The following is a 288,358-nucleotide window of genomic DNA, read 5'->3' on the forward strand; positions in this document are numbered from 1 at the left end:
ATTCTTGATCTTAGAGCATAAGCTATTGGTGTTCTGTTCAGGAACTTTTCCCCTGTGCCCATGTCCTCAAGGGTCTTCCCCAATTTCTTTTCTATTAGTTTCAGTGTGTCTGGTTTTATATGGAGGTCCTCGATCCACTTGGAGTTGAGCTTAGTACAAGGAGATAAGAATGGATCAATTCGCATTCTTCTGCATGCTGACCTCCAATTGAACCAGCACCATTTGTTGAAAAGGCTATCTTTTTTCCACTGGATGTTTTCAGCTCCTTTGTCGAAGATCAAGTGACCATAGGTGTGTCGGTTCATTTCTGGGTCTTCAATCCTATTCCATTGGTCCACTTGCCTGACATTGTGCCAATACCATGCAGGAGGGATGTTTCTTACTGGCTTGCTTCCCCTGGCTTGCTCAGCTTGCTTTCTTATAGAACCCAGGACTACCAGGCCAGGGATGGCACCACCCACAAGGGGCCCTTCCCTCTTGATCACTAACTGAGAAAATGCCTTACATACAGCTGGATCTCATGGAGGCATTTCCTCACCTGAAGCTCCTTTCTCTGTGATAACTCTACCCTGGGTCAAGTTGACACACAAAACCAGCCAGTATACACAACAATAGGAAAATAAACTAAGAGAGGAAGGAAGAAGTGAGGAATGAGTTTTACTCTTTAACTGGGAAGGTGGTTAAACAGTAAAGTGGTTGCTTAGTATGCCAACATCATGGGTTCAACTCTCAGGAAAAATAAAGAGGAAGTCATTTCTGTGTCTCTGAGGTTTGTGGTTTGGACAGAAAAGATTCTGGATAGGGAAGCCAATCTAGAAGGGTTTTGCAATAGTTAGGATGACCAAGGTTACATACTCTGGAGATTGAAAAGGAGTGGCAAAACATTTGGAGACAAAATTATTTGATAGTAAGTTGCTAGAAAGAGGGTGAGGGCAAACAAAAAGAAATTCTCAGATTTGTCATTTGTGGACTAGGGGGTGAAAGATATGGACAACTAAGAGGAACCTTGAGATCTTTAGTTCCTCTTCCTTCATGCAGATAATGGGTGCCTACTCAGTGCCTTGTTAATTTCTAAGCAAACATCTTAGTTAGGGTTTCCATTGCTTTAAAGAGACACCATGACCAAGGCAACTCTTTTGAAGGACATTTATTGGGGTTGGTTTACAGGTTCTGAGGCTCAGTCCATCATCACTGAGAAAAGTAAAAAAGATATGCTTAATTTTGGAAGCATGACTAAAGCTTTGCTCTAAGAGCTCTTTTAAAAAACAGTACTGTTTAGTATTGCCAGATTATGTTTCCTCTACCAGAGAAAGAAGGGAACTCAGAATAGCTCTCTGTCTTCGTGCAAAGTGGGGGAGAAACATTTTAGGTAGTTGTATCATGAGGAAACTGACCAGGTATGGTCGCACACACCTCTCATCTCAGTATTTGAAAAGTTGAGCCAGGAGGATTTCCAATTTGAGGCCAGCCTGAGCGGCATAGTGAGACTCTGATTTAGGAAATAAACCCACCAACTAAGCTAATCAAACCAAATAATCAAACACGGGGATAGCGGTGGGAATAATGGGAAAGGCCAGTAGGCAGTCAAGATGGATGCGACTTAAGAGTACAAGAAAGGCTTCGTTGACAGGGTGACCCACGACCGGGTCTAGAGGAAGGGAAAGCGGTGTGCTAGTTGCCCACCAGAGAACGGGAAGAAGGGCACACAAAAGATCCGTTGAAGCCGAGTCGTCTAGTAGCCTGGGGTTTTCAGAGAGCGATCCAGCAGAGCCTAGGAGTTGGCATCCAGTTCCGGCTCCCACTTAAATACTGGGAGCCTCCCGTCACGCGCGCGCTCGGCGCCGCGCTAAGCGCCGGGTGTGCCAGCGTGGTAAAAGCCCGTTAGGCTGCGTTCCGGGCGCTGTCTGCGAGCACTAAGGGGCCGTGGGAAAGGGTACGGAGAGCGGAGGCTTCGGCGTGGCTCCAGCCGAGCTCGACCCAGGGAGCGGGCCCCAGCCAGGGCGGAGACCGACTCGCGAGCAGCGTCACAAAGCGCGCCGTGGGCGCTCGATTCTGGAGCATCGCGGTCCCTCAGAGCCGCGGGAAGCCGGCGGCGGGCGGCGCCCACCGAGGGCACGCGACGCCCTCTGCAGGCCGCAGGCCGCAACACACTGGTAGCCTAATCTTCCCCGCTCTTCCCGCCTCTTCCTCAGGCTACATTTTCTCCCCCTCCCAGAGTGTCAACCTCCAACTTCCGTTCTTCCCCTCCACTTCCAGGTGTGTCCGTGTCTTCTCGGGGAAACTGCCAATAAAGTTTTTCTCCTTCTCGCTCTCAGGAGCCCCGCCTCAACTCTAAGTATCGCGAGATCTGGAGGCGCGGCTACCATGGCGGCGGCGTTTGAAGCCCCAGCGGCCTTGACAACCTCCGAGTCCGCTATGGCGGCGGAGCGTGCGGCCGCGCCGGTTCTGGCTGCGGTTGCGGCTCCGGCTGCGGCTGCGGCTCCGGCTCCGGCTCCGGCTCCGGCTCCGGCTCCGGCTGTGGCTCCGGCTGCGGCTCCGGCGGCTCCGGTGGCTGCGGCTCCGGCGGCTGCGGAGCCGACTCTGGCCTCCCCGTGGAACCTGAGGACCGCTCACGACATCGGCGGGCCGCGCACACGTACGGGGGACGTGGTGCTGGCGGAGCCCGCGGACTTTGAGTCGCTGCTGCTGTCGCGGCCGGTGCTGGAGGGGCTGCGGGCGGCCGGCTTCGAGAGACCCTCTCCGGTGCAGCTCAAGGCCATCCCGCTGGGGCGCTGCGGGCTCGGTGAGGACCGGGGCCGGCCGCGGGGAGGGGGCGGCGTGGCCCCGGAGGGCCCCCGCGCCATTGCGGGGCTGAGCCAGGCTCTAGGCGCCAATTGAATTTGAAGTAAGACTTTCTAGCATGGAGTCCAAGTTGGAGAAGACGCGCGGCGGAGATTCAGGGGGCAAGGGGCTGGAGAAATAGCTCGGTGGCTGGTGAGAGAGTGAGGTGTCAACGCGCCTCCTGCGCGTTTGAGAGAACTGAAAATACTGGTGGCAGCTAGGTGATCCTCGGAGAGAACCTGTTCATTCTTTTCCCCGTATCTGGTATCTGGTGGCTTCCGTGAATCTAGGTAATGTTATATATTTGTTTTCTTCCTCAGATCTAATCGTTCAAGCTAAGTCTGGCACTGGAAAAACTTGTGTATTCTCCACCATTGCTCTGGACTCTCTTATTCTTGAAAACTATAGTACCCAGGTGAGTTTGACTCAGGATCCAGAAGGGTGTGTAGCACGTGGACTCTATTGAGAGTCACGAAAAACTAGTAACTCCTCCAGATGGTGGGTTTGATGAAGGGCAACCAGAGAGGCAAACTAGACGGTAGCACCGGTGAGTTGTGGCCGAGAATGTCAGTCAGTATTTTAAATTTGGAATTTTCTGTTATAAGTACATCTTGACCATTTGCCAATTGGATTCAGACAATTAAAAATTTATTTACTAGCCGGGCGGTGGTGGCGCACGCCTGTAGTCCCAGCACTTGGGAGGCAGAGGCAGGCGGATTTCTGCATTCGAGGCCAGCCTGGTCTACAGAGTGAGTTCCAGGACAGCCAGGGCTACACAGAGAAACCCTGTCTCGATAAACAAAAACAAAAACAAAAAAAATTTATTTACTTTGACTAGATTGGGGTTAGACATAGAAGGTAAAAGTTCTGGATTATATACTATGCTATGGCAGAAATTTCAGGTGGTTCTTAAATCCTGTGTATGTGTTGTATTGATCTCTCGTTTTCTAGATTGCCTGGGGATGGTTTTAAGACTGTCTTATTCAAATTAGTTTTGGGTTTGGGTGATCATTCCTTTTTTTTTTTTTTTTGAAAAGCATGTTCTTTTATTGAAAAAGGAAGTGAAAACATTTATGATAAAATTGAAGATTTACATGGAAAATATTTTTGATAAAATAGAAGAGATATATAGAAAAACATGTTAAAATTGACAATTTTCATGGAAAATTAAAGAGTAAAGTGGTAGACATAAAACATTGCTAAATTAATTGAAAAAGGAAGTAGAAACATTTTATGACAGAATTGAAGATTTGTGTGGAAAATATTTCTGATAAAATTGTAGAAAAATGTAGAAAAACATGTTAAAATTGAAGATTATCATGGAAAATTTTATATAGATATAATAATGGTAGACATAAAAGTATTTCTAAGTTGATTGAAAGTGGAATTATAAACACTTTTATGATAAAGTTGAAGATTTACATGGAAAATATTTCTGATAAAATTGAAGAAATATATAGAAAAACATGTTAAAATTGATTATCATGGAAAATTAAACAGATAAGATGGTAGGCATAAAAATAATTCTGTTGATTGAAAGTGGAATTATAAACATTTTCAGGTAAAATTGAAGATTTACATGGAAAGTATTTCTGATAAAATTCAAGAAATATATAGAAAAACATGTTAAAATTGAAGACTATCATGAAAAATAATGCAGATAAAATGGTAGACATAAAAAATTACTAAATTAATTGAAAGAGGAGTTACAAACATTTTCTGATAAAATTGAAGATTTACATGAAAAATATTTCTATTAGTCTATGTTTTTTTATTGGGGAATTGAGTCCATTGATGTTAAGAGATATTAAGGAATAGTAATTGTTGCTTCCTGTTATTTTTGATGTTATTTTTATGTTTGTTTGGTTATCTTCTTTTGGGTTTGTTGGAAGATTACTTTCTTGCTTTCTAGGGTGTAGTTTCCCTCCTTGTGTTGGTGTTTTCCATCTATTATCATTTGTAGGGCTGGATTTGTGGACAGATATTGTGTAAATGGTTTTATCCCTGGTCCTGGAAAGGCTCAGTCAGTGCAGCAGTGTAGGGGAATACCAGGACAGGGAAGTAGGAAGGGGTTGATTGAGGAACAGGGGAAGGGAAGAGGGCTTATGGGATTTTCGGGGAGGGGAGGATCCAGGAAAATGGAAATCATTTGAAATGTAAATAAAGAATATAGCGAATAAAAAAAATAGAATAAAAAAAAAAAGCTTTGTTTAACCAGTGTTACATATAAATACTATAGTAGGCATTGGGAATTAAACAGTGAATTAGTTATGACCATAAAGCCGTCTTTTGGACTGTTGTAGTGATGACTAACTTCATTTTAAATTCAAAAAGTAGCTTTTGTGATGATGGATTTTCAGCAGTGGTTCCTTTAAACCCAGGATTCTTGTATTTGCTGTCTAGAATCTTTAGAATCTTTTTGTTTGTTTTGTTTTGTTTTGTTTTGTTTGCAGGGGGGGTGGATTTGGTTTTTTCGAGACAGGGTTTCTAGCCCTGGCTGTCCTGGGACTTACTCTGTAGACCAGGCTGGCCTCGAACTCAGAAATCCGCTTGCCTGCCTCTGCCTCCCGGAGTGTTGGGATTACAGGCGTGTACCACCACCGACTAGCCTGCTGTCTAGAATCTTTGAAACTTTGGGAGATACTGACTATACTTTTTAAAAGACATTGGCTAGTTTATTTGTAAATTAGGGTGTGTTTGAGAGTTTTGGCTTTGTGATACTTGGCAGCAGATGAAATCCCAAACTTGACTAAAACTCATATTTTTGTTGTTGTTTGGGTTTTTTTTTTTGTTTTTTAAGAGGGTCCCGGGATTTGAACTCAAAGCACCTATCAGCCATGCTTGCAAGGCAAGCACTTTCCCCACTGAGCCACCTCCACCTCAAAATTCATATTTTTAATTAGGCTATTAATATTATTAAAAGTTGGTGTCTGTATGTATCAAAGTGATACTACATAATATTGTTTTATAATTGGGGGAAAAAATCAGAAAAAAAAAAAAGAAAACCCCCAGATCCCCAAATCTGTGATATGTACACAGAGTTAAGGGACTTTTAAAAAAGCCTTATTTCCTACTCTATAATTATTATTATTAAACAGTATGTCTATTTCTAGTAGTTACATTGCAGTACCTAACCTTTGGAGTTAGCTTTGAGATATATTCCTCTCACAGACCTTTAATCCCAGCACTTGAGAGGCAGAGGCAGGCAGATCTACAGAAAGAGTTCAAGGACAGCTAGAGCTACACAGAGAAACAACACCAAAGAGTACATGGGTCTTTCTGCTATTCTTCATGTATGTCTTATGACTTCTGAATTTCCTTTTTCACTTCCTGAAGCATTAGTGTATCCCACAACTAGCTCTGTGCTATATATTTAAGGTTCTTCTCAAATGTTATTTCCTTATGGGACTCTTAAAATGTTTGTTTGTTTGAGGGAGGCACATGGAATAGCCCTAGCTGGCCTGAAACCCAGACCAATCTTCAACTTGAGGCAATCCTATTTCTGCTTCAGGGTAGAAGAATCACCTGTGTATGCCAGCACTCTGGATTCAGAAGGGCTTTCTGATTACCTCATTTAACACGACTCCCCTTGTCAGGTCTTTCTCTTTCCCTTTTTGATATACATACATACTTTTATTACTTGCTATTACATGTATATATGTGTGTGTGTGTATATGTACATATATATGTTAAAATGTATGTATACATTATGTATGTACAAAAAACAACAAAAAAACCTTTGGTTTTGGGGGGCGGGAGGCTGAGGCAGGGTTTCTGTCCTAGAACCCAACTTTGTAGACCAGCCTGGCCTGGGACTAAAAGAGATCCAAAGTGCCTCTGCTTCTCAAATCTAGGGGTTAAAGGCATGTACCTCCACACCTGGTCTAGTAGGTTCTTAATAATTGCTAACTGAATAAATAAATGAGATATTTTCTCTTGTCTTAAAACTTACCTCTTAAAGTGAAAAGTTGTCTATTCACAATGAGTGAATCACTCAAATGTATTCTTCTGACTTGTTAAAATAATGTTTTGCAATTTATTTTAGATTTTGATATTGGCTCCCACAAGAGAAATTGCTGTGCAGATACATTCTGTTATCACGGCCATTGGAATAAAAATGGAAGGATTAGAATGTCATGTCTTTATTGGAGGGACTCCATTATCACAAGACAAAACCAGACTTAAAAAGTGTCATATTGCTGTTGGATCTCCTGGTAAGTCATTAATACCTGTTGGTGGCTGAAGTTCTTGAATAGAACAGTGAGCATGTCAGTAAACAAATGGGAGTTTGATGGTGGAGAGAATTGCTTTCAGCATAAATGAAGAGCATTAGACCAGAGAGGTGCATGGCTGGCTTATCAACAGATCATTCTGAAGAGTATTGGAGAATACACATGGGATAGGCTTCTGAGACCTGAAGTGACTTTAGGAAGCCGTGGATTGAGGTTTCTTTTGTTGTTCTCTCTGGTTATTTGCTCATACATCCGTCACTCAGAATCAGAACGAGTATTCAGTGCCATAGCATTCAAGTGTTCTGAGAGCAGTAATGTTTGTTTCCCATATTTATCAGTGATGAAAAGGGAGGGGGAAAAGAATGGATTCAGACAAGATGAGAATTTAAGATTACAAAGATCATGAGGTAGTAAGTATGTGATGGTATACTGTAAGGAAATTGAGCAGTATACCTGTGGATAAATATAGTAAAGCACTCCTGAGGTTTGTACACAGTTGATATGCCATAAATATTTCGGGTTTTGTTGTTTTCCTGCCATATAGGTAGAATTAAACAGCTCATAGAACTTGACTACCTGAATCCAGGCAGTATCCGTCTCTTTATTCTTGACGAAGCAGATAAGCTTTTAGAAGAAGGCAGTTTCCAGGAGCAAATAAAGTAAGAAAACTAACCTGAATACAAAAGTTTTCACCAAAGCATTTGTCTTTAGCTTTTCCAGGTAGTGTTTGCTGTCTGCATAGTTTTCATGGTGTATGTTTTCCTTTATTTTTATAGTTGGATTTATTCCTCTTTACCTGCAAGTAAACAGATGTTGGCCGTATCTGCTACTTACCCTGAGATTTTGGCTAATGCTTTGACAAGGTATATGAGAGATCCCACTTTCGTAAGATTGAATCCCAGTGATCCAAGTCTTATAGGTATGTAAAGATTTTACATTATTAGTCTGTGATGGCCTGGAGCTTTCCCTTGTCTAATTGACTTTTTCCAACTCACATTTGCTTTTGGAATTTACCAGGCGTTCTTGTTTTAACTGGGACTCTTGACTTCGTTATAGGTTTGAAGCAGTACTACCAAGTTGTCAATTCTTATCCTTTGGCTCATAAGATTTTTGAGGAAAAGACTCAACACTTACAGGAGCTTTTTAGTAAAGTCCCATTTAATCAAGCCTTGGTGTTTTCTAATTTGCACAGCAGGTAATATAACTTAATCTAGGGAATTATAAAAAAACTAAATAGGCATGGGACAGTAGTTGAAGGTTGTAAATCTTTTTCTTTTTTTGTAGAGCTCAACATTTGGCTGATATCCTTTCTTCTAAAGGTTTTCCTACTGAATGCATCTCAGGCAGGTTCACCACTCTGTTTCTGTTTAATGTATTGCCTTGAAGCTGTCCATGTCAAGTGAGAAAAAAAACATCACTTCTCAAATTGTTTCCAGTAATGCCAGTCTCGTGTTCTTTTCTTTTTTGTGTGTATATGTTTTGTTTTGAAGGAGTAACTTGGTATATAGTAACAATTTAGAAAATCAGTGATCACAATTACTTAAATTTTTAATTAAAATCTGAGTTATATTTTCAAAGAACTTACTACTGTAAAATGTATCTTCATTGTCTTGAGATGTATTTTGTTTCTTCAATATAATCAAATCATTATTAAAATGCTAAAAATTAAAAAAAGGTATATTGTTGCATGTCCTAGAGGTAGAGGCAGGAAGGTCATGGGTTTAAGACCATATTTGCATATGTTGTGTTTTAGGTCAGAATAGACCACATAAAAAACAAACATGCTAAGACCAGCTGACTTTGATGTATCTTCCCTGCTCCCCTACCTCAGGCTTGGCCTTTTATATGAAAGTGCTCTTCTACTGAGCTGTATATACTTCCCAACTGTGAATCGACTTAATGTTCTGTGGAAGGCAAAAGTGACTCACTTCATCCACAGAGTTTATTAATTGCTGGACGAATAAGAAAGATTTAAAAGAATTTTTGGTCAATGAGATTCTTTGTTTTATATGTTGTAGTGTAATTTTTTAACTTGTTAGCCGGAACATGCTCAGTATTAGGGAGATATATTTTTATATATCTTAACTTACACATATTTCTTAATGGACTGATAGCTTAACTCTGGATCACATTTCAAAACCAGATTTGTGGGCTGTAGAAGGGATTCAGTGTTGAAAGCCTTTCCTGTGCAATCCTGTGCACAGGAATTTGGATCTCAGCACTCCCATGACAAGCCAAGTAGTAGTATTCTTCCTCCTGGGGTCTGATGCCCTCTCCTGGCCTCTGTGTGCATAGGCACGTTCAGCTGTATGCAGTCAGACACAGACACAAACACACACAGACTCACAAATCTTAAAAACAAAAATTTGTAAATAGTTGAGAAGAACATTTACTGTCAAGACTCATAGACACAGACTCACAAATCTTAAAAAGAATTATAAAGAGTTGGAAAGAACATTTTTTCCTCTAAGTATTTGTTGTTAGACTTTGTAATGTTGTAAAATTGATTTTTGATTTTTAAATTGATAGCCTAAATCATACTTTGAAAAATATTGACTTTAGATTTTAGCACTCAGATTTGCACAGAACAGAATTAACTAATGGTTGGTATATTTCTTTAATACATTAAGACTGGGAATTATAATTTTTGCTTATTGTGGATTTGAAAAATGTATCTTAGCTTAAGTTTTTGTTGATGTTTTTGAGATGGAATCCTACAGAGTCAGACTGGCCTTGAACTCAGGCTTTTTCTACCTCAACCTCTTGAATGTTAGGATGACAGATAGCAAGTGTGTGCCACCAATCTTGGCTTGCTTAGGTGTTTTAATGTGACTTTTGTGGGGGTGGGGTCTCTTTAGGTAACATGAATCAGAACCAGCGCCTTGATGCTATGGCTAAGCTGAAGCAGTTTCATTGCAGAGTCCTCATCTCCACAGACTTGGTAAGGCCCCTGCTTGGGCTGGGTGGCTGCTGGTCTCTTGGCATGCAGTGTTATCAGATTGCTGTCCTGTTTCATGTAGGGACTTAACAGGTACCAGAGACAAAAGTCATCTTTCTAGTTCTGGGGAAAGTGCTTTCTTAAAGATGTGTTTAGTGTTTAATATTTATTTTGAAATAGGTTTAGTCCTAGTTACTCACTAGAAATGGATTTCCTTTTCCTTTGAATCCTAAATATTTTCCCATTTTAAATTTGGCTTTTGGTTATATCAGAAAAGCATAGTATGCATTGGTAGCCATGCTATAATTAATAACAATTGTCTTCAAGACTTCCCGTGGGATTGATGCAGAGAAGGTGAATCTGGTTGTAAATCTGGATGTGCCGTTAGACTGGGAGACTTACATGCATCGGATTGGCAGAGCTGGCCGCTTTGGTAAGGAGCAAGGAAGTTTAGTGCTTTAACAAGACTAATGTGAAGGATACTTGGACTATTGTTTCTGTGGAAATGAGTTACTACAACATTCCTTACTCTTAGGTACATTGGGACTGACAGTGACCTACTGTTGTAGAGGGGAAGAAGAAAATATGATGATGAAAATTGCTCAGAAATGTAATATCAACCTTCTCCCTTTACCAGGTATGTGTTGTTTCCTTTTGACATTCTTTTACTATATTTATTTTTGCTTATTTATTTATTTTGAGGCGCAGGATCTTTTTATGTAGCTCTGTCTTGGAACCCACAGTGTAGACCAGGTTTGCCTTGAACTCACAGAGATCTGCCTCTGTCTCCTGAGTGCTGAGATTAAAGGTGTACATCACCATGCCCATTAGTCAAAAGTTTTGACATTTTTATAGCTGTAGTAGGTATAATAAAAATAATAGTACATAGTGCTATTGCGCCTACTGAGTATGTTCATTCTTACCACAAGCCTGTGAGGAACACAGTATTGGTAATCTGTGTCTTGTAGATTAGGACATTTGGGCATACCTTACCATGTAGGTTAAGTAAAAGTGTTAACTGATAGATATTTCAAGCTAACTACTTGACACATGAAAAATATTCTACTGTATAGTTAGTTATGGGCTTTGCAGTTTTGTTTTATTTTTGAGACAGTCTCACTATGTAGCCTTGCCTGGCCTGGTTCATGATATGTAGACCAGACTGGCTTCTAATACACAAAGATCCACCTGCCTCTAGTGCTGGGATTAGAGGTGTGCACCACCATGCCTGGGCTGAGAATTTCTTATTCTTCCTTTTATATAGACCCTATTCCTCCTGGCCTGATGGAAGAATGCTCGGATTGGGATGTGGAAGTTAAAGCGGCCATGCATACTTATAGCTCACCAACTATATCTACCCAGTCCCCCAAAAAGCAAATTCAAAAACTAGAGAGAGCCTTCCAGTCTCAAAGAACTCCTGGTAACCAAATGCCTTCCCCTCGAAATACTTCTGTATCTACACTATCAGCCAAATCAAAACATAGCAAACAAAAGCTTCCTATGAAAAGCCACTCAGAGTGCGGAATCATAGAAAAGGCAGCTCCACCACAAGAGTCGGGCTGTACCACACAGCTGGAAGAGCAAGCTAAGACTTCTGTTCAGAGCTCTGTTGAAGACTCCTCCAATAGCCAGCATCAGGCCAAAGATACCCCACCTGGGTCACTCCCTAAAATCCCTTGTCTGTCTTCTTTTAAAGTCCATCAGCCGTGTACTTTGACTTTTGCAGAACTGGTAGAAGATTATGAGCATTATATTAAAGAGGGGTTAGAGAAACCTGTGGAAATTATCCGGCACTACACAGGACCTGAGGCTCAGACTGGGAATCCTCAGAATGGCTTTGTGAGAAATAGAGTTTCTGAAGATAGAGCACAGATGTTGGTGAGTAGTAGCCAGTCTGGAGACTCAGAGAGTGATAGCGATTCTTGCAGCTCAAGGACTTCTTCGCAGAGCAAAGGCAATAAGTCTTACTTGGAAGGCTCTTCAGACACTCACTTGAAAGACTCTGAATGTACTCCTGTGGGTGTTCCTTTGGAACAAGTTCAGAATGGAAATGACACAGCGACTCAAGTGGAGTATCAAGAATCTCCTGAAACCCAGGTAAAGGCAAGGCATAAAGAAGGAGCTAACCAAAGGTCTAAGCAAAGTCGGAGAAACCCTCCACGGCGCTCCTCTTACCGAGTACAGACAGAACCCCAGGAAGAGGGTTGGTATGACTGTCACAGGGAAACAAATGCAAGTTTCTCGGATACCTACCAGGATTATGAGGAGTATTGGAGAGCATATTACAGGGCATGGCAAGAGTACTATGCTGCTGCTTCCCACTCATACTATTGGAATGCTCAGAGACATCCAAGTTGGATGGCTGCCTATCATATGAATACAGTTTATCTACAAGAAATGATGCGTGGTAACCAATGAGGTTAGCATGTGCCTGAGACTATTGACTGTCAACAGATAAATGGATATGTATTCTTCACCTAGAGCAAGTGGGGTTTGGTGGCATTTTGGAGGAACTTGAGAGGACTTGAGGCTTTCTACTGGGACACAACTATTTTTCAGATTATTTTTAGAACTTGGATCTAAAGACCCCCAAGGTGCCACTTCATGTAGGCTGTTCCCAAAAGAAATCTTTAAAAAGTGACTTATGCCACTCCTTACTTGAAAAACAAAATAAAAACAGTTAAAATTTGAACTTAATGTCAGTTTTTTTCTGTAGAGTTTCTTTCAAAGGGATTTGCACTACATTTTCTTTCTTTCTTTTTTTTTTTTTAAAGATTGATTTATGTATAGAGCATTCTACCTGTATGCATTCCTGCAGGCCAGAAGAGGGCACCAGATCTCATTATAGATAGTTAGGAGTTACCATATGATTGCTGGAAATTGAACTTTGCTCTAGAAGAGCAGCCAGTGTTCTTAACCTCTGAGCCATCTCTCCAGGACTTGTATTACAGTTTTATATTGCTGCATTCTTGTGGGAATTTTTTATTTTTATTTTTTTTGGTTTTTTGTTTTGGATTTGTTTTTTTCAGAGACAGGGTTTCTCTGTATAGTCCTGGCTGTCCTGGAACTCACTCTGTAGACCAGGCTGGCCTGGAACTCAGAAATCTGCCTGCCTCTGCCTCCCAGAGTGCTGGGATTACAGTTGTGTGCCACCACCACCCGGCTTGTGGGAATTTTATCATTGTAGATCTTTGATGTTTAGACAAGGACGTTTTTAATGTTCTCTGCTTCCAGTGGTAGTTTTGTTAGCCATGAAAACAGATTTAGGTAAATGTGCTGAATGCTTTCTGTTCATCTTCCCAATGAAGCTGTGCAGATACCCACATTTCACTGAGTTAAGTAGGTCAGTGTTGGCTGTGGCTACCTTCTACTTATGTAAAGGGCAGCTCGCCCTCTTGTGTCTTGGCTTCTAAACCTTTTAGAAGCTATAAATAGGTTGACCCCAGAAAATTTCTCATTCCTTAGTGGGATTGTGAACAGAATATCAAAGGGCCCATAGGTCCTCAGAAGTATATCTATGCAACCCTGGTTGAGACCTGACCTGGGTTGCATAGATGCAGACCTACTACTCTGCTGCTGGTAGACTAATGGAAGGTTCTAGTGTTTCAGTGTTTGATGGAAGATGAGGTCATTCTGTTCTGACTCTTCCCATAGTATGTCCTAGTCTTGTTAATCTGTGTTAGAGAATTTTCTTTTCTCTCTCTCTTTTTTTTTTCTTGAAACCTAGGATTTAAGAGCTATCATTTTTCTGAGATTGTAGTGTCTCTAAAATTATGATTTAAGTATTCTGTTGTCTGAACGTTTCAGTCTGGGATCTTGTTGTGAACTGGCATTTAGGAGAATCCCTTATGTATTGAGAAATCTATTCACTTTAAAAGAGGAAAGTTCTTCACTGTATACATACTTAGCAGTATAGACTCTTTATACTAATACCCATGGCCATTGTTATTTGATATGGAATGTCCCTAGGATATATATATGTGTACACATATATATAGTCTTAAACTGCTCAGCTTAGATTTCTGTGATTTGTCATGGTCATGTACGGACGTATCAATATTATACACGTATTGTGAAGTTGCGTGAAATAATTTAGCAAACCTAGGTTAGGTCCAATGTATTACTAAGATTTAGAGATTTTAATTGCACAGTTAAATAAGGTTCTGTCATTACTGTGTAATTGAACTTAACCTCTTTCTACTCTTTTCCCCCACAACAGAGTCAACTTCACAGTTTGTCATTGCTAGGGGATTTTAATTAGGATACTACAGCATCTTAATTAGGGATGAGGCTACCCTTTAGAGTTGAAATTAATTGGATTCTCTCTAGGTTTGTTTGGTGTTTGTTCCCCCTCCCCTTTTTTCTTTTGCTAGAAAATTAGTTACTCCAAAGAATAATTTACATTCTCGAGTTATCCAAAGAAGCAGGTTTCTCCAAGATCTCTCTACATGTTAACAATGAATGACTAGTTTGAGCTTCATCTACATACAGGACTGGAGACAGCTGCTAAGCAGACTTGCTACCAAGATTCATAATGAGAAAGTATTTTATGAGGATAATTCAAGTTTGTAAATAAGTCTATATAAATCAAGGTAAATTTTGAATTTTCAAAATCTTCAGTGCATTCATTACCTGTAACCAGGTTAAGCTTGAATTAAGTTAGGTGTTCATTATTACAGAGGGATCTTAGTGACACCTTTTGGGCTAGTTTCTCTCTCTTTTTTTTTTTTTTAATTTTTTTTTTTCCTGTGCATGTGTACTCACATGCACCCACGGAGGCTGGAAAAGGGTGTTGGATCCCTTGGGACTGGAGTTGAAGGCAGTCAGCTGCCCAATGTGGAGAATAGCAAGTGCTCTTAGCCAGTGAGCTGTTGCTCAGGCCCTCTTCTGTGGATAATTATAAGAACATAGGAGATCACGGGTAACTTCTTTAGTGATTTTTTTTTTAAGTGTATTTTCAAGGTAAGCTTCAGTACCAGAATACTTAAAAGTAATTGAAGAATGATCTTATTGTGGGTCATGTCTAAGATAAAAGAGTGATTTGGCAGAGAAGTTTTTGAGGGCTTTTACCATTTCCCTTTAAATATAAAACAATCTCAGAGTTTCATGGCCATTGCTGATACCTTTGCAAAAGGCTCTTATTGGGACAGAGTGTTTATTTTGTATCTTTTGAATAAGTGCATGTTTACTTCTTGATACTTGACATTTAATTCCTTAAAAGTTTTGTTACATAAAGATACACATGCCTTTAATCCCAGCACTCAAGAGGCAAAGGCAGGCTGATCTTTGAGTTCAAGGACAGCCTGGTCTACATAGTGAGTTCAGGGACAGTCAGAGCTACATAGTAAGAAAAAAGTTTTATTATATTTTAATTGTGTGTGTCTGCATATCATGGTGCATGGGTGGAGAGTATAACAGAAGTCAATTCTTTCCTTTTATCTGGGAGTCAAAATTCAGCATCAAACCAAGGGCTTTATGCACTGAGCCATCTTTAGGTCCCACCCTGCATGCTTTTTAATAAAGCATTGCTGACTATCCTCAGAGTTGCTGAATACAGTTTTGTCCAGTATGGGTCTTTAGTGACACCTAGTGGGTGGTAAGTGCTTAGTGCTTAGCATGAATTTCATGGTTGACTTGGGCATGCTGTGTTTCCCAAGCCCTTTTACTTTTTTCATTGGGATTGGTGGTTGTGGAGAATGAAAAGGATTTAAATTTGTGCTGCTGGATGGCAGAACATGAAAATGCTGCTTTTCTCACACCAACGGAATTATTAGGGCTAAAGCAGAACATATTTAACCCCACCGTACTCCCACCTAACCCCTTTAAAATCAAGAAAAACGGAAGGGAAGAAGATAAGTGACTGCTGCGAAGTAAGATACAGGACAAGCCTGAGCTCGAGCTTCTGCTGCCTCAGATCTTGGGCGGTGGGGGGAGAGGTAGGTTTGAGACCTTGGTCCAGGTGGAGCAGACATTAGAGGATATATAAAGACATTTTTATTTAGTAACTGGTCCTTAAGAGAGCGCTGTAGACAAATTGAGCCGTGTTTTGCTGTTAAAACCGAACTTGGCTAAGGCATGTAGGAAGGCAAGAAGCTTCAGGAGGTTGTAGAAGAGTTGCTTACATGGAAGGAGAGGGGGTGGGCTGGTTAGGTGAGGCTGTTACAACTAAGGTTATGTCCCTGCTCTAGCAGCCTAGAAAGCTGACTCGGGTAAGGCTATATTTTTGGAAAGGAAAAAACTGATGTTAGAAAAAAAAAATTCTCACTTGGAGGCTTGTGGCACATTGTTTGTTTAATCCAGATTGGATACATCAGGTACAGCAGTGGCACAGGACTCAATACTGTAAATGATATACATGTTATAACATTTGCACTACAGTTTCAAAAGAAGACAAACTTAAGAGCTTTTTTCTCTACAGAAAGTTTTCACATTTGTCTTTCTGCAGTTTATACAGTGTATTTCTTTGCCATTGTGATATTGATAAGCAAAGCTCAATAATTATACGAAAATAGAAAAGAACACACTTGATGTTTTCCACAGGAACATTAATGGGAGCGCATGACCTCTAAGGAAAACATTGGAATGTCTGGTTATCAAAAATATACCATCCCTCCCACCTCCCTGGTTTGTAAAATAGTCCATTGGTCCAAGGAGTCCCCTAGGACTTGGGTCTGTGCCCTCCACTGGCTAATGTGTCATCAGCCAGCATAGTTTAAATAACCTGCTAAGATAAATGTCATTCCAACATTTGATGAGAAAACGTAGAATATCCTGAATAAAAAACAAGACCCACAAGGAACCCCTTTAAAAAGCCATTTCATTTTTCAAAGCCACTTTCCCTTGGTTCTAATGCTTTTCATGATGCTGTTTGGGCTCCAAGTGTCATGGGTCGTGACAATGTTTTTCCTTTATCCCATCATTTTAAAGCTTTGCAAGTAATGAGACTTCATTAGGAAATCAGAGGAAAAATAAAAGTTTCTCCTGTTCCTCTTATGGTGGTTATCATGCTAGCTAGCATGAAAGGGCAACTATTACTTCAAATGAACAGTATTGGGATCCTTCTGCCTTACTTAGTTACCTAGTAATTGAAGAGAGGGAGCCTGAATCACTAGAATCCATTAACAATTTCAAATCTAATGCTAGCTCAACTTCAGTCACTACTGCTATTTTTAAAAAGACAAGGAAAATGATCTAGGCATATAATGCTCCCAGGTACTTTCCCTACCTGCTTTCTGACAAGAAAATGACATGATCCTGAACTGCAGAGAAATCAAGACAACTGTATAAAGTCCTCAGCAGTTCGGTATGTGGCTTCTGTCAACCAGGGATCATTTCCCACTTCCTTAACATCTGATCAAATTATGTGGTCATAAACTAATAATGTTCGACTGTTGAGACTATCTACTGGTCTTTTGAAAGAGGTTCTGTACAGTTAGTCCTGAGCTTGAGACTAGTTAGGAAAAATGGGTATGAGGAATAATCAGGAGGTCCTGCTACGTCAGGAATGCTTCCTTCCCCTAATCAACACTCTTGAAATCCAGCTTTTAAAAATATGAGCAAGCCTTCAAGCCAGGGAGCAGGATATAGCTGACACTCCCAGGACACACTGAGTCCTGGATCAAATCATAATTCTGCCATTCACTTGGTATGAAACCTTGAGCGAGGCATCCTGCCTCTGTTCCCATTCCTTCCCTCTGAGCCAAAAATTTACTAAGGTTACTACGTCCACAGACGGTAGTGAGAAGCCACAGTATGCTTTGAAACGTCATTGTCCAAGCCTCCTCTTCATTGAGAAAATCAAACATTTGCCTGAAAAATCTTGGGCATTCCCTTGTTCATCTACATCTTACAGAACTGATCACCCACAGTTGGTTCTACACTAGAAACGGTGGCTTCAACGTTTATGATTTGTATTAGTACAGTCAGATGATTTCCAAGAGCTATATCAAGTTATGTTGACATTTACACATGAGTGTCTCCTTATGACATGGCATCTTTGATGGTTCTTCTCCAACATAGTAACTCTGTGAGGCAAAAGGTATGATGAAAAATCCCAAAACCAAACCAAACCAAAACCAAAAATACCAAAACCACATTAGACTAGTAGCCAAGAGTCTTGTGCTCCGGTTCCTATTCTATCCATAAATGACTACATTGCCTTGAGGAAGTCAAGTTCTCTGGACCTCAGCTTTCTATACTGTAAAATGAATTAATCTTTAATCTTCTCTGGTGTACTCAATGTATTTTCCAAGTTATTTCCACTTATTATTTGAGTGTAGTCTTAGTCTTTATTTTTTTTTTTTTTTTGTCTTTTTGATACCTTCTCCTCCAGTGCTAAATAAGGATGAATGGAGTGGTGGAGTGGGCATTTACTGATACCCTAACATGGTTTGTACACCACGAGTCATCGTACCAGAGAGCTATTGGTCTCTAGAAGAATCTAATATCCTGGTTGTTCACTCTAGCCGATGAATCCGATTTACTAAGGCAACCCAGCACACGTTTGCCTTATGCTTCCCAATGAATACCCTGTAGCAGATCTGGCCGTGAGCTGTTTTCTTGTGTTGGTGTCTTTGAGCACAGGTGAGTTGGGTTCCAAGACCCAAATGGGGGAATGAAAATGCAGACAGTCTAATGATTATTTTTAGGAACTGGCATGATATGGACATTGGAAATGAAATAGAAACAACACAAGCATTCAGTTCACTGAAGTCAATAAAAATGGAATTTGTGGGGGAACAGTTTTTAGAATGTATTTCTTTTCATGAGAACCATAATACGTTGTGTTGGCGCACTGTCCAAGTGCCATGGAGATCCTCTGTTGAAGCAGTCATTATTTTAACTCTCTAATGACTTGTTCTGAAATAGAATGGTGGTTTGTATGAGAATTCAAGTGTTTCTTTTAAACTCTTATTTTTATTCCACTCAGTTCTTAGGACTTATCATGTACCTAGACATTCCTTTGTTTCATGATCCATTCTTTCCAAAGGAAGATTCTTTTCTACTTCTTGGACTACCTAATAAAATTGGGTCTAGCTTAGCTCTACTCCTTGGCCAATAAAATATATGTATGAAGCTACTAGATTGGAAGAACCACTCCATTCCTATGATGAGGAATCCTGAGGCCAGATCTAGGAGAAAGGGCTGTCAGGGGCCACTGAAAATGAAGATAAGGAGACAACCATGGCAGGAAAGGCCCTTTTTTCCCCACCCTTCTAGCCACTCTCTGGTACCACCTCAAAACATCTGGGCTCCTCTGCTTACACTGGTGCTGGAACCAGGAGGTCATGGCTAGTTCAAACTCATCTGGGTGGTTGTAGTGGGCAGAGAGATTTTGACATGCAAATGAACAGCTTATCTTTATTTTAAACAGAGCTGTAGACTGGATAAATTCCTAAGCCGCTCATGCGCCTCAGATTCCAGGCTTCAGAAACTGCAGTGGAGTATTTGGGGTTGAGAAGGGCAGGAAAAGGCTTGTCACTAACCCTGAGGCTCACTTGCTCAGCTGTTAAGTGGTGAAAATGATTAGGAAGATTCCAGAAACACTGTTCCCAGACCCACTACTGTGCAAATAACAAACTCCGAATTTTCAAGAAGTAATCTCCACTTCCTCATTTTCATGGAGGTCATCAGCAGAGCCACCCATCAGCTATCTTCAGGGATGAAGGCTGAAGACGACTCAGACCTCACGGCATCTTTCAGCCCAGACAATGATCATCTAGAGTCTCTTGCTTGCTTGCTTGCTTTAAAACATCCTCATGAGGTACACAGGCTTAACCTTCAGAGCTTCTGTGTAGGACCTGACTTGGGTGGTAAGCCAGGGTCTCCCCATCCTCCTCCCTTGAAGATGTTCTTGGAGCCTCTTGGCAGAGCTCCACATGGGCTTCATGGTGGGTCCTAAGGGAAGACACATAGCAAGGAGTCCCAGAGCCGTGGCAGCTCCCTGGGGCTTCTGTCTTCACTGGGGCGTAGCGGAAACAACTGCTTTCTGAGGTTGCTGATTTCATTCTCAAGACCCAGTGTGGTAAATGTGAACACCACCCCCACCCAAACTGCAAAGATAAGTGGTTCCAATCAAAATGGAAGCACCTCTGTTCACGATATAGACTTACCTCACCCTTAAACTCAGCCCGCTTGGCTTCCTTTCTTTTCTGTATTTGCATTCACTCGGCCTGACTCCAGGCACAAGTCTGCAGTACTTGGCAGTGACAGAGAAGGATTTACTGTCCATGGTGAGACAGATGGTTGGACACAGAAACAGCCAAGGTGAAGCAGATAGGTACAGAGACAAAGAAGACAGACCAACGGAGCAGAAGGTTTGCTGTGTGGTTGCTTGACAGTTGTGTGCAGGTCAGTTGGGCAGTGAGGGCCTTGCTAAGGGAACCTCACTCATCCAGGGAATGGGGAGAGGACTCAGCAGTAACTGACTTTGAGTCTAAAAGCTTTTGCTATAAAAGAAGAAAAATAAAAACCAACCTCACAAAATGCATTGTTTTGGTTTAAAGGTGTTGGGTCCGTGGAGAAAAACATTTCACAAAAATCCATTGGTGATTTTGTTTTCCACCTTTTCCCATGAATAAATATTATCCATTAAGATCCTTGAAAAAGGTGCTTAAATACACAGTGTTATATTTTCTTCCTGTTTGCATGTGATGACTCGGCCTCTGGGCTGCTCTTGGTCTTGTGTTTTCCTCACTTGGGGTCTCCAGAAACAACTGTTATTTGGTCTGAGGTACCCCCAACAGGCCCTGTCCAGGCAAGCAGGCTGTACCCCCTAATGGCCAATCCCTTACCCACCCCCTCCCTTCCTCTGGCCCCAGTAAGATGCAATGTTACAGGGCTGTGTCCACACCAGCAGCAGGATCCTTGGGTACCCTTTGCTGCTTCCTTTCCCTTCCAGGCACAAGTCTCAGTGCTAGGGGTGCAACGGGGCAGCCAGAAATAGTGGGAGGGAGTGGTCCCAGTGGCTACCCACAACATGCCAGCCCCTTTACTCTCCACTACCCCCTCAGGCCCTCTGTCCAGTGATTTTACAAGGCAGAGACCTTGACAACGTTGCTGGTTATGGAAGGAATGTTCGTGTTGGGGCCTGGGCTGGCAGGGGGTGGCCGACTTTCTCCCTCTGGGGTTAGAGCTGGGGGAGTGGGGATGCTGATGATGGCTGTGGTAATCTGGGATGTTTTGCAGTTTGGTCTCAGTCCGTCGTCTGCTTTCAAATTAAGGCTGGAGCGACTAGGATAGAAAAGAATGAGTTGAAGATGCTTCCTGCTTGTGGGCACCCCAATTCTCCCTCAGCTCCCACCATTATTATTGCTCTATGGAACTCAATAGCCCTTGATCTCCCTTTAATAATCAGCTTATAACTGCCATCCTATTATTAACTACTATTAACAATTACTAAATCATGCAGACAGTACTTATTCCTAGCCCAGTGGCCTTATCACTTGTGATGTTACGACATTTGCTTTTCCTGAATTCTCTCCAATTTATTTGGAAGTAATGGAGAATGGCTTAATATAAACAGAGATGAGAAGGAAAGTCAGTTTGTGATTCACGGTCAGCTTGGGATCAGCCTTATATGTCACACAGCTGAGAAAAGTATTCTTAGGAAACTGATCATAGTCCATCGTTTCAATTTTTTAATTCTTTTTGAGTTTCCCCTCCCCCTACTACTTAAACCCCCTTTTGACCTACTACAGTATCATCCAATAGCCTATGAAGACCCTTGGATTAACTTCAATGCATGAGAGAAAAAGTAGGGGAGGAAAGCCAGGGGCTCCATGCAGTAGATCAGGAGAGGCACTGGGGGATCCCTGAGGTTCTAATGCTGAGGTGGTTTAATTTCTGGGAAGGGAATGGCGCAAGCCTTGGGAGTGGCAGGGGTGGAAGGCACCCACCTGGTGGTGAGGGACGGCTGCTCACTGCCCTGGATGTGGATTGTGCTGAGCTCTTGCATGCTGCGCAGGCGGGTGGCTGGCAGGTTAGAGTTGGGCAGGTGTGTGGTCTTCTTGCTCCGACGGGAGCAGCAGGTGGTGGTGAGGCCCGAGTGGCTGGACAGAGAAGGACTTCTGGTGGATGGGTAGTTCTGCATTGAGCTCTCCATGCAGTTCTGTTCAAACATCTGCTCATCAATAAACTCGTGGTTCTGTGGGAGGAAGGAGAGAAAGTGACAAAGAAGAAAGGAGGCAGGGCAGAGTCCCAGTCTCTGTCTGGCTGCCTGTCTGCTTGGGGCCTTCCATCAACGATGCCCAGATGCCTGCATTACAGATAAGTGTTTGGGAGGGGTTCATTTTCACAGGTGTCAATGTTAAAAGAATCAAATTGACCTCCCTGGCCATTAGATTGGACCAGGAGACAGTTGTTAAATCATTATGTTTCATACACTATAGCTTTGAGTAGAAGGGGCTCAGAGAGAACTAGTGACATCAATCAGCAGAGCTGGAATCAGTAAGCTCTGAAGCCACTGAATATAAATCTTCTGGTTCATCTTTATATTCTGACGACTCTTACTGGTATGACATAAGTTTGTAAACGTTTCGGACCATTCATAGAATTGGAGGAACATTGTTCTTAAATGCAAAGGGGTCAAATTACTAGGGATGAGATTTCTTTTATTTTTTTGCTTTTCTTCTGGTTAAAGTGTGTGCATCCTTAACTACCCGGTGGTACAGAATTCCCTAGGTCAAGTGTAAGCATGGGAAAGAATGTTAACAGTGTTGACTGTAGGCCATGAGTGTGGCTTGTAGCTAAACCTGGGACAATTTGAAAATGGCTGCTTGACTAAGGTGATTAAAACTCTGTGGCATTGGCAGTGAGCTAAGGCTGTCAGAATGAGGAGAAGGAGAAGTGTAAGAACAGAGATCAGATAAAAGAGTCCCCTGGCAGCCAATACCAGGAGTTCACAGGAAACTTGGGAGGCAGCATAGAGCTATATAGCACTTGGGCATTCCAGAGGAAATGGACCTTGAAGCTAGATCTCACTGTACCCTCAGCCCCTGGGGAGGTCAAAGGAAAGAATGGGAAAGGAAATTGGGTAGTTTGGGTGCAAAACCACTAGGAGACTGAGCTGGTACTGGGTGTGACAGCAGAGAGAGCATAAGCCCAGGAAGAATCGTTGCACATGCAGAAAACCAGGCTAGGGGTAAGCAGAGTAGATCCACAGACTCAAGATTCAGAGAGAAGAACAAATGAATTTATAAAGTTATACCTTGATGGTGGAGGTTCGTACAGATAACAGGGGATCATCCACAAGATAGGATAACCCCTACAGGACAACATGCCAACAGAAGATAGAAACACCATTGATTGTACATTCCAGCATTCCAGTTTTGACATTCAGTTTCTCAATCCCAGCATTCCACCCTCCGAGTTCAACATTCCAACCCTCCCTTGTTCCCAGCATTCTGCTTTTCTTGACCCAACATTTTACCCCTTGGTTCCGATAGGAGCCTGCTTAATCCAACCCAACATTCACTCTTTCCATACCAACATTCTTTTCTTCCTATCCCAACATTCCTCCCTGGGTCCCACATTCCTTCCCTAGAATCTGGCATTCCAATATCCCATCCCTGCAATCAATCCAGCATTCTCTCAGATCCAGCATACCACCCCTCCAACCCCAGCATTCCATCTCTGAAATCCCCAATGCCAACATTCCAGTCCCTCACACCCCAGGTTTTCACCAGCGTCCTTTTAATGTGTGCATTCCACCCAGCACATGCAACTTGGAATGGGCAGTGGGGGCTGGGCCTAGCCCATTGGCAATCTCAGCTTCCTTGGGAGAACTTCTAGACATGCATAGATGGTTTTTGACCATGGATGCTAGAGCCTGGGTTTGCAGAGCACTTTCCCATTGGGAAGATCTCACTGTCACCCATGGTACCCATTTTTGGCTCTGAGTAAGAGGCAACTAGCATCCGGGAGGCCAGGTTATAGGCTACTAGGAATTAAGAAGTTCCTTTCCAGAGTGTGCAGAGCCCAGACTCTAGACTCCAGGGAACTTCTGAAAAGTAAGATGCTCATTCTGTTCTGAGTTCTTCCACCCAACTGTTCCCAGCACCTTTTGCCAAGGGTTCAGGGTTGGCCCTACTGCCCTTCCTTTCAGGCTGTCAATAAGGCACAAGCATCATTCCCATTCCAGCTGTGGCACCCTAAGCCATGATCCCCTTTAGCAATTGGCCTTTCACAATCCAAACTCCCTACAAAACTGCAAAGTTACTAAGCCGGACTGGGACTGATAAATTTTTGGCTAAAGAATATATATACTGCTTCCTTCATTAATGTAGGCACAAAAGGATTGCATCAACCCAGCTACAGGGGTGGGACAAAAATCTACCCATGTGTACATTCAGCTTGAGTCTTTTAGGATGATGTCCATCAGAGCTAAGAAATGAAAAACAAAACTCTTAAGTCTTCAGTAATCAAGACACATGCTGGTGTTGCAGGGGAATGGGAAGGCTATGGGAGTGGCTTCTTCTCTAGAACTGTAGGACACAGCTGATCTGCCACTCTGGTGACCCTGCCCCACCCTTAGGATCATCATCCTGGGGGCTGAGAGACTATGGTTTTGGATTGGAAGGGGACAGATTAACTATCTGGCATAGTATGATAATGTGTACAGTCTTGGGAGGTCAGGGATGAGGCAGGAGGGGGCAGTAGGCTAGAACTCACAGTGGTCTTTTCTAAGCAGTGTAGCAGGTGGTGGTGCTGGCTCTCGATGAGTGAGGTGCTCTTGCCCACGTGCTCCTCTTCTGGGGTGCCCTAGTGAGAGAAACAAAGACCTAGTACAAAGCTGATGTCTTCTCCTCTTTCCAGCCTCTCCATTTCTTCATAGAAGATAGAAGAGCATGGGGAAAAATCTTGATAAGACATATTAGGGCTTATCACCATAAAACATAGTGGCCTTGGGCTGGGGGCCCTTGTCAACAGTGGGTTTATGGGCAGCAGTGATATTTTATGGGACAGGCATGTTGGTGGGAACATTTGGAAACATGTCTCCGTCAGAGTCTGAAGGGAAGCTGGGGAGTGCTGGTGCATTTGGATGAGAAAACAAACCTATTTCTATTTTATCTCCTCTACCAGGTCGTCTGGGCACTCACCGCCAGCTCCAGCGCTTCATTGAGGAGTCCATTACGTTTGCTGTTCAGGTAGGCATTGGAGCTTCCTGTTTTGGCCACACGGATCCTGGCAAGGCGGGCCTTCTGTGGTTGGCAGACAATAAGAGAGACCGTAAGATACAAGAAGAGCAAGCCTGGCAGAGCCTGTGAGAGCAGCTGCCCCCTGAGCTCCTCCAGCATTGTCTGATAAGGGAAAATGAGCTCCCGTGTCCCAGTCTTATGCATCTCTCTATATAGACGCGAGAATGGATCTGAGACCTGTGTCACACACACTTTTGCAATTGTCACAAACATTCAGCCTGGGTAGAGACTTGGTGGAAGGAATATCATGGTTTCAAGTTCTTTCTCCCGAAGCTTTCATGACCTTTTCCACTCAGTATCTCACAATGGCTCATGCCATTCAATTATCTCCTATTCCTAAGGAGACTGAGGGGACCCTGGAGGACAGTGCGTGCTGGCTTGTCCTGATTCTCTCCTGGATTCCACTGTGGTTGGTTCCCCACATGCTGTAGCTTCTATGAACAAAGGGAAGAGAGCAGAGGTACCGGTGACACCTCCTAACTGCCGTGCCTGTTTCCTCCAAGCTCTGACCACTAAGGCAGCATACCTGCTTGTCTTGCTACTGTTTCTCTCCTGTGGTAGAGCATAGGCTCTCCAAGGGCAGATGGTTGGCCTTCTTTCTTACCAGGAGGCTCTTGATCTTTTTAAAGTTAAGAAATGTGTTTATAGGTGCATGATTGACTTTGGAAGGTATTAGTAGATGTATTAATGGATGTGTCAATATACACTATGCTGTGCACAGAAGTGGGAAGGATATACTATACATAGAGGTGGCTTGGTGTGTATGCACAGAAAAGGAGCACTTTCCAGTATATCTTTTTGGGTTTACCTCCCACAACTGAAACCCTCCCTGGGAAAGTCCTCAGCAGACAACCAACCCCCTTTGGCTTAAAGTATATAGCTTGGGCTCTGTAGATCTAGAACCAGCTCTAAGCTAGCACTGTTAAGATGAAGACAAGTCCGTGGGATTCATAGTCCTAATCTGGAGTGGAAATCCTCTCCCTGCCTCTGGGGACAGTGACACATTTAATTTGGACCTGGACTCTGAAAGAAGGAGCCTGGAAATTTGTGGCATTTTTCATTTCCTATTATCCAATCCCAGCTGTCCTGCCTGGGTTGGTTCACATGCTAAGAGGAGGCCATAGGCTAGAACTTATGTGTTGAAGGTATTCCTATAAATCCAAGGATGGCTGCTCCTCTACATGGAGAGAATGAAGAGGAAGACATGCAAAAGAAAGGCTAGCGAGCTGCTCCTGTCACTTCCTATCTCCAAGAACAAATCATTCATTCATTCATTCATTCATTCATTCATTCATTCATTTATCCATTCATTCCGTGTCTAGGATAAGTATGCCCAGAGACCCTGCTGCCTCCTTCCCATGGTAGATGTTTATAGTCAAGCAAGTTCCTCATAGTTATGGAGTTGGCTGCTGTCACTTTGGGGGATGGCTAGGTACTGAGGGCTGCATATGGAAATCCAATTGTGTAAAGCTCATTATAGCCTTATATAATCTGATTGCCACTTACAGCCAGGACTTTCTCATATGTAGGCTCTGTCTTTATTACTTTCCAGAGATGAAAGGCTCTCCTGTCCTCCTCTGTGGCACTTCTTTTAATCTTATCTCACCCTGGATTCTATTAAAGTAGAAGATTGTCACATCAAACACAGCATATCATTTAATCATTCCCAAGCGGAACACAGAGGTTTGGGGCATGTTCGCAGAACAGTATTTTTCTGTGTAAAACTTGGTGGTGCTCTCTGCTTGGTTTTGAGTTCCCGAGGGTCAGAGTCTTGGGCTTGAGCACATTCTTTTATTGCCAGCATCCAGTGTAGGTTTGGCACTGAGCAGGAGCTCAAGCAAAGCTTGTGGTAGCCAAAGAAGGAAGAGCAGCACAGTTGGCTGGAAGTCTATGCTTATAAAGCTATCGTAAACAGGCCCAGTCTTTGTGTGAATTGGTCAGCTTCCCCGCTCCTCCACGACTATAGGGACACTATGTAAGATACGAGAATGTAGAGACCTACACTGGCTATTTCAGAGGCCAAACAATGAACAGTGAGTTGATTTAAAAAAAAAAAAATGGAGTGCGTGAGGGGGAGCCGCTCAGCCCAGGTAAGGGAATGGACCAGAAAGGCTTCAGCGTGTGTCTTCTAACTAGGAAGCCAGCACCGCATCTCTCTCACAGCATCTTTCTCCTTCCTCTCCCCGTTTACCTCCTTTCTGGTATGTTCCTAACCTTCAAGACTAAAGCCCAGGAAGCTGAATCTTCAAAGGGTACAAATGGAACTTTGGGGTTGGAGGAGAGAGATCCGATACAACACCGTCAGCCTGGACACAGCCAGGCAGCATTAGTGATCAAGATCATCCAGTGACCCCTGAGGAACCTGTCATAACTCAGACCTCCTAGCTTGTAGCTGGCAGGGACAGCCTGCACACGAGTCTTTGTGTATCTTGCCCGAGTCTTGCCCTGAGAGGGGCAGAAGGAAGACAATGGAGAAATGGAAACACGGGCAGTTGTACACGTAGACATTTATCAGAGAGACATTAAGACATGTTGATATAAACACGAACACACGAATGCTCAAGGCTCTTATTCTGCAATCCATTGCTAATCTACATGTTCTTCAATAGACAACTGCCCAGTGGAACACTACTGATGCAGAAAATTGGAAGGACTTTTTTGGTGAATGGCCTTTCAATTAAAAAAAAAATTTTTTTTGAGACAGAATCTTATTGAGTTACCCAGGCTAGCTTTGGATGATGTAGCCCAGGTTGGCCTTGAGCTTACAATTCTCCCATTTCTGTTTTCTGTGTATCTGGAATTACAGGTCTGCATCACTAGAGCTGGAATAAGGGATTAGTAATATAATTTGAATTAGTCTCTTGGAATTAAATGGATGAAAAAGACCAACTCCTAAAGATTATGAGTACATATATGCAACTTTTTTTTGAAATGAAAGCATTTTATAGGTGGAGATCAGCCAAACAGTTCCCAGGAGTAAAGGAAGAGTAGAAGTATAACAGCAGTGAGGTTATAAAAGCCACAGGGTTCTCATGGTCATGCTGCTTCTGGGTCTGCATGAACCTGCATGGGTAGGGAAACTGAAACACACAACAACAACAACGCCATCTTCAATTTTATCAGAAAATGTTTGTAATTCCTCTTTCAATTAATTTAGTAATGTTTTTTCTAATGTCTACCATTTTATCTGCATTATTTTTCATGATAATCTTCAATTTTAGCATGTTTTTCTATATATTTCTATTTTATCAGAAATATTTTCTATGTAAATCTCTAATTTTATCACAAAATGTTTTTAATTCCACCTTCAATTAATTCAGAAGGGATTTTATGTATGCCATTTTCCATGAAATAGTCAATTTTAACATGTTTTTCTATATATTTCTTGAATTTTATCAGAAATATTTTCCATGTAAATCTTCAATTTTACCTGAAAATGTTTATAATTCCACTTTCAATCAACTTAGAATTATTTTTATGCTTACCATTTTATCTGTATAATTTTCCATGATAATCTTCAATTTTAACATGTTTTTCTATATATTTCTTTAATTTTATCAGAAATATTTTCCATGTAAATCTTCGATTTTATCAGAAAATGTTTATACTTCCACTTTTAATCAACTTTGAAATACTTTTATGCCTACCATTATATCTATATAAAATTTTCCATGATAATCTTCAATTGCAACATGTTTTTCTACATTTTTATCAGAAATATTTTCCATGTAAATCTTCAATTCTATCATAAAATGTTTCTACTTCCTTTTTCAATTAATTTAGTAATGTTTTTAATGTCTACCATTTTACTCTTTAATCTCCCATGAAAATTGTCAATTTTAACGTGTTTTTCTATATATCTCTTCTATTTTATCAGAAATATTTTCTATGTAAATCTTTAATTTTATCATAAAATGTTTCTACTTCCTTTTCCAATAAAAGAACATGCTTTTCAAAAAAACAAAACAAAACAAAACAAAACAACAACAACACAAACCAAAAAAACCTCTGAGGCAACCTGAAGAAGATGGGTGAGAGAGGTTGCTTCATGTCATCTGTGTACTGTATACTTTTATAAAATATTACTGTTAGACAAAACTGCCAAAGTAAAAGGTCTGTTTTTACAACTGTATGTGAATCTATAATTATTCCAATAAAATGTTTCTTGAAAATCAAAGGTTAGGGTACTGGGGGTGTAGTTAAAAGATAGAGCATTTGCCTACCATGAACAAGGCCCTGGGTTTAATCCCCAGTACAACAAAAGAAAAAATGTAAGCAAAACTGAAACAATCTCCCCTGAAACCAAAGAATGTGGATAGAGCGAGGGCAGGCGTAAGCTTCTCCAGGCCCTATGCCAAGTGCCTTTGCTGGGTGATGTTGGCTTATCTCTAGTTCTCTTGGAATGGAACTGATAGTTCCTGTGAGTGGATGTGGCACACTAGTTTCATTTCATTTCCTTCCTTCCTTCCTTCCTTCCTTCCTTCCTTCCTTCCTTCCTTCCTTCCTTCCTTCCTTCCTTCCTTCCTTCCTCTTTCTCTCTCTCTCTCTCTCTCTCTCTCTCTCTCTCTCTTCTTTCTTTCTTTCTTTCTTTCTTTCTTTCTTTCTTTCTTTCTTTCTTTCTTTCTTTCTTTCTTTCTTTCTTTCTTTCTTTCTTTCTTTCTTTCTTTCTTTCTTTCTTTTCTTTCTTAAGACAAAGTTTCATTGTATAGCCCTGGCTGTCCTGGAACTCACTCTGTAGACCAGGCTGGCCTCAAACTCAGAAATCTGCCTGTCTCTGCTTCCCAAGTGCTGGGATTAAAAGCATGTGCCACCACCACTGTCCGGCTGACTCACTAATTTCTTCTGGAGTCTTTCTCCACCAGGCACCCTGGCTGGAGCTTACTTTATTGTCCTTGCATCTTCCAGAAGCATGGTCAGGCTAAGGACTATCTTAGCTTCCCGAACCCCCTCCCTGTCTGTCTTTCCACTTTCACTAAGTCCCCTGAGCCAGCCTTGCCTTGGCTCACCATGACAGACTGAGCGCCAGGAGCAGACAGTATTGTTTTTCCCTCTCACAGGAAGTCCAAGGTGAAGGAGACAGAGCTACACAACCTTGAGGAGAAACAGTATCCAGGCTAGGTGAAAACATGTAAATATTTACTTATTTCAAAGGACAGAGAAAGGGCTTGGGGAGGGCTCCTCTTGAGTAGTTTAGAGGGAGGAAAAAGCCAGAGTTGGCCCTTCTGGATTTTTAATCACACACCGTAAGTTTTATACAGTCTGCGGGGAACATTCAATGTTATATATTTTTTTGCAGATGAGCTTTGAGAAGTAGGAATGGTGTGGGCAGGGAGGGCTACAGAGCACAGCTACCTCATGAGGAGCTCTTGCCACTGAGCCTGGCATGTCTGAGGACCCTACCAGCTCTGCAGAAAGACCTGCGTCTCTGCTTGCCGGGGGTTAGGGCAGCATGTGCAACAGGAGTCCCTGGCCCTGCGGTTTAGATATGAGAGCCAGGCTTCTTTTCCCCTTTATTTAGAACTGTGTGATGAATTTAGACATTGTCCACATTTATCAGCTTCCCTGAGCAGGGAAAGACGAGACTTCCATTTCACCAGTATCTGGGAGTGAGGAGACCTTGACCTTGGGTGAAGAGATAGAAGGTAGATGCTACAGGGGACAGAGAACCTTAGAAGAAAGAACTTATGGTTGGCAAAATTACAGACCAGGCATGGGTACAGGGTGACAGGAAGGTAAGGAGGAGGTGACACGATGACATGTCAGAGGTCATTTTAAGGATGTGCAGCAGGCTTAGCATGTGCTTATATGATTCGTAGTGTATTTTGCTATTTGTTTTCTAAGTAAGAGTTAGCCTAAACTTGTAGCTTTTTATAACTTTGTTATAGCCAGTATACACAAGTCAGTTCTGAGGGTCTAGATTCTTTTGCTACACAGGAATTACTCCTGTCAATGGGAGCAAATGATCTAGCTGTTAGGCCTGTCACACGGAAGGTGCTTACTTAAATGTCTGTAGAAGTGAAGGGATGGAAGAAAGAATAAGATACAGAGAGCAAAATCCTTGTCTCTAAGCTCATCTTCCAACAAGATGCCCTTCTGTCCTTTCTACACAGAGACTGACCTCTGTGAACACAAAGACACAGGTCATGACCTCCAGAGCCTTAGACAATAAGGGCACCATTTTCACTCCAGATCAAAAGGGAAGTAGACACCTCCCTTAAGATATCCCTTGTCTTCTAGTCTTTCCCAACTTTGATTGAACTTAGAATCACCCAGGAGACTGGTGAGGCACACTCTGGGAGTCTCTATGTTGTCTAGAGAGAGTCCCTGACTGTGGATGGTGCCATCATGTGGGCTGTGGGCTCAGATGAAAACAATAAAAAAGACAAAAAAGACGGCTGAGCATTGGCGTTTCTCTCCTCTCTGCCACAGACATCTGTGTCGCCATGATGTCTGAGGGCCGAGCAGACAGACTGATCCTTCTGAAACTGTGAGCCAGATAGTTATTCTTCTTTTAATTATTTATGATGGGCATTTGCCACAGCAAGGCAAATAATGCAGGACCCTTGTAAAAGTATTGGCAGGAAGCATGTCTGGAGGATGCCTTGGAATTGTGATGTGACCTTGCTGTCCCAGAGAGGAGCCTGAAGGCCATAAGAGAAAGGGGTTTCTGAGCACAGCAGCCCGTAGGCATCTTGCTTGTATGGGCAGGCAATGGTAGTTCACTTACCTGTCTTCTAAGTACAGACTTGGCAGAACCCAGAATTTTGCCCAGGTCTGACGCTGACTCTCCAGCCACCAACTGAGTTCCGCAACTTGGCATGGCACCCTGGTGCTTACTAACATTTGATGTTCCACTTGACCTAGAACTCAGTGGCCACAGTCTCTTCTCCTCTCACAGTGTTCTTTTTTTTTTCTCTCTCTCTTTTCTGCACATTTATTTTTGTCACTTGGTTTTGTATAGGTCCTCAATGGGATATTAAAATGATATTTTGTTTCCTGGTAAGCTTTTGGGAGGGACGAGGAGGAGCCATGAGCTTCTGGGTGGCCATGGCTGGGGTAGAGACGGAGCTATGTGTCAGTTCAAGAGATCACTTTCAACGAGGACAATCAGGTTCCGTGCCAATCACTGAAGGCTTGTCGCATTCTATAGCAGCAGACTGGAGCTAACCAAGGACATTGGTGGGTAGGAGGATATGACATAGCCTCATCTTTCCAAGCGAGAGGAAGTCTATGCAGGAATCCTCCAAAGAATCTAGGGCTGGCAAGGCTGCCTAAGCACCTCCCCCACCCCTACCCCCCCCATCCCCCCCACCCCCACTTCCTACTCCCAACCCTGTTTCTAAGGCTTACCTTTTGTGCCCGCCGTTTATCTGCTCTCTGGTTCTGGTGGTAGATCCTGCTAAAGTTGGAGACTATCACAGGGACTGGCAGAGCGATGACTAGGACACCACTCAGGGAACAGATGGAGCCAAATATCTTCCCTGCGATTGTCTTAGGCACCATGTCTCCATATCTGTGGGCACAAGAGAGAGGATGTAAGTAAGAGGCCATGTGGGAAACAAGCAGGGCGGGGCGTCTCAGCCTCACTCGCTTGTTCACACACTCATTCATTCATTCGTTAGTGTGCCACTGTAGGTACTATACACAGGAGTCAGGGCTACAGTCCCAAAGTAAGCAAAAGAAGCAACCCCCTTATGTTCATGGAGCTGACCTTCTAGAGGGAAGGCCACATGGGAGTAAATGATCACATTAAAAAGCTCTGTGGGAAAAAGGTAACCAGACCCAGAAGACAGTCATTACGTGTTCTCACTCCTATGTGGATTTTAGCACCAAGACTTAGACTTGTGGTTAATTTGGAGTAGCTGTAGAATGCAGAAACCCAGAAAGGGACCATTGGGGGTCCCTTAAGGGAGGGTGGATAGTAGAACAGGGGTGATAGGAAGGAGAAAGGAGAATAACAGGGAAGAGAGGCTTAAGAGGGGTGAGGGATAGGAGGGAGGGCAAGGAGGGGTGGGAAAGGATGAGTAACTCCAAGGATGTTTGAGAAAGCTATAAAGTAACCTATGATTTTATAACCATGTATATCATAATTACACACATATACTTATATACACACATATATATATATGAATCCCTATGTAGAATAACTATACATATATATATTTGTATATATATATAGATATATATCATATATCATACAAGAGTTTAAACAATTTATTTATTTTATGTATATGAGTATGCTCTCGATGTCTTCAGACACACCAGAAGAGGGCATCAGATCCTATTATGGATGGTTGTGAGCCACCATGTGAGTGCTGGGAATTGAACTCAGGACCTCAGTGCTCTTAGCCACTGAGCCATCTCTCCAGCCCACTAAAGAGTTCAGTTGCAGTTATTCTGCACAGGAATTAATGTTCCTTCCAGAAACTATAGGTTGCCAATTAAAAAGCCCAGTGTTTGGGGTCGGATTCTTCCCCTTGAAGTCAAAGGTGTCCTGGAGAACCCCAAAACAGTACAGGCTATTACCACTGCTCTTGGTTGGCACCAGAACTTGGTAAGTCTGTTACTAAAGACAGCACACACACTGATCATGGCATGGAGAAATCAATCAAGTTGGTACTGACCAGAAAGCGTCCTCCCTGCTGGCCAGTTTTCATAGCATTAGAAAATGCTATGTAGGCTTTTGGGGTTGGGGGAGGTCAACAGTCTTACCCAGCTGTGAACCCTGTAAACTGCAATCACGGCAAGATACGCCATGGATGACCAAGCAGAACGGATGCTATGCGGCAACCCAGAGCTCCTGGTCCCTAAATGAGGAGCTATGAACGTTTGATGGCTTTTAGCATGGAGGAACAGTCAGCTTTCTTTGAAGCTATGGAAAGTCAAACACAATCCAGGGGTGGCTCCGCATCCAGAGGTACGTGGGCAGCAGAAACTGGAGGTGATGCCGGAGGCATTTCTTTGTGAGTAGATGGTTGTTGATGCAGAAACATACAACTCTTCAAGTTCAGAGAATATGTGACTGGGCCATGCTCTGCCACAGACAAGGCACTTATATCTGTGTCCTTAGGCTCAGGGACCATCATGGATGAGGGGACCAAAAGATTATAAGATCTGAGGTTGGGGGAAGACTGAATCTCAAGGGTCTTCTGGCCATGTCAGAATGACAGCACTCATGAACTCATACGGAAGGCCTCACTGAGATAAGATGTGAAGTGTAACTTCCAGCCTCGTAAAACACGTGGGCCTGGGTGGATCAGGCAGAAGGATCGGGAAGCAGAGAGGCCCCAGGTAATACAAATAGTTCTTTCAAGAAATTATCAAGGGGTCAGCAGGGCTGCAGACAGAGACGAGGGGACAGTACACGGGTGGCTGAGGAGGTAGGCAGGACACCGAATTCAGCATCCAGGATGTGGGTGAGGGGTTGGGATCTGAGCCCAGGCACACCAGGAGCCACAGGTGGGCTTGAGACAGAAGAGCAACCGAGCTCTCAAGTATAATGAAGAAAAAGAAAAAGAAACTCAGCTTCTATTCATGTGAAGATTTATAACTTACAAAGTTCTTAGGGGTTTACCTCCCATGAGCCCAGGAGTCCTCGGAACTTCAAATTCTTTACCCTGTTACACATACGATGTAACTGAGGTCTGGGTTCTTCATAGTTGGCTGTTACCTCGCTGAGATGGAGCCTCTTCTTCCTGTCATCTCCTTTCTACCGACCGTACTGTCTCAGAGATGCTCATGGTCTTTGACACTCAACTGCTTTAACCACCTTGGAATAATCTTGGACTCCTGTCAGTTTGGAACTCTCTTGAGTGCTTCGCACGTGCGCTGCTGCCCCTGGGACCAGTGTGGCCTGACCCTTGCTCAGCCCCAGGCAGGCTGGCCTGAGCCTCCTTTCTGCGATCAATAAGACACTCTCCACAGCAGTTACGTTTAGCCTCCTCTTAACTGAGATAGTTTAAAGGCCTTATGAAGGAAAGAACTATGATGACTCCCTTGGCCGAAGCTGTGAGCTGTCTGTGTCTGTAGCAGAAACCACCTTAGCGGGTCTGAGGAAGGTTTGCTGCTAAAATGTAAAGGCAGTGATGCCGAGGGGATCTGCGTGTCCTGGCCTTCCACGGAGGATGTGGAAGGAGACAGGTTAGCCATGGTGGAAGCCTGCGGTTCTCACCTGAAAACTAGAAGACTGTGAATGGGGCAGGGTGGGCAAATGTTGGTGAATGAATGAATGAATGAATGAATAACTTCATATAAGCCTCTCAAAACCTTACAAAGTAGCTCGGAGAACTGTTTTCCTCCCCTTTCATTCTCACTGAACAGAGCCCTGGCTTCTGGCTTAAGCTATCTCGGACACACACTGCCATTAAGACCTGCTCCCATCCTTCTGTGACCACATCTACCTCTTCAGCCTGGACACTCAGGAAATGGGGGGAAGGGTGAGAACTTTTTTTTTTTTTTTTTAATACTAAGACGATCTGGGCTGAGAGACCCTTCTAGGCCACCATTAAATCGCTGTGATCTTGGAGGGATTTTACTTTGGACCTCAAGTTGCTTTATAAAAAGAAAATAACAAGGTCAACCAGTGTTAGGATCTCACTTGATGTATGTAGCCAATGAGCATTAAACACATCTGCTTTTCTGCAGGCATTCTGGAAACCATGATTTCTGTCGGTAGGGAGCTCTAAAGATAGTTAATTGTTTCAAATCCACGCAATCCCAGTGATGGTGACAAGCAGTTTCCATGCAGTAGATCACATTAGTTGAGCTTTTCAGATGACATGACAGACTGAAGGGTGCCTATGGCTCCCCAATCATGGCGGCGGAAGCTAAAGAGGGCAGGCCAGAGGCCAGAGTCAGGAAGGCTGCATTGGAGGTAGGCTGGCTGTGGCCAGTGAGAATCCTGAGCAAAACACGGTGGTTGCTTTAGACGTGTGAAGAAATAATGGGAGGGGAGCTATAGTCACTGCTGGACAGATGGTCTGAGGGAGCAGATGATGGAGGAATCAGAACGATTCCACTCTGCCGAGAGGAATGCATCTCATACAGAGAAGACTGGGACCTATGCCCATCGGAAGGGTTTGGAGCGTGGAGTCTGGAAGGAAGAGTGGGCATGCACCTAGCTGGACTCAGTGGATTCCCTCAGAGATGTACACAGCCCTACCTGGAGACAGGAGGGAACACTGGCGGGGCTGAAGAACCACTTCCTGAGATCGCTGATCACAGCACAGCAGAGGAACACTAAGAGGCTAGAAGCTTAAGATGGCTTTGTTGGTATTTTGAACTTGAGAAACCACAAACCAACAGGCTTGGCATCCGTCACTTCTGCCTTCAGATTGCTGGCAGAATTCAAAGGCAGATTATTAAGTGGACAGCTTGTGAACTCTTGGAAAATAAGCTGTATTTGGTTGGTTATGCACGCATCTTGCCAACTTAACCTTATTTCTTGTTTTGAGAGTGAGGTTAATGGGCTGGCAGAGCAGAAGATGGCTGGAGGCCCATCTCATCGTGACTTTGCAAGATGCCTTTCTGCCCTAGTTCTTTATATCCTTGACAAGCTAGGGGAAGTGGTATGGATGCAGAAGAGATCAGGAGAGGCTGGGTGACCATCTCTAGTCTGGCACTTCTTCAAGATAACCAACAGTGCTCATATGCCAACAGAGGAAGTGCAGAGCCCTGTTAGGAGGGTCTCCTTTAGTGAAGGCATACACATTAATGAAATAAAGAAGGGATCTAAAGTTAGGCCTTCAGTTGTATGTTCCAGAATTTTCCAGCAACTTGTATAAAGCCAGAGGGAGGCAGCATGGCTTACTGATTGGGAGAAGAGCTGGAATCAGTCCTGGGTTTACACCCTGGGCCAGTATGACTCAGTAACTAGTCAAATGATCCTGGACAACTTAACCCGAGCCTCAGAACTGTCATAACCATTGAAAAAAAATTAGTTCCATTTTGGTAATTGTAAACTGTCTATTGTGTGGTAGACTTGTTTTGCTGTTCATAGTCTACTGTGTGCCACTCACTCAATATAACGTGACCTCTGTCTAGGAAAGCTGCAAGTCACGCTGACTGCTCTCTTCTAGTTACCTCTGGTCATATCAAATTCAAAGTAAGGCTGGGTCCTCCCTAGGCTAGGTCAATGGGTTACATTTATTTCTGACCACTTTATTGAGATGTCGACAACACACTAAAGTTCTGCTATGTAAGCTACAATGTCATCAACTTTTATCATAGATGTCTAGTTGTGATTTCTACTACTCCATGGTAATTGTTTCTTTCTACCATGAATCAAATTCAGGGCTACACATTCTAAGGAAAGTGCACTACTACCAAGTTACACTTGAAGCTTCTATTGAGAATATTTTCTTCTCTCTCTTTCTCTATCTCTCCCTCCCTCTCTCCTTTCTTTATTTCTGTTCTCTGTCTCTCTCTGTCTCTGTCTCTGTCTCTCTCTCTCTCTCTGTGTGTGTGTGTGTGTGTGTATGTGTGTGTACCTGTTGGAGAATGAATCCAGGGCTTGCTGCATGCTAAACAAATGTCCCACCATTGAGCTATATCCCTACCCATGGGACATCTTCATATCCCAGCAAAACCACACATTAGAAGTCTGAGACCACCCACAGGCCACTGATGCTGTCTGTGTAGACTCCCCTACTTCGGATATTTTTCTCATGAACCACAGAACTCGTGGTCTTTGTGTCTGGTTTGTTTTTACTCAGCATGTTCAAGAGTCAGCTCCTTCTTATGGCTCCACAATATTCACTTGTGAGGTTAGGTCACCTTCTGTTAACCAAGTCACCAGCTGACAAGCATCAGGATTGTTTCCACGGTTTACCAGTTTTGCAGGGTGCTTCTTCATAACAAGTGAATAGTCGTGCATTAGCTTTTAAATGGCTGTGTTCTCATGAGCTAGGGTTGCATGGTAATGTTTAACAGTGCGAGGTATTGCCAGGCTGTTTTGAACAGAATAGCATTTATAATTCCATCAGTGATGTCTATGGGGCTTGATGTGCCCTTATCTAAGGTTACACTTGTTAGCGTCTCTTTGTGATGAAGGCTTCTGCGGTGAGTGTAAAGTGGGAACTCAGTGCCTTCTGATTTGCATTTTTTCTGATGGCTGGTGGTGCTGGCACCTCCCTACCTTTTCTGGATTGTGCCTTGCAGTACACATCACATTAGCATGTCATCATGTGCTATCTAATAAGCTTGTTGAATGCGTTCTCAGGGAGTGAGGAAACCCTCTCTTGTCCTCTACAAAATTCTGTCCTGAAGCAGGTTGCTCCCTCCTAACTCTGTAATAAGGAGAAAGAAAATCAACAAAATGCCTAAGAGCGTTAAAACATTTTATCTTTGCGAACAGCTAGATCAATTATTTCTCACCACGGTTGTTATTGTTTATACCATACCATAAAATGCATACAGTGGGAATGGGAAGCCAGAAATCCAACCATGGAGGAGATGGAAAGGTCTTTCTGCTCAGGACTCTATCAATCAGGAACTGCAGCTGACTGCCTCAGTTTCCCCCGCCCGTCTCTGCTGCATGAGTGTAAGCACCCAATGTGATGATGTAATTTCTCTGTTTTTTTTTTTTTTTTTTTGTTGTTGTTGTTGTTGTTGTTGTTCTTTTACTTGGAAGCTCCACCTCACCTGTGTGCTCTGCCTGGGACTCTCTCAATCAAGAACTCTAGCTGGCTGCCTCAACAAGGCCTCCCCGGTCAGTTTCTGCCGGATGTTTGTAAGCCCTGGGTTTGATGCTTCTACCTGTTGTTTGCTTTCCCAGCCCGGCTGATCCAGCCATCTCTGCATCTCTGCGACGCTCCAGCCTACCTGTTCTTGCTATTTACTCCTTCTCCTTTTGCTTGCTCTACACCCAGTAAACTCACTCATTGAAAACCAGAAGCATTTGTAGGCCATTCCAGGACCCATGCAGCATATACCTCGGGGACCAGGTCAGTCTCCTTCAAAGAACGCGAAGCTCCGAAACGCCAGTCTGTGGTGCTGTTGGCAGCTACGTTCTGGGTATGGGGAAAGAGCAGGACTGAAGCACCGAAAGAGATCAGAGGTGGACTGTGACGGCCTCTGAGCCGTGGTTCTAGCTGTTGCTGGGGGCCAGCTGTACCCTTGACTTCCCCACATCTCAGTGGGTTGGTCCATCCCCTCCATCCCTGTGGATCCAGCTCAACAGTGGTCACTATTTTTGCTTTTTCTTCTTCTTTCATTTGGAGCCAATAAAGCTGATGACCGAGGGGCTGCCACTGCTGGTTGTTCTTAACTTCCTCCTCTTCCTCCTCCTCCTCCTCCTCCTCCTCCTCCTCCTCCTCCTCCTTCTTCTCAAATTTCTCAGTGACAAAGTTTCTATGAAGTAGAGTCTTCAGGAGCCCAAGGGATTTTCATAGGTGGTAATCATGGGTGAAATCAGCAAGATTAATTTTAACAGAGACAAATGATACCACCAGCATTTGATTCAAATAATCAATGACTTGCATAACTGACAGAAATCTATATTTAAAAAAAAAAAAGAAAAAGAAATCACTGGGGAGTTGAACTTCAGTACTGTCCATCAGTGTAACAGTTTCTAATCTCCTCATTCCATCTTGACATGAGAACAGGAGACATTGACAGGAGACCAGATCCCGCCCAGGAAGGTGGTTTGGAGGGCAGTCCTCCTCAATTCCTGATGCACATGGCTGCATTTCCAGGCTGTGTTACATGTTACAGGGCAGGCACCCTTAGATACCTGTGGGAGATTACCTAACTGGGCCTACACAGAGAAGGAGGCTACGATGCAGAATTATATTGAAATCTGTCACCTAAACAATGGGAACGCTTTTGCCTGAAGGAATAGGACTGGGGTGGGGGTCGTGTTGTGGAGGGAAGGAGTCGAATGGGAGCTGTGCTGGGTGGGGACGTCATCCGCACCTGTGGGGCTTATGGAACCCCACGCTCTCAATCAGACAGGGACGAGAAACCAAAGTCTATCAAGCGTATCAAGAGACGTGTGTGGAACATGTAGGCGGGAAGGCCACACGCAGTGCAGCATGTAAGGACCACGTGCAGCTGGCAAAGCTGAGACAACATGCTTGTCACTTAACAGCCAAAGGGTATGGAAATAACCAGGACGGCCAGGGACAAGTGTCCACCTGGACAGGTGTGCCAGGTGGGGGGGCAATTGGGGATAGTTCCCTAAGCCCCAGTGGAAAAGCGTGGCCTGCTTTCTCTGTGGAATTTCAAAAGAAGGGGGGTGTCAAGGGGGGGGAATAGAAAACTCAGAGTTTAGAAAATCATTTAAACACAGAGCATCATCTCCATTCCAAGCTCCCCTCAACACCACCCTGGCTATGGAGGTGTGTAGCATAGGGGCAAGAAAGCCTTTTCGGGGGCAACTGAGATGGCTCAGTGGGTCAAGGTGCTTCCTGACAAACCTCACACCCTGAGTTCAATTCACACGGCAGAAGAGAAAAATGACTCCATCAGATTGTCCTCTGACTTGCACACGTGTGCTCTGCCCCACCCCCAATAAAGAATCACGTATAAATAAAATGTAAAACAAAGGTGGTGGGTGTTTCAGGCATCCGACGCAGGACTCCACCTAGACCCTCTAGCACGGGGTGCCTGTCTACTGCACAGGTGGGAATCGAGGACTCCGTGCTCTCTGCTTCCTGCCCCTTCTCTCAGCACGCCCTCAGAAATCCACAGTGATGTCTGGGCTGAAGCAAGAGCATGGGAGCTTACCTCCCTAATACGGAAGGCTAATTAATTTGTATTAGGGCTTAGGGATAATTAAACTTTTTATCTGAACTTAAGCTGCACAAACCACCCGCCTTGTACAGTTAATTGCGCCTTCGTTTCCTCCTCCAGGTGCCAGGAGATAAGCACAGCTGAGCCGGAGGCTGCTTCTGCCAGCCTCTCAGGCAGGGCTAGTAGACCACTGTGGGCTAGTCCACTGTGACTGCATGCCAAAGGACTGTCCGTTTGCTACCCCGGTAGGAGCCCAGTCAAGGACGTCCATCCCTGATGCACTTCTACAAGGACCAAGTCTTGTTGAGGCTGCCACACCTGGTCCCGAGTCCACCTTCTTCTCTCAGAAGCAAGACTTCCTTTTTCAGTGGGAGCAGGAGAGGGCTCTGAGGGCTACCTGGGCCCTCACTTGGTTTGCTTTCCCCAAGAACCCTAAGAAGGCAATGCATTATTATCCTCAGATTGTAGACCAAAAGAGCATTCCCAAGGTCCCCTGGCTGTCTAGCTGCAGAACTGGGACATGGGAGGGTCTCTTTGACTCCAGAGTCCCCGTGCACAACTGCTAGTCACTGCAAAGCTGTGGTCTGGAGGGACCAACGTGGCAGGTGGCAGGCAGCAGGGCCAGAGAGTGAGGAGAAAAATTTTTTAAGAAGGGATTCCTGAGGGGCCTTGAAAATGAAGCAAAACTCCCTCAACTAAAACACACACCCTGCTGCTCATGTCTTCAAAGTGAGATGCTCCTGGGTGCTCCAACTGGGAGCACAAAGATTGCTAACGCTAAGACCCACCTGGAGTAGACCCACAGAGGAGAGTGGAGACTCAGATCAGGGCAGGCAACAACAAAGGAAGTGATAGCTCAGCAATAGGTGTGTGTGTGTTATTTTGTTTTGTTTTGTTTTCTTGAGATAGGGTATCATAGAGCCCAAGCTGGCCTTGAACTCTCTGTGTAGCTGAGACTCGCCTTGCATTCCGACTCTCTCGCCTCCATTTCCCAAGTTGCCGTGCCTCTTTACCCAGTAGAGATCTGTTTTCACTGGGCATCAGTGTGGGTCATATGGTCCTTGCCAGCCTTTCTTCTGGGGCTAAGTGAACTGAAGAGCAGGTTAAAGACACACTCAGGCTCACCATTCTGGGACTACAAACCAGGCGAGCTGACTCTAAGGCACCCTTGCCCTCACTGTGCCTTCCTGTAGGAGAGGAGAGAGAAGCCCAAGGAGAGAGCGCAGCCCAGAGAGAGGAAAAGCAGACGGTCAGGGGAAGCCCACTGGGAGGCTCTCCTGTGCTGAGGACAATATTCTAGGTCCATCCATCCACACAGACCTCAGAGAAGAGGCTATGTGAATTTCTAGGCCATTTGCTATGTTTGCATTGCTAGGTATGGTTACCACCAGTCACAGATGCAGGCTCTTTCCAAGGATGGGCAACACTATTGATCTCCTCGCCTTGCTGTCTCAAAGGCCACACTGGGCGACAAAGCTGATACTCCAAACCAGGGTCACAAACCTTGGTGTGCATGAGAACAACCTGGAGGCCACAGTAAATCGGGCTCTAGCCAGTGACTTCTGAGTCTGCAGGTTTGAGGTGGCACTGGCAAGTCGGCACTTAAGGCTCCTAGGCGACATTGATATTGGAGATTTGGGAACCCCACCATGTTTTCCCCATGTGCCACATATGTGTGGACTCAGAATGTCAAGGCAAGGTATACAGCAACCAGCTTTAGGTCAGGTAAGTCACACCACAAATGAGGAAAAGTTCTGAGTTAGAGGAACAGCCTGCCTGATGGTCCAGAGTGCTGTGCTGCGGACAGCACTTAATGCACACACTTGTGCAAATACACATATAAACACATAGACACATGAACATACACACACATTCCCAAATAAACACAGATGAACACACACAACAAACACAGATATACAGTCAGATGCACAAATACAGCCCCCCTTCTCTCCCATTTTCCTTCACCTAAGCTCCTGCTACTTTGAGAAAATCTGTACCCCCAATGCTGCAGTCCTCTCCATGACCTCTAACTTCCCCCCAAGTCCTTCTCTCCACTGAGAACAATCTGCTCTGATAGCCCACACGCATATTTCCAGATGTTGTTAAAATGTCATCTCCTCGGGTTCACCTTGACTTGGGGATAGCATAGCTCCTGCTCCTGTCTCTCTCACTTCTGTCTTTCTTATCCATCAGGGCACTCACTCCTTTATTTCCTAAGAAACCTTGTAAAATGTCAGTTTTCCTCATTGGCTAAGAGCAGTCTGAGGGCGGGACTACTCATCTCTGACTCCCAGGTACACAGTAACACACTGCCTGGTGCACAGTGGAGGACTCAACAGCTCACATGAGGGATAAAGCAAGCTCTTCCTACTGTGTGATTCTGTGAACTGGATTGGCCTTGGGGCTAACAAACCAAACTGCGAGCTCCAGGAAGGCAGAGGTATGTACAACTGTATGTACCTAGCACAAGCCACACTCAAGAGACATTCTGAATGAATAAAGAAACTATGAATGTATTTTTCAGTTGGACTTCCTTTTTGGCCAACTAGATCACCAGAGGGCTCTATTGTTATAGGATATCTACCCCCTAAATATGCTTAAATAAAAAAGTTGTATTTATTTATTTTTATTTTTGTGTATGTGTCTATATAAATTTATGTGCACCATATACAGGTGCCAAGATGGTCAAAGAGGGTGTTGGGTCCCCTGGAGCTGAAGTGACATGTGGTTGTGGGCCTGTCATATGTGCTGGGAACTGAAACTGAGTTCTCTGCAAAAGTAGTAGCTCTCTTAATTTCCAGCACCCTGCATATCCTTTCTGATGAAATGTGTGGTTCACTTGAAGCAGATAAAATTCTGTTTTACTCCAATAAGAAGGAACCAATCACAAGGTAGAATCACAGCTGAGGTGTGAGCCGGGAGCTGAGGAAGAACACCAACACCACTGCTCTGAGGCATACGCCAACGAGAGCCCAGGGATCTGAGATTCCCTCCTGGGCAACAGCAACAAAGTCTCCGGAAAACGAAGTTCAGTCCTGGGAGTGGGCTCAATGGCTCCTAGAAAGATGGCAACTCCCAGATAGATAAACAATATTTAAATCCTGCGCTCAGGTAGACTCTAACCTGGGCCTTCAGAATTCCCACACACCAAGAAAACAAAACCCACAAGGAAGGAAGGACAGAATCGTGGTTAAGGGCCAGAGGAAGAAAGGAGATTCAGATGCCCTCGTCAAGGGCCTCCGACACTAGAGTTATGGTACACAGTGGTCATCTATGAAATGTTCTGTGGAACACAACCAAAACTGGAGCTGCAAGAGTGAGCAAGAGTAGAAGGCTTTGGGGGAGCCCAGGGCAGGAACCCCAGTGCGAGGTGGGAGCTCTGGCTTATTGCTTCCTGCTTCCTGAGCACCAGCCCCGAGGCTATAGATAGGGATGGGGACTAGAACTTCAGTCTAGTTCCTTCTTGTGAGCAGCTTTGGAACTGGATCTTCAGTTTTTTTTTTTTGTTGTTGTTGTTGTTGTTTTGTGAAAATGGGTTCTATATACTCCTGAATTTCAGGAATGACATGATGGAAGATTCCTTATGTTCAAGAGCAAGAAGTGGCCTAAAGTTCTGACTGGACAGTTCAAATCAGCTGGCTTAAGGAAGGTGTGATTACTTTGTGTCATGATAAAGGAATAGGTGGAATCATTAGCCTTTAGATGAGCTAATAGCTGTTTCTTTAGCAGAACTCCAACTCGGTGGTGTCTGGAGAAGATGCCACAAGGTTCTGTTGTGTTAGCCCGCCTGACACAGAAAGGTGCCACTTCTCCTTTTTCTTTTCTCTTCTTTCAGATGCCCATCAGAACCTAAATATATATATTTTTTGATACCCTGGCCTTTACTCTTTTTCTTTTTTTTTTCTTTTTTCTTTTCCAAGACAGGGTTTCTCTGTATAGCTCTGGCTGTCCTGGAACTCACTCTGTAGACCTGGCTGGCCTCGAACTCAGAAATCCGCCTGCCTCTGCCTCCCAGGTGCTGGGACTACAGGCGTGCGCCATCACTGCCCGGCCTTTACTCTTTTTCTAAAGCTCCTCTGGACACCACATGGCTGCTACCTCCATGCCAGCTTAGCTCAAACAGCACAGCTTTTCTCTATTCTTACCGTCCAGACCACTGTTGAGACTTACAGCTTACTTGCACTGAGGTTTTCTTTTAAATTCTAGTGGAATTGTTTTTAAGATTCAACCAACTAGCCAGCCAATCATGACCTACTAGATGATTTGAAAAGAATCAGTTCTAGAAGTAAAAACTACCCACATTCATTAGGACCAAGAATAATGCTGTATACCAACCAGCTCTCCTCTATAGGAGACCTTCTCTTTCTAAACTAATTCTTGAGGATCCTCATGTTGTCCCTTGTTCCTGGACCTGAGTTCATTCCTAGTGTGACTAGTTGGAAAGCAGTAAAGAGCAGGGTGTGTGTGTGTGTGTGTGTGTGTATGTGTGCTAACCTCATCCCTGAATGAAGCAATCACACACTAGCCACACTGCGGAGCTGAGCAAAGCTAGGTCACCACAAAGCCCAGTCTTCTTGGGTCTCCTGAGAAGCCCACTGACGTGGACCAGCAGAGATGGCGAACAGACAGCAAACCAAGCGATGGGGAGAGAATAGCAAGAGCCATCCGTCCATCGTGGATAGAAGCCGGGAGAGGCACAGCCGCATCCATGGCTGGTCTCTCCTCAGCGGGAGCACATTCAGGTGGAAGCCGGTGGGCTTATTTATGATGGCGCGTCCTCCATGTCTGAGCAGTTGTTCCCTGGCCCTAGATGTGCTCGCTTGGAGTGTGATTGTCAGAAACATTTGTCCTTTGAGGTAGAAGTAACAGAAGGAAGGGTTGATGTCCCAGAGGCCAAGATGCCCTTTACCTCCTGCCTTGGGCTCATAAGGAGAGATGTCACTTAGGGTGGCAGGGCAAGTCCAATCAAGCCACGCTGGCCAGTGCTGTGCGCTACCCCAATCGTGATTGGCATGGTTTTATGGAAACTGCACGTTGCTCTGTTTATCCTCCCCAATATCAGATCATAGGAAACTGTTTATCATTACCTTCCCACACTCCTGGGTGTATGGGTTGACCCAGAAGAGCTGTGAGGAACAGTACATGTCTGGCTAAAGCATGGAGTTCCCTTAGAGACCTTGTCCCACAGGCGGGCACCATCTGCTTCTCTTTCTCCATATGTGCATCACAGACGCCCTTCTCCCTGGGTCAGATGCTCGGCCTTCTGCCACCTGGGGCTAACAGGCATCTCAGAAATGCTACCACAGCTCCACAGTGGAGCAAGCCCCAGGACAAGCCTTTGGTTAAGAGCTTGGTGGTCATGTGATACAGATGGGGAGGCTGGATACACGGATGAAGGCTCTTGAGAATATGCAGCAGAGGCCTGATAGGACCAAGGTCAGATAGCAGCGCCTCTCAGGCTGAAGCGGCTAGGTGGAGTGGTAGACGGCTGGGCTGCGGATGCTGGGCTAGACAGGCCATCGGGCTGGGCGACTCCCCATGTGCTAAGCCAGCGTTGAGGTGGAAGTTCTCTAAGCTCCAGTCTAGCCTCTGTTAGCTCGCCTCTGATCCTACTTTCTGTGAAATAGGTAGAGACAGACAGAGGAGAACATTGGCAAGATGGAGTTTGTTGGCATGAGGCGGGCCATGTGCTAGGAGGTTAGGGCTTGGAGCCTGTGCATGGTCACCAGGTATCCCAGTCGATACGCACTGTGCTCTTTCCTGCCTAGACTTTTGTATCGTGTCTGCATTCATCCCCTATGCTCTGAGCTACACTGAGACCACCTTCTGCAGTCTGGGGGGCTGTTCTCCTTCCTCTTCTTCTCCCCCTCCCCCATCTTCTGAGGACTAGTTCTCCCTCTCCCACTAAGCTACATCTAACACAGTCTTAGACTTACAGGACTGCCAGGCCATCCTCCCTAGCCTCTGTCCTGTCCAACTGGTGGGCTAGAGTCAGACAGGCCTGTGTGGAAGTCAACGTACTTTCTCCATCTCACCCTTTCCCTCTCTCCTCCTTAGCCTTCTCCTTTCAGCTGAAAGACTTCCAACAGTCATAAGCTTTGGGGATCTCATTTACTTAATCTGAAAAACGAACAATAGGACCTTTCTACACAGGGCTTTTATGAAAGTGCAGCCTGTCACAGCATTTTCTGAGCTGGGAAGTGATAGACAACCTCTAGTTACCCTGCATGAAGCAAGCTGGTCACTACGGGCAGCTCTTGCTGTCAGTTCATCTTTAGCTAGCACCTTTGAGTTCCTGTTCCGCCTTTGGGGACTCTAGAGCTCGTCTGATCCTGTACCAGCCTGACAGATCTCTACATCCCCCAGGGCATAGCCTGCCTCCTCATCTCATTTGGCAGAAACTGTTGGTGGCTGTTTCCCAGTTGCCTTTCCAACTTCCCCTTAGCCGCTAGCTCTGTATAATGTGGTTCTGGAGTCCGAGGCCATGTGCAAGCCTCTAGTTGTGTGGCTTCAAGGCGGCGAGTCTCTGAGCCTCAGCAACAACACAGACCTCATTGGTACATCTGGGTTTATGTCTTTCCAGTACCAGGTGTGATCTCCACCAGGGCAGGCCTGGCACAGTGTAAAGTCATCGCCCAGAAGAGGGCTCCACAGCTCTGCATGGCCCAAGTGCCTGCTGGGCACATGGCCAGCTGTTTAAAGGACACCTTAGGGTGAAGGGCTAAATTCAGTTCACACGTCTGAGACAAAGTTTTCCTTGAACTTTTAACAGGACCGAATTTCTAGGTCCCCCAAATTGTTAACAATTACTTCTAACATAGTCTCGGGTACTTAAACCTGCTCCAGAGCCTGGGGCCAATTTAGTGTTTCCAGTGAGTGGCGGAAAAATTCTGAAGAGTCCTTTCACATCTTACAAGTTTGCAGCCCCGGGGCTCAGAGCTTCTGGGCTGGGTTTGATTTAGCCCAGTAAATTCAGACAACTCTTGATCATTCCCCAAAGTATTTTTTTTTCTCTGGAAGGTGGAGATGGGACCACATAGGAGCTCTAGCTTGCCTGACTGAGCATGAGCTGTAAGGACAGATACAGTAGGTGTCCCCTGTCTGCCAGGAATAGGAGACTGGGGGCTTCTTCGGTCTCTGCTCTCTGAGCCTTAGCGTCTCTGTCTCTTCACTGCCTCACAGCCTCCTCTGGTCCTGAGGAGAAACCCTGACACCAGTTTATCATCCTTCTGTTTTCACATTGTCCTCCTGCCCTCCAGATACATGCTGGACCTTTATCTCCCCAATCTCCTCTTCTTCTCTGGTGCTCCTCCCAATGTTAGGCACTGTCAGGTTTCATTACAAATTTTATGAATAAATGAATGCTTATCTGATTCTTTTTTAGTCCCTGACTCTCAGCTCCCCATGTCCACAATGGTCCAGCCAGGCCACCTTGACCTGGTATCTGAAGAGCTCCAAAGCCCAGGTGGCCTTTGGGGATGCTTTCTCTCCCCACCACCCTCTGGAGGGGGGGAAGGGAAGAGAGCCCTTAGGGGTGCTCTGTCCTCCCACCTCTGTCTGTGTGGGGGAGGGAGATGGGAAGAGGGAGAGGGAAGGAGGGAAGGACAGAGGGAGGGAGGGAGGGAGGGAGGGAGGGAGAGAGAGAGAGAGAGAGAGAGAGAGAGAGAGAGAGAGAGAATGCAAATCCCTCTCCCCATTAGGGAAACCCTCTAACATCTACCATCACGCCACACACACACACACACACACACACACACACACACACACACAAACACACCAGGCCAAAGCTAAAAGATACTTTTAAAATGATCTGTTCCTCACTCTTCTATTGCTGATGGGATTGCAAGCTAGTACAACCACTCTGGAAATCAGTCTGGCAGTTCCTCAGAAAATTAGACATAGTACTACCTGAGGACCCACCTATACTACTCCTGGGCATATACCCAGAAGATGCTCCAACATGTAATAAGGATGTCCCTTAAAGCTGGAAACAACTCAGATGTCCCTCAACAGAGGAATGGATATAGAAAATGTACATTTACACAATGGAGTACTACTCAGCTATTAAAAACAATGACTACATGAAATTTGCAGGCAAATGGATGTAACTTGAAAATATCATCCTGAGTGAGGTGACCCAATCACAAAAGAACACACATGGTATGCACTTACTGATAAGTGGATATTAGCCCAAATGTTTGGAATATCTAAGATACAATTCACAGACCACATGAAGCTCAAGAAGAAGGAAGACCAAAGTGAGGATGCTTCAGTCCTTCTTAGAGGGGGAACAAAAGACTCACAGGAGGAAATATGGAGACAAAGTGTGGAGCAGAGACTGAAGGAAAGGCCATCCAGAGACTGCCCCATCTGGGAATCCATTCCACATACAGTTGCCAAACCTGGAAGTTATTGTGGCTGCTAGGAAGTGCTTGCTGATGAGAGCCTGCTATGGCTATCTCCTGAGACAAATACAGAGGCAGATGCTCATAGCCAACCATTGGACTGACCGCGGGGTCCCAGATGGAGGAGTTGGAGAAGGGACTGAAGGAGCTGAAGGGGTTTGCAACCCCATGGGGGGAGCAACAGTCTCAACTGGTCAGACCTCCCGGAGGTCCCAGGGACTGGACCACCAACCAAAGAGTACACATGGAGGGACCCAGGGCTCCTGGCACATATGTGACAGAGAATGGCCTTGTTGTACATCAGTGAGAGTGGCCCTTGGGCTTGAGGGAGTTCGATGCCCCAGTGTAGGGGAATGCCAGGGCAGGAGGCAGGAGTGGGTGGGGGGGTGGTGGAGGAGCACCCTCATAGAGGCAAGGGGAGACGGAATGTATCCCAGGGGGTTCTGGAGGGGAGACCTGGAAAGGGGATAATATTTGATATGTAAATAAAGAAAATATCCAATAAAAGAAAAATATGATCTGTTTCTAAGAGAAGAAAATTATTGCCAACTTTATATAGATTTAGAATCATAAAGAAACCTAAAACTTAAGTATGAATCAATAAGTGGGCTCATGACAATAGTTTTTAGATGAAGAAATACAAATGGCCAATAAATTGAAAAAGTGTTCAATATCCTTAGCCATTGTGGAAATCAAAGTTAAACCTGCTTTAAAAAACAAAACAAAACCTTAGCAAACAAAAACCTGCCCTGAGATTTAGTCTCATCCCAGTTAGGAGTGCTGACGGGGATGTGGGGAGAGAGGAGCTCTTACTTAGTGCTGGTGGAGTGTAAAATGGGGAAGCCACGACAGAAATTAGTATATCATTAAAATTAAAACTGGCGTCACCATCGGACCCATCGGACCCATTGATCCCATTCCTGGGTACAGACCCGAGAGGTTCTACATTGGCACACTGCACATCGCTTGGGTTCTACGTTGGCACACTGCACATCGCTTGGGTTCTACGTTGGAGCACTGCACATCGCTTGGGTTCTACGTTGGCACACTGCACATCGCTTGGGTTCTACGTTGGCACACTGCACATCGCTTGGGTTCTACGTTGGAGCACTGCACATCGCTTGGGTTCTACATTGGCGCACTGCACATCGCTTGGGTTCTACGTTGGCGCACTGCACATAGCTTGGGTTCTACGTTGGAGCACTGCACATCGCTTGGGTTCTACGTTGGCGCACTGCACATCGCTTGGGTTCTACGTTGGCACACTGCACATCGCTTGCACCTCTATGCTCCTTTCAGCATGGCTCACAATAGCTGAGATATAGACCACACCCAGATGCCCATCAACAGACAAAATGGTAAGAAGAATGTGGTAAGATACATAAAAGAATTTTAGCCAGCTATAAAGAATGCTAGTCATGATGTTTGCGATGGGTAGAGTTTGAGGCTATTTTGTTAAGTAAAATAAGCCAGACTCAGAAAAACAAATATCACATTTCTCTTACATACAGAAACTAGATGTAAAATTATATATGCATCTGTGTTATGTATATGTGAAATGAATATAGGGCCATGGGAGGGAAGGATGAGGTCTACATGGAGGAGGGGACAAGAAAGCATACTGAAGTGACATGGCATAGAAGCAGAAGGGAGGACCATCTAGGAGAAGGAAGGGAACTGGCAAGAGGCAGAAGAGATATGGGGACACCAGAGTTGGGGACAAATAAGAACAGGTGTAATGATGTTTTTGTGTGGAAATGTCATAGTTAAACCAATTTCTTTGTCTGCTAACAAGAAAGTGAATAATAACAAAAAGACATAACCAGTGGTAGGTACCACTTAAGCTGAAAGAAATACGTTCTGTGCAGGCTCAATATTCATGTATTTTGAAATGGCACATATCTGAAATTCACTTAAATACTTGGGGGGAAGTGGCAACAAAGGGGGCCAGGTGGCGGCTGGGGGGGCACTTACTCTTCCTGGGTGTCCTCACATCCGCCAACTTCCCCATGATACAAAGTAAAGCCCAAGAGTTAAGAGAAGGACCATCCACTCTTTCCCTGGCATTTGGACTCCCAAGGCAGCTGGCACACATGAGAAACAGCCCTGCAAGCTGGGCGTGCTGGTGTTCGCCTGCAATCGCAGAACTCGGCAGCTTGAGGCAGGAGAGTCCAGAGCTGGAGGTCAGTTTAAAAAAGGACATAGAATAAAGGAAGGAGAGGGAGGTACGGAGGGAGGGAAGGAGGGAAAGAGGGAGGGAGGGAGGGAAAAAGGGAGGGAGGGAAAGAGGGAGGGAAGGAGGGAAGGAAAGAGGGAGGGACAGAGGGAGGGGGAAGAAGCTCCTCAAAGTCCCTTATTGCTCTGTAACTGTCTATTCATGTGGGACTTTCTTGCCTACACACTACTTTTGAGGGCAGGGCTATGCCTCCCACCCCTTCCTTTATAACAGGGCTGGTTTCGGTGAACATTGATGGAAACTACCCAGCTCTTGACCTTTGAAGAACAAGATCTTCAGTCTCATTGTTCTTGGTATTGTGCCTACTCTTACCCCACCCCGGCTCCTCCCGGGGTCTCCCAGAGAGATGACAGCTGCAATGACTCCCCTATTTCCTGGGTGACCAGAGCCTCTCCCAGCTGGACCTGTTGGTTAGTATTGAATTTAACTTAGATCCTAATGCAGGCAAGGGTTTGGGGAGTCTGCTGCAGGGTTGACAAGGGACTCGACTCTCAGCCACCAGTATAACTGATAGATCCACACACAGATGTACCGGTGATGGAATTTCTTTCTCTGAACTTTCCTCTCTAATGTCTCTGCTCTCTGCCCTTCGATTAACCTTCTGTGTCATAGGCCTGATATGGCTGCAGCCTGCGAGGAAGAGAACATTACAGGGCCAGTCTTGGGTTCTTCTGACTTTCCCCCATGATCCTGAGTGCAGTGGGAAATACATCTGTGGACCCTGAGGAAAGGGTAGAGGATGTTCCGGTAGCTTTGCTGTGGCCCCTGAGAATAGTATGACTAAACAGTATGTATAAACACTTATTAGGGGACAAACACTGGTCCTGGGTGTTTTGTTTTTTTGTTTTTTTTTTTGTCTTGTTTTTTTGTTTTTTTAGTTCATTTAATTCTCCTAACAAGTCTTGGAGATGGGTTCTGTGATTATCGCAGTTCTGTGGGCTAGGAAATAAGCACCAAATTACACAGCTAATGAATCAGAGTGCTGAGATCTAAGCCCAGGCAACCTGACTCAGAGCCCATGGACCGTTGTTCAATGAAGGAGGGATGCCACCACCGGATCAGAAGAAAGCACCTACTCTAACTCCCAGAGCGCCCCCTCCCGATCCCCCCACCCATTTGGTCCCCTCAGGGAACAGTGCACAGGGCTGCAGTGTACATGGTGGATCTTTCCCGAATGTTGCAGGGTGATAGTTATGGGTAGATAAAAAAGGGGGGAGGGGGCACCGGTGTTTGCTATGGAGTGGGGCTGGTTAGCATGGCATGGAGGGCGGCTGAGGCTGGCAGATGAGAGCTTATTTATGTGCTTTCTCTTTGTCGAAGGGTCCTTTTCAAATGACTCAATCGACTATTAATCTCAGGGGAACATCAACTCCAACAGTGAAATAAAGTGGAAGAAAATCTGCAAGAAGACAATGCATCCATCTTGGTCCAGTTCTGAACAGGGGCACATGGGGACATTGGGAAACAATTCTTCCAAGGGCTGCCAAAGATCTGCAGCCATGCCTGCCTCTTGTCCTTAACCCTCCCCAAGCCACACTCTCTCCTCAGCAGCAGTGGAGTCTTTCCTGGGCTACGACTGACCAACACACATACTTTGTTTTAATTTATCTCCTGAATGGATGGTATGCAAATGAATGGTAGAAATCCTTCTAAGTCCCCAAAGGGCCTAAATAAATTCCTTTTAAGGAGCTTGGCATCACAGAGACCTTAAACTAGAGGAAATTAACACTTTCCTTGAAAAAGTGGGTAGAGATGTGGGGAAGAGGAAATGGAGAGGTGAGGGCAGGGAGTTGGAGAGGAAGGTAGGGAGGAAAGAGGGCTTGGAGATGCAGGTAGAGGTGTGGAAAGCAGAGTAGGGGTGTGGAGAACAGGCTGGGGGGGTAGAGAAGAGGGGAGGGGCGTGGAGATGACTGTAGGAGTCAGGGGAAGGGAAGGGAAGGGCTTTGGAGAGGAGAGGGGAGATATGAAGGAGAGAGCAAGGTCATGGAGAGCAAGAGTCTGCCCTTTGCTTGGCTTAGAGGAAGTACCTCGGAGAATTCACCTACGGCCCAGTGGAAGGCAGCACCTGGCTTTTGGGAGGGAACGTAACTGCACAGAGGGTTCCTGTTTTCACAAACTCTGCAGAAGTGTGGGACTAAGGTATTCTGAAGACGCTGCTGGGTCAGTTCATGGTAGCAGCAATAGGGCAGGCGCCTGAAGGAGAGAGGAATGAGTAGCTCCCATGGGCCCGAATCCTAACTCCTCAGTGCAGCCTCCTGCTGAGGTCCTTCCACTAGGCAACTAGTGTCTAGCATCTCCCCACAGCACCCTTGCTCATGGACCCAGCGGCTGACGTGGGCTTCTGGGACACTTGCCTGACCATTTGTGCTCTCCAGCTCCAGAAGGGAAGCTAAGAATGGAGTCACTTGAGGAGAGTCACATGTCATTCAAAAGACCCTCCATCCCAAAACAGGGGTCTTTTTTTTTTTTTTTTTTTTGCTTTACTATTTCCAAGTGAGAAGATTTCTTGTATGAAAGTCCCGCTCCCAGGATATCTCTGCTAGTGGCTGGCCTGGCCTGGCTCACTCATCTGCCTCTTTGTAGACACTTCTGTGGTAAATAGCTTTCATTTCCATTCCCATGTATCGTGTACTGAGACAACAGTGGGACTTGAGTTCAGAATAACCTTGACTTCACTCAGGCCTTCTCTTTGGGAATCGCTTGACTCGGATAAAATTTTTCATTTTAAATTTCTCATATGTAACATGGGAAATTCCTATTTACTCACCTCACATAGTTGTAAGGAGAAATGAGAAAACGACACTGGCAGTAGAATTGAGCAATTTAAATTCATCTGCCAAAGATAACTTAAAACTCTGGAGGAAATACACAGTGAATAAAACCCACAGAAGCAACAAAGCAACAGAGATTTTGGGAGCCATGGTCTTCAAACTCAGGTAAACCCAGGACTTAACAACACTCTTGCCTTTTGGTCCAGAAGTAACAGAGACAAAGAAGATATATAATTTGTAGAGTCCCCGTTCCTGCCCAGGGTTAGGAGCCTGAAGACATATCCTCTACCAGTGCAAAGTTGGGGTTCATTTAAAGTTTAAGAACTGGAGGCAAATATCCTCTGTCACTGGTCTCACAGGCTTAAGTTGGGCTAAAGTGTTCCTGGACTGTTGGCCCTTTCAGGTGTCTGGAAGAAGAAAACTGAAGTCCTTTCTGGAGAAAGAATGCTTATTTTAAACTACTGGTAATTCCTTCCAACAGTTTTCAAAAACAGACTAGCACAGGACCACACATAACCACACAGACAAGGATAGAGGGCACAGTAAGTGAGAACCAGATGAAATTATAATGAAGAGATGTACAAATAACTGAAATATGAGTATTATCAGACATGGACAACTATTATTACAACCATATAAACAAAAGCTTGGAAAAGTTGCTGAGGAAAAATGACTTAGCAACCTTGGGAAACAATTTCAAACAGAAACTCTAGAATTAAAAGGACAATAATTGAAATTAAGAGTTCAGTGTATGTTGACTAAACACAGCTTATAAGGAAACCAGTATACTGCAGGTTAAAGGGCCTAGAAACAGTAAATAGAAAGAAGAACATATGTGTCCTTGTACAAATCCTAGCAAGTAGCATTGGGAATTCAATAAATGGCTTTTCTTTTCTTCCTTTTAGGCTGTAAAAAAGGTTTCTAATCTCGGATTCACTTGGGTTAGTATTGATCATTCTACCACTCCCAGTTTCCTCAGCACCCCTGTTTTTGATATTCCTATTCACGGGGGGGGGGGTCATTCATTTCTTGAGATCAATTGATATAAAAACCTAAGTCATTCCCCAAACTTAGGGCTCTGGGTCAAATGCTTCCTGTTCCACCAAAAAGAAAGGAAGGAAGGAAGGAAGGAAGGAAGGAAGGAAGGAAGGAAGGAAGGAAGGAATGAAGGAAGGAAGGAAGGAAGGAAGAAAAACAGAAAAGGAGTCCAGGTCCTCTCCTGAGCTCAGGTGATCTGTCTAAGGATATCCCATAAGGATAACAGATCAGGTAAATTCCCAGTATGGCTTCTTGACCGTCTCTGCAATGAATTCTGGGATAGGGAAATTGCTAAGGATAACCACAAATGTCCCAGGTTTCAGGATAATCAGAGACTGTGAATATGTAGCCTTGCTTTTCTCTTTTCTCAGAGCTTGCCATCTTGGCTCATTCTGGAAATACTGATGGATAAAGTTAATAAGAGTGACTGGTTACCACTAATAAGGCCAGAAAAACTGAAAGCCAAACGAGAGACTATCTCCTTGGACATAACCTTTGTTTTACTGTCTCCAGCTGTCCAAAGACTTTGAGGCTCAGTGGATCTTGCCAGAGGTGCCTCATTCTGTGCAGTGCTTTTTGTCATAGAGTTGCATCATTTTCAAGCGTGGGAGCAATAAGGATAAAGATGCTAAGATTGACAGCCTAACATCTCTAACTCCAGTCTGGGTCATCTGAAGCCCCGGACAGAGCCTGGGCCAATGGCCTGTTGCTCTTCATAGACCCCAAAGAATAAGGAAGAAGGGTGAGAACTGGTTCTGAAGAAGACAGAGTCTTAAAAGCTTGTCAGTGGGCTCTGTTGACTCTGGCCAAGTGCTGAGCAGGGCAAAAGGCTGGACTGCTTTAGGAGTGTTTGGAGGCCAGGGCTATGGCTTTGTGCAGGTGACAAAGGTCAATGGAGGTGGCTATGCTTTGATTAGGAAGCACCCAAAGGACCTGCAGGGTCCAATAGTCCATTTTTACCAGTTCTATATCTACAATTTTTTTCTTAGAATTGTGTGTGTGTACATACACTGACCCACTCATATTATCAAGGGTTAAAACAGAATTAATTGATAGTCTTTGTGTCAGGACTGAACTGAGCACTAATGCTAGAGACTTGAGTCTGATGAAGAGATAGGGTCCTCAGCATACCACTGGGCTATGCACCAGCGGCTGCGCCCCAGCTGCAAGAGGTCCCAGTCAACCTTGATGGTTCTTCCCTGCTCCCAGTCTTCTCTAGAGCTTTTCCCATATACTGACTGGTTTCCGGGCCAGTCAAATGGTTTTTCACAGCTCCTTTCTGGCCTCCAAAAACAGCAAAGGAAATTTCAAACAAGAAGCGGTTCCCTGGTCCAGCATCACCACAGGATATTATGAGGTCAAAGATGGATGACCTGCTGCAGCTCTTGTTTGTCTGTGACCGTGTATTGGGAGCGGGCGGAGGAGGTCAGCATGTAAAAGTGCCAGAATCTATTTGTAGTTCCACTTTGAATAAGCTTGGGGAGGGCTTGAATCTTGTGTTCCTTGTGGCTTTTAGTTCTCATCTTGTGGTGTGGAGCCAGATAATGCTCTGGACTTAACTGAGTCTCTTCTAATTTCTGGTCCTACTGAACAGGCCTTTTGCTCATGAGAGAGGACAGGTCCCTCGTGCAAGACGCCACCTTGGAAGAATAGACCTCCGGTGGCCCTGCGACCTAAGGAGCCCCGCAGCTCTGCAGCTCTGCCCGTTTGTGAGCCTGAACGGCTGCACCTACAAGCCCACACTGAATGTGAGCTGACTGGTCAGGACTTCTCCTCAGAGCTCCCATCCTGACTACAGAAACAGCAGGTGTCTGAGAAGTATCCTTCTACACTCAGAGAGAATCTATAGCCAATTAGCTGAGCCCAGAGAGGTGGAAAATGCTTCTGTCTAGCCCTGGAGCGAAAGCAAATCTGGTGTTTCTTGTAGACACCTCTGTGAAGGACAGGGATTCAGGCAAGCCCCCGAGAGCCTGAAGAGCTGGCTCTCGCTGTCGGCCTGAGGCTTTAATAACAGAAAAGGCAATGGAACACTCCGCTCTGGAGCTTAAAATAAGTGCCAAACTTGGCGGTCATATCCATTTCACAGTTGGTTCTGTGGTTGTTTGCCTGTGTGTGCATGCAAAGAGCAGGAACTCTCCCTGGGGTCCAACAAATTGGTGGCCTTGTTGTGAGGGTCTGTGGCAGCTGTAAGAGGCAGTGAGCCAGTAAGGAAGGGCTGAAATAATTGGTCTCAGGATGTAAGTTCCCTCTGGCCTCTGCCTGTCACCCACTCCAGCTTCAGGGCCTCAGGCAGGCTGACATAACCCAGCTGGTGTGACATCCTTCTGTCACTGAGGTCAATATTTCCTTTTATCAGACTGTATATGTATGAGACCGTGAATGAGGCAATACAGGGCTGAGGCTGTATAAACGAGAAGGCCTTGTTTTTCTCTGTGTGGAATATGTGAGTCTCAGCAGACACCTCTGACCACCTTACTGTCTGCTCAGTAGGTCAGGTGATTCTTGCATCACCGATCTATAGGAAAACAACCAATCATGCTTATGAAGGGGGAAATGTCCATTGCCCTGAGCTAGATGTTTAGCACAAACTGCCAAGCTGATGATGGTAAGGCTTTGATAGAATAGAAAAGGTTAAGGGATGCACACAAACCCACAAATACTACATCAGTATGAAAGCAGATGTATTTTTCCTGCTTGCTGGCTACTCAAACTTAGGAAATCCTGACAATACCTGTCATAAGTTATCCGGAGTACCCATTCTTTCCACCCCAGAGCACTGGGTCCTGAGGGCTAGATTGGCCAATAGGTGGGAAATGAAAGGTGGGAGGGGGATCCTCATGCAAGGCTTGAGTGTGGATTTCTGGGCCCTTGGGCGCATGCCACTTACTGAATCCCAGAGTCACATGTTCTTTCAGGATCACCCACTCCCATTGGCACCCACAGACAGACTCGGCTGCGTAAGGCTGGAGCTTAATTATGTTTCAGAATCTATTGCTTCATTAGGTATGACTAGCGTTCTATTTTAAACCTCCTCTGCGGAATGTTACTCACTGGGACTAGGTGAGTAACATTAGCATTTTTCTTTGAGATCTTAAGACCTAGAGAGCTCAGGCACAGCTTCCCTTTTCTTACGCAACCCCCCTCCCCACCAGTTTCCTGGGCACCATACAGAAGTGTTCTGAAGATGCCAACGTGGTGGCAGAGTGTAAGAAGAGAGATGAGGGTGGGGCTCTCATGCATAATCCCAACACTCAGGAGGCAAAGGGAGAAGGAGGAGGAGGAGGAGGAGGAGGAGGAGGAGGAGGAGGAGGAGGAGGAGGAGGAGGAGGAGGAGGAGGAGGAGGAGGAGGGTTAGACTGTCTGCTGAGTTCCAGGGTAGAGCTACACAGGGTGAGACCCGTCTCCAATCAAGCAGCAGCAGGACAAGTCTCTTAGAGCTTTGTGTCATCATGTAGAAAGCAGGGTTAACACACCGGCTGGCTCTGCTGGGAATGCTGGTGGAGCTGTCTCTCACACTCTGAGGATCCTCCGCTCAGTTGATGTTCCCCTTTGTGGAGTGACCTCTATATGCCACACTATGTACTGGGAGGTTATAGGAAATACAGAGATGGTGGTGTGGGGGTATCCCTTAGTGTCCACCACTGCCAAACACGGAGCAATACAAACAGGCGAGTGCTGGGTAGTCCTTTGCACAAAGTATGGATCAATCAATCAATCAATCAATCAATGGGGCATGCACATTTTGTGAGTGTTGATTCATGCTGAATACTGCTAAGCACTTCTAATAGGACTTTCAGATTTCGAGCTATGTGAGAACCTAGTGAAGCAGGTTCTCTTATGATCCCAGTTTGTAGATGGTGAAACTAGAACTCCACAGAGTCACCTCGTTTATAAACAGTAGTAAAAGGGCTCAAGCCAGGTCCTACTTCACAAGAGCGTTTAGTCAAAGCTCTTGCCCTGGCTGCTGGGCATGGAGGGTGCAACATCCCACAGAGGCCCTGCTGCCCACACAGAGGCCCTGCTGCCCACACAGAGGTCCTGCACCCACACAGAGGCCCTGCACCCACACAGAGGCCCTGCACCCACACAGAGGTCCTGCTGCCCACACAGAAGCCCTGCTGCCCACACAGAGGCCCTGCTGCCCACACAGAGGTCCTGCACCCACACAGAGGTCCTGCTGCCCACACAGAAGCCCTACTGCCCACACAGAGGCCCTGCGCCCACACACCTGAAGTTCCAGCTTTTCTGTGCTGCTTGCCCAGCTCTTGGGACGTCCAGAAGGATGCTTTCCCAGTATCTTCTGCTCCCACCCCACTAAAGATACAAGCTCCCATCAGGAGCCAGTGCAGGCAGGGAAGCTTGTGTGTGTCTAGAGTGAAGGTATGCCTGGATATTCTTCTATTTGTGAAGAAAAACTACAGGCTACCAGGAATCCATTCGCTATGTGGAGAAGAGCTCACAGCACATGCAGTGGGGCTGAGGGAAGGGGTCATGGTGGGCTTAAAAGAGCTCTGGGTCGTTCTTAGAACCTAGGATCAAAAGCCAGTAGTTCCGATGGGGGCGCATCCCTAAGAGACCACAGTGGCTTAAATTAATGCACAATCTAATTTAATTTCTCTTTTGGAAATTACGCATTCCTAAAAAATGCATGAAGAGTCAGAAAGGAGCCATGGCAACGAAGAGGCTGAGCACTGGTTTGTGGATTGAGTTGTGTCCCTCCCTTGGCTGGGCTTGGCTGGTGCTCTAGGTTGGAACCTTGTGACCCTGTGCACAGCACAGCTCGTGTGGAGGAATCCCAGAGCATCCTGGTCAGTAGAGGCAGCTGTCTGAAGCTGAGGATTGCTCAAGGCTCATGATGTCCCGGGCTTACTTGACACAGTGCAGCCAAGGGCCCATGCTGCTCCTACGTGTCTTAGGTTCAGCAGCTCTGCCTGGGCATCAGATGCTGGCTCTCTAGCTGGGTCAAAGATACTGAATGGGTTAGGCTGGCTCTGAACAAGTAATATGGCGATAGCTATGCAGGCCTCACTCACGGCTGCTATTAATTCTCATAAGAATCCCATGGAAAGGAATCCCTTTCTAATACCTAGACTAGGAAACGGAGGCTCAGGTATTCAGTGGCCTTGAATTGTGCAAGGTATCCATTCAGTGAGCATTCATTCTTGGTCAGGCATGTGCTAGCTAAATATTTCACATGCAAGTATGTTCCTTTGTTGGGGGATCCTCCCCAATATATTACATGCAAGTGCTTTTTCTGAACCTTTATGTGATGTGCTAGAAGCACCTGCCATTTATCAAATAGAGAGCAGTTATGACTTAGCATAGGGTAGGTCTCCAGGAAAACAATGAAGAGCAGAACTGGCAGCCCACCACAGGCATGAAGCTGTCAAACATGAGGAGACATTTCTAACTGTGATACTCTAGGCATTATATTAGACACTGGGCCTCAAAGAATGAAAATCAATGAGATCTGGGGCTTAGTACAGCCCACCATGTAAACAGATGCATCATCATGTGGTCAGGGGGAGCTTCATAACAAAGGTGGCCACAGGCTGCAGTGGGGCCTGGAGGAGGGGGCCTACAAGTGTGATAGGCTCACCTGGGAAAGCACAGTAGAAACAGGGGAGCCTGTCCGGGTCCAAAATGAATACAGACTTGATGGCTATACTGGCTGGTTTTGTGTGTCAACTTGACACAAGCTGGAGTTATCACAGAGAAAGGAGCCTCCCGTGAGGAAATGCCTCCGTGAGACCCAGCTGTAAGGCATTTTCTCAATTAGTGATGGAGGGTGGGAGGGCCCCTTGAGGGTGATGCCATCCCTGGGCTATAGTCTTGGGGTCTATAAGAAGGCATGCTGAACAAGCCAGGGGAAGCAAGCCAGGAAGCAGCACCCTTCCATGGCCAGGTTACTGCCCTGTGTGAGTTCCAGTCCTGACTTCCTTTGGTGATGTGGAAGTGTAAGCTGAATAAATCCTTTCCTCCCCAATTTGTTTCTTGGTTATGATGTTTTGTGTAGGAATAGAAACCCTGACTAAGACAATGCCCTATTTACTGAACAAACTGTAGACTTCTGAGAATCCAGTCATTTTGTGAAGAAGAACTCACAGTGGAGAGGGGCTTTTGGGAACGGGCCACAGTGGACTTACAGGAGGAGCCCGAGGTCATTCCCAGAACCTACCAAGAATCAGAAGCCAACATTTTTGATTGGGGGCAGGTACCCTTATCAGACTCCAGTTGCTTAGATGAATGCACAATCCAATGTGCTGGTAAGAAGAGAAAAAAAGGAACGCATCCCCTGTGTATCCAGTACGATGCACATGGCTGAGACCTGAGCGGAACTGAGTGGACACGGCCCAGCAGAAGAAGCTCTGCAAACAGCGGGTGCTTGTTAAACACATGCTGCACTAGGGATTAGCAGGGAGACAAGTAACTGAGGTGCCTCTGTCATCCTCACATTTTCTTATCACTCAGATGAATCAGGTTTTAACAAATGCTCAAAGCAGAGACTCCATTACCACAGAAACCCCAATTGCTGGGTAAAGATGTGTTTTACTTAAGAGCCGGAAGTTACTGCCATATGCTAATATTTTGGTTTGTATTTCTTCCAGTGTCCTAATGGTAGTAGTGGAGACAAGCTCTACAGCCAAGACCGTGACCAGCGTCCTGGATGGACACATTCCCACAGCCTATGGCTTTGCTACTCAAGACATACACTTGCTCATCTTTCTTGCCTGAGTCCTCAGGATGTGTCTGTCCGGCCATATGACAGAGGCCCGGAGCATGAATATCTTTATCAAGCTATGTCGTTATGCCTGACAACATTTACACCCAGATAGCCTTGTTACCAGAACCCCAAAGCATAGGCAGGAGACATTTCATCAGTTTAACACTGGAGAGGAACAGCTAATTCTCTCGATGTAGTAAACGAGGCAGAGAAAGGTTAAAGGAGTGAGACAGAGCTGGGCCACAGCCTTTGGAGGTGGGACTGTGTCGGTGGATACCTGGATCACTCAGCCCTCCATGTGTCACCTCTAGCACTATAGCAGGGACAGGTCCACTTGCCTGCCTGGAAGTTTCCGGCCATGTTCCCTCTCCCCCCTTCTCTCCCTTCCTTCCTTCCTTCCTTCCTTCCTTCCTTCCTTCCTTCCTTCCTTCCTTCCTTCCTTCCTTCCGTCTGTCTTTTGTGTTCAGTCACTTCCCTCCCCACGACAAGCTCTTCTTGACTGAACTTGACTCTCTGTACTGGTGACTCTTCTCACTGCCATCACCAGATACCTGAAGGAAACAATTTAAAGGGAGGAAGATTTATTTGGCTCGTGTTTGAGAGAACAATAGTCCATTACAGGGGAACAGTCCATTACGATGGCAGATGGCTCCACGGCGGGCGGCAGAGGCATATGGCTGGGACTCATTACCTAACATTTCAAGGGAACAGGAAGCAGAGACAGGAGAGGAAATCAGACCAAGAGAAACCCCCAAGTCTGACCCTTAGTGAGCCACTTCCCCCAGCACACATCCACCGAGAGGTTCTACAGCCTTCTGAGACAGTGTCACTAGGAGGAGAGAAGTTTTCTGAGACATGGACCCACAGGGGAGATTTCCCATTCAAACCCTAGCAGCAGGCTCCTTTGACTCACTTGCCCAGCCTGGCCTCCATTTTAGTGCATCTATGATCTGCATGGCTCAATTCTACTAAAAAAATCCAATATGTCAGTATCCGAGCATCCTCAGCACCTGACTCATTCCTCATCCTCCAGGTCCCCCTGGCTTACCTCAGCAAGTATCCTGTTAGCTTGGTTTAGCCAGACTTCACCTTGTTCCTGTTTCTGAGGCTTGATCTTCCTAAGTTTTCATCTACTAACTCCCCTTTCCCCAGGCTATAAATTCTCCATTATCATTGCTGTATTCAGAGGAGCCCAACTCTGTCCTGAGTCCTCCTTCCTATAGATAGCCTTGAATACTGTGTTTACTGCTTCGCCACCTAGCTCTGGCTTCCAACATACAACAGTCCATTCCTTAGAGGGGGCAAGAACAGAAGTTTGGAAGAAATTTCTGGTTTGTCCTCGATGTCACCCCACAAACTTCCCCTTCTCTCATGTCACTGTTCCTACTAAGGACTCTGGAGAATCATTTGAGGGAAGAGTAAGGGTAGCTGTGGAATTCCCACAGTGTGAATAGTACCAGCTGAGCACCCTTCTCCCTAGCGGGAGTCCGTGACAAGGGTCAGCAGAGTCGCATGCACACAAAACAAACACTTCACCTGGACACACGTTAACAAGCAAGCCAACGGTTCCCCTCTAACTGCTGAATGCTGTGAACATTTCAAGTAATCAATAAACACAGAAACATATCTAACCTCCTCATGTGCTAAAAACATAGCAACTGTCATTTCAGCCCATCAAATTATCTAAAATCAGCATGAAAGAGGAGATGGAGGGAGAGAGAGAGAGAGAGAGAGAGAGAGAGAGAGAGACAGAGAGAGACAGAGAGAGAGAGAGAGAGAGAGAGAGAGAGAGAGGAATAGTCCTGGTAAGAGGCATGAAAATGGACATTCTCACTTAGTGCCAGTTGGCATAGTTCTTTGGGAAAGGCACTTGGCAATATTCATTAAGAGGTTTGAAACTGCCCAAGACCAGAGTGGCCCAATAATTGTACCCAAGTGTCATTCAGATGGAAAGGCATGAAAGTGTTCAACACAGCTTTGTTCATTGTAGCACAAACTTGGTCCTGACCCAAATGACTTACAGTAGGGAGGGAAGGAGCTAATTAAGTTACACAGAGGAAAATGACTGAAGAAAAATAACCTAATGATATTGATAGTGGTTGAACGTGGGTGACCACTCTATGGCTAACACCCAATTACCTTTTTAAAAAATTCTTTCCTCTTAATATTTTTCAATGAAAGAACATTATGTTTCCACATCCAATAAAAGTAACCTCTTGAGGGAGGGGGCCACCCACCTACCTCAAAAATAATAATCCAGAATTTCTCCTGTCAGAAGGAAATGCAGGGACAAGGAGTGGAGCAGAGACTGAAGGAAAAGGCCCCACCTAGGGATCCATCCCATCTGTAGACACCAAACCCAAACACTGTTGCTGATGTCAAGAAGCACTTGCTGACAGTAGTGTGGTATGCTGTCCCCTGAGAGACTCTGCCATAACATGACCAATATAGATGCGGATACATTCAGCCAAGCATTGGACTGAGTGTGGGGATCCCAGTGGAGAAGTAAGGGCAAAGACTGAAGGAGCTGAAGAGGTTTGCAACCCCATAGGAAGAGCAACAGTATCAGCCAACAAGACTCCCCCCGCCCCTGCCAGAGCTCCCAAGGACTAAACCACCAACCAAAGAATACACATGGAGGGACCCATGGCTCCAGCTGCATATATAGCAGAGGATGGCCTTATCTGGCATCAATAGGAGGGGAGCCCCTTGGTCCTAGGCTCAATGACCCAGTATAGAGGAATGCTAGGGTGCTGAGGCAGGAGTGGGTGGGGGTGGGGGAGCACCCTCATAGAGACAGGAGGAAGAGGGGAGGGGAAGGAGGTTTGTGGAGGGGAAACTGGGAAGGGGGATAACATTTGAAATGTAAATAAATAAAATAACCAACAACAACAACAAAAAGAACTTTAAAAAAGTAACCTCTGTGTGAAAAGTTGGGGACATATTACACAATTGATAAAAACCTGGGAATATGACACAGACTTTACTGATGTGACTGAATAGAACCTATAACAGGAGTTACCCAGGAGAACCAGCCACTGTGGATATATGACTGAGCGTCAAGAGTGGAGCACGCCCAGAAAGAGCTGTAATTAGTTTGGTTTTTACACCACCAAGCCACTTGTTAGCTTTCTTCATTGTTTCTAGTTCCCTGGCATCTGCTGACCATATTGGGGCTGATTGTTCAGCCTACCGCCAGGTGTGAGTTGTTCTTGCAGGCATGTGCACACACGTGTGTGTGTGTGTGCACACATACACACATTCATGCACACATACACACACTCTTAGGAGGTGATTGTCTAACCAGCCAGGGTCCGGGGCTGGGCCTCAGGGGCTTCTTCTTCCCTGGGCTCGTAGGTTGTGGGGGGAGGGAAGGACCTAATAATGCAAATGAGGCAGAGGATGGTTAATTTCTTTTTCCCCAGCCTGGGGTGAAGAGGATAAGAGGAGGAGACTCAGGGCCAAGAGAATGAAAGCAGATGTACCCATGCGAGGCCTACTCAGGCCTCTCTTTCCCAGTAGGAGCCCTTGAGGACAAATTCTGATTGACTTTGATGTGTGCCAGGGTGATCAGTACTGGGTCAGAGAGAGGCTGAGATCAGCTGGGTGTCCGATGGAGACGGCTGGCCCGCCCTCCATGGCTGAGGTGGGCTTGGAGGATGCAGCTGGGCACCTGATGGTTTGCCAGGGAGGGATTCCTGCCTTTCTGGGAACTTCCTTGGATTTTCTTCCTCGCTGCTTTCTCAAGTTTACAAGTGCCAGGTTTCCTGGTAGCCCCTTAGAGACCCTGAGCTGTTGGGGGAGAAAGGGTGACTGAGTGAGCGAGCGGCCGAGTCTCCGAGCACCCCAAGTGGACACAGTGCTGTGTCCGCCCTGTTGTTCCTCCTGTTGACCATTCTTGCACGAAGCTTGCCTCCAGCCCCCATGAGGCTCTCTGCTTTCTCCTCAGGGTCAGAGGGTCAGGTTGGGAGTTGTCCCTCGGAGGGGACACAGCTCAGCTCACACTAACAAGAGTGTAAACCTAGGCTTCTGTATTGTTCTTCGGAATTTCTAGGGGTGGGCCTGGAGGCACAGGAGCCAGAGGGCACCTGACACACACCGGACACGCACGCACATGCACACGCGCGTGCACACACACACATACATGTGTGCACATACACACCCCAGCACAGGCAGACTGGGCTTTCTGAGCCATGAGCGTAGACTACCCCAGCATCAGTACTGTGTGCTTGATTCTCCCTGGATGTAGCACTGAAAAGCTAGAATGGTCATTCTCATCTCTGAGGAACCAGAAGAGAAAAGCACAGCTAGAATTCAGATTAGAGATCTGAATTAAGATGGGAAAAAAAAAAAGAAAGAAAAGACAGCCCAAACCCAACCGGGAAAGAAAGCTCATTAATGTTTTCATTCCTCTCCTCATTAAGAAAGAGCGCAGTCATAAATATTCACAGAGTTCTAAAGGAAGATGGAGCTGAAAGGTAAGTTAATGCAGAACTATTAAGGCTGCCCAGCAGCCTGACCGGGCTTTAGCTTTCATCTTCCTGAAGCCTAGGGGTCTGAATACTCCCGTCTCCCAGGGAGACATGGGAAGGGAGCAGGGCACCTGCACTCTGTCCCTGGGCATTCTATGGGAGCAGCTCACAGGCACAGTTCTGTCTCCTGAGTTTGGGAGGTATTGAAGATCTCCCAGCATGCCCCTGTTCTCCTCTACCTTATGATGATCAGAACCAAAGAGGGTGCCCAGAGCGAGTGTGCAGGTTGACTAACTCCGCCACAGGCTTTCTGCCACTCACTCCTAGTCTTTAAGCAGGAAGCGTTCTCAGTTCACTGCGCCTTCTTGGGCCCAAGTCTTAGTCAGACCCCGGTCTGGAGCCTGCAGGGTTCTTGCACACTGTGGTCAGAATTAATTTCCTTCAACTCAGGGTTAATTGCATCATTCCTTCCAAAAACCATTCATTGGCTCCCCCACTGCCTATGAATTAAATGCAAACTCCCTGTGCTCTCTGGTCCAAATGCCCCTTTATGACCCCAATCACCATTACTTTTTATTCATTTCCCAAAGTTCCAGCCAAATGGAGCAAAGAGCTCCACTCCACGCCGCACTGTGCCTTCTTAGCCGCCAAGGCTTGCCTTGTTTCTGTAGCTCCCACTTCCTGGAATTTCCTCCTCAGCTGGTTCTGCTGTCAAAATCGGCTGCCTCTTTTCCACTCAGCTGACCCTGCCATCTCTTCTGTTAAACTGGATTCTGTTTCCCACAACCTGGCCCGATTTCACCTGAAGGATTTGGCATGTATTTCTCCTAATCCACATCATTATCTTGTGTCTTGGCATCCAGCTAATTAATAATAATAATAATAATAATAATAATAATAATAATAATAATAAAGTAGTAATAGTAATAGTTACTACTTCTGGCTGCCTACTATGTGTCTGCCACTTCTGCATGCTTTCTGCCTTGTGAAATGGTTCCTGTCAGCTGTAGGTTCTGAGAGACGCCCAGCTCCATCTGCCTGCAAAGTTTTCCTGTCTCCTTTACTATATTGCTTTCACTTTTGGGTACTACCTTGCATGAGCTGTGTCCTGTCAGAAGTTTATAAATCCAACCCTCCTCCTCTCTCTGCCCTGGCCCTGGTGAATGAGACCTTATTTGGAACAGTGTCATTGTGAATGGAATCAAGTCAGGATGAGGACATGCTGCAAGCAAGTGGGAAATAATCCAGTAACTAGTGTCATCGTCGTCGTCATCATCATTGTCGTTGTCGTCATCGTCATCAGAACGGTGATGTAGAGACAGCCACAGATGAGAGTGATGCACTCCCAAGTCAAGAGCTCCTGGCCACCCCATTAGTTGGGAGCAAGACAGGGACCAGCTTTTTCTAAAGGGAGACAGGAGGCCCAGCCAGCATCTGTGAATCTCTTGATCTTGGACTTGCATCCTCTAGACCTATGAGCATTTGCTTTTGTTGTTCTCAGCCATCCAGTTTGTGGCACTCTTTGTCACACTAGTCCAAGGACACTCTTTAGGGTCGGGTCTGTTTTCACCCTATTAGTATTCTTCTGAGGGACTGGCAAACTGTCTCCACACAGTTTTTGTTTTGAGAACGCACATGCGAATGCTGAGAGAGTACTGAATTTTGTTAGTGGCTTTTTTCATTTACCATCAGGTTTATCTCTCTCGAGGTCTGTGCCAGAATCCTTTCTCCCTTTTGAGGCTGAGTCATGTTCTAGTGAATGGATACCAGGTTCTGTTTATCTGTTCACCAGGGCTGGGTACTTGAGATGCTTCCACCGTCTGGCCCTTGTGAGTAATGTCATGAACATGAATGAGTAGACACTGGTTTCGGGTTCTTTGGGTATGTACCCAGAAGTTAGAATTGCTGGCAAATTCGCATTTAGTATGTTGAAAGCCACCTTTTTATAGTCAAAAGCAGGGATAAAGTGGATGAAGCAAGAATAGACTAATGACCTTTGAGAGCATACCTGTGTAGCCCATGAGGGAGCTGTCACTTTCATATTGCAGATCCAAATGGCAAGTCAAGTCCCTTGGGGCCACAGGGCCTGTAACTGTGGAGAGCAATCGGAGGCAAACATATGTCCCTCTCTGGCTTGTGATGGTAAGCTTTCTTAAAGGGCCGGTCCTGTGGTGTGTTCTGGGGATGCAAAGGCTGTGTTGGGTCTGGAGAGGCCCTTTTCCTCAATGAAGATCCTGGCTGAATCCTGATAAGCCAGCAGTGGTGTGTGTGCGCCATCATTTGGAACTTTTCTAATTTCCATAGTCTCTTATGAGTGGCAGCAGCCTTCCCCACCCCTCCCATTTTCTTTCTATTGAAACTACTCAGGTCCCAAACAAAGTACAGCCCAACGATTACATCACAGCCTCTGGCTCCGAAGCACCTAGGAGCTGAGCTCTTTATAAGGCAAACTACTGTCTATCTTTGCTCCTATTTTGAGCTGCTTCTCTCTGGTGATGCCAGCTCTGGCCATCCCAATCTGAAGAGCATTCTCCTTGAATGGGAAGAGTAAAAAGAAAAAAGAAAGAAAGAAAAAAAAAAACTAACGAGAGCTGAATAACACATTTCATTGTGGGGTAAAGTGATTGTCTGTGTGTGTGTGTGTGACTACTGCTCGTGTGGTCCTCACTGCAAGCCTCCGAGCTAAGTAGGGCAGGTCTGCAGCCTATCAGCATGGCTGAGTGGCTTGCATGAGGTCCCCAGCTAGTCAGCAGCGCAGGCCGAGATGAGGGATGAGCTCGGACCACAGACTATTAGGGGGAATTCTGAGGACACAAGCACAAATGACCTCAGTCAGAGACATCTGAAGGCACTAATGTGGCTACACTGGGGGCTCTGACAACTTCACAGTGGGAAAAACAAAAAAACTAAGGAAAAAAACTGCTTGCTTTTGAAGTCCCCAGGGAAGGATGCAGAAGATGCTGGCTTTTTAGGAAAAGCCGAGACTTGGGAAAAGTGCAGAGGCAAACGAAAAACATTTTTAGTTATGCTGATAGCATGCTCTCATGCCCTCTCTAAGGCCGGGGAAGAAGCCCAAACAACCACAAACAACAAACCCAACAAGAAATAATGATGACTGGAAGGAACAAGATGGAACTGAGCAGAGTGGAGGGAGGTGGAGCAAGATGGAGGGAGGCGCAGAAGCGCTGACCTGGGGGAGAGCTTTGGAGGCTAGGGCTGGGGACACAGCCGTAGCTGGAGCAGGACAGACAGACGTGGTCTGGACTCACAGCCTGCCACTTGCCTCCCTGGTCTTTGTGTTCTATGTGTCTGAGGCCCAGGCCCTGCTCAGTGTTCAGCATACTTCGTCCATTCCTCTCTCTCCTTAGGAAAGGCGCAGAACAGAAGGTTAAAGGTTAAAGTTAGACACAGGGCATCAAATTAAGACTTTATCTTTAGTCTCATCAGAAAGATTAGAAGACAGACAAGGAGGAAAAAAAAAACTTCAAAAACCATTCCATGCTTATTCAAATTACCACCACAAGCTGATTGCTTCAGACATCATGTAAGTCAGCTGGAGTCCCAGGGTCTTCACTTCAGCCAGCAACAGGGCCATTCAGGTGGTCACTGTGGTTTCCACCAGTGGGGCTTTTGGTACCCAAGTCTGGGGTTCAAGAGGTTTCTCATCTTCCAGCACAGTGACTGATGGCAGGGGCCCATGGTGCTTAGATTTCCATGAATCTCCACACACATTTCTTGGGAAGCCCCCATTCCTGTCTTATTCCCACTTCTGGGGAGAAGTGGAGGTAGATTCCTCATGTCAATGATGGCACAGTCCTGCTTGACATCAGACCACAGAGCTCCCCTTGTCTGCTGACTAGCCTGCCATTTCTGTGAGTCCTCAGGAACTCACTCTTACTTCTCCAGTGTTTAAAAAGATTTATTTATTTATTTTATGTATATGAGTACACTGTAGTTGTCATCAGACACACCAGAAGAGGGCATCGGATCCCATTACACATGGCTGTGAGCCACCATGTGATGGCTGGGATTTGAACTCAGGACCTCTGGAAGAGCAGTCAGTGCTCTTAACTGCTGATCCATCTCTCCAGCCCCTCCAGTGCTTTTAAGTATTTTATTTCCCTATGATAGTAGTGCACAGTCACCACACACACAAAAAAATGATCATCAAGAAATACAAAAAGAACTACACAAACCAACATTGTCCCACCACCTAGGAGACCATTGTCAATGCCATTCCCTCCAGTGTCAGTGCTTCCTAAACATTATAGAGTAGACTGGGCATAGTCTTGTCTCCAGCTCCTTCCTGCACTGCATGGTAGCAACATAAACGTTATTTGACATGGTTGCCTTTGGGTTCTTTCTAAATTTGCTTGTATAAACAACATTGCTAATAGCAGTATTCTTGAACTACCAGCAGCTCCTCATGAGAAAGCCAAGAAGCGACTCCCGTGGGTGCCATGCCCATCTGCAGTCTCTGAATGCCTCACTCTTAACAGCATCAGGTAGTCATTAAACAAATCAAAGTTGAAACTACTGCTAATTTATAAAAGAAAACATAGCTATTTAGTTGTTTGAATTTTCATTTTGACTGGTAAGACTGATGACAGTCCATCTTCTGGGAAGCCAGGGTTATTTTCTTCTTGAGTGAATGGTCTGTCTTCCACTTCTAGCTCTTATATTGTGCCTCAGGGGTTTTATTGTTGGTTTGTATGTGCTCTTTACATATTAAATATATTAATCATTTCCCAGTATTTGATGTAAATATATTTTCCCAGTTGATTTTGAAAACTTAAGGTTCCTCAGAAATTTCCCAGGTAGCCATTTGCTTTGTTTAGATGTCCATTTTACTTTGCTAAAATTAGATGTGGTTTTTCAATCACTATAATTTCACTTTTAGAGTCTCTCATTCCTTGTAAGCTATACTTCCTTTGAGACTGCTACCAAGGAACTGTCATAACTCCATCTGGGCTTGCAGGTCCAGCTCTGTGTCTGCTTCCATCCACGTGCTTCCTTCCGCATGCACACATGCCTGCTGCTTGACAGAGACACACATAGACACTGAACGCCAAGCCTTTAGGTTTGGTTTAGGGATTTTCCTCCTTTCTGCTGCTGTTAATGCTTGAGTCAGAAGGTCACTTTGGACAGCTTATTATGCAGATGAATTCATAGTGTCTGGAAAGTTTCCAAGGCTGAAGAGCTTACTCAGTTTTCACAAGATGTGCCACCTCAGAACAAAATCCTTACTTTAGAGAGACGTGAACTTTCTAGAATAGTAATAATAGACATACTAACAACAGCTAATGTTTAGGACGCTTTAAATAAACTGATCGTTGTTCTACACATGGAAGCTGGAATTTCCTGGAGTGGATGAAAGCTGAGGTTTGTAACAGAAGAGCCAAGAGAAAGGGGAAGGCAGAAGACACTGGCCTGAGGGAAGAGGCCAGCAAGCAGCCACACCCTGGGACTCAGCACTTAGCCCTTGATGTTTGTAGAGTTCTCCCTGAAGAGCTCATCTAGCCTAGGAATCACAGCTATTGAGGGACCTACAACACCAGGAAACCATGCAGGTAGAATTTTTATTAAATTAAGTTGATTGGTTTATTTCGAGGCAGGGCCTTTTGTAGCTCAGGCTAGCCTCACAGTTGCAGTGTAGCCTAGGATGATTTTGATCCTCTGACTCATGCTCCCACCTCCCAATGATGAGCATGTACCACGGGTGCCGTGGGTTCCATACAAGACTTCAGATCAAATCCAGGGCTCTGCATGCTAGGCTAGCATCCTACCAACAGAGCTGCATCCCCAGTTTCCAAACAGGATTCTAATACTCAGCTTTCTTGCTAGTTAAGTACTGGAATTCCTGAGGCCAGTGAGGGTGGGAGTGGGGAGAGAGAGAGAGAGAGAGAGAGAGAGAGAGAGAGAGAGAGAGAGAGAGAGAGAGAGAGAGAGATGCTGACAGTGACAACAGCTAACTTGAACCCGCCTGGAACTTATGGGTCCGATCTTCTGCATGCTGCCACTATCAGGTGGCTACCATTATTGTTAGACTCTCTAAACCTGAGGGCTTCTATTGGGTGCCTCCAAAGTGTGTACATTGCAGCTACTTCTCTTTGCTCCCTCTTAGTAAGAAATGTTGGTTTTATCCAGGACATCTCCGTTGCCCTGAGACATCCTGAGGATTGTCTGGGACCAAGCAGAGGGGAAGAAATGAGTCTTCAAAGAAGATAGCAGGAGATAAACTGCCATCTTTTCTCTGGAACCCCGCAGAGAGGAAAAGTAGGAAAAGACACTAAAGGTTCACAATTGTTCTGATCTGTTTTTTCCTCAGTGATACAATTGGGATTGGCTGCATATTTTTGGAGGCGCAGCGGGGAGGGTGAAGGAGCCACCTTCTGCTCAGAGGCTCCTGGGAATTGTATTTAGGAGCTCCGGCATCATCCATTGGTCCAAACAGCCCATCATGGGGCATGTTGGTGGTGGGAAGCATCTTCCACAGAGACCAGGCTCTACTTACATTTTCTAGGCTCCCAGAAGTGGCCACAAGATATGATGAAGGCTTCACAATTTCCCTAAGGTTTATAATCAGAGGTGACACTCAGTCTTTCCTTCTCCCACCTGTGGCTGTCTTAGAATAACTGTTTCATGCTCCAAGTTTCTGTCTTTGGGTTTGGCTCGCTACCCCTCTTGTTTGAATAGATGAAAAAGTGTGTTTAGATTATTCAGCCCCATCTGTCAATAGTCACCAATATGAACTGCCTGTCCTACAGAGGCCAGCTCCCTCACTGAACCCTTAGAAAACAAATGCCATCTGTGAGCTCAGGCGCTGCCAGCTGCTGCCGCACCAATCCCCTCTGGCTGAAGGCTGCTGGTTATTTTGATGGAGAATGAGTAGTCCTTCCCAGAGCCAGGGTGGACTATTCAGAACAGGCGTGTCTTCCATGTTCCTTCAGCAAGCTCAGGGTCTGTTATGAACCACAAGCTCAGGAAATTAGTCTGCTTGGTGTTGCTATAATAGAATACCACGGTGTGGGCAAGGTGCAAGGCAAAGGACCCTGCTTCTTACAGTCCTTAAGGCCAGAAAATGCAACATCAAGGAGCTGACATCTGGTAAGAACCATTTTACTTTGTCACAACATGACAGAGGGCAGCATATGGCAGACAAACACAGCATGCCAACTTGAGTCTGTCTTCTTGGGGGGACACCTAAATGATACCACCTAATCCCAATTACCTACCAAAGGCCTCATTCCAAATGTCATCAACATGAATTTGGCAACTAAGTTTTCAATGCATGAAATTTGGGGGGGGGGGGGAGTCAACCTGAGGTGTGGCAGGAGCCTGCCCATATGCCCTGCTTAGCATGCTGCCTCTTATCTGGATGGTCAATCTTGCCCCTTTTTTGCCATTTATTTGCCACCAGAGCCATTGCTGGACTTTTGCTCTCAACAAACAAGGTGCCGGGAATTGAGTCACCACCTTCTCTATGCCTCCAAGTCTTATGATGCCCACAGTCCTCTGGGGTCTTGCTGACCCTCGAACTTAGATTCCTACTGACCCTGAGGAGAGGCAGATTGGTTGAGCAGAGACACTTTCTGAGCTTTTTTTTTTTTTTTTTTTTTTTTTTTTTCTTCCTTTCTCACTGAACCCATGTGGTTGAGGACTTCACATTCATTCTGGAATCACTCCGGAGCCCAGGGGCACAAAGACATTTCTACCCACTTTCTGCTTCATGTATGTGGCTTCGCTGTGGCAAAAGAGAGAGTCCTGTGAGAGAGTGGCTGCAGCACCCTGCTCTGTGAGCTCAGGTGGCGTCACAGCAAGACCAACTAAATTCTACGAGGACTGATTGTAGCCCGGGTGTGGTGGTGGAGGCTGGAGGATTAAGAACTCTAGATCATAGTTAACTATGTAGGACTTTCAAGGCTAACCTGGACTACATGAAAGCCTGCCTCAAAACCAAAATAAACAACGGGAGGGCAAAATGATGTCTGATTGTCTTATGGTGTGTGGCTGGGAGAAGATCTAAAATGCAATGAATAGACACATGTCCAGATCTTGAGGAATGAGAAATAATCCTCTGGGCAAACAAGATTCTGATGACACCAGAATAGTGACGTGCAAGTGAATACTTCAGGCAGAGAGGGCAGGGTGCAGAAGTCAACCAGAGTCCTTGAGATGCAGAGCAGAGGGGAGAGGGAGAGCTGGGCAGAACAGGAAGCCATTGCAATGGGAGTGAGTGAAAGATGGTTTGTATATGCTCAGCCCAGGGAGTGGCATTATTAGGAGGTGTGGCCTTGCTGGAGTAGGTGTGTCACTGTGGGTGTGGGCTTAAGACCCTCACCCTAGCTGCCTGGAAGTCAGTTCTCCACTAGCAGCCTTCAGATGAAGATACAGAACTCTCAGCTCTGCTGGCACCATGCCTGTCTGGATGCTGCCCTGCTCCCACCTTGATGACAATGGACTGAACCTCTGAACCTGTAAACCAGCCCCAATTAAATGTTGTTCTTATAAGGGTTGCCTTGGTCATGGCGTCTGTTCACAAACAGTAAAACCCTAACTAAGACAATGGACAACTGTCTCTAAAGGTGGGAGAAGATAAGAAATCTGATTTCAGACGCAGGGAGGGTGCCAGGAATAGGTGGCCACGTGCTAGTGTCTCACATCTCTCTTCAGGCACTCTCTCATCTCTAGCCTGTCTGCTCTCTTCAGAGTCAGATCCGTCTGGCTTGACTCACTAAATAACTTCAGCTGAATGGCCTGCTCCCATCAAACACCTCACATTTACTATATCGTCATGTCCTCCCCCAAATCATTTCTCCTTGGGGTGATCTACACCAGGGAGCATCCAGAAGCTGGGCGCCATCTCTGATTTTCTCATGGTGACACTCTCTCAGCACAATTCCTGCTTGCTCCTGCTCTTGCTCCTCTATTCCTCTCCCCGGCCCTTTCCCTGTCACTCTAGTCTTTTCACGTGGCTGTTACCTTAACCATACTCTTCCTAGTCCGGCTGTACTCGGTTTCATTCTTCTGTGACATAGGGGAGCCATCTATATCTCTATATGACCCAATTCCCCATTGGGCTGCAGATTCCACGAAGATGGGAACCACCTGTGCCCACTGTCATCCCTATTGCTTAGGACCCGAGGAACTCAATCAACAGCATTTGGGCAGATGAATGACTCTAAAAATGCAAGGCCAAGCCTGTCACTTCCTGTCTAGGCCTTTCCTCTGACCTGCTTTGAAGCTGGTTTCTTGGTGCAGCATTGAAGATGTGCCCAGCTCTGTCTCCAGTGCAGCTCTTCAGCCCCTGGCACTCATTCCTTTCTCTCCGCTTGGCTTACATTCAAGCTCTATCCTCCTTGCAGCTTCTGGAGCAAGGAGACCCACCGTGGTTAAAGTATGATTTGTAGATTTCTGGGGGCCCTATGGCTCTCTCACTAGATCGATGGGCCTGAGTGAAGGATCTGTTCAAGATGCAAGAAAGCCAATAGATTTTAAAATAAATGCTACAAAAGGGAGATTGGTACAGTTGTGATTCATAGTACCACTAACCTACCACTTTGCATTTTGGTGTGGTGTCAAAAGAGAGTAGCCAGCACTATCAACCAAGGTTGGTAAAGAACTGGTGGCTTCCCAACCACCTATCTATGTAATAGAACTAGGAAGACTCAAGTGAGACCGACAGGCTAGCCCTTCCTTGCGTGACTGTGAAGAGAACTGCCTTACTCCACAACAGGGCCGGGGAACTTTGGCTGCCTCATCCTAGCTTGGACTCTGCTGTGTGAAACTGGGTTTTCTTTGTATGTTACAACCAAAAGCACAGATCAACAAAAGGTAAAATACAGATGTGGAATCCAGCTGTCTTCTATTGAGAAGGAGATGAAAGAGATTCTTTTTTTTTTTTTTTAATTGTGAACCAATGGCACCCTTCTCACTATTTTACAATTTGGGGAATATGGGTATAGGTTCTTAAAATGTATGTTGGCACACAATAGTTTTACTTTAGCTATTTGTTTTGCAACAGGGTCTCAATCTTATAGATCCACGTGGGAAGATATCAAAGTATAAAGACTCCCCTAGTCCAATGTACCACAGAACCCTGATTTCTAAGATCAAGAGGAATGAGACTCATGGCCAGAGCTGGAGATTCTGAGACTATTAAGTAACAGACTGTGATCTCTTGTTATTCCCTTTCTCGCCTGAGGAGCTGGTTCAGCTGCTAAAGCGCATACTACACAAACACAAAGACCTGAGTTTAAACTTCGGCACTCGTACGATGCACTGAGCAGTGTCTTCTCAGATTCCAAGCAGAGAGCAGTTGGAGATGGGCAGCTGTCTCTGGGGCTTATGGGAGGGTCAGCATCACCTAACTAGTGAGTACCACATTGCAGTGAGAGACCATGTGACAGAAAACAAGGTGGATGGTTCCTGGGGAATAACACCTGAGAGTGGGCTATGGCCTCTTCTACATGCATGTACACACATGTGCATACACATGGACATACACACATACCTCCTGATATATATATCTTTGCTGTTGTATACACACACACACACACACACACACACACACACACACAATAGCTGGAATATATATATACAATAGCAAAGATGTCTACTTCCTTCATATGCCTAGAACAGGGCATAGAATTGTGCCCAGCTCCGTGGATGGGCATGGAGTCCTACTGAACTTGGAGCAGACTTCCTAATCATGTCATCACCACTGCCATCATTGTCGTCATCATCATTGCCACAGTGTTAGAGATGAAATGCAGAGCCCCCTTATGGTAGGAAAGAGCTCTGCCTCTGATGTCTACTCTAGTTCTCCCTGTGCCATCAGAACTGGATTATTCTCTCCAGTCAACTGCTACCTTGCTCCCTACATCTGCAGGCCTTGATTTCCTCAGGAAGCACCCAGGAAACTGAAGACACAGGGTCTGCAAGTCCTACTAGAAGACAGGACAAGAAACTTCCCCAAGTAGAGGTATAGGGCTCCAGCCACAAGCCAGATCTAGAACCTAGGCACCAGGAGGCAGAGTTTTTGGCAAGCCTGGAATGCTGAGCAACAGTGTGGGCCTGATCCAGCAACTTTTCTGTCATCCCTATTGGATATTAAGTACCAGGATTTTCCAAGGAGGATTTTTGTCAACCCAAGTCATCTTTTAAAAGATTTTAAAAGACATTTTTTTATTTGACTGTATGAGTGTTTTACCTATGTGTATGTCCAAGTACCATGTGTGTCTGGTGCCCACAAAAGGCAGAAGAGGGTGTTGGATCCTCAGGACTATTGTTATACATGATTGTGAGCCATCTCATGGATTCTTGGAACCAAAACTGGCTCCCCCTTCAAGAACAAGTGCTTTTAACTTCTGAGCCATTTTCAAGTCTTCAAATCATTTTTGATAAACATCAACACACTTATCCAACCATTTCTATCACTAATATAATTTTATCCACATATTTCCTCATTCTTTCAGGTCTTTCCCCCTTTTCTAGAAAAAATCTTCACCCATAGTTCTTTTCCCTACACTGACAGCTGGAACTATTTCTAAGGTCGGGACATCTTCCTAGATTCACAACTGTTCCATCTACAAACACCCAGCTCCATTCCAGATGGAGTCTGTCTACAGTCCCCCAGGATGCAGTGGCAGAGTGATCGATGTGGCGCTGGCAATATGAGGCCGAAGGGAGGCATAGCTCTAATGGAGTAAATACATCTCTGGGAAATCTTCCCACCAAGACGCCTTTGTAACTAGAGACAGTCACTCTGTTCCCCATGGTCACTGTGGAGGCTGACAGGCTTCTGTATTTCCAAGGGAGCCGTCTCTCCTCCATCCTTCAGCTCACCGTCAGCAAGCAGGCATTCTTTTGGGCCCAGAAAATAATTAAAGCTTCAGGGACAGGTGGGAGGCAGGAAGACAGTAGGACCATACATTGGCAGTACTGTCGTGCTGGCCTTGGTCCCTGATTCCCAGTGACAGCCGAGTATCTACATCCACTTGTTTTCATGGAGATGGAGAAGAGCTGGAGGTTTTGCTTTTTGCCAGCTTTGACACCTCTCTGCTTTGCACATTAACAGGCTCACTGCTTGACACCATGTCTAATCTATCCACTGTTCTGCAGAGGGGTGTCAAGACAACTCGCTGGCGATACTAAGGGCCCAATTATAGTGCCCAGCTTACACTTGGCTCTTGACAGATGCTGGAAGCCTTTTAAGAATGTGGGATGATTAGTGCAGACCTTTCCCTGGCTTGCAAGCAGCCTGGAACCTTTGCACCTGCTTTGCCGGCATCTAGTGTATCCTTAATGAATGGTCTTTCCTGACGTGGCCCATGGGGCAGTTAAAGGCTCAGTGATAAGGAAGCTGGTGACCAGAAAGGAAAGGTGACTGGCTTGAAATTGTACTTCAAGCAGGTAACAAGGTTTGGTTCCTTAGGAATCAAGCTCAAAATAAGAACGCCAGGTAGGTCAGGGCGAGAGCAGCAAGCCAGTCTGAATTTGTTGGATAAGTAGAAGAACAAATTAAGGGGAGCGCTGTCCAAATCACAGTAGTGCTGAGTTCTGGCACAATTATGCTGCCTTCTGCTGTTTGTACACGAAGGCCAAGAAGTCTAAAATAGGGTCTCTTAATATCACTTCTTTTCTTAGTTTCCTTTTTTTTTTTAAAAAAACAAATTTATTTTATGTGTAAGAATGTTTTGCCCACATGTATGTCTGTGCATCGTGGGTATGCTTGGTGCACAGGATGCTAGAAGAAGACATTTGATCCCCTGGGACTGGAGTCAAGGATGATTTTTAGCTGCCTTATGGGTACTGGGAATTGAACTCAGGTTCCCTGGAGGAGCATCCAGTGCTCTTAATAGCTGAACCATCTCTCCAGGCCCTCTTTCTTGAAGGCGTATCTTACTAAAGACAGAGCTAATATGCAGACTGGCATTAGAGAAAGATGGCAACGGTTAGTGGTGACTGAAAATCATCAGATAGAATAAAATCACCCAAATAAACAGACTGCAAATGAAAACCTCACAGGACGAGGCATTGAACAGGTATTATTTTAGGAGGAAAGTGAATGGTCCAGGATCAGGGTGAAGTGGAGAGCAGGAAGTTTAGTTATCCAGTCAGGTGGTAAGCTGAGAGGCAGGCTTTTCACATGGCCACAGAGACGGGCCTATCTGCTTACCCTGTGGTTTTGGATGGGATCATATCAAGGATTTGGCCTATGGAAATCTGGACACCCATCTCCCTCCTGTTCCTATGAGTATGATCAGCTTAGGGCTGGAAAAAGAGGATAGAGGGAATGAGGTAGCTATTGACTCCCACTGGGATTATTTCTTTTAAAGCAAAGATGGAATTTATTAAAGAGCATTTTAAAAACACTTATTTAAGCACAAGTATTAGGGTGAGAGAGGTACTTAGGAAAAGGACAGTAAAAACCCAAGACATAGGTGGAAGGCTTCTCAAGAGAGAGGGCCACCTGCCCCCTGGGATTTCAACTGCCTTTCTATAATGGGAAGAGGTTTTTAAACATGAAAGCAGAAGCTAAGTCTGGGTTGGGATTTATGCTCCCCCCCCCTTTTATTCAGATTCGTATTTACTCAAGAAAAACAGCCTGACAATCCCAAACTCAGACATCCAAAGCCCATGACTCTCTCTCAGTGGTACACACTCATGTTAGCTCTTTCTGATTAAACTATAATCCTATACTCGGCTGCCTCTGCTTACAGAACATGGGAATACATTGCAAAGAAACTTTGAGACTTCCTGTTCGATTCTCCATCCAAGGGGAGCTCCCCCACCCCACCCCAGCTCCCACCAACAAGCACAGCAGCGGGGCACTCATACTGAACCTTGCAGCAATGAAGAGCTGAGGTAATTACTTTCCTATGCAGTCAGCTTATCTAAGACACCAACTGAGAATCTGCCTCAGAACTGAGCCAAAACTACCTTTTGAAAGATTGTATAGCTGTGTTTCCTGGCTTCTAACTGTAACTGCTCTCTGAGGATATACAGGGGAGTTGTGTAGGGAGCTCTGAGTCCCTAGTGAATGTGTGTTATTGACATGGGCACAGCCTCAGAACTATGGGAAAATGACAAAGCTCCTTCCATTTCCCTGTGATGGCAAAGTCTTCCTCTGGTCCATGTGTATGCTGATATTGTATAGAGAGTGTCCACCAGAGCAACCCACATCCCTACATTTATGGCCTGGAGACCTCTCCCTCACAGAGACTTCTACTAAGAATATCTAAACCTTGTTCAGCTGTATATAATAAACTTGATTCTTTGTTTACTTGTATGTACTGCCCCACCTTCCTTGTCCCCTTGTATATAATAACCCTGACTCAACTGTATATAATGATCACTCTGAGCTTCCAGATGCTGTATTTTCTCTATTAGAAAGCCCAGTCTATCTAACCCCAACTCCCCTGCCCATGTTTCTATAAACCCGTGTTTGTCTTTTCTTCATCCCCTCCCCCAACCCCAGTCAGGTGTGTCTATGCAAGAATGTAGTAGAGTTTTATTCTGTCTTTTACGTGGCAACCCTGCATGTGAAGAGACCTCTCTTCCAATTTCCCAGCAGGGCACAGTGTAGGCTCCAAGAAATCTCCTTACACATCTGTGGATATTCTTCAGTCTGTCAATATCCTTCTAAAAGTTGGGGGGCCTTATTCTGAGTACAAATTAGCCAACCTCTTTGTATCTATTGGGCTCAGGTTAGCCTGGAAGGACAGGCAGTACTGTGAAGTTCAGAGGGTGTTTCTCCAAAGGCTAATCATTCTCCAGGGATGGAGGCTGTGCCAAGAGGGTTGTACCAGAAGGGAAAGGGGCCACACCTGATAAGATGAACTCCTGACCTGGAGCTAGCTCTCAAATTTCTGTACGGGCTGCTGCTGGGAGCCTCTGCTGTGTGGAATGGTTGTGCCTGTGAGTGGTTCTTTGTGGAACGGTTGTGTGTGTGTGAGTGGGCGAGGAACCCATTTTAGTTGTTGTTGATTTTTCCAACAAATACTCAGAAAATCAGTGTCTGTCATTTTATGTAAACCAAAATCCATCTGTCACTGTCTATTGTAACTCCAGACTGTACATTTTTTAATACATAGCTGTTAGGTTTCTTTTCTCCAAAGGCATGTGGCTCCATCCTTTAGAAATGCCTGGGGACTGGAGATTTTAGCCTACCATGGCGACTTTAGGCTCTGAGGACTGTTGAGGTTTATATGTGTCATCAAGGACATAAAACAAAGACTTCGTATTATCTAAGACTCATGACAGCTGGGCAGGAGTCCTGAAGGGGCTGGCTCACTTTTCTCTGCCATGCCCCTGACACCCTGCTGCCAACAGGACTGTGCTGCCAGCTGGGATCCTTTGCCTTCTCAAGACTCCCTGCCACAATGACCACAGGGTAGTTTTGTGACTAGCAGCCCAATTTCCCTCTTCCTCTGTCATCCTGTCCTCTCTGGCTGTTTCCACCCAGAACCTTCTCAGTTGGCCAGAGTTGTGATGTAAAGCGACAGTCTCCATTTTCCCTCTGTAGACCTGGACTCTATGTCAGTCTGGATTTCAGCTGGTAGGGTGGGCTTTTGCTTTTCTTTTTAACAGAAGCTTCCAAGGGAAGTGATTGTGTCATCTACAGACCAATGGATTGGTATTCTCAGAACCTCACTATTTCCCGTCACTATTAGCTAGGAGATTACAATGCAGCTATCACTGAGTGTTTCCAGGGTTCTGGCCTTCACGTACATGCCCCTCCCATGCTGGGAGAGTGAATTTGCAGATGGAGAGAACTTGGGTAAATTTTCCAAGATCCTGTCCTTGCTCTCAAGAGCTGTCTATTCTCCACTGTGCAGTATACACTTATCTTTGAATCATACTTCATCCTTAAAAAGAACCCTGTGTCCTGCCTTTGCTCTGGGTTGCTCTGAAGTCTAAAAAGGCAAGCATTTTCAAGTGATAGCTCATTGTCCTCGAGGTCCCCTCAGGCCTGCACTGGCACAAAGGTAATGTCTGTTTAAGATGGTTTTAACAACAGCATATGCCTTGTTCACTATAGCAGATTCCATTAGTGCCTTTTCATAACTTTTTACATTCATCCTCTCAGAAACTCTGCTAAACTGACTAGAAAGTATCCTTATATGTTTTGAAGGGTAAGGAAATGCTATAGTTTGAGTAGGAAATGTCCCCCACAGGCTCATGTGTTAAAGGAAACATCAGGAAGTGAGGCCTCATTGGAGGAAGTAAGTCACTGGAGGCATGACTTTTGAAAGGCAATTTTTTTCCTGAGGTGCCTTGGACTGTCTTCACTTCCAGTCGACCACTAGGTGTTCCATGTTGCTCTTCCACGTGTCACAGTGTTGCCCAGCTTCGCTTCGGGCCCACAGCAATGAAGCTAGCCAACCACAGTTGGAAACCTTTGAAACCGTGAGCCAAGGTGAATAATTCTTCCATACGGCATTTGTGTCAGGTACTTTGTCACGGCAAGTAAAGGTCCAGACAGGCGTATGTCCAGGGACATGCCCAGGGTTTCTGTAAATAGCCGAGAATGTCACTTTCACTGGCTCGCTCTAGCTAGGCCCTCTAAAGCCACAACTCAACCATTTCTTCAAGGTGAAGATTTTGTGTTTTTCAGCACTCTCTCTCTGTCTTAGTCAGGGTTTCTATTCCTGCACAAACATCATGACCAAGAAGCAAGTTGGGGAGGAAAGGGTTTATTGAGCTTACACTTCCACGTTGCAGTTCATCACTAAAGGAAGTCAGGACTGGAACTCAAGCAGGTCAGGAAGCAGGAGCTGATGCAGAGGCCATGGAGGGATGTTTCTTACTGGCTTGCTTCCCCTGGCTTACTCAGCCTGCTCTCTTATAGAACCCAAGAGCACCAGCCCAAAGGTGGTACCACCCACAAGGGGCCCTCCCCACTTGATCACTGATTGAGAAAATGCTCCACAGTTGGATCTCATGGAGGCACTTCCCCAACTGAAGCTCCTTTCTCTGTGATAACTCCAGCCTGTGTCAAGTTGACACACAAAGCCAGCCAGTATACACACTCTCTCTCTGAGACACTGACCATCTCTTGAAATGATGCTTGTTCCAAAAGAATAAGGTACAGGCCCTCCCCTGCTTCAGTCAGACCCCTGCTAGCATTATGAGACAGCCACTTACTGAGCAAGTTGTTATAGGCCAGGGCCTTGCTCTACCTTTTACATGGTAGTTTTGCCTTAGCCTGGGTTGCAGACAAGGGGATGACCACTGAAGGGGGTTTGGCCAGCTTACGTAGATAACACATGGCACCCTGCATTGGGACCCCACTCTGATTTTGGGAGTTTAAGCCATGTGTGTGGGTCTGGACTCCTGGAGAGCTGCTGTAGCTCAGAATTAACTCTTTAACAACCATACTGTCAGAGCCAGGTAGCCAATGAAAAGCCCTAGATGTCTTTCCAATAGACTGAGCTTAGTATAGAAGTCCCCAAAAACACAAAAAAAGTTTTGTGCTAAGTGCAGGATTTTATACATTGGGCCCATTATATTTTATCAGAAATATCCTATAATGGCTTTATAGTCACAGAAGAATCATGAAACTGGTTCCTGTATGCGCACACCCTCCCCAATTGTTAAAATTACTTACAGTATAGTATATTTTCATTATTTAGGACAAATGTTAATATTTTAGTATTCGAACCTTTTTGTATATTCCTACTTCCTTAACTTTAGCTAGGACTCCGCTGTTCCTGGGATCATGTTATTTATTTTCAGTTGGGCTTAGGTGCTTCCTTCCAGTCTGTGCCTGACTCTCAGACTTTCTTTGTTTTTGATGATGTGGTGGTTTTGAATATTCCCAGCCAGTTATTCTGGAGAATGTTCCTTTGTTGGCATTTGTCTCATGTTCTTCCTCAAAGTGGGGAAGGAGGGCTTGAGGGGGGAGGACAACATGACATCACATCAATGGTGCACACCCCTCATGTGTCTGTGTGCAGCCGTGACCCAAGTCACCGGGCAGTGTCTGCTACGTTTCTCCACCGTGGAGCTGAAGTGAAGCAGTGTGGCCAGGAGCAGCGCACACTTAAGGGACGAGGCACGCGCTCAGCCCCTCAGGAGTCTCTACACAACGTACCTGTTATTCTGCCCATTTCTGCTACATTTTACGCAGCCCCACTCTGCCATTTCAGATGCTGGGACCTGTTGAAACCCCAGTACTGTTCCCATGCAGCAATTCAACTTTCCCAGGTATATGAGGACTGTGTTCACGTGCACACCTTCTGTCTTGAAGTGTGTCATTTATAAACATACTGAGAAAGTCAAACCTGGAGACCTGTGCACATGCCACCTGCTCAGAGATTTTCTTGATATGGCTCTGGCCATTTGGCCAAGTCCGAGTGCCAAGATCCTCTTGACACTTGGGGAGAACAGCTGAAACTTGGGGGAGACATTACTGTGACAGTCTTACTGTTGCCCATGGCACATTTCTCCTTTTATCTAGTAGGCAATAAGGGAGACATCATTATCTTCCTGAAACACAACTATAGGCCGATGGTATTTTCTTTTATTTCTCCTTTTCTTTTCTATTCAGCTTACATCCTAGTCACAGCTCCCCCTCCCTTTTTTCTTCCTAGTTCCACGCCAAGGGTACTTTCTTGACACTTTAGAAAAAAAAATGCTCTACTTAAAAAAAAAGAATCCTTTCAGATTTCCTTAATTTATTTAGTGATCTCCCACTGGCTTTCGGGCATCGCGCCTTCTCTCTCTGAAGCCACTGTACACGACCATCCCACGTATTTAGAGCTCCTTCAGTGTGACATCAGCACGGTCAGTGTGGACCCCTCGGGACCTGCCTCCAGGCTTCATCTCTGCCCCTCACGGTGTCTCAGCAATGAGCAGCGCTGGTTTTAGCTGGATCACCTTGAAGTCCTTTCAGTCTCAAGACACCAAGCACCTGGATCTGGAGCCTTGAGCTCCTCCATGGCTGACACAGATGACAGATCTACACTGATTGGGGAGGGAGGCAGAGGCACAGCCGGGGGCAGGCATTTCTGTGTCCGCTACTCTTCCAGGGATGTGGTTCTCCTCGCAGGTGTAGGCGCGCCGATCCTCCCCGCCTTCGGCACCATCCTCACTTCCTTTATTCCTTCCTTTGCAGACAGCTAGTGTTACGTCATCATCTCCAAGGAGGTAGTCCTTGGACTTTTTCCTTTTTCCTGCTCGAGGCATTACTTAAAAATAACAAACCACACAAAGGCTAACCTTTATCTAAGGGTTTAGCAGTCAGAAGAGGAGAGTGAGGGCACTACAGCAGGAACTGATAACGCTCTTAATAATGGCGGCTAAGACATGGTGAAGGAAGCGTGCCAGGCACTAGGCGAGCACTTGACGTGAGGCATTTCATTGTATTTAATAATAACCAGTTACGATAGATATCTGTCCCATTTTATAGAGAAGGAAACGGAAGCTCGGTGAGATTCAAATCTGGTGGGTTTCTTAGCAATATAACTACAGAAATAGCAGGGCAGAGTGGCACATACCTGTAATCTTAGTACTTGGGAGGCTGAGGCAGGCAGATCACAAATTTGAGACCAGCTGGGGCTACACAGCAAGACCCTGCCTTAACAATTTAAAATAAGTAGGGAGATATAAAAGTGACGTTAATAATGTGACGTCATTATTAACCTTTTCCCAGAAAAAAAAAAGGTGATACTTTATTTTACATATTGGGTCTATTTGGGCTTCTATAACAAAATGCCATAAACTAAGAGGCTTATTTAAAAAAAAAAACAACTTTTATATCACATTTATAGTGGGCAGAAGATCCAAGATCAAAGTACTGGTAGACTTGGTGCATGTTGCTATATAGTCCTGGCTGGCTTTGAACTTTTAATCCTCCTGCCTCACCCTCCCAAGTGCAAAGATTAGAGCTATGCAGCAGGCCCCACCTCTTAACAGCACTGGGGATCACACTTTAGTAGACACATTTTGGATGCGAACCAACATTGAGCCTTGGCTTCCCCCACCAAGGAAGTGTTTACACAGTATAGCATCTTCCTGTCTTGTGACATGGCCTGTACTCTCTCTATGTGGGAACTCCTAGGGGAACCATCTAAACCTTCACCAGTGCTTCTGTATTAGAAGTTTTCTTACTTACTTATTTACTTATTCACTTACCAGCTTTTACTGAGACTCAAACCCAGGGACTTGTGCATGCCCGGTAAGCATTCTGCCACAGAGTGACAATCCCAACCCTATAGCAGATCTAGCACATGATCCTTCAACATTTCCTAAAGCCATACAGAAAACGTGGCACAGCTGTAAAGTGTGGTATATGTGCCATTATGGGAGAAAGAGACTACAGAGTTAATCAAAGGGGCTTACCATCCCTTCTCCTTGCCCTGTGTAAAAATGTGTGTCAGTTCTTCCGATGTCTTTTTCTCCAGCTAGTTGTGACTGTGTGCAGACATCTCACTCTTTATCCCCTCACTGCCTGAGCGCTGCTCGCTCTGGGCCCTGGGACTGGACCACTTCTAGCTGCAGCCCTGGGTCTCCCTTCCCGTAGATTCTGGCTCACATCTGAAGAAGCTCAGCGTGACCTGCCCTTGTTATTGGCCATGCCAGGGTCACAGGACCATCTCTTCTGGGTCCCTAGTTATATCTTTTTGCTCACTGCACAAATAATTCAGCAACTACAATAGCCAGGGACAGTTGTAGGAAGGGTGACACCCCAGTGAACAAAACAACATTCTTTAGGGCCAGCATTCTTCCCCCGAACCCCCACCTTTTAAAAATGGAAAATATGTTCCTTTTTCATACATTTTTCCTGATTGCAGTTTCTCCCTCCTCTGCTTCTCCCAGTTGCTCCCCAGCTCCCCTCCCATCCAGATCTATTCCCTTTCTGTCTGTCATTAGATAAAAACAGGTTTCCAAGAGATAGTAACAGAATATAAAAGATAAGATAACCACAAACCTATTGGGGTTAGACAGGACAAGCAAACAGAAGAAAAAGAGCCTGAGAGGAGACACGAGAATCAGAGACCCATTCATTTCCACACTCAGGATTCCTATAACAACACTACACTGGAAGCCATAGCCTATGCAGAGAGGACCTGGTGCAGAGCCAGCAGGCCCTGTGCGTGCTGCTGCAGTGGGAGAGGCAACATTCTTATCAACAGTTATTCTTCTTGAGGAGCCCACTGAAGTCTAGACTTGGTCCTATTTGTCTGGTCTACCTTTCAAGGGAAAAGATTATTAGTGGAGCATGTTAAAAATTCATTAGTTCTTCTGCTTTTAGCAGACGCCTATGAGCAGGCTTCTAATCAGGCAGAGGCTCCAGCCCCGCCCCTTGTTCCTGCCACTCTGCAGCTGGGTGTCACTCCCAGGTCTGCTCTGGTAGCAGCAGTGTGCAACACACTTCTCTCAGGCCCTCTCCTCTGGGCCACCTGCTCCCAGGCCCCCAGGCTCACAACCCACAGGCACTGCTTCCTGGAGGCAGGGATTTCCATATTCTCTACTCCAGGTACCTCAGTTCTGCCCAAAAGCAGGAGGACCCAGGAAGTGGAAGTCCTCTTGGTTCCCCTTTCATTATGAGTAGGTAGACAGATGTCAGAGGAGGCAACTTCTCCCAGTTCTTCATCTGCTACTGCTTGTGCCTTCCCTGACACATCTCCTAGAATGTTCTTTCTGGGGTCTGGAGCCACGGCTCAGCAACTAAGAGCACTTCTATTCTTTCAGAGGACCCAAGTAGTTCTCAGCACCTATACCAGGTGGCTCATGAGCTCCTACAACACCAGCTCCAGATGATACAGTGCGCTCTTCTGGCCTCTTCTGGAATCCCCCAACATACACACACACACACACACATAAAATAAAAATCAATCTTTAAAATAAAGCTCTTTCTGTAGAATCAGTATCCATGAAGTTCTGGACAAGTTAAACAAGAGCTGTCTTCATGAGTACTATGAAGTACCTTGGTGTTGGTGTGAAGAATAAATGAAAAAAGTGTAAATTGCAGTGAAGTCACCACCTAAGGGCACATCCCTGCCTTGCTCTGTCCCTGCCTGCTTCCTGGGGCCCCTGGCCTTTTCTGGGCATTTTATTCTCTCTTCTGATTTTCAGTCTAAAGTCTTATTTCAGTGTCTGCTTGATTAGAGCTCTGCAGGAGAGAAAAAAGAATCTGGAAGCATATCCTAACAAAGTCAGAGGATCAGGAGGTGTGGTCCAGGCACCCTAAAAGCATCGGCCCAGGAGGCCAGGGAGACCTCATCATCTCCAGCAGTCACAGTCTCTGTCTTCAGGCCAAGGCACATATCAGGCACTGTGTAGTACAGAGACAGATCTTGAGGAGAGGGAGGGCAGCTGGGAAACAGAGCATCTGAGAGGCCATATGGGCATCAGTCTGGGTTCCAAATGCTGGCCAGGAAGAGCCCAGGTGTTCTGGTCCCAGGGCTAATCCTGATAATCTGGGTATTCATGGGGCCCACGGGACTCATAGGATGCCTGGCAGAAGTGCCAACAGGGAGCACAGACTATAACTGGGTTCTAAATAGACATTGCCTGTCTACACTCCAGCTAGTCTGTGTGGCCCTTTCAGCCAGTGTCTCCATGTTAGTGTCCATAGAGTCACAGGAGAAAGAGTAACTCTTGACAGATGTTGGGGAATGTCTAAGAGTGGAAAACCAATGCCACTGTTCACTGTTCATGGAAAGGTCCCAAGCATAGGGGGGAAGCCAGTTAAAGGCATTCAGCCTGCAACAGACCCACTGGGTCTGAAAGAACTGGATAAAGAGAGGTAAGCTTCAGGCTAAGCCTGGGTTATGAATAAGAAAAGGAGAAAACAATGCTTAGGAAGATGGAACCACCGGGGTTCCCCGAAGCAGCCAGTGGATGCAGAAGCTCTCTGCTGAGGCCAGTGGTACCCACTCCCATTTTCAGAATGATGTGTGTTTGGCAGATGCCCTTCAAGGTCAGTTTCACGTAAGTGGTAAGTGTAGGATGAACCAAGAGACACTGCCAGAGAGGAGCAGAAGCAGGAGAGACTTCCAGTTTGGAGTTCCCATTCAGGAAGGAAAAAGTCCAACTCTTTGACCCACTGGCTGCTTGCTCTGATTTGGTCCTTGATTCTTGGCAGTCCTTGGGATCAGTCATGAAACAGACAACAGTGGTACACAGAGCATCTTGAGAATAAAGACGAGGCCATGCTCATTTCTAGTATTCGTTGTTTCTTCACAGGTATGGGTGGATGAATGATGCACTGTATCGTAGCATCTAGATTGAGTTCAGCTGGGACACTCTTTATTGCTGCTTACCCTTTGAGTTGCAGAGGTGATCTCAGAAATGTGGGAAAGCCCAAATGGAGCTCAGGGATGGTGCAGGGTAGGGTTAGAAGGGGGCTGTGGAGCCAGAAAAAGCTCCAGGGGTTGGGCTGCTACCGCTAGGTCCTTAGAACTCCAGCCAGCCAAAGTCCTGAGCAGAGACAGAATCATGGCGTGATTCCGATAGATTCCAGCGCCACCGCAGGCCCTGCCATGTGGATGTTCCGGCTGGAAAATGTGGACGTGGCGAAGGCCACATACGCCTGGCATTTCATCATGGGTGGCGAGAGATCTGGCAGTAGGGCCAGATGGCTTGGGCCCCAAGCTCCACTTTCAGAAAGTGGGGCAGGGCTCAGGGGCCCATAGAAAATCTAAAAATAAAGCCCGTCTGTTTTTGCTCCCTTGTGGGAACCTGGATGGCCTCTGGGAACACATGAGCTATGGTCCTCCTTGCCTGAGTTCTATTTTGTTTTTATAGTAGAAGCCAGAAAAGGCCCCATCCCCTGCATCTTAATGTTATCTGATGAAGCCAACAGTGTCAGACTTGGAAGTAAGGAAGAATGCAGTGAAAGGGCCTAGTAAAGTTTACTCAATGGGCTAGAACAAAGGTGGGGGGAGGAGCTACGCAGGTAAAGGCACTTACCACCAAGACCCTAGTGCCCCCTGCCTGGAACTTACAATGATGGAAGGAGAAAACTGGCTCTTGCAAGTTGTCCATATACCCACCCACCCACCATCACCACCTCTGCTAGCAACAGACAACAGCAACAAACTGTAGCTGGCGATGGGAGATGGCTTAGCTGGCAAAGTGCTCACTGGGCCAGTCTGAGGACCTGACACCAGACTTCTAGCACCTACAGAAGAGCGAGGCACAGGCAGAAGCGTGGCTCTGCAACCCCAGCTCTGAGGTCTGGGGATGGAGCTAGAGGAGTGGGGGAAGGTAGGTCTCTAGGGTTTGTTAGTCATGCTAGCCAGATTGGTGAGCTATGGTTTCGGTAGCCAGAGAGGGAGGGAGAGGACACCCAACATTGTCCTCTGGCACTCACACACGTGCACATATATGAAGGCACACATACATATTCACATACACATTCTATACCTCTAAAATTAGAACTTCACTGTTCTGTAGTCACTGCTTCTTTGGTGACACTTTGGTATGTCATTTAGAGGTACACTGGTCTCCGTTAAGCAAACCCTCAATAAGTGCCTGGAATTGTAGACAATAGAAGCCTTTTATATATTGTGGTTTTTCTTCTATATGTCACACATTGTTAACATGTAGCACCAGAATGTATCCATACCTCCTTTGTTCTGTCTCCTTTGTGTCACTGTTCTTGGCCTTTGGAATCATTATTATATAAAGTGCTGCCATACTGCACCAGTCCCTCTGATAACTGAGATACCTACTCAGTGACCGTCGGTGGATAGTGCATACCAGGTAGATTTACTGAACAAAGAGATCCAGGTCCTAAGTGGGATGGATTGAAATGCTAGGAAGGCTCATCAGGCTACTGAGATTTTGAATTGCTACTCATGATTTAAACCTATAAACTATTTATTTCTGGAATTTTCCACTTAATACTTTCAGATCTAAGGTGACTATAGGGGGCAGGAACCATAGGAAGTAGGACATCAGGTAAAGACATCTGTGGATGCGTGGATGCGGAAGGGACTTGGCAGGGGGTACGGTACTAGAACCCCAAGTGTGGTGGTTTGAATTGGAATGGCCCCCAGGGGCTCATATATTTGAATGCTTTGTCATCAGGGAGTGGTGCTACTTGAAAGGGATTAGGAGGAATGGCCTTGTTGGAGGAAATGTGTCACTGGCGGTGAGCATTTGGGGTTTCAAATGCTTAAATCAAGTCCAGTGACTCTCTATTCCTGCTGCCTGTGGAATCAGATGTAGAATTCCCAGCTCCTCCAGCACCGTGTCTGCCTGCATGCTGCCATGCCTCCCACCACGATGACAATGGACTGAACCTCTGGAGCTGTAAGCCAGCTCCAAATAAATGCTTTCCTTTATAAGAGTTGCCATGGTCACTCTGTTTCTTCACAGTGCTAGAACACTGACTAAGACACCAAGTGTGGATGGAGAAGGGACTGCGGGGTGGCAGTTACTGTACAGGAAACCCAAATGTTTCTAACAACGTTTAAATCACTCTAGGCTGCCATAGACAGAGTCTGGAGTTTCGTGTTTCCCAGGACTTTGGCACATTCAAGGAATCCTAGCATCTACAATTTGTTTGCCTTTCATTCTCCCGATGTCTTCTGAGAAGGGCAGAGACACAGCCTGCAGCAAGGAGTCTATCAGAGGGGTAAGAGAGGCTCTATGCCAAGCAGGAAGTACGGGTTCACAAGGATCCCCTCAGGTGGGAGCTAAGCCTCTATTTGAGCACTCACTGTGCCCACCACTCAATATGTTACAGTTATTAGGCCACACACATAAATGGGTGGGAGGGAAAGTGCCACAAAGTCAAGTCAGACTCGCAGACCTCAGAGTCACTCAGAGCCCAAATCAGGGGTAATTTTCAAAGAGGTGGGCTCTGTCTTCCATAACCAATATTGCTTCAAAATGATCCCTCTTGTGTCAAACTAGAAGAAAAATTGTGCTTCTTCCATGCCAGGCCTACACATCTTCCTTCTTCTTGGTCTCCATCGTTTATGAATTTTTTAGCCACTGCAATCTGCTAACTGAATCTCACTATGTTCTAAGCTGTTATCCTGCATCCAGGTGGACCAGTCTAAAACAGAACTTCCAGTCCTCCACTGTCTCCTGACTGAAAGTCTCCACTCTCACACAGAGTTTCAAGAGTGGAGGCTTCTCCTCAATCTCCCTCAATCCCCCTCAATCCCATACATTGACTCCAAAGAGAAGATATTGCCTCTTGAGTTCCAGAGAAAACAGTGACCTCCTGCCTCTCTGTGCTCAGTGCAGAATCTATGATGACACGTGTCCACCAAGGCTGAGGAGAGTCTCTGCTGTGAATCCAGCATGTGCTCCCCAATCTTGGAAGAGCAATGCCTTTGTAGCTCTGCAGCAGCAGGTGCTGTTGAGAACGCTGCCCCACCCCCCACCCCCAGCCCAGGCTGAAATTCAATTGTCTCTTAACTCTTGGGAACTAACTCTCTTGGTTTCCCCTGCCTTCCAAATCACAGGGCAGGGTCCTTTGCTCTATCTATGATGTAAGAGCGGGAGCTCCCCAGCGCTTCTGTCCTTGGGCTCCACCCACTGCCATCAGCATGCCTATGATGCCAGGGCTGGGCTCCTCGGTCTAAACCTCCTTTAGACAGGATTCTCTGCTGTGTTCATTCCTCACTGGGTCCCCATCTTCTTTTGGATAAATTCAGTCTTTAGCTGTGGCAGCAAAGCCCATTTTGTAAAACCATGTTCTCTGGATTCATTTCTTGTTTCTTTTTTTTCCTGTTTCCTACCACTATATAGAATTATGGTGACCATATAATTTATCATCCTAACTGGGATTGTTTGGGACTGGACAGGGGACAAGCTGTTATAATTAAGCTGGACCAAGAAATGACAAACCAGGACAGTTCCAGGCAAGGTAGGGTAGAACCCGTCTACCTACCATGCCCTTATTGAAATATTCACTGTCCTCCCAATATATTGCAGTCTTTCACCCCTGGGCTTCTGAACAAACAGTTCCTACTTCCAGAACAAGCCTATTTATTCTCTTTTAGGAGTTTTCCCCAGATTACATAAGGTACATTTTCTCTGTAACCCCATGGCACTCTATGCTGTCAGTACTAATAGAAAATGGTAGCCAATATTACTCCATGGTGTACTGAACTGGAGCTGGGCACAGACTGGCAATGGCATCAAGTATAAAGTCCTCGGTCCCAGGATTCTGGGGCTGGAGCTCAGCTTACTAGGTAGCCCCTTCTTGTCTGCCTTTGCTTTCAAAGTTCCTAAGAAGATGTCATAAGCCAGTCTACACAGCATCTCCAGGAGCGCAGTCATGGTGCACCACACAATTACTAGTAGTTTCCATTTTGAACACTCACTTGCTCCGTACCAGGCCTTGCCTGTGACACCTGAACTACCCATCCCAGCAGTTCTACCAGGTGGGCATTCTGAGCACTTTCATCTTACAGCTGGGGAGACTACATCTTAGGGATACTTCTTGCCCTTGTGATAAGCAGAGATTTGACAGTGAGCTCTCTAGCAGCATGGAAGATGCCTGTGTTTGCCCATTCGGTCTCCCTCCCCATACCAAGGATACTTTACATCTCAGCCTGAGCCCAGCATCTGGCACTGTTTCAGTACCTGCTTGAAAATGAAGGAAAGTGCTTGTGACTTGACAAGTGGACAAAGTGTGCTTATGCCTGACCCGAACAGAACACCAAGAAATGGATTGTTGTTAGGAAGAAGAGCTGTCTCAGGAGGGTGGTCTACATTAGCATGGAGGGGCTTGGAGCCTTTCCCACAGGATTGAAGTTTATATTACAGAGACAGAAAAAAAAAAGGACTCATCCTCCTAGATTTTAGACTTTAAAAACCTACTGGGGGAGAAACAAAGTTGAGTGTCTATTTGCTGGTGCATGTGTGTTGTGATGACTTGGGCTTCTCTTGTGCAGCTAAGATAATGGTAGCCAAGACAAAGCTTCAGCATTTCCATGTTCTCTTCTGGATTAAAAGCTGCAGGAACAACTGCCCAGGGTGCCAGGGCCTTCCCCGAGCTTTCCCAGTAACTGAGCAATAAGGAGCGTGCGTGAGCGTGCGTGCGTGAGTGCATGTGTGTGAGTGTGTGCATGTGTGTGAGAGTGTGTGCATGTGTGTGAGTGTGTGCATGTGTGTGTGCATGTGTGTGAGTGTGTGCATGTGTGTGAGTGTGTGCCTGTGTGTGTGTGTGAGTGAGTGTGTGCATGTGTGTGCGAGTGTGTGCATATGTGTGCAGGTATGTGGGTTCCTATGGAGGGAGCCATCCGAGTGTGTGCATGTGTGTATGAGTGAGTGTGTGCATGTGTGTGCAAGTGTGTACATATGTTTGCAGGTATGTGGGTTCCTGTGGATGGAGCCATCTGAGTGTGTGCATGTGTGTGTGAGTGAGTGTGTGCATGTGTGTGTGAGTGTGTGCATATGTGTGCAGGTATGTGGGTTCCTGTGGAGGGAGCCATCTAGCTGAAACAGGAGGATTAGTTCCGATTTCTAAGGCTAAACAGCAGCAAATTAACAAAAAATATTCTTGCCCAGCCTCACACTGCTAAAGAGTAAATATAATTATCCTTAATCAATACAGGCCCTTCAGCACTAGCTAATGGCTGTCCTGGGCTTAATTGCAGCAGTTGGGGAGGGGGAGTGAGGAGTGAGTATTCCAGCTTCCCTCTCACCTGGGCATTCCCAGATCAGACAGAGGGGTCCAAAGTCAACCTCCTGGAAACAGTCTCAAGGCTGCCGGGCACCATGGTGTACACCCCAGAAGGAAGCAGCAAGAAGCTATATGGCTGTCCCGTGGAGGCAGGGGAATACCTCTGATTACCTTTCCCATTGCTGTGACCAAAAAACCTACCAGAAGAAAGTTGGGGGTGGGTATTTTGGCTCATGGTGTAAGAGGACGAACAATCCATCATGGGGGAGGCCCTGGCAGTGGATCAGGCTAGCACTGTTTACACTGAAAGCAACACACATCTTCCATCCTCAGTTACATCTTTCTGGAAACCTTGTCACAGACGTGGCCAGAGGTGTGTCTCCTAAGTGATTCTAAACCCAGCCACGTTGGCGAAGATGACTGATCGGCTGCTACCACCGGTGCTTTCTAATGGACACAGATGCCATTGTCTACTTATGTTTTTCCTTACAGTTTGGTTCCTTGCTTGGATTGGTTTCCTCTGTGACTAGACTCCTTCTCTATCCTTCAATCCATCCTTTTAGGGGCCCGATTTCCCATGCTGTGCTCCAACTTTCTTGTGGAAGGATTCTTGATCTAAGCTGTAGCCTTGTCCTTGACTTGGGCCCTCCACATCTCCTGTGGAGCTGCCTCCCGGGCTCAGTGCAATTCCCTCTTAAGGCAAAGAGCAGTCTATTTTCTTACTTGTAGAACCGGCAGTAAGCCCCAAAACCTGCTGGACACATCACTGCATTCCTTTCTGTTGCATCTTAGTATCTATAACCTCCGTCCTCTTCTCTTTAGATACGGAGGGTGCTGTGCTCCCCTCCAACCAACCTCTGGCCAAGACTGCCACCTTCTTGGTCTAGTCCTAAGAGGCCCTGATGGGAACTTCAAATCTTTTGGCTCCCTCAGTTGGCCTGCTCTCTGCTCCCTGATTAGAGAAGCCCAAATTGCCTGAGTACCTAAGAATAGCAACATCATTAGTGACTGAACAACCTGACAGACAGCACCCAATTCCCCACCCCTTGTTCCAGCATGGTTGGGGACACATCTCCTGAGAGCTTCTGCTCTCTCAGGAATGCGTGAAGGCTGGGGCACCATCTGGGAACTCTTGCAGCTAATCCGCAGGCCTCCTCTCCCTTTGGAACATGCCCAAAGCTAGCTAACCCTCCTTTCTTTAGAGAAGGCTAAGAAACGGATGACTGTGTTTGCTCTCTTCTCCACATATAGGTTTCTTCACAGCCCTCGGAGTTCAGGGTATTCAGAGCCTGGCTGCCTGGCTGTAGTCTGGATGTTAGGTGAAAGACTCCGAGAGAGGAGGGCTAAGAGGACCTTTACAAGATTCTAACATGGTTGAATCAGAGTCTGGGGCCATTCAGGAAGATGCAATGGACAAAGTGGTTCTTTTTCCTGTTTGTTTTCAACAAATAAGAAGTCCAGGAAGCCCAGGAAAGTGATGATGTTGCTGGGGGTTGGCTCATAGAGATGAAATTGAGTCAGTGTCCCATATGCAGAGGCACTCTGTATGGTTTATTCTTCATAGTGGTGATTCAGGGATTAGGAGGTTCATACTCAGTGCTGAAACAGCTCACATCTCTTGTTCATAGTATTGTTGGGTTTCTGTATCACTCAATTATTAACATCTACCCAATCCCTGAGATTATAGCCAGACCCTGCCTCCTCTATCTGGAAATTCCTAATCATGCTTTAAAACCTATCCTAGCCATGGGCTCAGAGGTCTACCCTGAGCTCCTATTTTCTCCATCCCTGCAACTGTTCCTTTCTCTTTGTATTATGCAAAGACATGCCCCTCGATGACGGTGGACCACTTCCAGGCTCATGATGGGCTTCATCTGTCTGCTTCCTCACCAACAGGGTAGCAATGTGTCTGACCGTCTTTGTGCCTTCTGAGTCTAGCACAGCACCTGCCATTCAGTAGGTATTCAGCAACTGCTTAGTGAGCAAATGAGCACAGGGGGAGCCTTCCTGCCTAGCTTGCAGGTTCTCTGCGGCTAAGGACTATGCATCTTCTCAAATCGGTGCTGTCTAATGCGCCTCTGTGGGTAAGAGGTGTCATTGCTCCCAATCTCCTCATAAAGCCATTGGAACTCAATGAACATCTCAGTGATTCCTCCTGGTAGAAGTGGTCCCTCCCTCCTTTGCGCTCAGGCCTTTGTAAACAAGAGGCATTAGGGTGTTTCTTCCACTGAACTGCAGCCAATTGTCTGCCGCTCTGTCTCCTGCACTAGACATCAGCTCCCCGGGGACCAAGCACACTTCTCATTCTTCTTTATACCCTGCACTTAGCAGACTATCTGGCATCAAGTAGGTGCTCAGGGACTGTATGAGGAATGAACTGCCACCATGAGACCAGGAGTGACTCACAGGTGGATGGGGACCCTGGAATGAGAGTACTGTGGCTCAGGGGTCCCCTAAGAGCCATGCTGGGGCCACTGCCCCCCACTTGCTGAGAGCAGCAAAGAGCTGTGAAAGCTGGCAGAGCTGACCTGCCCTGGGGTCGGCTCCCAGGAGCTTCTGCTTGTTCCTGCTGTTAAGTTTAAGGAGCACTTGACCTGTCAGTCTCCGCAGCTGCCACTCTACTATTTGTAGAGGTCATGCGGTATGTGGGCCGCAGGCGCAGGTACCTACTTCAGAAGACTGATGGCGCATTCCTAAGCATCCCTTGCTCAGTAGTAATCAGATGCCCACTGTGTCTCAGACCCTGCTGCAGGCTCTGGAAGGCTGCACTTTCTGGCAGGAGGACCTGAATGGCCAGTGGCTGTCAGGATTTGAAGGAAGGTTTGTAAAGCCCTGATGTGGTCGGAGATATACTAGCTAGGAAGTCCAGAAACAATGAATGGCAGGTGTCAGGAAAAAGATTCCCCACTGTCTTCAGGGAAGCCCAGACCTCTCAGTGGTGTGTGCTGAGGAACTTGTCTAGCAGGCTGGGCATCCTTTCTGAATACAGACTGTGCTACACATGCTTGTCCAAGGGCACTATCTACATGTGCCTGGCCCAGAAGGCTTCCAGCAAGGTGCTGGACTCTGTCCTCAGCACCCTGTTTAAAAGGCAGTAATTTTAATAAATATAAGCCGTGGAGTTCATGCCTGAGAGCAAAACTGAAATTGAATCCGTAATCCAGACAGAGGGGAGTGCAGCTGCACCGGGTTAATCACACACACATCAAGCATATGGTGGTGTACCTCCAGACCAACAGGCAGAGAGCTTTCTCTAGATGCAATTAGGCCCTGCGCATGCATAAAAAATGAGCCAGTGCTTCCAAAAGAAGAATAAAATTGCCGAAGTCGTAACCTCAACTCAGGGTGATTACAATCACCCAGAGTCTCCCCACTTGGTTTAAGCAGCATTCAAGGATCCATTGTCCCACAGGTGAACCTGCTTACCTTGTCAGCTGCCTGCTGAGGGTGAGTCCTCCATTTCCAAGCCTTTATTCCCCCCAGGCTACCCCATTCTGCTCCCAAGTACCTCGCACTAGGTCTCCCAGGGTCATTAGAGAAGCAAAGCATTCTCTAATAGTAATGGCCAGCCAAGGGCTGAGGGTGTAGTTAGTGCCAGGGTAGAGTTCTTGCTTCGCATGTGCAAAGCCTGGGGTTGGGTCCAAAGTCCAGTGCAGACAAGGTATACACGCCTGTGGGCCTGGGACCTGAGCACTGAGGAAGAAGAGGCAGGAGGGTCATCAATCCAGGGTCATTCGTAGCTACACAGTCACTTTGAGGCCTGCCTGGAAAACATAATTTCTAAATTAAACAAACAAACAAACATTTAAAGGCCCAAATACAGTGGGCCTGGCATGTTTCCAGCATTGCCCACAAATCCTCAGTAATTCGCAATGCTAGGAGATAGAGGATACTATTAAGTCTGCTCGTCAGATGGGGACACTAAGAGTCAGGAAGCTGTGCACGGCTGCCAGACAGGCGGCCAACATCCTTCCTTCATGCTTTGCCTCCTTGGATAGGAAACCTCGGGCTTGAATTTCCAGGATCAGCACTCTAAGCGAGCCATTTTATCTCCCCTTTCTGGGAAACTGAGATAACAAAACCTGTCTTCAGGGTTGTTCTGACATGGGGTCGGGGAGGATTAAGGGACCTCTCATATTGGAGAGGGACAGGCAGGGAGCAGACCCTCCATTCAGGTCTGGAGGCAGCAACATGTAACCAGTGGGAGCTCAGCTCTTGAAACAAACCCAAGTGTGGTTGACGCATGTCTGTCTCCTCCGATTTTACCCTCCCTTGAGTCTCATCTTTGCCCAAACGCCACCTGGCTAAGGGTAGGTCCTGACCTCCCAGTTTGACTTACAATGCCCAATCCTGGCGCGGCAGAGCTCTGCTTTCTGTCTCCGCTGCTTCCTACATAGTTGGTAAGATAGGTAACAAGACAGTAAGTCAGTAGTTAGTCTTGATTGAATTGAGAAATACCCAGATTAGTAAAACATCCTTCCGGTGTGTCAGTGAAGGTGCTTTCAGAGGTGATTAGATGAGGAGGGCCCCACCCCACCCAGGGGTTAATCCACTGATGGATTCGATGTGACGAAAGTGTTAAAGGTTGGGGAGGGGCAGCTGGTTCCGCCATGATGCGTTGCCTGCTCCTTCCTTAACTGTTTCTCTTGGGTATGTATCACAGTAATGAAAAGCCAACTAACACGTCATCTTTTTATTTGCTACTCATTTTCCTCTTTTTATGTTTCCCATCGATGTTAAGCTCTGTGTCAGGGAGGGACATGGCTACTGGCGTTGTTTACCGCTGATCCAGCACTGAGGATAGTACCTGGCAAAGCCCCCAAATGTTTGTGAATGAACGGCTAAATGATTAACCTTAACAAATCCTAGGCTTCTCATCAGGGAAATCATCATCACCCTTCCTCTTCCTCTTCTTCCTCCTTGGGAGGATTACAGAGATTGTATTTAAAATATCTGACAGGGTGTGACTTCTGGTACCTGTTCCAAACACGATGGTTATGATACAAGCACTTATCTGTATTCTATTCACAGTAGTAACTCTGGGGTGGCTGGGGACAGTGAATAGCACTAGGTGGGTGCTCACTAGATATCTGCTGAGTGGGTTATTGTTTGAAGGTTCTTTGAGTGTGGCAAAAGTGATTCTGTTGGAACCTGAGGCCCTACACCAAGGTTGACCTCTATCCCATAGAGGGCCACAGCATAGTGTGCTGGACACTTACAAAATGGCAGGCACCAGCAGTTGACTTGATTTGCAGCTTGAAGGTAGGGAGGTCAGCTAAATTTGAATTTCGGATGACCGTAGGTATTTTAAAAGTACATTTCATGCAATACTTGGGACAAACTTAGACTAAAAATTGAACTACCTCAAATATTTTTGTTGAGTCTTAAGGGCACCCTGAGAAGATGGAGGTGTCAGGAAGATCCCCTCAGCCTCAACCTTCTCCTCCTCTGCAGGGATCACAGTGCTTACACACACACACACACACACACACACACACACACACGCACGCACGCACACACGCGCACACGCACACACGCGCACATACACACACATTTAGTAATCTCTAAGGCACAGTGAAAGATAGGAGAGAAGCAGGGTGTGGGGGAGTATGCTGGGTACCCAGTGGAAGGGTTGGAGAGGTGTGGAGGCACTGGCTGAGATGGGCATGGCCTGGCAAGCTGGGTGCAAAGGTTGACAGTACAGTGGCCTATGTGGCAAAGATAGTGCCAAGTTGCTGCTTTTATGAAACCTCTTTTTTTTTTTTGTTTTGGTTTTGGTTTTTTCGAGACAGGGTTTCTCTGTATAGCCCTGGCTGTCTTGGAACTCACTCTGTAGACCAGGCTGGCCTCGAACTCAGAAATCCGCCTGCCTCTGTCTCCCAGAGTGCTGGGATTACAGGTGTATGCCACCACTGCCCATCTCAAGGAGGGCACCCTTGTTGCTTGGGAAGTTGCAGAGGAAAGGCCAGGAGGTCCCTGAGCGTTTACTTTGCTGGCTCACTCTGAGCTGGGGCTCCACCCCGAGTCTCTGGATGTAGGCCTCCTGTTTGAAACAGGGTTAGAAGGGGCCGTGTTGCACACCCTGTGCCACCTCTGAAGCAATTAGAGCATCTCCTAGCATTTCCTAGGGGCTCTCTGTGTCCCTGGCCTTGTATCAGTGGCACAATTGGATGCTACAGCCTGTTCATTCCTGCAGCCTGTGTATTCACCAGACTATGCCCAATTCCAGCTAGGTCTAGCTGGCCCGTCTGTCTCATCACCCCAGGGAGCCACTATGTGAAGCTGAGATCCCTAGGATGCTGGGGTACAGGTGAAGTTAAGTCCTCTGAATGACAGTCTCAGAGCTAATGGTACAGCCTCCCAGACTCCTGATGTTAAGGCCTGGGCTGCTCCTGACCCTGCAGTGGCCCTGGATAACCAGGGGCATTCAAACACTAGTCTCAAGCCCAACCCCAGGCTCTGTGGACAAAGGAGGCATGTTCCAGCAAGTGAGATCCAGGGGTAATGCTAGGTGCTAATATCCATCTAAAATGACTTTTCCCACCTTGGTTCCATCTCAGTGGTCCTCTTCAACTGAGTGTGTGTGTTACACTAACCCACATCCCGGGCTGGGATGGGAAGGCATAGGGCAGGAGCTAAACAAAGCCTGGATCATCCATCCAAAGCTAGGGGCTTCTGGCATTTTCTTCTGAATTGTGGGAATGAGGAGTATTAGGGAATAAAATGAAGTTGGCAACATCCCCATCATATGAGTCTAGGAGAACACACATCTCACCTTGAACCCTTCTCCTACCTCCCCATTCTGTGCCCACCACCCCAGATAGAAGGCAACTTGATTAAGATGCAAAAAGAGGCTTCTCCAGAGCTTGTTTGCAGAGATATGAGCAATTTACAGAAATCAAGGGGTAAAAAGGAGGAGCTATTGCAACTGTAGGCTAAAGTAGTGGAGGGACGGAGAACCACCTGAAAAGGGCCCTCTAGAGCAGTGATGGCCTTCAGAGGACGGCTGGAGCCTAGCCAGCTAAGATAGGCGTGGGGAGGCAAATGAGGTAATCCCCCTGCCTCATCCCAAACTCTGTTTTTGAAAAGGAAAAAACTTTTTTTTTTTTTTTTTTAAAGAGGAAAGGTCTCTCTGTGTAGTTTTGGCTTTTCTGGAATTCACTATGTAGAGCAGGCTGGCTTCAAACTCGCAGGTAAATTTGCCTGCCTTTGCCTCCTAAGTGTTTGGATTAAAGGTGTGCGCCACCATGCCCGGCCTCTCTCCAAACTCTTTATGGGTTTGTCCACCAGCCAAACTCAACCAGAAGCCAAGGTGGAGAGGATGGGAGTCACTGTGAGCCCCATCTGCAAGCCCTCTGCGATACCCAACCAACGGGGTCATGTTCCTATGCTACCTGCTGGGGTAGGGAATAAGGCAGTAAGTAGCAGGAGTTTGTCTCCCACAGAAGATCCCGTGGGGGCACTGACTGTGGTATGAACAGAGTCCAGAAGCTGTAGTCTAAGGAGTACACAAGGTTCTCTGAGAAACCTCAGATTTTCACCTCTCATAAACTTGGTCAAGTCCTTCAGTTTTTGGACTGTTGACTTTGCTGACACCCTATGATGGCACAGCAATGTTGTAATGAATGCACAGGACAATAAGCGTGAAAACTGTCATCACGGTGCAGAGCCATGTCATAGCTGTAATAGGACCTGGATCTCAGTGGCAGCTGGAGGTCTCCTGGTGTTGGCGTTGTCTCCAATCCCAGGATTGCTGCCTGTGGTGCCCCTCAGCCACTCATCGCCTCCACATGGTGAATGCTAAGCCTCTGCCCAGCCCAGGGACTGCTCCAGGAAGCAGGCTGCCAGCCCCACCTGCCAATTACAGAGCTCCCCAGCTCTCAGCCAGACTCAGCTTCCTGCACTGGCCCCATGCCTCAAGTGACTGCACTGCTGGATGCCAAAGGAAGAGGAAGGAGCTGGGGGCTGCCTGGTGTCCCACCCCGCAGCATCCTGTGCCCTGCACCCGGGAGGTAAGCAGCTGAGAAGGGCAGGAAGAGAGGGGAGGACCCCTCCAGCTTGCGGAAACCAGCAGCTGTTAGCTACCTTGTTAACCAAAGAACAATCAAGGCTGTTAGGAGTCAAGGGCATCTCATGTTTATTCATAAGCAGTGACACACTCTTTCTGTGCAGTTCACAGTCCCTGGGGGTGCTTTGTGGCCACTGGCCCTCCCTTCATTTTCCCTCCTTCCACCTTGTTACTGAATGAGTGCTGGCACTTCCTGACTCATTTTCAAATGGCAAATGAACATCTGTACAATGTCTTACAGTTTATAAGCTGGGAAGTCACACACAGCTCTAATATTGTCTACATCCACCAACCTAGTCTACAGATACGCTGGGCTCTGGGGTCCCAGAGGAAGAGGGTAGAGGCAGTCTGTGGGTACAGCCTTGAGCCTGGGGGTGTAGTGGGTAGTCAAGAACAAATGGAGACTTGACAATTCCGCGTCTGCTCACTGGACACGTGGGTTTGGTTTTAAGGTGGAGACTGGAGAGGAGTCATATGAACTGATAGAAGGGACATCTCTGGGATAAACTCTGAGAGCTCCTTCAACCACAGTACAGCAGGGGGAAAATGCTTATCACTCTTGGGGCAGAAGAGGGGCTGGCAAGCTTCTGTGAACCGTGTGGGAACTGTTACCTCTCAGCAAAGCTTCTAAGAGCAGCTCGCCTGGGGCTCCCGAGAACACCAGCTGCCTTCTCCCCACTGTTCATACTGAGGGTAACAGAACACTCACAGGCATGTTCCCTGCTCTGAAAAGCCGCCCCCCCTTACTTTCTCTGTGTGGCCATCTTTCTGAAGAGTCTTCTCATACAACTTGAACTGGGCACACTGGAACTCTGGTAGCACACGATTCCCGATTCCCATTCCTTAAATGGCAATGCCTCCACTAGGACGGAAGTTCCTTAGCAGATAAGCTCCCAGATCAGGAGGCCAAGCGTCAATGAATGACACTGGACCTTTGGCAAGGTTCAACTCCAGATGTTGAGCATGCACTATGAGCTAGGTGCTTTAAAGAAAACTTCTTTTGATTGTAACAATATCCCATGAGAATTTTCAATGTCCCCACTCTAGAGATGAGGAAAGGGATGCTTGGCAGGTAAGCATGCTATACCAAGGCTATTGATGGCAATGTTCTGCATCCCAGCAAAAGAAACCTTCACACACATGGCTGCCCAAGTTAGTGAGCTGTCACACGCCGGCGCCCTCACTCTGTTTTTCCTATCCCCAAGGCTCATTGTGAATAGTCCTATAGCCTATCAACCCCATCACTGGAATACATGCTGGTTCCATGCGCCCATCACTCCTTTTTCCTCTTCCTTTTCCTTTATTTTGGATGCTGGGGATTGACCAGGCCCCTCTCTGTTAAGCATGAGATCTACCATTGAGGTACACCCAAAATCCTCTCTGCCAGTTTCCTGGATCATCCCAACATTTCCCAGGGGGCATTTGTACAAAGACAAAAAAAATCTTAACTAGCTCAATATTATATATTCATGACTAACAGTAGTCTGTACCTACAGTCCCAGGAGCTTTTCAGGAGGCCAAGGTAGGAAGATTGCTTGAGCTTAGGAGCTCAAGACAAAAACAAAACAAACAAAATAAAAAAAAAAACCCTATGCAACAATGAAAATTCCATATAGTCATTTACTCAATAGTCATACTTTTTGTGTTCTATTAAAGAATTTTCATGGTCTCTGAAAGCACTATGGGTCCTAGGTACGGTTTTCTATGACTGGTGGGTAAGGCTGTTGGCTTGGCATTGAAAACTCCAGCATCACAGGAAACCCCTCAAGCCTTACAGCCTTCCTCACACTCCACTCTAGCTCTTCCTACTTCCTCTGAATTCCTTCAGGTGTTACCTGATTGGTGTCACCTTCTGTGACCACTGGTGTAACAGGCTGGCTTCTCTTCTCTATGGTGGAGATGCTATGCTCTATGATGGAATGATGCTGTGCTCTATGATGGAGATGCTATGCTCTATGATGGAGATGCTATGCTCTATGATGGAGATGCTATGCTCTATGATGGAATGATGCTATACTATGATGGAGATGTTGTGATCTATGATGGAGATGCTATGCTTTATGATGGAGATGCTATGCTCTATGATAGAGATGCTATGCTCTATGATGGAATGATGCTGTGCTCTATGATGAAGATGCTGTGATCTATGATGAAGATGCTATGCTCTATGATGGAGATGCTATGCTCTATGATAGAGATGCTATGCTCTATGATGGAATGATGCTGTGCTCTATGATGAAGATGCTGTGATCTATGATGGAGATGCTATGCTTTATGATGGAGATGCTATGCTCTATGATAGAGATGCTATGCTCTATGATGGAATGATGCTGTGATCTATGATGAAGATGCTGTGATCTATGATGAAGATGCTATGCTCTATGATGAAGATGCTGTGCTCTATGATGGAATGATTCTGTGCTCTGTGATGGAATGATGCTGTGCTCCATTGTGGAATGATGATGTGTTCTATCATGGAATGATGTTGTGCTCTATCATGGAATGATGCTGTGCTCTGTGATGGAATGATGCTGTGCTTTATGATGGAATGATGCTGTGCTCTATGATGGAATGATGTGCTCTGTGATGGAATGATGCTGTGCTCCATCATGGAATGATGCTGTGCTCTGTGATAGAATGATGCTGTGCTCTATGATGGAATGATGTGCTCTGTGATGGAATGATGCTGTGCTCCATCATGGAATGATGCTGTGCTCTGTGATGGAATGATGCTGTGCTCCATCACAGAATGATGCTGTGCTCCATCATGGAATGATGCTGTGCTCTATCATGGAATGATGCTGGGCTCTTTGAAGGAATGATGCTGTGCTCCATCATGGAATGATGCTGTGCTCTGTGATGGAATGATGCTGTGCTCTATGATGGAATGATGCTGTGCTCCATCACGGAATGATGCTGTGCTCTGTGATGGAATGATGCTGTGCTCCATCATGGAATGATGCTGTGCTCCATCATGGAATAATGCTGTGCTATATCATGGAATGATGCTGGGCTCTGTGATGGAATGATGCTGTGCTCCATCATGGAATGATGATGTGCTCCTCTATCATGCTATGCTCTATGATGGAGATGCTATGCTCTATGATGGAACAATACTACATGCTATCTATGTAGTATTGGAATGATGCTATCTATGCTCTAGACTGATAATTCCAGGACATTCTCATTGGACCATGTGTTCTCCTACTCAGGTCCCCAAGTTCTTCTCCTGAGACCCTGTGCTGATTGCTTGGGAGAAGCTCCTTGAATCACCAAAACCTGGCTATGTCCTCATTTGAAGAAGAGTGGTCTTAATCATCTAGGATGCATTGGGCCTCATGCTGACAGGGTAGATAAAGTGACAGCAGAGGGCACTCTCGGGGTAGGGTTTACTTCCTGTGCCCCTCCAAGCCCAGGAAGAACAGAGAAGAATCGATTCCCAGAAGGTCAGGGCAACACTGTCAGGGATATATTTGGCCACATCTGCCTTCTTTCTCAGCGTTGGACACTATCCGCGTCTCCCCAGTGCTTAGCAGAAGCTCTAGTGTGTAGAACCTACAGAATCCAGAAGATGTGTGTGGTGGGGAACATGAGCCCCCTAATGCCATAATCTCAGTGGTGGAAAGTGAGAGCCAAGAGATCTTTACTCATGGTGGCCTTATGCCTGTGGATGCCAAGCATGTGATAACAAGTGAGGGGTTCCCAAACCTGTGTCATGCAGCAATTACTCAAGTCCGCCACTGCCTCACCCCACACACTGTGTGACATGCTTGTCACATCAGTGCCTGATGGTAGATACCACTTCCTCAGGTGAGAGTTTGGAAGTGATGAGGCCAGGAGGGTAGAAATGGGGAGTGCCTTTGAGAAGACTGTACTTTCCAGATCAAGAAGGGACAATCCCGAAGACAGAATCTCACTAGTGCTATTCTGATAGGACCATATCTGAGCTGTAACAAGCGAGGTCTCCTATCTCAGGCAATGGTTATCAGAGCAGTGCCTGAGATATGACGGACACATGAAAATACTTGGTGATATGCTATTGATAAAGCTCATTTGGTAGTTTGAACACTTACCTAGCTAGCATACAAGAAACCCTGGGTTCAAGCCCCAGCATTCTAAACTGGGCATGACAGAACATGTCTATCATCAAAGCACTTGGAAAGTAGAGTCAGGAGGATCAGAAAGTAAAGGCCATCCTTACTACACAGTGAGTTTAGGTCTTAGTCTCACGAAAATGAATTTACTGAGCATCTGTTCAGGGTCAGCATTCTAAAGGAAAGTTTGTACTCCTTGTCTCATTTAAGGCACACAAATTTTTTACAAACTAGTTAATGGTTCCATTTAACAGATAAATAGACAATCCGAGAGAATGAAGCCACATAACAAATCAATATAAACAAGACCACGCAATGAATAAAAACTGAGATTTGTCCCCAGGTCTGCTTGACCTGTTTCTAACTGCATTGATGCTGATTTAATACTTGTTATTTAGCCAATGAAAACTGGGCCATGGGCAGACAGCTCTACCTGAGATGGAAACACCAAAAGCAATCTCACAAAGTCTCGGAGAAGAAGCTACAGTGGCCAGCTTCTCTCTTTGGATCAGGCCTTAAAACGCCACTGCTAATGCCTGCAGCCTGCTTGAGCTCCCTCCTTGGCTCTCTCTATCCCTGAGTGGATGCTGTGAAATTGCAGTGACAGATCCAGTTTAGTTCCCAAGATGAGCTCACAACGATGGATGTCTGCCTCAGCAGGAAGATGACCCCTCCCCCAAGCCCTGATCTGTCCTTGGCAGCTACAAACAGCTCTCCCCTGTCATTCAGGTAGCTGCTAAAACACCACCCCTTCCAGTAAGCCTCCCAGGATTGCCTGGGTATCAGCTGTGAGCTGAGAGGAGTCCTTCAACCCAGAGAGAAAAAGGTGAGTCCATCTCAGCCAGTGTCTGTCTGTCTACCAGCACCATCCTGCCTTTTGTCACTTCCCCAGGATGTCATGAGACAAACCTACCAGCTCTGAGATGGTGGTTACTGAGGGTTCCTTCAGAAAGGCCAGGGATAGCAATTGAGGGTAAGTAGGAGCTATGAGGTAGATGCCAGAGGTCATAGGATAAAAGCCTTGTGTCTGCAACACAGTCTGGATTTCGTATCCAACTCCAAGACAGGGAGACACGTAGGACATGATGACACTTGAGAGACATTGGCCTTGCAGATCCTTTTCCTCTCCATCTCCACTCCCGGCTCTGGAAACTGGATGAGTAGTTTTTCCAGAGAGTTGCAGGCACTTTCAAACCCTCATCTTGCATATTAGAAAGTAAGGGTCACAGACTTGCCTCAGGGCCACTGCAGGCCTTGCTCTTTGTTCAAGGAGGGGAGCCAGGGATGGGAGGAGACCTGCTGAGAGCAGACAGACTTCAGGGTCCTCTGCCCCTCCCTCACCCTCTCTTCTTCCTCCTGAGGCAGCATTTCCAGGCTGGCAGAGCAGGCATGGGGTGCAGGGCAGGCTCAGTGGGGAAGAGGGCCCTGCAGGGCCAGGGCAGACACCAGTGACAAGAGCAATTTATTTCCCAAGTGCAGATTAGACAGCAAGTGAGAAATTCTTCCTCCTGCCATCCATCAGTGGACAGTCTCCAAGAGCCTCCGAGGACTCAGGAAATCTGTCTTGGCTGCATTGTCCTGCCACTTTACTGGGGCCCCTGTGGTGTGAGTCTGCCAGAGACCCCCAAAACCAGGGGGAGTTCAACCCAAAGATCACCTACAGAGGTTAGTACTTTAGAAACTGCAGTTGCATCTGGTACTCAGGCTCCTGAAAGAGGCGGGGCATGTCTAAAGCCTCAGGGCTGTGGTTGGTGCGAGTGTTCTGGACTGACTGGACACTCTATTCTGATGGTTGAGATCACTGGGTTAGTCTAGACTGCTTTGACAATGGGGTGCTGGCTGAATGTAGTGAGGCATGAGCAAACTTTTTTGGTAAAGGACCTGGCAGGAATATCTGAGGCTTGCAGGCCTCAGTGTCTCTGTCACAACTACTTAGTACAAAGGATGTTACATGTAATGCATACAGGAGCTGACACAGCCACATTCCAATATAACTTTACAAAATCCAGATGAATGGATCCTGGATGATTGACAATGCCCAAATACCTGATGAATCTGGAGACCCCCCATCTTCCAACAAGATTTATCAATGAGCAGCAAAAGGTTTTACAATGAAAAAATTCTGAGCAACAGAACACTGGAGTTTAGGTATGAGAGATAGGTTCCTCTGTGGCCCTAGAGGAATACACTCTCATGGTAGGCCTAGTCAGTGCTGAGGGGAAGAGCTGCACAGTAGTCCCATGTGAGCTTCGGGGCCCCAGTCCTGAGGTCAACTCTCATTCTACTTTAGAGCCATCAGACCTCGGTCATCATTCTTTCAAGTTCCACCTCCAAACTATGGACAGGACCAATGGATCCTCACCTGTGGCAGTTATCACCACACTTGGAGGAGTTTCCAGTACAGAGTCAGACCTCAGTTAACCCCCAGTAAACACAGATCAGGATCTGGCTGACCTTGTGAGACCAAGACGACAGAGGTGTGAGAAAGATGCTTTTACCCATTTTGGTTAGACGGGGAACCAAAATCACAGCAGGGAGAAGAAGGAAGGGCGGGCGAGAGAAACACACTGATCGCATTACTATGACGAACAGGGTGGGTGCTTTATGTATTTTATCTCACAAAACTCACATCCCACTCTACAATACAAGCATTAATGTCTTTATTTTATAGCCAGTGGCATTAAACTCAGAAAAGACATGTGAGATGTTCAAGGCCACCAAGACTCCCTCATTCTTCCACCAGTTCTTTCTTTCTTCTTTCACCAATTATATGTTGGACAAATACTGACTATTTTGATTGGGAGATGAAGAACAAGAGAATGGACTCGTGATCTAGACTAGGGAGAATTTAAACCAACCATCAAGATGGTGCTATAGAGGAAGCTAGGGAACTGAAGCTTCACAAAAAGAGGAGACTGAGTCTTGAAGGATGATTGGGTCTCAGGTATCCTGAGAGATCGAAGAGGAACATAGACCCTAAGAATGGTGACATCATATGCAAAGACACAGAGACACTCAACAACACTGTGTTTTTGAAAGTAGTCATTCACTTGCCGCAACAGGATTGCAAAGATAAGAAGGGGTCAAGAGGGCTGGAGAGGCAGATCTCAGTGGACCCAGAGAGGCATGCTTGGGAGTTGGAACTTGATCCTGTGTGTAGTGAGGAGACATCTAAAGGATTTAGGTAGGGGTAATGGACATTGAAGTAGTAAGTGAATGAGGCAGGAAATAGGAAGGCTGTCTTGAAAGACAACAAAAATAATTCAGAAAAAAAAGTGATGACAGTTATTCCCAAGGAAGCAGTGGAATGGGTGGGAACAAATTCGAGTGATGGGGGCGGCAGCTGGCTGGATCTGATAGCTTGGATGGAGGGTGAGACAAGGGGGAAGAAATGGAATCCTGGAGGGCTTGGGAGGCATCAAGTGATGAGGTAATTAGGGAGCCCTGAACAGTAGGGAGGCTGGAGGGGGGAGCAGCGCTTGGTGTGACAAGGAAGGATGGCTTGGGGGATCTGGGGGCTAGCCTTCAGTACTCCTCAGGAAGGGGGTTCTAAAGTAGAGAATTCACAAGACTTACTGTCTAACCCGGCTAGTGTAAACGACTTTCAAAGGATTTCCATCCTTCCTCCCCTTCTCTCTCTCCTAGTAATATGTAAATGCTAATGGGGATAGAGGGGAAGCGGTGGGAGGGAAGAAAGGGATGGGAGAGGAAGGCACCAGAAATGGAAAGCAGTTTGTAGTGCTGGTGACCCTGGAGTAGGCATGCACAGCTCTCTGCAGAAATTCAAACAAGCAAACCTGTGGGTCAGAAAGTGCCCCTGGCCATGGTGCTGAACTCTGAGGCGGGGAGACTAAAGTCTGTATAATCTACAAATCCCCATTAGTGTCACTAAGGGCCAGTTTCTGCAACCACCCTTCAGTCTTACCCAATCGCACAAGAACTTCTGATTTCCACAATTCAAAGAGCCCCCACGGGCTTTCTTTGCCTTCAGTTATTCAGGCCACACTACAGAAGGTGGCAGGTGCTTCTACATTGTGAGAACCTTAAAAATAGGAGGAGAGGGGAGAGCCTGTCTCTGATTGTAGTCAGATGGTGACTGAAGAGGTGAGGGATGCTCAGAGAGCTAGTGGGATTCAGTTTTTGGTTTAGTATTGTTATTCTTTTATTAATGTATATTAATTATACAAACAGATTTCATGAAGACATTTTAATGCATATAGACCTTCCCATACTCTTTACCCATCCTACTACTTCCTATTTACTCTTCTATTTTTAATCTCTCTTTCTCCATCCCCCTCCCCTTTTAAATAAAAGTCACACTATATGTCCCAGGCTAGCCTCAAACTCATGATCCTCATGCAATGCCAGCCTCTCAAACACAGAAATTACAGGCATGTGCCGTCACACTCCTAAATATCATGTATGGAATGTGTCTCATAATGCTGCAGTAATGTATACTGGTAATAGGTGATGGGGTGTTGGAAATTTTAGGTGCAATTAGTCTAGTCTAGTCTTTACTAAGAGAACAGAAGATGATGTATACAAAAGAGAACTAACTCTTCACAGCTGAGATTCCAGCAACTGCAACTCAACCCAATTATGCCGCTGCTGTTAAGCCAGCTCAGGCTCCTTGGCACTGTTTCCTCAAATACCTTTAGTTGTACATATTCACTTGTGAAAAGCCTTCATTTTGTGAGTACACATTATTTTTAAAATAAAATCTTAAACACAATTTTAGTGTTTAGCGTGAAATTTCTTAGGGCACCTTATTTGTTAAAGCAGTTTTAGGTTCCTAGCAGAGATGAAGAGATTTTATTTTGTGTGTTCATGTGCACATATTCATGCATGCAAGTGAGGTCCCCCCCCATATACAATAGATGCACAGACAAGCAATGTGACTCTAATGTATCAATAGCGGCGTTCTTATTTGATTCCTGAGCAGAATCTAATGGCTATTTCCAGAGAGGCACTCTATAATCAGTCAGCATGCTACAACATTGGATTATAAGATGTGTCCTCCCAACAAGGCCCTTGTGAAAGCACTGCAAGCTTTTAAGTACATATACTGTAGAAAGAATCCTGTGTGGGGAAGCTAAAACACAGTTTTAATGCCCTGCTCTGTCATGTAGTATATTGACTGAGTCACCTAACTTTTCTGTGCCTTCATTTAAAGAAAAAAAAAAGAAGAACTGTAGAAAAGGCTAACATCATAGTTGTGGATGAGTGACTCAAATAAAATATGCCTAGAGCAATGTCTGGTCCACAGTGGGCCCTTGACTGATAACAGGCTGTGTTTGATGGTTCTACCATTGAGCCATACACCTAGGGGAAATCTTGTGTTAAGGCAGAGTAGTAGCTTGGTCCTGATCCTGGCACCAGGCAGGGACTTAATATATATTTGTCAATCAGAGCAGAAGAATATCAAATTAACCTTTACAGGAACCAGGGGTCTCAAGTTAGGATCTACTGAAGACAAAGAATACTCTATAGCATCTTTGGATTCCTGAGACCAATGCGTTTGACATATTTCCTAGATATGCAGTGCACCCCAACCATATCTGAAGTAAGCCTGTAAAGTCGGAAAGCAGACAGGCCTTAGGATCATGCTGGAGCGTCAGCTGACACCATGCAGCGAAGGTTGCAGAGGTGCTGTGCTTATTCATAAGACAAAGCTCCCCCTCCCCTTTCTGAAGGCGACCTGCACACCTAAGAAGGAAAGTGTGGGGCGGTGAGCTGTGCACAGGCAGCCTGGTCCCTGGTGGAGCTCAGGCTTAGAAACCCAGGTGTTTGGCCACGCCCCCCTGTGACTCTTGTCCGGCCTTCCACAGCACCCACATCCCCCTTGTGACGCCTCCCACAGCACCCCCCAGGGGTGTGGCCGGCAGTCAGGTAGGAGCAGCACCAAGACTTCCCAGAAGCAAAGGTTTCCCCAAGCTCTCAGACCAAGCCAGTGAGAAGTGCCTGCTGTCAGAACCTGGCCCACCCCAAAACTACATGTGAAGAATCCTAGCCAGATTAAAAGTGTGCAGGAACTACTCTGAGGTCTGAGAGCTTCTGACATAGGAGCTGTAACATTTGGGAAGAGGTCTGCTCTCCCAAAACGCACCTGAAGCTCTGCTGCACTCCCCTAGCAGCAGAAGCAGGGGAAGTGACTTCCCCTCCCTGCTGGCACTCCTCCCCTTTGCCGGAACTCTCTCTCACCCGTCCAGACCAGAGATCTCTGTGGAAAACCTCCGGTCCACAGGTCCACAGGAAAGCTTTACGATTCCTTAGAAGGAATTGTTAGAGGAATCTATCATGGAAGATGCCTTGATAGAAGTGGATTGGAAGCTTCTGGGTTCATTGGCAGACGACGTTGTGTCCACAGTGGAGATCCTAGCCTAGCTGTGTAGAAGCCAGGGTGGCTGAGAAGGTAGCATGGCCTTTGGCGTCAGACGGACTCTCGGTTTCAGCTGTGGCCACCCCACACACAAACTGGCTGACCTTGAAGAAGCTGTATGAAGCCTCTGTTTCATCTGCCAAGCAGGGGGATAATCCTCACATCTGCCTCATTGAGTTCTCTGATTTCAATGAAATAAAGTCGGCGAAGCACTTAGCAGAGTGCCTGGCACACTCAGCACTCCATAAGTGGTTGCTATTATTATTTTAAGCAGCTGACTATAATAGCTCCCATTTATTAAGCACTTACTATTTGCCAAACACTGCTAAAGTGCTCCATGCATATATAAACTCCACAACAGCTCTTTGAAGCATCGTTCCCATTCTCTAGTGGTAAAGACTGAGGCCTGGAGAGAAAGTGTTTCCTCCCAGAGGGAGAGGAATCAAAAGAAGCAAGTCGGGCTTTGAACTTGAAAGCCTTGTCTCCAAAGCAGCACCTCCTTCCGTCTCCCACCCACCCACCCCAGGCTCACCCAGCGGGAGCACGGCACTATCTGACTAATGGCAGACTCCCCTTTCCTTTTCTGCATTTGGCCTTTCCTTTCTGCAACCTGATGGCTGAGATGCATCTGCAACCTGAGACTGAGATGGCTTACCTGGTATTTGTGCAGGCACAAGCTTCGCAATTTAAGGTCAAGTCCCAGAACACACGTAGAGGTTGACAGAGAGAACTGGCTCTACAAAGTTATCCTCTTATCTGCACATGTCCACTGTGGCAATACACGTGTACAATAATTAAATAAAAATGTAACTGTCCTTCATAGATCTGAGAACTTTTAAAGTTAGCACAAGAGTCACAGAGGTATACATGTTTGTATCAGGCGGAAGAGCTCCTAGGCTTTCTTGGCTGTCTCTGGGAGCCCAGGAACCAGAGATAGAGGCGTCCTCCTGAGCTGCACTCAACATCTCCTCAGCCCAAACATTCGCTGTCTGCCACAGTGTGACCAACCCTCTATCAGACCCATCACTCCAAGGGTGGAGAACCAGCTGGGATAATGACTTCAGTATATGGCCTAGCTCATGTATTCTTCTGGAATGTCTCCAGTTGCCATTTACAGACTGGAAATAAGTATGAGCTAAGAGAAAAAGTGAACTAGGTCAACAAGGGGTCAGCGAGCAGATGGGACTAGAGCTCAGACTGCTGCGCTGATCCTGTCTGTCTTTGTCCCGTTCTCTTCCAGTCCATGTGTCGTCTGTAGGGTGGCCCTGGGAGATCACACTCATGTACAACACTGAGACATGGGTATCAGGGACATCCCAGGGCTTCAGAGCTCTGGGCTCCAATACCTTATTCTCTGTGTGCTCAGTCTGGAAGAAAGAAGGGGTGTACAGAGAGGATCTGGACCAGGCAGGTTCATGTGCTTCATCTCATCTAAGTATACCATCATCTAATGTGAGTATCATTAGCCCACGTTTACAGATAAGAACTTAGGAATCTGTAAGCAAAGCTGTAAGTGGTGCCACTCACCTGTGTGTGTGTGTGTGTGTGTGTGTGTGTGTGTGTGTGTGTGTGTGTGTAAGATTGTCTTCCAAAAGAATGCATACATAGGAGAATCATATAACCCAGAGTTAGGATCTAAAATAATATATTTATACCGAGTAAGCACCAAGGACAACATATCTTTTTTATTTTTATTTTTGAGACAGTCGCACGATGTCAGGGGTAGGTCTTGAACTCAGATCCTCCTGCTTCAGCTTCCAGGGTGAGGAGATCACTGCAGGGTGAGGAGATTACAGAGATACTACCACGCCTAGCTTACAGGGTTTTTTGTTTGTTTGTTGGTTTGTTTTGTTTTGACAGAGTGAGATGAGAAGTAAAGGCAGTAACTCCAGGAGATGTCAACAGAACAACCAGAGCAGTCAGTGGGCTCTGACCGTGTGCTGAGACTCCTTGTGCGTGTTTTCCATGCATCAGCACATTGAGGCCTATAAAGCAGGTACATGCTTTTCCCACTTTAAAGATGAGACGACTGATAGAGGAGATAAACGTCTTGCCCGGCATTACCAAGATAGCAAATCTTTGTGCCAGCATTTACTGCTTGTTCCAGCTCTCACCATTTTCTATCTGTTCTGAGATGAGACTCTGGATTTCCTTGGCGATTGGTTTCTACAAGGCCTGGCTCCAAACAGCCATTAGAAAAAGACTGTAAAACAGGAAGATGGAGAGACCTCTTCCCCCTCGGCTTCTTGCTCCTGTCAGTATAGCTCTTAAGAAAGTCTTGGGCTCCAGTCACTAGCTCCTGTGTCATTCCAGAAGTGACCCTTGAGGTTCCAGCTCAAGTCCCCCACCCCCCAGGTCTGAGCATCAGTCCTGATCTCTGGTTACATTGCTTTTGTCTCTTCAGCTCTAGAGATAATGGCTGTTTCCTGAATTTGTTTTCTCAGGGTGGCTTTCAATGTTTTCTTGTGGCCTTTCAAGACTCCCACTGCGCAGAGGACCAGCCGTCTGTGTTCCTCGGTTCTTCTGTTTGAAACACCTAGAGTGGCTTTTCTGGTTTGACTGGCCACTCTGCCTACTCGGGTGCTTGGATGAGGAAGCTCATTTACAGAGTCTGTTCTCTCAACCGCCAGGTCCTTCTCACTTAGACCTCAGTAGTTATGGACATTTCAGATCTCAGCAGGTAAGAGCCAGAAGTCCCTTGTATTATTTCATGCCCCAAACTCCACTGTCCCCTGACACCAAGCTTAACTTTTTACAAAGAAACAGCTACAGTTTCCGAGACCACAATTCTTCCCCGAAAATGTGCAGATGAGGAAATCCACAGGAAGGGTCCCTGGCTGTGGGAATACTGAGCTGCCAGTCTGGCCAGTTCACAGGGATGCTAGGCATCAGCCGTCCTGACAGAAAGATGAAATGAACCTGAGTTCAAGGTCACACTGCAAAGACCTAGGCACTGAAGGAAATTACTGGGGATAGCCACTGCTTGATGAGAGAGAGGGTTGGCTGATGCCGGTACCATTCTGGAGACATGACCATCAGTACTCAGAACGGGGCACAGCCTGGAAAACCATCAGCTGTGATGCTCTTTGTCAGAGAGTTTTGATCAGGGCCAGGGACTCTTGAGAGCAAGATGAAGCAGAGCAGGCACATACACCAGTGAGCGTGATGTTACTGGGTCTCTTGTCTAGGTCAGTGCGTGAAATTCTTAGTGAATGAAGAAAAAAAAAACACAAAAAGAATGAAGAGGTGGCTTCCATCCAACCACCCATTCATCCATCCAATCATCAATTCATACATTCATTCATCATTTAGTGAACATCTATTGAGCTACTCTTCTGTGAAAAATGTAGATGGAAGCAGCGATTAGTCAGCCAGGGATCTGGTCCTGAAGGATTCTGAGCTCCAGGAGAGGAGATGTCAAAGAGACATACCTGTCTGCATGTGCAGTGGGAGGCAAGAAGAGAGAGGAACAGGCAGCTCTCAGCTGGAGCAATTTTGTGACTTCAGGAAGACAGCAGGCAATTGCAGTTGTGAGGGAACTGCAGAGCAAACGTGGGGAATGTTGTGAAATGTGAAGGGTGGAAGTGAAGGGCTTGTGAAGAGAAGTGATGGGAGGTGAAGTGAGAAGGAGAGCTCGGGCTGCATCAGGACAGACTCCATCACAACTGTGTTCTGTAGGGAATGCGGAGCAACTGGAAGTTTCATTCAGGATATGACAGGATGAGAATTATCTTTTGGAAGCATGTCCTAGAAGCACAGTAGAAAACAGACAGGGAGCAGGGAGGAGCAGGGAGGAGCAGGGAGCAGGGAAGAGCAGGGAGGATCAGGGATCAGGGATCAGGGAAGAGCAGGAAGTAGGGAGCAGGGAGGAGCAGGGAGGAGCAGGGGGAGCAGGGAGCAGGGAAGAGCAGGAAGTAGGGAGCAGAGAGGAGCAGGGAGGAGCAAGGGGAGCAGGGATCAGGGAAGAGCAGGAAGTAGGGAGCAGGGAGGAGCAGGGAGGAGCAAGGGGAGCAGGGAGCAGGGAAGAGCAGGAAGTAGGAAGCAGGGAGAAGCAGTGAGGAGCAGGGAGCACGGATATTGACTAAGAAGCCAGGATGATCATGATTATGATGAAGATGATGATGATGAAGATGATGAACACAATGAAGAAATGCTGAGGAGGAGAAACGTGACAGAGAAAGAGAAATGCAGATGAGGACATTGAGCCCAGAGCCAGATGGAAAGACAACTGGTAGGACCTGTCAAGCGTCGTGGAGGAACTGATGGAGGCGAAGGAGAGGACGAACAAGAACAAAATTAAAGAGACAGAGCTTGAAGTCCAGTTCTGGACACCCCACCTTGGAGGATTACTACGCCTAGCGTGTCACTGATGGACAGCATGGGTCCTGTGAGCAGCCCTCTGCCTCTCTCACCAGGGCAGGTGGAGCTCTGAAGGAGGATGTGACTTCCAGGGACAGAAGAAGAGTAACCAAGCAATGCCTGCTAGATCAAATAAAAATTATAACACGAGACAAGAAGGTGCCAAGACCAGGCAAAAGGCGAGGGCGGGGCGGGGCGGGGCAGGGGAGAGGGCAGCTCTGGAACAGATGTCAGATAGAAACGGGGATCTGGGGCCTGGGCAGTGATCACGATTGATCAGAGAGCAAGGTTCCTGGAGAGGAGATGGCCAAAGCCAGATGGAAAACAGCCAATAAATAAATGAATAAATGAATAATAAGTAAGCCATGTATTTGGGGCTCCCATCGCATATTATTAACTTGGCCTTATCATTCCCATTTTACAGTGAAGGGAGCCAGGGCGCTGCGGAAAATAAGAAAGGAAGGCTGTAGATTCCTGTGAGCTCTCAGCAGAGCCGGGTCCTGTGAGAGGCTTTAGGAAAAGGGCTTGAGGTTTAAGTAAATTTGTCATTTCCTCTTCTAGGTACCCAGATTAGCATATTAAAGACATGGAAGTCCTGCACTGTTGGAACCTGTGTACTTTTGTTAAATGCCATGTTTTCTCAGTGTGTTTGATTTGCAAACCTTACCGGTCACACCTCACATCTACACTGACTGGGTATGGAAGACTTCATGACATCATGGCCAGAAACTGCAGGGGTAGAAAAACCAAAGCAGCTATGGGGTAGTGATGCTTGCATTGGGAGGTGAGGGGGGGGGGTAGGGCATTCATTTTACAGTGAGCTAACGGGAAGACAATGAGTGATGAAACGAGAAACAAGAGATTTCGGTGCCAGACAATCAACCCAGAGAACTCAGAGCTTGGATTCTTAGGAGATTACAGGCGAGAACGGTGTTGTTAGCTTTGCTTTAGGCTCCTAATGCCAGCTGTCCACTCCTGTGCACCCCTAGAGAACATTATCAGTTTTGAAAGGGAGACACCCCTAAAGATTGGGGGAGGTCTAATGCTCTGAAGCCTCCCATGCATAATTCATCCACCACGATCATCCTGATGGCTCACCCACCTGGGTCCGAGTGTCTTGGCTCTCTCTCTGACACGCTCTCTTTAGTACACTGGGTTCTGCAGCCTGGACCCCGGTGCTCGAGTCTGATACCTTGGTGTGCTTGTGTTCCCTAGAGTTGGTCAGGAGATGGGACTGCCTACTGGATGGCAGAAGCACCCCTCTGCAGTTTCAGGTAAGAAGTGGAAAGCCCGGGGCCATCCATCTGGATTCAGGCCTCCTGGTGAGGTATTCAGGCCTCCTGGTGAGGTATTCAGGCCAGTGCTTTGTGCTCTCTCTGCTCTTCCAGAAGGTGTGCATAGTGTACGTGTAGTGGAGAGGCGCCCTACCGCAAACAAGAGGAGACTCTGCTCCCAACACACACGGATTTAGCCAGGTCAGATGTGGCCAGTGCCATCCCTGTGACTCCTGCTTAGCCTGAGATACACAAGGACCACAGTGGTCGTTCACAAGGCATGAGGTACTCCTCCCAGCATGACAGGTGGCAACAATCCCAGCTGAGGGCTTCTGGAGAAGAAAGCCTTAAGCTAGAGGCTTCGTGTGGGGTCGGGAGATGGCAGGCAGGAAGGAGGTCCGCCTTGGAAATTAGATTTTATGAGTAAGAGAGTGCTTGCTTTGGCCTGAGAGGATCCAGGGACACCACGGGGGCTGCTCACTGACCGACTGGGGGCAGCAGGCTAAGCGTATTTTAATATTGGACTGCAGCCCTCAACCCAGGGCCCCAGTCTGGTCCAGGGATTCTGGCTGAAGAGGGTCTCTCTCAAGCAGATGTTTACTATAGACTTATTCTGAGCTCTTAACATGCCTTCTCTTTTCCAGCTGCTGAATGCCCATTTCCAAGTTATTGAAATTCACCAGGAAGTATGGTTAATATGCGAATATAGATTAGCCAGCCCCCCTTGCCACTGAAGCAAAGCTGCCAGCTTGGCAGCCTCTGGTACTCAAGATTCATGAAATATCTGGCAGCAACAGGAGGGGAATGGAGAATGACCCAGCAGGGGTGGAGATGGGGGTAGTTTAATTCTTGGGCTGCTAATGAATCTGATTGCAGCCAACTCTCCATCTGACCTAGATGGGTTACACACTGGGTGAGCTGTCTGTAGAAAAACGTTAAATCCCAGGAGGTTTTTCCATTGCTCCACAGACTCCAAAACCTTCCATGAAGCCTGACCCAGCCGTTAATTGGTGTGCACTCCCAGACGGGCAGTTCATTTACATAGCAGTCGAGGCAAAACATAATTAGGAAGGCAAACATGCTGTAAGGTATGTACAATACCTACATTTCCTACCCCAGCCAGACAGCACCGAGCTTTCTGATTATCCACCGTTTTGCATTAATAGTTCCCACTGCTCGCCTGGTTCTTCCAATGAGAAGGAGCCACAGAGCCCAGGAGGCTGTTCTCACACCTAGAATAGGCACACTGCACCAGCATGGCTCATTCAAAATAGCTGCCTTGGGATTGCCTAGTAACCTAGCCTGAGACTCTCCTGCAAGTTCTTTGTTTTGAAAATTGCCCGTAGCATCTCGTGTCTATTCTTTGAAGTGTCTGTGGGCCACTGAGAGGCCAGATTTCCATGTCAGGAGGGCAGAGTTTCCAGAAAGGCTTTGTAGCCGAGTATAGTGAATGAAGCGTGATGCCTAAGTTTGCTTTCTACTACTCCCTTGCACATGCGTTTCTTCCCCGCTGTAGTTCAGGATGAACTTTGTACCAGGAGCATGACGTAAGCAAGAGGTACGCTCATCAGTGCTCCGCTGCGGTGACAAACTAAAGCCATCCCCATCCCCAACAGTGGCATGTGTGCTTTTTCTCTTTCTAAGCGCTCAGCTCTCAGCCTGGCTTGTCACATGTGAACAGCCCATCTCCCCAGCCCCCAGGTCCTGTCCTTTATGCTGATGCTAAAACACTGCTTTCTACACCTTGCTCTGGGCTAGCATGGCCTGCCGCTTAACTAATCCTCAGTCAGTCCTAGGGCCACTCATTGCCCTGTGCCAGGGAAGGCACATTCACTTGCATGTCAATGTCCAAGGTAATCAGGAGGATGAAACCATGGTAACGGCCTCCAGCAAATGAATCAAACATCCCAGTGAGACATTCGGGTTCCAGAGGGGTAAAATGGGCGGCAGTGACCTGAGGGCTAGACATTTTCTCTTCCAGTGAAAGGCATGAAGCTGTTCTACGAGATGGCAACAGCCAGAACGTGTGCATTCCTGAGAGGACCGCTCAGAGGACCGCAAGCCTCCTACTCAGATTTAGGAGTTCTGATGTATTGGTTCAATAATAAATCAAACGTTTTTGTTTATAGTCAGAGAGAAGGCTGGGGCAGCTGTGGGGAAGCAGGCAGTGTGGGGGTGGCTATCTGCTTAGGAAGTCTGTTGAATTTACTGGTTAAGAGACATTCTAGATCTTACTGTCTCTAGCAAGGCAGGTGAGTTTCCCCAAAACCCTCCAAAGTTTCCCCAAGCCATTCTATTTCCCTTAGAACACCTAGGCTGCAGCGGTTGCTTTGAGAACTGCTATTCAGACACAAGTGAAAGAGAGGCTTCCAAAATGGAAGTTCAGACCATCAGCTCTCTGGGGAGAATGCCTGCTGATCGAGGACATTTTCTGAGGCAGCTACATACAGCTCCCTCCATTTGCCTTTTGGGGGTCAAGGCCCTGTGAAGACAATAGTCCCCAGAGATGTTTCCTGACACCTGGTAAAAGTGAATTCTGGGGTTGTTCCTCAGCTCCTCTCCCCCAAACCCAAGGGATGCTCTCTAACCTTCTCTGGCAATTTCCTTGTCTTCATTTCCCTGGACACAGGGCTTCCAGATTCAGAGAAACTAAAATTCCATTCTTTCCTCTAAGGAAAACCATTAGACCTGCACTTAGCAACCACCAGGAGGGTATTTTTAGCTCTCTGGCAGAAGTGTAATGTACAAAATGTAATAATCTCGGCCTTGAAGTTCCTCACAGCCCCATTCAACATGAAATTGCAGCTGATGGATGTTCTTGGAGGCAGCGGAAAAACAGGGCCATTGAGCTCCTCTGCTATTGGGCTTCTAAGTCTGGGATCCGGGTACCGGAGACAGAGCTGGGGGAAGGTAAGCTACACAGCTTTAGGAAAGGCACTATTAGTCTAGTCCAGAAGCAGGCAAATGTTTGCTTTCTCATTGGGCCAAACTTATAGCTCAAGAACTAAGAGCATTAAGCAGAGATTTCAGAGCAAACCAGGCTCCCAGACTGCCTCTCCAACTTAAGTGGGACTTACGGGCAATGCCCTTTATCTGCCACCCTCACCTGCAAAACAAAGCCTTTCAACATAGTCCATCCTCAATTCCAAGCCCTGCTGGTAAGTGATACAGGACAAATCCAAGGGCTTGGGCGGGCAGTGGCCCAAGCAACGAAGCCACACAGATTTCCCGAGTGCCTATGAAACATTCATTCAATCAGCTAGCTACAGGGCTGATTCTGGACCTGGCCTGTGTGTGGCTCATTCCCTTCCTAGGCCTTTCTCAGGGAAGAATTTTACATCTCATGAAATTCCCCACCCTGACTAAGAATCCTTCCAAGCTGCCTAGACTGATTTCAGCTACTTGAAAGCTAGTAATTGTGAGTGGATTTTAAACCGTAGCCCAAGCAAAATAAAACCACGCAGGCTCAATTCACTTCTAAACACTCATGACACCTATTCTGAGGCTAAAGAAAAGTGATTTTTGAATTAGTTACTATTTTCAGACCAACTAGGGAGTAGAGAAAGACTCTGATTTTGCTCTCTTCCTTCTGCCCAGACACTCCTAAGACAGGAGGTAGGAGGGGAGAAAGAGAAGTAAGAGAAATCCAGCAGGGAGCACAAGCAGAGACGGGCTGTGATACTTGTCTAGACAGGGGAGGGAACAGGGCGTCTTTGGGATGTCCAGATGCATCCCTGGTCCTTCCTCTTGCTAAGTCTGGCTCCGGGATCATCTTTCTATCTTCATGTGGAATGTGGATGGCTCTACACCTGAGAGGACTGACTGAGACCCCGTCTCTGAGTTCCGCCATTTGTCCATTCACTCATTCATTCAAACACATTTAGAAATTAGACAGCGAAAGTTTAGGTGCAGGGGCAGGGGTAGGTGTAGATGCAGGGGCAGGGGCAGGGGCAGGGGCAGGGGCAGGGACAGGGGCGGGGGCGCATTTGTGGGGCTAGAGGAGGATGAGAATGGAACAGACAGTTTCTGTCTCACGCCTTGAGGATCCATAGACATTACTTTGGTTATCCACATCCAGGAACAGCTGTGATGATGGAGGGTCATCTAGAGCAGTGATTCTCATGGGTCTCAACCCCTTTGGCAAGTACTCTATCTCCAATATATTTACATTGCAATTCCCAACAGTAGCAAAATTACAGTTATGGAGTAGCAATGAAAATAATTTTATGGTTGGGGATCACCACAACGTGAGGAGCTGTATTAAAGGGTCTCAGGCTCAGAAAGGTTGAGAACCACTGCCCTACAGTTTTCCCAAACCACCAAGCCCATGGTTTGTAGGGAAGGCAGGGAAAAGGAGTCCTTGCTTTCCAATTGAGGACAGTTCATCCCATAGCACACATCCATGCGTCCTTAACTGCTAATGAAGCTGGCCAAGGATTTGAAATTTGTTATGAAAATTCCACTAGCACAAAACTGGTCCTCCAAATCTCAGGAAGAAACGGGGTAACAGGGTCTTATAAGTGCCAGCAAGTATATTAACTTCTCTAATCTTCTCAAGAAACATCCTTTGAGGGTGGGTGTTACTATTTTCATTTTTCCAAATAAACAAGACTTGACATGAAAAAGTTAACCAACTCACCCAAGGTCAGGCAGTTAATAGACAGGGACAATGTATGTCTAGGATGGTGACCTCTATCAGAGCCTCAGGACTGTGTCACCCCAGGCTGCTGGATAGACAAGTCTGAACTTACCTCCCCTGCCTTGTTACCACCACTAACCTGCAGACAAACATCCAGAGAAGCATGTACTCAGAACCTCTCCCTGTCCCTTTGCTGGATCCCATTTCTCAGAGTGTGAAATGCACTCCCTCCTGCCAGCCACAATATGGCCTTATTATGCCTAATAAGACACAGGCGTAAGACAGCAGGAACTCCGTTATTGCTGTGCAAAGGGCAGATGAGACATGGGAGACTGCTTCCACTCCAGCCTCTTCCATCCGGGGTGCCTAGGGCTGGGCCAAGAAAACAGACTAGACAGAGGTCACATGCAGACTCTCCTGGCCCTGGTGACTTTCTCTGCTGTATTCCCTTTAGTAACAATTCCTTCAGGTGGAGGGACCTGAAGGACAGGTGAGCAGTGGAGAGAATCACTTGCACTGTCTTTAACCTGCACAGCTGGCTGCTGCTGAAGCCAACAGATGTGGGAAACTGGAGGAAAGGGCATCCTCATTAGGGGAGCTAATGGCATGCTCTAAGCACCCTCCCTACAAGAGAAGTTCGTGGGCAAAGGGAAGAAAATATAGGGATGCACCCAGACGGGAGCCACGTGATGGTTAACTTTCTACATCAGCTCGACTGAGCCACTGGTGCCCAGATCCTTGCTTTAATATTACTCTGTCTTTAGTGGGTGTTTCTAGATGAGACCAATAACTTAATCAGCAGACTGAGAAGATAGCCTGTCCCAGTGTGAGTGATCCTTATCCGCTCAGTTGAAGGTCCAAAGTAAGATAGAAAAGCCCATCTGTTCTGCCAATCAGAAGGTGCACTGGTTACTGTTTTTGTCAGTTTGACACAAACTAGAGTTACCTGGAAAGAGAGTATCTTAACTGGGGAATCATTTCCCTCTGATTGGTCTGTGGATACGTCTATGGGAGGGTGGCCCAGTCTGCTGTGAATGGGCCTACTTAGTCGTTCACTCCCTAAGCAAGTGATCCTAGGCTGTGTAAGTAAGCAGTCCGAGGAACCCATGGAGAGCAAGCCAGGAAGCCTCCTCCTCCTCCTCCTCCTCCTCCTCCTCCTCCTCTTCCTCCCTCTTCCTCCTCCCTCTTCCTCTTCCTCTTCCTCCTCCCTCTTCCTCCTCCTCCTCCCTCTTCCTCTTCCTCCTCCTCCTCCTCCTCCTCCATCTCCTTCTTCTTCTTCTTCTTCTTCTTCTCTCTCTCTCTCTCTCTCTCTCTCTCTCTCTCTCTCTCTCTCTCAAGCATGAACTGAAATAAACCCTTTCCTCCCCATGTTGCTTTTGGTAATGGTGTTTATCATAGCAGCAGAAACGTACCAGGACAAGAGGACAACTTCCTACCTGACTGTTCTAAGCTAAGGTATGGGACTCTCCTAGGCTTTGGACTCTAGCTGAGTAATTTTCTCTTATGTCTTTCTCCTGCTAACTTTAGGACTGGAACTATGCACCAAGTCTCCCGGGTCCCAAGCTTGCTGACTGCAGATGGTGGGATCTCTCAGTCACTATAATTACAAAAACAAACTCCTCATAATCTGTCATCTATCTACCTACTCTATCTATCCCTCATCTGAATAGATATGTGTGTGTGTGTCTGTCTATCTATCTATCTATCTATCTATCTATCTATCTATCTATCTATCTACCTACCTACCTAGTTGTCCTAGGTTCTGGTTCTCTGGCGAACTCTGAGGAATACATGCACCACAAGACTCTGCTGGTGAGGACCTGCTGAGCTGGTGGCTGGCTTTCTTCTGCATGTGGTCAAATGTTCTGCATCAATGAATTTGTATTCTTGCCTCTCAGCTTCCAGAGATTACTTAAATGACCCCTGAAATATAGCCTTGAACAGAAAACTCAGTGTGAAGGCATTTCTCAGTCCAAACATTCCTAGATATGGCCTGTTTTTCAATGCTTGAAATGAAAATCCATGCTCAGGGCTCTTCATTCTTTCCCGGCTCTGCCTGTGCTATAGGGCTGAAAAGAACCATGTGGTGTGGTCAGTTGAACATGACTTATCTCGGCCTTGCAGAGGGGAGCTTACTTGGGTGACCGATGCATGCAGAGTCTGCAGGAAGACAGTGGTTGGATTCAGTGTCTTGTTGTCATGAGCAGCCTCTGGCCTCTCTCGTGCCAGTGTGTGCCCTCTGAACTTCTTCAAGATTCTTGTCTTCGTGTTTCTGTTGCTGCGATAAAACACCATGACCAAAAGCAACTTGGGAAAGTAAAGGGTTTAATTCAGCTCACAACTCTCAGGCCACACTCCATCACTGAGGGAAGTCAGGACAGGAACTCAAGGCAAGGGAATCTGGAAGCAGGAACTGAAACAGAGGCCCCCGAGGAATGCTGTTTACAGCTTGTTCCCTGTGACTTTCTTAGACACCTCTTATAGCCACCAGGACCACCAGCCCAAGGATGGCACTGTGAGCTGGGCCCTTCCACATCAATCACCAATCAAGAAAGTGTACTGGTGGGGACATTTTCTCAAGTGAGGGCTCCTCTTCCAAAATGACTATTTTGTGTCCAGATGACATAAAAATAGCCAGCATAGTCCCCAAGGAAGACACCATTCCCCTCAAACCAGTCTGCTGTTGGCTCATTCACATTTCAAATGCATGATTTCTAAGGAATCAATATTTCTGTAATAGTTACTTGAAACAGGTAAAGATGTGGTAGGGTGCAGCAATAGGATCTGGGATCATTCTCACCACAGCACGACCCGTAAGAGTTTGGACAGTGACTTAAACTCTTTAAATCTCAGTTTACTCATCTAAAATGAAATTGTAGTGTAATCACTAGTACTGTGGTAAGAATGGAATTGTGTGTGTGTGTGTGTATGTGTGTGTATGAAAGAGAGAGGGAGAGAGAGAGAGAGAGAGAGAGAGAGAGAGAGAGAGAGAGAGAGAGAGGTGGGCTATACTACTACTATGGCTGCTACTAGTATTATTAGATATTCATAGATTGATGGAGTAGTCTACCTTTCTTGATGATGATGATGATGATGATGATGAAAAAAAGAAATCTAGACATTCTGATTTCAGACTCACCTCAATGCCACACTCCCTACCCTAGCAGGACTTGATAGGCCCCAGTGGCATAAGACTTAGATCTGTACAGACTTGGATCTGTACTTGGCTGAAAATTGCCAGTTCATGTAGGAGGCAAATGGGTAGGAGCATGCAGCCATACCGGGTGACCCTGCCCATGCTACTTTTGGGACATGAGGTGCGAGCCCTGAGACCTCAGGTGACCCAGCTGATATCTCAGGTGGGTAGTAGAAGCTCCTGTTCCTTAGAGCATCAAGAGGGAGGCACTCTGAATGGCAACCAATAATGTTTTGAAGTTTCCTGCTGGGACAGCTCTGCCAGGGCCGTACGAGTACAGCTTCGGTGCACAATGTCTTAAGTAATAAAAGGAGGAGGAGGAAAAGAATAATCCGGAGAGAAATCAACTTATGGTTCATTTAAACCTTATTGAAATTTCTACCGTAGAAACATTTAAATATCATAGTTACTGCGGTGCGCCTTCACTCTCGGGCGTCCCTGGTGGATGTCTCACTGCACATTTGGTTGGGGAACAGAACAATAAAGCTGCTTGGAAATTGCTTTCCCACTGCTAGGTAATTACAACAGGTTTTTATTCCAAATGTAAAGAATGAACTGCTATTTTTTTTTTAATAAAGAAAGCTCTCATTCTGTCCCCGCCCCCTGCACCCCAACCTCTGCCTGCACGGGTCCTGCACTCCTGTCTCCCTGTCACAGTCCAAGCAGCATCTGGAAACAAATCACAGGGCCTCGGTGGCCAGCTCCTCTGTCTCCCAGCCTGCGAGCCTGGCGTGTCACTGTTTAGAGAAAGGGACAGCCTCCTCCAGGTCTCTGTCAAGAACATTAAATATTTAGCCTGACTCCATCCAGGCCATCAAACACACTCAGTATCTTTTTTTACCCAAAGGGACACATTTCCTCCACCTCCATCCTTTTTTTTTTTTTTTTAAACCCAAGCAAGCAATTCGGGATTAACCGAGCATTCGTCAGCCTGTCTGATACAAGCACGTCAGCTCTCTCACCCGACAGCAGAGAGGTCTGTATGTTGCTGGGTGCCCAGTTCTGCCTGAAGCAAAGTGAGCACCTGGCCATGGCCAGGTGGGCACAAGTCCCTGCCAGCTGTCTGCACCTCACGTCACCCAGATATCTGGGTTTTCAGGTTTCTAAGTCAAGGCTCCTTGCCCCAGCACTTGATCCTTTCCTAACCCACTGTCTCTGGCTACTGCGTGTGGGACAATCCATTCTCTGTGCTGTGTCACCTCCAATGTCACTGTAAGAGCCAGGTCTTGGCAGTGGCCTTTATATTTCAACCTGCACAGAGGGAGTCCTGGATACCATCTATGGGTGAAGAACAAGGCCTTCAAGGCTGGTCTATGACTGGAGGCCAGGGCTGGAGCTGACGGCTCCAAGCACTCCTGCCTCACTACACCTCAGTCTCCTTCTTTGTAAAATGAAAAGGGGTTGAATAAAGACCTTTGTATCTCTTTTCCTATTAGCAACCTATAGCTTGATGTTCATTACACCCACTCCATCCGCCCCATGCTAATTTCCCTTAGCCACACCCACATGGCCAACCCTGAGTCTAACCAAATGGGCAGACGCCATACCAAAGCACTGTGCTTCGCTCAGTCACATGCTCTGAGGGGCAACTGTCTGTTATCAGGTTTATTCTCAGGAGAGGAAGAAAGTGGGGAATGCTGCAATGCCCTGGTAGGAAGTATGAGCAGAGACCCAGGGGCTTTGGGGAGGAAGAGGTGGGTGGGCTCCTCAGCAGAGGCTGACCACACCTGGAGGCTGGCTGCCGGCTGCTGACTCTTGGGTCTGACTTCCCACATGGTTTCTGCTATGATCTTGTGAAAACCACTTAACTTTAGTTTTCTTCTATTTCATAGGATAACATTTCCTATACCCTCAGCTTAGGGCTATTAGCAGAGAAGTGAAACATTTTTTCTTTAAGAAGAGAGAGGGGAGAAGAAGAAAAGAAGAAGGAGAAGAAGTAGGAGTAGGAAGAGAGAGAGAGAGAGAGAGAGAGAGAGAGAGAGAGAGAGAGAGAGAGAGAGAGAAGACAGAGGATGGATGAAGTGACTGAGAAACGGACTTCTTGTATATGTCTTCACACTGAAGTAAGGCAATACTTCCTGCATCCAGTTGGAGCTCTTAGGAAGAGGTTGCTGTGGAGTTTTGGGGATCAAGAAGGGATCTGGAAGTACAGCTTTGTCCTCTGCTCCCAGTCCGGGTGCATGTGTCGGGGGACTCTGTGGAATGGAGTGTGAGCAAAGGCCTAGCTCTAGGCTAAAGTAGCACCCAGGCTGGTGTGTGAGGTGTGGCTAATTCAGCAGAGGGTGAGGGTGTGGGGGATGGGAGGAGAGCAGCGGCTGCACTGGGGGCGGACAAAGGGAGAAGACAAAGATTATTTTAAACCTGTATTAATCACAGCTCCAAACAGGGACTGGGGGTGGGCACCGCAGCTGTCATAGGGAGGCTAGAAGAGGGTGGTGGAAGAGAGTCCAACAGGGAGGGGCTGGAACCCCACACTCTCCCCTAGGACCCTGGTACAGCCAGCTGTGGTCTAAGTCTCTGCTGCTTGCTTCAGTGTCTAATGAAAACAGTGAAAACCACACTGTGACCCACTTTTCCAGACCAGCTGGTTTCCCTGCCTCTTTATGGCCTTCCTTGACAGCTGACCTCTTAGAGGCACCAAAAGCTGGTCAAAGCCTCTCATAGCCTAAACCCTTGCCTTCTTTCTTGACCTGTCACATAAAGCCCTTGAAAACTGGCCCTTTCCAACCTCGGAGCTCCATATTGCCGTGCTTGCGTGTGTGCCTGTGTGTGCCTGTGTGTGCAATACTAGGGATGGACTTCAGGCTCTCAAGGTGTGCTGGACAAGCACTCTACTACTGTTGCATCTAAAGGCCAACAGAAACTGTCCTCAAAGCCCTTAATCACACAACATGCAGCCACTGAGTTTAGCTTCCAAAGAAGAAATTATTTCTTCTTCTTCTTCTTCTTCTTCTTCTTCTTCTTCTTCTTCTTCTTCTTCTTCTTCTTCTTCTTCTTCTTCTTCTTCTTCTTCTTCTTCTTCTTCTTCTTCTCCTTCTCCTTCTCCTCCTCCTCCCTCCTCCTCCTCCTCCTCCTCCTCCTCCTCCTCCTCCTCCCTCCCCTTCCTCTTCTTCAGATGAGAAATAAAAATGTTTAGAAGTCAGATAACTCAACTGGTCTGCTGCTCATTTTCACTAGTAGACTTCCTGGTCAGTTCAACATGTATTCCTGAGAGTCTCCCCTCTCCCTGCTCCCCCTTTCTTGTGGGTCTTCTCTTTCACTGTTTTTTAAAAATAACCTTCTCAGTCTTCAGGGCTTAGCTCAAACACCAGGAAGCCTGCTTCCCTGGCTGAGTACAACCACAGGCTTGACAAACATTTATTTGATCCTCAGTGCTATTTGCATAGGTCCTATTATCCCCATTTTAGAGAAAAAAGAGTTGTATGGGAACTGAAGAAAAGTCTTTGTGTTCACAGCCACTGAGTAACAGAATGGAGATTCAAAACTCGATGACCCCAAATTCAATGTTTATCAAACATTTTCAGTCACATCAATAACCTTTTATATCTCCATAGTCCTTTTTGGGGGATTGTGTTTAGGGTTATAAGAGTCTGTATCTAATTTCTCTCTATTGTAAGCACTCAATAATTAATTACAGTATTGACTACGTGCACAAGGCATGAAGGACACTTTTTTTTTTTTTTTTTTTTTTTTTTGTCTTTACAAGTGACAAGCAGGCACTGTTATCTTTGTTCTTAGGGAGAGGAAAAAAACATATCCTTGAAGCCATTATGAACTATATTTCACTACACTTGTCCCAAGAGATCTGTAGGATTTGCTGCAGATTTGTCCCCAAACTCATGCTTTTCCTCTTCTATGGGCTGCCTCTTGTAGGTTCTTCAACAGCTGGGTCAATGCTCTATTCCTCCCTTAAGGTATGAGACCCTAAGAGTGTGTAGACAGTGTAGGCACACTGTGGATACAGAGGCGGTCATTCCTAGATGGAAGCAGGGCCACCATGTCCTCCTTGGGGAACCTGGACTTGTGGCTTCTGCCGGCCACGAATGGCTCTTCCTTTAATGTTTTGATTCTTTTCTCTAGTCACCAAAAGAAATGTAGGAAGTTCTCCACCTCCTTTGTTTGTCAAGGTATTTTGTGGAGGGAGGGGACATGCAGGTGTGTGTGTGTGTGTGTGTGTATGTACATCTATGCATACAGGTTACATGTAGAGGTCACAAGTCAACCTAAGGTGTCATTTTTTTTTTTTTTTTTTGGACACAGGGTCTCTCATTTGGCCTGGAACTTACTGATGAGACTGGACTGTCAGGTAGGCCTGGGATCTGCCTGTCTCAGTTTCCCTAGAGCTGGGATAACAAGCACATGCCACTGCATCTGGCTTTTTTTTGTGCCTTCTGTGGACCAAACTCAGAGACATGCAGGCAAGCACTTCATCAATTAAGCTATTTCTCCAGCCCTGCCAAGGCTTTTGAGATGCTACATCAGGGACAGTCACTTAAACAGGAAATAGGCATTTACAAAGTCTGAACCAGAGCCTAGCTTATTACACCTAGTCCCGTGTTACTGACATTTCCCCATGAGTTCCTAACACTCTATGAATTATATGCCATTTCTGGTTAGAGTTGGGGACAGTAGTGAGAAAAGATTCAAAAGTAAAGCCATCACCACAGACACGAGTCATTCTTGTGAAGAAGGGTACCCAGGGAAGATTTGTTTCCCAGGAGAGGAGACATACTAAATAAAACTAGGGAGTCTAGCTGATGTTCTGGCTTATTTAATTAGTTGATTTTTTTTTTTTAATTTTGGTCGTGGAATACAAGCCGTTGTGCACAGTAAGCAAGCTCTCTGCTCTGGAGCAGTCCCCAGCCCTATGATGTTCTATTCAACCAGAGGATTCTTTTTTCCTAAAAATTAATTGAATACTGGTATAACTTTTGAAAAGCAGTGATTATAAAGAACCAGCATGAATTCATCAAGGTCAAATGACATTAAAGCAATCTCTTAATTCAAAATATTTTGGTAATTTTCTAAGCCAAGGTTTCTCAATCTTGGCACAAAAGACACTGAAACTAAAGATCTTTTGGTGTGTGCATGTGGGACCGTGGGCAGTCTTATTCATCATAAAATGTTTAACAATACCCTGGCCTCTTCCTTTATGTTTTCTCCAACCACTGTCAGTTAACAACCAAAAGTGTCTCCAGGTTTGCCATGTCATTTAGGAGAGGGAAAAAAAATTTTTTTTCTAGCAGAGAAACTGATATATTAGTAAAACAGTTCTGTGCATCTGTGTGTGTGTGTGTGTGTGTGTATGTGTGTGTGTGTTTGTGTGTATGTGTGTGTGTGTGTATGAATGCAGATGGTGTATGTGTGCACATGTGTGCAAAGGCTAGCAGATAACATCAGGTATCTTCAACAATTCTCCACCTTATCTTTGGGAAAGATTCTCTCACATAACCCAGCTTGTGATCCAGTTGAACTGTCTGACTAATGAGTGCTGTGGGACTTTCTGTCTCTGTTCCTCAGCATGAGTTCATGATAGGTTCATGTCCATGTGGTTGGCTCTCAGGTGGGTCCTCGGGATTGAACATAGGTCCTTGCACTTGCAGGATGAAAATTCTCTTCACTGACTGAGGTCTCCTTTGACCCCATCTTCATCTCTTTGGCCCAGGAAGCTAGTGCTTTCTTCTCTTCCCTCCCTCCCTCCCTCCCTCCTTCCCTCCGTCCCTCCCTCCTTCCTTCCCTCCCTCCCTCCTTCCTTCCCTCCCTCCCTCCCTCCTTCCCTCCCTCCTTCCCTCCCTCCCTCCCTCCTTCCCTCCCTCCCTCCCTCCCTCTCTCCCTCCCTCCCTCCCTCCCTCCCTCCTTCCCTCCCTCCCTTTCTCCCTCTCTCCTCTTTCCCTCTTTCTCTTTCCTTTCTCCCATGCCCCCCTCTTTCTTTCTTTTAGATGGGGGTCTCTTTCTGTAGCTCTGACTGTTAACTCTGATCGGAACTCACTGAGCCTTGAATTCACAGAGATCTACCTGCTTCTGCCATTCTTGAATTAAAGATGTGTGCTACCACACCCAGCTAGGAAGGTAGTTCTTTAGTGAGATGTGAGATGGATGTGGGCCCCAGCCGTGAATTAAGGAAAGAGGAGGACTGAAAAACTCGCTGTACCAGTTGTACCAGTGTAGAAGTGGCAGAATATTATGCACCTCAGACTGGGTTTGCAGACACGTGACAACATCAGCCTGGGGTACACCCATAGTGAGAGATCCTTGGTTTTCTAAACATTTCTATCAACAACTTAGATACAGACATTGAGTACATGCTAAAAATATGCACAAGTGTAACTGTGTCAGACGAAAGAATGAAGAGCCAAAGGGACCTCACACATTGGTTAGTGGGATCCTGCTGACCACCACAAAATTCAGAGCTGTATATATCAGATGCTACCAATTACATAAAATATGGGTGAAAGATAAGGGCTAATATTGATTCCTTTATACCTGCATAAGGGAACTCCAGAGGATACATCAGAAACTTCGAATATTCTAGTCATGGCCAATGTCAGGGGAGGGAAGACTGGGACAGACTGGAACAGGATGTTGTGGGAGCTTCTCATTGTCTGCCTTTATATCTTTTTTTTTCAACATGGAAATATATTGATCTATTCATAGACTGAAATTAAAAAAAGATCCCAGCTCTTAGTCAAAATACTAGAGCGTAGTTGAATACATGTTCCCTAATACTGCATTCATGAAAAAGGTTAGGCTTGGCAAGTAGGATGAGGCTAGGCTTGGCAGGTTCACAAGAAAAATGTTTTTAGTTGGTTGCAGATCACTAAGCCACCACTCACCAGAGAGACATAGCAGCGCACACTGATGGCAGCTTCAGCTTTTCCCAGGATCCAGATCAAGGTCACTGTCCCATTGTACTCTGGGCAGGTGAGACCAAATTCAAAGCCTTACCTTCAGGTGTGTCTGCTATATTTTTGGAAAGGCATTGACAAATGTGCACAAAAGGCAGTGACCTAGATGACAAAGGGTCTGGAAATCATGGGAAAGATGAGGAATAGAAGATGAAACTGGAGATGCTTCTATTGAGGAAGACTTAAGACGGGACATGAAAGCTATCCCTAGATATTTGAAGGGTTTCTATGAAAAGAATTAGAGGCTTCCGTGTGGCTCCCGACTGCAGAAGCAAGCTCTCTTCAGTTTACTGGGAGGCTCGTTTCAGCTCAGAGCCGTGCGAAGGCTGCCTTGTGAGGTAATAATACAATAGTTACACTTAGCGCACACTTACATCATAGGCATGGGAGAAGCACTTCCCGAATTATCTTCCTGGCTTCTCACAACACTCTGCCAAATATGCTTTCTTCATTGTCATTTTAATGACAGGGAAAACCAGGCCTCAGGAGGGCTCAGTAAATGTACTGGAGGTGGCACAATAAGCAGACCCTGGACGGCTGTGACCCCACCACACCTATTATGCACCACTAAGCCTGTTGTGTAAAGGTGCTGTGGTGTCCACGATGAGCACTATTTGACTGAGATGTCAACCACGTCTGGCCACGCTGCAGTGAGGCAATCCCTGCAGAGCGCAGAAGAGCCCCGTTTTACACTTAAGGCAGAGCCCTCTAGAAGGCTAAGTGCTGGGTGTGTGAGAGCCAGGAGTGAAGCGAGCATGTGCCTGCTCAGTCATCTGGGAGCAAACCTGTTTTGAGCTCATGTCAGTAAAACATCACTGAAGAGTAAGCCAGTTTGAAACATTACCCAGTCCCAGACAGCTGGCTTATGACAGCACATTTAAGCCACCGTGTTATCTCTTCTTACCCCCTGTCTTGTGTTCTGCAACTTTAGTCACCTATGGTCAATCTTGGCTCAAAAGTATACATGGAATATTCTAGAAATAAATAATCCACCAATTTAAAATTGCACATCATTCTGAATAGAGTGATGAAGCCTCCCACCACCCCATTTGTCTCAGTTGAAGCTTCTATTGCTGTGATGAAACACATGATCAAGAGCAGCCTGGGGGAAGAAAGGGTTGATTTGACGTAGGCATCCACATCACTGTTCATCATTGGAAGAAGTCAGGACAGGAACTCAAATAATGCAGGGACCGGGAGGCAGGAGCTGACCAAGAGGCCACAGAGAGGTGCTGCTTACTGGCTTACCAGCCTGCTTATAAGAACCCAGGACCACCAGCCCAAGGACAGCACCACCTGCAATGAGCGGGGCCATCCCACATTAACCATTAACTTAAAAGATGCCTTACCACAGGATCTTCCCGGTCCTCAGTTGATGTTCCCTCCTGTCAGAGGACTCTAGTTGAGTCAGACTGACATAAAACTAGCCAGCACATCATTCTAATCCTTCCCAGGATACTAATCATTCCCTTGTGAAGTGTATCCATGCAATATGCTACCCACCCATTACTCATTCAACGGCTATTCAGTTATTAGAGAGAGCTGATACCGCAGTGCTTGGGCTTCAGGAATTCACAATAGACAAGTGTAAAATTAATAATGCCAACAGTTCAAATATGTTGAAGAGTAGTTACAGAGCGCTTCCTTCAAGTTAAAAAGTTCTTTCTTTAATAAGGAAAGAAAAGAATTGTACACTGAGATTGCTAAGATCAATGGTGAAATTATGTAGAATGAAAACTTAAGTGAGCTAGTCCTGCAGTTGTGCCTCAGACTGTGGAAGTAATAGCCTCAGAGCTTAGTTAAGATGGAAACGGTACAAAATGTGTATCTGTGTGCATGCGTGCATGCGTATGTGTGGATATATCTCCTGCTGTCTCCTACAGTGACTGCTACACACCATGATTTTCAGTTTCCAAGGCCGCTTCATCAATACATTCCCATTTAACTCATCAATATCCTTGTAAGAAAAGATCACGTTGGTAGGGTGGAAGCACGGAAGACTGGGAGACACAGTCTTCAGAAAGGAAGGGGAAGGCCAACAAAGCTAGTGGCCATGTGGAGAACGAGGAGTCTGGTAGAGGACGGAAAAGAGGTGATGCTTCCTAGCCTTATCTGGGGGTCCTGACAGGCCTGCTCTGCTCCCCACAAGCAATGATATTTCTAAGCTACAGTAAAGAGCAACTAGGAAGCCTTTATTCCTCCATTGAGACATTGTGGAAATTCATGGCTTTGCGAAAGGAAGAGGCAACACACAAGCCAGATGCAATACTGACTGAACGGGAGCAGATAAAACCAAACCTTACACAGTGGCCTGACACTCTTGCTGCAGAAGAGAAGATGTCAGCCAGGACTTACCTGCAAGAAGGACCTGCTCCGGAGCATCTGGGAAAGCTCAGGCTCGGCTGGTGTGGGGAAGGTACCATCTAGATAGGCTCTGGGGAAACCATTTATACAGGGGTCTTGGGAAGGTGCATTGTAGCTTTGACAGAAGAGGGAAAGCTCCACCCCATTGAAGAGACCAGAGGCCACCAGAAAAGTCAACACAGGGGGGTCCAGGCCAAGGCCATTATGAATGAGTTCATAAGAGTGTTTCCTGAACTCACTACAGAAAGGGCAAGGAGCTAGGAGGGCAGGCACGGACCGTGGGCTGCCCCCTGCTCAGTGATCAGGTCGTGGACTGAGTGCCACCTGTGGGACAGGAGGGAAAAAGTGCAGGCCTCTCCAGACACCGGGCAAAGGGCCTGTAGCATTGTTCTCACAGGCCAGAGACCAGGAAAAGGAACCGGAACAGGGCTAGTAGGGTAAAAAGAGGAGAGGAAGGCGTGAACTAGAAGGGAAATGAAAAGAGGTGGACTGTGGAGAGAGAACTGGATCGGGGGTGAAAGGCAGAGATGAGAGATGGGGTGTGGGGAGGAGGCAGGCGAATGGACACACAGCGAGTGTGGAGACAAACAGTGAGGAGACGAGATGCAGAGAAACCAAAGTCGGGGAAGCAGGAATCTCTCCATGAGAGCGTGGCAAGGAAGGGGGCATTGAAAAGGAGAAAGGCAACAAGGCAGTGAACACTGTGAGAGGGAAGGGAAGAAAGCGCAGGCTGGACCCTGGCTTGGCTGAGGTGTGGCCCCAGAGCACAGACGCTCTACAGTTCTCCCAAGGCGGGCACTGCAGCCCAGTGTCCTGCCACTCAGACAGCAGCTTTGCTGAACCGGAACTTTTCCCTGGTTGTGCCTGCAGGGACGTCAGAAGCAGGCAGAGAGAGAGGTCAGCTGTTCACTAGGACCTCTTCAGATCAGGGTTGTTGACCTCAGTGGATGTGGTGTCCTTGTTTGAGCTGACATGGCTGCTGGGCTGGGTTTCATGGGCCGTGTTCAGCCTGCTGCGGCTCTTCCCTGGACCAGGCTACAAAGTGCACATGTCACCATGGATGAGCAGATGGCTGCTGGGACATGTGGAGACAGGTGCTTGTCAGTGGCTCACCGTCCCAGAGTCTGGCCTTGATTGGGCAAGAAGGAAGATGGGAGGCTGTGGCACTCTCTCTCCCAAAGTTGGCATACCTGCCTGAACAAGTCACTAGACAGGGGCTCCCAGGGGCTCCCAGGGGCTCCCAGGGGCCCCCAGGTACCGCCTCTGCGCCAGACTCGGACTTAGGTGCTTAGGACATCTCTGCATAAAATAAAGATTCTGGCTTCTCTGCCGTTCCTGGTCTAGTGGCGGATGGGCTCATGTGGCAATGAAATAAGTCACCATACTCATGGCGGAATGTGCCGAGAGGAAGGCCAGAGCAGTGGCCGTGGAACGGGAAGCCTCGGAAGCTAGAGTTAGCTTTGTGCATGAGGTAATTCCTGAGAGAGCTGGCTACAAGGCTTTCTCTCCAGGAGTTAGTGATAGGAAAGGCCTAAAGTGGAACCATTCCTAAACTGCTGAGGGACAACAGACCACGTGACTAGGACCAAAAGGAATTTAGGGAGGCCATGAGAATCACAAAATGGAGAATGTTAAGGTCATGGTAAAGATGGTGAATTTAGACCTGAGTGGGTCCAGTGATGGTTCCTTTATTTAAGTTTGGAAAGGGCCACGTTAGCTGCTGTGATGAGTAAGGTGGTGGCAGCGGCGACAGACACAGAGATAACAGTGGCTCTCACCAGTATGGTAGGAACAGGGATGAGAAACATGGTCAGCTTTTGTATGCACCCAGAAAGAAGAAAAGCCAAGTTTCCTAGAAGTTGCATATGGAGGGCTGGAGAACAGACAAGTCAAGGATGACTCCGGGGCTTTTGGTTAGTATGCCTGAGAGGATGGAGTTTTCCATTCAGGAAGATAAATGAATGGGGGCTGGGGGGAAAAAGAAAACACAAGTTCAGTTTGGGATCCCTTGAATTTGACACATTCACTGGATCCCTAAGTGGAGGTGCGAAGAGCTCACACAGCTACATTAAGTGTTGACTTTAGGAAAGAGAACTGTGGTGGTGAACTTTTGTTGATAGCTTGATTGGATTAAGAAGCACTCAGGGCATTAATAAAGCACAGCTTTGGGTGTATCTGGGAGAGTGTTTCCTGAATGACTTAACTGCGGAGGGAAATCCATCTGGATGTGGGTAGCACTATCTCTAGGTGGGGGTCCAAGGGTGAATGAATAAAAGGGGAAAAAGGAAAAACTGGCTGAACACTGGCACCACCACGTCCTCCGCTTCTTGACCATTACCAGGAACCAAACTGCTCCGGTTATTCAACCATTCTTCATTCTGTTTTCTAAGCTGAGATCTCCTACTTCACGGGGTTATGATGAAGCCACTTAGTGGTGTTTGTAAAGTGTCACAAACACTGTGACACAACACGTGTTTATCGAGGAAAACAGATAAAAGGGAGAGAATTTGAGCAGATGAGTCTGACAATTCTTTCAACGAGGTTTGGCAGTAAAAAGAAAGGAAGAAAAAGGGAAAGTCTGTGGCTGGGATGTGGAGTAACAGGAAGGCATTTTTACGAAGACAGGACAGAGAGGCACTGAGTGAAAAGGGATCAGTACCTTAAAGTGACTTGTTGGTACAGAAGAGATGGGGACTCTTGAATGACTGACTTACTAGAGGAGTGAACCCAAGGCACAAATACTCCAGATGGCTTCTGTACGCCCCTTAGGGTATCCCCATCACTGTCCCCTCAGCAGATCTTGACTCCCCTGTACAGTGTTCCACCGCCTGTGTCCTTTCCTTACTGTATTGATCACCATTTAATTTACTACATTACTTAACAGTGTCTTTCTGGCCCCTCATCACTGTATACGCTCTATAAATGCAGGGACCTATTTGTTTACAGTTGTACCTCCAGAGCCTAGGCTAATGCCTGATAAGTCCTCAATAAATATTTGCTGAATGAACAATGTATTAGTAGCTGTAGGGGGGGGGGGTCTCCTTGTCCATTGGAGAAGGCAAGCTTTCTTCTTCAGTGGTTCAAATATTTTTTTAGTGTCTATGTTCCAGGAACTACATTAGATTCTGGAAAGTTAGAGGATGAAGCAGATGTCACCTTTGTCTTTGTTTAGCCATCTTCCTTGGGAGGGAGTGTGCATTAGATTTAAAACAAACAAACAAACAAACAAACAACACAAGGCAATGTAAATGCTCTGTGAAAAGCCTTACAAGAGAGGATGAGAAGGCCAGGTTCTCACAAGCCTGGACGCATAGACTGGGTAAAGTTTTCTAGCAAAGGAAATCTGGGACTGAAGAACATTCTGGCTCTAGTCATGTGATTCAAGGGGTAGACTCAGTGTTGCAAGTGGTGAAGCCATGTGGGCAAAGAGGCTAAAGCTCACTTCAGGCCTGGTTTGTCAGGAAGATAGTTTGGCTACTTGGGCCCCAATTCTCTCTCTGTTCAGACTCTTACTGTTCCTGATGTAGCGCCTAATAGGCTTCTCTACCCCCTGCCCCCCAACTTGTCAGCCACTGCTCTGAGGCCTGTGACTTCAGACCTCAGACAACGGGCACCACCTCTGAGGAAAGGCCTCAGACCTCCAGCAGCAAGTCATAGCTGTCATAGCAAGTCAGAGTCCAGGAGTTACATGCTTACAAAATACCTGGGAGTGCCTCTACCTGCCTGGCTCTATCGTGGGCATGCTGGAAGCAGTGCAGAACAAGGGGCAGGGGGCAGCAGTTTGTCGGGGAGATGGCAGCATATGGTCAGCCCACACGAAGATTGGCAGTCTTCCTGCTGGGTCTTCTGGCCCCTCAGGCTGCTCACAAGTCAGTGTTCACACACCAGCTGTATCAGGCTTTTCACACAGCCCTGGTCCAATCACCCCACTTGAAACCTTCTGCCCATTTCATGACACCTCACACATACTCCTGGTAGGCCTGTGGCCTCTTTACTTTCACACACACACACACACACACACACACACACACACACACACGCTAGCACATACATGCAGGCACACACTCACACGTGCACAAACACACACTAAACAAAATGTAATTTTAAAAAAGAGAAGAAAGAAGAGGAGAAAGGAAGATGAACCGGAGGGAAGAAGTGGGAATGTGAACAAGGATGAGAACAGGAGGAGGAGGAGGGAAAAAACAGAAGATGAGCTTAGGGAGGAAGGAGGGGAGGAAGGAACTCAGAAGAGAGGAGGGAGGACTGGGTAAAGGGGAAGAGGCATGAGGAAGGAGAAGAAAGGAGAATGGAGAGAAGATGGGAATAGAGAAGACTGGGAGAGAGACTGGGAGGGGGGGCAAGCAGGAAAGGGAGGACTCTGCCTCAGGGGAACAGGCTGTCAAGCAGACTTGGGGGTGTGGAGTGTATAGCCTTGACTCTGAAGCTCAGGGGAGGCCCTCAGGACATGGAATACACACCAATCTCCTTGGCCTCAGAGAACAAATGGGGAGGTGGAGGAAGGAGTAATAAAAATTAAAAAAATTTAACTTGGAAGAACAAATTATTTGGAGACGAAGCAAAAATATCTGTGACATCCCGAACACTGTTTTAATGACAGCCGTGTGGGAGGACGGTTTAGTCATATTTCTCATTTTCCTTTCCCAAGGGAGCTGGATTCCAGCTCTTAGGCCTCGATATCAGCCCTGGCATGTTCCCTAAATCAGTCACCTCACTGGGTTATTTGGCATGAGTTGGGGGCTGCTGAGAGGCCCTTCTCCATCTGCTCTGGATGTCTTCCTTTGCCTCCCTGGGGATCCCCTCAGGACCCAGTGGGTGGGCAGGAAGCTGTGACCAGCACCAGCTCCTTCCCAGGCACCAGCTCGAGTGCAGGCCTGCTGTCTCAGCCTCCCGTGAGCTCCTGTGGTGAGGATGAGCTCCAGATCTGGGGCCACATCCGCTGCGCAAATGCTTTTCTTCTTTCTTCGAAGAAAGCTTGGTCAAATGCCAAGAGGAAGAAGAGGACAGGAAGCCACTCTGCTGTCCCTGCCTTCGGACAAAATACTGAGGATTGTCGCTGACTGAAAGGGTCACTGTGGGCTTACACTCAGTGTCTGGCTGGTGTTTCCTCCCTGTGGTACAGGGAGGCAGATGTGACTGCCCTGTGGCTGGGAACTGGGCTCAGAAGTGAGGGCGCCTCTCCCAGGAGTGTGGGGGTGCATGTAGGACGAAACTGGGTTTGAAACTCAGTTGATACCATAGTGCAGAGTTCACAGTGCATAGGTCAGAGATCAAGAGCGATTAGGGGTGGTCCTCCCGAGACCCAGAGAGAATGGGTGGGCCTGGATCTGACAGCCCGATTACATTTGGACCTTATAGCTGGGCTGGAGTCCCATCTCTGATATCTGCTAGCTATCTAGAAGACAGCACCTGACTTTCAATTTTCCGCATCCCTTTTCCTTAGCTGCAAAATGGGAACAGTGAGATCTGCTAGAGATGCCTGCCAATAGGCTCACGCGAGCTTAAGAAAGGTTACAGTGTTTTGTAACCTCTGAAGCATTGTGCCAGAAAGGGACATGGAATCGTTCGTGAACACTGCCACTGAATCTTGGTTAAACACTGTGTGGGCTCTCAGAGTGCCTGCATTCTAATACTGGCTTCTTTATTTACGATCTGCAAAAGGCTGCACAAGTCACTTAACTTCTCTGTGCCTCAATTTACCATTGACGAGGGTGGGAATGCTACTAACGCTTTCCTCCTGGCGTATATGGCGGAGTCTGCTAACACCCACGTAAGTGGGGAGAGTCCTGGTGCCCTCGAAGGGCTTAAAGGCTGCCATTACTATCATTAGCTCCACACTCTGGCCCGCCAGAGGGCAAGGCCCTTGAAGCAGCAGCGCCTGCCCTGTCCACTATATCCCTGTACTTAGAAATGGGCCAGGCATAGAGCGACACTGGCTCATGCTGGTTAATAAAGGACACATTGGCGTCCGCCAGCGTATGCCCTGCCCAGTAGGTGAAAGAGACGTAGGTCCTCACCAGCATCAGGTCAGTGTTTTGGGATTTTGGGGGGGGGGTGTGCTGCAGCACCTCCGCCTCCCTGAAGGCCTCAGTCCTGACCCCGCCTTGTCTGCTCGGTGGTTCTTAGTAGTGAAGCCAGTTTGTTCTAGGTCCTGTCTCTTTGTTCAGAAAACTTCACTTGGCAGGGCTTCTGGGCCTCAGTCTTGAAGATCTTGGCTGCCTCTGGTTTTGCAGCTTCCTCTTGTTGTGCTGAAGGGGTCTGAGTGCTTAGATGCTTGTGCTTATGTGTCCTTTGTTGTGTGTAACTGGGAAGGGCTGGGTGTGCATTCAGGGCTGGGATGAACAACAGAAACAAGTCAAAGCTGGATGGGTTCATCCGTCACCACAGAGTTATAGACAGAGATTGGATAATCCGTGCACAGAGAAATGCACCCCGTATCGTTTCTCCATAAGGAATCTGAAGGCTGGCTAAATGTATCCTAGCTATAAAGGAGGAAGTACCTTTTATTTTCCAAATGAATGCCTTAGGTCACCAAGTAGGTTGGTCTTCCATCTTCAAACACAACCTACCTCATCAGAGTATGGATACCTGTGATGGTCAATTCTGATCATTAACTTGATTGCATAAAGAAACACCTAGGATATTAGTGAGGCATGTCTTTGGGTATGTCGTTGAAGACTCTTCTGAGAGGATTAACTGAAGAGCTTCCCTGAATGTGAGCAGCACCATCCCATGGCCTAGGGTCCGGCTGAGAATGGAGAAAGCTGGCTGAGTGCCTGGTCTCCTCTGTCTCTGCTTCGTGGTCCTCCGAGGTCTAAGCTCAATGCCTGCCTTGCCAACATGAGGAACTACATCTCCTGAACCATGAGCCAAAATGACTTCTTCTTCCCTTCAGCTGCTTCTTGTCAGCAATGAGGAAAGTAATTCACATAGCACTACAAGAACAGTGGGTGAAACTGGACTGCTGGGTTTGCCACCCCGCTTCAGCATGCTACGCGTATCTTATTCACCCTCCTGTCTGTCAAATAGGGACAACATTGGTCCTCCAGGAGGTGGTGAGGATAGACGGGGTACTTGGGGGCAGGAGAAGGGTGGATTCCTCCTGCTCTTATTATCTTAGTCTTTTGCTGTCTTTATCTTAGCTGAGTGAGAGACAATGAATTTACAAAGCCCGCCCAGCTGCTGAAGGAGCTCCTCGGACTTCCTGCCAGGGCTATAACTGCTCCCAACCCCGTCACCACAGTTCCGAGACTATACTTCAGAGGTCCTGGCACACACGAAGCTTGTGGCTTCTCTAGTCACCTCGGGACAGGAGTTGCTCAAGATTGCCACTGGAGGCAAAGAGCTATCAACCTTGGGAGCTTCCTGAGGGTTAAGATGAATCTTTTGTTTCTGGGTCCTGGGATTGGCATGAGATGTACGCATGTGGTCATAGAAACTCCAGTAGCTCACCCAGGTAGTAAGTCTGGGTTCTTGGTACTGGTTTCTGAGGCATTAACAAATAACAAAGTAAAGGTCTTACCATGAAGGAGAATGCAAGAATCCAAGGGGAGCGGATAGGGGAGCACAAAATAGAGGGGACTCCAGACACTTCCGTGGAAGAAGCTGACACCACAGGACTCAGCAGCAAGTTGGGGGTCAGGAGTCTGGGTAGGGGTAGTCCTGCAACTATGGCTGCCTCCGCTTTCAGCTACAGAGCTAACACGGTGTCCCCTTGTCTCCCTTATAAACTAAGCTTTGCCAGGGCTCAGCACCATCTCAAATGGTCCTTTTCAACAATGACAACGACCGTCACATGAGTGCACAGGACAGGGTGACATGATCTGGTCCCACCGGTTTCACAGCTGTGGTAGGGCGAGTGTTTTGTCAGCCCCCGTCAGGCCTCCTGTCCTTAGTGGTCATGGCTCTGCTCCCACTCCTAAAGGACCTCTAGCCCATGACTTGTCCACAGGACAGCTTCATAGTGGCCTCGGGGACAGCTGTTAAACCTCACAGTCTGCTCTCTGCTCATCAAGTCCTCATTTATCAATGTTCCAACAGACTCCGGGGCCCAGAGTGCCTCTGCTGTAGAGTGGTGCTCAGGTCCTCATCCCCTGGGTGGTGCCTAAAGGTGGCAACAGAAAATGTCTAATGCTCAGCCCGCAGTGGCATCCAGCACACCAGCCTCTCTCCATCTTCCGCTCCTCGTGCTTCTGCTTGAAGAGTCTGAAAATGGCTGTGTGTTCTGCTTCTCAGCCTGGAGCTAGGGCTCCATTCGGGGAGGTGGGGCCTCTGTGATATTATGCATCACAATCTAGGTGACAGCAAGAATGTGTCTGCAGAAAGGCCAAACACCATTCACAACGAGCACAATCCTGACACGATTTCTATGAGTTCACGCTTGCTAGGCCAAATACAAAGGATCTAACATAGAAAGGAGATTGAATCCCACTAGTTGCTTGCCAGACTCTTTCAGGAGTCAGACCTTGGAAGTTTCTTTGAATTTCCCAGGCGTGTGTGTGTGTGTGTGTGTGTGTGTGTGTGTGTGCGCGCGCGCGTGTGTGTATGACCACATCATCCCTGTTATGCTCTGAAGAGACTGTATGCAACAAGGTCCTGATCAGGGCACTGCTGGTAACCTCACCCATACCTCTTCTATGTCCCTCTCCACGGACTTCTACCAAGCCTCCTCTCCCTTGCTTTTCTGTGTCATTTTGGCAGAAAAACAGACTCCTTTTCTGTCTTAGAGTCATCTATGATGATGTGCCTAAGACACAGCATAGTAGTGTAGCCTGCATCACCTTCCAGGATACAGGGAAATCACTTCAGGAACTTATGACAGGTGTGGTTCCCTGCCAAACACCCATGACACAAAGCCCTGTTAGAGCCTGGAAGAACTACAATCTCCATCTTCCCAAACAGCCACAAACTGACAAATGACAGAGACCATGTGGATTAGAAAAGGAGGACCAAGTGGACCTCCTCTCCTCCATCTTCTTCTCCTGGGTTCCAGAAATCCTCCTGCCTCAGTCACATGAGTATCTGGGCCTTCGGGCATCTTCTATTCTGCCTGGCCATAGGTGCAGTCTTGCTGCTTACAAGTTTTGCAGGCAAGTTATTGAGTCCCCAAGTCTATTTTTCATCTTTAAAAGGGGGGTGGGGTGGACAAGACCATTTATCTTGTATACTATCAAATGCCCAGTGCCTGGCAAATACTGAATGCTCAGGAAATACTGGCTGGATAGATGAACAAGTAAATGTAGAAGAATTGTTATTGGAATTAAATGAGATGAGGGAAGTGAGGCATTTGTCACAGTGATGTCACATATTAAATATTCAGGATAAAGCAGCTACAGTCGCCTATTATCCATGAGCAAAATCCTATGGTTCAGTCAGTCTGGTTCCCAGAGCCAATATAAAGTCAGATGCTTAAAGCTAAATAGCATCTTGCCCCAAAGTATATAGGCAGTTGTCTCTGGAGTCCAAAGGGTGATATGCTGTATTCTATTGCATTTATTTTAACAAGTTTCTATTGAGAAAATCTTATGTGCTCAGAATTGATGATATCCTATGCAACATGTAGCTAGATAAGCTGCCTTTCTGAAAGACTTTCTTTGTAGTTGGAGGCAAGATCAACACTTATTAGCATAAGTTGCCATCTGTAGCAGAAAACCAGGCCTGCATTTTAAGACCCAACGTAAAACTTTCATTTATTCCTTCAACAATATTCCTGGAACTCTTGCTATACACAGAAGACCTCTAGCTGTGCACTGGGGACCCCGAGATAAATTCAATGAATTTGATGAGCTGCTCCAAGATAAGAGATGAAGTGCTCATGAAAATGGGTCAGGACAAGCAGAGCACCAAGCTTAAAAACAACCTCCATGCTGGGCCAGGAGACTCATCTCCAACACTCCAAGAAAAGGGCAGAAGAAGGGACCGTGGGGTCCCAGAGCCTTAGTCTTCACGACATGCCAGAGAAGGACATGCTATGTATGACAACCACCAGTCTCTGAAAGCAGCATCTCCGTGATGGTGCCCCACACACCCCTGAGCCTCATAATCTGGAAGCATCTGGATATCCTATCAGATCTGATCAGAAGGGAATTTAAAGAGCATGTGCTTTGGGTTTGAGGGATTTCTGTTGTTTTTGTGTGTTTTGTTGCTGTCGTTGCTGCTGCTGTTGTTGTTGTTGTTATTTGAGGCATGGTCTCATGGAGCACAGTCTAGCTTTACTTATTGTGTCAACAGTTGTGACCTCCTGATCCTCCTCTTCCCCTTCCGAGGTGCTGGGATTCCCAGCTTGCTCTGCCATGCCAGCTTGGAGAGATCCAAATGACAGCAGAGCTTTATTTTGTGGCAGGGACGGAGGCCAGGAAAAGCAGAGGACCAGAAACTACTCCATCACTGGCAACATGACAGGAAGGATCCCAGCCTGGCCAGTGTGCTACTGACTAAAGCACAGAGACAAGACTCAGACTCTCCCAGAGCCCAGCCTCATGAGGGGACAACAGGCAAAGGGGGAGCAGTGAGAAACTGCTCTCAGTGTCTGGCCAGTGGCCCAAGGCAGGTCAGGGCTCACACTGATAAAGTGGGGAAGTCAATCCCAAAGTGGGTCTTGGTCTTATGTGCGGAGCGCTTTGTACTAAAGTTCAAGAATGTAGCATCCAGGGCTTGGGAGGGTGGAGGAAGGAGCAGCATGTGACTTAATAGGACACCTAAAGCCAGCAGTGATCGGGGAAGGGAGACTTTGGCAATGGATAGCAATTTGGTGGAAGAGGTGTCCTAGGATATGGGAAAGTGTGGGTGGGGAGACGGGAAGCGTGGGTGTGACAGGGCTCCAGTATCACCCTCACAGCTCTTGGCAGGGTGCTACCTCTGACAGTGGCCTCCTGGGTAGAGAGCAGTAGACTCCACTCCCACTCCCACCTGTCCACGGTGTGGTAGATACAGCAGTGTGAGACTGTGCCTGTCCTGTGCGCTCACAGCTCTCTGGACTGACAGCCAGTCGTTTGGCGCTCTGTAGCCAGGGTAAGCTTTCATATTCAGATCTGAGCTGTGCTAGCTCCTCTCTAGTCTGTGCCCTCGGGCAAGCTTAACCTGTCTGATCCTTAGTTATTTTCACTGGTCAAATAGAGACAACAGCATATACATTGAGGTTGTTCTGAGGTCAATTAGATGTGCTGGGTGTCATGCACCTACTCTAGTGCCTGGAACATTCCAGAGGTTCAGTAAATAATATGACTGTTACCATATGTTCCCTTGCCTGTCGTCAACACAGTGGAGTGACGGAACTTTGTTCACAGTAGGCATTCAATAAGTATCACTAACAATTCATACTTGTACATGTTGAAACGGATGGATATACAACATACACACACACACACACACACACACACACACACACACACCTGCTTGTTCTTGCAAGTCCAGGTTGTTTGTAGCTATGGACCTATTTGGATAAGACATGGGTGCTCAGGATTATCTTGGATGGAACCTGCCACCTGGCATTGCCAAAATTCCAAAAGGATGCCAGGCCCGGGGTTCTTCAGACCCATTGGATGCCCCTCCTTCGGCCCCTCCTCCATTTCCCATCATGCTCATTTGCATGAGCCTCTGCTTTGGCCCTCTCTTCTACTTCTCTTGTCTTGTAACTCAGAGCTTAAGAGCCTCAGGAGACCAGAACCCTCATTTTGCCTTTGCTTATCTCTCTAAAAAGCCCAGTGCAGGCAGCAGCAGCCAGCAGAGGAACATGCAATTACCTGGTGAATTCAGGCAAATAAACAATTTACTGACTCTGGTGTGCTAAGCCCCTTTCATGTGTCTTTGGAGGGTGTGAGATGGGACACTCAGAGCACATCTTCCAGGCTAGCTGGCCATTAACCTCAATTTCCAAGCACTCAAGTCTGCCCTGCCCTCCCAAACTTGGAATCTTTCTGAGGGGTCATCACTCCAACCCCCTAGGACAAGCGCTCAATTGCTCCCAGTTCTGCCTCCGCTGGCACCAACCGGCCACTAAGCAGCCCATCCTGGGTTCTGCATGCTGAGGCTCTGAGCCTTCTCTGGTGCCTGCAGGAACCTCCTTCCAAGTCCAAGAGTGTGAATTCTGAGGTGTGGAGAGGAGCTGTTTGGGGGCAGTTCCTCTGTTGCTGTGAATTAGCTTTATCCTCTCGTCCCCTTTCTTTTCTCTACATACTTCTTTTAACCCTCTCAGTGGGCGAAACGGCCCTCTGCAGACTGTGCCTAATTGAGGAACGTTAAAACTTCTCATGGCTGGAAGTCAGCCTCTTTCTAAGCGTCCACTGGGGCGAACCCAGTGAGGGAGCTAAATATAGAAAGGGCTCCCTCCTCCCCCAGCCTCCCTGTCCTCATGGGCACTGGCACAGGCGAGAATCAATGCTGTGCTTGGCTGCAGTGACAGCCACCCCTGCTTAGAGACCCTTATCTGCACCTGCCACCGATTGGCTCTGATAGACCCTGACACACTGAGGACAGGAAGTCACCATGGCGACCTTGCAAAGCAGACAGAGGGAGGGAGAAGGCAGAGGCTTGGCTGTGTGCAGCTGACTCAGGGCTCCTAGCTGGACAAACAGGGGTCCAGTCCCTTTACCCTCCCCACTCCAAGACATCCAATAGTGCAGGTCAGGGATGGCCCTGCTGGCAACTATGGGGGAAGCTATGTTATTCACACCGGAAGTCCACGGCATTCTCGGGACTTTTCTGTGTGCCTCCGAAGAACACCAAGAATGGATGAATCAGTCCCTGCTCATCAGAGCCTTTCATGCTAAACCAGCCCAAATGACTGATTTAGAAACTGCGTGGTCTTGTTCTTTGAGTGGATTTCTGAAGCACACTCCAGAGCAGGCCCAGGTCTTCATTATCTCCACACACACCCTTTGATTAAGCATCTGTGACCGCACAGTGCAGTGTGCTGGATACCGTATCAAACTGAAGAGGCCAGAGCAGGATGCGGTGTGGGAGACACGTACCCAGAGCATTCAGGCAGTGGGCAAAACAAAGAAACCATTTGTACCATCACCTCAGCAACTATCACAACCCTGTGAGTAACTGCTACAATTCTAACAGAAATATGAGCACAGAGGGCTATGGTACTTTTCATAAGGACCCCAGGGACAGAAAGATGGAGAGTTTTCTAGCTCCAGTGCTGGGCAGAGAACACAAACCTGTAGCATCTGAACCAGCTGGGGATTCTTAAGTGCAGATTCCCCGGACCTCGCTCTAACCCAGAGATCTGATAATGTGGACTAAATCAGCCACTGTATCGGTCCTCAGGTGGTTTTGCACACAGCCTTCCTTGGGTCACTCCTGAACCTGCCATTTTTCTGGAGGCAGGTGGGTCTCACTCTCAGCAGACCTCTGGGTACCTTGGTTTGTTGAAAGGAACGGTAAGACAGAGCCCCAGCCAGCCACCAGGAAGCAGAATCACACAAGCCTCTGGGGGGAAACCTCAGCTGCTGGCTTTGGGAGGTCTGTTGGGAAGCTGGCCACGGTTGCACATACCTGTAATCCTAGCAAACAGGAGGCGGGGGAAGCAAGATGGCAGGTTTGACGCCAGCTTGGGAAAACTAATCCCTACCTAAGGAGAGATGGCTGTGGTGTGTGTGTGTGTGTGTGTGTGTGTGTGTGTGTGTGTGCAGGGGTACTGGGGAGTATCCTAGGGTGACTGTCCTGTGCAGTGTTTGCATCTGAGACCCACATAGCAGAAGAGTAATATCAGTAATCTCTACCCAGATGGGGAGGCAGGTAGACCATCCACTGTTTGGCCTTTCTTGTCAAAGCCTGGTCCCCTTTATTGCTCTGTGTCATTAGGACTATAAGCTCAGGAGAGGCTACAGAGCCATGCACTTAAATACTGTGCAAAGGCTTTGGGGAGCATACCCACTTCCTTTCCTAGACACTTAAGTCTGAAAAGGAGCTAGCAGGCTAAGATGGGGTATGGACATAGACTCCCTGATTTAAGGCAAATGTGGGTACAGAGCATCTCCCATCAGTCCCCTAGATTCCGGTTTGTGGAACCAGCATCTGTGACTGAGAGTACATTTTCCTGCTAGGTAATAGTGTAACTTGCTCAGTAATACCTGGCTCATGGTCTGGTCCCCATTTATATGAGAACTTTGGGACTAAGGAAACAGCTTGGTCAGTAAACTGCTGGCCTTGTAGGCAGGAAGACCTGAAAACTTATTTTAAAAACCCAGCCATGAGGCACATAGTTGTAACCACAGCATCATCTAGGCAGGGACAGGCTGCTCTCTGGGGCTTTCAGGCTGGCCGGCCTGGCCTACTTTGGTGAGATCCTGGCTAGTGATGAACCCTGTCTCTGAAAAAACAAGTGGACAACACATGAGGGAAACACACTGGATCTATGATCTATGGTCTCCACTTGCACACATCTAAAAACTCCTGTCTATTCACACATCCACACACAGATGAACACACATGTGCATGCATATATATATATATATATATATATATACACACACACACACACACACACACATGTATATAGTAATGCATCATCCTGACACCAGATCCTTAAACTGGCATGTGACACCACGAAAATCTCATGTGTGTGTGATGGTGAAAACCTGGTAAAAGTAAAAAGTTTCTGAACAAGTAATGCCCCTAAATGATTCCCAAACCACTTTTGTAATGGCAGCACCTGCCAGTGTGACACTGTGCACTTCAATGTGGTCTCGGTTCCAAAGTGATGTGCAGGTTGTCGCCACATGCAACACTGCCTAAGAAACCTCATCTCAGACCTAAGCCTATCACCGTGGTGACTTTCAGTGTTTTTACTGCACAGAAATGGTCTTGTGCTCCTATAGAAAGGTAATGGCTTAATTACAGAAAATAAAGACTTTTAACACTTTTCTATTGTCATCCCCCAGAGTGCAGATTTTAAATTATTATGTCTTTGGATTGTATTCTGATAGAGTATTTGATTTTAAAGATTGCTGTTTAATGGGCTAGCAAGATAGCTCAGCCAGTAAAGGTGATTGTCATGCAAGACTGGTGAGCTGACTTCAATTCCTAGAATCCATGTAAAGGTAAATAGAGAAAAATGATTCCACAAAGGTGTTCTGACTTCCACACATACAGTGTTGTATGCATGCCTGTACATATACTAGACACACACACATATACACACACACCACATATACACCACACACATACACACACACCACATATATACCCCACACACATCACATATACATCACACATACCACACACACATATACCACATATACATACCACATACACACATCACATGCATATACATACACACAGATCAATACTAATAAGTTTAAAACTTCTAAAATTTTACTTTGAAATGTACCAATAATAAGACACTTAAGCATTTTAAAACATGAGTTGCTGACTTGAATTTCATTAAAAAACAAAATAACTCCCTTCCCACAAAAAACAAACAAACAACCCAAATTCATATTTGACTTGAGATTAGAACAAGATTCCCAAGAATTTCTGGAACTGCCTAACATCATCTGCTATTTTGCATTGCATTTTTATGTGATCATATTCTTAGCTCTGTTTCTAATAAGATCAAAATAGCCAGGGATGGAGAGATGGCCAAGCAGTTAAGGGTTTAGACTGTTCTTGCAGCGTACCTTAGTTTTGTTCCCAGCACCTATGTTAGGAGGTTCACAACTGCCTGTAACTCCACTCCATGGGATCTGACGCCCTCTTGTGACCTCCTGAGGAGACAGCATGTACACAAATGCACACAAAGGATATACACATGATGAAAACAATAAAACAAAAGTATCTACCAACCTCTAAAAGCACTGAAAACTCTGTGCCCTTCAGGATGGTACCAAACACTTATGCCTTATGTAAAGTTAAGCACATCTGGCTCATCACTGTGAAGTTTTGTTCTTGTCTTTCATGAGTGATAAACTTACACATATATTATGTATTTTTACCTAAAAAGTATTTTAAGATAAATTCATGATTTGTCATCTGTAAATGTTTGACTTGCCTGCCTATTTATAGACCTGTATATTTGGAGTTAAATACAAATTTCTTTGGTAGAAAGATGTGTGAGGAGATGCTGTGGTCTAGGGCCAGGTGTGGTAGCCACGCTCTGTGAGTTCAAGGTCAGCTTGGTCTATAAAGTGAGTTCCCTGGACAGTCGGCTGTTACACAGAGAAATCCTGTCTCAAACAAACAAACAAACAAAAACAAACAGAAGAGGAGGAGGAGGAAGAGGAGGCAGCTGTGGCTTAGGTTATGCCAGAGGAGGGATTCCATCCTCTTGGATCTCCTGTCCGTTGGTGTAGGATCAACTGCTGACACTTGGACTTTCCCTTGTAGTGTTTGAACCTAGCACATCACTGTATAGTTAAAAACAAAACAGAACCACTGTCATCAGACCAACCCTGGGAGTTAGCTTTGAATGCTGTCCAGGCCCTGACCTGCCACTCTCTCAGGGCTCCGTGGAGACTTGATCCTTGCTTTCCCTTAAAGATGCCTCATCAGCCTCAGCCCAAATTGTGTTTAAGGTTTCTTTGTTTTGTTTTCTGTTTTGTTTTGTTTTTCTGAGTCCAGATTCATCTATGTCGTGCCCTCCTCCTGAACCCAGTGTGACCAAGGTTATCAGGAAAGACTTCAGGAACCAAGACAACCAGCTGGTCAGGTAACTGCCGTGCACTTCCATCAGCCCTGGAGCCTTTATTGTCCTCCATGTCTCTTCTGAAGTGTTGCCTTCCCTGGCCCCACTTAGTTGAAACACCCACACTCATGGCTGGGTAATATCTTTGTCCTTGGCCTTGGGGTTCAATCAGTGAGAACATCTCTGGCCTCTTGTCCTGTGGGCTCCTGTTCTTCATATGCAACTATTTATCCAGCGACCTGTTGCACTTTGTGGAGCACATGTGCTCAATAAAAGCCCATGAACTGATAAGAAGAGAATGGCCTAGCTTCAGAGCTGTGCTCAGGGTCCTGGAGTTGTCTTTAGAGGAATGAGCACAGAGTGCAAAGCAGTGGTGGGATAGGGGAGCAAGGCTTGGCCTCCTGGTGCCCTGTGGCCTCTGGGCATTCACATCTAGGCCCCTGCCTTTGAGTGGGGACTGGTCTTGTTGACTATTTTCATGATCTGATGAGAAGTCACTTCGGTGGTTATAACAAGACTGCGGCATCCATATTTAGGATGCCCCCCTCCCAGATCTGATCTGAATCCCATGGCAATACCCTGTCAAACCAGACCACAAGGTGAAGGACTGGTATAGTCTGTAGATGATTCAGCTCTGACATTTTGACCTCAACCACTTGAGCCAGAGGCACCCAATGCCTTCAACCCCTCTGTACTCCCGACCCACAGAGACTATAAGCTAACGCTTTATTGTTTTAATCAGTTAAAGTTTGAAGGTATTTTGCTACGGAGAAATAGATGACTGGTTAGCGTATGTCATTCATGTTCCTTTTGTGTGCACGAAAAACAAGCTGGGGCACCCAAGGGGCTTTAGGGCAGGCCAAGAGACCAGGAAGGGTAGCTGTGGATCCTGGGAGGCAGCATGGACTTGCAGAAGGCAGACGGCTTGCTGGTGTCCTGTCTATACTTTAAAAGGTCAAATCAAAGATACTCTGCCTACCTTCTTTAGCCATTCTAATGTGCTCTGGATTCTACCTGCAGAATACACTCTCTGTTTTAGGACATCATTATCTTGAAATTCAAGTACTTATTTCTTTAACTAATGCACATAGAGCAGTTTCTCTGGGCCAACTATGTACAGAAATGGGCTTCTGCATTTCACAACATGGACAGAGTTGCTATTTGCACAGTTCTTTCCCTCTAGGTGACCCTGAGTGCATCTTGAGGTAGGACATCCTTTCTGTACCGCTGGATCCCCACAACACACAGCCCACAGTTCAGCATTCTGCAAATATTTAATAGTTCAAGAGGAGGACATGAAGGATTACCTGTCAGAGGTGTTTTAAATATGTATACAATGATAACAGTATGGGAGCCTAAGAGCTGTTTGACTGACGTCGACATCTGTTATACGTCTGGGGCAAGCAAGACTGCCCCACATTAGTGTATTTAATTCTCAAAGATATCTGATGAGGTAAACAAACTTCCCATCTCATCAGTGGGTAAATCAAGGCTTAGAGAGGTGCTCAGAGGACACAGTAAAACTAGTAGTCAATGCCAGTGTAATGGTCTGAATTAGCTCACTGAATCTGAGTTCTCTAAGATGGGGCAAACGGAATTTAGGTAAAGTGCTCACACTTGCACTTTCGAGTGACTGTGTGGCAGAGCCATCAGTAGTCAGTAGAGTCCGGAAGGCTTTTTCTTTTTCTGTAATAGTATTTATTCGGTGATTGTATGGGGGAGCAGGGGGAAGTGTGCACACAGCCACAGCATGTCTGCAGTAGGAGAGGGTAAGTGATGGTCAGTTCTTAGCTTCTCGTACATGGGCTCTGGGGCTGGGACCTAAGGTGTGTCAAGCGTGGATATAAGAGTGTCTACCTGCTTTACCCTGTCACTGGCCCTGGCATTGCTATTCTTAGCAGTGAGAATGTGGTGACAGTGCTGTAATTACAGGTGAGTGGGTGCTCAGCGCCACCCTGTGTCCCCCCCCCCCCCCCCCCCCCCCCCCGCTGCCTTCTCCCGACCCTGCTTCCTCTATCCACCAGTTTCCAGTGACCCTGATTTACTTCTTTTGAGTCATTCTTTGGATTCATTTAATCCCTCCCCACCCCTTTTTCCTCTTCAAAAATGAAGAAGTCAAGGTTGGAGAGATCCCTGGTACTCATGTAAAATCCAGACACAGCAGCATACATCTGTAACTCTATCCCCCGGGGTGGGGGGTGGGGTGGGGTGGGAGGACTGAGACAGGTGGATTCCTGGAGCTCACCTGGTTCAGTGAGAGACTCTTGTATCTAAAAATAAGGTAGACAGTGACGACAGAGGAATACACTCAGTATTGACCTCTGACCTCTACAAAGGCATTCACATGTACAGGTGTGCACATATTCATAACACACATACACATACACACACATACACACACACACACACACACACAGAGAGAGAGAGAGAGAGAGAGAGAGAGAGAGAGAGAGAGAGAGAGAGAGAGAGATTATCTAAACTTTCTCCTAATCCATTCTATGGGGAGCCTTCCCCATCCAGCCTATTTGCCATCCTGATGCTGAGGACAAATACATGTGCAGAAATGGACGAGGGAGGATATAGGAATTAAAATGATAGAAAAATAATAGTAATTTTAAAAATTCCGTGAGCAGCAGGGAACTTCTCAACAGACTAAGTTTGGGTTAAAATGAGTCTAAACTCCAGTCTTCTGTCGTTTCTTTCTTTCTTTTCTTTCTTTTCTTTCTCTTCTTCCTTTCTCCCTTCTCCCTTTTCCCTTTTCCTTTCCCTTCCCTTCCCTTCCCTTCCCTTCCCTTCCTCTCCCTTCTTCTTCTAATTCTTCTTCTTCTTTTTTTGGCCAGTAGGAGACAAATGTGAGCTGGCCAGCACAGTGAGGAGGTTTCCACTGGCATGGGTGGAGTTTAGAATCCCGAAGGCAGCTTCTCAATTCTGAATTAACATCCTTTCTTCCTGGGCACAAGAAGGTCTATGTTTCCCTCTCCTCCTCCTCAGCCCCACACATGCTCTTTCATGCAAGTCAACAGTCCTGCCCCACAATAGGTGTGATTGCTTCCCATTACGTTGTCATGGTAACGTCCATTGCCATCTGGGGGGTGGGGAGGTGGCAGCGGAAACAAATGAGTGGCCAATCAGGCTTTCCAGGAAAGTCTTTCCGTGATCCACTGCTCACTGCCAACTGTGGAGGCCGGATGGAACAAAGGGTGGTGTAGGAGGCCCTGCTGATGGGCACAGCATTGGCAGCCCTCCCCATCAAGCTGAGGAACAGACAGAGGGACGCTTGGTGTTAACATGGATTTGCTGACTGACAGATTATTGATCTGCATGAGGAGGGAGATGGAGCAAATGCTCAGATGGGGGGCACAGGCACCTTAGCCCTCGAACTGTCACCTATTCAGAAACTGGGATGATAGGGGATGGCTGTTTTCTGTGCCAAAGGTTACAACTCCCTCTGCCGCTATGGTCCCGGCCTTTTTTCCTGCACTCCCGGCTACAAATGAGTCTCCTTGCAGGATCTCTAAGAGTCAGGAGGCCTGGTTGACAGACTCGCTATGCTCTGAAGGTCTTGCCATGAGCAGCTGTGTAGTCTCCGCTGGCAAGAGCTCTGGGCTTGTTTTTGTTTTCTCCTTTAGGACTTGGGGGTCATAACAGCACGCACGCCCTTTCTAGGCTTGTTGTGAGGATGGACTGAGGTAACAGCAGCCTGGGTGTCTGCTCCTTATCAGCACTGCATGGATTCCATCGCTGCACCAACTGGGCACAGATCTCTGGTGCTCTTGGTGTGCTGCACTGGTTCCCCATCTCCCTATTCAAATCTATGTTCAGGGGATTAAACACAGCAGGAGCAAACCTCTGGTGGCCTGGGAGCCAACTACAGCTTTCCACTGCAAGAGAGTTCCAAACTCAGCCCTCTCCTTAAGAAACATAGCCTCTGGCACCTTCTCTGAGCACCTGGGGGCGGGGGTGAGGAGGGGGGAATCAGTGCTCCTTCTGAGCATAGCTGTGATGCCATACTATCTTGTACTGTGTGGTTCCTTTAATGGCTGCAGGAAGGCCCGTGGATGGAAAGGGATTTAGACTGAGGGACAGCATCATCCTCAAGTGGACAGCAAGTCTGTGTGAGCATCTCTCAGGCTTGCTCCTGCCCTGATACAGTCTCTCACCACTGAGCCCCTGGGGCATTCTGATCAAGAGCTGGGAAGACAGCTGGCCAGATCAGGCAGTTGAGGTCGACTGGAGTAATTAATCCTAAAGGTTACCAGAGCCGGTCCTGCTGGGGAGCAGGAATCCAATTACCCACAGTGACAGCATCTTAGTCCCCAGGGACACACTCGTCTGCAGGGTGGCTGGACAACATGTCTACTTGAAATCTTCCTGACAAACAAGTCTAGCCTCACCCTCCACTTCTTCCAGCCACCTAACCTGGTTCAGATCTTAGCTGACTGGGCCAACTTTGGGTCACAGGAATCTCAGACAAACTCTGAGACTCAGACTGGACCAGGGCTGCTTTAAGAGGCCTCCTGGGAAGTGCCTGTTTCCCCTGTTGGAACAGAGACCACAAGAGCTGAGCCAGACCTAGAAGATAAGTCAATAGTAAGAGGGAAAGAGAAGCAATGAGGGACTCCAAATGAGTTTACTTGGCCGTTAAATAAATATGCAAAATTATGCAGATGGAAAAATGAGCATATAATTTTCAATCAATTGCTCTGGCATCATCTGAAATAGACCTGTGGTTCTGGATAAGGAGAACACTGGGAGAGAATTCTGGCTCCCTTTCCTCCATCAGCCCAAAGAATGCAAGACAGGAATTAGGGAGGGTGGGAAGGCGGGTGTGCTCTGAAAGGTGGTGCTGGCTTGGACCAAGATAAGCTCAAGTTCATCTAGAACTTCCACCCTGGGCAAAAGTGAGATGGAAACCAAGCCTTTTGCATGACTGCCACCAGGGAAAGGAATTTGACTTTTGTAATGCAAATTGGCTTCCTGGCTTGAAAGAACATGATTAAAATGATATGTTTCAATGTGGGAGCCAGACAGCAGATTTGGTATTCGAAAGCAGCAGCAGCTGCTGCTTACGCACAGGGGTGTCTACAAGGTGTATGGAGGAGTAAGAAGAGAAATATTTGCTGCAGCTTAGAGCCTCCAGAACTTGTTAATCGGCAGAGGCCATTCTGCTGGGACATATAAACCTAACCACAACCTGGGGATAGGAAAGGCTGAGTGCCTCCTCTCTCCATCCCAGGAAGGATTGATTCCCTGCAGTCTTAGACCAACCATTTCTTCATCCATTCAACATTTATTCAGTACCTCTTCCGTGTGCCAAGACAGGTAAGGTCCTTGACAGTTTATCAAGACAGTTGACCAGGGCTCAAATAAGAACTCTGCCCTTTACAAAGAATGCTGGTAAAATTACATCAGCTGTCTGTGACTTAGTTTCTTCAACTTTACAATAAGGAGAAATGAAAGTGCATGTTATTACAACACATGCTAAGGGCTCAGTTTATCCTCTTGTCCTTAAACAACTAAAATACCACGGAACACATGGAAAAGGATGCTTTCAAACCATGGACCACAACTTCCCCATTCTACTGCCATTATCCAGTTCCCAGGCTTGGCACGAGGAAAAGGAGCTCAAACCAACACAGCCCCAAATTTTTGGATTTGAGGCAGATGAGAAGGCTGGAATGCTCAAAGTTGACACCAAAATGTGCTCTGGAGATCTGAAAGTGTTCTATTAACCTCCTGATCGGCACACACATGGAGTAAACCCCATGTAGCTGGAGAGAGAACCACAGCTAAGCTGTGTGATAACCTCCACAGATGAACCAGGGCTGAGAGTTAACGACCCCAGAGCCAGTATGTCTGAACCTCATGGTAAATTTTCAAAACATCAAATAATTTTCAGAAACCTATCACTTCAGATAGCGAATTCAGACATATATCTAAAGAGCGAAACTTGACTGAAGAATTGCTTCTATCAGATTGGCCTGTGGGACATACTCTTGACTGCTACCTGATGTTGGAGGGTCCACTCCGCTGCGAGTGTTATCATTTCAGGGCAGGTAGACATGGGTTATATAAGAAAGTCAGCTGAGTTTACGATTGAAAGTGAACCAGTAAGTAGCATTCCTGCATGGGCTCTGCTTCAAGCTCCTGCCTTGTCTTCTGTCTACCTGTAAGCTGAAATAAACCCCTTCTTCCCCAAGTTGCTTTCGCTCACACAACTCACAACAAACTAAAACGGCCACCCTGTGTATGCCCTAACAGAGAACAAAGCCCACTAACAGTCTAGCATATGATAATAATAATAATAATAAATAATAACAACAACAATAATACAAGGCATGGTGGCACACAACCATCGTACCAGTAACTGGAAGACTGAGTCCTGAGGATAATTACTTAGACGTTAACCCGTGCTGTTTCGTGAGTTTGAGGCTGACTAGCATGACATAGTAAGACCCTGCTCTAAAAAAAAAAAAAAAAAATCAAACTAAAACACCACACGAACAAACAAATATGCCAAGAAAAAGAAAAAAAAAACCTGACTGGTAATAAGAAGAAAAATCAATGCACTAAAAATGACTTGGGCATGACAGGTGATGGCAGAGGAGAAGGTTAGAGCTACTATAACGCACATAATCTGCTCCAGAGCTGACAGAATACAACTGCTATAAGGAACACGGTGCGCATGCTCAAGAGCTAGAGGAAACCATGAGCATGATGGGAAGGGAAGGGGAGATAGAAGGATGGCCCCAGGGGCAGGAAGATGACTCATTTGGTTAAGTGCTTGCCATGAAAGCATGGAGGTCCTGTATTCACATCCTCAGCAGCCACACAAAAGCAGGGCGCGTTGATGTGGGGGCCACAGCTGCACCGCGAGGGCAGCGTGGCTGTCGCTGGCATTCACTGGCCAGCTTGCCTAGCGGCAGGTTCAGTGACAGACTTTATCTCAAAGAATAAGATGGAGAGTGGTTGGCTAAGACAGTTGACATCAACCTCTGATCTCCATGTTCACACACATGCATGTGCGCTAACGTGAACATGTGTGTACACACAGACATCCACCTCTCATATATAAATACACACACCAAAAATGAACACAATGAAATATCTGGAAATAAAAAAAAGGATAGTAGCTGAAAAGAAAAACTGTAAACATAAGATAAGCAGCAGATCAGACATACCAGAAGAGTCAGCAGTTGAGGAAACAGAACTTTTAAAAATCTGAAAGTAAGCAGTGAGTAGAAAAATCAAAGGAGCACAGATGGCAGCAGACATAGGATATGAACAAAGAATGTGACATGCAAGCCATTGGAGTCCCCTGGCAGAAGGGGGACAAGGAAAAATGTGAAGAAATTATTAGAATTGGCAAAACCTACAAATTCACTGATTCAAGAAACTTAATGATTATTCGGAAGGATAAAGAAAAGTGTGTCAATAAGGGCACATTACAACCAAATCACTGAAAATCAGTGATCAAGAGAAAAACTCTTGAAATTGGCCAGTTGCAAAAGGACATTGCTATGTGCATATGGGATACAAACAGGAACACAGGCAAGGTGGCAGACTGCAGCACCAAGGAGTGTGCTCGGCAGCAGACAATGACATCTGTAAAGGCTGACAGGGAACGCTGTCAACCTAGAATTCTACGTGGAGGAAAAAAAAATTCAGAAATGAAAGTAAAACAAATACTTCATATTAAAGTTGAGGTAATTTGTGACCACTAGATCTGCCTATAAGAAACTTAAAAAAAAAGTTCTCCAGGGAATAAGAAAGTGATCCAAGTTAGAAATTTGCATCTTTTCAATGGAATGAAAATCACTGGGAATAGAAAATATGTGAGTAAATCAAAATACATTTCACTCATTTTAAAATTTTCTCTGAAAATGTTGTCTATTTAGAGCAGAAAGTCTCTTATTGTATTGTAGGAATTATGTGACATAGTAAAACATGAATATATCACAAAATAAGGGAGGTAGAAAAATGCAGCCATAAGGTCTTTTATATTGCACACAAAATATTATAATCTATGAAGGCAGACACTGATATGTTGTTATGTATATTATAAAGCACAGAACAGAACTTAAAAATCAAAGACAGCTAATATACTGACAATGAGATTAAATAGAATATTCAATATAAAATAAAACAAGAAGAAATCAAGAACAAAATATGTACAAGTAAAAAGTAAATAGCAAGATAGTATGGTTAAACTAAACTATACCAGTATTTCATTAAATATAAATGGTTTAAAACTTCAATTAAAAAATCAGAGGAAGTTATCATACTGGAAGATAAACAGCAAAACCAAGCTATTCGCTATCTATAAAAAGCACTTGAAATATGAAAATATCAATACATTCAAAGAACAGGAAAAGATACACAAAAACATTGATCAAAACAAAACTAGAGATTCTATACCAGACAGATTTCTGTACCTTATATGATTTCTATCATATAAGGTACAGAAGAATATTGTGTGATTAAAATAAAACAGGTAAATGTATCAAAGGAATATGACAATACTTATTGTATATGCACCAATAATATGGCTTCAAAACACAAGAAACAAACTGATAGAAATGAAAGGAGAAATGAACAAACCATCGCTATGGTTGGATCCTGTCTTTCATCAGCACAAATCAGAAAAGGAAGCTTGAGAATTGGTAGGGCTGTAGAGGCTGGCACAATCCTATCAACCATCTTAGTTTCCCTGACACACACTGCATAATACACAGGTGCATGTGTGTGAAATCACCGACCAAGACAGGCCATATACTAGGCTATAAAATCAGTCCTAATTTATTAAAATGGACCAAAAATGACAATCTCTTTTCCTCGACCATAAAAGGTCAGTTAGAAATAAAATTTAGAGAGGTATCTGGAAATCAATCAAATATTAGCAGAATAAACAATACACTTCTCATGGATCAAAGAAAAAATCACAGGAGAAAAAAAAATGAACCCAAGGCACCAAAACCTGCTCCTCTGTAAAGCTAAAGGGGCATTTAGAGGGTAACTCATGGCATGAGATAATTTGCTATTTTTTTTTAAAAGAAACAACCCTAAAATCAATGATCTAAGCCATTTCCTTAAGAAACTAGGGAAAAGATAATTAAAGCCAAAATGCCAGCAGAGAACAAATAATAAAGACTAGTCAAACAGAAATCAGAATGCAAAAACAAATGCAACCAAAAGTTTTCCTTATAAAGGTGGATACAAATGCCAGATTCCACCACAACCTCTGCCTGCTTCCAAAAGGTGAGAGCAGCCGGTGAGACGGTTCAGTAGGTGAAGGTGCTGGCAGCTGATGTGGTAAAGGAGAGAACTGAGTCCTACAGGTGTTCTCTGAACTCCATGCAGGCACTGTAGCACATGTGCTCCACACAGAAACACACACACACACAGACACACAGACACACACACACACACACACACACACACACGCACACACACGCACACGCACATACAAATACATAAGTAAATGTTTAAAAAAAATGAGAAGAAATGACTCAGCCATTAAGAGCACTTGCTGCTCTTAAAGAGGACTGGGATTTGGTTCCCACACCCACAAAGAGGCACTCACAGCCACTTGCAATTCTAGTTACAGTAAATTGGACATCTTCATATCTGTATACACGTGACATATATACAAACACATGCACACACAAACAAATCTTAAAACAAAAATGTTGGGTATTATAAAAATAAATGTATCTTCATACCAATAAATTTTCAAATGTAGATGAAGAAATTTCTTAAAAGACATTACATACAGCCAAAACTCATTCAAAAAGTCACAAATAACTAGAAGATCCTGGGTCTCTATTGAATAAATGGTATTTCTACTTTTCAACCTTTCCACGAATTCAAGGAACAAATCATCAATGAACTCTACCAACTCCATAGAAATTCCTCATTCTGTAGTTAATTGTATCAAAAGGAGCCCGCACACTCATTTCAGTAGATGCAGCAAAGGCTTTCAGCAAAATCTTACACCCATTATTACCTAAAAACACAATAAACACTAGCAAATGTTATCAACTAGAAAATAGGCATTTACAAAACCCTACAGTTAGCGTCACACTTAAAAGTAAAGCCTAAGAAGATCTGCTTTCAGTGCGTCTATCTACCATCGTAGTCTACACTGTACAGAAACAGTTCCAGACAACACAATAAGACAGGAAAAGGAAATGAAAAGCACTGGATTAGAAATGTAGAACGAACAGACTCTCGTTATTGGTATATTTCCTGCTTATTCATGCAAGTCCCCCACTCCCGGGGGGAAACTGTAGTGATCACATTATGAAGACTGGGCTATAATTACTTACAATAGCTTCCTGTACCTGATATCTACTCAGCAGATATTCAGCTACTGATTCAAATGGCAACAGAACTGAGACCATGTTGCGGGAGGGTCTGTTCTGTCTAAAAGAAAACCCTAGAGATGTGAGAGCCTTATATTTGATAATATATAATATATTGAGTATATATTACATATATTGAATATATATAATGTGTCCTTGCCTCAGAGACAACCATGAGTGTATGAACGGGAGAAATATGGCCTTTCTCATTCCTCCCTAAAAAAGCTTTTGTACTCTAAATTATCTATAATCCTCTAGTGACCTTGGGAAGAAATAGTGCAGGGAAAACTATCTCAAAATGGTGGACAGAAGGCCACCAGGGCTGTCACCCTGAGGACACCAGGTGTGGTATGAGATGTTGTAGAGGAGGAAGGAGGTCTCCTGGGGGTAAGGACTGAAATGCCATGGTAGAGAGCTGGATTTTGACCTAAGTGCTCCATTTTGTTTCTTACCGAGGGCTTTTATCAATACAAGGCTCTCACAATTATAGTTCCTCTGGGCAAACCTGTGCTGGAGCCCCTTACCACGAGTCAAAAAATGAACCCAGTAAATGATCGTGACTTCTCTGGTGTCTTTGGACTGGCAGGACTTGGACAGATTTGAAAGAAGTGCCTGTGTCTCTGGGCACACATGGCACTGCCTTTGAAATAGATGGATGAGTGTGGAACTAAGTGTCTTGAGGCCCCTGTTAGGAGCTCAGTTGTTGCTATACCAAGGAAGCACAGGAAATAGTTTAGTAACCTGGAACCAACTCTTCTTGAATTAGGTTATGTGCACCCCCATCTAATAATGTGCTTGGCAGTCAACCTTTTCCTGCATAAACTCTTCCCTCATCTGCATCGGGCTACCCACATCCTCCTTCTGAACAATAGAATACATTTCTCCTCTCCCTAATGACCATCAATCTTGGAACGGTTTATCTTCAAACATACTCAGGATATACCCATGGCCTGGGGCAAGAGGGCCCAATCGAATCTGAACAGGTTTAGGATATGGGTATTACAGGGCAAAACTGTGTCCTCAAATGACCATTAGGGAAAACCCTGATTTATTATCTTATGCCTACACATAATTGGGCATGCATAGGATTAAGATTGGATTCTTTATGGGAACTGACATGCCCAGTAGAAAAATAATCACATGACCTTCTATCAATCAAAACAAAGACTCACCCACATTGTAGCCCTTAGCAGCCAATCTCCCCTTGAACTCCGTAAAAGGAATCCCCAAATCAACTAGCAGGGGCTGTAAGCATCCTCACTCATGTGGTCTACTGTTCCAGTGCACTCTGATCTTTTCCATGCATAGCTTTAAATAAAGTTCTCTAGCTACTTTTGCGAATCTGGGCATTTACTTTAAGTCCTTGAATAAGAGGCCATGGATCTGGAAGCAGTGATCAGCCCCACCAGTGACAACCCTAAAGCAAAGGATCATTTTGCCTGGAGGCTCTTGGAACAATATCAACCTGCTGTCCTGGGGATCATAAGAAGGGAACCTTATGTCTGAACCCTCTGAACAGTTGCCCAGAAGTTCCCAACCCCTGCCCGGGTTTTACTCGGACCTTGGACTCACAGCAGACAGGTTAGACACAAGCCCTGTGGGAAGGCAGGACAGCTGCCCCATGGCTGCTGTCAGCACGCGAGTCCTGACCCGAGGAGGAGAGGTTGCCTTCCCACAGCCCGACCTCGCACATTCCTCCCGCATCCCTGGGAAATAATCACACTCCTCGCCCTGAAGAAACACAGTCAACAGATTCTGGTTTCCTAGATACGCCAGAGGCTTCTAAAAATAGCCAGGCAATGACAAAGCAAATTGGCATATGGACTGCAAATAATTCCAGTACCAGCTTGCTTGGCAGGCTCTAGGCTCCCTGGTGGAGTGCGGCCTCCTCTTCCCTCCCAGGTTTCTGAAACCTGCTATTGCTGGAGAAAGCCCCAGCCCAGACAGGAACTGGAGGGGCTGTTGTAGCCCCGCGCTGTCCGCAGGGTTAGTCAAACTCGATACTGAAGCCACACCAGACATCCCTATTTCTCTCCTGCCCGCCCAACATGCCCTCCACCTTCCCATGTTCAAGCTGACTATTCAACCCAGTCTAGGCAAGTCCAAACACCCATCAGCTCTGTCTGATGTCCCCAAGCAACCTGTCCCTTCAAGGCTTCATGACAGCAGCAGGGATACCTTGACCTTGCCACTCTGGATTTTCTCTTGACTAGAATAAGACACTGTCCATTACTACCCTTGATTTTGGCTTGAAGGGTGCCTAAATAAAAGCCCTTCCTGTCTAGACCATTGCAACTTTAACTCCTGATGTGTGTGGTAGGAAGCTGACCGTGTGATCAGCTCCACGTGGGATGGCACACCTGGCACAGGAATTCTAGGGGCACATGGGTTCCTGACCTGAAGGGGGATGATTAAACATGCCAGCCACTTTGCTAAGTGTCTCGATGGTTTAACATTCAGCCTCTGCAATGAGCCCACAAAGGAGACGTTCGTATCTCTATCAACATATTCTGTTATTCTTACCATGATCTTTGTGAACCGATGGTGGGAAGCAGCTCGAAGTCGCCATGGAAGTGAGATAGTTCATAGCTGAGAGGTATGAGAGCACTTTGCTTCTGCTGCCCTGGGCATAAGGACCCTGGACTCCCTCTATCCAGCCAGAGTACCCTCCACTGGGTGGTACCCAGAACCATGGTGAAAGAGCAGTTTATACTGTTGAAGACTGGATGGAAGGACCAGAAAGAGAGAGAGGGAGAGGGGAAGAGGGAAGGGGAAGGGGAGGGAAGAGGGAGAAGGGGGGAAGGAAAGGGGGAGGGGAAGGGAGGAGGGAGAAGGAGGGGGAGGGGGAGAGGAAGAAGGGGGAAGGAAAGGGGGAGGGGGAGGGAGGAAGGAGAGGGAGGGGGAGGAGGAGAAGGAGAAGGAGGGGGAAGGAGAGGGGGAGGGAGAGGGGGAAGGAGAGGGGAGGAGGAAGGAAGAGGGGGAAGGAGAGGGGGAGGGAGAGGAAGAGGGAGAGGACACACAGACCTAGCCTCTTTGTCTTGCTACCATTGGCTAAGTTCAGCTGGTGTGGAAGGAACAGCAAGGAGGCCATCCAGGTGACAGAGGCCAACGAGGCAGAAGACAGAGGGACGAGTGAAATGCCCAGGACTGGAAGAAGATGTGAAAACATTCAGGACAAAATCTCCTTTGGTGCTCAGGACTCCCTAAGCCGGAGTTCAAGAGAAGGCAGGGAAACTGGAGCCACGGGCTGCATCTACTGCAGACCGGAGGAAGAGGACAGAAAGGACGCTGGCGGACTGTAGCTCCGCTGGGTCTCTTTGGATACACCTTTAACCTTGTAAATTATTTTGAAATTGTTCTTTAAAATAATCACTCATTGTCTGCTTCAGTCTTACCTTTCACACCTCTGTCCTGTGGGCTGAGTACAGCATCTGTTATTTAACGCCATGTGTCGCCTGCAGAGCAGTGGAAGCGCCTTCTCCCCTCTTGCTGTTCCCCTTGGTTGTTCTGTCCTCCCAGCAGAAGCCTTTCCCACAGCTACAGAGGCCAGAACCACCAAAGCCCAACTGTGAGGAGTGATCATCGAGCCATTGAGCCAAACACCACAGTAGGACTTCACATGCCTGTGTCTGGGGTGCTCTCACCAGCAATATGGAGAAGGTACTGAATCCATTCCCATTCCACATTTGAGGAAGCAGGCAGATGGAGTGTGCCTTCAGGGGCCTCCTCTCCTGCACCAGCTGGTTTCCAGCTAGATCCAATGTTGAAGATACTGGACAAGATTAGAGGGGGGCTAGGAAGGGAGAGCCACACTTAGAAGGGGGGCTACAATAGTCATAAGAGGCAGATGGAGAGAGGGAACTGCGAGGGAGGGGTATGGGGAGAAGAACGGGGATTTACAATCAGGTGTGGGAAAGGACAGGAGAGATGTCTGGATGGCCATGAAAATTAATGTAAATCTGCCACTGAAGGGTATGAGAATGCGCCGGGCATCTTTAGGATGGGACTGAGACCTGGGGTAACCCAGGAATCAGTGAGGGTGACCTTAGCTGTGACTCACTCCACTGGGGATATGGAACCAGAAGAGGCCACCTCCTGTAGCCAGGCAGGAACCCCAGTGAAGAGATAGGGATACCAATCTACCCACAAAACTTCCAACCTCAAATTTATCCTGTCTACAAGTAATGCAGACACCGGGGAGGGTGTAGGCACTGAGGCAATGGCCAACCATTGAGCAGCCCAATTGGAGACTTATCCCATGGGCAAGCACCAATACCTAACACTATTAAGGATATTCTGTTATGCTTGTAGACAGGAGCATGCTGTCCTCTGAGAAGCTCCACCCAGTAGCTGACTCATACAGATAGAGACACTCACAGCCAAACTGGACGGAGCTTGGGGACTCTTATGAAAGAATAGGAAGAAGGCTTTTGAGTTCTGAAGGGGACAGTAACTCCAAAGGAAGACCAACAGAGTCTGGACCCTTGGGGCTCTCAGAGTCTGAACCACCAACCAAAGAACATACTTAGGCCCGAATCTAGGCCTCACAGCTCATATGTAGCACGTGTGCAGCTTGGTCTTCATGTGGATCCTAAACAACTGGAACGGGGGCTATCCCAAAACCTGTTGCCTGTACGTGGGATATGTTCTTCTAGTTGGGCTGCCTTGTCTGGCCTCAGTGGGAGAGGAAGCGCCTAGCCTTACACAGACTTGAAGTGCCCAGGGCAGGGGGGATATCCAGGGGGTCCCCCACCTAATCAGAGGAGAAGGGGAAGGGGTGTGATAGAAGAGTTGTGGGAGGGGGTGACTGAGAGGGGGCAGTGAGCAGGATATAAAATAAATAAGCTAAAAAATTAAATTAAATTAAAAATAGAGGTGAGGGGGTTTTCATTCTCTCTATGTGCCTGCCTCTAGAGGGGTCCCTATGCTTCAAGCATCCCTGGAAAATGCAGGCCCCGAGGAAAGGAGGGCCCTATAACACAGTCTTGGCCTGTGAGCCATGGCTTCCTTTCAACAGTAGCTTCCTCTTATACTTACCATCTCTGATTTGTCCTTATTTCCAACATCCAGCCACCAACTCTCTGGATTAAGTTTTCTCTGTTTCAAACATTCAGAATGACCAAGGTGGTGCATGGCTGTAAACCCAATACTTGTGAGGCAGGGGCAGGAGAATTGTTATGAATTCAAGGCCAGCCTGGGCTACAGTGAGAGACCTTTTCCCATAGGGTAATGAAACAAACAACAAAACCCCAATATTCCAAATAGCCTCCTCTGTTTTCTTAGTTAGAGCCTGGACTAGATAGAATGCTGTGCAGACCCATGCAGACATAGCTGGGATTCAAGTTCAGGACACCAAATAAACTACTTTCATTTGCTGCAGCATCTTAAGTCAGAAATCATTTGGGTCCAAACTGATTGCTTTACTCAGGCTCCAAATGGGGAATGACTTGTCCAAGGTTACTATCTAGACCGTGGCAGAGTTCAATGGACAGCCCCACCTCCCAGCTCTCCCTGCGGTGCTTTTCTTCTATGATACATCAGCCCCCTGCTTCCCATTGGCCTTTGATAAGTCCCTGTTTCTTCCTCCTTGCCTTGGAGCTAAAAGGTATCCTAGCTTTACCCAACTTGAAACTGTTGGGAGATGGCAGGCCAACCTAAGGCACTGAGCCCTGCCAACATTCCTAAATATCTAAAGCTATGATATCAGGGCAATGGTGGAGAGGTGACATCAGGAAAGTTTCTATGCAATAGATGCATGCACAGCACTAGGAAAAAACCCTCAGTTCCTGCCTCCGCCATGAGGTTCTCAAGGCAGCTGGAAAACTCATTCTGAGGCTTTCCTGTCTTAAGGCCTTAAAGCCAAGAAATGTTTGCAGGCAGCCCTGATTTGTCCAAGATGAGCATGAAAGAGGTGCCTTTATTATGAACTACAGCCCCTTTAGCATCTTTAATTCATGAGGAGAGTGGGGTGATCAGGGAGACAGCAGGAGGAAGAAAGGGAGGGCAGGAGGCATGGAGATGAGTTGCCCCGAGTTAGAGTAAATTGATATTCCAGCCAGGTCCTGCACAGCTAAGCAGATTCAGTTTGTTCATGAAGAAAGGACACACACTGTTGTCAGGAATGAAAGGACTCTACCTACCCACCAGACCACTGTGCACTGACAGCACTGTATTGACGATTCATCAGTTGTTACTTCTGTATGTCCATCCATCCATCCATCCATCCATCCATCCCTGCATGAATTTGTTCATCCATACATTCCTGCATCTATTCGCCTACCAATGCATCCATCCATTCCTTTATCCATCTCACCATCCATCCACCTATCCATGCACCATTCATCTACCCCTGCATCCATTTCCACATCCCTACATACATACATCCACACATCCTTCCACCCTACACATCCATCCATTCATCCATCCATCCATCCATCCATCCATCCATCCATCCATCCATTCCTGCATCCATCCCCCCACCCTTGCATCCATCCAACTGTTCACCAAGTGTAGTGAAGAATTAGCAGTGAGTTTTTCTGTTCAGAAAATTTAGGCTTAAATCTGCCCTCTGCTCCAGAGTCAGTTACTGGACTTTGGTAAAGATATTTAACCTCCTTGTGCCTAATATACTTCCTTTACATATGATAATAACACTCAACTAACATCATTAAGAGAGTTAAATTAATACATGCAGGGGCTCAGAACAGTAATTGGATTACAGGGAGCATGCTGAGACATTGATAGCTACACTGGTTCTGAAGACAGATCTTCATTGGAGTTCTGTGTCTAGAAGCTGGTAGTTGGATGGCTTTAGACAAGTCACTTGGTCTCTCTGCACCATGATTCTTCATCTACAGGAGAGTTTCTACCTTGTATGGTAGTTGTAAGAATCAGTGAGATAGTGATATAAACTAAATGCCCACTGGAATCCTCTGATGGTCCAATAGCCCAGCCTTTAAGGCTAATGTCTGTGAATGACCCACCCAGGCTTATATACTCAGGACTGATAACCACTGCAGGCTTCAGGTGAACACTGGTACTCTTAGCATGAGACTTGGCTGTGTCTGGCTCTGTCCTTAGCTGTGTGACCACATGCAACAGCAGGTTCTCCACTGGCAAAACTGAGGTGCTAGAACTTATGATCCCTAAGATCTTTTAGCTCAATCATCCCAAGAGGCATGTGGCATTGTTCCAGCCTCTCTATCTCTACAGTCCCGCTTTGTCTTGAAATCGGTGTGCAGAATGGAGTGGGAACAGCTTATAGGATAGACAGTGTACAACCTGGGTGAATGCCAGTGATACCTGGCAGAGGGCTCTCCTGGCCCCTCATCACTGCCTGCCCACAGACCTCCAATGAAGATTTCTCTTCTATTTCCCAAGTCCTAGTCTCCAAGATTCTACTATCCAAGGCAGCATCTGGGTGGTTTATTTCTATGCCATCAGCTAGGGAGGCCACACATGCTTGCATATCAGAGTCATCCAGGCCTATGACCTTATTCTGCATCCCTCAATAGAGAGGTTGTTTGGGGCCCCTATCCTGTAGCAAGTGATCCCCCTACCTGACCCAGCCTCCTGAAGGCACAAGTATTGCTTTGGGTGAGGGCATAGGAAGTCTGACACTGTCAGAGGACAAGGAAGCCCAAGCAGAATTTGTGAACCGTCTCTCTACTGTGCCCCAGGGCAAGGCTCACCAGTGCACCCTTCATCAGGCTGTTCTTGGTACATGATCAGCTGCAAGCAGATGGCCTGTGTTGGCACTAGCTACTGAGGGCTATGCATAATTCTTCTATCCTGTCTCTGCCCCTGCTCATAATCACCTTACAAAGGCTCTCCAAGTACCTGTGTTCCAGGCATGGGAAGGAAAGGTATAGTAGAGAGGTAACTACAGTGAACAGCTCCTTCCAAGGAGCCCATAGTTGAGAAGGAAAAATGGATATGTAAAGAAATAATTTCAGCAGTGTATGCTAAATGGCATGTATAGAGAACATGGAAGTTTCTGGAAAACATTATGCTTATAGACTCAGGTAGCAAAGGCAGTGACAAAGCGTCATCAGATTGCCTAAGAGGAATTCTTCCTTTGCACTTCAGTTCCTGGAGAGTTGTTAACATATGCAGAGGGAGCTAAGCCACAGCAGAAATCAGGGTCTTGGAGTTACCCAAGGGAAAGGAAGGGCAAAGCCGCCTCAATAGAATGGCCAAGGGTCTTTGTGCTTAGGAAACATCTTCCAAGCAGGACTTTGTCAGGCTTCAGGACCAGGACCAAAAGTGGCCTTAGATGGCCTTGGTCTAAGAGGAGCTGATCCAACTGCGGTCACTATGGGCTATTTCAGGGCGCAGTATTCTTAAGAAATCACAGCCTGACCTGTCCCCCAAGTCCAGGTTTCCTTGCACTTGATTCTTTAATTACCCTGGAGGGAACATGTTCTGCTTCTGACTATGACCCTGAGAGGGACAAGAGCATCCTGACAGCCCTGCCCTCCTTGCATGTATTTCCACTCTGCCAGGGAGTGCTTCTGAGAGAAATGACCATGGAGTTAGCCAAGTGAAGGCAATCTCATCTCTACCTCATGGGACACCCAACATGGCCAGGATTCAGAGGTCAGGTGATGCTTCACTCTCTCCTCAAATGCACCCTTGACCTCTGTATTCAAAATGGCAGGGATCCAGGTGGGACAAGGACGGGTCAAACCAGCCTCAGTCGTCCATGCTTTTGTTGTTATGGTAACAGCCCCTTGCGTGGGCACTCACAGTTGCCAGTTTCTGTGAGACATGCTGATCAAGATTCACAGCAAGCAAGGGCTCTGCCTTGGGTCCCAGACTAACCAGTTCCTCTGGGGGATGAGGTCACCTTTGACCCAAACAGTTGAGTCATCATGGTTCTGGTTACTTAAAAAAAAAAAAAAAGGCAAGAGTGCTCGCCTGACCTGGAGAGCAGCTTTCCATACAGAAGAGGCCAGAGCACAGGGATCCTGGCCAAACTCACTTCCTGGCCTAACTTGTCCCTAGTCCTCTGACTGGCCGGGAGTTCAGGACACCAAGGGAAGAAACTGGGAGTTATGAAGCCAGTTCTTGACAACAATGGCTGACTTGCAGCTCACACTGCCTCAGACTCTCTGCTATGAGCTACACAGTTTTCCTATTGCATTCTGGGCAGTGCAAGGTGACAGGACTGGTTCAGTGTGGCCCAGTGGTAGACTCTAGGTCAAGACTCTAAGTCCTAGGAATAGGAGTACAGAGCCTGGGTTCTTCATAGAGCATTATACCCTCTGAAACTCTTCACTGAATGTTAGGCAGGAAGAACGGAGGAGTGGCCCCTTGCTCTGGAAAGACTCAGTGAAGCAGTATAGGGCAAAACCAGAACAGGGAAGTGGGAAGGGTTGGGTGGGAAAACAGGAGAGGGAAGGGGGCTGATGGGACTTTTGGGGAGTCGGGGTCTAGAAAAGGGGAAATCATTTGAAATGTAAATAAAAAATATATAGAATAAAAAAAAAAGAAAAAAAAAGGAAAAAATAAGTTCTAGTGACTACAGGAAAAGGTTCTGGAGTCAGAAGCCAGCAGATACTGGTTCTAACTGTATGATTGTCAAGGCCTTCCTTGAGCCTCAGCTAATGGGATTAATGTCCTGTAAGTGAGATATAAAACATCTGTCTAAAGAGGTAAACTGGAGGCTGGCTCAGGTCTGTACTCCTTGCACTCTGGAGGACTGCTACAAGTTTGAGGCTAGCCTAGGATACATCAGGCATTTTAGGAGAGCCTGGGCTACGTGAATGCACGAGTTAGAACATGATTCTAAAAAACAAAACAAAACAAAACAAAACAAAGCAAAAAATGATAAAGAGGTTAAACTATGCAACTATCTCAGAGGTCTAATTTCTCCATTCCTTTGGGTATATACCCAGTAATGGTATGGCCAGAACATATGGCCATATTTTTAGTTTCTTTCTTTCTTTATTTTTTTATTTTTTGGGTTTTTTTCCGAGACAGGGTTTCTCTGTGTAGCCCTGGCTGTCCTGAACTCACTCTGTAGACCAGGCTGGCCTCGAACTCAGAAATCCACCTGCCTCTGTCTCCCAAGTCCTGGGATTAAAGGTGTGTGCCACCGCCACCACCACACGGCATATTTTTAGTTTCTTGATGAACATCCATAGTAATTCCAGTAGTGGCCACACTAACATTCTCACCATCTCTCTATTTACAATAGCAAAGTCACAGAGCCAACCTAGATGCTGTTCAACAGATGAATGGGTAAAGAAAAATGTGTTATATATTCACAATATTCAACTATAAAGATAAAATAATGTCATTTATGGGAAGGAAAATGGGTGATTCTAGAGATATTCAGGCAAATGGAAATAAAACAGTCTCAGAAAAATAAATACTATGTTTTCTCTCATATACAGAATCTAGACTTAAATATGTACATAAATGTATATGCATGTATATGGATGTGTATGTGTGCATGTGTGTGCACATGTGTATGTACTTGTGTGCATATGTGTGTGTGTCTGATGGAAGTAACTGGACAACTACAGCAGGGGTGGAGAAGTCAAAAAGAGGTTACAGAAGAGGACAGTGGTGGAGCACATGCAGAATCTGGATGTAAGTCGATGTGTGACAAGAAGCAAAAGAGGAAGTGTTCAGGCAGGAGGAGGATCCAGGGAGGGGAGCAAAGATGGGCAGGAGTAGAGGGCAGCATCTGCAGAGCACAGTGATGTCCATGTATGAAATGTCACAACAAAGCCATTATAACTTACACTGGAGATTAATTTAAAAGAGGTAAAAACACAATAGTATTCTCACTCCAGCATTAGTGTGCAGTAAGGGCTTTGTGTGTGTGTGTGTGTGTGTGTGTGTGTGTTGTGTGTGTGTGTGTGTGATATTCTTTATTTACATTCCAAATGTTATCTCCTTTCCCAAGTACCTCTCCTCCCATTGATGCCTGACAAGGCCATCCTCTGCTACATATGCAGCTGGAGCCATGTGTACCCCTTGGTTGATGTCTGTACCGGCTATACTGGCTAGTTTTGTGTGTCAACTTGACACAGGCTGGAGTTATCACAGAGAAAGGAGCTTCAGTTGGGGAAGTGCCTCCATGAGATCCAGCTGTGGGGCATTTTCTCAATTAGTGATCAAGTGGGGAGGGCCCCTTGTGGATGGTACCACCTTTGGGCTGGTGCTCTTGGGTTCTATAGGAGAGCAGGCTGAGCAAGTCAGGGGAAGCAAGCCAGTAAGAAACATCCCTCCATGGCCTCTGCATCAGCTCCTGCTTCCTGACTGCTTGAGTTCCAGTCCTGACTTCCTTTTGTGATGAACAGCAATGCATAAGTGTAAGCTGAATAAACCCTTTCCTCCCCAACTTGCTTCTTGGTCAAGATGTTTGTGCAGGAATAGAAACCCTGACTAAGACAATGTCTTAGTTCCTAGGAGCTCTGGGGGATCTGGTTGGTTGACATTGTTGTTCTTCCTATGAGGTTGCAAACCTCTTCAGCTCCTTCAGTCCTTTCTCTAACTCCTCCATTGAGGACCCCACACTCAGTCCAATGGTTGGCTGTAAGCATCTGCCTCTGTATTTGTAAGACTCTGGCAGGGCCTCTCAGGAGACAGCCATATCAGGCTCCTTTAAGCAAGCATTTCTTGGCATCCACAATAATGTTGGGGTTTGGTGACTATATGGGATGAATCCCCAGGTGGGACAGTCTCTGGATGGCCTTTCCTTCAGTTTCTGCTCTATACTTTATCTACATATCTGCTTCTGTGAGTATTTTATTCCCCTTCTCAGAAGAACCTGAATCACCCACCCTTTGGTCTTCGTTCTTCTTGAGCTTCATGTGGTCTATGAATTGTGTCTTGGGTATTCAGAGCTTCTGGGCTAATATCCACTTACCAGTGAGTGCATACCATGTATGTTACTTTGTGACTGGGTTATCTCACTCAGGATGACACTCTGTAGTTCCATCCATTTGCCTAAGAATTTCATGAATTAATGGTTCTTAATAGATTAATGGTGTAAATATACACTATTTTATATTGTGTAAATATTTTCATTGTATAAATATACCACATTTTCTATATCCATTCCTCTGTTTAAGGACATTTGGGTTCTTTCCAGTTTCTGTCTATTATAAATAAAGCCCCTAGGAACATAGTGGAGCACGTGTCCTTATTACATGGTGGAGCATCTTCTGGGTATATACCCAGGAGTGGTATAGCTGGGTCCTCAGGTAGTATTATGTCCAATTTTCTGAGGAGCTGCCAAATTGATTTCCAGAGTGGTTGTACCAGCTTGCAGTCCCACTAGAAAAGGAGGAGTGTTCCTCTTTTTCCACATCCTAGCCAGGATCTGCTGTCACCCGAGTTTTTGATTTTAGTCATTGTGACTGGTGTGAGGTAGAAGCTCAGGGTTGTTTTGGTTTGCATTTCCCTAATAACTAAGGTTGTTGAACATTTCTTTAGGTGCTTCTCAGCCATTTGATATTCCTCAGTTGAAAATTCTTTGTTTAGCTCTGTAGCCCATTTTTTTAATAGGGTTATTTGATTCTCTGGAGTCTAACTTCTAAAGTTCTTTGTATATATTGTATATTAGCCCTCTATCGGATGTCGTATTGGTAAAGATTTTTTCCCCAATCTGTTGGTTGTCATTTTGTCCTATTGACAGTGTCCTTTGCCTTACAGAAGCTTTGCAATTTTATGAGGTCCCATTTGTCAATTCTTGATCTTAGAGCATAAGCTATTGGTCTTCTGTTCAGGAAATTTTCCTCTGTACCCATGTCCTCCAGGCTCTTCCCCGCTTTCTCCTCTGTAAGTTTCAGTGTATCTGGTTTTATGTGGAGGTCCTTGATCCACTTGGACTTGAGCTTTGTACAAGGAGATAAGAATGGGTCTATTTGCATTTTTCTAGATGCTGATCTCCAGTTGAACCAGCACCATTTGTTAAGAACGCTGTTATTTTTCCAATGGATGGTTTTAGCTTCTTTGTCAAATATCAAATGGGCTTTTCTGATGTTTTTGCCAATACCAGATCCCTAGTTAGGTGGACTGACAGGCCATTTCACTTCTGTCTTGCTACCTGGGAAACAATGGGAACATTTGAGGTCTAAAGCATCCTCTGAGCAAACCCAGTGGGCAGTGGGGAGACGGCAGACTCTCCTGGCCTGAACTTTGGAATACTATCAGAGAAAAGCCTTGATGCACCCACATCTGCACAGATGTGCAGTCTACGATGTGCCAGCGCAGCCCTCTCTTCTGGCCCTAGGCACTCATCTCCTCTTCCTACTTATTTTTCTCTCCATACTACTCACCAGCATTTGGCAGAATATGTCTTATTAACCATCTCCCCCAACTTTTGTGGAATGCCACAAATCCCAAGAAGGCGGGAGCTGGCTTGTGTTGGCCACTGCTAAATCCCCAGCTCCTAGAACAGAGCCTAACATAAGACGTGAAAAGTAAACACAGGCGTGAGAGGGAAGGAAGGAATGTGAAGTGGACTTCCCCTCTACCACGGGCTCCCACAGTGCTCTCAGCCACTCTCCCGGTCTGCTTGCTCCTTCACTGTGTGGCTCTGGAAAAATATGATTAGGTTTCCAAAGGTACCAGAAGTCTACAGAGGAGGATACATGAAGGGCTAATGAGAGGCTTATTTAACACGGACTGAGTGCCTGGCCCCGGGGCTGAGCACATTATGCACATCGACCATATTAGCTCTTTTAGTCCCCATCCAAACCCGGTCATTTCTAGTTCACAGGGCACAGAGCTGAGGCAAGAATAGCTAATCAGCTGGGAACACCAGACCAGGAGCTTGGTTCCAGAACCGGATTTGCTAAACTCTTTGAACTCCGGCGGTGCCCGCATCAGCTTCTTCTCCCCCACTCTCCTTTCTCCCTAAAGGCCATTCCACCCATCACGTACAGTCACCCAACATGAATGTTGTCTTAGTCAGGGTTTCTATTCCTGCACAAACATCAGGACCAAGAAGCAAGTTGGGGAGGAAAGGGTTTATTCAGCTTACACTTCTGCATTGCTGGTCATCACCAAAGGAAGTCAGGACTGGAACTCAAGCAGGTCAGGAAGCAGGAGCTGATGCAGAGGCCATGGAGGGATGTTTCTTACTGGCTTGCTTACCCTGGCTTGCTCAGCCTGCTCTCTTATAGAACCCAGGACCACCAGCCCAGAGATGGCACCACCCACAAGGGGCCCTCCCCCCTTGATCACTAATTGAGAAAATGCCCCACAGCTGGATCTCATGGAGGCACTTCCCCGACTGAAGCTCCTTTCTCTGTGATAACTCCAGCCTGTGTCAAGCTGACACACAAAACCAGCCAGTACAGATGTGAAGAGAGCTATAATCTGCTAGGCACTGTTAGCCATCAGCTGTCCTCAGAGGGAAGTCTCTTCCCACCTTACTACATGGGTGATTCCATTGACAGTTGGCCATGTTTTTCTGCACATCACAGCCCAGTATTTGAGGAATGTTTGTCTAAGTAGCTAATGGACTGGGTATCAGGATCTGGGGTAAGCTCCAATCCTGATTTCGCTTGGAAAATGGACGACCTACCCTTCCTCTATTGTTATGTTGTTATTGTTATTGTTACTGTTACTGTTATGTTATTGTTAATCTAGGCCTCCTTCCCTACTCTATCTATCTTCTCTCCCAATCCTAGCATCCCCTTCCTCTCCACTGATCTCAAAATGCCTTCTTTTCCTAATTATTATATATACTAATTATTTTCATTTACATGCCTAGCTTACCATTTATATCTAATTATTGTAGGTCTCTGAAACAATTATGCATACCATTAAAGCTGTATCAGGGTAGCTGTGGCGAATTTTATTTAACTTCTGCACCAGATGATTCGTATGCAATTCATCTCCACGCTCTATGGCACAACAGCTCCCTCAACTGAGCTGGGGACACGGGGTGGGTCCTACTGCCCCCACTCTTTGATGGTTCATCAGCAGTGTAACAAGAGTGGCAACAGAAGAAGCAGCAGCAATAGTAATCCCTGCGGTTGACTGAGCTTGTATACGGTACCGGCGTTAAACATTTATGCACACTGTGTTATCTGAGCTTCGTGGCCATGCTATCATTAGAGATAAAATGGACAGATACCGTCCAGTGGTCAATGAATCCCACTGAGTCACTCGGCTGGGCACTGGCAGGTTTAGGGTTCAAATCTAAAGGCCTGGGAACCTGATGGAAGCTGCTTCCTAGATGACTGTCTCATGGGAGGGTATAAGGTGAATCCTGGTGTAGGGAGCCGGAACCTGGGAGGCTATCTTGTCCACTCTTCTCACTCTCCAGAAAAGTGAGGTTTCAGTGAGACACAGCTTGCCCCAGCCTTGCCAGGCAGGTAGGGACAGTCCTGTAGGAAGCCTCATCTTCTGATGTCCGGCTTTCCCCCCCCCCCCAGAATGGTGGGAGAAACCTGTGCCCCAAGGCGGAAGCGACAGCCATGAATCCCTGCTCAGCACTGAGGTAGAGGTAGGCAGTCCCCACCCTGGACAGTAACAGCAGTTTGCTCTGCTCTACTTCTTGCCGCTGACCTGCTTCCAAAGAAAGCATCCTTTTGGATGATTCCTGGTCTCCGGTCTCTTTCTGCGCTGTCCTTTCTTCCCTAAACTTGCATTTCCCTTTGTCCCTTCTGTTACCATCCCTTGATGGCAGAAATCATTTATGAAGCACTTAGCATGGTTCGATCATCACACAAAATGCCTTCTCTTGATTTTTTTTTCCATTTACTCCTCATGGTACTTATAAGAGAGGAAGGTAGAAACCTTTCCATTTCCCAGGCATGAACTAAAGACTCAGAATGGGAAAAGGACATCCAAGACCCAGTATGCCTGGTCCCAGATCCTGCAGGTCCCAGAGCCTGCAGGTCCCAGAGCCTGCAGGTCCCAGAGCCTGGCCCCACAGGCCAGTGTTCAGTGCTATCTCTCTTGATATCATTTGCTGGTCAGGATGGCCTAACAGATCCTTTTCTGGGCTAAGCAGTGGAAAGCAAATACTCAAGAATGTTGAGCCAAAAGAGCAAAATGTCTCCAGGGCAGGCATGCTGCCTCTTTTAGAGCTTTGGACACTGCCAACACTGGCCACAGCAGGGACAGAGAGAGGGTGGAAGGATTCACAGGCTCTCTGCTTCTGGTCCCAGCTCTGGGTACCAGGAGATGGAAGTAGCTTCCTTTGCTTGCCTCTCATTAGACTTAGGGGCTGGGGTGGGTAGACAAGGGCGTTTCGGTTCGAGTTGGGATCCATCCTAGATCTAACTGAATATTCCTTGCCTTCCTGCCTTCCGGATGTTGAGCTTGATCCAACAAGGGGCCCTTCCGTGGAGATGACCCTCCATGCAAGCACAGGGCTGGGCTCAACCCCAGAAGCCTTCAGCTCGTTCTCAGTTGGAATCCAGCTTCCACTATGGGAACTATGATGGTTGATGCTGTTAGATTGACAGGATCTAGAATCATCTAGGAGATAAACCCCAGGGTAGTCTTGTGACAGATCTTCTAGATGGGGTTAATTGAAGCAGGAAAACTCACGCTAAATGTGGGAGAACTGAGCTGAGGTCTTGGACTGAATAAAAAGGAGACAACAGAGTGTTAGCATTCATCTCTGCTTCCTTACTGTGGACTAAGCCACCTCGAATTCCTATTGCCATACCTTCTCCAGTATGATGTGATATATCCTCAGTCTAAGTAAGTCCATCATTCCTGGTGTTGCCTTTGCCAGGTATAGGGATGCAGTGACAGGGTAAGTCATGAACACAGACTGTCATTTTATCGTGCACTTTTGGAAATCCCCCTCTAAATGAACATACCGCCTTCTTTTGACTATAGCCACAACTCACCAAGACCTGGGTTAAGAATGTGACTGACTGACAACCCCATTCTCCTGTGTCGTTGACTCCTTTGCAGATGAAATGGCAGAGAGGGAGAGCTCTGATGTAGACACTCCCAGAAGAATCTTGAATGGCAGAGTTCATATTTTGAGACAGAGTTTCATTCTATAGTCCAGACAGGCCTGAAACTGTGTAGCCCAGGCTGGCATCAGCCTCCTGAGAGCTGGAATTCGGGTGAGATTTTTCCTTCTTTCCCCTCCTTCCATTCACATAGCAAGCAGTCTCTGGTCCTTACTATACTCCAGCGTTGTTTTAGACCCCAAAGACACAGAAATGGGCTGAGAGCCCATGGAAAGGATGGGACAAATCGCCCTGGTCTCAGTATTGCAGCAAGGCTGAGACAACTCACAGAGCCAGCATTTGGTGGCCTCTGAGGCCCCATGGGACCAGCCCTGCTTTCATTACCTCCTGAGTGTGAAGATCTTGGCCTGTTCCTGCTTGTATGGCTGGTCTTTATCTGGAAGGTTCTTCTTCTTCCTCAGCAAATGAGTTGTTCAGTCTTTCTCTTCCGTGAGATCACTGCTCACCTGTGGCAGTAGTTTACCCTTCTGTTGTAGGACAACTCCCCCTGCCCACCCTCACTGCCTACCCTCCCCTACCTAGCCCTTCCTGACTACCCTCCCCCTGCCAACACTACTTTAGTCTTTTTTATGGTAATGATTATTGGTCATTGTCAACCTGATTGACTGAGAACTGCCTATCAGATTAGTGAAGCATACATAACTCTAGGTATGTCGGGGAGGATGTTTCTTGATCATGAAGACACCAACCTAATCAATGGCTTAATCCATGGATAGATTCAAAACGTGAACAGACTACTGGAAGGCAGTCGATCTGTGAAATGTGGGCCCTGGTTGGAAGAAGTAGGTCAACAGGCCCTGTCTTTAATGCATCACTCTTGTCCTGGTTCTTTCTGTCTGCCACAAGACACAGAAGCCCCAGCACCATCATGTGTTCCCATCGCCACGTGCGTGGGGACCTTGGCCAGAACTCTTATTGAGAGCCAAAATAAATCATTCCTATCTTATGCTGTTTTTCTTTGCTTTTTTATTTTTTATCATAGGGACACAAAAGGAACTGCACAGTATTTTATCCTCCTGCCCTCTGACAGGAGGGTTCGTGTTCTTGCCTGTTTATCTCTGGAATACCAACCTTCACCGTCATGTGGGCTCCACGAGGGTAGGGAGTTCATTCTACTTTGCTCATTACTCTATTATCAAATTGTTAGACCATGTAGGAGGTCAACAAATACCTGTTATGTGGCGGGGTGGCATAGAGGGAGTGGCCACTGCATGTTAGGAGACAGGCCCTCAAACAAGGTCCACCTCCTCCCTGTGACTCTAGAAGCCGCATAAGGACTGGATGGAGATCCTATACTTACAAATATGTCTACAAGGACCCCTCTCGAAGGACTTCCCCTCCTGGCTGGAAGAGCACAGAGCACAGCCCAGGCTCTCTTCTTCCTACAGGAAAGCACTGTTAGGAACTTTGGCCAAAGCACACGACTGGGCTGTGGTGGGCTTGAACCATGATCCCTGCCTGATTACATCTGCACAGGCTCGGGCTAAGATGAGTTTTCACCTGCCAGAAACAACCAATGAGCAGTCAGGGACCAGCCTCGAAGTAAAAGCTGCTGCAGGACTGAGGTTCCCAGAAGAGGAGCCTGAGTTTAGCTCACAGGTGACCATAGGTGTCCTGGCCCCAAGACATAGGACAGCTCTGCCAGAACCTCACATGACCCCCTACACAGCCCTTCCTTGGAGTGGTGTTACTGCATAATGGCACAATCCTGGAGGAATTCTGGAGGAAAGAGCCACATAGCCTGGGACCAGGGAGGACATCTGTGCTCCTCTGATGTGACTGTTTGAAGGGAGTGGGAACAAGCCTGTGATGGCATCAGGGTTAATAGAGCCTCCTGCACACTTGGAATCCAAATGGCTCTGGCAGCTGCATTACGATCTAAACAGTCTTTCCTGTGGATTTTTCTGATTAATGCAAATTTGTTTTGCTTTGCAAATTGAAAATCAGCTGCAAGCACCTGGTGTAATAATTCCAGTAGGATGCTGAGCTCCCTGAAGGGAAACCATGTATCCTCACGACAACCCCCAGTGCCCAGACTTGCCCATCCTGTCCCACCTTTGGTCCTTGGGTAGGCAGGCTCTGTTCTTCTTTGTCTCCTTAACCACACAGAAAATGGCTCTAGGCATCCTACTACAGATTGAGTACACCAGAGTTCCCAACTGTGACTCATGCTGTCTTTTCTCCTCCTGACGCAAGGTGACAGGTACAACCAGAGAAGTTACCCAAACCCTTTGTCAGAAGCCCACCCTGTGCCTCCTGTAGTGATCTGTAGGGATGTCATTATTGTTAGTGGCTCCAGAACGACACTGTTTTATCTTTCAACAAGGCAACTACCAGAGCTCAGGAGATGAAGCTCCAGGTCCCTTCGCTCTGCGCCTGCCCCTACAGCCACACACACCCACTTCTGGGCAAAGCTTCCTTTCAAGCACTAAAACCAGAGACCTACTAGGGGCTCACAAGGAAAGCTAGTGACAGGAGAGACCCTGTAAGAGTCCTTTAACTGCTTCCTCTGTTCTGTCAAAGCAGAACTCTGGAGTCAGGAGCTGAGGGGAGAGAACACATCAGCAACCTGTCCCCTCCTCCACCAGATGGCCACGGTGCATTGTTCATTCAGCTCTGAGGGAAGACGGTTATGAACGGCCAGCCACTCGCTCCCCCTTCCCCTGCTACGCAATTTAAAGGCAAGAGACCGAGAAACACATTGGAAATCCAAATTAAAATGTGCTCCCGCAGCAATCACGCACCCAATTAAAGTCACCCGGAGCCTATTGTCCTTCTGCTAAATTTAGAAAATGCTCAGGTGTGTCTGATCCTACACCGAACAGATATTTTTAATACAGATTTAATCATATTTTGGGTTCTGAGAAGAAGCTAATTAGGTAGGCAGATTTAGAAAGGCTGTCGGAATGCGGACAAAGCGGGTGATTTAATGCAATTCACTGACGGGGCTCTTTGTTTAAAGCAGTGAGTTATGTTGGGCCGGGACTTGTACTTGTAGCCAAGTAACCTGAAAACAGAGGGAACAGCAACCAGAAAGCCTCCCGTGAGTGTGAGTGTGTGAGCGGTTGGTGAATCCTGGGCTGGAGGACGACGGAGACCCTACCCTGAAGGAGGGTCTCATCGGCTCTCTGCCTCCCAGTTTGCTGCCCTAGATGCTTCAGGGGGAAAGGGGCTCTCACCTGGCAGGGCCCCACACTGGTACTCCTTATCTAGGACTGAGGCATATTTATTCACTGGGGATAGATAAGGCCTGGTGACTGACACCATCTCAAGCCAATGAACCAAGAACCAGCCTCTGCTTAGGCCGGGGCTTCCATCAGACTATGCTCCGCTCCTGTCCCCCTTTCAGTAAACCACAGTTAGACCTGTATCACAGAAAATAGGGTCAGGCTTCACTCTGCTGAGGAGACACGGATAACTTACTTTATTGAGACAAAGTCTCGTGTAACCCAGGCTTGCCGCTAACGCTTCCATCTCCCAAGTGCTGGAATTACAGGCATGATTTTCATGCTCAGCTTTGAACCCATGACTGAAAAGCAGTTCTGAGCCCTAAGTTTCTCCTCTAGAGACATAGAAATTCTAATCCCTCCCCTGATATAAAAATAAGGAAGGCCTGTTAGGCCTGCTGCCGGAGGGGACCGCTGGACACTCACACAGGCAAGTCCAGCAAAGTTTGTTTTCATTTTTTTTTTTTTGTTGGTGTTTGTTTGTTTTTGATACAAGGTCTCACTTTGCAGCTCTGGCTAGCCTGAAACTCATTATGTTAGCCAGACTGCCCTTGAATTCACACACATCCACCTGCCTCTGCCTCCCAGTTTCTAGGATTAACGCCGTGTGCCACCACCACGCCTGGCATACTAGCTGCTGTTGTGAAGCAATGTGCCAGCATGTTGGGACTATTTCTCCAGCCTTTCCTTGCCCGTGTGATGAAGGCAGCAGAGCCATGCACACTGCCTTCTGAGCATGCTAAAGTTAAACACGAATCTGAAAAAAAAAAAAGTACGTTTGCTCTCCTAGCGGAAGATAAGAAAGAGGGACATGAGTGAGAAGAAGCTGTGCTCTCGTGTACTGAGAGAATCCAGAAGAGATAAACTGGCAGCCTAGGGCCCTGGCAGTCTCTGGGAGGCAGGTGGAAAGAAGGGTCCCACAGAAACGATCGCCCACTATCTCTCTAGTGTAGCACAGAAAGAAAGGCGTCTGGGAGAGGCTTCAGATCCTAGTAACACCATACATAGGACTGTGGCTTCAACCAAGTCGTTTAATTTTTCTGAGTCTCTCTTTGCTCCTTGTAAAACAGAATGACAGTCACCGTTTCCCACAGTTCTTGTGATATGTTTGTAAGCTAATACAAAAACTAGAGCTTGGGCAGTGGTTCACATACAGGCTAAGTGCTTGTTGGGGTAGTGTTACTTTAGAGCCCAATGGTTAGGGCCAGGTGCACTTACTTACTCATTTCGCGTCCTAGGGGACGACCCTTCCATGAGAATGGGATCTCTCAGTGGCAGCCTCACTCTGGTGGCAGGAACCCCTGTGTTCCAAACAACCTTGTTCAGGAATTACGGGGGTTTCATATGGCTGCTGTTCCGGAAGACAGCACACTTAGTGTTTTAAACCTTATACATGCATAGCTAAGAGGTCTGGAACAGGGACTACTAGGTTAAAATCTTTGGTTTGTAATCCTCACAATCTATCTTTCAAGCCAGCAGTGTGGGTTAAGCCCTCCTTTGGTGACACCACTCTGAATTCTTTGCTCTACTGCCCCGTCTCCACTTTTAAGGACTCTGGGAGGCAGTGGGCCACGTGGATAACTTCGGATACTCCACTCTTCTACAATGAGCTGCTAAGCAGCCTCAGGACCGCCCGCCAGCCTAAGCCTCTTTGGCTGTGGAGGGACATAGATACACAGATGCTGGGGGTTCATATCTGAACATCACTGAGGGGACACCTTACTGCCACACACAAAACCCAACTCCTGGTCTGCTCCTCCTCTTTTCTTTGGCCTGAGGGGTTTTCATTACTTGCCCCTACCCCAGCTCTGGCAGCCATTCTTGTTTTCTGTCTGCACTGGAAGAAAACACAGCATTTTCAAGCCCTCAAGACTCATAACAGTAATCTACTTTACAACAACCCAGCCATCCTTACCCTCACTGGGTCCCCAACAAGAAGGGGATTTCTGCTTGCTAACAGGTAGCCTGAAGATTTCAAAGGAACAGAGAGATGACAGGGTATAGTTAGAACTAACATACAGGGGCCAGACCCCAGACTTGACACATGGCAGCACATGATCTCAGTGAGAAACAATCTTCACTAGGCTAAGATGCCTACCATATAGGATTTGCATGAGGTTAAAGAAGGGGTATATTAATGGAGCCACTATGTCTCTCTGTACATGCTTGACTAAGGTCAGGTGATATTCCCAGTGCCATTAGATGTGCATACAGGGCCTTCTCAGGTCACGGGATCAGAGCATAGAGAAGATTTTATATTTCACCCAGAGCAGTCATCAGCTCCAAATGGGATCCTTCTGAGCTGAACCTGCCTGTACTTTGGCACTAGTAAGAAAGACCCAGGCTATCTCCAAGAGAAGTGTCACATCCATGAGACAAAGACAGGTCTGCAGCCTACTTGGGGAGCCAATGTGGATGGAAGATCAGCACGGCTGCCGTGGCACCCCTAGAGGCATGCTCCCCAGGTTACTCTTCACCTGGAGACCCTCAAGGAGGAGGCAGAAACAGAACAGTAACTTCTCATATACTGTTCTCAGACCTCTGGAAATCCCTTCCCTCCCTCCTTCCTTCCTTTGTTCGTTCCTTCCTTCCTGCCTTCCTGCCTTCCTGCCTTCTCTTGGCCTCCTTTTGTCTTTTCTATTTTTTTTCAAAGAAGGTACAGAAGAGTTCAGCTATAACTATTTAGTTTGGTCCTGTACTTGGACTGGGAAACCTCTGCCTCCATCTTTCCTATCTGTAGATAAAAGACAAGGCTAATGGACACCCCCACCAACAGAGAAACAGAACTAAGCTGGTGGGACGCAGACAACGCTCCACTCTGCATGCACTCCAGTGTGTCACCCTCATCCTCCCCTCCCCTCTCAGAAGTGAGACTTAACACACATTCGCAGAGGTTGCTGCTCTGAGCGAGGGAACAGTCTAAAGATTTGATAAGTAGTGACTGTGTGCTAAGCACTTTATTCAATTTCATTTAACACCTCAGCAACCCATAGTTGCATTCCTGCATCACAGCTTAGGAAACTAAGTCACAGAAACACAGTTCATCTGGTGGTGGCTCCACGGAGAAAGAGGATGAGTGGAAAAAACTGCCACTAATGAGTCCTGAGAACTTTAATATTATTCTTCCCTCTGTGTGACAAGAGGCAGCTGCCCTGACCACCCAGGGCTAAGGAGTCCAGCCCTAAAAACCACAGTCAACTCTCATTTATCTCTGTCGTTATAACCATGTAGATCTCCCAAATTCCTTTCTGTTTTTCTCTGATGTTTATGATGCATTTTATGATTTTTAGAGGCAGATTTACCCTCCTGATTATACATCTCTGAAGGCAGCTATTAAGATGAATTTTTATTTTCTGGGCTTCCATGCCCCTGGGTGTATGGGAAGCTGGCTGGAACTTAGCAGGATATGAAACATTTTCCCAGGGCAGTAGAGAACTGTGGGTGCCAGAACTAAAGGGCTAAGCGGGGAGTGGAGAGGAGACCATGTTTGTGGAGATGTCAAGGATACCTTGGGCTTGTGAGCATGGCGAGGCATAGTGTGGGGGAGGAGATATGTCTTCCAGCTGGCTGGCGTGGCCCAGCCCAAGGCAGAGGACAACAGGGTGAGGACCTATTATCTGTCCTCATACATGCTCCATATCTCTGGGCAGCTGTGATATCACATTGATGCTCTAAGCTCTAGCGGACTGTTCTCTGCATGTAGGCACTGTCTTTATCCCGGTGAGAACCATAACCACAGCAATCCTTCCCAGAATCCTCTAGGGCCATAGGAAGCTGCTTTTCTGACTTAGCTCTCCAAGGATTGGATACAAGCTTCGGTACTGAAGTCCACCCAAAAGGGAGTTTTATTCCCACCTAGTCCTAGGAGCTCTAGCTCAGCCTACCTACTACCCAGCTTGGCGAGCACCTGAGTCAAGGGTATGACCCAATCACGTCTTAGTAAAATCAGATGTCAAGTTCCTCCAAAACCCTTGCCTATGAAGGGACTAGGGCACTAGGATGGAGACCTCTGTAGCGAGAACACACTAAACACCGCCAGGGGAGAAAACCTCAGAAGCTGGAGTGTCCAACCTAAATATGTAAATAATTTCAATCCACCATCCGGCCCAACTTCTGAATGCTATAGAAAGGCAGTGTGTGTGTGTGTGTGTGTGTGTATTGTATGTATTTTTACTTCTGTGTCTGTAGGTGTACATGATGAAGTCAGTGAGACAGTGTAAACTTTAGAGTCTGCCTCTGGACTCTGGTCTGGTGCTCTACCAGTTGAGAGGATTTGAAACAGTGCGTTTATCTGCTTGTCTCAGTTGTGCCACAAAACTAAGATTTTAGCAGTACTTAGTTCCAGGACTGCTGTGGTTATTAAACAAATATGTGTATTCACTGTAGCCTTCCAAGATCTAAGGTCTTATTGGTTTTGGTTACATAGAGCCAGTCACTGTCCAAAAGTAGTAAATGAAAAAAGTCCAGAAATTAGCCCTAAGGTTTAAATTATATGGCATTCTGAGTGGCTTGAAGAGTCTTGTGCCACCCCATCCTAGGTAGGAGTCATCCGTTTGAACAGTCCGCCGCCTATAGGGTATCTGCCTGCTAGTCACTTGGTATATCAGGTCAGCCGACAAAGGACTGCAGTTCTTGTGTTCAGGGAACCTTTATGTAGTAGCCAAGCACAATTCTATGTTCATTACTTTACTTATTGCTATGACCAAATAGGAGACAGGAGGCAACATAAGGTGGGGAGTAGTTATTTGGGCTTACGTTTCACCATTCAGGAGAAGGCATGGCGGCAGGATCCTGAGGCTGCTTGTTTACATGTTGACAGGTCAAAATGAGAAGAAGGATAATGCTGGTAATTAGTTGGTTTTCTCCTCCCCCCTCCCTTTTATTCATTTCAGGATCTAATCAACCCATGGGGTGGTACCACCCACATTAAAATACTCTCACAAACATGCAAAGCTGTGCCTCACAAATGCCCTGGACATTTCTTAGTCCAGTCAAGTTAACAAAAGACATGTCTTGCCACAAAAAGCCTCTCTTCAGTTCATCATGTAGACACTATTTCACCTCACAGGGCAATGATCATCAGGTAAAATATTTTGACAGAGATCATATTCACATAAATGTTAGTATATATCATTGTAATTGCTATATTTAATTAGAAATTACTGTTATTAACCTCCTAGTATGTCTAATTTATAAGTTAAATTTTTATCACAAGTGTGCATGTGTGGGATAACAAAGTTTCTATGTAGGGTGTGGGCCTTGGCTCAGGCCACTGCTGGCCTTAGAACATGTCTTCTGTGGCTAAGAGGACGAATTAAGAGTACCTGATGCTTGCCGCATGCTCAGTGCTCAATGAGTTACCTGCATTTATTATTATCCCTTTATCTGTCCAGGTTGATGTCTGTTCCTTCTTGATTCTTAAAGGAGGCATGTAGGCATTCCTGGAGGCAGCCAGACTGGCAGCCCAGCCCATCCATCTATGCATAGGCATGGAGCATAGAAGGAAACACAAGCCCTGTGCTTTTGAATAGATTCTCAAATTAACAAGAAAGACTTTTCAGAGGCATGCCATCAACACAGCCCCTGACATTGGAGCCTTTAAAAACATTCAACACTTTACAGCAAGGTCCTTCTGATACTTCATCAGCCGAAAGCTTTTAAATCGGCCCAGTCAGACACACCTCATCCTCTCCAGTTTGATTGCAGACCTGCTTTCTGAAGCGACTTTAGTGCCAGTGCGTTGGCTTTTGGGTTATTTGTGCAACCACTTGCTTCTCTTACTCCTAGATAATTAAACTGCCTGTTTTTACTCATTAACATAGAGCAATATCTACATAAATGAAATCATTTTAATATCTTCTCCTTATCTGGTTGTAATTGCTCAGAGAGAGAAAAACATGTCCTTCTCCCTTGGGAGATGCAAATTTGGGGTATTTTGGTGAAACACTCAATGACAATAATAATGAAATATTAAGTAATTAAAATGGCAACAACAGCAATGATAATTCGGATGAAGATGGTGGCAGCCTCTATCTTTCGCTGAATATACATGCCAGGAGGGGTGTTCGGTCCTTACGGGCATTTGCCCGTCCAGTGCTGGCAGCAGCGCTGCGCTGCCTCTTTGCAGCAAATGCTGAGCTAGCTCTCCCTGTGGAAGTGTGTGGAAGAAGGCCGGATGTTCAGATGTGTGAGCATCCTACTGGGTGTTCAGTACTCACCCTGGTTCACCCCAGTGGACACAAGTCCCTGTCTGCAACAACCTTTCCATGATCTACATGCTCAGGCCCCATGTCATTATCCCAACAAACGAGCTCAAGGAAAATAAACTCTGCAAAACTGGCTTACAAAAATAGAAAAATGCACATCACAGGCCTGCTCTGTATAATTCATGCAGAAAACATGGAAACATAGCATCCTGATAAACTGTGCTTTTTGTGGTTCCCCTGGATTTGCTGATTACACACACTCATCTCTCTCCTCTCTCTCTCTCTCTCTCTCTCTCTCTCTCTCTCTCTCTGTCTCTGTCTCTCTCTCTCTCTCTGTCTCTCTGTCTCTCTCTCTCTCCTCTCTCTGTATTGCAAACAGATTGCCCCTCCATGTCTTTCCATAGTGCTGGTTTAGGTTTCAGTGAAGAGATATGAGAGTCCTACTGAAGAGCAGGGCACTCTCAGAGACCTTTCAGCCTGTGGCCAGAGCCTGGGTGTAGAAGCTGGTCCCACTTCAGTCAGGTCTAGCACCTTCATATTTACCTAGTTTCTGAGATAAGCCAATGTGGGTATACAGAGCGCTCCCAGGCAGCAAGGAGGGTTTGGTGGAAGAAGCTAACAGAGCACACACTGGTATGACACATGCCGTGTGGACACCCAGGTGGCCTTCCTGGAGGACGTGGCTGAGATGTAGAGGAGAGTGTACTATGAAGTGCTCATGGAAGGAAGGAGAGGATGGCATTCAGGTGACAAAAGCAAAAGTGCTGTGTACAAGAAGATGCTTGGTGTCAAGACGCATGGCCAGCCGGGAGGTAGATGAGGCTGTAGGGAGGAGCCAGGTCAGAAAAGAAAGGAGGGCTTAGCCATCTCCTCCAATAGCTCAGCTTCACTGAGAGAATGAAGGGTGACGTCATGTCCCCAAACCCGACAACATGGTTCATTTACTCAGAGACCCTTTATATTCTCTCCCTTGACTAAGCGAAGGCCACCACCGAAGGAAGCTCTCCACTCTCCTTCCCTCCACATCTTACCACATCCAGTTTCAGCCAGAATTCTAATGCTCTCTGTGGAGCACCGACTCCTCCACCAGACACCACAGGCTTTCCTGTTTGTTGCCACCTCCCCAGTGCCTAGCACAGCTCCTGGCACACATGAGTCACTTGGGAAATGCTGAATGAGTGGCTGGCTAATGAGTGATTCTTGATGTAACTCGGGAGAAGGCTGATGGGGTGAGACTGCAGGGGAAGGCCTGTCAGATGCTGGCGGTGTCATTTTGCCCGAAGGATGATAATGGGCTACCTTAGGAGGCAGGAGCAAGGGTAAACATGTTTAAGATACAATCATCAAGCTGGTGCTGACTGGTCTTGCATGGGGAAAGAAAGGGAGAAGTCCTTTAGACCTGTCCTGAGGAGCAAAGGGGAAGGTTTCTGGAAGGAAAGGAGATGGTGTCCAGGGGTTGGGGGTCGGGGGAAGACAACAGGGAACATGGTGAGTTGAATCTAAGTTCCCAGAGGCTCAGGACATCCCCTTCCCGGAAACAGACAGCACCTCACCCCCAACTTCCTCAGCAAGGTCTGCTCTCATGCCTGAAACAGATGATCAGATCCAGCATTTATCCATCCACTGGGTTATCAGGGGTCAGCAGACTCCTTGGGGAAGGGCAACGGAGGCCTGGCCTGAAGAAATTGGCTTTGCTAGCATGCAAGGAAGCCTGCTGCCTAAGTGGAGCCCTCCGTGCTGTGGGAGGGTCTGCACATACTTAGCTGGAGGAAGCAGGCAGACGGCCGGCTGGGCAGAGGTGGTGCCCTCTCCCTACCTCCCAGCCTGCTCTGCTGAGCCCATCCCTAAGGCGCCACTCAGATCAGGCTGCACTCTGCTTCCGCAAACCTCGGGTGGCTCCTTGCTGTCTTTGGAACTGAGCTGAAGTCAGAACTCCTTTAGTCTGACCTGACCTATCTTCTCAATCTGCCAGCCCAGCTCACTTTCCTGAATCCAATTCAATGCAACCAGACAAGTCTCACCAACTCAAAGCCCCACAAAGGAGAATCCCTAACTTCTAGAGACGGACATCCCTCGGAGGTCATCAAATGCAGCCTAGCTTGCTATAGACAAAAGCATCCGTATTAAGTAGGGTAAGAGATCTGCTTAAGGCTGGAGTCTGAACTAAGTCAGGAACACACTCCCTCATTTCTTAGTCTGCCCACTTATTTGATGGGTATCGAGAGCTCGTCTACTACCAGACACTATCCTAGTCTGCATGAGAACAGGGACTCAAAAGAGCCAGACTTTTTCATACTTTACCCCCATGACCCCACCCCATATCAGCACCCTGGAATTTCCACCGTAAAATGGTGATTCCAGCGTTAGGTTCCCTTCGGCACGCAAGGCCCTCAAGAGCAGGGGTTGCAATAGCCTTGATCACTGCTATTCTGAGCTCCAGGTTCCCAGAGACAGGCACACAGTAGGTACTCTACAAAGACCTTCCAAAACCAAGTGAGGAATCATGACGGGCAGGAAGAGGCAGGAGAGCAGCCACACAGGCGGGGTGTTCTGCTCTGACCGGACTCTGCAGCATCTGCAGGGTTGGTTAGAGCACAGCGAGACCCTGCCAGAGATACTGTCTAGCCTTTCACATAAAACCCAACATTTTCAGCTTCTGTTCACCAACTCCACCCTGGATAGTCAGCAGCCCCTCTGGGAGTCTGCTCAGGCTCCCCACGGGGAGTGACTCACAGGAAGTCTGGGGGAGTCTCCGCCTATAGGGTCCCAGTCGAGGCCGCAGTCCTTCCCAGCTTCTTCCTCTTCCCCGTAAAGCTAAGCTGGTCTTGAGGTAAAAAAAAAAACCTGGAAGGGTCCAGGCTCAAATCCCCAGCCCAGAGCCCCGGGGCCTAGAGGCTGGCACCAACCACATCTACTGGGGTTTTTATCACAGCAATAAATCAGGGCCTTGTTTTACCCCAGAGTACACATTACTTTTCCTCTCTCGCCAAAGCAAACTTCTCTTTCATCCCTTCTGGAGAGGTTCATTTAATAGTGTGTGAAATGAAATGTCAACAAGAATTAGAACAAATGGCACCGTAATCCCCAGCAGATGATAGGCAGCCAGGGGGCAAGCCGGCTCTAGCAGCCGTGGGTCCTGGGGAGGTGACCTGGGGACCCCCACAGCCTTGACTCCTGGAAGGTAACTTCTAGGCACCCTGCCTCCCCACCTGTGACTGGAATCTGGTCCTCTGACACGCAATTAGCAAGGACAAATGTTCCCCAGGGTGAGGCCCTAGAGGCCTCGTCACTCAGCCTATGTGACGTGGTGACGTGGATGGAAAGACAGCCCTCCACACCAGAGCCTCAACCTGCTGACAGAAGTTATCAGATCACTTCGTGGGGGCTGCTGTGGCTCTGCTTATCCTCCCCCCCGCCCCCGGAGATGTGGGGTGTAAGAAAAATGTCTCCGCCCATCGGCCACTTGGACCCAAGTGGGCAGGAGCTGCATCCACATAATTGGATAATGGAAACAGTTTCCTTCAGGACCTTTAATCCGTACTAAGAATTTGGTATGCATTTTCCCTTTGAATCTGCGTATTCATCAAAACACAGACTTTTACTGCTAGTCATGTACCAGGCGCTCTTCTAAGCACAGTACAGAGCCAGCAGATGACTCCTGGCGCCGAAAGGCTCAAGTCTGTATGCAGCGGAGATGAGGAAAAACTAGCAAGTGAAGAAGTAAGAGTACGCCTAGGGGTTGGGGATGCAGGTTAGCTGCAGAGAGCTTACCCAACATCCTCAAGATCCTGGGTTCAATCCCAGGACTTGCCTAGCATGTCTGATACTTAGTACTATAAGAAATAAAATAATAAAATATATAAAAGAAAGAAAAGACCACACCACATACCCCCATGGAACAGACCTGATACAGTGCCCAAGTTCGCCAAGTCTATACCACTGGGAACATGGAATACATACATACCTACATATATATATGCATGCTTGGGTGCTTTCTCCAGAAGCCCAAATGCTCTAATGCTCTAAGCTCCAGGTCCTTTGACATAGGTGGCAACTTCGAACCATGTGACAGTTTCTCAGAGGTGCCTGTGGGATTGATCCCTTCTACCCAGAAAGATGACCAGCTCACTAAAGCACCATGCCCACCACCTTTATTCCCACCATTTTCAAGTCTGCTGCCTGGGACCACCCATGCTGCTCTTAGCTCTCTTTTCCAGGAGTCCCAAACTAAGACGCAAGGTTATAGATGTGAAGTAGAAAGGAGGAGGGGGGGGGGTCTATTTTAAATCAGGAAGAAATGGATTTCCAGTCATTTTCTACATGGGAAATGAGGTGCTGGCTCTGATAAAATGGTTTGGTCAGAGATTGGTAGGAAGAAAAAGAAGTTAGACTTCCCTGCCCTCTGTTTGGAACTGGCCTTGCACCTGGCTGAAGAATTGGAGCCAAACCCACGAGCATGTGGGCAGGGAAGCAGAGGCAGCAGAAGAGTTGACTTGAGTATGTGGTCAGCATTTCAGGTTGGCTAAAGGGAGGGCAGACGGGCCTTAGGGTGAGCCCCACGAGCTACACAGTAGAGGGCCCTCAGGCTCCATTTTCCACCCACTCTGTCCACTGTGAGCCCCCTGCACAGCTTGCACTGGCTACAGGTGCAGCTTTGACACCAACACAGAGCTGGTGCCCTCTCTCCGACCCATCAGAGTGGAGGTCCCTTAGGCAGTGGCTCCTGGTTTACAGGAAAGGTACTTAGGCACACAGAGGGCAGGCAAGGAGCTAAGCTGGGACTAGAACTTGAGTCTCCTAGTGTTTCTGGAAGAGCAGGGGTGGCCATTTCTGTTTCTCCCTGGAGAGCAGTTACAGTGTGTGTGTCTTGTTGTCTGTGCTGTCTGTGTGTTACCCACACAGGGAAAAGCTTGGAAGAACTCTGAGGGAAGCGAGGGTATCCCAGATGTCTTCACTGCACTTAGTTGACAAAGCATCTTCCTGCATGTTCCTCTATGTTTTGAAGCCAGCCGGCAGGCATCATTCAGCCCACTTAATAGTGGAACAGACTGAGGCTCCAGAATGATGTGGCTAGCACCCAAATCCAGAGGCAAGGTGCTGCTCTTTGCAATCACACAGTGCTCCATGCAGCTGGGCCTCACAGTGCTCACCTCTGATTAGCTGCCACAAAGCCTCTACTTTGGCGAGTTTCATAAAGGACTCAATCTGTCAGGAAAACAGAGAGACAGCACCTCATCCATCTTCCAGACAACTATTTATTAGACTTATTATTATGTAAATAAAAGGGAGGAGGGGAAGCTACATTTAAAAATCTAAGCAGGGGCTGAGGTGGGGAGATCACAGGGGAGGAGGGAGGAGGGAGGAGGGAGGAGGGAGGAGGCTGGATCCCTGGGACATTCCTAGCGGTCCACCTGAGGGTGGAAGCGGAAGGAACACTGAGAAGTGCGTTCAGTAGCCAGGGATGCGAGATGCTCAGCTTACAGACCTCCCAGCGGTTGCTATTCCACCCTGAGCTAGCACAAAGGTGAAGTGTAAGTGAGCAGCCACAGTCCTCTTGGTTGCTACCGTGGGAAAACAGTTCAGGAGTCCCTGCAGAGACCTTTTCTAGGACCCAGACAATCTTCAACGGAGCAGCAGAGGCTGTGGGAAGACAAAGCCAGCCCATCCTGTCCTGGGCCCTGGCTGAGCCTCAGCATCCCCTTCTAGGCTGAGGCTTCTGACCAGCTTGTGGGTGTGTGTATGAGGCTGCCCAGGAGTCGATCTGCTGACAGAGGATCAGCTCACAGTGTCCCACAGACCCCTGCTGCCTCCATGTGGGCCCACTGCTCTTTACGTGTCCCCCATGGTGTCCGGCATATGTAGGCAACCCAGTAAATGCTTCTTCTCAAACCTGTGAAGACATTTCCTGGAGATGATTATACTGGGAGGAGAGGGAAGGGAAAACGAATATGAGTACGTCAGCCATTGTCATTACAGGAAGCTGGGGTGGACTGACAGTGCAGCTAGCAGGCAGCTGCCTGCCAACCTCAGCAGGCCTGACGGTTACATTCTACATTCTAGATTCTGCTACTCAACACGATGGGCCCAGGATACCTGGACTGGGTACCAGGGCTGGATCAGTGCAGTCATATAGAAGTTCTCCATTGGCATTAGTGGAAAGCTACTTGGGGTACTAAGTTCAGACTCTGTGCACCCTGTGTACCCCTATGGGGAGAGCAGAAGTCAGTGAAAGCTCGGATAGGAGCTGGGCAGGTGCTTGGGGCTACCCAGAGCAGCCATTTATAAGGTAATAGCAGATTTAGGTCTTGGCCAGGTCTCTCAACTTTGTCCATCCCCACTTCGCAGAGCTATGAGATTCCAGGGGTCTTATTTTACCTTCTGAGGTCGAGTTACCAGAAGCTACCTTGTAAGAACCTAAAATGACGTCCTGGGCCATGGGAAATTCAGGGAAATCATGCCGCTGCCTCATACCCACGCCATGGAAGTCTTCCCAGGCCTTGTGTGTCAGAGACTCTAGCCTCTCTACATTACACAAGTGGTGTCAGGAGCCTGGCTCTTCCTTGATACCCAATGGACTGGGTTCTGGCCCAGGTTCTACCATCACTTACTAGACTTGTGACCTTGGACAGTTTGGGTTGAGAAAAGAGTGCACTACCCACTCCCCGGGGCTCTTGGGACAAAATGAGTTTATATGCACTCAGCGCCCCACCCCCAGCCCAGCATTCGGGGAGACTTGATAAGGTGGAGCTGTGATTTCTGATGAATTGCCAGCTCACGTGGAGTGTTGGATGAAGAGTAGAATGTGGTCCAGACTGTGGCAGACCCATATTCCTAGGGTAGTAGACTCACCAAAGGGATGCAATTTCAATTGGCTAGTGTGTGTGTGTGTGTGTGTGTGTGTGTGTGTGTGTGAGAGAGAGAGAGAGAGAGAGAGAGAGAGAGAGAGAGAGAGAAAGAGAGAGACAGAGAGACAGAGAGACAGAGAGACAGAGAGACAGAGACAGAGAGATGGGGGAGGGAGGGAGAGGGGGAGGGAGAAAGAGAGAGATGCTTTAGACAGGCACTGAACAGAGAGGTGATTTAGTGCTGAACAAAAGCTAGGACTAAAGTGTTGCTTAGAGTGGTAGTGTTAAGTGAACATGATCAGGAAGATGTGGTCTGAGACCCTTCAATGCATTTCTTTGCAAGAAGGCAGCCAGGTAGCCTGCTTAGCAATTTGGGAAGACTGTTCAAGCTCTCCAGGCATCAGAACCCAAGCCTCCAGATGCCCATCGCCACGCCCTACGCCACACCCTACACCCTGCCATACACACAAGCTTTCAGATCCCCTTGCTGGTACAGTCCTGTTTTCTCTAACCTCACTGTATGGAGACAACACACCCTCCTTGCAGCACTCCCCCAGAGACAGGGAGATTATTATTAAATAGCCTGCCACGATAACTCTGAAGGTTATATTGCTCTTTCTGTTTGCAAAGAGCTTTGCTGCATCCTGCCAGAGCTGTTTCCTGTCCTCACCACCCTACTATGGCTCTCACTGGGTGAGCAGTCCAAAGAGACAGCTAGTCCATTCTCATATACACTCATGCATTCCCTCAACCGACAAAACAACCATGATAAATATGCAAGGAAAGAGTGTGGGTCACAAGGAAAGACAGTGTGGCTCAGGACAGTGTAGGTCACAAGGAAAAACAGTGTGGGTCAGAAGGACTGTGTGGGTCAGGACAGTGTAGGTCACAAGGAAAAACAGTGTGGGTCAGAAGGACTGTGTGGGTCACAAGGAGAGTGTGGGTCACAAGGAAAGACAGTGTGGGTCAGGACAGTGTAGATCACAAGGACAGCGTGGGTCACAAGGAAAGACAGTGTGGATCAGGACAGTGTAGGTCAGAACTGTGTGGGTCACAAGGAAAGACAGTGTGGGTCAGGAACTCAGTTAGGCTAAGTAAGACACAGTGGGAGCATCAGGACCATTCTCTGTCCCTCTGAGTTTCTAGGTGCACAGAATATCATTTTGTATTCTCTCATTTAAGTTTACAACTATGCTTTTGGTAAAATGAGCCTTGTAGGTAGTATACAGTTGGGTTTTGCTTTCAATGTCTATTACCCCACTCTATAGCTTTTGATTGGAAAGTTTAATTCATTTGCATCCAAAGTTTTTATGGTAAGGACTTCTCAGAAACTAATTAAATATTTAAATATAACACTTGTGCAGTACTTCAAAGTTTTTATTGTGCTTTCTCAAACACTGTCTCAATGAACTTTCGCTTGGGTCCCACGACAACTATATTTTTGCTTTTCCTGTATTATGAATGAGTGGATTCAGACTTACATTAAATGACTTCCCCTAAATCACAACTCTAGTACTCGTGAGACTGGAGACTAACAGGAAGTTTTCAGACATACGAGACTGTATATTCTTGAAGTGGAAGAGTTGCTAATCAGAGGAGCTAACATGAGTAGAACACTTATCATGAGGACTTTTCTTCCTCTGTTTGAAACCACCAAGAACATCCAGAGGTGGGAGGGGCTTCAAATCTTATAATGTTAACAAATACCTTATCACAATAGGCCAGCTGTTGAAGAATTATCAAAAAGACACAGAATCTTGAATTGAGCTAACTATGTGATTGCTTTTTTGTTTATTTGTTTGTATTGTTTCATTTTGCTATGTGACCTTTGTTTGGGATACAATGATAATGTTTATGCTTGAGGGGAAATCACCAGGCAGGAAGATGTAAGGCAGGGCAGACAGTGACAGCTTGACCTCTAGGGACCAGCTCAGACACTATGTATGCCTCCCCTAGATTTGTGATGGCTTCCCAGGGTGCCCTGGAGCATAAGACGACCAGGACAAGCCCATCTGATCATCTGATGCTTTGGGCAACTTGTCTCACCAGCCCTCGACAAACAGACCCAGCTGGCTGTTACCATGTGGAGGCCTCAGCTGGGCTCCTTGTCTGCTTGGCCCCTACAGGAAGCTCTATTTCGAGGCACTGAGCTGGTGCTGGGCTCAGGGCTCCCCTGCCAGAGATGAGAGTTGTTCCCTTCTGTAAATGGCTCTAGCTCCTGGAAAAGCAGCTACAGCGGAGTGCTTAGCAGCAAATAGATCACTCCCCGCTGAGCCTGTGACTCACAGGGCAGAGAGCCAGCCTCCAGGGAGGCAGCAGCCTGGGGATTTGCCTAGAGGCGCTCAGGACTCTGGTCCACACTTGAGGGCAGAATTTATTTCCTCTCTTCTTCAGAGCTTTTGGGGCCCTTTCTGCTTTGATCTCTCTGCCTCACTCCGGGGCTAGAGAGCCTTTCTATGTCAGCTGTCCAGACTGTCTCCCTAGTGGCTCAAACAGACTCACTGAAGGTGTGTACCCCATTCCTCCCTTCCTACTCAGGAGCTCTGATGTTCCTCTCAGGAAATCTGGCCCAACCTTTAATCCTCTGCAGATGGTGCCTGGGCCAGGTCCCAGACCACAACCTGGTTGATAACTTTTGTCTGCAACAGGGGGCTCCTGACTATGTGCAGCCCAGCAAGTCAGTGAGGGACAGTGGGAGTGTGAAGAAGGAAAGCAAGAAGGGGGATAGATGAAGGGAGGACCGACGGATGAGGAAGAAGAGCAAGAGCCGGAGGGAGAACAGAGCAGAGACACAGCAAGCACGAGAACAAAGAAGTGCGGGCTTTGCTATCACTAGGATCCTTTCTATGAAGCCTAATGCCATGTTCCAACAAGGCCAGAAAACCACAGCGCACATCTCTAGTTTCTGCTTGGGTGTCTAGCATGGTAGGGAGGTAAAAGCATGACACACAGACCCTTGTCCCAAGGCGTCCAGAGGTTGGTGTGGTTGCAGGGTTGGTGCGTTTGCAGGGTTGGTGCATTGTATGCACATGGTCCACTGTGATATAAGTAAGATACTTATTAGAAATTGAAAATATGGAGCTGGTTCTCGCTCCCCCACTCACAGCTGGATGAGTCTAAGTCTGAGCTGAGGTCCCCTGCCCAACCTCAGTTTTCCTTCTGTGAAAACAGAGATACAGTGGAATGTTCTGCTGACCTCATATGGCCACCAGGACGTTCAAAGGCACTAGGGGTGAAAGCACAACGAAGAGTCTACAACTCAACAGCTACTCGGGACACAGGGAGAAGCTACAGTGGCACCGAGGGGCAATCACAGGCAAGAGGAGCCTGCGGGCACGGACCTGAGGCTGCTCTAGCGAAGGGACAAGGAAGAGGAGAGTGCCAGGGAGGACAGATGCCCAAAAACCCAGGCATGTGGGTGGGGATGAATACATCTGCCTGATCTACGGGACAATTAAAACTACAGTCCTCCTTTCTGTTCTTTTGCTTGCCCACTTTTCCCCTGCCTTGACATTTCTGGCTAATATCTTCCATCCAGAAGAGGCTCCCCTCAACCCCATTTCAGTCTAGGGATTACTAGCTCATGTTTTATGTAGAGAGCCCTCCTTCATGGACGCTTGTGTGACTCTCACTGATAACTATTGCCAGATACCTTATATACTTCTACTGTGACCCCAAGTAAGACATATGTTTTACATTATATACACTGTCCATCCATCCATCCATCCATCTATCCACTCATCCATCCATCCATGTCTAGATATCTAATGAAAACAATATTTTTATAAGAAATCACACTTTCCATTCTGGGTATGACACATCCTATGGTATTTCTTTTCTGCTCTAAAAATTCTGGTCGTGACCCACTAAGTTAATTTCATGACCCACTAATGGGCTGAGAAACCACTGTTTGACAACACTGACTCCACTCAACCCTGCTGTCTCAGGCCCTGCTCTGGACAGCTATGTGCTGCATGGCCAACTCTGAGGACACGGGCCTTCCCAGGGTCTCCACAGTCCAACCCTGAGCACTTTGGCCTCGGCGGGTACTTTTAAAGTGTTGAATGGGTTCATTATTAAGTTGGGTGGTAGTGGAGGGGTGACTGACCACATGGAAGGGCTCTTTCTTAGGTCCACTGAAGTCACAGAGAAGTGAGACTTTTTTGGCAGAGCTCCAGGGAATAGAAAGTAACTCTCCAGCCTCAGGGCAGTTTGCATTTAGTGATCATGTGCTGTGTGCAGGCTCTGGGCCTTTGCAAACATCCCTTGTCTGCAGCTACAAGCGCAAGGTCACAGCTGGTGAGTGGCTCAGAGTGGACTGGAGTCAGATAGTCCTGAGCCTACACTATCCACTCATAAGCGTTCCCTTTTCCACCCTGCCCCTACGTCAGTTCTCACTGCCCTCTCCTTACATCTGAATAAGAAGTTACTTAGAATTGGAAACTTTGATCACCAGGTGGAGATGCAAATGTAGGGGGGTTGGATGTGTAAGGCAAAGTCAGCACCTGTGTGGAACACCTCAAATGTGGGTGCCTACAAGGAAGGAGACACAGAATGTTTATTCATTCACCAAACATTTACTGAGCAGCAGCTATGTGCCGGGAACTGGCCATGGTGCTGAAGGCAGAATGGCGAGCCAAACCAAATTGTCTGCACTTGCAGAGATCCTGGCCTCAAACAAGAAGGGAGGAGACAATAGGCAGATCAGGAGGCAGTGTGAAGAAAACCAACAGCAGGACTTGGGCTGGGCAATGATAGAAGGGATAGAAGGCACGATCTGTCTGAGTGGGAGCTATGTCCTGAGTGAGAGCTAGGTGCCTAAGTGGGAGGCACTGTCTGAACGGACAGCAGGAAAAGCTCCAAGGGCCACCAAGGTCACAGTGCAGGGGAACAAAAGAAGCACAGTAGGAGACTGAAAGAAATGCTGGTAAAGAGCAAAGTCTCTCCAGAGACACTGCAAGGGGCTGGGGCCAGGAACAGAATAAAAGCCAGGAGGCAGGAGTGTCCTGGAGGAGATCTCTGACAAAGCACCATACAGCAGGAGCTGCAGTCAGCCCAGGACACCTGCATCTTAGCCTAGGGACTGGCCTGGCCCACTGACAGGACACAACCACCTTGGAAAGGGTCTGAGTTCTGCTCCTGGGCTCTGGAGTCTCAGTGACACTTAGAACTACCTTCAGCCTGGACTGTGTAGCCTCTTGGAGGTACTGATCGTGGCTGTAGGGGGAGGTTGCCTCCAAGAAGGTCTTCTTCCTTCCCATCCCCACCCCGAGAAGCCAGTGTTAGCAGGGAGACCTCTTCCACACAGGTGGATCCTCTGTAGCCTTACCCCTGTGTCAGATCTGAGAAGGAAGAAAGGGTCCTGAGGCTGAAGCTGGAGACCCTTAGCCTGGGCAGCCCTGACAGCAATCCATCTCATGTAGTTTAGGTGTCCTCATCTCCTACCAGAGTTGGAACCAGATGATGGGAAGATGCTACAGGAAAAGGAGGCTGTGCCCTGTTGACTTCTCCCCTTTACATGGAATGGGCTGCTCCTTCACAGAAGGGTGTGTAATCCTAAGTAGGAGATACCCAGAAACTTCTACCTTCTCTTGACACAAGGGGCCAGCGCTTCCTAGCTGCCCATGCTGGACTTTGAAAGCCAGAGAAATGGACTGGGTGGGGGGGACTTTCGTTTCCTTCTTTGGATTGGCATTTGGCAGAAGACCCTCCGCACAAGCTGTCAGATGAGAGAAAACACAATAGTGATATTGACTGCATCCTATCAAACATTCACTATAACGTAAGCTCATCGGTATTCTAAGTGTCTTCAGTGAGCACATTCACTACATCTTTGCAAAAGCCGAGGAGATGCCAATATCCCTCCTGTACAGATGAGGCTCAGAGGGGTTAAAAGAGCGTTCAAGTCCATCAAGATGGCTCAGGGGTGAATGTACTCATGGCTGAAGCCTGAAAATCTGAGTTTGATCTGAGGGACTAGCAGTGGAAGCAGAGAACTGACTTCTTAAAGTCGTGCTCTGATTTTCACAAATGTGCTCCGGCACATGCATGCCTCCCCCAATAACAGATTAAACTTAAAATAAAAATAAATTACTCAACATTACAAATTTATGCTAGAATTTTAAAATTTTGGTTTCAGACAAGACTGCATCAAGAACTAGCTACTATGTTCTCCAGGGAGAAGCCAGGTTCCCCTATGATCTGAGTTGTCTGCCTTCTCAGATCCATTAATGAACAAACAAACAAACAAACAAACAAAGGCTGCCAAGGAGTGGAAGAGGTCAGTTGGAAGGAGGTACTGTGATTGTGAGTTAAGGAAAGAATCAGGGCCTGAAGGAAGCCTCTAGGATTTTCATTCGTGCCCTCTGCATGGGGTGAAATGGAAAGCTGGTACCTTCCTCATGCCAGACACAGAAGGGAAAAGATCAACCAGGCCACTAGGTCAGCAGGGAAATGGGGAGTGGCCTCATGGAAACTCCTTGTTTCCAGGCAAGAAACTGAGTGGGGCCCCGTTTCAGAGGCACGTGCCTGGAAGAAAGCCTCCAGGCTAAGGACAGAGACGGAGGCTAAGAATCTACACAGAAAAGACACCTCAATGTGAATGCAGGGACAAGGGTCTCCATTCATTCTTGGGAGAAGTGAGTTTCAGAGCTGGGTAGTAGCTCATGGTAAGTCATGCAAGTTTGAGAAGGAGCAGCTGTGGTGGGCGAATCCTGCGGCCTTCCAGATCCTGTCTCCACTACCCTCCCCCTTTTGCTATTTGTGTGGAGATCCATCTCACACATGGGTACCTTTGCCCCCAAAGGGCACCATAGGCAGGCAAACCATGGAGATGGCAGTATTCTCTCCACTCCCAACCCAGCGGGTCACCATGGGTTTCCATGTCTCCAGAGATGGCAGCTCCCTGAGGTGGACCATTTATGCAGTTCCCGTTTTTAGGTTCTAGGACCTGGAGATCTTGTAATCTCACCTATGTGATAGTCCCTCTTAAGGACTAACTTCCTGCATCCAGCTTTGGTGAGTCACCCCCTTCCCTGTGAGACTGAATTGGTACTAAGGAAAAGGAATGTGCTTGTGGAACACCTCAGGCAGAACTGGGAAACAAGCAAAAGGTTATATTTAGTGTCATTTAAAGTTGTGGTTACTGAACTTGACACACAGAGACAGCTTGGGCTGCCTATAGTGTCCAGAAGAGTAGTGAGACTGGCTCAGATTTCCTCCAGGGAAGCAAACTTGGCTTGTGGCCGTGGGAGATGAAAGCGAAGTTGCTCTCTGATGCCCTGGGTCACCACGCTTGTTCAGTTATCTTGGATGCCTGTGTGGGCCAAACTCACGGATCTGCTCCAGGCTCCTCTCTACTTCTGTGTGGTTTCTTACGGGTTGGTTATTCCACAAGTGAAGTCTAATTTTGTTGTCAAGGTCTATTGTACACAGACCCTAGATCCTGCTGAAGTCTCCATTGAGAATGCTACCTCGCTCTACTGGGCTTTCTATTCAAATTTGTCATTTGGAGGAAATTCCTTTAGTGTTTCTAGAGAGGATATTGGTTCATATAGTAATGTGCTAAGGCTATCAGTCAGAATTTGCTGGAGGTTTTAAAATTTTAGTATGTACCGGATGCAGTTCACATAGTGACTGTGTGGCAACTCATCACCACCCAATAAAAGGGATGTTATTATTATGTCTAATATGCAGATAGGGAGATTGTAGTGTAAAGCCATCTAGCTAGGAAGTGTCTCTCAGAATTGATCCAGAGCACCAAACTTATAGATCAGATCACTGATCCTGCAGGAGTGAAGTGAAGTGAAGAGAAGGGGGGCGGGGTGGGGGGAGGAGCGAGGCTGCAGCAGCTGGGAGCACCTCGGAAAGGGGCAGGCTTGAATAAAGACCGCCCTGGCCCTGGCTTCTTCTCCCTTGCCCTCAAGTGTCTGGAACCCCAGGGAGACCACTGCATGTGAGATGACTCTGCCTGAGTGCAGACGTCACCAGTGCTCGCTCCGTCAGGCGCCTCCCCAGTTCCGGAACCTGAGGGGGTAGGAGCCCATGGCAGCCGCTGATGCTGATTAATTTCCACTGACAAGAGGTTGCGTCTTCGGCAAGCACGATATTAAATAGCTCCTTTTGATCATAATTAAGTTTCTCTCAGGCTGATGCTATAAATAGCCATGCCCTATTGATTGGAGGGTCTGGGCTGTGAGCTCAGCACCCTCTGGGAGCCTTTCCAGCCTGGCCTGAGCTCACGAGTCCCACTTTTCTCTTCCTGACATGCAGCATTCCTGGTTTCAGGAGCAGCTCCAGCACAATACCCAGCCTGAGGTCAGCTCATTCCTTCCAACTAACCCATTCCAGGGTCACTTTCCCCCTTTCTCTGCAAACATTCCTGCCTCTCCCTACTGTGCTCATCTTGCTGTAGGGAAACTGAGGCCCAGATAGGTAAGATTCTTGCTTACAAGTCTCTAGAGAAGAAACTAATGCACAGCTAGGGCTGTCTTTGCTTCTTCCTCATCCTTAACAGAAGTATAACCAGTACTGCTCAGCTGTGCTCCGTGCTCTACTAGGATAGAAGAGGAAGGGTCTGGGGTCCTTAGGACATGTGCTCACCATAAAGGTCAGGAGGCAACATCTCCCGAAAAGCACATTGATTATGATTCCTCCGTGTAGCAATTTTTATATTCATTTTTAAGTCACCCTGTGGAATATCCTCCTTCCCCACTCCTGGACACTTTGCAGTCGCTCCCCAGAAAGCAACACAGTTCATTCCTCAAGGCTACTTCCCAGTTCCATGTAGTGGCATCCCTACTAATAACCACCACTCACACACACACACACATACACACCCCACACACACACATACACACACGGACACGGACACAAGGTGCTGCTTAGCCAAAGCCACGATTTTCTGGTTCTTGGCTCTGTTTTGCAGCTTCTATCCTAGGGATAAGGTGGAAGAGGCGCACTGGCAGACAGGTGGGATCTGCTCTGGAGCTGCCAGGCTTCCCAGGATCCCCCCTCTGCCACCACCAGGCAGTCTGAAGGCAGGAACTACTTCTCCCCTCTTTAGGGCCAACCAAGGCCAAATCTGATCCTCCTGCTTTGGGGAATAAAGTTGGAAAAGGCCAGTGCTTGTTCCTTCTCATGTTTGTGGCTGATTTGGCATCTCTATGACAAAGCCCAAATAGTTGAATAGAATACTTAACCCAGAGCCTAAAACTATTTATGATCTGGCTGCTCACACCATGAGTTTGCAGGCCCCTCTTAGAACATGATGGAGTAGGGGAAGGAGAAAAGAAGGACTCTGACCGTTGAGCTGAGACTTTGGGAGCTCCTAGCAGAGAAGACTTCAAATCCTCCACTGTCCTGCAAATCAAAGTATGGTGGTGCTTTCCCAGAAGACACAATTAAGAACCCGTGAAGCCACTATGGACTCTGGCCACTGACTTGGCAACCTAGAAAAATGCTGTCTCCAAGCCAGCAGCTTATACATAGACAGGCATGCACGCACCTGTATCCACACACAGCTGGCATGGGGTGGGGGAGTGAGAAGAGGAAGCCTGGGACAGAGCAAAGGTCCCAATTCAGTGTACAAAGAGCAACTGCCCGACCAGACTGTGAAGTCCAAGTAAGATATTGTCCCTGTCCCATTTGTGGTTCTCAGAAACAGAGCCATTGCCCCAGCAAGAGGAGGGAAAGTTGGTCATTGGCAGACAAGCACAAAGGAAGAGTGAGAGCTTCCTATGATATATGAACAGAACAGAGGAGCTGCCAGGGCCTGGGGGGCAGGAAGCGGCTGGAGCCAGAGGGAGGAAATGGAGACATTAAGCAGAATGGAAACGGATGGAATGAAAGCTCACTCCATTTAGCCTCTGTTCTCCTTGTCTCCCCAAAGCGCTCCTCCCAAACTCCTGACTTGGGATGCTTAGCTTTGCCTCTTCAGGGGTGTTCCTGTTGCTCCTTATCGATCCCCTCTCTGCAGCTGGCAAGACCCTCCGCCCTGCCTGACAACAGCCCCTGTTTCAGCCCTGGAGTCCTCAACACCCACCCAGTGGATGATCTTTTGTCCCTCGGTATGAAGCTGATCTGTTTTTTTGGGTTGGTGGTAACGAAACAAAACCTCTCAGTTAGTTTTCACACAGAGGCTGCCGGAGGCCATATGCTGTGTTCTCCAGCTCTGCCATTACGCATCTTGCTTGTAATTGCTTTAGAATGACACTCATCATGTTCTATTTTATCACTCAATGACAGATGCATACAGGAGAAGGGAAACACACACACACACACACACACACACACACACACACACACATACATACACACACAGCAAGCCAGACTGCAGAAGGGTTAGTCAGAGTAATTGTTCTGAAATTCCACAAGCCAGACTCGGCCCATTGGCTTCGACAGTGTTCCAGCTGTGGTCACCGAGTCTGCATTTGAGTGGGCAGCATGGCCCGTGCTTCCAGAAGCACTTGCCCATGCGTATCAGCTCCCTCTGAACCCTGCATAAAATCCTCAGCATTCTTAATGCTGAGGGATTACGCAAAAATGAAAATTTCTTTCCAAGGATGAATAGTGACTACCAACAGCGAAGGAGGCAGTAGCTTTTTCCCGTTGTTTAAATGTGCCACACTGGGCATCCTGAGGCCAAAGCTCCCCTTCCCATTAACTGGGGTCTGGTTGTTCGCATCACCCCGGGCAACTCACCCATTCTCGCTTCCCACTCTCAAACAGGCAAGGGCCGTGCTTGGGAGTCGCGGGAGGAGGAAGCTTCCAAAGGCTCCTGTGATCTAAGTTGAAAACATGGACTGGGCTCATTGGTTCTTGCTTCCAAAAGCCAGCAGAGACAGGATGTGGTATTCTCTTCCTGCGTGCTTCTGGGAGGGAAATACAACTAAAGAGGGTAGTAACTGAACCAACAGATGCATCCTGTATCCATGCTGTCCATCCTGGGTGCTGAGAGACACACAGTAGGTGTACAGAATGATGGCACAATGCCTTCCTCAGACGCCCAAGGTATAAGAAGCGTCACAAATGGTCTCAAGGCTCTAGTAGCTTCTCCTTTTTCTGCTTCAAGCACTCCATGACCAAAGACACATTGTTTTTGCCTGAGTTGGCCCTTCAGAAGACCCCAGAGAAGGGACCTTCAGGGCCCTTCTAACGACACAGGGCTTGAGATGTCAGGTCAGGGACTGCATTCTAGAGCCAAATATACTTTTTCATTAAGAGATCTGATTACCGGTCTCAGAGTGGTGGATAAAGCCCTACTGAGCAACCCTGCAGATAGCTTCTAGTCCTTAGTCAAGCCCCAGACACAGAGTCCATTCTGGGGTGGGGGTACTATCTGAGCCAAAGACTACGTAAGACCAATTGCCCCTGTCTCTCTCTCCATAAGAGCCTTAAGCCAAGGGTCTCCAGAGCATGGCCCATGAGACCCTCTTCAAGCACAGAAAGTGGCTAAGGGCAGAACACTTGGGCCATCTGTAGGAAGTCTGGGCCAGTGGTGAGGTGGAGACCATGGGGACCCAGGCCAAGAGGGAAGAGGCCTGTGAGCTGCCACCACCACCCACGGGCTTTGCTTTGACTTTAGAGGCACATTCTCCCCACCCCCTCTCCTATTAAGATGGGAATGAGTGTGAGTCTCCAGGGATGGAGAGAGAACAGAACAGACTGTTTCCAGAGCACTTTCCACAGCACTCATCTTTCTATTTCTTAATTAGAAGCCCAAGGGAGCCTGGGGCCTTGGCAGTGAGTGAGGTTAGCAAGTGATGGGGGAATCCCATCTAAATGCCAGTTTACCCCTCCAGGGATGCCCCTCTTTCCTAGGGCAGTGTCTTACCCCTTCTCTCCCAGACAGAACAGTAGGGAGGGAGCCTAAACAGGGACAGCCTTGGCTACATTGTGCTTTGGAAAGGGGTTGGGCGTTACAGTTCAGGGTGAAGATCTTTCTGTTCCGGGGCACAGGCTAGAGTCTGGCCTTCTTTGCTCTTTGCTGGTCAGCCACTGGAGGCCAGGATTCTGGCTATCTATAGAGGGCCTGTCCACCTGTGCTCATCAGAAATGCCGTGTGTGTCTTCAGCCATCCCTCAAAAAGCAAGCATTGGCGCCAGCGAGGCCATTGTGCTTTGAGAAGTCCCGTCACCCCCATTAGATCTATTGGCACAATGCTTCCTGGTCTTTGTTGAGTAGGTCCACTCTCCTGACCAATTCATCCCTGATAAATAATTGTTTCCTCACTCCTTCTTGGCAACTCTACTCAAGGGAAGGTCAGACATGGGTCTGATGAGGACGCTCCTTTCTTTAGTTCCCTGGTGTCTGAAGGCTAGGCCTGACCTCTGTTAGTGAAGGGCTGCAGGCTGCTCTGTGAGTCCCATCAAACCCCTGGCAGCTGCCAGCATTTCCGAGGCGCCTTCCCTTTCTGCCTCCCTTCCTACTGTCTAAATGTCTTCTCTCCCTATCCCTGTGCTAAAGATATGCATGTGGTATAGGAACAGGGACCTGAGGGATGTAGGTGTGAGGAAAGGGTATTTAAGGGAAGCACCTAAAGAGCGTTGTCCAGGGAGTGGATTGCTCTGGAGTCCAGTGTGACTAAGATGCTGCCTGACTATAACCCCTCACCTTCCTCACATGTATAACAGAACTCAAGGCGATCTCGTCAGGCTGTGTGAATGACGCCCATGGAGTGGGTCTAGTCCCATAGCTGTGTCCCCCATAGCCACGCTCCCCATAGCTCCTGCCCTGTGCTTCTTTGGCCCAAGTTGCAGGCATACCATCTGGCATTCTTGGGTGAGCCAAAAGTTATTTACCAGTGACAGCTCTGTTCATCTGGCCATCACCACCCATGGACCCCGCCCCAGGGATGGCTGACACTGAGCACGTGCTGCTGCCACTCTCCAGCTTAGGCACTTCATAAACATCATTATTTTAATCCTCATGACAATCCTCATTTATCAGGATAAAAGAAAGAGGTTCCCATGTTGACCTCTTCCTGGTCACACAGTAAGAAAGTGGCAGAAAGATGGTGGTCCCCAGACATGTCTGCTGTCTTAGGAATCTGCTCTTACCAGTGAGAAGCCTTCTGTGGGAAGCCAGGCTAGGACTCAAGCTAGAAATTTAAAGTATGGCTACAATCATATTAACAGTACTAAGCAAATTCATGGCTCCTCACCCTCTGGCCTGGAGCGGAAAGGATAATCCATTCTCTGAACATTCTCTGTGTTCTCAAATCCCAACCAAAGGAGTCACAGAGTGCATCATATATATCCACACTTAGGGATGGAGAGCCCTGCATTTATGTTGGCTTCTGGACCAGGCTAATAACACACCCATGTGGAGACCCCCCGACAACCCTGTCATTCCTCCCTGCTGTTTCCCCACCATGAAATTCAATCCATGTGGTTCATAGCAAGCCCTTATCAATTGGTGCGGGTCACAAAAAATGGCCACTAACATTTCTCACCCTTCTCACACCCAATGTAACTTGACAGACATCACAGCTACTTCTGTCCAAAGGTGCGATTGATCTCTCTGTCCTCTGAATGGGACTTGGCCACTAGATATTAGCAAAATCGAAAGAGCAGAGGCTTGAAGAGAACCCGTGCACTGAGGGCTTGACCTTTTATGCAGTGACTGGGGATTCTGCAGTTGTCATCAATGGAGGGCTGTGCTCTGCTCAGCTCTGCTGGGTGGTGAGAGGCCAGGGTTAAGCCATCCATCCCAGATGCCTCGGGTGCTCAGTCATCAGCCACAGAACTGTCAGTTAGCCCATGCTAGACCATCCTTAGGGAACCACAGATGGCTCGGAAGAAGAATAGAGCCAGCTAGACTGGGGCAACAGCACTGTCCACTTAACCCACGGAATCTCAGGAAGTAACCAATGTTGAAAGTTTAAGCTGCTACATTTTAAGGGCGATGTTCTGTGAAGTAAGAGCTGACTGACTCAGATGTTCACAAAGGAGCTAATGAAGGCGCTAGACAATCAGTCGTGCTCTTCTTTGGAGCTGTGACCCAGTCTGGTTGGTGTACAGGCAGAAAGCCCAAGCTTAAAACCTTCACCACTGAGAAGTAGTGTGCTCTTGGATAAGTCACTTAAACTCTCTGTGCCCATGTTTTCTCATCTGCAGGACAGATGATAACACTTCTTGATGGAGATGCTATGTAAACAAGTTAATACAGAACACCTAGAGGACTGCCTGGCCTACTATATGAGGTACTTCCTATTACCACCCAGACACACAGCCCTGATACTTTTCTGGCCACAGTTTCCAGCTGTCATGCAGAGGATGCACACTGACCACCAGATCGCCAGCTCCAGTAGGGCTGATAAGGCAGAGAAGTGGTGTTTTCATGGAGGACAGAGGCTCAAGATCATGGGAGATGGCCGAATGGGGGAAAAAAAAAGGTTGTGAATGAATGCATCTATTTTTTCCAAATCCCTGACAAAAAACAACTGAATGGAGGAAGAGATTATCTTGGTTCACACTTCAAGAGTGAATTCAAAGGACACAAACCATGGCCCGGAAGTCATGGTGGTGGCATGAACACAATACAGCTGGGTCGCATTGCATCTGCAGTCAGGAAGCAGAGAGAAATAATGCTGGTGTTCAGCTTCCGTTCTCCTTTAATCCAGTCCAGAACACCCACTTCCATAGGACAGACCAATCCACATTAGTGGGGTTCCAACCCAATCTAGAAACTCCCTCATAGACATGCTTAAAGGTTTGTCTCTCTGCGGATGCTAGATCCTATCCCATCAGCAATCGACAGTAACCATCATGATTATCTAGGCAGTTTCCTGGGGTTCAGATGAGCCCAGATACCTGGCTTTGCTCACCCACTCTGGCTTCAACACACACATATGCTTTCTTCTCTTTTGAAAGATTTACTACTCAACGGTTGATCTCAGTATAAGCCGGTTATCTCCCCAGAGACACCAGCTCAGTGGTCACAGGAAGTCATTCTCCACAAAGAGGAAGCAGAGAGGGAACATGACCCTATCCTGGATATTCCTGATGCTACCCAGAGCCAGTGTCTTTAAACTGCCTCTGGTTATAACTCTATTGCTGGTCAGGACAGAAATGAACACTTACACACCAATAGAGATGCCCGGGCTGCTGGCCAGGGCCCAGCGGGGAGAGGAGAGGGGCCAAGACTCCTCCTGGGCCATGGGCCTAGGCTCTGGGAGCTGCCTGCTTCGCACACAGTGCTGAGCTGAAGCAGATTTCCACTACAGATGGCCCAGTTGGGTCCCTAATAGCAGGTGGGTGAAGTGATCCCTCAGACAGCCAAAACACAGGATATTGAAGCAGCCTACGACTTGTGGACCATAGCACACGTTAGGGATAAGAGATACAGGTATGGGAGAGACATGGGGCCCCCTCAGCTTCCAAGGTGGCTAGGATGGTTGGAAATAAAGCTCTTAGCACTGCTCCCCCTGCCTCAAGAGGCTTGGATAGCCCCAGGGTAAGAGGTAAAGCCTGTATCCACACTGGGGGACACAGTTCTATGAGGAAATGCCATTAAAGCTGAGTTAGGAAAGTGACACACACGTGCAGGGTTTGTTTGCTTGGTTTTGTTTGTTTGTATGTTTTTGTTTTTAAGCAGAGTTAAAGTGATATTTTCAAAATTCTTGATGGTACTAAGAAGAATAGGATAGAAACACAACTGGCTACAGCTCTTCCAAAACTAGGGAAAGAGCATCAGCCTCCTAACCAAAGTGGGCTTCATCAGGAGAAAGGACGCCCCTGGGACCGGAGTGTCCGGGGCTCGCTGCTTTCCTGCTTTGCCCTTCACCTCGTTCCACAGCCCACTTTATGTGCTTCCCCGGGTCACCTTGGTCATTTTCCATGCCTGGTGACCGGACGTGATAGCTGTTCATCACTGCATGCAGTCAGAACACATGGCCCACATGTCTGAAGTGTATGCTGATTAAATAAAGGAACTGGGCAACGACATACTGAAGTCCCTGCAGCAGCTGGAGACTCTGTTGCCTCTCCCCACTCACCCCTAACACTTTTTCCTCATAAATAAAACTAAAAATTCAAGGGAGAGTCACCTGGCAATTTTCACCTGGAATTGCCACTTGGCAATTTTCTCTAGCTTCTCCAGGCCCAGAGCAACTCTGTAAGATAAGGAGGCAGGGGAGGGGTCCATTCATCCAAGGACCATTTCATCTAGGGAAATCTCCTCTCCCTCTCCCTCTCCCTCTCCCTCTCCCTCTCCCTCTCCCTCTCCCTCTCCCCCTCTCTCCTGCTCTTCTCCCTCCCCCTTCAGTCCCCCCTCGTCTTTCCTCCTCCCTCTTCCCTTCCCCTCTCCTGGGTCCAAAGGCCTGAATCTAGGAGTCATCCTGAAGATGCAGTTCTGGAACAGGATAGGAAAGAGGGTCACCTCAAGAAGTCCCCAAAACAAAAGAACTCCAGATGGCAAAAAGAAAAAAAAATGTCCATTTTTGATGATAGCCCAGATGACTGAAGAATTTTTCTTGCCTCATCTGCCACCCTTAGAGTAGGTAGGCCTTCTTATGCGTACACATTCACAAACACACACACGCACACGCACACGCACACGCACACGCACATGCACACGCACACAAACTTCTTTTTCTTTCCTTTTTTTCCTTTCTTTCTCTTTCTCTTTTTCATTTTGAGGCAGGGTTTCTCTGTGTAGCTCTGGCTGTCCTAGAACTCACTCTGTAGACCAGGCTGGCCTTGAATTTAAGAGACCTGCCTGCCTCATCTGCTGAGTGCTGGGTTTAAAGGTGTGCATCACCACACCTAGGAACACACTCACACGTCTCTATATGCCCTCCCCTAAGAGCACAGTACATTTCTCTCTCCCCTTCAGTTTTCATTTTCTGTCTGGATTTCCTCTTCAGCTCTACAAACCATCTTTCTGGCATGACCTACGGACTCACACCAGGTCTATCTCTTTGTGATTTCTCTTGTCCTCATCCAGATAGAATTGGCATCTGACAATACCTTGGCCTCCTCCAGACAGGACTGGCAGCTCCTCCCTGACTCCATGCTCTGAAATGTACAACCCTTGTACCTGGGCTCACTGTCTAGTCTTATTCAACTTAAAATTTTCCGCACAGTGTGTTTATCAGGCCATTGCTGGGGCTTCTAACTCCACTTGGAGAGGAACACAGGGTCACACTATGGGTTAGAAGAGCCAGTGATCAGCCACTGAGCTCCTTATATGTGCTGGCGGGGGCAGATGTGTGTGTGTGTGTGTGACTACTTGTCACTGGAGTCTAAGACCAGAGTCTCTCATGCTGAGGAGCTAGAGCTGCTTGAAAGCCTGGCTGTTTAATTCGGGCTTTTGGATCCAGGAGAGAGAGAAAAAGAGGGGGGGAGGGGAAGGGGAGGGGAGGGGAGGGGGAGGGACAGTGGGAGAGGGGTAGAGGGAGAGGGAGAGAGGAAGAGGGAAAGAGGGAGAGGGAGAGAGAGAGAGGGAGAGGGAGAGGGAGAGGGAGAGAGGGGGGAGAGGGAGAGAGAGAGGGGGGAGAGGGAGAGGGAGAGAGGGAGAGGGAGAGAGAGAGGGAGGAAAGGGAGAGGGAGAGAGGAAGAGGGAGAGAGGGAGAGGGAGAGAGGGGGAAAGGGAGAGGGAGAGAGGAAGAGGGAGAGAGGGAGAGAGGGAGAGGGAGATGTGGCTCCTGTTCACTGTAACTTTTTGTACCCTATCCTCTCCCTGCATTGGAAAGAAAGTGGGAGGCTCACAGCCCCCGGGGAGCCTGCAAGCTCACCATCTCCCCATCCTCTGTGAACATTTAATGGTTGGTTTCATCCAAATAACTTAAAGTAAGGTAAGTCATGCTGCTTACACTGTAGATGTGTAGGGTAGCATCCTATAGACTACTGTGTTCCTCTGGGGAGTTCATGTAATAAAATAAAGGAAGTAGAAAAGGAAGGGCCATTTGCAGACAATCATGATAACAGCATAAGAAAAATTAAGTTGGTGAGGGAGGTGGGGTATGGAAAAGATGGAGGTGCCCACCAGTATGATGGGTCCAGTAACACATACCCCCACCCCACCCCACCCCCGCCCCAGAAGCCAGCCAGTCATATTGCACAGGATCTTGACTGTTTATCCTACAGGTCTAGCAAGGACCCTAGGTGGAGTGGTGGTTTATCCTAGAAGCTTCCACACATACTCTCCTGGGACCCAGTCACACTGTTTATCCCAGGACAGATATCTGAGTCTCCAAGTGGTTTCTGTGACCATATACCCCTGCCTTCCAGAATTATTTTCTAAGAGAGCCTTCTGGTTCCTCAAAGCCCTTGTTCTTCTGGAGTAAATGGGGGAGAATGGGTTCTGTACATAGCGCCCTGTGATCACCGACTCCTCCCAGATTCTGCCAACAAAGAAATGGACCATAGCAAACAGGGGCAACTCCCCATCTCCAGAGCCCTGTAGGCAGGCCTGATGCCCTCTGCTGGAGTAAGTGAGAGCCCTGAAGAGACACAGTGAACTAGACCCACTGAAAGACCCTTGCCCCCAGGGTTGATACCTACTCACTGTTGCCTTACTGATCATTCCAGAGAACTGAATTCACAACTCCTCGCTTCTGCCCTGGGGCTTCAACAGACTTAGACCTTGACTATAGCGTATTCCTTACCCCCAAGTTCCTGAAGGCTTCCTAGGAAGAGGATCTCCAAGCAAAGCCTATCAGGCTTCCCCCTGGACTTGCACTTCTTATGGGGGGCTTTGATCAAGGATTCTTAACTTCTGTCTTTTTAGAGAAGAAGAAATAGAAATGGGAAGGTTGCCAAGTGTCTAGCCATTTAAAGGCCAGTTCTTTGGGCATTGATAACTCAGGTTACTAGGGTAATGACCTGTTTTCCTTGGAAGCACAAAGGGCTCAGGGCTTTAGTAGCTAGCTAGGAACTGGGAAGTCACCAACTACATCCCTCTCATCATTTAAAAGAAGACACTAACAACTGAAGAGGAGAGATAACCTTCCCAAGGCCACATAGTCCCCAAAGCTAGTTCTACAATCACCGCCCCTGGTTTCCAATCTGATGGTCTTTCCACAGTTCCCCAGAGCCCCACCCCAGCTCTAGGACTTGGCCAACCCACATGAGCCAGCTCAGGCATGAAGTACCACAGTCCTCAGCCTCTCCCCCTCACATGAGAAGTTGTCCTTACATGGAGATATTCGGAAGTCAGGCATGGTGTAGGGGTGGGGAGCGGGGAGTGGGCATGGAGTTTCCTAATCTCTCCCTAAGCTCTGCCCAAGTTCCAAGTGTGCCAGTCCAACTGCAGGAGAATGTTTTATTAACTCACACAACACCCCTTGCTTGCTCGAAACATTCTTGTTGAAAGAGGAGACAGGGCTGGAGTCTGGAGTCACTATGACTCTGAAGACATTTCTCAGGTGCAGAAATCTTGGGAGAACTTCCAGGAGTTTTTGTAGGCAGAGAGGGGGCTAGAAGGACGGGAATGCAGAAACAGCCTATGATCACATACTGCATACTGTGAACTGTTCTTCTCCAGCTCCCCAACACAAGACTGGCACCAAAGAGGCAGAACAGTCTCACAGCCACACTGCCGGGAAAACCTAAGCCTAAAACTACCCATACCTGGCACCAGGGTTAGTCAAGGAAGGGCCAGCATTGGCTGTGACAACTCAGGGGTTACAACCCCCAGGTGACTTCTTCATTCCCCATCCCCATCTTTGTGGAAGTAAAAGTGGTCACAGGTCCACTACAAAGAGCCAGTTGCTAAGAGTGAGGAAAACCAGGTACAGGAGGCAAAAGAACACAGCCCTCTTCTGAAGCAGGCCAGTGTCCCTCAATTCTGAACTGGGCAGAGTTGTGATTCCTTTAGGAGACTGGGAGGGGCCCACTAGAAGGATAAGATGTGCCCAAAGGCCTCCGGAATGGTTAGGGATGCCATCAAACAGGCCACTTGGGACTAGAAATTCTCAGGTGAGGAAATAGTTTGAGATTTTGAAAAAAGCTATTATAAAAGATATTTATATAGTATGTGTATGTCCTTGGGGAAGGGGGAGTTTGCAATGTGGTGGAAGTTCCCATGTCTGCCTGTGTTGCCTTCCCCCTTTTCATCAGCTGTGCTTTGCCTATTGGTAACTTCCCCATCTGCCTGCCACCGGCCTCCACGACTCCACAAGCCCAGACAAGGCCAGCTCCTACGAGCCTATGCTCACTGGCTCAGTCTCCCTGTCACAGATATTTTCTTCCTTACATTCTCTGTTCATCCTCCTGTCTCATAACTTTTGTACACAAACCCTGCAATATTAGTGAGTTGGGGCGATTGTGTCTTTCTCCCCTTTGCACATGACAGCGTCAGGAACATTTTGTTTGTTTGTTTCTTGTTCTGTTTGTTTTTTTTTTTTTTTCATTTCTCAAGAAACACCCTCCAGTTTCCTTTGGACTGAAGTGACTGATGGGTGACTGGGCAAGAGTGGATGCTATACAGACCAACTCTATGGGAAATCCAATCTTTCCACTGGCAAGCAGTCAGTCTTGAGTAGGCCTCAAGAAAGACAACTACAAGCCAGATGCAATAGAAAAAAGAAAGAAAGAAAAAAATCTGTGGTGGTTGGGAGAGTGAGCCGTTCTCAACAACCTGTGTGAAGCTTGTGCCTCGGCCATTGTTGAAGCTAAGCACCATCAGTGACTGCTGTGAAGAGTAATGGCTGTAGTCAGGGTGAACCTATTCCCACTCATTCTGTCTTCAGCACAGATGGCAAACACTCACTTCTCCACTGCTGAATTACAGCCCTAAAGAGGCTCAATCACAGCTCTTAAGTCATCGCAGTGTCCTGGACGCAGCCTTTCTCAGACTCCCAACCAACTGCTAGGGGCGCTGTCACACCGGAAACTGGGAGCAGCTGCTGTCCCTCTGCCCTTCTGTCCTGTGGACCCCTAGACTTCCCTACACATCAGGCCTCCTCTTCCTCTCACTTCCCAACTTTAGCCCTTTCTTTGTAACTGTTAAATCAAGATTTCATTCTCATCTTATCTCATAGAATGTCAATTCCAAGAACTTTTCTGTTGTGTCTACAAATTCTTCCTCACTCCCTTGTGTAGCGATTCTTAGCCTTCCTAACGCTTCAACCCTTTAATATGGTTCCTCATATGTTGACCCCAATCATAAAATTATTTTTATTGCTTTCATAACTGCAGTTTTGTTACTGTTATGAACTGTAATGTAAATATTTGTTATGCAGGATATCTGATCTATGACCCCCAACAGAGGGGGGTCATAACCCAACAGGTTAAGAACCATGGCCCTAGAATGGTGCATGACCTTCTCCCTATACCTGTTAAATAAATGGCCAATTAATGCATTTCATTTTTCCACCAGGGTCTTCAAGGTCTAGCTGAAATGCCATAGCCTCCGTGGAGCCCTCGTTAACACGTCACCTCCACTGTTCCCTTCCCCTTGTGTCTCACTCATGCCTCTTTCCTTACTGAAGCCTGCAATACAGCTCTATAAGCACAGACATCTTTTATTGGAGCAAGGCTCATTAGGAGGCCCAGGAAACTCAAATGGAATCAAAAGACCTCAGCGTGCCTGCCTGCAGTGGGAGCTTGGGCACAGCGTCATGGCCTTCCCATGTGCAGAGTGGGATGGAATGCTGACCTCACAGGGTTGGAGCCTTATTTCCCTTCTCTCTCTTTGAAGCTCCTAATATGAACTTGATTTGTGTCTTTTTTTTTTTTTTTTTTTTTTTTTTTTTTTTTTTTTGCTGTGAGGTATCTTTACTGAATTATGAAAGCATCATTTCCCCCTAGCTGCTTCCCAAAGGCCCACATGAGGGGTGGGGGGCATGTCAGAGGATAGGGTTAGTGGATCAACAGGAGCAGCTAACTTATTTCACCCAGGAAGAAAAAGAAAGCAAGTGGGAGAAGAAATGTCTCAAGTTCTTGAATCGTTGTCCCAGGGTCTGACACTGCAAAAGACCAGCAACGACTGTAGCTCCCTGCTTCAGTACCACCCTGGGCCAGGCAGAGATGGCTCTTGGTCTGTCTGTGACTATTTCAGTCTCATCTCCTATCCACGTGCCAACATAAGGGCATATTTATTTATTTTCTATTGCAAAACCCATGAACAAAATTTTTCCCCTGATGGGTGCTGTTATTTACTTATCATTGTAGGACACTAAAAATAAAACCTTGCTTTACTCAGAGGATCAATCTTCCCTTTCAGTTATAGCAGAAACACGGTATGAAAGTGAACTTCCATAGGCCAAGGAGACAGAGAAGGGAGAAGCTTTAGTAAAGTTATTTGCAAATGGTATCGGGCTGTGCACTCAAGTAAGACACGGGCCAAGAAGAATTCCTCCAAGTTCCTTCCTCAGCACCCTACCTTCAAGAGTCTTCCAATTTTCTCCCATAGCCTTGTTCCCCCAGAGCCCCAGAGTCATTTTCTAGTCAGAGGACATCTGGGGTTGTCAGCAAACTTCACAGATCCAAAGTCAAAGTCCTGGTCCTTGTCTCTTGAGCACCCACCAACCTGTTCCTTCTCTAGAACCCACAGCTTTGTGCTTCTCAGCAGCTGCTCTTAAATTCCAAAGTTCCTTCAGACTCCTGGCTGTTTCCATTCAAGTCCTCTCTTGTTCTGCTGCTGCCCTATCGGGTCAGAACTTCTTCATCTCTTACTTGATCAGTCTATGAATGACTCTTGCACCCAAAAGATCTTCTAACAACCATCCAGGAGTCAGCTGCCAAGTGAAGCTACCTCGTGGATGCACCCAGAATATCTTTAGTGGCTCCTAATGCCTACCAACTGAGCTCTCTGCCCTCCTATTTTGGGTCCTCTGAGTCCCTGGCAAACCTTTTGCCCCTACTTATTATAAGCCATGTTCCTGTTCTTATATTCTAAACCCAGCAAACAGCAGTCAGGCTCCCCAAGCATCGTGCCCTTTTATGAGTTACTTGCGTTCCCCATTCCCACTTATTAAAATCCTACTTGCTGTTGTTGGTCTGCCTAAAATGTCAATCACCTCTTCTGCTGGGCCAATCATTTGTCAGCAAATATTAAATATTTATTCTGCAATACACACTTCTGATCTTTTCAGAACATGGCCCTCTCTTTCTTGTACATGACTGTGAACATACAAACCCTGCTATATCATGAACTTCTCAGGATATCCTCCTCCTCCCTCTCCCCCCCCTCTCGTTCCCCCATCCCACTCAACATAACAGTATTGGTGAGTGAACCATGGGCCTTGCACATACCAGGCAATATGCAAGCACTGTTCCTGTAAGCTACACATCCAGCCCTCTTACTTATTTTTATGTCTCCAACATTGCCTTATGCTTTACCTAGCAAACAGGATATTCAATAGTTACTGAATCAAATGAAACTTATGCTATCTATGGTTTTGATACAGGTTAGTTTAACTCTCCTAAGCTTCCCCCACTGTTAAAGTACACATGTCCAGAAAGAAGTAAAGGTAAACTAGTGACGCTTCTTAAGAGTCTATAAGCCTGTAATTATGGTTAACTCTGCTTTCCATGTCATTGAAAAAATAACTTTGAAAAGGATCCCATACCAGAAAAAAAAATTCTATCAGCCTTTGACAGTACTGTATGATTTTTGAGCAGCTAGCTTTCTTTTCTTCTGTTTGACTGATCTATTGATATTTACATTTATAATCTCTCCATAGCTAGCTGGGAGACAGGGAAGGAAGACAATGTGCAGAGCTATGCTGGTGGAAGGAACCCAACGGAGAATGAAATGTTTGCTCGGTACAACCTCTAAGGAAGGACTATGGACCATCCATATTGTCACAGACATTCAGAGTGTGGCAGCACATCCCAAGATGTCTCTACAATGACCGCTGAGAGCAAAGACTCTCTGCTCCTGCAATGGTTCGAAGAAGATGATGATGTGCTCCTGAGAGTGGTGGGATCCTGGGATAGAGTGGGGTCAGCCTTCCACTTGAGTTGGCACTGCAAGGTACCTTGCTGGGTGACTGGGAGCCACTGGATGCAAATCAAAGGAAATGAGATTTGCAATTTTGCATTGATAGCCAGTTAATGTGGGAGGGAAAGGTCCCCTTTGCCATTTCTGAAGCAAACAAATATCACATGTGGCAATTCAGCAGCTGCATTAGTTGGTGAAAATTGATGCACATTTCATGTGTTAGGGAGCTGAATTCAGGAGAATGGAGCCAGCCTCCCAGAAAATGGGTTCTTTATATAGTTCCATCCATTTATTGTTTGATTGGACTTTCTGTATATTAAATTCAAGCTGTTCTGCCACTCATGGGTATTTTGACACATTGCCTTGGTAGGAAATAATGAAGGTGAAGGGATTTTATGGTATTGTGTTACAAAGGAGGCGTCTCCAGCCTCATCCATCTCTCCATCAACTAGCTTGTGTGTGAGGTGGCACTTATATTAAAACGATTTTTCTGATTCAGTTTAATGACACTCACTGGAGTCCTGGCACCTAGAATATGATTACATGAGCTAAATGTAATCTTCTTCAACCCAGTCATGGTCAGCCAAAGCTGGGCTCTCTTTCCTCCCCAGTCCCACCTTCCCACATACCTGTCATTTGTATGGGGCTGGATGTCCTGAGGAAAGCAAGATGGGCTAAAGGAAGTCAAACTCAGCATGAAGCCTGTCCTGGGGATGCCCCCAAACACAGAGTAACTCTTTTCTCAAAACAAATCTTTCTTAGACGTTGGTCTGAGATCAGTATTACACAATCTTTCCAAAGATGGCTTCTGAGAACTGACTTCCTACTTCCAAGAAGAGAACTACTGACTTGAACATCACCAAAAGAAGAATCTCTATAAATGAGTGTTCCAGGGTCAGCTTCCCAGAAATGGCTAGTGCTGCGAAGGCTCTTGTGCCCAAGGATGGTGGAAGGTTCCCCTGCTCCAGTCCATGGCTCAGAACTCCCAGCCCTTGTGGAGTGTGCTCCAGAGCTTCGCATGGCCTGGGACAAGCACTCCTTCCTGGGTGACTGAACTGAACTGGTTCAAGCAGCAGCTGAGGGGGGGGGGGCTTTTCCCTGGCTGAGGGGGGAAGGGCCCTCTGTTTGTTTGTTGACAGTATTTCAAGGCAGAATAATTGTGGTTCCTCGGGAAGGATCTTGTTAGTGTTTACTAGTGTGTTTAAGGAGAGAAGCACAAACAACGCCGAGCGGAGAAAGGGTGAGATTGATTTCCAGACGTTCTGGAAGGGAGCTGTGAAATGAATACCAGCGTGGAAATCCTTTTCCAAAAATTGCAGTGATCTCAATTGCCAGATGACAAAGCAAAGTCCCGGTGAGGCTCGCAGTGGGAGGCACCTGAGTCGCTCAAAGTGGCACCCAGGGGAGTTCACCTTTCTTTTTGCAGAAGCCCTAGGTCAACCCTGTGTTGAAGCAGAAAGCACAGTCTCAGAGTGCCCTCTGTGTCAGAGCCAGGACTGGCCCCTCATGACGGTGAGCCCATGCTCACACGTCACACGTGAGCACACAGCAGTAACCATAGCCTGGGTAAGGAAAAGAGAAAGCTCCGTCCAGCTTCCCAGCCCTGCTGCCAGCCTACACCTCTCTCAGATGTCCTGGCTACAACTCGGTTCTCTGGGCATGCTGGTTTCCTACTGATGTCTTAGCTGCCCTGGGTTTTAGAGACAAGTCTGCTTACCAAATGTTTCTCCCAAGGGTGTAGAAGGTCTTCGTGGCTAATCCCCTGCCATGAACTTTTAGCTGGGTTAACGGGAGAAAGGCCAGTGGATACTTCCTGAGAAAGCTTCCTGGATTTTTTACTTTTAATATGTGTATGTGTGTGTGTGTGTGTGTGTGTGTGTGTGTGTGTGTGTGTGTGTAATATCTACTTGTTACTGCATACAAGTAGATATCCCACAACACACATGTGTATAGAAGCCAAAGGTCAACCTCAGGTGTCTTTCCTATATCTCTCTCCACTTTTAACTTTTAAGACAGGGTTTCTCCCCTGAAGCACCTCAACCCAGCTGTGCTGACTGGCAAAGGAGTTGCAGGCCCACTCCAGTACTGGGGCACAGTTGTGCCACTGCGCCTGGCTTTCAAAGTAGGTGTTGGGGATCCCAACTCAGGTCCTCAGCAGGCCCTGAGCCAGTACCCCAGCTCTTTACCTCTAAAGAGGCAAGTATCTTTGAGTTCCCCATCTCTGTTGCTCTCACCCAAGATGCCACCACCATCTCTTGCCTGCGTGATTACCAGGCTATTTTATGTTAAGGGATCAGAAGGGCCTCTCAGATGCTGAACAGAGACCCAAGGGAATATGGACAGAATAGAGAAAAGCAGGAATAATACATGTAAAGAAATCATCAGGTAGGAGGGTATTTAATATGGTATTCTTGGAATAGCAAGGAAATTCCTAATGGAAGTTCTGCAAGGGATGGCAGGAGATCAGAAAGTGAATGGGAGAATCAACTCAAGCATGTTGCTTGTGACAACCATGCCACCATGGCTCTGAATAGGAAGGCCCTGGGGAGTTTTAAGCCTTTGACCTGTTTCCAGGAGACCTGACCATTAGAGAGTAAATACACTCAGCACTCCCTATGTGTCCTGACATGATTTATTCTTCTATGTATCCAATAGTGTGTATTTATTTAATCTATTTACTGAATTGTCCTTTCTATTAGAATGCAAGAATAGTAGTGCCCAGAACTTCATGTTTTGGGAATACTGGAGGATAGTTGAATGAAGAGAGGCATGGGTGGCAACTTCTCTAAGGTTCTCTTTATGCCTCTCCCTGCCCCTGGAATGTCTCAAGATGACCATGCCAAGTGATACTATGCAAGGGCTCCCTGCAAACATTCCCTGCATGAAGTCCCATGCCTCCTAAGGCTGAAGCCTCAAGTGTTTGTCCTCCCTGTCTGCTCACTTCTTGGAAGACTTCTTGGAGAAGACAAGGGAGGTTTACGGTGGGAAGGTGACTGTTCACGTTCTGAGGAGGAGAAGTGTTTGAATCACCTTGCAGATTCACATTGGAACGTTACAGAAGTATAGTGCTTGTGTATTCTGAGAGTCAGCAGTGCCCTCTGGCACACAGGAAGCATTCACCATTGAAGGAATGGAAGATCCGTTGTTGAGATGTAAGTTTGCATCCTCTCCTGGGAATTCCAGCACCAGGGAACTATCAGTTAAGAAATGCTAACAAAGAAAAGACCTGCAAGTCATTCGTTCTCAGGAAGCATAATATGCGCAGGCCCTGAGCAGGGGTCCACCCCACATAGATAACTTTGTCTGCCAGTATCTAGACTGAGGTATTGGTGATCCCTGTCAAAGTATAGACAAAAATACTGAGAACTGAAGATTTAATAAAACCACATCTCAGACAAGCTTCAGATCAGGCACCAGGGGAGCCTGACAGAGAACCCCAACCTTCTGTGTTCTCTCTATTTCCAGGCCGAATCTTCCTGCCTCCTGGAACCTCAGACAGGGCACCCTTCAGGATTAGGTTTTAAAGGGAAATGCAAATCACTGGCAGACTGCTTCATGATTGGAAGGAGTAAAAAAAAAAAATTGATTCTGCTTTTGTTAAAGTGATTTTTGGACACTGTCAAAAATGCTCTCGTCTCAGAGCACAAGGTGACAGACAGGCTACTGATGACAATTATGTAAGCGAGCCACCATGAGTGTGTAGAGCAGAAGGTATGGTTGTACCATATTTTCCGGGGCCTTTCCCAAGCCCAACTCCCCGCCCCCTTGCCCCCACTTAAGATGTTCAAGAGCTGTCCAGTCCATCCAGGCCGGAAGCTGCTTCCCACCCCGCCACAGCCCCTGTGGACACACAGCCAGAGGCTCCCACATCCTTGCATCCCCATGTTCTCACCTGAGATGCCCCAAGGACTTGCTCAGCCAGTCCAGAGCCACCATAATGCTAATCAAAGCCAAGCAAAATTAAGAAGGGAAATCTGCTTTGACAAAACTCACCTCATATAATGCATTCCCAAACTAGTTATGTTGGTCTTATTTAATATCGGGAGTTCCACGTTATCCCTCTCCTCTGTTAACTGAGATAATTGGGGATTTGTTTTATTTATAGCATCAATTATGAACACGGAAATTAATCCTTGAATGGTGCATTTGGGAGCTCAACTGTCAAGGGAGCACACAGGAAGGCTGGGCACAGCTCAGGGGTCTTTCCTACCGGCACAGGAGCCTGCTGAGGAAAGAGATCTTCAAGCCTGGGTGATAATTTGGGTTGTCAGTTGTTCTTGTGTGCTTAAAGTATTTTGAAATATTAAATAAATGGTGATAATTGGCTTCAGGAGATCCTTCCCTGGAGGACATCTACTAACACATGAGTGAGGTAGTGGGAAAGCAGACAGAGATGGCAACCAGAGCCTGGCGGAGCAAACATCTTCACTTACACTGGCTCTGAGCATGTTGGCTGACACTGGTCTGAGGACAGTGCAGTTGATTAGAAATGGGAGCTCAGGAAGGAGTAGGGCAGGGAGGGGCCACAGACAGCTGGGAGTTACTGGAAGCAATCGGACCACTGCAGAGTTGGTTTGTCCATAGTGCCTAGTCACGTGGGACTCAAATTCAATGGAGACTAGAAAAAGATGAACTTCCTACAAAGGTGCAACAGGGCTAAAACTAGCCAGTGAGAAATCAGCTGGGAGAAAGGGAGAGCTTTCCAAGGTTGAGGCAGACAGTCCCCTAGTAAGGGCAAGAACATAAGTGTGGTCCAGAGAGCATCTCAGTCACCAAGTACAGTCTGCTCTCCTCTCTCCTGGAACAGCGGAGCTGAGAGAGCATCCAAGGCTGGAGAGGCTGCAGGACTGCAGGCTCAAACCTTCAATTTACCCTCAAGAAAGGACAGACGCACCTAGGAGAGACTGAGACCGGTATCAGACCAAGCGAATAGGGAAGGTGCCCCACTTACACTGACCCCTCCATCAGAAAGCATTTAGTCAAGCACCTGCTATGTTTAGCCAAACAAAGGATGGTAATGGTGCCAACTGCCAGCTCAGGTCAAAGTCAAAGTAGCTTGATCTAGCACAGAGCTACAATCAGACGGGGTGGAAGGAAGAAAGAGAACTGCTTTCTTGTGACTTGTCTGAATTGAGGGAAGAGAGGACTAAACGTTTCTTTTTCTAGCTCACTTGGTTCACATCTCAGAAGCTAGGCATTTCAGAGTATTGTGGATGGAGAAGCAAACCTGTTTGTCCTTGAGGGGTGGAGCGAGGAGATCCAGGACCTGTAGGGGAGCCACAGCTACTCCAGTGTGGGCAGATGCTTTTCCTTCTCACGTATCTTCTCCTGCAGCCTACCTGTGCCCTACACCACTCCATGAAAGTAAACCTGAGGCCGATACATTCCACCCCTGATGCTGAACTTGCACCTGCCTCTACAGACAAACAGGCAAAGAAACAAACCATTACCCCACACTAAAATCCCAAATTTAGCTATGAAAGCAGCCATTGATCTCTAATGACATCTTCTGACCTGTGCAGAAGGAAATGCATGACGTGTCCAGTCTCTGTGTGCCCAGGACAGGGGCTGGCATACCATAGTCAGTCTCTGTGTGCCCAGGACAGGGGCTGGCATACCATACTCAGTCTCTGTGTGCCCAGGACAGGGGCTGGCATACCATACTCAGCAAGCTGATACTTGCCTGACTAGTAATTTGACTATGATAGAATATCACACATCCTGAGGCTCTTTTAAAAAGTAATAATAAATAAAAATAAGCCCAAAGGCCTGATTTCTACTGGGGGCCACGATGGAGTAGGAACAATATAGCAACAAAGTGAAAGGAGAAAGGACATTGAAGACTCAAAGACCAGCACCCCAAAATCAGCTCTGTGACTATGGGAAATTTACTGAAGCCCTCTGAACCTCACCTTCTGTATCTTGAAGGAGTGCACAGCTTTTCCTACCTTGCAAGGCTGCTGAGAGGACTTAAAGATAACATATGCAAAGTGCTCAGCGCACTGCTGACACACGGTCGACACCCAGATGCTATTACACTAATAATAAAAAGTAATGGGCAGGTGGCCAGTAGTGTTCCTATTAATCTCCTTCAAGATGATCCCATTTTAACCCTGACACCCATCAATCTGCCTGGGATTCATCCCAATACAAGTTCCTCCTTTTCAGGTCTTGAATCCCATCAAGAGGCAACTAAAGACCCTGGTGACTAGGGGTCATATCAGGGGCATCCTGAATGCTGGGATGTGGTACCTGGGATTTTTTTATTTTTATTTTTTTGAAAATGAAGGGTGGCCAGGGTCAACACAGAAGGGAAAAATATAAAGCCAAGCCCTCATGACACAATATCCCAAACATCCTATATTGCCAAAAGCTAACATCTGCCATTTGCTCCAAGAAAGTCCCAGAGTTAAATACTCTTACTCTGGTAAGCAGCTATCTGAAAGCGTGTGTATGCATGTATGTGCATGTGTGTGCGCGTGGGGGTGGCGGTGGTTGTTTGGGGAGAATGGCTGTATGGCTTTCTTTAGACAGACAAGAGGTAAAGCGAATGCCTGAATCAAATGTGGCCTTCGCAAATGGATGGTGACATCCCTTGCTCTCCTCCCTGCTCCTCCCTTGTGGCAGAATGACAAATGTAATCACTTTAAGAGGTCCAATCACCTGCTCAGTCATTCCCAATAAACACACGCAGCACTGTGGAATAACCTATAGCACCACAACAGGGGTTCAACCAGGAAAACAATTGAATCACCAGGATCCCACCAACCAAATTGTCAAAGACCAAATAAAAAGCTTCATGAACTCTCCATCAGCAATATAACGCTTCCTTGTCTAAGCAAATCTAGACCCGGCATATGAATTGTGGAGGGATTTTTCATTAGTCTCATGGTTTCCGACTGCTGAGGCAAAAACCCTTCTGAAATCTATGTCTCCATAAAGCTGACTTTATTTGCTCTAACCCTGTTAGGGTGAAGATTTTAATCTCCTTCCTGGGACCCCTTCCTCTGATGGAAAGCTTCACATCCCAGCATCATAAATGTATTTTTGTGACCTCAGTGTAGTGGAGAACTCAGAGATCTGGAAGCGAAAGTCACCCGAGCCCTCACCCAGTACTTGGCTCTCCCTCTGATGATATTGCTGCTTGTCTGACCACATAACCCATTGAGACTATTTCACAGACACACAAGTAGGCTGGGGTCCTTCCATCTCTGACTCCAACTGATAAAACAAGACTGTTCCTTCTTTTGTGAAGAAAAAAAAAAACGGTACCTTGCTTTTCAGAAAACCCAAAATCGTTGTCATTGAGAGAAATTCTAATCAGAGATACTGAATTCATGAGAGTCTGTGGCAGCAGAAAAGAAACGAGGCAAACGAGAAAGGAGCTTGCAAATATACTACAAAGAAGAAGGCACAGGAGGATCGTGGAAGGAAATCGGCGTGTACAGATTGTATACCATCCACCCAACTTCTCCTAGGCTCTGCCTCACTGCCCACTGCTCTCCTTTACACAGCTTAGAGGCACTCCCCTGCCATCTCACACACTGAACCTGTTGCCTGGAGGACAGACATGGTGACTTACTTCCCCCATGCTTCATAACACACATGCCTCACCTCCCCCCAATAAACTCAAGTCCAGATACACCATCTAAAGTCTCATGATCAATCAGACCAACTCCGCCCTATTCAGGTCAGTGGTACTGACTTACCCCAGTGTAGTCATGGTGACTATGGTGTACCAGAAAGACGCAGGGATGCTTGTGAACTTGCTGGCGGAGGAGCCCTTCTCAGCATAAAACATCACAGTGGCAAAGATGATGATGGCCATGGTAAGGGAGAAGAGAAGAAAGCCCAGTTCTGAGGCACAGCTCTTCAGGGTGTAGCCCAGGATCCGTAGGCCCTGGGAATGTCGGGAGAACTTGAAGATCCTGAAGACGCGGAAGACCCGGAGTGTGACAAATGCCCCGGACACATCCTCATTGTTGGTCATGACCAGGCCAATGTAATAGGGCATGATGGCCACAACGTCAATGATGCTCATCACGCTGCGGATGAAGCGGTATCTGCTGGGTGCCGCGAAGAGTCGGAGGAGGTACTCCACTGTGAAGATCATGACGCAGGCAGTGTCCAGGCAAAAGAAAGCCACCGAGTAGCGCTCTCCACACGGCAGCTCCTTGCTCCCAGGCACCGTGCCACATGGAACCGTCTCCACCACATTGGTGATGACCGAGACGGCAATGAAGAAGCCAGTCACGTAGTAGAAGACCAGTGCGAGGGTGCTGGTGTGTGGGTTCTCGAAGGCCCGCCACATGGTCTGGCGGAAGCTGAGCGAGGGCATGGACTCCTGGTTGTTCTCAGAGTCATTGTCATCCATGAGCCGCTCCGCATTCTCCCGCTTGCGGTCTTTGTACTCCTCATAGCAGCAGTCTCCGATGATCTCAGGGAGGATGCCATAGAAGGCCAGCTCATCATCGTAGGCAGAGATGCATTCATAGCGTGGGTAGTGCAGCTTCCCAGTGCGGTAGAAGTTCAGCACACAACGGAACACTTCCGGGTCACGGTCAAAGAAGTACTCCTTGGTGTCCTCGTTGAAGAAGAACTCCTTCTCTGTGCTACCCAGCAGGGTGTCGGGATAGCGCTCCAGAGTGGTCCTCCAGGTCTGGAAGCGCCGTCCACTCACGTTGAGGACGATCAGCTCATCTTGCCGCTTGTTCTTGTCAGCTGGAGCTAGGGGCATGGGGCAGTTGGCCACTGGCATCCACCCAATGGCCGCAGCCCGGGCAAAAGGCAGCCAGGCTGCAACTCCTGCCGCCATGGTGACTCCAGCTTTTGGGCTGTTAGCTGCTCAGACACTGTACACACCAGCTTGGAGTGAGTTAGTTCAGTGACCCCTGGAGGATAGGAAAGAGCAGAGAATGGGGCTGAGTCCACTTTGGTTTTTGGAGGAAAGGAACATGGGATCATTGCTGAGTGAAACAGTAAGTGACCATGGCCAGATTAAAAACTAAACTCACCAAAAGAGGAAACCACAATAGTGATACAAGGACAGCACCTGACTGGGCTGTGCAAAGGGCCCAGTTGTCGGATGTTGCAGACTGCCTGACAGTGTCAAGCTCCTGTGGGGGGGAGGGGCAGGAGGACTTGGGAAGGAAAGCTTCTCCAACAGGAAGATCTGGGAAGATGGGTAATAATGAGCTCTGAAAGGTTATGGTGTTATTACGAATTTAAATTGGGAGAGGGTAAATGAGTTCTCATTAAACGAATTTAAAAGTGGGATAAACATGCTAATTTTTATTTCACTCTTCATCCACCAGGGTAATCAGGAGTGGGGTGCCAAGGAAGGATATCAAGTAAACACATTCTTCCTATTCCTCCCTGGTGGAAAGGACACTGAGGCTGCGTTTGGAAAATCCTGTCAAGGCGGGTGACCCAAAGAAGCCCAAAGCCAATGAAGTTCTACCCCTAACTCCCATAGAGACGGCTTTATCTGGCAAATTGCTACTTACTCTTCAGGCTGCTTGCCTGGTCCCTGCCCTAGCACCCTAATATCCATGTGCAGCCTTCAGGAGCATAATGGACAGATACGGGCAAGGTCGTGAGGTGTGGTTGGTTGTACAGGATCTCTCCAACAGTGAAGGAATTCTTGGGTTCTTCGTCCGCCTGCCTTCCACACACTGTCCCTCTCCCTCCCCAGAGGAAGCAGAGCCACGCTCACTGCCTTTCCTACATTCCTTGCCTCCTGTCTCCATCTGCCCAGAACCCAGAGTTCCCTCCCATTATGTAACAATACACCATCCCATGCCAGGCTCCCTCACCTGTCCTCTACGGCACCCACGAGACTTCGTCCAGGCTGGGCACCCTTGGCCCGTCACTCCTAGCTTTCTGAACCACATGTCCCAATCACCAGCCTGGATGGAGGGAGTAATGACGGAGAGAACTATATTTGGCTTTGGGAAGCAGATTTACCTTCCCAGATCTGGCTTTTTAAAGATGATAGTGAAATGACTCTGCAATCCTCCAATGTATACCATCTGTGGGAAGACATGTGGCGACACAGAAACACACGTAACAGTGACGAGAAATTGTTTGGGGTTGGCACGCTCAACTCCACTAATCCAAAACTGATCGCACAGCTCAGAGCCAAATCCTAACTCAGAGTTATTTGCATTCTCTAGAACTCACTTGGTTTATTTCCGTATTGAAGTAAATGAGGTAGAGGTGACTTGTGGAGTTTGTTGTGTTGTCTGTTGGTTTGGTTGTGGCTATTGGGTGGTTTTGGCCTTCATCTCTCCAGGAACGCCACTTCGCCTGCTTCCTGACTCCCAGAGCTTCAGAAAAGCTACTGGGCTTTTCTACCTGGATGCCTCTGAAACAGAGAGGCTTAACCTGTCTCCATCCAGAATGTCCCCTCACCCTAGGCCACTCACCCTGTTTCTTTCACACCCATTCAAAGGACAGCCAAGGCACAAGACACTAAGAACACCTGCATTCCCTTAGGACTGCTTCCCACTCACATCTTGTCTCACTCCCCCCCCATCCCGATTTCTCCTGTTACCTTGAAATTCATTCTACCCAGAGCAGCCTCCTAAAAGCAAGGTTCTGTTTGCCCTCCACTCTATAGCGTATGAAACAAAAACCCAACTCCACAGCCTGGCATTCCAGCATCCTCATAAAGGGACCCAGCTTACCATGCCATCCAGACAGCCCAGGCACCCTCCTACCTTTCAACAGCAACAGCAGAGACTGGCTCACGGACAAACCCTGGATGTCTGTCTCTGCCATAAATCCTTCTGTCCCTCCTTCTCACCGTACTCATTAAAATCCTACCTGTTCTTCTTGGTGATGCATCCTTCTCTCCCACACGCTCCTTCCTTTAGGGTCTGCGCTCTGCCTTTCTTCCCTAGCTCTGCCGGGTCAAGCTTAGATTACAGGTGTTTTATATTCCCTGTACTAACAGGAGTGGCGTCAATGGTAATCAATGGCCGGGTTCTCTTTGCAAGGAATCACACCTTCTCCCATGGCTTTCTCATTTAGTCTTCACAGCAATCCCAGGCAGAAGAGTCCATCATGTACATCATTTCACGGAAAACAAAATCTAAGGCCCATAGATGCCCAGCATCCTGATAACCTGGAAGCTCAGGGCAGGGATTTGACTTTGAATGGATTACTGATCACTGATCATAAAAGGTTTAGTCAGTGCCTGACTTATCCACAGACTGCTTCCACCAAACCACAAAACAAACAAACAAACAAGCAAACAAAACCCTGTAGTCCTCATCTTACACATGAAGAAAATTAAGATAAGGAGTTGTCATGATTAGCAAGCAGTCAGAATTCACTGGGCGTCTAGACAGGACACTCCCCAGGCCCTACAAACATCCTTTAGGACAAAGGCCACTCAGATTTCCATCCAGCCCAGTGCGTAGCGATAGTGCCTGCCACGCCTGAGCAGGTGCTGGAGTCAGGAACACTATTTTGTAGTTGGTGCTTGCTCTCCATTGGTTCAACTCGGTGCCTTGCTACTATGTTTCCTGATGTTGAAAAGATGGCTACTCTCTTTCTAAACTAAACTTTGAGGAGTTCAGTCAAAATCCGGAGGAATCAAGACCGGAGAACTGACAGTAGTCTCAGTTAAGTGTCCTCAGGGGGTTGATCTCTGCCTCTGCTTTCCCACTTGCATGCTAAGGGGAAATTTTCATAAGACCCTCTCTTCCTTAGTAAAGGAGGTTGTTCAGATGCTACAGAAGACCAGAGAATGACAATGGCATTTCCTATAGGTGTCGACGTTCAGAGGATGACAAACATCATGGGCCTGATGTGCTCTTGATGATGGGAACTGAGGGTACTGAAGGGAGTGGAGGTCACTCATTCATTCCAGCAGGTAATCCACACACTGCTGAGAGAAGCTTCGGGAACACTGCCTGCATCGTGTAGTTGTCGACAAGCATTTGCCCTTACAAGGAAATATGTTTTCTTTGGACCAGATATTCCTGACCCTCAGCATATCCCTTAGCTGGGTTTCCAAGGGGTAGGGGTTTGGGAAACAGAGCTGAACACCAGGTATAGATAATTCCAATTCTGTCTCAAGCCATGTTTCCTGAGCACTGACAAAGCTCTGGGCATTGTCCAGGGCACTTTTACATATCACAAAACATTAATTTATTTCCCAGAAAATCCTATGGTATTTCTACCTATTGGCGACAGGAAAAAAAACTGCCCAAGCCTCAGAAGTTTCCCTCAAAGTGGCTAAGTCAATGTATATACGCGTGGACATTTTTCAGCACAGACCATTGTCTGACTTACTGCCAAATGGCTTTTCTGAACTGGATGCAGTCCAATCCTGATGCTCCCACAGAAGCAGGCAGCTGAGAGCACAGGCTCTGGGGCCCCTTCAGTCTGTTTTAGTATTATTCTGAACTTTTAGAAGCAAGCCACTGTTAACTTACTGGGTTGCAGAATCCTCGTCTGTGAAATGAAGGCGCTAGAAAAGAAAGTGACAGAGGACCCATTGGTTCTGACGATTCTCCTGGATCCAGGACACAGAGACTACAGCTCCAGTCTCTCTGAAACTGCCTTGTGATGGCTGCCCATGCAGAGCGGGAAGTAGAGCATCTGGGTTGGTTGCTGTGGGGATGCAATTAGCCTGAGCCTCATCTCAGCAGAAGGAGTTCTGGGAATTCCTGATGAGGCTGGTGCCCAGAACAGGGCACACAACCTGCATCACTTGGAACCCAAGGCAATCTAAGGTCCAGCCTACCCACAGAAACCCACTCGCCCTCCTAGAAAGAAAGAGGACTAGGCCTTAGGCCCCTCCTGGTCCCTTGACTTATGACCCCTAACACCTCTGCTGTATCTATGATGGGCACTGGCAGGGGTTCAAATGGCAAAGATAAAGAGACTGCTGAATCAGGACGTACTCTGGAGAACCTTGTTAGCCAGACACATGGCTGCGAAGACAATGCCCTTCCCCTGCCAGTCTCCCAGTGCTGCCCCCTGGGTTCTAGAATCCCATTGCCAGCTGCCTGACTTTGCAAGCTGAGCTCCATGCCCTCACCCTCTACCTGAGTCAACTCTTCTAAGGCCATGAGTAATTCACAAACTGCTTTCTGATGGAGAATTGAAAAGCTTAGAGAGAGGCAACATTAATCCTCTCCCTATCTATCCTAAAGTCCCTTCTCCCAAGGGCAAACTTTTACCCTGTACAATAATCCAGGACAGTCTTTTTCAAGAGAGCCATGTAAGTACCAGATTGTCTCTGGAGATTCAGAACCTATCCTTCTGGTTCAAAGTACCAAGAAAATAGCAATTATCCTTTACCACTTCCTGTGTGCGTGTGTGTATATGCGCACATGGACATACATGCACACACCTGGGTTTGAAAGAGGACTATCATCCTACCAGACAACAACCTCAAGTCCATACCAGCCACGCCCACCATGCAACCCTGCAGGGATGACCTGGCTTAAACAGGACTTCTGCAGGCTACTGCTGCGAAGCTCACCCCTAACAGCGCCAACGCCTCTCAGCTGGCCTGGGTATGAACCCTGCAACAGGCACACACAGTGCGGCCCCATTTCCAGCCAATGGCACCTCACACGCCTCCCATACCACGGTTTTACTAGGACATGGATACTTTACAAATGAAAACTCTGAGGCTATTTTTGTTTGTGGCAAAAAGAGTTTGACAGTAGAAAAGATTTGGCTGTGGGGTGAGGTAGGGATGCAGGAGGGAGAGAGATTAAAACCAGGTAAAACACAGAAATGACAAACATGAAAAATCCTGAAAAAAGAGTACACTTTCTCCTGCTGTAAAAAGTCAGCTGCCTGCTAAGCAGCTGCTATTTTAGGGGCAGAGGGTTAAAAAAAATAAAGAGGTAGACCTCCTGTCCTGGGGTTTGACACTTCACCTGAACACAGACACGAAGCAGCAAAAATGTCACATCACCAAGATCTGCCCTTCAATGACCTCGGAGGAGAGTCCTCAGAAACCAGAGCTGGTCTGGGGAAACTATTTCATGCCCCCAGGGAGTCTGTCCCGTGTCTGCGGGATTTTGTTGGGTATGAAATGAGCATGGGGAACTGAGCTAGAGATCCTTGGGCCACAGGCCTGGGACGTGCAGATCCTCTTCTTTACAGTGCCGCTGCTAGGTTGGCCAGTGCAGTGTCCCCAAACTCTTTCTCCAGCCTCCTCAACAGCAAAAAGGAACAAGCTGTTAATTGGTCTTCCTCTGGAGGTCCCTTGTGTATTTGCATCTTATAGCATTCAAGACGCAACACAGAAAAATAAACACATCAGCTCCTTTCAGTGGGCCGATATGTGCCCACATGGGGAAATGCACACATGCTTTGCACTGAATGTATGCCCACGAGTCCACCCCCTTCCGAGATTAAACATTCAGGCTCCCTGGAAGTAACAGTAAATAAGGCATCGATTCAAGCATCACCTACATTCATGCATGACCACCCTGTAAAACCTGATTACCGATTGCATTGTGTCGCCTATCACCCCGTGAAAGTTCAGAGGCTCCCGTCAAATACACGAAGACTTTTCTTTGCCTTGATTTCAGGTCTGGAACCTCTCAGCCTGTTGCTGACTTATCAAGGCTGCCCGGGATGAAAGGCTGAATTAAATGCCAGCACTAAGAAAGCGCAGGAATTTAGTTGATTTCCAGGTAACTTCTCTGCCCATCCCTAGTGTAGCCACCCTGTTAAAGCAAAAGAGTCTTTGAAACCCCTTCCCCAGGGTCTCTCCTGATATTTATGGGACCTTTCTTGGGGCTCACGGGGTGGAAGATGTGCCAGGCGGGACGAGCTGGACCAGTCCCCATCCTCTAACAGGCACAACACAGGCTCGCCTGGCTGGAGAACTTTGCGAAGCGCCCCAAACGGCTCCCAGCTTCCACTCTCAGCCATTTCTCTTCTCAGCTCACAAAGAGCGGGGACGGAGCAAACCGTCGCCACCTGCAGCCAGATCCCGGGGCGCTGCTTGTGGCGCCCGGCGAGGGAAGGCAGGCCAATGGCAAGAGGGCAGAGGTTCACACCCCCACCCCCAAACCTCTCAGCGCCTCAGTGCCCGGAGGTGGCTCCGCAGCCGAGGGAACCGACGCCCCCAGGCCCGCTGCCTGCTCCCCCACGGCCCGGCCCCACCCCCAATCCTTCCGGCGCCCCAGCGCCCACCCACCCGGGCGCGGGAGTGGGAGGGTGCCGCGTGGGCAGCCGGAGCAACAGGCGTGGGAGCAGCGCTCCTCTCACTTGCTGGCTCTGGAAGGTTTCGGTCGCTTCCCTCTTACCTTCGCCGAAGCCAGCCCCAGGCCCCGCGCCCCGCGCGCGCGAGGAAGCTGCGGCCGGGGGCCGCCGAGGCGCAGAGCGCCCAGCAGCGCGGGGAAGCGCCCAGCAGCCGCCGCTCGGGCGGCTCCTCCTCGCCGGCGAAGTCTCGCTCGTCCCTCCTTCACTCGATCGGTTCGTGCGTCGGTCCGTCCGAGGGGCCGTCCCTCCCCCGCCGCCGCCGCCGCCGCCACCGCCGCTCCAGCCCCGGCTTGGCAGCGCGTCCCCTCCCCGCCTAGCCGCTCCGCTCTCGGGCTCGTGAGCTCCGGTTCGCTCGTTCCCTGCCCCCGCCGCCGCCGCCGATGCCGCGCAGAGCGGAGCCCGGCCGGCCACGGGCTGCCTCTCCCGAGGTCCCTCTCCCGAGGAGGCGGTGGGGGCGCGGCGCGGGCGGGGCGGAAAGGAGAGTCCGGGGGAGGCGGCGAGGCTGCGCCCTCCGCTCCCCACCGATCCCCACGGGCCGAGTGGCTCCAGGCCGGGCCCGAGAGAGCCGAGCGGCCAGGCAGCAGAGGGAGCAAAGAGGAGGACCCGGGAGCCTCGCCGCGGGAGGGTGCCCAGGGCGAGGGCGTGCGAGGGGGAGTGACTCTGCGCGAGGGTGTGTGTGTGTGTGTGTGTGTGTAGGGCGCGCGCGTGAGTGGGGGGGCTGCAGCCGGGAGGGGGGCGGAGAGACTAGGCAGAGCTGGTGCGTCTCCCCAGAAGAGTGGAGGAATCCTAGGGTGTGCCTGGAGGTGGTAGTGGAGTGTGCCGACGCGGGTGTGAGCGCGTGTGCCGGGGAGGGTGGGCATGGGGCGAGCGTGGCAAGGTGAGCTTGGCTTGGGGGTGGGGGAGGAGCCGGGCGTGCGGCGTGATCGTGAGTTCGGGGGCGTGTGTGGCTGGGGACTTAGGAAGAGGTGGTAGGGAGCGCTGGCGTGTATGTGCGTGGGGTGTGTACACTTAACTGGCTGGCTGTTTCCCATTCACGTCCACGCGGTAGAGCAACTAACTACTCTCCTTGGTCACCTAGTGAGGTGCAGCCGGTCGCCCCGCAAGCTTCCAGGCTGACCCTGATCTGTCAATTGTGTGTGCCAGAGCTGGGAAGATCCCAAAGAAGACAAACTGCCTTGACCTCTGCATAAAAGCCACTGTCCTACAGGCATGGCCAGGTCAGATTCGCTTCAGTGCCCCACCGCGAATACCCAAAATTAAGACTGGGGATTTGGGAACTCTCATTTCTCCCTTTTCAGAGAGGGCCCAGGCCCTGGATCCTTTCCAGAAGCCCAAAGTTCCCTATTGCTTAGTACTCCGACCCAGCGTGAGGAGTGGGACGCCCACGGGGGCGTAGTGTCCCATGACCACCGCGGCAGCGGAGTAGAGCGCAGTCCTGGCTGCTAAGTCAAACCGTGGCCGGCTTTCCCTGTGTCTCCGGCCTGGGCGCTGGGAATCCCGAGTCTGCAGATCGCGAAGCAGGCAGCTTCGTGCCTCTGCCCGGACCTGAACGCTTTGGCTTGAGAGATGGCAGCTCTTAGTATGGAGAGGTGTGTGCTGAGACACAAACGCAGAGGAAAGAGAAATGTGCGGCGTATAGAGAAAAGGTGAGGGCGTACTTGGCAGGCCGTGTCTTTAACTGTGGTTGGAAAAAGACCTTCCTGAATCAAGAATAGGGTTTCTGGCTTGTGGCAAACCGAGTCTGCTCCAGAAGTGCAAGTCGAGGAGTAGTTATTGAGGTCTCAGCTCCTCTGGGCCTCTGGTACGTTGGAGCTTCTTTTCCATAGGCTCACTTAACACTAACCAAAGCTCCTTTAAGCATGTCAGTCTGAAAGGTGTGCAATTGGCCCTTCAAGAGGTGGGCGTGGACCCCATTAATATTTGCCAAGAGTCTTAGAGCCCTGTGGGATTTGCATACTCATTTGCATACAGTAATAATGATTAACAACACTGCCACTCCCTGGCCAACCCTGGAAGAATTCGGGGAAGGCACTGGCAGGGAGTCTCCCTCCCTCCTCTATTTGGGAGAGGTTTTTGTTGTTGTTGCTGCGTGGTGGCTGCTGCTAGTGGTGGTGAGGTTTTTTGGTTTTGTTTTTTGTTTTTTTAGTTGTAACCTCAGTTGAAGTGATTCCTGAGAGAAGGTACCCTGTCTTTGAGAGGTCTGGACCCAGTAGGGACCGACACTTTCCTTTGGTCTAACACCTCCGGCCCAACTTTGGAGGAGTGAAAATCCAATATTTTATTTCTGTCGAAGTTTGAATTTTCTGTACATTCTTGCCATTGTTCTGCATCATAAAGGTAGTTCTGGGACCAGACTGCGTCCCCCAAACTGTCCAGGGAAGGAGTGGTACCTGGGAATACCACTAGACTCTTGGAGTGTTCTACTAATGGGACAACTTGTGGCCTCTGGGGCTTTGTAAGCCCTACATGAAGACAGGACACTCATTCACCCTGCCCCCTCCTCCAATCCCGTTCCTTAGATGCTTATACTTGGTAGCCTAAGTGCAATGCCTATAAACTGCTCTCTCTCTTTTTTTTTTTTTTTTTTTTTTTGTCTCCAATATCTGAAGAAAAATAAGGGAGACTCGGATATCTAGTTCAGGCCACTGTGGGTTTTGTTTACAGTTCTCCTTGAGGCTGGATGGTGAAGAGACAGAACCTGCATTAGGTTGGAGCAGCGGAGAAGACATTGTCCAGGAGATACTGGGTACCCTCCACCTCATCCTAGAATCTCCTTAGCCATGCCTGTTGACTCCTTCCCACCCCCCTGCCTCTGGCCCAGCCTGGCCGGGATTTTTCACTTGCTTTTCCCCCATGACACGGCCGCTTTTCCTTTAACTCTCGGCTTCTATTAAAAAAGCTAATTTGGGAGCTTGTCGATGCTCCCAATTCAGACATTTTAAATAGGAACTGAAAGTCAAGAGCTGCCAGGGCAGTAGGTTTCCTGCTCTTACTGACAGGGCTAAAGTGTTGGTTCAGTCACTCCAGCCCCAGCGTGTATGTGTGTGTGTGTGTGTGTGTGTGTGTGTGTGTTCTGCAAGCTCAGGGTGTATTTCAGGTTATCTTTTCTATTTAAAGACAGTGCTCCTATGGAAGACCGTATGTGTGTGTCTGTACCTACACAAGGATTCTTCCTGAGTCCGAGGCTCTGGCCTCTATTTGAGGAGCTCGTCACCATGTAGGCTGTGAGAGGAAGGAGCAGTCGGCTCCCTCTTTGCTGTTGTCATCTGTGCTGTTCTGTCTAGCACTGCGGTACTCAGACTTGCTCTGTGAACCTTGCCTGGGTTTCCTAAAGGGTCGCTCTTGCTCTCACTTCTTATGGTTGTCCTACTTGCTTTGTTTGTCCCATGCTGGGCAAGCATTTGGAATTGGGACTCTTCTGAGGGCTGCAAGCTTTCTACATTGAGAATGCCATGTACCTTGAAGGGGTAAAATATACTTTGAGGTCGGAGTGATTGGGTTTCTGTCTCTGGCTGTGTGTTACCTAGCTGTGGGACCATAGGGAGCTTACTTGACCTCTCTGTGCCGTATTCTCCCTCCTCTCTAAAATGTCCAATGGTAAAACTTGCAGCTCTTCAGTGACTAGCATAGAGAACATACTTAGAACGATGCCTGGAATTTGAGTAGCTGGTTGTTGTTTAAGATAGGAAGTACGGCGAAATCTGTCCAGGGAAAAAGTTAGAACTGCCAGATTGAGTGGGGTGCATGGGCACACGAGCCCATACATTGAACCAATATGCACATGACAATACAAGTGGCAGGCTGTCACCCATCAGGTCAAGCTTACCTCATGGGGCTATCTTCATCCCTAAGCTCCAGAAGAGAATGAAGGGACAGAGACAGAGTCTTGGGGCCGGGGATGAGGAAAGCGCTCGGCAGTCAGATGCCCATAAGGAATGTCCTAGGGGTAAGTTTCATGCAGAAGGAATAAGTTCCAAGACCTGTTTATCCACAGGCTCCAAGCTCCCCGTTTTACCCACGCATTTACCCACGCACGAAGGAAGCCGTGGGGAGAATTCAGCAAGGGCAGCCTCTGGTTCTTCACAACGCTTTTTTATATCCTCCTCCTCTTCCTCTTCCTCCTCTTCTTCCTCCTCTTTTTTCTCTTTGTCCTGTTCCTCTTCTTCCCCTTCTCCTCCACTTCCTTCTCCTCCTCCTCCTCCTCCTCCTCATTCTCCTCCTCTTCCTCCTCCCCCCCTCCTCCTCTTTTTTCTAGTTCTGTCCCTGCTTCTCAACCCCTTGTCTCACCATCAGGCAGAGGAACTGATGAATTTGCTCTCAGAGTCCATTTCTTTTAGTTCAAAAGAATATTAGCATACGAGGAGGGACATGGGAGCCCATAAGCCAGAAGAGGAGCTCCCGGCATAAGGACATGGGCCCTCTGGGTGGTCTGGGGTATCCATCGCACCTTGCAAATCCTGAGGTATATTCAGTGTCTTAGTTACTTTTTTATTGCTGTAATAAAACGTCACAATTAAGGAACTTTATAAAAGAAAGCATTCAGTTTGGAGCTCATGGTTTCAGATGGTTAGAGTCCATTCCATCATGGTAGTGAGCATGGCATCAGATGGGCAGGCATGGTGCTAGAGCAGGATATGGGAGCTTACATCTAGACCCATAAGCACAGGGCAAAGAGAGAAGAGAGAGGAGAAAAGAAAGGGGACAGGGGGAAAGAGGGAGAGAGACCGCTAGCTAGCCAGCTAACTGGGAATGAAGTGGGCTTTTGAAACCTCAAACCCCACCCCACAGTGACACACCTCCTCCAACAAGGCCACACTTCCTAACCCTAATCCTTCCAAACAGTGTCACCAACTGGGGACCAAGTATTCAAACACATGTGCCTATGTGGGGCTTGGGGTGTGGGTATTTTCATGCAAACCACCACGCCTAGCTTTGCATGTCAACTCTGAGCTGGAACAGCCCTAAGTTGGCTGCTGGCTATGTATTCTGTGCCTTTGTAGTACACATCACCACTCATAGATACACAAGGGAAGGTAGATACACAAGGTTGGTAGAGGGGGACCTCTGCAGCGGCCCCCTTGTTTTTTGAGACAGGATTCCTCATTAGAAACTGCAGCCCAGCCTATTAGGCTATGATGGCTGGTCAACAAGCCCGAGGGGTCCTCCTATCCCTGCCTCCCCACAGATGGGATCATGCGCACAAGTTCCTGGCTTTTTCTGTGGGCATTAGGAATTAACCTGAGAACCTCACACTTGTGCGGCAAGCACTCTGCTAGCTAGCTGATGTCAGTTCCAGTGCATGCGCACTGTTTCCAGAACCATTTCTTGCTCTTCCTTGCTTCTCTGCCCATCCTTTTCCAGGAAGAGTTTATACACACGTGTGCTGTTAACTTTATTCTCATGCTGAGGGTCCCTTCCTGGCTCCTTGGTACCAGCTTTCTCTGTCCTTGAATACCCACACCTCTTTGCTACATCTCACTACCCTCTCCTGTTGGGCTGTCCCCACGATGTCATCTGTCTAACTTCCGGGCCTACTTTGACCTACTTACACTCTTCTCCTGAGCACAGACTCTGTCCCTTTCTGAAGGCTTCTTGCCCCATGACATCTTCAAACCTTAGCACATGCTGTCTCCCCATCCTCCAGAAACGCCCACCACTACTTTCTGTTTGTTTCCACATTGTTCAGAGATGTGAACAAACACTTATTCACCCTGCCCAGGGGACTGATGTCCGTTCAAAGATTGATTCTACTCAAATGTGAGTTTATAGCGATTATGTACAGGAACATGGGGAACTCAAAGGGGCTTCGGTGGGGAGTTGGGAACACTGCATCCTTAGAGTTGCCTGCCCAACTTGCACACAGCTCTGCCAGACAGCTTCTCCCAACAGTTGTTCAATGTTTTGCAACCTTGGTTTTGGCAGGTGGTGGTGCTGGTGGTGCTGGTGGTGGAGGTGGTGGTGGTACATGCATGCTTGTGAATCTCAAAAGTTCCTGGGTTTTCCTGAACCTCTAAGTTCATTAACTTCTTATTATTATGAGTCTGTCTACTCCTTCCAGAAGGGAGTTTGTCTCAATTCTGAGGAAGTAACTACAGAACACTCTTTTCTTAGCTGACTTCACTCAGTCTCAAACCTTAAATACCCAGTACAAAGTTGACATACTAAGTTTTGGTAAAGTCCTTTCTGTATTCCAGATGAACTGATTATCCCCCCCCTTTGAGGGGTTCTGCAGTCCTTCTATGTATCCTATGGGTAGTTCTGTCCATCTGTACAGGCTTAGTTGTCTGCACATGGTGTCTCTTTCTAGCCTTCATGTGGTAGGGCAAGGACTGGTCTCAGCCAGCTGAGTCCTGACACAGTGTGCGGCACATGGAGATGCTCAGCGCATCTAGATTATGATTTATCCCAACTATCACTCCTGTAGTAACCTTCATTATGAATGTGCACAATATGTGATAGATTTGCCATCTGGTCTGTGTCCAAGTCCCTTTTTGATGGACATGAAAACACAATAGGGAGAGAAAAACAGAGAAGGGTTTTCAGTTTGGGCTGATCCTAGAAGAACCCCCATCCCTTCCCCTTTCCAGGGAATGACTATAGCCTGGGGTTTAGCTCATCCTACCTGTGAAGACTGGCCAATGTTTAACCAGACTGCTTTACAGAGATTCCTTTTTTTCTACCCTACAAGATGTGAATCACATCCTCAGAACATCACCTCTTTGGGAACAGCCAGGGTACAGCCAATTGCAGTGTCCCTGTTTCTTTGCAGCAGTGAGCATAAAGACAAGTGTGGCTTAAAAGCACCAGGACTGAAGGCTGCTGGATTTGAAGTATAACCTTATGTGAGAGCAACAAATCCAGAACAGTGGAGGCTTCGTGGGAGAGCACAGTTTCTGGATAGACCAGGCTTCAAAGTTTGACTCTCTTATCAACTGTACGACTTTCCCTTGCCTACAAAACTGAGTTTTAATGATGGTATCATATCTTAGGACTCATAAGGATTATGTCATACTAAGTGGAATCATGCCTCACATGCAATTATAAATGAAAATGTTAGCTGTTATGATATTGTAGCTGAGTCTAGACATGATTGAAAACTGTTATTTAAATGTTCAGCACAGTTCTTCAAATGCTATTCATGAACTTTAGGCAAGTCACCCAAACTCTTTGATATAATGAGTGCACACTTGGCTCTCGGAAGGTGTGAGATCAGAGTCTACCTCTTAGACATCTCTTCCATTCCCTCCTCTTTCTGTTCTGCGGTACCTTATTTCTGCAACTGCACACTTTAAGGTCTGTTTTCCCTTTCAAAATTATTTATAATTAGTTTTACTATTTATATATTAATTATATATAATATATTATTTTATTATATATTATGTATCATTTAATTAATATAACTACATAGTGTATCATATAATATATAGCATATATGTGTATATAATATGTTACCATATTGCATATAGTATATTTTGTGTATTTACATTTTTATATATTATATATAAATTATATATATATATAAATATATATTTCCTTTTCTCTTTTCTGTGAATGTATATTTGGAGACGTGTGTGGATGTGTGCACCTGTGCATGTGTGTGTAGAGGCTAGAGAAAGGTGTTGAGTGTTCTGCTCCATTGCTGTGTGCTGAAACAGAGTCTATTACTGTCTTAGTCAGGGCTTCTATTCCTGCACAGACATCATGACCAAGAAGCAAGTTGGGGAGGAAAGGATTTATTCAGCTTACACTTCCACATTGCTGTTCATCACCAAAGGAAGTCAGGACTGGAACTCAAGCAGGTCACGAAGCAAGAGCCGATGCAGAGGCCATGGAGGGATGTTTCTCACTGGCTTGCTTCCCCTGCCTTGCTCAGCTTGCTTTCTTATAGAACCCAAGACTACCAGCCCGAGGATGGCACCACCCACCCTCCCCCCTTGATCACTAATTGAGAAAAATGCCTTACAGCTGGATTTCATGGAGGCATTTCCTCACCTGAAGCTCCTTTCTTTGTGATAACTCCAGCTTGTGTCAAGTTGACACACAAAAGCAGCCAGTACACTTAGTAAACCTGGAGTTAGGCTGGTAGCCAACATACCAGTGATTCTCCTGTCTCCACTGTCACTAGACGAGGGTTGCTGGCTGGTATAGTCACATTCAAGTTTTTGTGCAGTTTCTGGCCTCTGAATTCAGGTCCTTATGATTGTGCAACAGATGCTCTTATGAACAGGGCCGTCCCTCCAGCCCTTCAAGGGTTCCATTTCTACCCAATCTCTCCTTGTCAGTAAGAGCTGCTAAATCATTTAGACTAACACACAGTGACTGCCTTGTCCAAAGATAAAAAATTCACATGTAAATTGGACGGAGCACTAACCCAGACAATGAAATAGAATGAATAAGAGTTCTAGCATTCACCAAAGTAATGGAAGAAAACATAGGGGGCCCAAGAACTGCTCCCTAATCCCATAGATTTCTACCTACTGAACCAAATGATGTGACTCTGAAGAATGAGGTAGGCTGGTTCTGAATTCTGAAACTGGAAAACCAAGTTTCTAGCCTTTGCAGAAAAATCATACTAGGGATTTGTGCACCAAGTTTATACACCTACTTCATTTGGCAAACAAACAGACACACTTCACAAGAATTCAACCCCTTCCAGCTCTGCGCATCTGTGATGCTTGCAAACAAAGGCTGTTGCTTTTCAGAGTTCAAAGCCTGGGTTGGCTGTCTCCCTGAGTTTGTGGGAGACTCAGCTACAAAATCATTAATTGTTTTGGTGAATGGACAAGTATATATAAATAGGTCAGTAATTATGTCCATACTGCAAGGCTCTAAGATGCTTCGGACTCTCTGCAAAACCTTTGCTAACATAGATTCTCAAAGCTCTTCAAAATGATCTTACAGATGAGAAAATTATATCATATGCTCTATGACCCCTCACCAGAACTGAGCATTACCAACTCAGAACCAATCATGCTTCATCTATATCCTAAAGCCTTTACTCCACAGCTTCAAGCCACATTCCAGTTGTCACACAGTGTCACCAGTGAATAGTTAAATAGTCTCACGCTTGTTAACAAAAGCTATCTCTCCAAGGGGGACACCCTCCTTTCATGATACTGAGAATGTTTGCCCAGGATAGTTGTACCTATGTGTGCCACATGTGGTCTTGGGATTTGAAAAAGCTCAGGAATTTCCAGCATTCTGCCCAAAGACTGTTCGGTTCTTTTGGTGGCGTGCGCGTACACACATACACAATATACCTGGCAGTGATGTCTCCGTGTGTAAGTTTCTTGGCATCAGTAGGTCTGCTGTAATGAGGTCCAAGCATAGAGGCTGGAGTCAGTTCAGAATCCAGCTGGGCTCCTGCTTTAGTCAGGGCTTCTATTAACTGTGATAAACACCATAACCAAAAACAATTTGGAAAGGAAATGATTTGTTTCAGCTTACAAATCTCAGGTCATACTCTATTGCTGAGCAAAATTAAGACAGGAACTCAAGGCAGGAACTTAGAGGCAGGAACTGAAGCAGAGGCCATAAAGGATTGCTGTGTACTGACATACTCTCTATAGCTTGCTCAGTCTACTTTCTTATACATCCCAGGACCTCCTGCCCAGGAATGGCACCACCCACAATGGGTTAGGCCCTCCCACATCAATCACTAATTAAGACAATGAAAGTCCAGCGGGCTTCCAGACAGGCCAATCTTATTTTCTCATATAACCCTAACATGTATCAAGTTGGCAAACAAAACAGAAACCACCAACCAGAACAGTTCTTTGTTTCAGATGTATCCCCCACCGCCCTTAGCTTTCTTGAAATCTTACATTACTCCTGTTTCACAGGAAGCTGAGACATAAAGCCACACAATAGTTACCCATGGCAGTTGCCAGCCAAACTGTTTATCTTTAATAGACACAGATACATTTTCCAGGGTCCCTTGAAGTTAGTTTTAGCATTATGACTAAGTTCTGGTCAAGGTAACGTGTGCCAGTCTCCACCAAACACCCAGGGCGAACCTTTGAGTGCTCAGTCTCTATCTTGATCCAGTGGCTAAACAGGATTTCAAAGGATTCAAGGAAGGCCCAGCTGCAAGACGAAAGGAGCTTGGATGGTAATCTGGAACATAAAGAGACCCTTCCTAGCCTTATAGGGCCTGTGGTATGAGCAACAGTATAAACTGCTGGCCCATTGCTGACATGTGTATGCTTTGCACTGGAATGACACATCTGCCTTTATCAACACAGTGCTCCAAAGAAATTGTAAACCCTAAGTCTGACCATGCCACTTCCCAGTCCTCCCTACACTTCAGTGCTTTTAGGCACAACAAATAAGTATCCCTTATGAGAGCCTCCTACAGCCTCCGCATCCAATGGAATTGCCTTTAAGTATCACATCTCTTAGATTTATACTTTGTAGTGTGATAGCCACTAGCCACAAGGGACTATTTAAATTAATTTTTAAATTAAATTAATAAAACTGTGTGTTTTGTTCCTTAACTGTTGGGGTCATGCTTCAAGTGTTACATCAGCAAGTGGAGTTTGTGATTACCGCACTGGACACAGCAGGTAGAGACTGTCCGTCATCACCAAGGAAACTTAACATAGGCAGTGCCATTTTATGCAGACACATATTCACACTCTACCCTTCCCAAGAACCCCACAGAAAAGCTGGGAGAAGCTGTGGTCTATGCTCTCAAGAACCCTCAGGTTGCCACACGTGTCATACACATACACACACACACACACACTCCCGCACAACTACATCTCCCTGGCCTCTGGCTATAATCTGTCTTTTTCTGAATTACCCAGTAACAAGGCAGAATGATCCTTGTCAGCCCAAATGGACGCCTCACTTTCACCTCTGCCCCTTGCAGGGGCTGACCATCATGTTTTGTCTTTTTCCAGCTGTTGAGGGTTTGTGCAGACTCTTTCCTCTGTAGCAATTTTGTCCTTCCTGCTCACCTCTGCGTATCTTCCACTTAAATGAAAGGTCTTTTGCAGACTTCCCATGTCCTGCAAAGGACCTCTCCACATTTCCCAACTGTCCAGAGACAAGAGCAGTGATCTCAGGGCAGGAACCAAAAACAGACCATTTGTTGAAGATTTTACTCTTCTGAATCCTAAATTTATAAGCCTTGGTTCATCCTCCCATTGTGCCTCCCCTCCCCCACCCCCCATTTTCCATCTACTTAATGTTGACAAGTAGAGCCCCTCTATTAAAGTAGGGATGCCTGAAAACCCCTGTGTTTCTTGGCCCCAACCAACCACATAGAAACAAGGGCCATTTCATTTTATCATGGGCCTCACTGTGCTCTCTTCCTTCCAGTGTTAACCTGACATACAAAGTAAAATGTAAAGCAGGTACAATGCCCACTGGTGCCAATGAGCTAAGGGTCTTCTCTTGGATCCCCCTACCCCCATGGGAACCTAAGCAGATCCAGGCAGTGACTCCAGTTCCTGAGACACCACAATAAATCGCCACCGAGGCTCTTCTATGGCTCCTAACTAATAAATCAAATCTATTGAACAATACATTTACTGCAAATTTAAGAAGTTGTTCTTCCATTTTTTTTAAGTGTGGGTGTTAAATCAAACTCAGAGTCATAAAGAAAGGAGACGCCTGCCCTGGTCTGAGGAAAACAGCTGCAAGCAGCCATAGGCTTAAAGGAGCAGCGCGTCACTGCCCTGTGTTGTGAGGGTGAGGACCCTCTCTGGTGGATCTGTGGAGATTCCTCACTCCCTGGCAGGCTGCCATCCACAAAGAGAGATGCTCAAGACCATTATGCAAACTCAAGCTCACTGCTCACAGGTTCCCATTTGCTTCATATGTCTGAACTGGACAAAGAAAGAAACATACCACAGCCTCATTGGTGAACAGCGTCCTGGTCCTTGGTAGGATGGTGATGAGGGAGGGAGGGAGCAAGGGAATGATCCTTGGCTGTCCAGGCAGCTCCCCTGCACTTCCCATGTCACCCTAGGGTGCCAGGTGGAAGGCAGGTACCACAGATGCTTTGTCTCCCTGCATGCTCTGCCTCTTACATAGCAGCAGGAGGCATGCTGTGATGGCAAGGTCTTGGTTGTCAACTTGACACCATCTGAAATTAACCAAGACCCAAGTGTCTGGTAGACCTGTGAGAGATTTCCTTCTAAATTAAACCATTTCATGTGGGAAGACTCACTCTCAATCCAGATCTTTTGAGGTGGGAAGGTCCACCTTTTATCTGCTGGCAGCCTAGATAAGGGCATGAAAGAAGGAAGCTGGCTCTCTAACTGCTTGCTCTTGTTCTCACTGCTGAGTTCACTCCTTCCCTGGCATTAGCGCTTGCTTCTTTGAGATTCCATCATATAATGAAGACCAACTGAGACATCCAGCCACATGGACTGAACAAATGGATTCTTTTTCTGTTGGTAGACAGCCATGGCTGCACTAGTAGGGCCTGGCCTGTAAACCATTTTAATAAATTCCAGTGTGTGTGTGTGTGTGTGTGTCACATGTATACACACACACACACTCACATACACACATTCTGGAAAACCATTGCTAAACTAATACATCTATCACACAACACGTGTATTTTATGTGAAGTAATAAGTCTTCATTTTAGCTCACAAAACCCTTATTAAACAGTTGAGGCAGGAGCGTCAGAGATTAAACAGAGATTAAAGATACCAATTATGACCACCTGAGTTTGGTCTCAGGGAGCACGAATGATAGGAGAGAATTTTCTGCACAAAACTATCCTCTGACTTCCACATGTGGCATGTGTCCCCTCTAAATAATCAAAGATGTCAAAATAAATGATTCATCCATTTACCTTGCATGTACTTACTGGATGTCCACTAACTGCTCAGAGTATGCTTGCGAGCAAGATGAGAGGCCCTGCCTTTTTGGAACAGAGCTCATGGCAAATAGAAAGCCAGGCATGATCTAAAGTGGGTTTATTAAAAACTTCATTGACAGGTCAGTGAAAATTGAGGGTGAAGAGATGCTAGGTTTGTGTCTGTGTGTGTGTGTGTGTGTGTGTGTGTGTGTGTGTGTGTGTGTGTGTGTGCCTACACACATGTATGGAAGTGAGATTCATATATCTTCTTAGATTGCTCTCCACCTTGAGACAGAGCTTCTCATTCAACCTGCAGCTCATCAATTTGACTAAGTTGGCCAGCCAATGAATTTCAGAGAACGCCCTGTCTTCACCTGTTTTCCCCAGCACTGGTGATACAGAAGTGCACCACAGTCCCCAGTTCTATGTGGGTGCTGGGGACCTAAACTTTGTTCGTCATGCTCATCCAGCAGGCGCTTTATCATCTGAGCCATGCCACAGTTTTACAGACACTTGGAACATTTGAATGAAGTGCACTTCTTCTTGGATGAGGAACCAGAAGCAAGCATCGTGCAAGGGCTGAGATAAGTGGCGGGGTGCGGCTACGCCTCTAGGATAGCTCCAAATGATGTGAACACCGAGAGCAGACACAAAAGAGTGACGTGAGACTCAGCATAGCAAAGACTGGCAAGGCAGTCAACAGAGGTTCCTGGTACAAGTGGAAGAACTAGACTCCATCCTGCTGACCACAGGGAACTGACTACCCTAGACTTAGAGCAAATGCATAATACAATCTGATCTGTGTTTGCAAGCCCACTCTGACCCAGCAGTATGGAGGGTGGATTTGAGGAGGACTAGAAAGGAAGCAGAGGGACCAATTAGCAGGCTCCTTCAGCAGTCTAGAGGAGAGTTGACGAGGGTCTCAACTACTGCAGATGGAGAAGGGAAGCAAGCGGGAATATGTTAGAGGTAAAAGAAATCAGGACCCTGATTGGCTGGACGCAGGTCAGGCCTCTGCTGCCTGGGAAGATGATGTCACTGGTCTCAGGCATGTTAATACAAAGCAGAGCTGGCAAGGTGGAAGTGGGGAGGGAGTGTAGGGGAGTGGAGTAGCAAGGGACCCTTTAGGAAGAAGGGAGGTCAGAGTTCTCCTTGAGTGCTGTTCAGGCAGAGGTGTTGATGCTGGGCTGACAAAAGCTGTCAGGTGGGTGCATTTAAGACCCAGGAGCAGAGCCAACCTTCAGACATGGGCTGAGGTTAACCCAGAACAATCTCAGCAGCTTCCTTGGTTCCAGGGAAAAGACTTTTTAAAATAAAGCCGTACAAATCCCAGCCTAGCAAGCCATACTGCCTAGGGCTTAGAGATCTGCTGATTGCTCGGGGGATAAGAAGAGAGATTAACTCTTCGATCTCATCCCTTACCCATCTTCTGTCCTCTCCCTTATCCACTCAAATGCACATGCATGCGTGAGTGCACAAACACACACAATCCTTTTCATCCCTAAACATCTCACCTTCTTCAGCACGATCTTCCACACTTTCTCTTTGCATCTGCTGTTCTCTGCCTGCACCCCTCCCTCTCAGTTCTCCAGTGAGCAGAACTTCTATATTCCACATCCACACTTAGGATATCACCAATGCCCGGCCCCTTTGACCAGCATAGGATTAATTGTTCTGCCCTGATTCAACTTCATTATACTTTCCTCTACCAAGTAGTACTGTATCATGTTTCTCTCAGACCTCGGAGTCTGAGGCCTCTCGTGGCTGCCAAGCCAAGAACTCTCCAAATCGTATTTGTCTTGATGTCCCCAGCAGCTGGCACAAGGTCTGGTTCATCACCACTATTAAAAAACATTGTTGGAATGAAAGAGCTAAGTCCCCAGAGGAGGACACGAGATGCCATCACCAGCCATTGCTTTATTGAAGAGAATCACCTTTGTCCTCCTGATGGTCACATGCCACGTGGGAAATAAAATTGGAACACACAAGAGACAAGGTCATAAAGGTGCTACCCACCTTTACCTTCCGTGCTTATGAGAAGGCCCGTGTTTCTGTGAGACTGGTCTTTCTTTTATTCCCACTTTACAGAGGAGCATCTGGCCTTCATCAAAGGCAGGAGCTTCTTCGTATTGTGATGTTCACACACTTGTGCCAGTCAGCTTTCCATGACATAGCAAGTGCTTGGGACGATTAACTTAGAATGAGGAAACATTTACTTTGCTTCACAGTTGCAGATGGTGAGTCCAGCTGTGTTTGGACCTCTGGAGAGGCAGCACACTGTGGCAGAGAAAAACTTGCTTATTTCATGGTTGGACAACAAGAGAAGGGGGATCCCACACTTTTCTGCAAGGGTGTGCTGCTGTAAACCAGAAGACCCCTGTCTAGAACCTGCCTCTTGAAGGGTCCATCACTCCCTTAAAGGGACTTTCTGGGGACCAGGCCGCTAACCCAGTGGTTCTCAACCTTCCTAATGCCATGACCCTTTAATACAATTCCTCATGTTGGAATCTTAATGCAAATATCCATGTCTTCTGATGGTCTTAGGCGACTCCTGTGAACGGGTCATTTGACTCCCAAAGGGGTCACGACCCGCATATTGAGAACCTCTGCTCTAACCCAATGGCCTTGGAGTATAACACTTGTTTAACACAAGTGCTGGAGACAGGAGAGATGAATGAAATCCCCAATCTTTTGTCACCACAGAACTTCCTGGGATGACCATAATTGACAGGCTGAGGTGGCGCCACCAGAGAGCAAGGCTTCCAGTCATTCGCAGCCCTCTGGTTTTCTGGCTGGCTTCCAGGAAAGGAAGAAACTTCCTGCTATGAACCAACTTGGCAGCTTCTGTGAGACAGTAGCTGGGATCATCAGCACTGTGAGGAAATTAATAATAATAATAATAAAATACAACAACACATTCTTGCTGCCATTCTCCATGGACCACACAGTGCTAACCTTTTCTCTGCATTCTCAGTTCTCCATTCATGGCAACACGCCTATGAAGCAGGTGCAATCATGCCCAGAGATCAAATGAGCAAAGCGGGAGCAGAGGAGTTGAGCGGTTTGCTCAAGATCCCTTAGCAGGGATGGCTTGAAAACCTGGCCTCTGACTCCTGAGAGCCCACTCCTGCCTCGAGGACCACTTGTAGGGACACTGATGTGAAGACAAACAGCAAGGGTAGCAGTCACAGTCACAGAGCCCCAGGGCACATGGGATGGGCAAGTCCTACCGGGGACTGTCACCACTCTGCCCGGGTCTCTGCTTCCTCTCGGCCACCTTCACTCCTTTCCGTGTGGTTCTCTTCTTCTACCACAATGGTTCTGGAGATCATCAGGCTTGGAAACTAACACCTTTACTGGCTGAGCCATCTTACCAGCCAGGGAACTCTGACCCTTAAATTCTACACTTCAGAGAGGTAAAGAAAGAAGACTCCTCTCCTGCCCACCCATGGAAGGAAACTCTAGGAACAAGCATGTGCTTGTTGTTCTAGGCCCACATAGGGTCTAGGTAGCAGATGCTTGCTTCTAGCTGATACGAGCTCTGCAAAACCCTCAAAGTCTAAGTGAATTAGGAGGTTCCTCCGCCTCTTCTCTTCCTCTCAGCAGCGGCCTTTAGATGGCTACTATCTGAGATGCCAGCATTGCTGCTGTCTGGATCTGAATCTCCAGGCTGGTAGTTTTGGTTGCTATGGTAATTGAATTCACTTAAAGTTGTCTCCAAGCTAGTCTGTCTACCTCTGTCTGCCTGCAACCTGGAAGGGTACAGCGCAAGGCTTAAAGGCAAGATAGAGGGGGAATTGGTGGCTTGGAGGCCCCTGTGTTTTTCCTGATCTAGAGGTCCTCCTTGGAGGTAAATAGAAAACTGTGGAGCAATGTTCTTTCCATCTTCCTCCCTGCTGCCCTTTACTATGTAGAAAAGCATGGTCAGCAATAGTGGAAAATACTTTGAAAGCATCCTGCATTCCTCAGTATTCTGTTAGTCACTCAGCAAACACTTACTAAGAGCTGACTATTCAAGCTCTGCTGTTTTTCTCTGGATTGCAGAGGTTTCATACCTCAGCATCCAGAGCAGCAGGAACTACCCCCAAATGACACACAGCCATGTGGCTGCTGCTTTAAGATTCAGGAGAACAGTCAGCCATAGGCAGGCTCTGGTAAGGAGACAAGGAATTATGGGGAACTGTCTTTTTTCCTTTTCTTTGCAAAAGGGAGACTAATGCAGCCCAGGCTGCTGAAAACAGAACAGGAGCAGAAGGTCTCCAGACTGAACAGTAGAATGGAACCATTGATCAGGGGGCTTGAGAAGCAGTTCAGATTCATTCCTTCCACCATCCATCATATTTCAGATGAAACCATCACACAGAGACAGACAGAAACAGTGGGAGGCCACGTCATGGAACCGGCGGGTGCTTGAGGTAGGCAGATTCGTCCATAGCCGCCCCCACTCTCCTGGAGATAGGAAGGCTGTCCTAGGTTAGAGATGGTGGAACATTTGCGAGACCCTGGCCTTTAGTGATCACTGCATGAAACTAACAACCAAACATGTCTACAGCTCCAGCCATGCACCAGCAACCATGCCGAGGCTGGGAAGCACCAGTGACACTGGGAAGCTCAGCCAAGACTTTGGAGAGATCACAGTCAAGGACGATGACAAATGAGCAAGGTCAAGGGATGCATACTAGGATTCCAGCCAGGGCCAGGCGCTCTGGAGGCCTGGAGCTTAGAGAAGAAGGGCAAAGTGTCCGAGAAGAATGCACACAGGCAAGACACGCTGACTTACACTGGTGATGATAAGGAGGCTTTCTGAGACAGTCATTTTGTGCAGACAGGGATATAAACAAATACTCAGAAGTGTGACCATGATCAGCATTTCTATGGTGGTAGAGAAGGCTGAGCGAGGAGAGTGACTGGAAATGAACCAGTCAGGAAAGCAGTTGGTGGAAAGCCAGATTGGGGTCTGCACTGCAAAGGCCAAGAGACCCTTCAGCAGAGAATTGTGTATTAGCACAACAATGGTGGCAGTGCTGAGGAGCTGGGGAGCAGAAGGAAGTGGGAGATTCGCAGCCTGAACTAGAGCTGCTGAGCTACCATTGAAAGAAGCTCACCTAGGAACAGGCAACAGCAGAAACTATGGTCGCCGGACTGAGTAGAAGGAACTGCGCAATGTAGGATGAGAAAGAATTGGGAATAGGAACCTCAGGCATCAACCTGGGGGGCGGGGTCTGTTTGGGAAATGTGAATGAATTGTCTAGAATATTCAAAATCAAGTGCCTAGTAGGCAGTCAGAGTCAATGGGGACTGGGAGTATACACTTAGGGATCCTCAGAATAGAAGTGACAATTGAAACTGGAAAGCAACCATACTGCCCAGGAAGAAGGTTCAGAGACAGAAGAGGAAACAAAGACAGCCCCTTGGACAGTGGTCCAAGGCAAGGCAGCCAGTGACTCCAGTGGTGGAGTTGCCTGGAGTCTGGGTTCAGTGGAGGAAGACTGGCTCACAGAGGATGTGGCCATCACTGAAGATGCCACCCAAAGAAGTTTGTGGACCGATGATAAATAGAGGAGGCTCTGAAAAGTGAGAGTGCCTAAGAGCCTTGGTAGCTGGTTAAGATGAGTGGCAGGACCCTGCCCCCACCAGGTGCAGCCCAGGAATTTGCATGTCTAGCACATGCTAAGTTGATGCTGCGGGTTTCTGGTTACCCTACTTTGTGAACTACTGATCTAGATTGCCAAACCTGTTCTTGATAAGGTTCAGATAGCAAGTTTAACCTTTCCCATTGTGATTCAAGTCTGACCTGCTGTGAGGAGGAAGCTGAGCTTTAGAATGGAGATAGAAGAAAAGAAAGAGGGGGCATGAGAGACAGCTGACTGGGAATAGGGTGGAGGCTGCCATGGACAGGAGAAGATGCTGGAGGGTTGGTGGGGCAATGGAAGGGGAAAAGAAGAAGATGGCATCAGACGGGTGGCCTTGGCGATAGCTGTGACGTCACGTGAAGAGGACAAACAGCTCAGCAACTGGAACAAGCCTTAGGCTTTGCTTCACATTCTGGCCAAATGTCTGGAGTCACATCCAAGAGGATTTCATTGCTTTGGCCTGTTGATGTCTTCTAACCTTTGAGGATCACTGTCAGCCTCTGGACCTCATTCTTTGCCAAGCAGCACAGAGACAGCTGCCTTATGTCTCATAGCACCATGAACAGAAATTGCTCTGGATACAGGAAGAACACACACGTCCTCCATTTTTCATCCAAGATATCAGCTCAGATCCTAGCACTGGGGTGAGGAGGCTCCTGACCTCAATGCTGGTCTCCCTCCCCTATCAGACCCACCTTGCTTAAGCCTCATTCTCTAGCAGTGGAGGAAACCCATAAAGCAAATCTAAATCCAATCCATCGGTGTCCGAGAGCACATTACCAAAATAGACGAGACACCATGGGCAGTATTTAATTATGAGCAGGCAGAGCAAATAGGAAGGATGCAATAAAAATGCTAATCAGGGAGGGAAAAAACAGGCTTCATTTTCTTCTAGAACAGACTAAAGCCTATCTTATCCTCCTCCCTTCTCAACCCTCATATGAGGACCACGAGGCTTTTCTGAATGTGACATCATGACAGGTTAAGGCTGTTAGCCCCACTCCCCAGATTCTCCCAGCTGCCAATTTCCACATTCTAATTCCTAGAAGACTAGACCCAGAGGAGTGGAGTCAGACCTTCCCTTGTAAGCACACAATTCTACTCCAACCAGGCAGAGCTGGTAGAGAATTTGGAAAATGAATTAAGTTACTACTTGACTCAATTCCATGTTCCAAGAAGCAGCATAGGAAAGAACTCTCTCCCCTCCTGGTAGCACATCCAGAATTTGAAGGTAGTGAGAGAGAGGGAGAAAGAGGGGAAGAGGGAGAGGGAGGGGAGGGGGAGGGAGAGGAAGAGAGAGAGAGAGAGAGAGAGAGAGAGAGAGAGAGAGAGAGAGAGAGAGCGAGCGAGAGAGAGAGAATCATAAAAGTGCCCCTAAACAGCCTGAATTCAATGGGCTGGGCTGTCTCTTGCCTATGAGTGAGCCTACCTCCAAGCTACTTCGGATGAATTTGGGGACACTCAGCAAAGCTCTATGTTGCTCGTTCTGAGCTCCACCTAGCTTGGCGGTGCTTGACTATGAACTGTGCTCCAGTATTTGCAGACTTTCCTCAGCCAACACCTCATGTAGCTCGATCCTTTGGGTGATTCTGTCCATCCTCGTTAGTTTGCTCCACTGCTATAGATGACAGATTTTGTTCTCTAGACTCCCCAGGTCTCTAGGATGCCTAAGTTCCATCGTGTTACTTTTCAATAAAACTTGCTTTCTTCATAGCACCAACCCCAGGAACCTTGCCTTTGGCTGGTCTCTCCTGTTTCCTGAATCAACCCTTGTTGATTCTCCAGCAATTCCCTCTTCACTGGATCAATCTCCTCAAATCCTTATGCAGATATGTGCTCTTCCCAGTGTAGACAAGAATTGGCCTGACGAGAATTGGCCTGTTGGGCCATCATACCCTTTATCTTCTTTCACTGTCACACAGAGCTGGCACCCAGAATCACAGTAGCACCATATCATAGAGCATCTAGTATCACAACCCCTGGCTACTACTTCTTCCTAGAAAAAAAAAATGTCTATTGGACTTAAAGTTTAAATTTCAGTTTAAATTCCTACTTGCTTGTTATAAGACCTTGGACAAAGTACTTACCATGTCTGTGCCTGTTTCTTCATTCAACAAACAGGGGACATTCATCACATATTTATTAAAATAATTCAATTAAAATGCACACAAAAAGCTTAGAAAATCTTCCTACCACATAAATAAACATCCAGTGTCAGCCATTGCTGTTGCTATATTTGTTATTAAATATATTACTGTGTTTACTATTTACTATTAAAGTCGGGGATAATCTCATTTGCTTGTATGTCCAGAAACTTGGTAAAGTGTGTAGCATAAATAAACACTCAATAATCTTGAATGGCTGAATAAATGAATAAATGTTCTTTTAGGCTAATTATTCCAAAGGTTTTCAGTTTAGAGAGATGACCTACATGCTGATAACCATACTTAATGCTTAAATAGCTATGATTTCATCATCTATGGGGGAAGGATAGTCAACGGTTTCTCACTCTCCTTAATTCTGAGTCTGATCATCAGTTCCTAGCTAGTCCTGGTCCATAGCTCGCTGTTCTTTTCCCTGGGGCTGAATCTCCTCCTTAACTGTAACAAAAGCAATAAAAACATTTGAACGAAGCAGCAAGGGGATAAAGGATACAAAGGAAACTGCTGGTTATAGAGACCATATTTCCTGCTTTAGCGACAGTATTTCCTAGGTCCTACCTGGGGCCTATTTATCTCAGTCTTGGAAATTACTGAAGCCCTAAAGCCATGTGAGACTGAACACTGCAGGGAGCTGGACAGGAGCTCAGGCACAAAGGGGATCCTTCTAGACCCAAGTGCTAGAATCACGGGAAGAGCTTTGCTCTCTCCCACACCTCATTAGAGAGCTCTGGTAATGAAGGGTGGAAATACTTTATTCAAACATTGCTGGACAGTTGGGATATGAATTTGCTATGGATGATCAAGACAGAGAGTCTCAATATAAATCCAAGTTCCTCATTTCCAGCTCAGATGGAATAGGTAAACAAAGGCCTGAGGCCTGCCATACCCCCCCCTCCATGGGTACTACCGCAGAGATAAACCCAGATGCTTCTTATCAAATACAAGTGGGTAGGTAGGCTCTGAATTCTTCTTTCCCCTTTCTTTTTATTGGTATTCCTTGAAAATATATCCTTTATTTTCACATGGTTCAATCAAATATCACCAATTCCCTGAGTAACCGAGTTACTTTATGTAAACACACATACATTTCCTACTGCTGACATGGAGAGAAAGCTTGCTTTATACAAACCTTGGGTTTTTTTTCCCCCACTCAATATACTTTGGTATTTGTTCTATTTTAGAATACATGTGCTTACACTCTTGCGTTGGTGGCTGCCTTAGGTTGTTTTATAAATATTAATTTATTTAACAAGCTTGTCTACATGGTTTCCAATCATTAGCTTTCACAAATGAAGCCATAATGAATAACCTGTGGTCAAGTAGCTGCAGATTGCATGCAAGGCCATCACAAAAGGACTCTCTAGGAGAGGAACTGTTTGGTCAGTGTCTTTTCCATTGGAAAATTTAAGAACTATTAAAAAATTATGTCTCACGGGTACTCCCAGCTTCTTTTCAGAAATGATAAAACTGAAATTCCAAGAGGGCAGGTGACTTTACTAAAGTCTTGCAGATCCTAAATAAAGCATCTGGCAGCTGAGAATAGCGGTTCGTGCATGTAATCCCAGCACTTGGTAACCTGAGCCAGGAGGACTGCTAATAAGTCAAAGCTAACCTAAGCTACAGAGTGAGTCAGTCCCTATCTCTAACAAAGCAAAACAAACAAACAAAACCCAATACCCAACTGGGTTAAGAATTACTTCTTTTGTTGTTGGGTTTTTTCTTATTTTTTTTTGTTTTGTTTTGTTTTGTTTTAGAAAGTGTTTTACTATTTTGCCCTGTTGGCCTAGAACTCAGTATGCAGAGTAGAATGGCTTCAAATTCACAGAGATCCTGTCTCTTCTTCCCAAGTACTGTCATTAAAGGTATACACACCACCATGTCTAGCTAGAATCAATGGGTTTGTTTGTTTGTTTGTTCGTTTGTTTGTTTAACATTTTCTAAGCAATGGGCTCAAAGCAATCAGGGATAAGTAAGAAACACATAGGTTTCTTCATTACAAGAATGTCTATGGCTTCACGTAGTTCTTCATGCTTTACAGTGTAGACTGGGTTTTGGAAACGCCATGCTCCCTGCGTGAAAGCAAGCTGTAGTCTGGAAGGTGAGAGAGACAAGTAAGAAAGTAATTTCCTCTTTACATGATGGAATTTGGATGAGAAATGAGGTACAATGACAGCCTTCGACTGGTACCTAGTCAGTAGAGGCTCCTGGAGGAAGAGGGATTTAAGTGTCATTAGATAATCTAAAAATGCCTTTTGTAACATTACCTAAGACTTCCCCCATCACCATTTTCCATTCCAATTGCTCAGTGGAAGCAAACCATAGCTGGGTGGTGGTGGTAAGCATGGTATGCTGGGTTCCCACTGTTGTCTGGCTCTGCAATTGACATGCAGTGTGGCCACATGTGGGTAACATCATCAGTAGGTGCATTGATGCCCACAACTAAAATAAGAAGGTTGACCAGATGATCGTAGCCCCTCACCAATTTTTTGTAAGCATGGTTCTGTCTCTAATACCACAGAGGTCTTTACTGGAAAATTGAAGTACAAGGGGTCATCAGGAATGGGGCCTCAGGAAAAAAGAGCAGGAGCTAAATGATGCTTAAGCTAGCAAGTCAGCCTTTGGGAAATTCCATTTAGCGAGACATGCTGCTGTATCACAAATAATAGTGACAACGCTTTAGAGTTCTATTTTTCCAAAGTGACTTAGTGTGTTATTTCACATATTCCTCATAGTAGTGAAGGGAAGAAGAAAGTTAGGGGCCTTCTAGTCTCTTCCAGGGTTTGAGGCAGATCCATCATAGACTTGTAACTTAAGATCCATTTAGCAGGGTGCACCCTGGACAAGCTCCAGGACTATAGCCCTGATATGTGATGTTCCACGCAGAAGGCAATACTCTAGCTGGGACTAATCTGAAGTCCCCATGACCTCCAGAAGCCTGCACTTAGATGGCCTTTGTGCTGTTATGCCCCTCACCCTCACCATTCTCCAGCAGAGTAATAGAATTCTCTCTTGGTGCTGGAACCAGGCCTTTATTTCCACAGAATGAGTCTAATAGTGGTTTTGGTGACTCAGAGCCAATCGATCTGACTGCAGGGGCTGCTCTGGCCATTGACACCACTGTGCTAGGTCATTTTCCTGGTTCAGTGAGCATGCCTGGCTCCCTAGATTATCCACCTGACCTCCTGGTTCATCTGAACTTGACCCTACTTTGTTCTTCTGAGCCCTTTCTTTCTGAAGACTTCTACCCTGCTTGAAACCCTCCTTTCTGAACCATTGTGCTATGTTTGTTTCTAGAACCCCCTTTCTCTGTCTGCTCAACAGTCAGACAGCTTCTGTTGGACCTCCTTGATGTCCAGCACAAGTCAGGATGGCTGTCTAGCTTCTGGTGCATGTTTGTCAAACCATTGGCCTGCTGGGCTGCCCACTGCAGCTGACTTTGCCCCAAAGCTGCACCCATATGACAGTAGGTAATGTCCCAATCCCAGGCCCAATTGCATAACCCGGAGAGCTCTAGATTCTGCTTTGACAGCCTCTGTCCACCAGCCTGGGAGCCTTGGATGCCAGTAACAGCTGGCTCTGCCATCTTTTCTGCAGCTCTATTCGCCCACTATGAAAGTGCCCCCTAGGTTTCTTTCCCTTGCGGGTGTGAATAAGAACACAGCCATTCGAGGTCCCTTGAGGGAAAGCTCTGTCTGAAAACAGGCATGATTACTATTTCCATCACCTTTCTAATCCTGTAATCACACATTTGCAGCAGGGAGCCTGGCCAGGGAGAGGCCACTTACACAAGCAGCAGGAGAAAGGGGGCTGAGTGCTGTATGCCAACCATGCTTATTGGAAACATAGGTATGGCTGCCTCTCAGGAGCAGTGAAACGAATAATCGAGGTATTTATCCCCTAACAATTCACATCCAAACGGCTCGGACCTGGCCTCACATTATGAAAGCTTTGTCAAATCCAAGCCAGGGGGATGATGCCTGAGATCTAGCACTGTTTGGTGGCTGCGAGGTGTGGAAGGGGAGGATATCTGGATTGCAGACTACCTATCCATGAGGATCCTCCCATGCTCCTCCCCTTGGATCTTGTAACTTTTAATTTGGAAGCCTGTCTCCTTGTGGGGGGCGGGGAGAGGGGAATCCAACAAATGTTTAAAAATGATCATTCAAAATAAATCTCCAGGGCCTGGAGAGATGGCTTAATGGCTAGGAAGGAACACATCCTGCCCTTTCTGAGGACCAGAGTTTGATTCCCAACACTTATGTCTTGTCGCACATAAAGGCCTGTAACTCTAGATCCAGGGGATTCAATGCCCTCTTCTGGCCTCCATGGGCACCTACACTCACATGTACATATGCTCATATAATTTTTCTTGTTTGTTTTAAAATCTAGAGTTTCAAATAGACACAAGATCAGTTTTTCTTTTGAGATCATGAAAGAGTGAAGACAAATGAGACTAGGTCCCAGAGGGGGAGGGGAATGTTCTTCCAGACCGTCTGCATTGAGACAGATTTAACCAGTAGCTTTGGAGGCATAGCAGGGGAGGGGAGAGCTGGGTAACAGAGCAGCCACCCTGGCTGTGTAAGAGGGCATCTCGGCCAGAAAATATACATTACTCTTACTTTTAGATAATTCCCAAGCAGAGATAAGACTTTTCCCTCCAAGCGATTGGTCTACTTGTACATAAGAATCTCTCGTCTTGTGTGAATGGAACATTATCACTCGCTTTTGCTGTAACGCAGATCACCCCAGAACTCAGCAGCATAGAAAGGAAGCTATTTATTCAGCTTACAGCTCTAGAGATCACCTACAGTCAACTTGGCCTCTGTATCATGTATCTTCCTGCCTGGACCAGTGGGGATGGCTAAAGCACCTGATGGTGAGCAGTGCTTCTCAAAGCCTAGACTTTAAGACTAGACTGCCATGACCCTTAAACAGTTAGTGGAGTGAGGTATTCAATTCCTCTATGCGAAGAAGTTCAAGTATGGAGTGGCCTCCTGAAGACTCTTTCTATCCATCCCAGACAGAGAAGACAATGAGCAACCAAAGCAACTACTCAACCTGAACCTAATGCAGTGACCCAATGGGCTTATTAGGATTAGTTACAGAAGCATGGTTGACCCCCAGCAGCTGCATCACTGAAAAGCCTTCCCCAGCATGGATAACAACTCAAGAATTCTGAATTCCTGAAGTTCCTCATGCAACTTGCAAGCAACTGCACAAACAGTCTCCCTGTGCCTAGAAATTACTCACAGTTTGCATAGCCCCGTCCAGGGATGTCTAATCTCAAGTTGGAGACCTGAAAGTCTTGCAAGTTTCCTGAGCCTTGTGAGTCTGAAATTCTTGTGAATCTCATGTGCATCCTCCCAAATCCCCCAGAGAGGAGCAGCACAGCAAGCGGCATATAGACAGGGTAGGTGAGGGATGTGGGCTCCTGACAGACAGCGCACTCAGAACGGTCACAGTCATGCTCCCCTCACCCAAAGCTTTTACAGAGATCTTAAAACTCCTCTTTGGAATGGAGAAAACAGTACAGGGCCCTCTAAAAGAAAGCACAGTCATCCAGGGAAAGTTGGCCTCATGACCCCTCCCCATCTTCCCTGCAGTGATCAGCATGTGCCTTCTCAAAGAGCAGCAAGGCAGAGTTTGCACTGAGCCAAATGCCTCTTTTTCTCTTGTTAGTGCTTAAGCCCTCAGAAGCTGTGCTTTCCATGTCTGGACTTTCCCTGGAAAAATAAGGCAGCCAGAGGGACACACAACCAAGAGCACATGAATAGGAGACACCCCAGCTTGAGGACCATGTGACCTGAACTGCTGCATGAAGCAGAGAGATGAGTCATGGCCTGCCAACCTCAACTCAACTGGAGGCTAACACATGGAGCTGAGATCTTAGAAACGACCCGGACAGAGGTGTCACGGAATTGGGATAAAAGAACACAGCTTTGCCAGGCCCCTGGACACTCCAGGCTACCAGGTTGTAAACACAAGCTGTTGAATTTCCAATAGTGGGAGTGGCTGTGAACTGGGCGATGGGGCAGCAGCAGCTCTAAGGATTTCCAAAGATCTGCATGTGACCCCCCCCCCCCAACTCCATTCCCAACCCTACAGTCCTCCTGTTGTCCCCTAATTAAATAAACCCTCACTGTTCTCTTCCCTGCCATAAAGCATATCACCACAGTGTCTCATTTACTAGAGGCTACTAAAGAAAGCTAAATTGGGATTTTCGTTCAGTTGCTGATGACTTACCCCTATTACCCTAACTCATTTTCAGTGGCATTTCAACACGTTGGTAATGAATTAGCTCTACCATTTCTGGCACAAAGAGAAGAGGGTTTAAATTAATTTTCAGCAAGGGATATGATTGGTCCAGGCCACTTCCCTCCCACTGTGTTAACATCAATGTCTTGTCTCGTTAAATGCCGATAAACAAGTGTAACATTCTAACAAGCCACAAATTGGCTTATTGACACCTCTGTCAGCTGCTCTCTGCTCCCAACCCCCTGCTTTATAGGCATTCTGTGGTTACACAAAATGGGGGCTCTTACGAAACACTGGGAGAAGACCACATAGCCGTCAAGGCTCCCAAGCTGCTGAGTTTTGCTGTTTGATTTAAATACAACAGTAGATTATTGCCATTCAGTTCCTCTGCTCTGGGCTCCATTTGAGGCCCAGGTATTAATGACTTCCCTGCAGATGGGCTCACTCTGCTGCTCCACACACCAGCTTTGTCCAGAATGGTTCCAGTGACTATGGCACTGGGTGGCCCCCTCTGTGTCAGCACATCAGTAGCTCTTTAACTAACCCACTTGGTTTGCTGCCGAACCTTTAAGACAAAGATGAACAGCTGTATGCATCTTCACCTTGGGCAACCTGACTAAGAGGTCACAGGATGCCTGAATGGCTGTTTTTATTCCAGGTAAGGCAAAGGGCTGGCCTTAACTCTCCAGTAAGAAAACCATATTGGAAGAAAAAAAAAACTGACCAAAGGTAAAAATGTTTACAATTACAGCCAATTGCCGACTCCTGCACACAGCCATGGCTGCTAGGCGTCTGCTGCCTGACCCTGCCCCGGAGCCCAGGGACAGAATAGAGAGCATCCTCATCACCTGGGGACAGACTTAGGAACCTTCAGAGCAGGAGGATGAAGAAGAGGACTAATTCCTCTCATGTGAGGTTTTCATAATTTTTTGGTATTCAAAGCCACATGCTAGGTTTCTAGTTCACATTGTTATGAATTTATATAGGGAATCTCTTCTCTGTAATTCCCCCATGAGCATAGCTGTGTTATCAGTGATCAGTAGAATCAACAATAGGAAAAGGATATGAAAACAACATTGCAGGGCGCTGATCTCCAGGGAGATAGATAGCTTCCCTGGCTCGCTCTAAGCCCACAGCACGGCAGGAAGGGGCTCTGCACTGTCCCAGTTCTTCTCCAGGCACAAAGCATTGACTGTATGTGACTATGGTAGGGCACACACAGGTGTTCCATGTGTCATGTGTGGGATGCAGAGGTTGCTTGTATGGAGGTGAGAGGAGAGGTTGAGACATTAAGGTCACCTTGATGGTGACTTCTTTTGACAGTTTTGTTTTGTTTTTTGTAGATTCTTATTATATCCATTTCCTGCTCTCTCTCTCTCTCTCCCCCTCCCTCCCCTGTGTGTGTGTGTGTGTGTGTGTGTGTGTGTGTGTGTGCAAACCAAGTTCTATTAGAGCAGATACATTTTAGTGGATGAGGAGCTGTGATTTACTGTTGTAATTGACTATGCCCAGTGTACAATAACTATGAATGACTGGGTAGTAACACACCCTAAACCCCACTTGCCATCTGAAATCTCAGGCAGCATGGTAGCATTGTGAGAGGACCCAAGAGAAGGCCCTTGTCCAGCTGCACCTTGATTGAGAACATTCTTCTCCCTTCATCTAACTGTAACTCATCTTTGAGGGGTCAGTTTAAATACCACTTCTTCAATCTGAGGGACTAAATTAGGCTCCTCTGGTAAATGCTGCTGCAGTTCTTGGTATTTCTTTTTGCAGCACTTTGCATGCTCATGACTTTATAATAAATCATTCATAGCTGTTGCTTAATGCCTATTTTCCCCATTAGACTGTGAATGTCACCAAGCAGAGATGGCCTTGGTGTTCTTCTCATCTACACCATCACCACCACTACCCTCAACCCCAGCACACAGGCAGAAATAGCCCAAAGGACATGGGACTTAAAATATTCCAAGAAAGCTAAATGGCATGTTAAGACCTCTCTGTAGTGCCACAGGCAGGCCTCCACAAAGGGCTGTGGGATATGTAAATGACAGCTGGGTACCATTCCAAGGGAAGACTAAAACCAGAGTCATGAGAGGTTGACAGGGTCTGGGTCTGATCCACTTTCCCCTCTGAGTGGTCTGTGCCTTGTCACAAAACAAGTCCAGTTTGAGAGTCAGGTTCTCAAGGGCCCTGCCTTTGTTCACAGTCAGGAGTCACTGATTGGCTGATGAGTTGCCTGCTCATGCTTCTGGTCTTGAGTTAACAGCATCAACTGAAAAAAAGGTAAGCAATCATCTAAAATTCCACTCAAATCTCAAAAACCAAAAGAGAACTTTTAACCCTGTGCCCTCATTTCCCCTCATTTAACAGAGAGCAACATTTAAGCCCAGATACCTAAGGGTCTTCCCAAGGGTCATATGGTTAATTCAAGACAGGTCAGGAGTCGACATCCAGGCACCTAGTGTCAGCCTGCGCTCTTGATGCTGTTCTATACCCACATTATGTTCTTCTCCTCCTTACAAAAAATCAGAAGACTGAGGCAAGAAGATCTCAAGTCCAAGGCCAGCCTGGACTGCATAGAAAGTTTGAGGCAATCCTGGACTACATAGAGAGTTTGAGGCCAATATGGGCATAATGGAAGGAAGGGAAAAAGAAAAAGGGAGGAAAGGAAAATGGAAAAGGGGAGAAAAAAGAAAGAAAAGGGAACTGGGACAGGGATGTAGCTAGGTGTCAAAACATCTACCTAGCATGCACATAACCCTGGGTTCAATGAACTAAAAATAAGTTCTGAAGTGCCATCTATATGATTTATTATTTTTAATTCAATTGCCCTTTGTTCTTATGTTTGTATATGTTTTGTCTGAGCGTGTGTGTGTGTGTGTGTGTGTGTGTGTGTGTGTATGTGTGTGTGTGTGTGTATGTGTGTGTGTACCATGTGCATTTAGTCCCTGCAGAGGCCAGATGAGGGCACTGGATTCCCAAAACTGGAGTTACAGACTGGGGAGCTGTTATGTGAATGCTGAGAATTGAATCCACATCCCCTGGAAGTGCAGCCAATGCTCTTAATTCCCAAACCATCACTCCAGCCCCATCTTTAACTCTTTTTTGTGAAAAGCATGTTATTTTATTGAAAAAAGAAGTAAAACATTTTATGATAAAATTGAAGATTTACATGGAAAATATTTCTGATAAAATAGAAGAGATATATAGAAAAACACATTAAAATTGACAATTTTCATGGAAAATTAAAGAGTAAGGTGGTAGACATAAAAACATTTCTAAATTAATTGAAAAAGGAAGTAGAAACATTTTATGATAGAACTGAAGATTTACATGGAAAATATTTCTGATAAAATTGTAGAAAATGTAGAGAAACATGTTAATATTAAGGATTAGCATAGAAAATTTTATATAGATATGATAATGGTAGGCATAAAAGTATTCCTAAGTTGATTGAAAGTGGAATTATAAACATTTTCTGATAAAGTTGAAGATTTACATGGAAAATATTTCTGATAAAATTCAAGAAATACATAGAAAAACACATTTAACATTAAAACATATTAAATCTGCAATTTTACCTAAAAATGTTTATAGTTCCACTTTCAATCAACTTAGAATTATTTTTATGCCTACCATTTTATCTGTAGAATTTCCCATCTTTAACTCTTAACAATAAGTTTTCAACTGATATGATTTCTCTCTCACACAGGCCTGCCTGAAAGATGCTTTGTTCCCCTAACTTACCAGGCCTTCTCATTTCTCAGCTTTGCTCTTCTAAATCAAAGTTCTGGGCTAGGGATAAAGCTTAGCTGGTAGGATGCTTACCTAGCATTCATGAAACTGAGTTCTAGCCCCAACACAACATAGCCCTGTGCAGTAGGTAGGTGGATGGAGGCACATGCCTGTAATTCTAGCACTTAGGAAGAAGAAACTGGAGGATAAGACATTCATAATCCTCCTTAGCTATAAAATAAGTTAGCGGCCAGCCTGGGCTACCTGAGACCCTGCCTCAAAATCCAACTTAAAAATAAAAATAAAAAAATCAAGATCCTAAGAAGTCTACTGTCATTCGCCTGTCTGCTTTCTCTTGGTTTTTTGAAGGGATGAGCCTTCTCTGCTGCACTACAGAAATTGAACTAGGCCTTCTTGTCTCTCTCTCCCTCTTCCTCAATATTTTGGTTCCTCTGAGAATCATTGACTTCCTTTCCCACATGTTTCTCTAACACTTTTATCCAGGGTTGCCTGAAATTTACTGGGACTGTGTGTGTGGTATACATTTCGGGGTGGGGGCAGCTATGGTTCCCTGTCTCCTGCTTCCTTCCTCTTGGGGTGTCCTGAGGATGCTACACACCAGGTTGGAAGGACGAAGTGAATCTTAAATGGGTGGAGTTGTGCAGGATCCCAGTATGGCTGGGAGTGAGTGCCGGGGGGCAAGAGGGTTGGGAAGAAGGCACTCTCCAAGGATCTTAGTGTTACAGCTCTTTGGGGCACACTATTTGAATCTGGGGTATCATTCTTTGGTGAACAGCAGACCATCACAAGAGAATAAGTCCTGCGGGTAAAGGGAGTCCCCCATTTTCTGCCAAGCTCAGAAGGCTATCCAGACAATGACCTTAAGACTTTGACCTTAATTAATGGGATCCAACAATTATAACTAATATAGTTTATTTCCTTCAAGTTGCACCTCAAACTTGGGTGCAAGATCAACCAAATGATTAACTTGTATTACTTAGGAGAGTCTAAGAAGGAAAACCCATTTACCCCTGTTCCTGACTCTTTATAAATCTTCAGATTTTCTTGTCTATTACCTACTACAGCCTACTTCTGTTTAATAAACCAGGGTTGGGAAATTTAAAGAAAGAAAGAAGCTGTATCTGTTGTGAACCTGTACAGATTTTTCCTTGCCATTTTCCCTGAGCTACAGCATAGCAACTATTTACATTGCATTTACACTGCAATAGGTATTTAAATAACTTAGATGTGATTTCTGTGTTATATTATATCAGAGCCCTGATAACCAAGTGATTTGGACAACCTACAGGTTTTTGTAAGCAATCCTCTGGAGATACTGAAGGGTAAGTCTGCTCCTGCCTTCACCTTCTCTACTTCCTCCACATTAGCCTCTTTGAGATTCTGAAATAAATGGGATGTTTGTGTGCCCCCTAAAATCTCATGTTGAAATGTAATCCTTAATGTGATACTGTTTGGAGACAGAGGTCATCAGAACAGTACCCTGGTGAAAGAGATTAGTGTGGTTATACAAAGTCCTAGACATCATCTTCTGTCAAGATAGGGCAAAAAGATAGCATCTTGTTATAAGGAAGTGGATCCTTGACCAGACACCAGGACTGCCAGGGCTTTGATCCTGAGTTTCCTGGTCACTAGAACTATGAAAAATGAATTTCTGCTGCTATATATAAAAATAACTTTTATTCTCCTGATGTAACTGTCTTCTCCAAGGCTTACTGTCTCAGTCTTTTGGAAGCTTCTAGCCTCCATACAATCTTATCTATGTCTAGAATGTTTTCAGTCTTTGAGACTTACTGCTGAATAATCTCAGCCTTTCTTGTTCTTTCTGATCTCTGGCTGGCTGGTCCAACTCAGCTGTTCTGATGCAAACTCCTCTCCAAGCTGGCTGATTCAGTCTGGCTTCTCACTCAGGCTGTGACTGAATTGCTCTACTTGGCATCAAACTAACTCTGGCAATCTGCTCTTGTCTTCTGTAGCTGTCCCGCAGCTTTGGTCAGACTGGGCACACCTGGAAGGAGAGCTGGAGCTGAAAGAGAAGGGACCTGTGCGAGATCTAACAAAGCCGAGACAAAGGTTCTGATCAAGGCCCAATGTTTAATATCTTAACCCAGAATGTATAGGGGGAAATCCACCCTCCGATCTCGTCAGCAAAATGAGCTCAGCTGTTCAGCGGGTAGTCAGCTCCTTGCAGGAAGCTGTGAATGTGGCAGAACAATAGACCTCACCTAAGTCAGAAGACTCCACCCTAGGTGCGCTAGGCGACTGTGGCAAACAAGGTCTGATTAGTCCGCTCAAGGCTGGGGAAGGGCACAACTGCCCCTATTTTAAGAGAAGATACCATTCTAACAGAACCACAGGCCCTGTCTACTGCTGACAACTACCCTCTTCCAAGTCTTTGTTCAAATCATACCATTTTCTTGGGGACTGAACCATTGATATGTCAGTTAATATATTACTGGCTGAAAGAATAATATATATATTCTTTCTTCTTTTCTTTCTTTCTTTCTCTCTCTCTCTCTCTCTTTCTCTCTCTCTCTCTCTTTCTTTCTTTCTTTCTTTCTTTCTTTCTTTCTTTCTTTCTTTCTTTCTTTCTTTCTTTCTTTCTTTCTTTCTTTCTTCTTTCTTTTACCCACTGCAAACAATTACCATTGTATAGCATTCTATATGGCCTACCTATCTATAGTATTAATTATTCACTGTTGTATTGATTACTTTTTTGCTGTAATAAAACACTATGTCCAAGACAACTCATAAAAGGAATCATTTAGTTGGATTTGCAGTTTCAGAGGTTTAGAATCCATGATGTCAGAGCAAAGGCAAGGCAGCAGGAGTAACTGAGGGCTCATACCTTGACTGACAAGCAGGAAGCAGAGGTCACACAAATGATGGCCCAAGGCTTGGAAATCCATTTCCATAATAAGCCTCCTTCAACAAGGTGACAACTCCTAATCCTTCCCAAACAGTTCTACCAACTGGGAACCAAGTATTCAAACACATGAGTCTACAAGGGCCATTCTTATACAAATGACCACAAAAACTGCCCTTTCCAGCAAGGATGTTAAATTAACTTTTAAAGTTAAGGACCAATTTTCCATGCTTTGTTCCCAAGCACCTACAACTGTTTCTAGCATAGAGCAAGCACATATTCCAGAAATAGCTGCCAATCCAAACTTCTCAATTACTAAAGCCATTGTAGTAGCAAGTGGCTGAAATGTTTTGAGTCGTACTTTTGTGCCAGGCATGATCCCAAGCTTTGTAGCTATATTAACTCCTTTAGCAGGCAGTAACTACTAAACTATAAGCCTTTATACCCTTTAGGTATACAGTACCCATTTCTAGCTTTGCAAGCAGTTTTCAATCAGATGAATCCTGTTTATCTAGGGACAGTAGGAGGAGGTGCTGAAAGTAAAAGGAGAAAGAATGCCTAGTTTGAAACACAAGGCTTGGGATGGCAGCCACTTTTGTTGCAAATTACAGGAGATTCACTGGAAAATATTCCACTCCACTAGTTTGAGTTGTTATAGGAGGGAGAATAAACAGAATAAGACAGTGCTGCGGGTGGCTTGAATGAAAGTGATGTCCGCAAATGTAACACGTATACTACAGAAGAACAAAAACATGAGGGGCAGTGAGGGCTCACAAGATACAACCAAACCTCCCTGTGATGCTAGGAGATTAAAGAACACAGAGGCTTTCCCTGGAACTTGACTTTTAAAACACATGTGCAATCCTAGTCCCCCTGAGTCTTTGAGATCCATGGAAACAGGGGCTGTCATGTGCTCATACACACAGTGGCTCTCAGCTCCACCTGGAGGGTCAGCCCCCTGTGGCCTCCGTACCCCTTCATGTTCTTGAAGAACCTCAGAACGATTAGCTTCTTGCTTGAGTGTAATGGCATGCAAGAAGACCTCGAAGACAAGAAATTTGGTCAGCACTGTTGTCCCACTGTTGTCTTTCAAGAACGGATAGCTGCTGGTGCTGTCTTAGAGGCTCTTCCCATTGCTGTGACAAAATACCCCTTGTATTAGTCGGGATTGTCTAGAGTAACAACATATAGAATGACTATCCCCCTTCTCCATATATACATGCATATAGGTGCATCCCATCTAGTCCAAAAATGGCTGGCTGTGAACAGAAAGTTCAAGGATCCAGTAGTTGCTTAGTCCACAAGGCTGGATGTCTCAGCTGGTCTTCAATATACACTGGAATCCCAAAGAAGTCGGCTCTGATACCAGAGAAGGGATGGATGTACAAGTAAAGCGAAGGGCAAGCAGGCAAAGAGCAGAAGCATCCCTTTTATGCCCTTATATAGACCTTGAGCAGATGACATGGCCCATATTAAAGGTGTTTCTTCCTGCCTTAAGATCAGCATCAAAGGTATATGTCCAGACTAGAAACAGGTAGATTCATCCCTTTAAAACTAAGCAAAACCAATAATAAACCAGCAACAACCAACAAACAAAACCCCCTCATAGGTATGCCCTCCATTTCTGGACTGTAATTCATTCCATATGTAGCCAAGTTGACAACCAATGATAGCCATCACACTCCCACAAAAGCAAATTAAGGGGAAAAGGATTTAAGTGGCTCAAAATTCCAGGTCATGGCGTATCGTTGTGAGGAAGCCCATGAAACAGTAACTTGAAGCAGCTAGCGTCTTTATATCCATACCTAAGAACAGAAAACAACAAATTAATGTGTGCATGCCTGTTCTTAGCTCAGTTTCTCCACTAGTGTACAATCTAGGATCCCCTGCACAGAGAAGGGTGCCACCCACAGTGCAGTGTGAGGGCTGTCCCACTTCAACTAATATAATCATGCTAATCAAAGACAGACACACCCACAATCACTCAAGACTTCTTTTTCAAGTGATTCTAAATTGTGTCAAGTTGACAGTTAAAACTATCACGGCACATATAGCTATTGCACATCTCAAAAGAAGCTAATCCAGGAAGTTGACTTACTCAGTAAGTGCTTATTGCCAAGTGTAAGGGCGAGGGTCCAGTTCCCAGTGCTTATGGATAGAGCCAGGCATCATGAGGTATGCCTGTAATCTAGGAAGATCCCTGGGGCTCCCGGATTGTCCTTAGATCTGTGATCTTCCTGCCCCTACCTCCCCAGTGCTGGGATGCTTCAGGTTCTGTGATCCACATCCTTGGCCCTACACTGTCTCCTTAGAGCCAGATGTCACTGCCACTTGTCTTGTCCATGACTCCTGTGCCTTCAGCTGGTACAGACCCAGGAGTAATCCCCACTTAGGCACTAGCACTAACATTCTCAAATCCTCGGTGTTTGAAAGTGGCCCCATGTCTATGGCAGGGTGGAAAGAACACCTCTCTTCCCCTTCTGAGATCCTGCTAAAGGGGACCCTAACCAGAGAAAGTCACTTACACTCATCTCTTCAGTGTTAGCAGTGTGGCTTCTCCTCTTCCTTTCTTTTTCCTCTTCTTTTTCCCCCTTTCCCCTCTCTGATGTTCTCTTTTGCCTCTCCTCTTCCTTCCTCCTCTTTCTTCCTCCTCTTCCTTCTTCCTCTTCCTCTTAATTTTGTGTCATTTCTTCAGGAAAACTTGAGAGGTGGGCCATGTAGGCTTTACTCCTCTTGTTGTTGGTTTGTTTCCAATTTATTTTCCTTTGGTTTTGTTTTATATTTTACTTTTAATTCATAATATAATTTGCATGTGATTATAGGGTATTGTTCAATGAGTCATGACAAATCTGCATCAGACCATCCTGATCAAGATAGAGAACATTTTTTTTTTTTCTCTCTCTCTCTCTCTCTGTTCCCCCGATAGAGAACATTTTTATGACTCTCAAATTCTTCCTGGCTGAGACATAGCTGAGGGTCAGCTACAAAAACATATGAAGCCATGCAAGTCTATTGAAAGCATCTGGTCAGATGTAGTGGACTTCACTTACACTAACATCTTTGTCAAAGCACGTCACAGAGCTGCAGGCTGTGCTGGAAGGCAGTCAGTCTCTCCTGAGGCTGGGGAGATAGCTCAGTGGCTAAAGTGCTTGTTGTGCAAACATGAACAATTGTTTCTAGCCCCATGTAAAAGTTGGATATCGTGGCATGTACCTCCAACAGGGAGACAGACAGATTCCAGGGGTTTCACAAGTCTAACTGAAACAGGGAACTCTGGGTTCAGTGAGAGACCTTGCCTCAAAAAGCAGAGTGAAGAGTGATTGAGGAACTTTGAGATTTCTCATGCCCATGTACAGGTGAGTATACCATGAGCCACTGCCCCCCTCTCCAAAAGTGTGCATACACTTTACCCAGCACTCACATGCAAATTTGCATTCTCCAAACTGGACCAGGTACTGTATGTCAGGCCTGGTTCTATGTTTTAGGCCAATTCTCAGCAGAAAATCCCTCCAAGTCTTTGTTGATCAGGACAAAAGTTTCTAAGCTCCCCAAGCTAAATAAAACCAACTTACAGTTCTCTCTCTCTCTCTCTCTCTCTCTCTCTCTCTCTCTCTCTCTCATCTCCCCCTCCCTCTTTATGATTGCTTAGCAATAAAGTAGCTACAATGCATTATTATAAAGAGGCTTCAAGACAGAGATGTGTAATGGTGTATGTGTGTAAGTTTGAGAATCATTGAATAAATGGTAGCACCAAAGTTGGTAAATCTGAAGAATAGTGGCAAATTGGAGTCCCGAAAGACTGGACCCCTGTTGGCATCTATTACCTTCCCCTTCTTTCTACACTCTGGCTACACTGGATCAGTTCAGCCACATCAAGATTGTTGTTTCCTCAAGGCCTTAGCACAAACCATCCCCACTGGCTGCAAAGCACTTGGCCCCTTATCTGCATATCTGAGTCCTTTTTATCCTTGAAACCCCAGCTGAAGTGGTCTATCTCCTTGTATAAAGTCTTCTCAGGTCTTCCTATCCACTCTAAAATAGGTCCCTCGTGTCACTCGTTTCCCTTATATCACTTACCCCAGCTTGTTAGCATTGATTTGCTTGCTTGTACGTTTCTTATTTGCAGTTTAGTAGACACCGATTGGCCTTGCTCTGTTTGCCTTGCTCACCGCCCTGCTTTGCTACAGGCCAGCACTCTACAGCCTGACTGCCTTCCAGCACAGCCTGCAGCCCTGCGACGTGCTTTGACTAAGATGTTAGTGTAAGTGAAGTCTGCTACATCTGACCCCACGCTTTCAATAGACTTGCTCTTTCTAACTCTATGAAGAACTGAGTTGGGATTTTGATGGGGATTGCATTGAATCTGTAGATTGCTTTTTGTAAGGTGGCCATTTTTACTATATTAATCCTGCCAATCCATGAGCGTGGAAGATTTTTCCATTTTCTGAGGTCTTCCTCGATTTCCTTCCTCAGAGACCTGAACTTCTTTTCATCAATAGACTTGCACAGCTTCATATGATTTCATATGATCTTGCTGTTGCTTCTGTCTGCCACAAGAATAACCTTCTACCTGGCTAGTTTTCCTTCCTGGGAGTAGAGTGAGGCAGGCCCAGTTATGAAAGTTGGAGAAGCTCCAATGTAGCCAGCCTGGCTTTTCCCCTGAGCAGTAAAAGCAAACATGTGCTGTTAATTTGGGGATAGTTTCTTATGGAGCGTCGTTATAAATATAGCTGACTACTACATGGGCCAATCACTGAGAAGCACTCTAAATAGATGTTGAGTGAATGGATTTTGTTCTGAGAAAATAGAGGGGGTTCTGATGTTGTGGTACTTGCCAGTAATCTCAATATCTAAGAAAGATAAGCCAGGAGGGAAAGATGAGCTGGAGGGCAACCTGGGCAACCTGGGTAACCTGGGCTAGGCAGCAAGAACTTAATTCAATACACCAAAAAAAGAAAAGAGTATGGACCTGTAAACCTGAACTGAGGCAGGAATATTGTGAGTTCAAGGCCAAGTTCAGCAATTTAGTGAGATTATCCTATCTCAAATTATGAAGAAATGTGAAGAAGATGGTGGACATCTAGTTCAATGCTTACCTAGCATTGTGAGACCTGAAGTCCAATTCCCAGCAACAAGAGGAAGACAAAAGGAGAGACTATACAGGTATGCCATGGGAGTGTTGTAGCTCATGCCCAAAGAGAATAGACTAAAACCTTTCACAAATGTGGGGAAAGGGACCTGTGGTTAGGGAAGAACTGATATTTAAAGGTCCTAATGGGGCTGGAGAGACCAGTAGTTACAGTTACTTGCTGTTCTTCTAGAGGATTTGAGCTGAATTACTGTCCCCACCTGCGATTCCAGTTTCAAGAGATCTGACATATCCTTTGACCTTCTTAGGTATATGCTCACATGTGTCTCACACACACACTAAAATATTTTCTGAAAAGTGTCCCAATCCAGAAATAAGATATAGTTAAGATAGCAGTGTTTGCCTAGTACATACAAAATCCGAGTTGGATTCTCAGTCACTAAACCAGGCATGATTGTGCATGCTTTTAATCCTAGAACTTTGGGGGAGGGGGAGGCACTCTTTTTTTTTTTTTTTTTTGGTCCCAGTGCCCTTTCCAATTTTCTCTGTTGAGTCTAATGAAGTTTGATGAGGGAAAAAAGGCAGGGCCGTATGTGAGATGACATGTCAGTTCAAATAAACATCAGGTCTGAAAAACCAGTACCTTGTCTCCCTCCCAATAGTATCCTCCCGGGGAGAGAGACCTATAACAAGACTATGGCAGAGGTGTCCCTCTGGTCTGAGTCTTCAATTGCTTTGAATTAGGTGGGCCACTACATCCCTCTAAAGATTCAGTTACATGGACTCAAACTCAAAACACAGTCAGCTGTTTTATGAAGCAGCTCCTCTGACCCCGACCAGCTTTAGCCAGGCAAACCTGCCACCTACACAGACAGGTTCATAGCATTTCTTTGGGACAATTCCGAGGCACCTGTCTCTTTCTAGAGGCTGTTTATCCCTCCAATGGGCTGCACGGTGCCAGATAAGTCTGTGAAGGAACCAAGAGGGCTACTTCTTCTGTAAATGAAGCCGGTACCCTCAGTGGCTGTTGCTGCCACTGTTGCTCTTCTGGGCACCCTGCCAGCTTGGCAGGCTGCTCACTGGGTACGCTTGTTCACCAGCAACCTTGTCAGATGTTCTCAAGAAAGGCTGTGTCTGAAGGGAGTGAAAAACATAAATATTTTGTTGCATTTTTAGGTTCTTCTTCAGAGCCTGGAATCCCAAGGGGCCAGCATAGCCATTGAGTTAAGGCCTTCCTGTCCCCACCCCCATCCTCAGCTACTCTTCATTCCATATCCCATTCTTGGTTGTCAGAGGTCTGAAGAGAGATGCTGGTGCAGAGACAGAACCAGGACATTTTCTGAATGCTGCTCCAATTTTTAGACATCTTATTCCAAAAATGTTTGTTTTGTCGTTTTAATCGGAGGACTATATCCAATGTGAGAAGCCACAAGGATTCCCAGGCCATATGGCACAGGATACCATGGTCACAGATTGTTACCTGGCTAGAAGCACAATGTTCTGCAGGAGTCTAGAATAAGCCAAAAGCCAAGACTCAGATCAGCTCCTTGGAGTGAAGAAGGTCTGGAAGGAATCCTGCCAGAGCCTTGACATTGTGTATTACAAGATAGGCTCACCCCAACTGTGTTTGCAACTCTATTCCAGATAGAGCATCCCACTAAGGATAAAACCCAGGGCACTCAGCTGAAGCATGATAGCCAGGCCTCTGTCTAGAGACTCATAAGGGAAGTCATTGACATCTGTCCCACGACCTAGTGCTTTTGCTTAGAAGGAGTTACATACCTGCTTTTAGGTCTGCTGATGGTCCAGGAACCTGAAAACAACGTTGCATTGATCATACACAGCCTAGTACACAGGGGACTTGTTTTCTGTAGCCATAATAGAGAGTGGGGGAAGAGATGGGCAGAAGTGACCTGACTGTTGAAAGCTCTGTCTACTGGCCTAGTCTCCAGTCATTCACAGGGGGCAGCCATGTAGGCTTCAGTACATCTTATCAAGGTAAGAAGAACCCTAATCCTGGATTCCAGGAAGGTCATATATAACTATTTCCCATTCTGCTGCTGTTGTACACAGGGGTTAATCTTTAGTGACTGTAATCTTACTGCATATCCTGGCTGTCAGTGGACTTCTTGGTGTATCTTCAGTTACTGGCATTCAAGAAACCAAAGTTGAGCAGACCAGAGACAGAAAAACACCACAACTTAATACATTTTGAAGGACAGTTTAAAAAAAAAAAAGACCTTGGCCAATGGAATACTACGCAGCAATTAAAAACAATGAATTCATGAAAATCTTAGGCAAATGGTGAGAACTGGAAAATATCATCCTAAGTGGGGTAACTCATTCACAAAAGAACACACAAAAGAACAGTCACTGATAAGTGGATATTAGCCCAGAAGCTCTGAATACCCAAGACACAACTCACATATCAAATCATTCCCAAGAAGAAGAAAGGAGAGGGACCTGGTCCTGGAAAGGCTTGATGCAGCATTGTAGGGGATTACCAGGACAGAGAAGTGGGAAGGGGTTGATTGGGGAAAGGGGGGAGGGAAGAGGGCTTATGGGACTTATGAGGAGGGGGGGAAATGGGAAAGGGAAAACCATTTGAAATGTAAACAAAGACTATAGAAAAAAATTTAGGTTAAGAAAAAAAAAAGACTTTGGCCCCAAAACAAATTGTTCCTGATCTAAAATTAAAAATGACTTAAGCCTTTGTTTTGGAGAAGAGCAGCAGATAGTGGTTGTGAGGGTAGGCCAGGCGATTGATTCTCTGTTCACCTCGTGGCTTAGATCAGACCTTTCCAAGATTTTTCTGCACAGGATTATTTACTGTCTCAAAAAATAATAATAAAAAAAACCCTTGCACTTTGCATGAAGATTTGCAAATGCCAGGCATACAGCATGCCCAGTGCCCAGCCAAGCCTCATGTGGTTAGCCTTGAAATGATATCATTTCATAGTAAGAAGGAGGTCAGGTTGCAAAGAGACTACATCAATATGTAAGATGCAACAAGAGTCTCAGAAGGAAATTTTTGTCGTCTTATCATAATGGCCAGCCATGGACACAAATCTGAACTCTTAAAAGATTACTCACCCTTCAGTCCTTCCTACTAACTCTTTTCTTTCATCTCATCGGACATAACTCAGAATGGTATGATTGATACACGATATGATATGATATATGATAGATTCTGTTCAACAAGGCAGGTGGACTGTAAGAAACTTCCCAAACTTTCCTATAATATCCTCCATTTACCTAGCTAACCTGAAAACAGGGACCTTCCCATGCCAACCCAACTCGAAAATGGAAAACATTGCCCATTCCACCCCTTCCCCAATTTGCTTCAAATTGGAAATCATTGGGTACCTAGGGCTTAGCAGAAAGTACATGTAGCCATCTCCCTAGCCCAAATATATTTGGGCCTTTGTTGGGGAGTCAAATAGATATAAAACAGAAAATGCAAGAAAGTTCATGAAGGTGAGCAGTACTCCAGCAGTACTATCCCAACAGGCTGTGAGGCAACTGAGACAAGAGAAAGGGCTTCAGGAAAGAGGCAGGGCTGTATTTGCCTCAGTCAGTTTCCATTGCTATAACAAAGTGCCTTTGACAACTAAAAAGAGCAAAGCTTTGTTTGGGCTCATGGTTTGGAGGGTTCAGTTCATGATCAGTTGGGCTTACTGTTTTAGGGCCTTTACCCAGGATAACCATACTACATGAGAAGTATATGTAGAATGCAGCTGCTTACTTCACAGCTATCTGGAAATGAAGAAAAAGAGCCAAAGTTCTCATACTATTTCAAAGGCATGTCCCTAACTAGCTCCCATTTGGTCCTGTCATCTGTAGGTCCTGCTACTCTCAATGGTGCCAAGTTGGGGACTTCATTTTTAACACATAGACTGTTTGGGAGTGCTACAGATCAAGTTATAGCAATTTCCTTTCTTATTTTCTTTTTTTTTTTTTAAAGATTTATTCATTTATTTTAGCTATATGAATACTCTGTCTTCATACACATCATAAGAGGGCATCAGATCCCATTATAGATGGATATGTGGTTGCTGGGAATTGAACTCAGGACTTCTGGAAGGCAGCCAGTGTTCTTAGTCATTGAGCCATATCTCCAGTCCCCATCCTATTTTTATACTGATTAATTTTGTCAAGTGTGACAACCATAGGATGATATATACATTAAAGTTTTGAGCTTCATGAGGTATACCAGAAGGCTCTGCTGATGTAGATATAGATCTTCCATAAAGCAAAGCTAGTACAGTTTTACCAACAGGCTAGAAGCTAGGCATAATACAATACTTGAACAAGGGGTGCTGATGGACATCTGTTAGCCCAGGGCTAAAGTGTCAGCTCTGTTACTAAAGCTTGAGAGATATATTTATCTTCTTGGAGCTTCTACTTCTCAAATATGATATAAGAATAATAAAATTGTCTGTAGTTTATAGCTATTATAAGGATTAGGTGAAGTAAACAATAATGTTTATCAGCATAGGAACTGCTATACAGTAGTAATTCAACAGCTGTTGGCTGTTGCTAGCCCCCCCCCCCAGTTAACCCTTTTTATTTTATTATAGTATGTATGTGGGGATGCATCTGTATTGCATGTATGCGTATATGCACACCCCAGTGGGTATATATGTAGAAGCTAGAGGCCCACTTAGGGTATCTTGCTCTAATATTCTCCCTCTTATTCTGAGACAGGGTTTCTCACTGAGCCTGGAGCTCAGTGGTTGGCTAAGCTGATTGTCCCATGATCCCCTGGATCCTTGTGTCTTGACATCCTCGATAGTGGGTGGGGTCCCAGGCATTCATCAGTGTGCACAGCCTTCTGCATGAGTTCTGGGAATCTGCACTCAGGTCCTCGTGTTTGTCACTGATGCACTTGGCTCACTATTCTATCTCCATATCCCCTTTAGTTCTTTTCATAAACCGAAGAAGGTCCTAAGACCTGATAATAAACAAACACGATGTCACAAGCTCTCAGACTATCCTCACTCGTTAATGGTGACTCCAGGCCATTTGACTTTCCTAGTCATGTGTATCTTTCTGGAAATAGGCTCTCTCCTTAGGTAGAATGGAGGTACACAAATGACCCCACCACCACCACCTTTAGTTGTTTCTAACTGTTGGTTCTGGCCTTTTAATGGAAAGGGCATTGAAATAAACTGCAAGGTTTGCGTGTTTGTTTGCTTGCTTAGAAGCAAAACAGCCGAGACAAGCTTGCAGTGAGTTTGAGATCTGTAAAAGAAAAATTAATTATCCCCAAGCAGAAGCTGACCTTTAGCTGGCCCCGGCTCTAGTGCCTGAGCCACAGCTGCACCTGCTCCAACGATGACAATATCCACTTGCTAAATACTAATAATTAGTCACCAAAGCGGGATAAAGAATGCAGAGCCAAGTGAACCTGCAATTACTGTACTCATGTGCAGCCCCTGCGCCCTTGGAGGGCCAATTACTCCAGCACATTACCATAATTGGACTGACGTGCTAACAGCATCTTCCATTCTTTGAAGGTGTCGCCATCCCCCTTTCCTGCCCCTCACACCCCAGAGCCTGTGGACTGTTGTGCACCGTGCCTTATGGCTCATGCTGGCTGCAAATGTCAGAGTTGTTCATCTGAGGATACCAGATGATCCCCATGCAGGCCGAGCATGTGCATAGAGGGTTCTGGAATGAAGGTCAGTGACCCCAGCCCCACTCTGCTCCTTCTCCCTCCCTCAACCTTGCAAGAGGCTGCAACTGATAAAATGTTCCACTATTCCATCTGAAATTTCCACTCTTTCTGGGAGCCAGTTATGTCACTGACATGCTACTCAGCAGTGGCCTTGGAAGACCAGGGTATCAGACAGTTGGGACATATACTCACCAAGTTATCTCTGGACTGCCAGCCCTGGAATGAGGAGTTGGTATCCTCTGGTCCTTAAGGCAATGAGAGAACAGTGTTTAGGCAGAGGCACATAGTATGGGGCTCAGCTAGGAGCTGTCTGGCAGACCTGTACTGGTGTGGCTGGCAAAGCTCCCTGTCCTCACCACCGCGGCGTCTCTGCTGGCCCCTGCTGCCTCAACACCACTTTATGAGGTGATCAGTGCCTGATCGATCCAGAGAGGCCACTGAGCATGCACCAGCTTTGCATTGTGAGGCAGCTGGCTTCTCCAAAGCAAAAGTCAGTTTTAATTTTTCTTCTTCCTTTTGTTTTCGCCTGCCTTTCCATTCCATTGCTTTCCCCCATCCAGTGGCAAGAACTTTCTTCTAACAAGTCACTGTGACCTTCCAGAAGAAAAAGACTTGATTCTAGTTGTGCTTCCATACCCTGGAAAGCAGAGCCACTGGGCTAAGCCTCCAGTCGGAAATGCACCTGCAAGAGCTGGTGCTGCACCAGTGGCTTGGCACAGCACCTGGGCTGCTTGAGAGGCAAGGATGGGAAACAGGCCTAGGGTCTACCACTGCACGTTACCCAGCTGCAAAGCATCACCCCCATTGGATTCCAGGTGCCTGGCCCCTCCTGGGATGCTGGAAGACACACAAAATGGGGTCCTTAGAGTTAGAAGTTTAATATCTTTCTGTCTTTTTCTGTCTTTCGGTCTCTCTGTCTCTCTCTGTCTCTGTCTCTGTCTTTCTCTCTCTCTCTCTCTCACACACACACATACATGCATGCACACACATACACACCCTTTGCCTCTTCCTTTTCTCAAGCTGCTTCTGGACCTCATAAGCCCACTGTCATTCATGCATGGAACATTCCACAGGGACAGCTGCTCAAATAAGCACCACAGTATACCTTTCCCAAACCCATCATAAGCTCACACACTCATGGCCTTGTGTTTACCTCTGCATTGATCTTGATGTGTCTGTCTTTGGGTGTGCCCTTTCCCCAGCCTTGTGCAGACTTTAATTGTTGGCCACAGTGGGTCTCCTGACCCAGCCCACCTACGGTGGAGTCTTCCGACCTAGGTAGAAGTCTTCTGCCTTGCTGCACCTGCAGTTTCCTGCAGAAGCAGACTGCCTGCTGAGCTTGCTTTGCAACATAGTCCAGCTGAAACAAAGGATGGATCTTTGATTTTTTTTTCCTTATTTAAACACAGAGCTGAAAATTAAACTTTGAGCCTTGATCAGAAACCTTTGTCTTGGCTTCATTCTTCTCTTGCCCGCCTGTCCGTTTTCACTCCCAGCCTCCCTTTCAGGCACACCCAGTTCTCCGTGGCTGCTGGACAGCTACATCTGTGATTATGGCTCTGCAGAGTTATAGAGGACTAGACACTGGCGTTCAAGCTCTCACCTGGAGGAAACTGGGAGATTTATTCTTAACTCGTGACATATTTTGTCCCATCACAGCTACTCACACATGGAGATATAAACCAAAATGTCACACTTCCACCCACAGAGATCAAGGCAGCCACTCACATGGAGTGATTTATAATAGCCATGGGCACTTGCCCATTCCCAGAGAAAAGTCAGCCCTGGGCAGAGGCACATTGGGATAAACAGCCAGAACCATGCCTTTATGTCACACAAACATATAATTATGGGATATTTGTGGGTAAACCCACTACACACACACACACACACACACACACACACACACACACACACACACACAGGTTATAGAAACCCGTCCATACAACAACATCAGTGGGCTGTGAATGTAACTACAACATGCCAGAAAGTATCCCCCGTATTTTATCAGCACAGCCTCTGCCTCATTCACGCTCTGTGGTAGGCACTGCTTTCTGGGTGGCCAACCATTCACTGCTGGAAGTCTTCAGGAACAGTTGAGTATTATTTCTGTGGAGAGATTTAAAGCCTGATTCCCTCCTGCAGGAGTTCTCGCTCCTATCGACCCATCACATTCCCTTAAAGGAGTTGAGAGTTTCAGTGTCTTCCCACAAACGGCTGCACACAGCTGTAAGATCCAGGGCTGGAAGGACTCCAGGCAGTATTTTCTTTCACCCAGAATGTGTGTTCTGGGCTTCTCGGGAAAGGACACGGGTCCTTTTTGAGCATGCTGTGATTCTGCTCCCAGATAAGGAAGGTAGGATTCAGCTTTGGCTGCAGAAGACAATTCTTTCAAGCCAAACGAGAGAAGAGCTTGGCACTGAGGCATCAGATGTTGGAGGGGAAGAGACAGTCCATATGTCTCAAAGTGGAATCTGACTTTACAGCTTAATTGCTTTGCCTCAAACTTATCCCTAAATCAGCCTTTGAGGCAAGAGACCAGCTCCTCTTAAGATAGATTCCCAAAGCTCCCAGAGGGCTGTGAGGCCCTGATGGGGACAAGGCCAGGGTGGACTTGCTCACATATCAGGGAAGAGAAATATTTAAAAGAGAGATAAGAGCGGTCTGCAGTCAGCTGCAGCTGTTGCTGTTCTTGTTTTTGTTGACATTTGGTGCATTTTTCTTTCAGATAGTATCTCATGTTATCTCAGGCTAGCCTTGAACTTGCTATGTAATGAAGGATGACCTTGAACTCCCAATCCTCTAATATCCACCTCCCAAGTGCAGAGATGACAGTCACACCCTGCTCTGCCTGCCATCATAACTGTTATTTATTAAACAAATGTTTGTGCACATTTGTACTTCAATATAAAAATGTTTGGCCTGAAGCAAAGTGAAACTAAGCTAGGAACTGATGCAAAGGCTGTGACTGTGGGACTGCTCCAGAGGGGAGCTGGCGGATCGGGCTGAGAGTCAAGAATCCAGCCAGGGCACAGAACCTGCCCTATCTCCTCCTTGCCACGACAACCTCCGTGGCACCAAGCGGCTGCTTTAGGGAGACAAATGATCCCCATTAATTCCATCAGGTAATGAGCCAGTCGGTGCCACCATTAATTAAACTAATTAAATCGCACAGGCCTTTGAGGTTGGCATACATGCCTGTGCCACCCCAAATATTTCATTTTATTCTTTCTGTGCCCTGGGTGACTACTTGTCCAACACATAGGCCCCTGAGATCCTGTGGAAGGAAATAAACTGCAGGCACAAGCAACTAACTCAAGACACCATTTTTCTGCCTAGCCCGTTCACTGATCCACTCAGCTAGGCATCATCAAAGGCACCAACCACACCAATGCTCATACAGAGAGAGCCGGCACGACCCAACACATCAGTACTAACAAGCACCTTCTGAAGTCAAGAAAACTGAAGTTGAGAGCCTTTGTTGGGCATCCTGCCCAAATAGATCCTAGCTGGGGGGGAGGGGGCTCTTGCCCCACTCCCCATCAACCTCTACCCCACCCCAAACCACAAAACAGAAACAGCATGGTGTGGATGATTGTGACTGGAGTCAGGGAAGGCGTCTCTGTGGGGCTTTTCTGAGAATGAGGTTAGGGGATGAGCAGGCTGCATTGAAGGAAAGGTGAAGATATTTCATCATAAAAAGCTAGAGGAGAAGATACATAGAATATCCCGGTGTCTTTTGGCAGGCTGTGCTGCGCGATACACAGGAACATGCAATCACAAGACAGAATGAAGGCAAAGCTAAAACAGCCTAAGATTCCAGAATGCACAAAGTGATTCTGGGATATTTCCCAGAGATCAAATGGAAAACCAGGATGGGCTTAGAGGACAGTTTATCCTTCGACTCTGTCTTCCTGTCAGAGCTGCGAGCGTGAGGGGCCCAGTTCATTGTTCAGATCTCTTTTTCCATTCCCCACTTTATCATCCGCACTCTGTTTTTCCATAAGCTAAATATGCCTCCTCCCCTTGTCTAAACACTTGCTTCCAGGCTCCCTCTGTGCTGAGTGACCTGTCTTCTCCATCTCCCAGGCTGCACCCTGTGTGGCGTTTGGGCCCAGCTCCAGCTGTGTCTGTTCTTGCCTCTTCGGCTGCATGCCAGGGTGGCCCCTGTGGCCTCTCGGTACACAAAGACTTCTTGCCTTGCTCAGTGAGAGGAGAGAGAGAGGAGAGAGAGAGGAGAGAGAGAGAGGTTTCTGCCAAGTCCCCAGTACCTCATGACCTCCTTATTTCTGGAAAGATCTGGATAACTGGACTCCTTCTACCCTCTGCATCCTCACCCACAGCTGAGTCTCACCAAAAGAACACAGTATCTAGTGGGATCCAAGCGTATTTCTTGTATAAATCAGGACCTCAGACCCCACGGTGCTCAGACAGGCTATTTAACAATGGCGTGTGGTGGATGAGTTCTCTGTGCAGCCTGTGCCAAGGCATTCATATTTAATGAGGCTCAGGGCTAACCAGAGCCACCTCTTCCCACCCTCAGTCACCACTGCCACCAGATGCACAGCTGCTTAATTACAATTCATGAAGTGCTTGCCTATTAATAAAACCTAATTAATCTGGTCACGCCACCCTCCGATGTCATTGGGGTACAGAACCCATCAGCCACCTTGACAGCAGCTCTTCCACAAGTAGTTAAAAAGATACCTGACCCCAGATCTAACCTCCCTCCACTAGAGGGCTTGCAAAGCACCTCTTGTCCACAGCAGCCTCAAACTTAGAGACTAATGGAATGCATGCCCACTGGTGTCTGTGCTGACCTAGGCCGGGCATACAGCCTCCTGTTACAGCTCCCAATGCCTTTCCTGTCGGACTGAATGTTTTCTTTAAGGGCAGGTCAGAACTTCTTGACCATTGCAGCTATCCTGTCTTCCCTCCTGCTGTGTCTTCCAGTTTGGGAGTATGTGTGGGCATCTGTGTGAAGGATGGAAGTGAATCTCAACTGTTGTTCTCCAGAGGCCATCTATTTATCTATCTTTATTTATTTTATTTTGAGAGAGGTGGGGGGGGGTTCGTAGGTTTGGAGACTCACTAAGTAGGCTACGGCAGTGAGCCCTAGGAATCTACCTGTCTCTTCCTCCCCTGCATTGGAATTGCAAGTGCTTGCCACCAAGCCGAGCTTTTAGTGTGTGTTCTGAGATTGGTCCACATGCTTGTGGCCTGGAGGAGGCTGAAGGTAAGACGCTCCTCACAGGACACCCTTCCTGTGCAGTGGGGGTGGGGAGAGGAAAAACGGCATGAGTGTGTGAAGAGAAGGACTTGCTTTCAAGCCAGAAAAACCACAGCTGGAGCCTGATGCTGCCATGCTGTGTCACTGTAACTACGTGGCTTTGGTCAAGTTCTTTAACCTTTCTGTATGTCAGTGTCATCATTCGTAAAGTGAAGACAGCAGACCTGCTTTGTAAATGGCTGGGAGGATTATATAAGGTCATTGTTTTCTTTCTTTCTTTTTCTTTCTTTCTTTTTTTTTTCTAAAATGATATATGCAGTGAGAAAGTCTCATGTCCTAAGTGGTCTATTGAATTAATTTCCATACGCTGAATGCAGTCCTCAAACAGCATCCAGAATAAGAAACAATACCAGAATTCTGAGAACTCTCACTTGGGCTCCCTGCAGTTGACCCAGCTTTCATGAAGTGTATGGTATGGTGCTTGGCAAAAGCAGACAACTAGTAAGCAATGCTACGGTTCTGCCACCTTCTTGCCCCAACATTCTATCCTCCGAGAAGTACAGCGGGCTTAGGAGTCTCCTGATACCCAGAGTCAACAGAGCATGGGTGAAGAGGGCATGTGAGGACTGGACCCCTTGGTTATGGCGCCTGAGAACTTCCCCAATCTGCCATCAGCTGGTTGGAGATGTGGCAGAGCTGGAGGCCCAGCTTCTCCCCAGACCCAAGGCCTGACAACCAAAAGATCAGATCGTATGACTTCCTATCTGATTGCCAGAGAAGACCTATATCATAGCTTCACAATAAACAGCAACAACAACAACAAAAATTCAGCTTCCCCATGGCTTCTTCTTTTTTATTGCATTTGGACTTCTAGCGGATTGGATGAGGCTTGTTTGATCTTAGGAAGAAAATTTTATTCAGCCTAATATGGGCAGAATAAATATTCCACCCAGAAACACACTCACAGACATGCTAGCAACATTTAACTTAATATCAGGGTACTCTAAATCTAGTCATGTGGACATATAAAATGACCACCAAGCAAAGCTGTTTACACTTACAGCAAGAGGCCTACGAGTATCTACCAGGCAGTGCTTTTCTGACCCGATCCCTCTGGGTTAGGGTATCACAGATCTCCGATTAAGGACCAGGGCCCTTGGTGGCCTCTGAATGCTCTAGAGGAGTGATTTCCAAAGTTCTAGACCAGGAAGGAGCTAGAGGCCATTGTATGACCTTTATCTGCATAATGTAGGCATGAAGGTGTCTAGAATCCTTCCAGCATCCACCTAAGTTTGTAGATTTCCCAAATGAGAAGACTACAATAGGAAGAATCTTGTGGTCAATATCAGCATCCCAGGAGCCACCGTGGCCATAGCAGGGACAGAGCAGGCTCTGCAGGGAACTAGACTTTCCCAGAACAGAGGCTTGCTACTGACGCTGTCTGGTCATTCCCTGGACTCTGAAGGGACAGCGTGCTCCAGCTTATGTGGCTTGATGCATCCTTTTTCCATCTTGAACTGCAAATTCAAAAAGAAACTCCATTTTTTGAAACTTTTATTTTTATTTGTGCTTTTTCACATTGTGCATATACATGTGTGTCTGAGTATGCATTTATACATGTGGACGCTGTGCCTGAATATACCAGAAGAGAGTATCAGATCCTCTGGACCTGTAGTTAAAGTTACTTTTGTGAGCACCCCTACTTGGAATAAAACACCAGCAAGCACTTTAACTGTGAAGCCGTCTCTCCAGCACTAAAGAGGAATTCTTAGACTTAATGATACCAACAAAGTCTAGCCAGTTTTTTAATTTAAAAGTCTTTGGGGGGGGTTGAAGCCCAATGGAAACCGAGTCCATGTGGGAGAAAGTTTGACCACTCCCCAAAGCAACTAAGGAGAAAAGCCACACTTGAGAAAAACAATTGACTTTCTCTCTCCATTGGAATCCCCTTATCTGTGAATTTTACACCTAACCCAGGACGCATATATCTGGATATGCAGGATCGCAGTGTTAGTGTCCTGAACCTGGACGCATATATCTGGATATGCAGGATCGCAGTGTTAGTGTCCTGAACCTGGACGCATTTATCTGGATATGCAGGATCGCAGTGTTAGTGTCCTGAACCTATGCAGAGGGAGAATCTCCCCAGCACTGATAATATTAAGTACTCAGTACAAAAGTCTTTCCTTTTCTTTACTCTTTCCTACCCCTCCTATCTATAGTCTCATAGTCTCTCTCTCTCTCTCTCTCTCTCTCTCTCTCTCTCTCTCTCTCTCTCTCTCTCTCTCTCTCTCTCTCTCTCTCTCCCCCTCTCTTTTCCTCCCTCCCTCCGTCTTTCCCTCCCTCTCCTCCTAGCCAATTTTACAGCCCATGTCCGTGCTTCTGACACTTGCTCGTTGTCCACTGTTGGTCACATCACCTGCAGACAGTAAACGCCACTGGGGAAGCATAAGCTGAGAAGACCTAAGGAAACAGACTTTAAACTTGCAGATGTCTGTCACCACTGAGGATGTCCTGGTGGCAGCTGCACTGGTTCTCATTCTAGAAGTTGAGCCTTGGAATGAACTTAACTTTCTATGACCCCTTCTTTTGGAAGGCAGCTTGATCCTCTATCACCACACCATCTCCAAGATCCTTACCTCAGTGATATCCCACTTCTTGCTTACACAGAGAAGCCCTTTGGATAGTCATGGTCCTCTTGGACATCCATTTATTTTCCTACTAAATGTTATGCTTCTTCTTTGACTACCTCTGCACCATCCCTTACCACTCATTTCTAGAGCTGTAGCCAGCAGGTACCCATAGGCAGGGTTTCCTAGGCTGCATGTGACTGTAGGCTTATTAACTTCTGGAAACTGCACTGAGCTTTTGCATCACACACACACACACACACACTTGATGGCCCTAAGCCTCTTGATGGCCTGAATGTTCATATATCTCTATTTTACAAGAGTTTTCTGCTTGACCTTTCAGACAGAAAGGTCACGTTTGTAATCATGTTTGAAAAACCATAAAGCCAT

At 46.7% G+C, this 288,358-nt stretch overlaps 2 protein-coding genes across 2 annotated transcripts; one reads left to right on the forward strand and one right to left on the reverse strand.

The window, feature by feature from the left end:
- The first annotated feature begins 2,295 nt into the window (after window positions 1-2,295).
- On the forward strand, window positions 2,296-12,682 carry Ddx20 (DEAD-box helicase 20). Its single transcript, XM_052179557.1, has 11 exons — window positions 2,296-2,782; window positions 3,141-3,235; window positions 6,866-7,034; window positions 7,597-7,711; window positions 7,829-7,971; window positions 8,109-8,247; window positions 8,337-8,395; window positions 9,911-9,993; window positions 10,318-10,423; window positions 10,526-10,627; window positions 11,255-12,682. Exons 1-11 carry the CDS (start codon window positions 2,365-2,367, stop codon window positions 12,406-12,408), a joined length of 2,583 nt encoding a protein of 860 aa, XP_052035517.1. The 5' UTR covers window positions 2,296-2,364; the 3' UTR covers window positions 12,409-12,682.
- Window positions 12,683-20,794: 8,112 nt separating this feature from the next.
- On the reverse strand, window positions 20,795-229,485 carry Kcnd3 (potassium voltage-gated channel subfamily D member 3). Its single transcript, XM_052179558.1, has 7 exons — window positions 228,311-229,485; window positions 32,538-32,700; window positions 25,089-25,190; window positions 24,661-24,750; window positions 23,198-23,254; window positions 21,888-22,135; window positions 20,795-21,222 (listed from the first exon to the last, which is right to left on the reverse strand). The coding sequence occupies exons 1-7, from the start codon at window positions 229,414-229,416 to the stop codon at window positions 21,021-21,023; spliced, it is 1,968 nt and encodes a 655-aa protein (XP_052035518.1). The 5' UTR covers window positions 229,417-229,485; the 3' UTR covers window positions 20,795-21,020.
- Between the last annotated feature and the right edge of the window lie 58,873 nt (window positions 229,486-288,358).

Source organism: Apodemus sylvaticus, chromosome 4 (genome assembly GCF_947179515.1).
Source record: "Apodemus sylvaticus chromosome 4, mApoSyl1.1, whole genome shotgun sequence".
Lineage (NCBI taxonomy): Eukaryota > Metazoa > Chordata > Mammalia > Rodentia > Muridae > Apodemus > Apodemus sylvaticus.

Coding starts and splice junctions, on each gene's coding strand:
- Ddx20 (XM_052179557.1), top strand. CDS start 2,365: ATGGCGGCGGCGTTTGAAGCCCCAGCGGCCTTGACAACCTCCGAGTCC. Junction 8,396..9,910: donor TCCTACTGAATGCATCTCAG/GCAGGTTCACCA, acceptor GGGTCTCTTTAG/GTAACATGAATCAGAACCAG. Junction 10,424..10,525: donor TGGCAGAGCTGGCCGCTTTG/GTAAGGAGCAAG, acceptor CCTTACTCTTAG/GTACATTGGGACTGACAGTG.
- Kcnd3 (XM_052179558.1), bottom strand. CDS start 229,416: ATGGCGGCAGGAGTTGCAGCCTGGCTGCCTTTTGCCCGGGCTGCGGCC. Junction 32,701..228,310: donor GTCACCATGACTACACTGGG/GTAAGTCAGTAC, acceptor TTGTGCCCACAG/ATATGGAGACATGGTGCCTA. Junction 23,255..24,660: donor ACTGCTTAGAAAAGACCACT/GTGAGTTCTAGC, acceptor GTTGTCCTGTAG/GGGTTATCCTATCTTGTGGA.